This window comes from Phyllobates terribilis, unplaced genomic scaffold (assembly GCF_046119375.1).
Source record: "Phyllobates terribilis strain yellow unplaced genomic scaffold, ASM4611937v1 Scaffold_11__3_contigs__length_659146591, whole genome shotgun sequence".
NCBI classification, from domain to species: Eukaryota; Metazoa; Chordata; class Amphibia; order Anura; family Dendrobatidae; genus Phyllobates; species Phyllobates terribilis.
In genome coordinates, this window is record NW_027362771.1 from 89,706,343 (window position 1) to 89,994,700 (window position 288,358).

The window sequence follows — 288,358 nt, forward strand, 5'->3', positions numbered from 1 at the left end:
TGTGTTACCTCAGGCAGAGAAATGTGTTACATCAGGTAGAGAAATGTGTTACCTCAGGCAAGGAAATGTGTTACCTCAGGCAGAGAAATGTGTTACCTCAAGCAGGAAGATATGTTACCTGAGGCAAGAAAATGTGTTACCTCAGGCAGGGAAATGTGTTACCTCAGGTAGGGAAATGTGTTACTTCAGGCAGGGAGATGTGTTACCTCAGGCAGAGAAAAGTGTTACCTCAAGGAGGAAGATATGTTACCTGAGGCAAGAAAATGTGTTACCTCAGGCAGGGAAATGTGTTACCTCAGGTAGGGAAATGTGTTACCTCAGGCAGGGAAATGTGTTACCTCGGGCAGAGAAATGTGTTACCTCAGGCAGAGAAATGTGTTACCTCAGGCAGAGAAATGTGTTACCTGAGGCAGGGAAATGTGTTACCTTAGGCAGGAAGATGTGTTACCTCAGGCAGGGAAATGTGTTACCTCAGGTAGGGAAATGTGTTACCTCAGGTAGGGAAATGTGTTACCTCAGGTAGGGAAATGTGTTACCTCAGGCAGAGAAATGTGTTACCTCAGGCAGAGAAATGTGTTACCTCAGGTAGGGAAATGTGTTACCTCAGGCAGGGAAATGTGTTACCTCAGGCAGGGAAATGTGTTACCTCAGGTAGGGAAATGTGTTACCTCAGGCAGAGAAATGTGTTACCTCAGGCAGAGAAATGTGTTACCTCAGGCAGAGAAATGTGTTACCTCAGGCAGAGAAATGTGTTACCTGAGGCAGGGAAATGTGTTACCTCAGGCAGGAAGATGTGTTACCTCAGGCAGGGAAATGTGTTACCTCAGGTAGGGAAATGTGTTACCTCAGGTAGGGAAATGTGTTACCTCAGGTAGGGAAATGTGTTACCTCAGGTAGGGAAATGTGTTACCTCAGGCAGAGAAATGTGTTACCTCAGGCAGAGAAATGTGTTACCTCAGGCAGAGAAATGTGTTACCTCAGGCAGGGAAATGTGTTACCTCAGGGAGAGAAATGTGTTACCTGAGGCAAGAAAATGTGTTACCTCAGGCAAGAAAATGTGTTACCTCAGGCAGAGAAATGTGTTACCTCAGGCAGAGAAATGGGTTACCTCAGGCAGAGAAATGTGTTACCTCAGGCAGAGAAATGTGTTACCTCAGGCAGAGAAATGTGTTACCTCAGGCAGAGAAATGTGTTACCTCAGGGAGAGAAATGTGTTACCTCAGGCAGGGAAATGTGTTACCTCAGGCAGAGAAATGTGTTACCTCAGGCAGGGAAATGTGTTACCTCAGGCAGAGAAATGTGTTACCTGAGGCAAGAAAAAGTGTTACCTCAGGCAAAGAAATGTGTTACCTCAGGGAGAAAAATGTGTTACCTCAGGCAGAGAAATGTGTTACCTCAGGCAGAGAAATGTGTTACCTCAGGCAGAGAAATGTGTTACCTCAGGCAGAGAAATGTGTTACCTCAGGCAGAGAAATGTGTTACCTCAGGCAAAGAAATGTGTTACCTCAAGGAGGAAGATGTGTTACCTGAGGCAAGGAAATGTGTTACATCAGGTAGGGAAATGTGTTACATCAGGCAGAGAAATGTGTTACCTCAGGCAGGGAAATGTGTTACCTCAGGCAGAGAAATGTGTTACCTCAGGCAGGAAGATGTGTTACATCAGGTAGGGAAATGTGTTACCTCAGGTAGGGAAATGTGTTACCTCAGGTAGGGAAATGTGTTACCTCAGGCAGGAAGATGTGTTACCTCAGGCAGGGAAATGTGTTACCTCAGGGAGAGAAATGTGTTACCTCAGGCAGGGAAATGTGTTACCTCAGGTAGGGAAATGTGTTACCTCAGGGAGAGAAATGTGTTACCTCAAGGAGGAAGATGTGCTACCTGAGGCAAGGAAATGTGTTACCTCAGGCAGAGAAATGTGTTACCTCAAGGAGGAAGATGTGTTACCTGAGGCAAGGAAATGTGTTACCTCAGGCAGAGAAATGTGTTACCTCAAGGAGGAAGATGTGTTACCTCAGGCAGAGAAATGTGTTACCTCAAGGAGGAAGATGTGTTACCTGAGACAAGGAAATGTGTTACCTCGGGCAGAGAAATGTGTTACCTCAAGGAGGAAGATGTGTTACCTCAGGCAGAGAAATGTGTTACCTCAAGGAGGAAGATGTGTTACCTGAGGCAAGGAAATGTGTTACCTCAGGGAGAGAAATGTGTTACCTCAGGCAGGGAAATGTGTTACCTCAGGCAGAGAAATGTGTTACCTCAAGGAGGAAGATGTGTTACCTGAGGCAAGAAAATGTGTTACCTCAGGCAGGGAAATGTGTTACCTCAGGCAAAGAAATGTGTTACCTCAGGGAGGGAAATGTGTTACCTCAGGCAGGGAAATGTGTTACCTCAGGGAGAGAAATGTGTTACCTGAGGCAAGAAAATGTGTTACCTGAGGCAAGAAAATGTGTTACCTCAGGCAGAGAAATGTGTTACCTCAGGCAGAGAAATGTGTTACCTCAGGCAGAGAAATGTGTTACCTCAGGCAGAGAAATGTGTTACCTCAGGCAGAGAAATGTGTTACCTCAGGCAGGGAAATGTGTTACCTCAGGCAGGGAAATGTGTTACCTCAGGCAGAGAAATGTGTTACCTCAGGCAGGGAAATGTGTTACCTCAGGCAGGGAAATGTGTTACCTCAGGCAGAGAAATGTGTTACCTCAGGCAGAGAAATGTGTTACCTCAGGCAGGGAAATGTGTTACCTCAGGCAGAGAAATGTGTTACCTCAGGCAGAGAAATGTGTTACCTCAGGCACAGAAATGTGTTACCTCAGGCACAGAAATGTGTTACCTCAGGCAGAGAAATGTGTTACCTCAGGCAGAGAAATGTGTTACCTCAGGCAGGGAAATGTGTTACCTCAGGGAGAGAAATGTGTTACCTCAGGCAGGGAAATGTTTTACCTCAGGCAGTGAAATGTGTTACCTCAGGCAGAGAAATGTGTTACCTCAGGCAGAGAAATGTGTTACCTCAGGCAGAGAAATGTGTTACCTCAGGCAAAGAAATGTGTTACCTCAAGGAGGAAGATGTTTTACCTGAGGCAAGGAAATGTGTTACATCAGGTAGGGAAATGTGTTACATCAGGCAGAGAAATGTGTTACCTCAGGCAGGGAAATGTGTTACCTCAGGCAGAGAATTGTGTTACCTCAGGCAGGAAGATGTGTTACATCAGGTAGGGAAATGTGTTACCTCAGGTAGGGAAATGTGTTACATCAGGCAGAGAAATGTGTTACCTCAGGTAGGGAAATGTGTTACCTCAGGTAGGGAAATGTGTTACCTCAGGGAGAGAAATGTGTTACCTCAAGGAGGAAGATGTGCTACCTGAGGCAAGGAAATGTGTTACCTCAGGCAGAGAAATGTGTTACCTCAGGAAGGAAGATGTGTTACCTCAGGCAGAGAAATGTGTTACCTCAAGGAGGAAGATGTGTTACCTCAGGCAGAGAAATGTGTTACCTCAAGGAGGAAGATGTGTTACCTCAGGCAGAGAAATGTGTTACCTCAAGGAGGAAGATGTGTTACCTCAGGCAGAGAAATGTGTTACCTCAAGGAGGAAGATGTGTTACCTGAGGCAAGGAAATGTGTTACCTCAGGGAGAGAAATGTGTTACCTCAAGGAGGAAGATGTGTTATCTGAGGCAAGAAAATGTGATACCTCAGGCAGGGAAATGTGTTACCTCAGGCAGAGAAATGTGTTACCTCAGGCAGAGAAATGTGTTACCTCAGGCAGAGAAATGTGTTACCTCAGGCAGGGAAATGTGTTACCTCAGGCAGAGAAATGTGTTACCTCAGGCAGAGAAATGTGTTACCTCAGGCAAAGAAATGTGTTACCTCAAGGAGGAAGATGTGTTACCTGAGGCAAGGAAATGTGTTACATCAGGTAGGGAAATGTGTTACATCAGGCAGAGAAATGTGTTACCTCAGGCAGGGAAATGTGTTACCTCAGGCAGAGAATTGTGTTACCTCAGGCAGGAAGATGTGTTACATCAGGTAGGGAAATGTGTTACCTCAGGTAGGGAAATGTGTTACCTCAGGTAGGGAAATGTGTTACCTCAGGCAGGAAGATGTGTTACCTCAGGCAGGGAAATGTGTTACCTCAGGGAGAGAAATGTGTTACCTCAGGCAGGGAAATGTGTTACCTCAGGTAGGGAAATGTGTTACCTCAGGGAGAGAAATGTGTTACCTCAAGGAGGAAGATGTGCTACCTGAGGCAAGGAAATGTGTTACCTCAGGCAGAGAAATGTGTTACCTCAAGGAGGAAGATGTGTTACCTGAGGCAAGGAAATGTGTTACCTCAGGCAGAGAAATGTGTTACCTCAAGGAGGAAGATGTGTTACCTCAGGCAGAGAAATGTGTTACCTCAAGGAGGAAGATGTGTTACCTGAGACAAGGAAATGTGTTACCTCGGGCAGAGAAATGTGTTACCTCAAGGAGGAAGATGTGTTACCTCAGGCAGAGAAATGTGTTACCTCAAGGAGGAAGATGTGTTACCTGAGGCAAGGAAATGTGTTACCTCAGGGAGAGAAATGTGTTACCTCAGGCAGGGAAATGTGTTACCTCAGGCAGAGAAATGTGTTACCTCAAGGAGGAAGATGTGTTACCTGAGGCAAGAAAATGTGTTACCTCAGGCAGGGAAATGTGTTACCTCAGGCAAAGAAATGTGTTACCTCAGGGAGGGAAATGTGTTACCTCAGGCAGGGAAATGTGTTACCTCAGGGAGAGAAATGTGTTACCTGAGGCAAGAAAATGTGTTACCTGAGGCAAGAAAATGTGTTACCTCAGGCAGAGAAATGTGTTACCTCAGGCAGAGAAATGTGTTACCTCAGGCAGAGAAATGTGTTACCTCAGGCAGAGAAATGTGTTACCTCAGGCAGAGAAATGTGTTACCTCAGGCAGGGAAATGTGTTACCTCAGGCAGGGAAATGTGTTACCTCAGGCAGAGAAATGTGTTACCTCAGGCAGGGAAATGTGTTACCTCAGGCAGGGAAATGTGTTACCTCAGGCAGAGAAATGTGTTACCTCAGGCAGAGAAATGTGTTACCTCAGGCAGGGAAATGTGTTACCTCAGGCAGAGAAATGTGTTACCTCAGGCAGAGAAATGTGTTACCTCAGGCACAGAAATGTGTTACCTCAGGCACAGAAATGTGTTACCTCAGGCAGAGAAATGTGTTACCTCAGGCAGAGAAATGTGTTACCTCAGGCAGGGAAATGTGTTACCTCAGGGAGAGAAATGTGTTACCTCAGGCAGGGAAATGTTTTACCTCAGGCAGAGAAATGTGTTACCTCAGGCAGAGAAATGTGTTACCTCAGGCAGAGAAATGTGTTACCTCAGGCAGAGAAATGTGTTACCTCAGGCAAAGAAATGTGTTACCTCAAGGAGGAAGATGTTTTACCTGAGGCAAGGAAATGTGTTACATCAGGTAGGGAAATGTGTTACATCAGGCAGAGAAATGTGTTACCTCAGGCAGGGAAATGTGTTACCTCAGGCAGAGAATTGTGTTACCTCAGGCAGGAAGATGTGTTACATCAGGTAGGGAAATGTGTTACCTCAGGTAGGGAAATGTGTTACATCAGGCAGAGAAATGTGTTACCTCAGGTAGGGAAATGTGTTACCTCAGGTAGGGAAATGTGTTACCTCAGGTAGGGAAATGTGTTACCTCAGGGAGAGAAATGTGTTACCTCAAGGAGGAAGATGTGCTACCTGAGGCAAGGAAATGTGTTACCTCAGGCAGAGAAATGTGTTACCTCAAGGAGGAAGATGTGTTACCTGAGGCAAGGAAATGTGTTACCTCAGGCAGAGAAATGTGTTACCTCAGGAAGGAAGATGTGTTACCTCAGGCAGAGAAATGTGTTACCTCAAGGAGGAAGATGTGTTACCTCAGGCAGAGAAATGTGTTACCTCAAGGAGGAAGATGTGTTACCTCAGGCAGAGAAATGTGTTACCTCAAGGAGGAAGATGTGTTACCTCAGGCAGAGAAATGTGTTACCTCAAGGAGGAAGATGTGTTACCTGAGGCAAGGAAATGTGTTACCTCAGGGAGAGAAATGTGTTACCTCAAGGAGGAAGATGTGTTATCTGAGGCAAGAAAATGTGATACCTCAGGCAGGGAAATGTGTTACCTCAGGTAGGGAAATGTGTTACCTCAGGGAGAGAAATGTGTTACCTTAGGGAGAGAAATGTGTTACCTCAGGGAGAGAAATGTGTTACCTCAGGTAGGGAAATGTGTTACATCAGGCAGAGAAATGTGTTACCTCAGGCAGAGAAATGTGTAACCTCAGGCAGAGAAATGTGTTACCTCAGGCAAAGAAATGTGTTACCTCAGGGAGAGAAATGTGTTACCTCAGGCAGGGAAATGTGTTACCTCAGGCAAAGAAATGTGTTACCTCAGGGAGAGAAATGTGTTACCTCAGGCAGGGAAATGTGTTACCTCAGGGAGAGAAATGTGTTACCTGAGGCGAGAAAATGTGTTACCTGAGGCAAGAAAATGTGTTACCTCAGGCAGAGAAATGTGTTACCTCAGGCAGAGAAATGTGTTACCTCAGGGAGAGAAATGTGTTACCTCAGGCAGAGAAATGTGTTACCTCAGGCAGGGAAATGTGTTACCTCAGGCAGGGAAATGTGTTACCTCAGGCAGAGAAATGTGTTACCTCAAGGAGGAAGATGTGTTACCTGAGGCAAGAAAATGTGTCACCTCAGGCAAAGAAATGTGTTACCTCAGGGAGAGAAATGTGTTACCTCAGGCAGAGAAATGTGTTACCTCAGGCAGAGAAATGTGTTACCTCAGGCAGAGAAATGTGTTACCTCAGGCAGAGAAATGTGTTACCTCAGGGAGAGAAATGTGTTACCTCAGGGAGAGAAATGTGTTACCTCAGGCAGGGAAATGTGTTACCTCAGGGAGAGAAATGTGTTACCTCAGGCAGGGAAATGTATTACCTGAGGCAAGAAAATGTGTTACCTCAGGCAGAGAAATGTGTTACCTCAGGCAGAGAAATGTGTTACCTCAGGCAGAGAAATGTGTTACCTCAGGCAAAGAAATGTGTTACCTCAGGGAGAGAAATGTGTTACCTCAGGGAGAGAAATATGTTACCTCAGGCAGAGAAATGTGTTACCTCAGGCAAAGAAATGTGTTACCTCAAGGAGGAAGATGTGTTACCTGAGGCAAGGAAATGTGTTACATCAGGTAGGGAAATGTGTTACATCAGGCAAAGAAATGTGTTACCTCAGGCAGGAATATGTGTTACATCAGGTAGGGAAATGTGTTACCTCAGGTAGGGAAATGTGTTACATCAGGCAGAGAAATGTGTTACCTCAGGTAGGGAAATGTGTTACCTCAGGTAGGGAAATGTGTTACCTCAGGCAGGAAGATGTGTTACCTCAGGCAGGGAAATGTGTTACCTCAGGCAGGGAAATGTGTTACCTCAGGGAGGAAGATGTACTACCTGAGGCAAGGAAATGTGTTACCTCAGGGAGAGAAATGTGTTACCTCAGGCAGAGAAATGTGTTACCTCAGGCAGAGAAATGTGTTACCTCAGGCAGAGGAATGTGTTACCTTAGGCAGAGAAATGTGTTACCTCAGGCAGAGAAATGTGTTACCTCAGGCAGGGAAATGTGTTACCTCAGGCAGGGAAATGTGTTACCTCAGGCAGGGAAATGTGTTACCTCAGGCAGGGAAATGTGTTACCTCAGGCAGAGAAATGTGTTACCTCAGGCAGGGAAATGTGTTACCTCAGGGAGAGAAATGTGTTACCTCAAGGAGGAAGATGTGTTACCTCAGGCAGGGAAATGTGTTACATTAGGTAGGGAAATGTGTTACCTTAGGCAGGGAAATGTGTTAAGTCAGGCAGAGAAATGTGTTACCTCAGGCAGAGAAATGTGTTACCTCAGGCAGAGAAATGTGTTACCTCAGGCAGAGAAATGTGTTACCTCAAGGAGGAAGATATGTTACCTGAGGCAAGAAAATGTGTTACCTCAGGCAGGGAAATGTGTTACCTCAGGCAGAGAAATGTGTTACCTCAGGCAGAGAAATGTGTTACCTCAGGCAGGGAAATGTGTTACATCAGGCAGGGAAATGTGTTACCTCAGGCAGGGAAATGTGTTACCTCAGGCAAAGAAATGTGTTACCTCAGGGAGAGAAATGTGTTACCTCAAGGAGGAAGATGTGTTACCTTAGGCAGACAAATGTGTTACCTCAGGCAGGGAAATGTGTTACCTCAGGCAGGGAAATGTGATACTCAGGGAGAGAAATGTGTTACCTCAAGGAGGAAGATGTGTTACCTTAGGCAGAGAAATGTGTTACCTCAGGCAGAGAAATGTGTTACCTCAGGCAGAGAAATGTGTTACCTCAGGCAGAGAAATGTGTTACCTCAGGCAGAGAAATGTGTTACCTCAGGCAGAGAAATGTGTTACCTCAGGCAGGGAAATGTGTTACCTCAGGCAGGGAAATGTGTTACCTCAGGCAGGGAAATGTGTTACCTCAGGGAGAGAAATATGTTACATCAGGCAAAGAAATGTGTTACCTCAAGGAGAGAAATGTGTTACCTCAAGGAGGAAGATGTGTTACCTCAGGCAGGGAAATGTGTTACCTCAGGCAGAGAAATGTGTTACATCAGGTAGAGAAATGTGTTACCTGAGGCAAGGAAATGTGTTACCTCAGGCAGAGAAATGTGTTACCTCAAGGAGGAAGATATGTTACCTGAGGCAAGAAAATGTGTTACCTCAGGCAGGGAAATGTGTTACCTCAGGTAGGGAAATGTGTTACTTCAGGCAGGGAGATGTGTTACCTCAGGCAGAGAAATGTGTTACCTCAAGGAGGAAGATATGTTACCTGAGGCAAGAAAATGTGTTACCTCAGGCAGGGAAATGTGTTACCTCAGGTAGGGAAATGTGTTACCTCAGGCAGGGAAATGTGTTACCTCAGGCAGAGAAATGTGTTACCTCAGGCAGAGAAATGTGTTACCTCAGGCAGAGAAATGTGTTACCTCAGGCAGAGAAATGTGTTACCTGAGGCAGGGAAATGTGTTACCTCAGGCAGGGAAATGTGTTACCTCAGGCAGGGAAATGTGTTACCTCAGGTAGGGAAATGTGTTACCTCAGGCAGAGAAATGTGTTACCTCAGGTAGGGAAATGTGTTACCTCAGGCAGAGAAATGTGTTACCTCAGGCAGGGAAATGTGTTACCTCAGGCAGAGAAATGTGTTACCTCAAGGAGGAAGATGTGTTACCTGAGGCAAGAAAATGTGTTACCTCAGGCAGGGAAATGTGTTACCTCAGGCAGAGAAATGTGTTACCTCAGGCAAAGAAATGTGTTACCTCAGGGAGAGAAATGTGTTACCTCAGGCAGGGAAATGTGTTACCTCAGGCAGGGAAATGTGTTACCTCAAGGAGGAAGATGTGTTACCTGAGGCAAGGAAATGTGTTACATCAGGTAGGGAAATGTGTTACATCAGGCAGAGAAATGTGTTACCTCAGGCAGGGAAATGTGTTACCTCAGGCAGAGAATTGTGTTACCTCAGGCAGGAAGATGTGTTACATCAGGTAGGGAAATGTGTTACATCAGGCAGAGAAATGTGTTACCTCAGGTAGGGAAATGTGTTACCTCAGGTAGGGAAATGTGTTACCTCAGGCAGGAAGATGTGTTACCTCAGGCAGGGAAATGTGTTACCTCAGGCAGAGAATTGTGTTACCTCAGGCAGGAAGATGTGTTACCTCAGGTAGGGAAATGTGTTACATCAGGCAGAGAAATGTGTTACCTCAGTTAGGGAAATGTGTTACCTCAGGTAGGGAAATGTGTTACCTCAGGCAGGAAGATGTGTTACCTCAGGCAGGGAAATGTGTTACCTCAGGGAGAGAAATGTGTTACCTCAAGGAGGAAGATGTGCTACCTGAGGCAAGGAAATGTGTTACCTCAGGCAGAGAAATGTGTTACCTCAAGGAGGAAGATGTGTTACCTGAGGGAAGGAAATGTGTTACCTCAGGCAGAGAAATGTGTCACCTCAAGGAGGAAGATGTGTTACCTCAGGCAGAGAAATGTGTTACCTCAAGGAGGAAGATGTGTTACCTGAGACAAGGAAATGTGTTACCTCGGGCAGAGAAATGTGTTACCTCAAGGAGGAAGATGTGTTACCTCAGGCAGAGAAATGTGTTACCTCAAGGAGGAAGTTGTGTTACCTGAGGCAAGGAAATGTATTACCTCAGGGAGAGAAATGTGTTACCTCAGGGAGAGAAATGTGTTACCTCAAGGAGGAAGATGTGTTACCTTAGGCAGAGAAATGTGTTACCTCAGGCAGAGAAATGTGTTACCTCAAGGAGGAAGATATGTTACCTGAGGCAAGAAAATGTGTTACCTCAGGTAGGGAAATGTGTTACCTCAGGCAGGGAAATGTGTTACCTCAGGCAGAGAAATGTGTTACCTCAGGCTGAGAAATGTGTTACCTCAGGCAGAGAAATGTGTTACCTGAGGCAGGGAAATGTGTTACCTCAGGCAGAGAAATGTGTTACCTCAGGCAGAGAAATGTGTTACCTCAGGCAGAGAAATGTGTTACCTCAGGCAGGGAAATGTGTTACCTCAGGTAGGGAAATGTGTTACCTCAAGCAGGGAAATGTGTTACCTCAGGCAAAGAAATGTGTTACCTCAGGGAGAGAAATGTGTTACCTCAGGCAGGGAAATGTGTTACCTCAGGGAGAGAAATGTGTTACCTGAGGCGATAAAATGTGTTACCTGAGGCAAGAAAATGTGTTACCTCAGGCAGAGAAATGTGTTACCTCAGGCAGAGAAATGTGTTACCTCAGGCAGAGAAATGTGTTACCTCAGGCAGAGAAATGTGTTACCTCAGGGAGAGAAATGTGTTACCTCAGGGAGAGAAATGTGTTACCTCAGGCAGAGAAATGTGTTACCTCAGGCAGGGAAATGTGTTACCTCAGGCAGAGAAATGTGTTACCTCAAGGAGGAAGATGTGTTACCTGAGGCAAGAAAATGTGTTACCTCAGGCAAAGAAATGTGTTACCTCAGGGAGAGAAATGTGTTACCTCAGGCAGAGAAATGTGTTACCTCAGGCAGAGAAATGTGTTACCTCAGGCAGAGAAATGTGTTACCTCAGGCAGAGAAATGTGTTACCTCAGGTAGAGAAATGTGTTACCTCAGGCAGGGAAATGTGTTACCTCAGGCAGGGAAATGTGTTACCTCAGGGAGAGAAATGTGTTACCTGAGGCGAGAAAATGTGTTACCTGAGGCAAGAAAATGTGTTACCTCAGGCAGAGAAATGTGTTACCTCAGGCAGAGAAATGTGTTACCTCAGGCAGAGAAATGTGTTACCTCAGGCAGAGAAATGTGTTACCTCAGGCAGAGAAATGTGTTACCTCAGGCAGAGAAATGTGTTACCTCAAGGAGGAAGATGTGTTACCTGAGGCAAGAAAATGTGTCACCTCAGGCAAAGAAATGTGTTACCTCAGGGAGAGAAATGTGTTACCTCAGGCAGAGAAATGTGTTACCTCAGGCAGAGAAATGTGTTACCTCAGGCAGAGAAATGTGTTACCTCAGGCAGAGAAATGTGTTACCTCAGGGAGAGAAATGTGTTACCTCAGGGAGAGAAATGTGTTACCTCAGGCAGGGAAATGTGTTACCTCAGGGAGAGAAATGTGTTACCTCAGGCAGGGAAATGTATTACCTGAGGCAAGAAAATGTGTTACCTCAGGCAGAGAAATATGTTACCTCAGGCAGAGAAATGTGTTACCTCAGGCAGAGAAATGTGTTACCTCAGGCAAAGAAATGTGTTACCTCAGGGAGAGAAATGTGTTACCTCAGGGAGAGAAATATGTTACCTCAGGCAGAGAAATGTGTTACCTCAGGCAAAGAAATGTGTTACCTCAAGGAGGAAGATGTGTTACCTGAGGCAAGGAAATGTGTTACATCAGGTAGGGAAATGTGTTACATCAGGCAGAGAAATGTGTTACCTCAGGCAGGGAAATGTGTTACCTCAGGTAGGGAAATGTGTTACCTCAGGCAGGAAGATGTGTTACCTCAGGCAGGGAAATGTGTTACCTCAGGCAGGGAAATGTGTTACATCAGGGAGGAAGATGTACTACCTGAGGCAAGGAAATGTGTTACCTCAGGCAGGGAAATGTGTTACCTCAGGGAGAGAAATGTGTTACCTCAGGGAGAGAAATGTGTTACCTTAGGCAGAGAAATGTGTTACCTCAGGCAGAGAAATGTGTTACCTCAGGCAGGGAAATGTGTTACCTCAGGCAGAGAAATGTGTTACCTCAGGCAGGGAAATGTGTTACCTCAGGCAGGGAAATGTGTTACCTCAGGCAGGGAAATGTGTTACCTCAGGCAGAGAAATGTGTTACCTCAGGCAGGGAAATGTGTTACCTCAGGGAGAGAAATGTGTTACCTCAGGCAGAGAAATGTGTTACCTCAGGCAGAGAAATGTGTTACCTCAGGCAGAGAAATGTGTTACCTCAAGGAGGAAGATATGTTAGCTGAGGCAAGAAAATGTGTTACCTCAGGCAGGGAAATGTGTTACCTCAGGCAGAGAAATGTGTTACCTCAGGCAGAGAAATGTGTTACCTCAGGCAGGGAAATGTGTTACCTCAGGGAGAGAAATATGTTACCTCAAGGAGGAAGATGTGTTACCTTAGGCAGACAAATGTGTTACCTCAGGCAGGGAAATGTGTTACCTCAGGCAGGGAAATGTGTTACCTCAGGCAGGGAAATGTGATACTCAGGGAGAGAAATGTGTTACCTCAAGGAGGAAGATGTGTTACCTTAGGCAGAGAAATGTGTTACCTCAGGCAGAGAAATGTGTTACCTCAGGCAGAGAAATGTGTTACCTCAGGCAGAGAAATGTGTTACCTCAGGCAGAGAAATGTGTTACCTCAGGCAGGGAAATGTGTTACCTCAGGCAGGGAAATGTGTTACCTCAGGCAGGGAAATGTGTTACCTCAGGGAGAGAAATATGTTACATCAGGCAAAGAAATGTGTTACCTCAAGGAGGAAGATATGTTACCTGAGGCAAGAAAATGTGTTACCTCAGGCAGGGAAATGTGTTACCTCAGGTAGGGAAATGTGTTACTTCAGGCAGGGAGATGTGTTACCTCAGGCAGAGAAATGTGTTACCTCAAGGAGGAAGATATGTTACCTGAGGCAAGAAAATGTGTTACCTCAGGCAGGGAAATGTGTTACCTCAGGTAGGGAAATGTGTTACCTCAGGCAGGGAAATGTGTTACCTCAGGCAGGGAAATGTGTTACCTCAGGCAGAGAAATGTGTTACCTCAGGCAGAGAAATGTGTTACCTCAGGCAGAGAAATGTGTTACCTGAAGCAGGGAAATGTGTTACCTCAGGCAGGGAAATGTGTTACCTCAGGCAGGGAAATGTGTTACCTCAGGCAGAGAAATGTGTTACCTCAGGTAGGGAAATGTGTTACCTCAGGCAGAGAAATGTGTTACCTCAAGGAGGAAGATGTGTTACCTGAGGCAAGAAAATGTGTTACCTCAGGCAGGGAAATGTGTTACCTCAGGCAGAGAAATGTGCTACCTCAGGCAAAGAAATGTGTTACCTCAGGGAGAGAAATGTGTTACCTCAGGCAGGGAAATGTGTTACCTCAGGCAGGGAAATGTGTTACCTCAGGGAGAGAAATGTGTTACCTGAGGCGAGAAAATGTGTTACCTCAGGCAGAGAAATGTGTTACCTCAGGCAGGGAAATGTGTTACCTCAAGGAGGAAGATGTGTTACCTGAGGCAAGGAAATGTGTTACATCAGGTAGGGAAATGTGTTACATCAGGCAGAGAAATGTGTTACCTCAGGCAGGGAAATGTGTTACCTCAGGCAGAGAATTGTGTTACCTCAGGCAGGAAGATGTGTTACATCAGGTAGGGAAATGTGTTACCTCAGGTAGGGAAATGTGTTACATCAGGCAGAGAAATGTGTTACCTCAGGTAGGGAAATGTGTTACCTCAGGCAGGAAGATGTGTTACCTCAGGCAGGGAAATGTGTTACCTCAGGGAGAGAAATGTGTTACCTCAAGGAGGAAGATGTGCTACCTGAGGCAAGGAAATGTGTTACCTCAGGCAGAGAAATGTGTTACCTCAAAGAGGAAGATGTGTTACCTGAGGCAAGGAAATGTGTTACCTCAGGCAGAGAAATGTGTTACCTCAAGGAGGAAGATGTGTTACCTCAGGCAGAGAAATGTGTTACCTCAAGGAGGAAGATGTGTTACCTGAGACAAGGAAATGTGTTACCTCGGGCAGAGAAATGTGTTACCTCAAGGAGGAAGATGTGTTACCTCAGGCAGAGAAATGTGTTACCTCAAGGAGGAAGTTGTGTTACCTGAGGCAAGGAAATGTGTTACCTCAGGGAGAGAAATGTGTTACCTCAGGGAGAGAAATGTGTTACCTCAAGGAGGAAGATGTGTTACCTTAGGCAGAGAAATGTGTTACCTCAGGCAGAGAAATGTGTTACCTCAAGGAGGAAGATATGTTACCTGAGGCAAGAAAATGTGTTACCTCAGGCAGGGAAATGTGTTACCTCAGGTAGGGAAATGTGTTACCTCAGGCAGGGAAATGTGTTACCTCAGGCAGAGAAATGTGTTACCTCAGGCAGAGAAATGTGTTACCTCAGGCAGAGAAATGTGTTACCTGAGGCAGGGAAATGTGTTACCTCAGGCAGAGAAATGTGTTACCTCAGGCAGAGAAATGTGTTACCTCAGGGAGAGAAATGTGTTACCTCAGGCAGGGAAATGTGTTACCTCAGGGAGAGAAATGTGTTACCTGAGGCGATAAAATGTGTTACCTGAGGCAAGAAAATGTGTTACCTCAGGCAGAGAAATGTGTTACCTCAGGCAGAGAAATGTGTTACCTCAGGCAGAGAAATGTGTTACCTCAGGCAGAGAAATGTGTTACCTCAGGGAGAGAAATGTGTTACCTCAGGGAGAGAAATGTGTTACCTCAGGGAGAGAAATGTGTTACCTCAGGCAGGGAAATGTGTTACCTCAGGCAGAGAAATGTGTTACCTCAGGCAGGGAAATGTGTTACCTCAGGCAGAGAAATGTGTTACCTCAAGGAGGAAGATGTGTTACCTGAGGCAAGAAAATGTGTTACCTCAGGCAAAGAAATGTGTTACCTCAGGGAGAGAAATGTGTTACCTCAGGCAGAGAAATGTGTTACCTCAGGCAGAGAAATGTGTTACCTCAGGCAGAGAAATGTGTTACCTCAGGCAGAGAAATGTGTTACCTCAGGCAGGGAAATGTGTTACCTCAGGGAGAGAAATGTGTTACCTCAGGCAGGGAAATGTGTTACCTGAGGCAAGAAAATGTGTTACCTCAGGCAGAGAATTGTGTTACCTCAGGCAGGAAGATGTGTTACCTCAGGCAGGGAAATGTGTTACCTCAGGCAGGGAAATGTGTTACATCAGGGAGGAAGATGTACTACCTGAGGCAAGGAAATGTGTTACCTCAGGCAGGGAAATGTGTTACCTCAGGGAGAGAAATGTGTTACCTCAGGGAGAGAAATGTGTTACCTCAGGGAGAGAAATGTGTTACCTTAGGCAGAGAAATGTGTTACCTCAGGCAGAGAAATGTGTTACCTCAGGCAGGGAAATGTGTTACCTCAGGCAGAGAAATGTGTTACCTCAGGCAGGGAAATGTGTTACCTCAGGCAGGGAAATGTGTTACCTCAGGCAGAGAAATGTATTACCTCAGGCAGAGAAATGTGTTACCTCAGGCAGAGAAATGTGTTACCTCAGGCAGAGAAATGTGTTACCTCAGGCAGAGAAATGTGTTACCTCAGGCAGAGAAATGTGTTACCTCAGGCAAAGAAATGTGTTACCTCAAGGATGAAGATGTGTTACCTGAGGCAAGGAAATGTGTTACATCAGGTAGGGAAATGTGTTACATCAGGCAGAGAAATGTGTTACCTCAGGCAGGGAAATGTGTTACCTCAGGCAGAGAATTGTGTTACCTCAGGCAGGAAGATGTGTTACATCAGGTAGGGAAATGTGTTACCTCAGGTAGGGAAATGTGTTACATCAGGCAGAGAAATGTGTTACCTCAGGTAGGGAAATGTGTTACCTCAGGTAGGGAAATGTGTTACCTCAGGCAGGAAGATGTGTTACCTCAGGCAGGGAAATGTGTTACCTCAGGGAGAGAAATGTGTTACCTCAAGGAGGAAGATGTGCTACCTGAGGCAAGGAAATGTGTTACCTCAGGCAGAGAAATGTGTTACCTCAAGGAGGAAGATGTGTTACCTCAGGCAGAGAAATGTGTTACCTCAAGGAGGAAGATGTGTTACCTGAGACAAGGAAATGTGTTACCTCGGGCAGAGAAATGTGTTACCTCAAGGAGGAAGATGTGTTACCTCAGGCAGAGAAATGTGTTACCTCAAGGAGGAAGATGTGTTACCTGAGGCAAGGAAATGTGTTACCTCAGGGAGAGAAATGTGTTACCTCAGGGAGAGAAATGTGTTACCTCAAGGAGGAAGATGTGTTACCTTAGGCAGAGAAATGTGTTACCTCAGGCAGAGAAATGTGTTACCTCAGGCAGGGAAATGTGTTACCTCAGGCAGAGAAATGTGTTACCTCAGGCAGGGAAATGTGTTACCTCGGGGAGAGAAATATGTTACATCAGGCAAAGAAATGTGTTACCTCAGGGAGAGAAATGTGTTACCTCAAGGAGGAAGATGTGTTACCTCAGGCAGGGAAATGTGTTACCTCAGGCAGAGAAATGTGTTACATCAGGTAGAGAAATGTGTTACCTCAAGGAGGAAGATATGTTACCTGAGGCAAGAAAATGTGTTACCTCAGGCAGGGAAATGTGTTACTTCAGGCAGGGAGATGTGTTACCTCAGGCAGAGAAATGTGTTACCTCAAGGAGGAAGATATGTTACCTGAGGCAAGAAAATGTGTTACCTCAGGCAGGGAAATGTGTTACCTCAGGTAGGGAAATGTGTTACCTCAGGCAGAGAAATGTGTTACCTCAGGCAGAGAAATGTGTTACCTCAGGAAGAGAAATGTGTTACCTCAGGAAGAGAAATGTGTTACCTCAGGCAAGGAAATATGTTACCTCAGGCAGAGAAATGTGTTACCTCAGGCAGGGAAATGTGTTACCTCAGGCAGAGAAATGTGTTACCTCAGGCAGAGAAATGTGTTACCTCAGGCAGGAAGATGTGTTACCTCAGGCAGAGAAATGTGTTACCTCAGGTAGAGAAATGTGTTACCTCAGGTAGGGAAATGTGTTACCTCAGGTAGGGAAATGTGTTACCTCAGGTAGGGAAACGTGTTACCTCAGGCAGAGAAATGTGTTACCTCAGGCAGGGAAATGTGTTACCTCAGGCAGAGAAATGTGTTACCTCAAGGAGGAAGATGTGTTACCTGAGGCAAGAAAATGTGTTACCTGAGGCAAGAAAATGTGTTACCTCAGGCAGAGAAATGTGTTACCTCAGGCAGAGAAATGTGTTACCTCAGGCAGAGAAATGTGTTACCTCAGGCAGAGAAATGTGTTACCTCAGGCAGAGAAATGTGTTACCTCAGGCAGAGAAATGTGTTACCTCAGGCAGAGAAATGTGTTACCTCAGGTAGAGAAATGTGTTACCTCAGGTAGAGAAATGTGTTACCTCAGGCAGAGAAATGTGTTACCTCAGGGAGAGAAATGTGTTACCTCAGGCAGAGAAATGTGTTACCTCAGGCAGAGAAATGTGTTACCTCAGGCAGGGAAATGTGTTACCTCAGGCAGGGAAATGTGTTACCTCAGGCAGGGAAATGTGTTACCTCAGGCAGAGAAATGTGTTACCTCAGGCAGAGAAATGTGTTACCTCAGGCAGAGAAATGTGTTACCTCAGGCAGAGAAATGTGTTACCTCAGGCAGAGAAATGTGTTACCTCAGGCAAAGAAATGTGTTACCTCAAGGAGGAAGATGTGTTACCTGAGGCAAGGAAATGTGTTACATCAGGTAGGGAAATGTGTTACATCAGGCAGAGAAATGTGTTACCTCAGGCAGGGAAATGTGTTACCTCAGGCAGAGAATTGTGTTACCTCAGGCAGGAAGATGTGTTACATCAGGTAGGGAAATGTGTTACCTCAGGTAGGGAAATGTGTTACCTCAGGCAGGAAGATGTGTTACCTCAGGCAGGGAAATGTGTTACCTCAGGGAGAGAAATGTGTTACCTCAAGGAGGAAGATGTGCTACCTGAGGCAAGGAAATGTGTTACCTCAGGCAGAGAAATGTGTTACCTCAAGGAGGAAGATGTGTTACCTGAGGCAAGGAAATGTGTTACCTCAGGCAGAGAAATGTGTTACCTCAAGGAGGAAGATGTGTTACCTCAGGCAGAGAAATGTGTTACCTCAAGGAGTTAGATGTGTTACCTGAGACAAGGAAATGTGTTACCTCGGGCAGAGAAATGTGTTACCTCAGGCAGAGAAATGTGTTACCTCAGGGAGAGAAATGTGTTACCTCAGGGAGAGAAATGTGTTACCTCAGGTAGGGAAATGTGTTACCTCAGGTAGGGAAATGTGTTACATCAGGCAGAGAAATGTGTTACCTCAGGTAGAGAAATGTGTTACATCAGGCAGAGAAATGTGTTACCTCAGGTAGGGAAATGTGTTACCTCAGGTAGGGAAATGTGTTACCTCAGGCAGTAAGATGTGTTACCTCAGGCAGGGAAATGTGTTACATCAGGCAGAGAAATGTGTTACCTCAAGGAGGAAGATGTGTTATCTGAGGCAAGGAAATGTGTTACCTCAGGGAGAGAAATGTGTTACCTCAGGGAGAGAAATGTGTTACCTCAAGGAGGAAGATGTGCTACCTGAGGCAAGGAAATGTGTTACCTCAGGCAGAGAAATGTGTTACCTCAAGGAGGAAGATGTGTTACCTGAGGCAAGGAAATGTGTTACCTCAAGGAGGAAGATGTGTTACCTCAGGCAGAGAAATGTGTTACCTCAAGGAGGAAGATGTGTTACCTCAGGCAAGGAAATGTGTTACCTCAGGCAGAGAAATGTGTTACCTCAAGGAGGAAGATGTGTTACCTCAGGCAGAGAAATGTGTTACCTCAAGGAGGAAGATGTGTTACCTGAGGCAAGGAAATGTGTTACCTCAGGGAGAGAAATGTGTTACCTCAGGGAGAGAAATGTGTTACCTCAAGGAGGAAGATGTTTTATCTGAGGCAAGAAAATGTGATACTTCAGGCAGGGAAATATGTTACCAAAGGCAGGGAAATGTGTTACCTCAGGGAGAGAAATGTGTTACCTCAGGGAGAGAAATGTGTTACCTCAAGGAGAGAAATGTGTTACCTCAGGGAGGAAGATGTGTTACCTGAGGCAAGGAAATGTGTTACCTCAGGCAGAGAAATGTGTTACCTCAAGGAGAAAGATGTGTTACCTCAGGCAGAGAAATGTGTTACCTCAAGGAGGAAGATGTGTTACCTGAGGCAAGGAAATGTGTTACCTCAGGCAGGGAGATGTGTTACCTCAGGCAGGAAGATGTGTTACCTCAGGCAGGAAGATGTGTTACCTCAGGCAGGGAAATGTGTTACCTCAAGGAGGAAGATGTGTTACCTGAGGCAAGGAAATGTGTTACCTCAGGCAGGGAGATGTGTTACCTCAGGCAGGAAGATGTGTTACCTCAAGCAGGGAAATGTGTTACCTCAGGCAAAGAAATGTGTTACCTCAGGCAGGGTAATGTGTTACCTCAAGCAGCAAAATGTGTTACCTCAGGTAGAGAAATGTGTTACCTCAGAAAGCAGCAGCTGTGAGCCCCTGCTGTTTTGTCTGTATACTCAATTATCATAATTGACTTATGCATCCTACCCTACCAGGAAATGTGGTATGATCAGACCATGTCCCTGCATGGTCAGGCACAGCCATTACACAGTACACAGCAGGGGCACATTTATAAAAATATCTCAGCACAGGAACATTTCATTTAAACACATCCAATTGTGGAACTTATTATTATTTCTGGATCTATTGTTTAAAATCTACTTTGTGGGAAAACCCATTTAAGTCAATCTGATATAAAAATAAGATTAATGGGTTTTCTCAGCTGATGCAGCAGCCCCATTCTTTCTTCAATTAAGCAGGTGGTAAGTCATGGAAGATCAATCTCCAAGAAATAATCAGTAATCTACACTTATGGCGACCACAGTTGGCATTGCACATATATAGCAACTAGTATATTGAGAACAGGATTGTAATTGGACCCTTCTCAGAAATGCAGTTGTCTTACACCAATCATTTCTCACATTAAAGAAGGACATTTCATAAAAATGGATGACATTTCATGAAAGAATTAACTGAAAAAAAAACATTCTAATGTAAAAGTATCATGATCCAATGTGTGCATTCATTTTGTATTAGCACCTTTTTCCAGAGTAAATAATGAATATATGATACAATTATCCAATACTATCAATATTACTAGTTGTGAAATTGTTGGCTATAAAAAGAGATGAACGGATCAGGCAAAATTCAAATTCCTGTGAGATTCAAAGTTATTGTGAAAAGCCCATGGATTTCAATAACAGCAGGGGCGATCTAAAGGTGAACTGTGTAGAAGATATGTAGGGGCTGAAAAGATGAGCACAAAGTTGAGAATAGGGATTTTCTTTTTTATTTTAACGCTTTTTTACGACAGCTTTTTACGACCGAGCGGCAGCCATTTTGTTGAATCCTAATGGGAGCATACTACAAAAATATCCGTATTTTGGCTGTGTGAATGTGGATTTTTGTAATACTTGAGTAGAATTTAATTCTTCTTGAATCTATTTGCTTATCTCAAGTGATAACTTGCTGAGCAGTGTTCATCATTTATTTTAGTTGTCCATGAAAATGGCCATAAACATTTCCAAATAATTTACTCAATCTCTAAATTATATCTTTGGAGGGAGGCTTATTACATGCAAGTGGTTAGCACTGCAGCCTTGCAGCAATGGAGTCCTGGGTTCAAATCCCACCAAGGACAACACCTGCAAGGAGTTTATATGTTCTCCCCATGTTTGCGGGTTCTCCGGTTTCCTCCCACACTCCAAAGACTTACTGATAGGGAATTTAGATTGTGAGCCCCAATGGGGATAGCGACTAATGTCTGTAAAGCGCTGCGGAATATGTTTGCGCTATATAAAGATTATTATTATTATGGTCATTTTGCTTTTAAAGTGGCATATTGTCATGGCAAAGCTTTGACGTGTCCAGGCCCATTCAAGCAAGCAATAGTGACAATCAGCATTACTGGCTACAACAGTAAAATAAAGGCTGTAAAAAAGTTTTTTTAAATATTTTGGGAAAAAAAATCTCTTTATATAAATCAATATATATCTATTTTAGATGTGTTCATAGCTTAGGCTCTCTACTAAGATGGTTTGTCCAGAAGTTTAAACTCCCTTAAAAATTGCATAAATAACTACAGATTGCAAGAATAACAATAATTAATTTATATTATAAATGTCAATATTATATCAAATTATTTTCATTGCTTGTTTCCAGTTATTAGAATTGAAGGATCACACTTACATTACGTTAATGTCTAGTGGCCATTGCTGCTGATATTTACCTACTGCATATCTTTGCTTTCTATTCTAATATCAGCATTTATAAGGTGCGGAGTGGTTTCGAGTATTTTAAGATTATAGCAGAGATTCATTATTGTTCAGTGTCTGTCTACAACACTGCACCTCCGATGAATTTTGTATTGGATGATTCATATTTGAGAAATCAAAGTTCAAAGTGGATAGAAACACCGTCCACATAATTCCTCACAAATCTTTCACAAATCACTGTGAAGGATAATGCAATGCTCACCTTTATACCTGAGATGTTATGAAGAGCTCTGTGCAATAACTCTAATCCTATATCATCCAGAACTGATGACTAGGATCTAATCTTTAGCAACCTCACATCCAATATCTCGCTAGTGACCATTATAACACCTGGTCTCTTGTAACCCCATCTGCTATGTACAATGGAAGGGATTTGTGTGCAGCTTTTCGCCCTTTATAAGCAAGTATATGGCACAGATTCACGTAAAAGTCTGGTTATTGCCAAGTCGCAGGATTTGTTTAATGAAAATATCCGCCTGTTCTTCATCACGAAGGAACTTCCCATACACATCAGAAAGTTTCCCCATTAATAGCAGCTGAAATTCTTCATTGCCCACTTCGACAGCAGCTGCAAGGGCCAAGGAGAGGTAAGTGACGGCATCTTCTGCATCCTGTAAACAGGTAACACAGTTACGTCAGGACAGCTGTTCTATTCCTTTATCCAAGAGGAAGTATCATCACCTTTCAATCATCAGGAATAAAGCACACAGTACACGCAGACATGTTCACTTGCGGCTATGTACTCACATTGAATTGGAATGTTTACCAAGTTATTACATTGTCTTAGCATGTTATTTCCTTCCTATCTACTGTAAATAATGATGAAATTTAATATCATCCCTCCATAAAATGCTAAACTAAACTGTTGTAAACAGCAGACAGATCATGATCAGTTTAAAGGATCTGCCATATTTTTACATTTCTGTTTCTAAAATGCTTTCTTAATTTGTTAGTAGTTAGTAGTTCTACAGTATTTCAAATGGTTTACCAATAAAAAATTAAAGAATAACTAAACTTTTTGTCTTATTTTTCATATCTAGCAGGCACTTGAATTACCTTCAGATTGAAAGGGTCTAGGTCTTGAGACCACTACCGACCGTGCAATAGACTCCAAAGAAGTGAGCCACTCAGCAGACAAGAGCATACCCAGACCATAGTACGGATTCAATAACAAATAGAAAGAATAGACTACAAAGCTAATGATTTCCATTGAATCTGTACCCCGCCCTGTGTGTGCTCCTGTATGCTGACATACACATTTCTCAGGGGTTTATTGTGTGATTGGCAGGACCCTGACCCACACCGATCTGTAGGTTATTCAAGAGATTGCAAAATCCTGAAAAATCAGGAAGAATGTTTTGTTACTTTTTAATCATGACAATTGTAATTGTCATTATTGGCCACCAGATGTCAGCAGAAAAGTCTATACTTGCATGGTAAAGATATGTCATTTCACTGCCTACAGTAAACATGAGGGTTATCACATATAAAAATACTTTACTTTAAAGAAGTCAACCAAAATATAACATTTCAGAATGCTTTCCCCTTACAAACCAAGATTTCTTAAAGAGACCTGTCATTACAGATGAGCGAGTCGCATCGCACCATCTTGGCCCAAAGTCCAGGTCAGTACTGAACAGGAACTGTATGGATTTCCTTACCCTCCAGGATCTCAGGCTCGGCTTATAATTTGCCGGGCTGGCGCACCATAACCTGTGCACCACATGCCGCACAGAAGACGTCATGCCAGGCTGGCGAATCAAACACTCATGTTATTCGCACAGCTCCTGTCCATTGCCAGAGAGCATTGACCTAACCTGTGGACCAGGATTGAGTGGAACAATTCACTCATCTCTACTTGTCACTAGAGATGAGCGGTGTTCGACTAGAACTGTTCGCCAATCTCAAATTCGAGCTGTTTTGGGCGGTGTTCGAGTTGTTCCACGAACCCGAACGATTTGCAAAAAATTCGGCTGTTCGAGGTTATGTTCGATAACTGTTCGTGCACCAAAAGCGTGTCCTGCATGTCTGGCGCTATTTAGAGCACCAATCATGCAGGGATTGTCTGCCACTCACTGTAATGCCACAGCCATGGTGGTTGTGGCATTACAGTGGTTGCCCAAATCGATGGGAACAGTGCCAACAGTGAAACATGAAAAGCCGGCAATTCAGCAGCGGCATACACCTGTACCCGACAATTTAGAACCGAAAGAATAGAGCTTCACACATAGATTAGATAGATAGAAACATGTCAATCACATATATATGAAGTACAGTGATAGTGTTGCTAACTGTACTTGTCATTTAGTATTAAAATAAAGGATTTATTATTAAAAAAATTGGCGTGGGGTTCCCCTTAATTTTAGGCTCTAGCGGAGGTTAAGCAGACGGCTCGGGCAGATGTTTGAAGCCTGGGAAGGGGGTAATACCCACGGAGCTTCCCAGGCTACTAATATCAGCCCCCAGCTGAATACATAGCCTTTACTAGCTATTAAAATGGGGGACACCCCAAAAAAAATGACGTGGGGTCCCCCCTAATTTAATAGCTAGCAAAGGCTAGGCAGACAGCTGGGGGCTGATATTAATAGCCCAGGAAGGGAGCCATGAATATTGGCCCCCTCCCAGGCTAGAAACACCAGCCGTCAGCCGCCCCAGAAATGGCGCATTCATAGGATGCGCCAATTCTGGCACTTAGCCTCGCTCTTCCACGCTGCCCTGGTGCGGTGGCAGGGGGTAATAGGGTTGGGGTTGATGTCAGCTTATAATGCCAGCTGACATCAAGCCCAGGTTAGTAATGGAGAGGCGTCTATAAGACACCCCCATTACTAACCCCATAGTCAAAGTTAAAAAAAACACAAACACCCAGAATAAAGTCCTTTAATTGAAATAAAGACACAATCCTTTATTGTTCTAAATTAAACCATACTTACTGTCACGCCCATTCCAGCTGAAGCCAACGATCTCCTGCAATAAAAGAAAAATAATAAAGCAACCTCATCCTTACCTTTCCATGGTTCCCACGACAGCTTCAGCTCTGCTACATCGAGATGACAGGCTGGACCGCAGCAGAACGCTGCCATCCAGCCTCTCATCCCGCAGACACTGAGAAGCGCAGGCTTGCTTGCGCTGCTCAGCGTCTCTCTGTGACGACATCCAGATGAGCCGAGTTCATGTCCAATGAACTCGGCTCACCTCATGCACGTCACTGACAGCGTGGGAAAATTCTCACGCTGAAGCGGTGAGTGCAGGAGAATTCTCCCATGCTGTCAGTGACGTGCATAAGGTGAGCTCATGTCCAATGAACTCAGCTCACCTCCTGCACTTCACTGACAGCGTGGGAGAATTCTCCTGCACTCAGCGCTTCAGCGTGAGAATTCTCCCACGCTGAAGCGCTGAGTGCAGGAGAATTTTCCCACGCTGTCAGTGACGTGCATAAGGTGAGCTCATGTCCAATGAACTCAGCTCACCTCCTGCACGTCACTGACAGCGTGGGAGAATTCTCCTGCACTCAGCGCTTCAGTGTGAGAATTCTCCCACGCTGAAGCGCTGAGTGCAGGAGAATTTTCCCACGCTGTCAGTGACGTGCATGAGGTGAGCCGAGTTCATTGGACATTAACTCGGCTCATCTGGATGCCCTCACAGAGAGACACTGTGGAGCGCAAGCAAGCCTGCGCTTCTCAGTGTCTGCGGGATGAGAGGCTGGATGGCAGCGTTCTGCTGCGGTCCAGCCTGTCATCTCGATGTAGCAGAGCTGAAGCTGTCATGGGAACCATGGAAAGGTAAGGATGATGTTGCTTTATTATTTTTCTTTTATTTCAGGAGATCGTTGGCTTCAGCTGGAATGGGCATGATGGTAAGTATGGTTTAATTTAGAACAATAAAGAATTGTGTGTTTATTTCAATTAAAGGACTTTTTTCTGGGTGTTGTGTTTTTTTTAAATACTTTACTAGAAATTCATGGTGGTCATGTCTAATATTGGCGTGACCCCATGAATTTCGGGCTTAGGGCCAGCTGATAATGCCAAGCTGGCCCTAACCCCTTTATTACCCAGTGAGCCACCGCATCAGGGCCCTGGATGAGTTGGGTACAGCGCCAGAAGATGGCGCTTCTATGAACGCGCCATTTTCCGGGGTGGCTGCGGACTGCAATTTGCAGCGGGGGTGGCCCAGAAAGCTTGGGCCTCCCTGCGCTGCGGATTCCAGCCCCCAGCTGCCTAGTTGTACCTGGCTGGACACAAAAACAGGGCGAAGCCCCACGTCAATTTTCTTTAAATTATTTCATGAAATAATTAAGAAAAAAAGGGCTTCCCTATATTGTTGTGTCCGGCCAGGTACAAATAGGCAGCTGGTGGTTGGGGGCAGCCCGTTCCTGCCTGCTGTACCTGGCTGGACACAAATATAGTGCGAAGCCCCACGTCAATTTTTTTTAAATTATTTCATGAATTTCCTGAAATAATTTAAAAAAATTGAAGTGGGGCTTCGCACTATATTTGTGTCCAGCCAGGTACAGCAGGCAGGAACGGGCTGCCCCCATCCACCAGCTGCCTATTTGTACCTGGCCGGACACAACAATATAGGGAAGCCCTTTTTTTCTTAATTATTTCATGAATTTCATGAAATAATTAAAAAAAATTGAAGTGGGGCTTCGCACTATATTTGTGTCCAGCCAGGTACAGCAGGCAGGAACGGGCTGCCCCCAACTACCAGCTGCCTATTTGTACCTGGCCGGACACAACAATATAGGGAAGGCCTTTTTTTCTTAATTATTTCATGAAATTCATGAAATAATTAAAAAAAAAGTACGTGGGGCTTCGCCCTATTTTTGTGTCCAGCCAGGTACAACTAGGCAGCTGGGGGCTGGAATCTGCAGCGCAGGGAGGCCCAAGCTTTCTGGGCCCCCCCCCCCGCTACAAATTGCAGTCCGCAGCCACCCCGGAAAATGGCGCGTTCATAGAAGCGCCATCTTCTGGCGCTGTACCCAACTCATCCAGGGCCCTGGTGCGGTGGCTCACTGGGTAATAAAGGGGTTAGGGCCAGCTTGGTATTATCAGCTGGCCCCAAGCCCAAAATTCATGGGGTCACGCCAGTATTAGACATGACCGCCATGAATTTCTAGTAAAGTATTTAAAAAAAACACAACACCCAGAATAAAGTCCTTTAATTGAAATAAAGACACAATTCTTTATTGTTCTAAATTAAACCATACTTACCATCACACCCATTCCAGCTGAAGCCAACGATCTCCTGCAATAAAAGAAAAATAATAAACCAACCTCATCCTTACCTTTCCATGGTTCCCACGACAGCTTCAGCTCTGCTACATCGAGATGACTGGCTGGACCGCAGCAGAACGCTGCCATCCAGTCTGTCATCCCGCAGACACTGAGAAGCGCAGGCATGCTTGCGCTCCTCACTGTCTCGCTGTGACGGCATCCAGATGAGCCGAGGTCATGTCCAATGAACTCGGCTCACCTCATGCACGTCACTGACAGCGTGGGAAAATTCTCACGCTGAAGTGCTGAGTGCAGGAGAATTCTCCCACGCTGTCAGTGATGTGCATGAGGTGAGCTCATGTCCAATGAACTCAGCTCACCTCCTGCACGTCACTGACAGCGTGGGAAAATTCTCCTGCAATCAGCGCTTCAGCGTGAGAATTTTCCCACGCTGTCAGTGACGTGCATGAGGTGAGCCGAGTTCATTGGACATGAAATCGGCTCATCTGGATGTCGTCACAGAGAGACGCTGAGCAGCGCAAGCAAGCCTGCGCTTCTCAGTGTCTGCGGGATGACAGGCTGGATGGCGGCGTTCTGCTGCGGTCCAGCCTGTCATCTCGATGTAGCAGAGCTGAAGCTGTCGTGGGAACCATGGAAAGGTAAGGATGAGGTTGCTTTATTATTTTTCTTTTATTGCAGGAGATCGTTGGCTTCAGCTGGAATGGGCGTGATGGTAGGTATGGTTTAATTTAGAACAATAAAGGATTGTGTCTTTATTTCAATTAAAGGACTTTATTCTGGGTGTTTGTGTTTTTTTTAACTTTGACTATGGGGTTAGTAATGGGGGTGTCTTATAGACGCCTCTCCATTACTAACCTGGGCTTGATGTCAGCTGGCATTATAAGCTGACATCAACCCCAACCCTATTACCCCCTGCCACCACACCAGGGCAGCGTGGAAGAGCGAGGCTAAGTGCCAGAATTGGCGCATCCTATGAATGCGCCATTTCTGGGGCGGCTGACGGCTGGTGTTTCTAGCCTGGGAGGGGGCCAATATTCATGGCTCCCTTCCTGGGCTATTAATATCAGCCCCCAGCTGTCTGCCTAGCCTTTGCTAGCTATTAAATTAGGGGGGACCCCACGTCATTTTTTTTGGGGGGTCCCCCATTTTAATAGCTAGTAAAGGCTATGTATTCAGCTGGGGGCTGATATTAGTAGCCTGGGAAGCTCCGTGGGTATTACCCCCTTCCCAGGCTTCAAACATCTGCCCCAGCCGTCTGCTTAACCTCCGCTAGAGCCTAAAATTAAGGGGAACCCCACGCCAATTTTTTTAATAATAAATCCTTTATTTTAATACTAAATGACAAGTACAGTAAGCAACACTATCACTGTACTTATTATATATGTGACTGACATGTTTCTATCTATCTAATCTATGTGTGAAGCTCTATTCTTTCTGTTCTAAATTGTCGGGTACAGATGCTGAATTGCCGGCCGGCTTTTTTAAAGAGACGGTGCATGAAAACACTAATATTTTTTTTAATAAATCCTTTACACTAAATGACAAATGCAGTAACCAACACTGTCACTGTGCTTCTTATATGTGTGACTGACATGTTTCTATCTATCTAATCTATGTGTGATGCTCTATTCCTTCTTGTCTAAATTGTCGGGTACCGGTGTATGCCGCTGCTGAATTTGCCGGCCGGCTTTTTTAAACAGAGTGTCTTCTGAGCAGTTTGTCAGCTTTTGGACACCTTTGCAGGTGTTTTCTATGTGTTTCTATGTGTTTTTGTTTGCCTGCCATTGGTTTTAACGGTGTTCGACGGTGTTCTAAGGTGTTCGACGAACAGTTCGACGAACAGTTCCTCGAACATCCCGGTGTTCGACGAACCGAACCGAACCCGAACACTACGGGGGTGGCTCAACACTACTTGTCACCCATTACATGCTGTACAAACCTTACATAGCATACAGTTTAGAAATCCTTCAATATTGCAGAAAAGTATTTTTTACTCAGACATGCTTTTACCAGCCTATCTTAATTGGCATGTCTCTTTCTTTCTGTACATACAAAGCAATCTGTCAATTAAATGAAGCCAAGCGGGGAGAAGTCAGAGGGATCCACCTGACTCCTCTACCTGTCCAGCTCTTAAAACTATGTTTTTTCTCTGAAATACTGAAGTGTTTTAGAGTAAGACACGGCTTTATGTAATGAGGAAACCTATCTGTATTTAATCATGTATTCATAAAATGGTTAACAGGTTTCTTGAAGGCCAAAATAGAAATAAGGGTCCCCAAATGTAATAAGGTAGGGAGTGACTGCCCTATTTTGTTTTCTTTCCGGTTTGTTTTTCAGTTATATCATGCTTTAAATATAACATTTAGAAGATCTTTTACCTTTCGTCTGTGCAGTGCAATATCCCCCAGCCGCCAATACACCTTCACGTAATATCCAGCCTCCGCTGCATGTTGTATCGGTGAAGAACATGCAGACAGCGCCTTAAGATAACAGTACTCAGCAATCTCATAAATCTGCAAGGCATAGTAGATTTCTGCCAGTCGATGAAATGCAATCAGTTCATGTATTGGATCCCCTAGATTGAGACACAAAACAATTAGACAATAGGAGGGAGAAATTATTTTTGCTTTTGTCAATTACAGAATTATGGGTAAGTGTGCTATTAAATAGAGAGATCCATTTATTTCAAAAGAAGATTCCTTACACTCTCCATACTAAAAGGTGTCTTTTAAGTATACTGTATATTACAGTGTCTGTGCGATGTCTGCGGGTGTGCGCGATGTCTGTGCGATGTGTGCAGGTGTGCGCGGTGTCTGTGCGATGTGTGCGGGTGTGTGCGTGCAGGCAGACATAGGCCGATGTGACACTACTACTCCCATCGGCCTATGTCTGTCCCCCGTCCACTCGTACTTGCCGGATCAGCTCAATGGGAGCAGTAGTTCCCATCAGCCTGATCCTGCTATTTAAATTGCCCTACTGTGTCCCCAATAAATTTTAAATACATGTCATTGGTGGCCAGTGGTTGCCTACAATAAATTAGCTCATACATTACCTGTCCCCGCCGATCGCCACCTAAAATAAAGTAAAAAATAAAAAACTACACCTATACTCACCTAGACACCTAATTCCCCGAAGCCATCGATCTCCTGTAATAAAATATAAAATAATAAACCACAACCTTATCCTTACCCCTCCGTAGTAGTCCACGAGTGTCCCACGATGATCTCCAGTTTAGAGCAGCCACATAGAATGTGACCGCTCTGAACCGCTGCCGCCGCTAGAATGATGGGGCCGTAAAGCAGCCCCGTTATTGCATAAGCGGGTTCACCGGAGTTCAGGCAGCGCTGCTCCAGTCAGCTCCTTTACGGCCCTGCTGTATCGTGAGAAATTCCCACGGTACAGCAGTGCCGTAAAGGAGGTCTCCGGAGCAGCGCTGACTGAATGCACTCCGGTGACCTCAGTCAGTGGCTCCCGCTGCCGGGAGCGAAAGTGTTCCCGGCAGCGTGAGCTAACAGCAGCCATGCACAGCTGACACCATCTCCAGATGTGACAGCTGTGCATGGGAGATCAGCGCAGGAACGTGGACAGGTAACTATTTTTTTTTTTTTTAGTAAACTAAGAATTAAATAAAATGGTGTGTTTTATTTCAAATAAATTATTTTTTTCTGGGTGTAGTGTGTTTTTTCTTTTTAACACTTTGTAGGTTAGTAATGGGGGTGTCTTATAGACGCCCATCATTACTAACCTGGGCTTCATGGCAGCTGGCGCTGACATGAACCCCAGCCCTATTACTCCCTGCCACCGCACCAGGGCAGCGTGGAAGAGCGAGGCTAAGTGCCAGAGTTGGCGCATCCTATGGATGCGCCATTTCTGGGGCGGCTGACGGTTGGTGTTTCTAGCCTGGGAGGGGGCCAATATTCATGGCACCCTTCCTGGGCTATTAATATCAGCCCCCAGCTGTCTGCCTAGCCTTTGCTAGCTATTAAAATAGGGGGGACCCCACGTCATTTTTTTTGGGGGGTCCCCCATTTTAATAGCTAGTAAAGGCTAGGTATTCAGCTGGGGGCTGATATTAGTAGCCTGGGAAGCTCCGTGGGTATTACTCCCTTCCCAGGCTTCAAGCATCTGCCCCAGATGTCTGCTTAACCTCCGCTAGAGACTAAAATTAAGGGGAACCCCACGCCAATTTTTTTTTAAATAAATCCTTTATTTTAACATTAAATGACAAGTACAGTAATCAACACTGTCACTGTACTTCATATATATGTGACTGACATGTTTCTATCTATCTAATCTATGTATGATTCTCTATTCCTTCTATTATAAATTGTCGGGTACAGATGCTGAATTGCCGGCCGGCTTTCTTAAAGAGACGGTGCATGAAAACACTATTATTTTTTTAAATAAATCCTTTACACTAAATGACAAGTACAGTAACCAACACTGTCACTGTACTTCATATATATGTGACTGACATGTTTCTATCTATCTAATCTATGTGTGAAGCTCTATTCTGTCTGTTATAAATTGTCGGGTACCGCTGCTGAATTGCCGGCCGGCTTTTTTAAAGAGACGGTGCATGAAAACACTATTATTTTTTTTAATAAATCCTTTACACTAAATGACAAGTACAGTAAGCAACACTGTCACTGTACTTCATATATATGTGACTGACATGTTTCTATCTATCTAATCTATGTGTGGTGCTCTATTCTTTCTGTTGTAAACTGTCGGGTACCGGTGTATGCGCTGATGAATTGCCGGCTTTTCGCTTAATACATTCTACATTATTCTTAGTTGTTTTACTTCATGTAGAATTAACCTACAAGGAAAGAAAGGGTTTATTTTCATTCCGATATTAGTGTCCCATTGACTTGCATTGGTTTCCGGTATCGGAATCGGCGATATCCGATACTTTTTGAGTATCGGTCCGATCCAATCCGATACGATATTTCCTGATATCGGAAGGTATCGCTCAACACTAGTAATAACCTATTACTGATAAACTACTGTAAACTTTAAAGTTATATACTTAGTCTCTTGAGGTCCTATAAGTTTATTTGAACTGACACCACAGTCTATGGGCTATATTTTCTGTAATCCAATTAAGAAAAGTCTTAACCTTACATTTCATAAATACCAGAATGGTCAGGATGTTGGTCATGTCTTCTATTTCTATATTATATATGTAAATAAATAGTTTATTAATAAGCATATCTCTGGAAACCAGAAAAAATACACAAAATGATATAGAATTCTTAAATCTCATGTGAAAAATCAGAACTTTATGCTATATTTGGGATAGACCAGGAAGCTTTTCTCTTATGCCATTTCCACTATTATCCTCTTACAACTTTGCACATTTGAACATGTGTTTAGGATTTTATTTAGACCAGTTTCCTTGCAAATTCATCCATTCAAGTTTTTTTTTTCAATTTATTGTTGGCATGCCAACCAATATATTTCTTTTAAGTATTAGATTTTCTAAGGGCTTAAGGACCAGGTTCTGAAACTTACGCTAATATATATTTACAATTCAGGTTTACATGTTCTGCTTGGGTGATCAGGTACCCTATAGAGGGTAAATGAGTGCCCCTGGTCTTACATTTAAAGAAAAATAGCAGATTATGAGTTTTAATACTGTTTATTATGTATGCATTTCATTAGATTTCAAATGTCAACTGAAAAAAGAGGTATTTTTGTGTTGACATTTTTTAATCAGTCATTTTGATGTTTCTGGGTCTCTTACACAGGTAATGCATGCTTAGTCATAATCATTAATAACTATTACAGCTCCATCAAGGTATGGATTCTTCAAGAACTCTGAAGTATCTAGTGGTGTCTGGCACCCAGACGTTAGTGACATGTCCATTAAGTTCTGAGGCAGAACCTTGACTCTTTTTCTCAGTCTCATAGACAATAAATGTCTAGAAAATAATCAGACAACCTGACACTGCCTGTAGTTTACATAGCAAAATCCTGATGACAAGTTCACTTTAATCCTTTACCGAAACCATTGAGCAATTTTGGGGTGATCTCAGAAGTTGGACTTCCATCGTTCAATAATTTATCACCAATTCTGTGGATAGGCGATAAAGGGGTTGTCCGGTGAAAACAAGTTAAGTTATTACTTATTTTAAGTAGACAGATGTTAGAATACCTACCGACAAGTGTGCTGAGCCTGACAGCCATTGTAGCAAATTCCAGTGAAGATTTATAATCTTTCTGATGTATTAGCAGCTGAGTGAGTTTGTGAAAAATTCTGAGTTGTGATCGGGTGTCTTCAAGTTTCTTTGCCAGTGGCAGAGCTCCGTCCTGAAAATGATGACGCAAATTATGAATAAGCCTGTAATGTAAACTACTTGATGAATTTAAACAAACAGCTCCAATTTTTTTATTACATATTACAGATCAAGTCTATTATTTTAAGCAAACCATTCATATACCATACTTACGAGAATACAAGATTGTTCATGAATTTTTTTATTTTAGTCTATGTCTATTACACTTGGCAAAACACCAGTTGGTGCTCCAGACCTACTGTCCTTAAAATGTATATTTTACTTCCATAAAAACTCCTCTGTGACTTTTAGGACCTTTTAATGTTACTGCTCAAGTTGATAGCAAGTCTTCGCTGATGGAAGAATTAAGGAACACAATACCACATAGAGCAATCCTCTGGTACCAATTAAACATCTGATGGGGTATAAGGGCATCAGGATAACAGAATAGTATATGATTAATATAAGAATATAAGTATAAATTATGATCATTTAAACAGTAAAATAGTACTAAAAAAACATAAAATTACTGGTTATTTAGTCAGTTGTATGGGACTAATTGAAGAAGGGGATTTATAACAAAGAACATTCAACCTGTAAAAATGAAGGCCCAGATTCATAAAGACCGGCGTTTTTTAATACAAGCTGTGGCATCACACCGCTGTTGTGCCCCCTATCCAATCCATTTAGGTAGAGTAATTAGAAACTGGTGTGAAAATGCCAAAAGTTGCACAAAAAATTTGTGATTTTTCCAAACTTTTTACACCACTTTTCTTGGATAAAAGCTTTGATTAATGGGGGCCAAAGTGTAAAGCTACAGTTTCAAGCATTGGATAATATTTGATACTAAGGTATCTTCGGTAACTTTAGTTGATGTAATTATTTTTCCATCAGATTTTATTGACTAAGGTTCTGAACTGACCAAAGAGCTTTAAAATTTGTGAAGTTTATCCTCTATGATATGAATTATTTCTTCAGGTTAGACCATATTTTGAATATAGATTACAATATTTAGAGGAAAATTGTAAAAAAAACTTTCAGGATGCTGAAAGATCAGTGAAATAAATAATATACAGTATTGTAAGTGGTACAGGTGCTCAGTTTCCAATGGGTTAATTAGTTATAATGTGAATTATAAGCAATCGCTACCTTGTAAAAAGGAAGAGCCTTCTCTCTTGTCTGTAAACCGTGGAAGAACACATCTCCGGCAGCTTCATACAGGTGCAATGTAGCAGTAAAGTGCTCTGCTTTCATGGAAGCTTGGATGCCAGCCTGTAAGGAATTCATTTTATAACCATCAGTCATTAAGCTATTAAGCTGTCTTTTTGAGATAACTTAAGGCCATCTGGAGAATACACTTTTCTTACAAAATTCTCAGATTGGCTGAAAAAATGTAAGTAGGCATACTCACCTCATCTATCCTGTGCAGTAGCACCCCTTCTGACAATGTCAGGTCCCCAACCAGTTTCTACATTCTGTGGCAGCAAAAATGTCCAATTACAGGGACATGTGACCACTGCAGTCAATCACTGGTAGCAGCAGTGATCTGCTACAGCTGTGCAGAATTGGAATAGAATAAGTGGTGGAGGTTAAGCATTGCTTCTTTTATTTCTTTAAAGAAATGTGATCACTTATCAAGACAACCTCTTTAAAGTGACAGGGGCAGTCAGGGAATATGTGCAAGTGCTTAGAGAGCAATAAAAAGCTATTCTGCCTTGCCAACTGTCCTTAGGTGCAAGGCCAAGGGAGCCAGCTGAATTTATGACCCGAGTGAAGGAAAGTATAAATAGTAGTGATGAGCGAGCACTAAAATGCTCGGGTGCTCGAAGCTCAGGTCGAGCACATAGGAATACTCGGGTGCTCGACCCGAGCAACGACCCCAATGTAAGTCTATGGGAAACTCGAGCATTTTTCTGGCAGTCCCCCCGGCGGTCTGCAGAAGGTCAAAAATTGCCCAAATCGATGGGAACAGTGCTCAATTAAACATCAGGCAGGCAGAATATATAGGCAGACAGGCAGGCAGGGTATATAGAAGGGTGCATGAAAAACATAGCAGGGCACTTGGAACACATTAGTGCCCTCCGATTTTCATGCACCCTTCTCTTTAAAAAAGCCGGCAATTCAGCAGCGGCATACACTGGTACCCGACAATTTAGAACAGAAAGAATAGAGCATCACACATAGATTAGATAGATAGAAACATGTCAGTCACATATATAATAAGTACAGTGACAGTGTTGGTTACTGTACTTGTCATTTAGTGTTAAAATAAAGGATTTATTTAAAAAAAAATTGGCGTGGGGTTCCCCGTAATTTTAGTCTCTAGCGGAGGTTAAGCAGACGGCTGGGGCAGATGTTTGAAGCCTGGGAAGGGGGTAATACCTACAGAGCTTCCCAGGCTACTAATATCAGCCCCCAGCTGAATACCTAGCCTTTACTAGCTATTAAAATGGGGGACCCCCAAAAAAATGACATGGGGTCCCCCCTATTTTAATAGCTAGCAAAGGCTAGGCAGACAGCTGGGGGCTGATATTAATAGCCCAGGAAGGGTGCCATGAATATTGGCCCCCTCCCAGGCTAGAAACATCAGCCGTCAGCCGCCCCAGAAATGGCGCATCCATAGGATGTGCCAATTTTGGCACTTAGCCTCGCTCTTCCCACTGCCCTGTAGCGGTGGCAGTGGGGTAATAGGGTTGGGGTTAATGTCAGCTTATAATGCCAGCTGACATCAAGCCCAGGTTAGTAATGGAGAGGCGTCTATAAGACACCCCCATTACTAACCCCATAGTCAAAGTTAAAAAAAACACAAACACCCAGAATAAAGTCCTTTTGATTGACATAAAGACACATTCCTTTAATGTTCTAAATTAATCTCTACTTACCATCACGCCCGTTCCAGCTGAAGCCAATGATCTCCTGCAATAAATATAAAATAATAAACCAACCTCATCCTTACCTTTCCATGGTTCACAGGACAGCTTCAGCTCTGCTACATTGACATGACAGGCTGGAGCGCAGCAGAACGCTGCCATCCTGATTGCCATGCCGCAGACACTGAGAAGCTCCTCAGTGAAGCTCCTCAGTGTCTGGCTGTGATGGCATCCAGATGAGCCGAGTTCATGTCCAATGAACTCAGCTCACCTCATGCACGTCATTGACAGCGTGGGAGAATTCTCCTGCGCTCACAGCTTGAGCAGGAGAATTCTCCCACGCTGGGATGGCATTGAGATGACAGGCTGGATCGCAGCAGAGCGTTGCCAACCAGCTGCCATCTGCGCTCTGCAGTGTCTCAGAAGCGCTACCTGCAGTGTCTCTGAAGTGCTGGATCACAGCAGAGCGCTACCATCCAGCTTGTCATCCTTCAAAGACACTGCAGAGCGCAAGCATGCCTGCGCTCTGCAGTGTCTCTGAAGGATGACAAGCTGGTTGGCAGCACTCTGCTGTGATCCAGCTATTAATATCAGCCCCCAGCTGTCTGCCTAGCCTTTGCTAGCTATTAAAATAAGGGGGACCCCACGTCATTTTTTTAAAAATAAATCCTTTATTTTAACAATAAATGACAAGTACAGTAACCAACACTGTCACTGTACTTATTATATATGTGACTGACATAGTAACATAGTAACATAGTTTGTAAAGCCGAATAAAGACTTGCGTCCATCAAGTTCGACCTGTTAGTTCTGTAATTGCTAAAGTTGATCCAGAGGAGGGCAAAAACCCCAAATGATTTGGCCAATCTTCACCTGAGGAAAAATTCCCTCCCGACTCTGAAACCAGCAGTCAGAATAAATCCCTGTATCAACCTACTATTTTATTTTATTTTTAAGTATACGCTGAAATCTGCCTGGTATCTAGAAATGCATCCAGTCCCCGCTTGAACTGGTGTAGTGAATCCGACATTACCGTCTCCTCACTCAGTGAATTCCATATTCTCACTGCTCTTATAGTAAAGAACCCCTTCCTATGCTGGTGCTGAAACCTTTTCTCTTCCAATCTTAGTGAGTGCCCTCTTGTTACCGTAATATCCCTCCTTTTGAACAAATCCCGGGCAAGATCTCTATACTGTCCCCTAACATATTTGTACACATTTATTATGTCCCCCCTCAACCTTCTCTTTTCCAGGCTGAATAGTCCTAGTTTTGCCAACCTCTCTGGGTATTGCAGACATGTTTCTATCTATCTAATCTATGTGTGATGCTCTATTCTTTCTGTTCTAAATTTTCGGGTACCGATGATGAATTGCCGGCTGGCTTTTTAAAAGAGACGGGTGCATGAAAACACTATTATTTTTATTTAATAAATCCTTTATTTTAACACTAAATGACAAGTACAGTAACCAACACTGTCACTGTACTTATTATATATGTGACTGACATGTTTCTATCTATCTAATCTATGTGTGATGCTCTATTCTTTCTGTTCTAAATTGTTGGGTACCGGTGTATGCCGCTGATGAATTGCCGGCTTTTCATGTTTCACTATGAGCACTGTTCCCATTGATTTGGACAATCACTGTAATGCCACAACCACCATGGCTGCGGCATTACAGTGAGTGGCAGACAATCCCAGCATGATTGGTGCTCTAAATAGAGCCAAACATGCAGGACGGGGACCCGAGCTCCCGCCTGAGCATCTCGAAAGTACTCGGTGAGCTCCGAGCATCTCGAGTACTGAGATGCTCGGGCGAGTACCGAGCAGTGGCGAGCATGCTCGCTCATCACTAATAAATAGTATTACGAGTATAAGCTACACAAAAAAAATTGTGCTGATTCTTTAATAGAAAAAGTCACCAGACATATTTAGGGAAACGTAACATTCCCTCTTCCATCAATATGTTGTAAAATTGGTATTTGTGTAAAAATGTTATGTCTCTTTACCCTTTTTGGCACTTTCCTAAAAGGTAGATAACGCTTAGCATACTGCCAGATGACAAATTTACTATATATGTATGCCAGAAAACTGGCAGAAATTGCAGCTGAGATCTACATTGACTCTTAAGTGAAGTATATTTCATTTTCTGGTGTACGGACAATCCAAAAGATGTGTTCCCCCCTGAATAAATTTGTTGCATCTTACTTCAGCAGGCTGTTGGTTTCAGACTGGGGTACAATAAATTCCTTCCATAATTTATAAGTACGGTGTATTCATGAGGAGACTGCTCTTCTCACCTTGTCTTAACATTCTGCGCAGTAATTGATATCTGGCTACTGGTATATACACTGGATATGTGCCCTACAATTTTTCAGATTGCTTCTATTAGCCAAACTATATTTTTGTGCCAATTTGGCTACTAGGAGAGTGGATTTGTCCCCTTGTATTGTTTGTATTGCACAGATGAGCATAGCAAGATGACAAATCTGCTTTAATTTTTCTGAACTGAAAGCTTTGAGCATTCCTTGTCAGCTTCACATCTGCATAGAATTTATTTTGGTGACCTGCATTTAGGTATGTAACTTTTCCAAAGGCAATGAAATAAAGAAAACTATAAGGCACCCATGATGCTGAGCAGCAGAGCACATTGCATTGTGGAAATAAAAGGAATTTGTTAGGGTTGTCAGGAAAATGTTGTCTGTTTCCAATAGAAACCAGCAGAAATACAAAGCAGTTCTGGACTCAGAATACAGGATGATTTTAACTAATGCAATATATTTACAAAATAACTCAACAATCCAGGTAACTATATCTGCATATAAATAAAAAGTAATATGCATGCACATGCAAAGGGAATTTCCACAAAATATTTACCCATAAAAATTCTAATAGTGCTAGATAATTGACAAGTCCCCAATTAAATATACCTATGTGGGTGTTCTTAGGAGTCACATGCCAAGAAGCATGCCACAATGCCAAGTGAGCATTGGGCATTTCTTAAAGGGAATCTGTCAGTAGGATCAACCCTCTTAAGCCATCTATACGGGTATATAGGTCATAGGAAGCTGAATAAAATGAAACCTTGATATCTGCGATCTGATGTCTTATTCCATAAAAATCCACATTTTTCTTATATGTAAATGAGCTGTTCAGGACTATGGGCTGGACACAGATCTGCATAAGAATCAGCCTCCAGAGCTAATGTGGCACCCCAGGTCTGGTTGCCACAGTGGCAGCAATGTCATGTCTGAGAGAAGGTGGGAGGTTCCCTGGTTGGGGACAATTAGCATGCAGCACCTCCTGCCTCAGTCCAGGGAGGGGAGAAATCTGCCCTTTATAAACTGGATCTGGGGTGGGGTTAGAGAGACAAGTTCCAGACAAGGTTCCAGTGAAGTTGCAGATAGGGACAGGTCAGCAGCAGGCTGAGGAGTCCCTGTAGGCAGAGGAGGAACACGAGGTCAGGAGGGGAGCTAGCAGAGCTCGTCCTGGCTAGAGACCTACAAAGCCGGACACTGGAGTCCGAGGCTGTGAGGGTTATAAGCCCAGCAGCAGAAAACCACCACACAGGGGACTTCAAGTCCTCTGGCCCAAGGAAGCCCGGAGGCTCAGCCACACGAGAGGGACCACCACTGCCCCGGAGGGGTGAGAAGTACGGAAGGCCCGAGTCGCCAGTCATACGGGTGAGAACAACACAGTACACTCAGAGACGTGTGCTACCACCACACTACAGCGGGATAGCCAAGAAAAAGTGAAGTCAGCACGGTAGGCCTACAAACTTCCCCTGACCAGCGGGATTTCCCAGTTGCTCTCAGACTGACCAGGCCTCCATTGTTAACCTGTACTCTGGATGGGTCCCATAATAGCGCCAACAGTAAAGACCCTAAATTGCATGACAGACTCCCTGTGGTTACTACTGCACCCGTGCACCATCACCCCCAACATCCGCATTCGCTGCCCTGAGGCTATACTCCTCCCGTGGGGAGTTATACTACCCTCTGCTGCACCCACAACACCAGCCACAGCGGTCTGCCCTGCAGCGGCGGTTCACTCTGACCGCAATCCACGGGTGGCGTAGTCGGACATTCAGCATATAGACTGCCATTTGGTTTGACCGCCCTGGGCACGGGCCGGGTCGCCTCCACGCAAGGACTACAACCCCCAGCATCCACAAAAGGTCCTTTTCCGTGTATCCCCACACACACACGGCCCAGGGGGCGCGTCACTTATTCTAAAAGAAAGGGGGCGTTACCAGTGTGACACATGTAATGACTGACAGTCTGCTCATCTTATCAACAAGTCTCACATTAGTAACTCCCCCCTTCACTTAAAATAAGCTCTGGAGGCAGATTCTCAGGGAGATCTATGTCTGGCCCATAGAGCTTAAGGTGTAACCATCGTTTTAATTTTTATTTCATAAATCAATCAGTACCCATAAAAATAGGCAACTTTGTAATATATCTTATCAGACAAATCTTCTTTCGACGTCAGAACTGATCGTTTTCAAAATTCTCAATTTACAGGTAAAATGTTTATTCAGTGAAGTAAGACTTTCCCATTACTGAGATAGGAGATGGCAGTTACTGTTGATGAGATTCTCTATATAGAGGAAGGGAAGTAGAAGGGAGGAGCAATAGATAGAACTACTCCCCCTCCTCCCCCATACACAGCCTCTGTCATCTCCAATCTCAGTAATGTAAGACTGAGAATTTTAAAAATGAATGATCAGTCCAGGAGGAGAAGGAAACAGATTTCTCTGATAAGATATATTACAAAGTTACTTATTTTCATGTGTACTATTGATTTATGAAATAAAAATTAAAACAATAGTTATGCTTTAACAGATCACTTACATATTAAGTATAACGTGGATTTCTTGGAAATAACACATCGGATCTCAGATACCAAGGTGTCATGTATTCAATTTTCTATGGCCTGCAACGGGGGTTGATCCTTTTGATACTTTAAATGGAATCTGTCACCACATTTGACCTATCTAAACTATTAATATGGGCATACAGGTTATAGACAGCTGAGGAGAGTGATATCTGTATGCCTCATATCAGATGCCTTGTTAATGATAATTCATCTGTTATCACTGTAATATAAATGACCTCTTCCAGGCTATAAGGAGGACGCTGCCTGGAAGATAAATCTGCCTCCAGAGCTTATTTTACTTGAAGGGGGAGTTACCAGTGTAATGTGTAATGGTTACCAGTGTTACCAGTGTGACGTGTGATGGCCGCTTTCTGCTCTCTTGATCTCACTGCAGAGCTGTGTGTGATTATACCTGACACATCTGAGGGTCCTGTCAGCTCCAGCCACCAGCTCACAGGCAGACAGGGTTGCAATATTGTTGCAATACAGCAGATCTCAGAGAGAAGCAAAAAATGTGTTTACAAGAAGACAAGGTTAATTTCTCCTTTTCTGTGTTAGTTACTTGTCTCACACTGGTAACTCCCACTTCACGTAAAATAAGCTCTGGTGACAGAGTTATCTTCCAGACAACATCCTCCCCATAGCCTGGAAGAGGTCATTTGCATAAAGTGATAAAAGATGATTTATCAACAACAAGGCATCTGAACTGAGGCATACAGGTATCACTCTCCTCAGCAGTCTATAACTTGTATGCCCATATTAATATTAATAGTTTAGATAGGTCAAATGTGGTGATAGATTCCCTTTAACAGGGACATGTCCTGGGATCTCTGCACTGAATGCTTCCCAACACCTCCCCTCTGCTCTGTAGTGATCGCTTTAGTGTCCTCCTGTTATACTAGAGATGTCATGCAATAGCTGCGCAAAGAGAGACTCTTTGGACTCTGCTGTGTCACCCATTGTATTGGGTTCTGGTCACAATTGGCTTCAATTTACAATAGACCCATGATGACTATGCTAGTTCTGTTTTCAGACAGATTCTGCAAATCTTGATGGATCCCTTTAAAGCGGTGTTATAAAGGGAGATGTCAAAATTCCATTAGGATTAAAGTCTTTCAAATCTCCCTATTAGCTCTGCAGACCGCTTGCAATCAAAAATGCAGAAATCCAGATAGACTGGCAACAACACCATTATGAACTGAACCTTAGCAAACACATTTTATAATAGTATAACATATATAATTACATTTCAATTTCCATTTATGTTATTACTTACATGCAGGTAAATCTCTACAAGTTCATATTCTTGCAGCAGATAATATACTTTTCCAGCTTGAATCCACCTCTCCGCAGATTTCTCATGTTGCCCCAGATCAATAGAAATCCTTAGACTTTGCTTTGTATAGTCCAGAGCTTTTCTTAGAGATCTACAAATGAATACACTAATCTTAACACATCAATGAGAAAGCACAGAGGTGGAAATTGAAGCTATTCTGTCTCACCATTAATATCTGTAACATCAGCTGTTTATTTTCCTTATTTTATAGTGAAGGTTTTATTTGTATTACAAGATAATTGTGAAACTAGTAGAATTTCAGCAATTATATTATTTCAGTGTACCTTTGCACTGTCCATTTTTTATTTTGCTTTTCTTTAAGTTTGCATGCTAGGTCCCATAGTGGTCAAATTGAATGACAACCCGTTGACTCTATATTGCTGCACTACTACTGTAGTACACAACAAAAAATTAGCACAACAGTTTAGAGACAAGTATGTAACTGGGATTATTTAAACAAAATAATTAAGGCCATATATTGAGTATATTGAGAATATTGAAAGGGGATTCTCAAGTTGTCTCTTGAGAAGTTCAAAGCAATGCAGGCTCCTTAGGTTCCTAACTTCCAGTTTCTGGCAAGGCAGACACTCCTCCTTGAGTAATTGTTCTGGTGAATAGTAGAACTGTATTATTAGGAGAACTCAGCACCAGCTCTGCTATAATACATTCAGCCCTCAGTGGGTTGTTCTGAGTCTACACTGTTATGTTCATGCACAGAGATAACAGGCATTTAAACAAGCGCACAGCTTCAGAAAGCAAGATCAGAAAGCCAGGCTGGTGATTTATAACTGCATCTTTTCAGAAGGTGAGATGGAGGTGAGGAGCTAACTGCTATATACAAATCATTGAGATAGAGAGGACTGACTGGGATGTTAAGAGTTAACTCCTCTCCTGAAATGTAACTACTATGCACTTTGGCCTGGGTCTGGAAGCCAAGCTTTATGTGAGCTGCCCAGTATAAACGATAAAGCTGTCATTGCAGTAGAATGACAAGAGATAGAAAAGGCTTGTCAATTGCAAACTTACTTATATTCATGTTGTCTACCTAATTAAAGCAATTTAAGAACTTTAGAATACCCCTTTAATGGTGGACATGCTATTGAAGCTGTTGTCTCATGATTAAAAATTACTCTTATCAGCAAAAAAACAACATATTTTAACTACAATCATTAAAATAGCTTCTTTGTTTTGAGTATTGCTGTTACAGGCTTCTTTTAGTATCCCTTGCCGTTCTTTTGATTCCTTCTCAGAGTTTCCATCTAACACATATAAAGCTGATGATTACATATGCTCAGTAGTTCACGTCACAGCCAAGATCTTTTTGTACTTGGGTTGCAAAGTGATTCCAGCTTACTTGTAGGACATTCAATAAAAACTAGTACACAAGACATATCTAACCAGCACATAAAAACAAAAGGGGTACCATTACAAGTATGTAACAGCAATAGCTGCATACAGGAGCATTTTTTTTAAAATAACTCCAGTTGAAAAATTCCTGCATTTTACCTTTCTATCACAGAAGTAAAAAATGTATTAACAAGACAACCCCTTACAGAGAAATGTCTCCAAGTTTATTCTGCGATATATGCTTCAGTTTGCTAATTAGTTTTAATATATGAAAATACAATAAATGATATGTTTACAATAAACCAGTGAGTATATGCGTTTATCAAATGGCTCCTTAGTATCTGATATGTACAGTCAGCGAGTTGTGGTGACCACGAAAAACCTACTGATATCATATAGCACTTTACTATCTGAAATTAATGGTATATTTACACTGCAAGGTTATTGTAAACGAGCGTTCAAGTGAGAGCTCGTTTCATGATAATCTTGCAGTGTAAACAGGTTGCCGATCACCCGATGAAAAAGCAAAACACTCATTCATCAGGTGAAATAATTTTTCAGTAGTCTTAAAAATCATCTCTCTCAGCAGCGCATCATCCTGTTTAAACAGAAGATCAATAACAGCCTATGCACACTGAACGATCTGTTACAATTTGTTCAGTGCGCACTATTTAGCACGATCTGACTGTTTTAAGAGGCTTTAAAACAACTGCCGATCGGTAAATTTTTCTTAAACAAAGGGTTTTTAGTGCCACCAGTACGTTCGTGAAAACAAACCAATTGGGCTTGTTCACACATTGTTCACCGTATTTTCGGTCCGAGTGCTGTCTGTGAAAAAAAACGGACTGCATTGAGACCAACGTTATTCAATGGGGCAGCACAGATGAGCAATTTTTTTCACTGATCGAATCTGCATGTGAAAAAAATCTCAGCATGCAGTAGTTTCTTCCGTAAGTCAGATAAGACTCACCCATTCAAGTCTATGGGTCCATAAAAAATCAGATGTCATACAGAGACACAGTATGGCATCGGATTTTTATGGATACATTGGAATTCTGTAATATAGGAAAATGTAAATGGTCTTATAAATTATTACTATTTGCTGCTGTAAAATGAATTGCACACAGATGACTAGTGAGAAAAAAATCCTCCCACTTTTCTGGATACAACTCTGAACGATTTTTTATACGCTCTTGTGAACCAACCCTTTGAATCAGCGAGGCATGATAATTAGGGAGTACCTACTGTTACATATGGCACTCTACTATCTAAACTTTACAGTTCGTAAGAGATGGATACCAGGGATCACCTACTGCCACCATATGTCACCTTAGTATCTAAAGCTTTCAATCAGTTGATAGGTGGTGACAAGGGAGTACCCCCAGTCACCATACGGCACACATGATGCTGTGACCTCTTGTGCACTTGCCCAGAATCCTCCCGGGCCTCATCAAAGCCATAAGTGCTGACCCAGCATGGGAGGCCTGTGGATTTTAGTGGCGGCGATCTGAAGGTGTGGCAAGGACGGGATGGGTGGCAGTTAGGGGCCGGAGAGATAAGGTGGGTAAGGATTTAAAAAAATATATATATTTTGATGGCTTTTTATGGTTCAGAAAACAGGCAACCAGCGTCTGCCATTCTACCGAATCCGTGCGGAATCGAATTACAGAATATCTGCATTTTGGAGATTATGGATTTTTGTGAAATTTGAGTAGAATTCAATTTCACTCGAATTTATTCGCTTATCTCTAGTGGTGACCCATGTGCACCTACCGTTACTGTATGTAAAAAATATAATAAATTCTCAAAAATGTTTGCATCTTCACTACAAATACACACCTTATTATCAAGGACTAATTTAAAGTACAGCAAAATGTTACATTATTTAGCATATATTTTCCTGCAACAGTACTTACAATGACCCAGAACAAAAAATAAAAAGTCCATCTAGACAGCACACACTTTCCCAGAGCTAATAAGTTATTATAAGCATAAGTAACCTCCAGGCTAGGAAATAGTATTTTTAAAACAAAACCTTTTTGCCATTTTTCAAATACAGCTGCAGAAAAGGGATGTTATAAATGAAAATAATTTGCTCTTTTTAACAGCCTCGGAGAGTGATCTTAATTATTCAAATTGAATTTTATAATCTAAATGTTATTCTTACAAATTCAAAAGAAACAATTATCCAGATTCTATTTTATTTTAATGACTCTTTTATAGCAGTGCGCTTTGAGCTGAAATGTGAGTTGTCATATCTATAACACCAGGTTTTGTAATATAATCTCTAATTCGCTATCTGGATAAATGAGGATGATTTGTCTTGGAAGCCAACCAAAGCACTTGGGGTAAAAGTAATAGGTTTCTCCTGAAAGTTCAATCTTTAATCAGGGTAAAGGAAATTTATTGAATAAAGTATTACCTTTTTTCAAAAGTAGGATTTCATAAATTTAAGAAGGATGTGGACACCTTGATGGCAATTAACTTTACTTCATTACATGTAGTTTAGATTAAAAATATTTTTAGAATTGGGTTTCATGAATTATTTTTTTTTACAGTCTCTTGTTAGGTGTACAATACTTTGTTTCCTGCCTGCAGACTGAGTCAACTGGAAATCCTTCAGCAAGCTGGTCCTGAGTGGGAGTTTGTAAGTCATTTATCTGTCATTAGCAAAATGGCAAAAATGGAAGCTGGTACATTTAGAGCTTCTCAATAAATTAGCAAAAAGCAGTTCAGAAAAAATACAGAAAAGAGTTACAATCTCACTGTCAACAGGAGCTCAGTGACAGATTCTTTAACTCATTCTGCTGCCTGCAACATGCAAGAAAACAGAAAGCTTATAAGTGCAAATTATTTTATGAAATTTATTAAATTATTTTTATCCTAAGATATATTTATTTAAAGGGAACCTGTCACAAGAAAATGCTATTAACCTGCAAATATGGGGTTAATCTGCAGGTTAATAGCGTTATTATGCTGACTGGAGCCTGCAAGTAGCTTAACGTTGCAGGGAGAAAATAAACTTTATTCTCCCCCGCCAGCGTTCAGTTTCAGTCACGGGGGAGGGTGTGCGGGTTCTGTCATCGCTCTGAGAATACAGGGCGGCAGCTGTAACCGCGCCCCTGGCATTAGAGCCGGCTTTCAGTCAGGACTAGGAGCGCTGTTACAGCCACTGCTCTGTATTCTCAAAGTGGTGACTAAACCAGCACACGTGCCGCTCCCATGACTGAAACAGGAATGCTGCTGAGGAGAATAAAGTTAATTTTCTCCCAGCAGCATTAGGCTAAGTGCAGGCGCCGGGCAGCATAATAACGCTGTTAACCTGCAGATTAACCCCATATCTGCAGGTTAATAGCGTTTTTTTTGTGACAGGTTCCCTTTAAGTAAAAACAATATATTTCTATACATGTAAAAATGTTAAAGACCATTTGGTGCATTGTGAACCTGAGTGTCCAATTTTAGATTATTCTAAAATAAAGTGAGCCAAAACATAGCACAAAATGTTAATGTTTATTAGAAAGGCATAGGTTTCTTGTGCTTTTGTATCTTTTGTATTTATCCTTTGTTGATATTTAGTGTGAGTTTAATCTGAATATTTAGCTGGACATTTTTAGGCCAATTCATCAAGACTGACATAATGGAACTTGCACCACACTAGTTTTGCTGGAGTATAAAGCGCTGAATTCACTAAGAGGCGCACGTCCCTTAATGAATTTGGCACCTCTTCTGAGTGGCATACACATACCATTTCTGCATGGGCGTGAAAATGCCAATAGTAACAAAATTTTTATGCAACTCCGAGTTGCTCAAAAATATTGCGACTTTTCAAAGCTTTTACTACACTTTATTGGCATAAAAGCTTTGATGAATTGGACATATATATATATATATATATATATACACAGTACAGAACAAAAGTTTGGACACACCTTCTCATTTAAAGATTTTTCTGTATCTTCTTGACTATGAAAATTGTACACTCACACTGAAGGCATCAAAACTATGAATTAACACATGTGGAATTATATACTTAACAAAAAAGTGTGAAACAACTGAAAATATGTCTTATATTCTAGGTTCTTCAAAGCAGCCACCTTTTGCTTTGATGACTGCTTTGCACACTCTTGGCATTCTCTTGATGAGCTTCAAGAGGTAGTCACCGGAAATGGTCTTCCAACAATCTTGAAGGAGTTCCCAGAGATGCTTAGCACTTGTTGGCCCTTTTGCCTTCACTCTGCGGTCCAGCTCACCCCAAACCATCTCGATTGGGTTCAGGTCTGGTGACTGTGGAGGCCAGGTCATCTGGCGTAGCACCCCATCACTCTCCGTCTTGGTCAAATAGCCCTTACAAGGCCTGGAGGTGTGTTTGGGGTCATTGTCCTGTTGAAAAATAAATGATGGTCCAACTAAACGCAAACCGGATGGAATAGCATGCCGCTGCAAGATGCTGTGGTAGCCATGCTGGTTCAGTATGCCTTCAATTTTGAATAAATCGCCAACAGTGTCACCAGCAAAGAACCCCCACACCATCACACCTTCTCCTCCATGCTTCACGGTGGGAACCAGGCATGTAGAGTCCATCTGTTCACCTTTTCTGCGTCGCAGAAAGACACGGTGGTTAGAACCAAAGATCTCAAATTTGGACTCATCAGACCAAAGCACAGATTTCCACTGTCTAATGTCCATTCCTTGTGTTCTTTAGCCCAAACAAGTCTCTTCTGCTTGTTGCCTGTCCTTAGCAGTGGTTTCCTAACAGCTATTTTACCATGAATGCCTGCTGCACAAAGTCTCCTCTTAACAGATGTTGAAGAGATGTGTCTGCTGCTAGAACTCTGTGTGGCATTGACCTTGTCTCTAATCTGAGCTGCTGTTAACCAGCGATTTCTGAGGCTGGTGACTCGGACAAACTTATCCTCAGAAGCCGAGGTGACTCTTGGTCTTCCTTTCCTGGGGCGGTCCTCATGTGAGCTAGTTTCTTTGTAGCGCTTGATGGTTTTTGCAACTGCACTTGGGGATACCTTCAAAGTTTGCACAATTTTTCGGACTGACCGACCTTCATTTCTTAACCCCTTACTTACCGGGGACGTATTAGTACGCATATCTGCGTACCGCCGGTTCAGTGAGGGCTCCGGCGCTGAGCCCTCACTGAACCGAGCACATGTCAGCTGATTCTTACAGCTGACATGTGCCCGCAACAGCCGCGGGTGGAATCGCGATCCACCCGCGGCTGTTAACCAGTTAAATGCTGCTGTCAATCTCCGACAGCAGCATTTAACGCGCGCTTCCGGGTAGCGCGTCATAAGCCCCGCCCACCGGCGACCCCGTCACGTGATCGCGGGTCGCCGATGGGCGTGCATGACAACCCAGGGTCTGCAGCAGACGCCTGTGGTTGTCATGATCTTGTCGCTATGAGCGCCACCTAGTGGTCGGCGCTCATAGCACAGGACCATTTCTGCTGCATGCAGGGGATCTGCTGGTCCCCTGTATGTAGCAGAGGCGATCGGACAGTTGCTGCTTCTAGTCTCCTATGGAGACTATAGAAGCATGCAAAAAGTAAAAAAAAAAAAGTTTTTAAAAATATAAAAAAAAATAAAAAAATATAAAAGTTTAAATCACCCCCCTTTCGCCCCATTCAAAATAAAATATATAAAAAAAAAAACCACATACACATATTTGGTATCGCCGCGTTCAGAATCGCCCGATCTATCAAAATAAAAAAAGAATTATTCCGATCGGTAAACGGCGTAGCGAGAAAAAAATTCTAAACGCCAGAATTACGTTTTTTGGTCGCCGCAAAATTGCAATAAAATGCAATAACGGGCGATCAAAACATCGGATCTACCCCAAATGTTATCAATAAAAACATCAGCCTGGCACGCAAAAAATAAGCCATCAACCAGCCCCAGATCACGAAAAATGGAGACGCTACGGGTCTTAGAAAATGGCGCTATTTTTTTATTTTTTTTTTTACCAAATTTTGGAATTTTTTTTCACCACTTAAATATAAAAGAACCTATACATGTTTGGTGTCTATGAACTCGTAATGACCTGTAGAATAAGAAGGGCAGGTCAGTTTTAGCATTCAGTGAACATGGTAAAAAAAATAAATAAAAAACAACTGGGGTATTGCACTTTTTTTGCAATTTTACCGCACTTGGAATTTTTTTCCTGTTTTCCCGTACAGGATATGATAAAACTAGTAATGGTGTTGAAAAGTACAACTCGTCCCGCAAAAAATAAGCCCTCACATGGCCATATTGACCAAAAAATAAAAACGCTATGGCTCTGGGAACAAGGGGAGCAAAAACGAAAATGCAAAAACGAAAAATGCTCCGGGGCTTAAGGGGTTAAAGTAATGATGGCTACTCATTTTTCTTTACTTAGCTGCTTTTTTCTTGCCATAATACAAATTCTAACAGTCTATTCAGTAGGACTATGAGCTGTGCATCCACCTGACTTCTGCACAACACAACTGATGGTCCCAACCCCATTTATAAGGCAAGAAATCCCACTTATTAAACCGGACAGGGTACACCTGTGAAGTGAAAACCATTTCCGGTGACTACCTCTAGAAGCTCATCAAGAGAATGCCAAGAGTGTGCAAAGCAGTCATCAAAGCAAAAGGTGGCTACTTTGAAGAACCTAGAATATAAGACATATTTTCAGTTGTTTCACACTTTTTTTGTTAAGTATATCATTCCACATGTGTTAATTCATATTCATATATATATGTATATGAGCCAAATCGCTTGCGTTGCGTGTTCTGGCAGACGTGAAATGTTCGTATATTGCATGGATGGCCATTTATCTGAATACAAAATTTACTCAAATTTTTGCATGGCAGGTGCTCCTCAAGACAAATTGATTGTAGATAAAACTTGTAATAATATCTAGTTATAGTTTTTCTACCTGATTATTATTTATATATGCTTTACACTAATCAACTTACTTGACATCATCGAAAAAGTTGCCTGCACTTACTTGGCAGTGTTTAGCGTCTGATAGAGCCGACTCAGGGTACTAAGAACATCTCCTTCCTTTTGTCTGTCTTTCAGAACTTGCAGTAGATGGACCCAGTGTTCACAGTATGTTATATGAGCTCCAATGGTAGGACATACCTCACTGTAGAAACTGGACAGTTCTTCAATCACACTCAGTTGACCTGCATAATTAATGCATAGTACAATCAATAATTATTACAAATAACAAAACCTGTTTAACTTATCAAAATGTTAACTAAATCTGTCAATTACGTAACATTATGGACCCTACTGTCAAAATAAACATGTATATAAACTATATTAATATTAACTGTTTCATAACAAGCATATTTTGGATAAGATTTTAGCATTGCCTGTGTAAATTTAACATCATCAATCCACTTTGATTGTAAGGTACACACTCATTAATATTTTACACCATAAAGTCACTGTGTACCTATGCTGTGTATGATAGACACAGGGCCTTCCACGTAATATTGAAATTATGAATTACTGGAACTACAAGCAGTTACATAAAAGTTAATCAGAAGATGAAAGTAGTATTGTAAAACATTGAGTTGTTGCTTTAAGCAGAGTGTTTTATTGGAATAGTGTTTCATTGTGCAGAATGAATAGAGTGAAGGAGTAAAATGTAATTAAATGGAAAAGCTTCCCAACTACGACATACATCTATATGCAGAATATCGCTCAAGGGTCAAATTTTGAAAAACTGGATGAGCATTATGAACACAGATCATTATTGCTAATAGTTCTCGGATTCTTTCAATGGACCATTAAAGAAAATCTGTCAGTCCAGCCTGACAATATAAGCCAAGCACATAGGGTTCAATTCATCATTTGCAATTTTGAAATCACTTTTTTTTGTGTTGCGTTTTTACTTGAAAATCTTTGTACTTAATTCTTCAAAATGGCGCAGGAATCATGAATTATGCACAAAATCAAAAATGCTCTTTTTCATGTCAATCTCTCTTGTTGCTACTTTTTGCACTGAAAAGTCTCATGTTCTGCTAAAATATCACAAAATGTGCACCAAAATTTCAAACATACATCATTTTGCTCCAGTGGGACACTGGATTATATTTGCAAAAAAATTTACTTTTTAAAAAGTCACAATTAATGAATCAGCTGAACACATCTGGAAACCCCAAACCCTGCCCACAATCATGAACATTTACTTTAAACTGACATTGAAGGGATATTTCTATCTCCAAGATCCTTTCCCAATATGTAGTAGGTGTAATAATAATATTAGCTACCGAGTTGTTGCAATGCCCTGCACAATGAGTAAGCGACATAGCGAATCAGAAGAACTATACTACATTTCTAATTGGAGGTGTTTGCTAATTTTATTATTCTTACACCTACTACTACTACTACTACTACTATTGGGATAGGATCGTTATGATGGGAATACCCCTTTATCTGACATTAAGCATTAAAGAAACCCTCCCACAACGTTTTATTTGTACTAAACCTGTGTAGTGTAGTGTCTGTGTGTTAATATACTCCCCTACTGCTGCTTTCTCCGGAATCCAGAGACATTCTGCTCCTTTTCTCAGTAACGTCACTGTTCTTCAGACTAGTGGAATCACTCTATGCAGTATCCATGGAAGTCTGTTTTACAATTTAAGCCTATGGAGCCTCATTCTATCGATCCATAGGCTCACATTGTAAAAGACACTTTGTGGTCACTTAGAGTGCTGGATCTCGGAGAAGACGGTGGTAGGCGAGTATATTCACACACACTACAATGCATACACATTCGCACAGATTTAGTACAAAAAAAACTTCTTTAAGTTAACTGACTTTTAAAAAAATTAGGAGAATAAGGAGCAAATGAAAACAGTTGAACAACAGCAAAAAATAGACAAAGAAAGGCACAAATGCAATAATGAATGAAGCCCATAGCCTTATAGGGAATTTAACCCCTATAGAAATCATACCTTTAGTGTCCTAATCACTTTGCCCATTCTGCAGAAACTAAAGTTTAATCAAATATGCTAATGAGAGTGCTTGTTGCACCCATGGCATGGCTAAGAGGCTCAATGCACCATGGATTGTCCAATGGATTTGCATGTTCCCACCTCATTTATTGGTGATTGATAGTGCTGGCTTGTCTGAAGTGAGCACTATCTGCAGACGACTAAACCCAGGCTAGTCAGAGCGGTAAATCACCAGTGAGCGGAATGGTACAATGAACCTCTCTGGCCACACCAAGTGTGCACCAAGCACCTTGATCAGTAGGTTTGATTACACTTCAGTTTCTGTTGAATGGTGGCAGCAATTAGAACACTAAAAATGTGATATATATTTTTTTATAGGTGGTATATCCCCTACAAGGCTATGTGCTTAGCTCATGCTGTCCGTTTAGGCTGACATACTCCCTTTAACTATTGATCAACTTTTCCATGTCTTTTCAAAATGATAGTACTGCTGCACCTCACACGGCAATAGTGTTAATGCACAATGGGGAAATTTATCATCTCCTCTACACTAGAAAATTGGCATCAAAATCTCTCAACATTTCTGGCAATTGGTACTTTTAGATAATTTTATTTGGTGACTTCTTGCCCTTTCGCGGCAACCCCAGTATTTTTTTTAAAAAATGGATGAGATTTAGCAAAAAGGGGCATGGTATAGCATAATTAGGGATGAGCGAGTATACTCGTTACTATTCGGTACTCGCCAAATAGTACGGTACTCGGGCTACTCGTTACTCCCCAAGTTTCCTTGTGATTACCCGCTAGGAGTTATGAGTACAATGTAAGTCAATGGGAAATGTGAGTAAGCCTTCAGAGGGTTCATGTGAGTTCATGCTTGACTGCATGAACTCACATCAACTTTCCCACGGCCGCACAGCTCAGCTACACCTCTGGTAGAGAATCTCTACCAGAGATGTAGCTGAGCTAAAGTAGAAGACTCCATTGGACTACGTCGGACGGAAGATAATTTTTTTAATAAAGATGGAGTCTCTAATTTTTTTTTTTGTTTTATTTCTAATAAAAAATGTATTTCTCTGTGTTGAGTTTATTTTTTAATATTTCACTTAGAAATTCATGGCGGTCATGTCTAATATTGGCGTGACCCCATGAATTTCCGGCTTAGGGCCAGCTGATAATACAAAGCTGGCCCTAACCCTTTTATTACCCAGTGAGCCACCGCACCAGGGCCCTGGATGAGTTGGGTACTGCGCCCGAAAATGGCGCTTTTATGGCGAAGGCCACGTCAAATTTTTGGTGAAGAATTCATTAGCTACATCTCTGGTAGAGATTCTCTACCAGAGGTGTAGCTGAGCTGTGCGGCCATGGGAAAGTTGATGTGAGTTCATGCAGTCAAGCATGAACTCACATGAACCCTTTGAGGGCACTGCGGCAACTTCAAATGAACAGCTGATCAGCATCAGCTGGTACCTCAGCTTTTCATTTGAATTAACCGGCGGGAAAGCCGGCAGTGAAAAGACTTCACCGCCGGCTTTCCCGTTCGGTGCTGCACTCCCGCTCCCTGATGTACGCTCCCCCGCCGCCTCCCATCCCGATCCTAAGTTAGGGGGAGCAAAGCACCAGGGAGCGGGGAGCGTACATCAGGGAGCTGGGAGCGCAGCACAGAACGGGAAAGCCGGCGGTGAAGTCTTTTCACTGCCGGCTTCCCCTGCCGGGTCCTTCGCTTCCCACTCATCGGTGCTGCACTCGCCGCCCGGTCCAAACTTAGGATGGGATGGGAGGTGGTGGGGGGAGTGGAATATCGGGATAGGAGGCTGCGGGGAAGCCAGTATGGGGCTGAGTGATTGTTTAAAAGCCGGCGGCTTTTTACCACCGGCTTTTAAACAATCATGCACCCATTTCAGCCTTTTCCTCAGCCCCCAGACCGCTTTATAGGCTCCAGAAGACACTTACTCAGCTTACTCGCATTTCCCATTGACTTACATTGGACTCACTACTCGTAACGAGTACACGAGTATTGGGACCTACTCGTTACGAGTATAGCAAATCCGATTATTTCACTACTCTCTCATCCCTAATCATAATGCAACAAATTTACTATACTATACACAAGAAAACTGGTGTACATTGTAGCTGAAATTTACTCATGGCTGGCATACATTTAATTTTCTAGTGCATGTACAGTCCAAGAGATGCCAAACTCATCAAATTTATTAAAATGGGTGCAATTTTCAATATATTTGGCATTTCTTCTACATTGGGTAACAGGGTCAAGACGTATAAAAAGCTAGCATTGGTAAATTCCTTCCAGAGTGCTCAGGGACAGATTCATTTCCAAGAACATTTGACCACCACAATTACAGAGTCTCACATTGCTGAATTATTTTCTATAAAGATGCTATCAAACGTTTAGTTTACAAACATAAGATGATAAAACTTCTAACTGTATGGCTAAAAGAAATGTGTTGTAATTTTAACATCTATTGTAAGTATAATTTTTGGAAACTAATGCAAAAAAGGAATTTCTTTTCACGAATCTTAAATAATTGGTACTCACTTTTTAAGTTATTGGACTTCATAGCAAACAGCAATGCAAGCTCAAAACAGGTTCTGCCATCCTCAAACTTTTGCTGTTCAATCATAATTTTCCCCAACCAGTGCAGAACCTGGGATAGCTCTCTCTCTGCATCACCACTGTCCTGGACATCTATAAAAAGCTGGACAGACTTTACAAAGTATCTCTCTGCCATAATAAAAGCCTGGCAGGACACAGCCAATGCCCCAAGGTTTCCTAGGGCTATGGCTTGGTTTCTTCTGTTGCCTGTTTCAGTAGCCATTTTAAGGGCATATGAGTACCCTCTTGAAGATTCATGTACCTTTTTATTCCTCTTCTGTGCATTTGCAAGTAGATTATGCACAACACCGCACTGAGTGGTACTGTCAGTTTCCTGCATTGAGTCTAAAAGAGGCATTAAAATATGGCAAGCTTGTTCAAAATGGCCATTCAAAATACATAACCAACCTAAAAACAGAGAAGATTCAAAAGTTTCTTCTTCACTGGTCCATCTACCTAGTTCAACAGCCCTTTTAGTATAACCAATGGCACCAGATAGAAGACTTTGCTGGAGGTAGAGCTTGGCTAAAAGAAAACATAGTGTTCTTTGAGCTTTTATATCGCCACTTTCATAAGAAGAGGATAATGCATGTTTTAAGTAAGGAGCAGCTTGAGCTGGAATATGATTGCCTTTTAGTGGAGAACCCATAATTTTGGATATATTTTGCATAACTACACCAACTCTCCACAAAAGAGATGGCATCATTTTCTTGCCAATGGATTTGTACAGTCTGGCTGATGCCAAAGCAACATGAGGCAGGTATTTTTTATCATACAAGTAACTTAAAATGGGAATTACACTTGTATTGGAATTCAAAGTTTGGGAGCAAGAAGTAATAAGAAGAAATTGCAAACGTTCCAGAAATGGTAGGGCATCATCATGCCTTCCTAGCTGATATAGCAATCGGAATATGAGGAAGCAAGTACGAGATTCTAAGGAGGCATTGTTAACAATTACAGCTTTCCTAAAAACATATTTTAGCACCTCAAGCTCATTCTCTGAGCTAAAATTATGCTGACATATGCAAGTTAGAAGACTGGCAGCTTTTTCCAGCAAAAGTTCTTGCTTAGATTTCAAATTTTGCTTCAAGTAGATAGCAGATAAATTCCCATACAAGGCAGCCAAAAGTTGCAAATCTAGAAATCCATGGCTAATGGCACTTAAGGCTTCTTCAAAGTAAACTCTTGCCTGTGATAGCTTCATCCTCTTGGCACAAATCCGTCCCAGAAGGAAACAACATCGTATGTGTGCCCAAGACATGTTATTCCTTTTTGCCCAGTTCCGGGATGTTTCCAGGTACATTACCAAGTCTTCTTCTTCTGAAAACCCGTAAAATGTTGAGTTGAGAAAAGTCATAGAAAGGTCATATAAGGGCTGGAAATGAGAATCATAACCTTCTTTATTGAGGAAGGTCAAGACAGGATCAAAAACTTCAGAGTCTTCTAGATCTCCTGCATTTAAGTCAACAAAGAATTTCGGGTCATCAATATCTTCCTGCCCATGCACATGGAAGCCTTCAACTACATGTCTCCATTCAGAATCTGGACTTGACTTTTCAGATATACTGCATTTAGAAGATTCACTTAAAGCTTCAATTTCCTCCCAGCTATCAGAAATCTGTGTTTCACCAAACTCTTCCCTTCCACCTGAAAAAGTGCAATATAGTTTTATTATAGATTCTGACAACCATTTTACATGTTAGATGCATTTTAAATACAATCTCAGTTAAAAAACAAAGTACAGGTGCATCTCACTAAATTAGAATATTTTCAAAAAGTTAATTTATTTCAGTTCTTCAAACAGAGTGATCTATTTCAAGTGTTAATTTCTGTTAATGTTGATGATTATGGCTTACAGCCAATGAAAACACAAAAGTCATTATCTCAGTAAAGGAAATATTTAACAAAAAACACCTGCAAAGGCTTCCTAAGCATTTAAAAATGTCCCTTAGTCTGTTTCAGTCGGCTCCACAATCATGGGGAAGACTGCTGAATTGACAGATGTCCAGAAGGCAGTCATTGACACACTCCACAAGGTCCCAGAGCTCCAATTTTTATTTAGAATTCAAGGTCCCAGAGTCTGGAGGAAGAGTGGAGAGGCACACAATCCAATCTGCTTGAGGTCTAGTGTGAAGTTTCCACTATCAGTGATGGTTTGGGGAGCCATGTCATCTGCTGGTGTAGGTCCACTGTGTTTTATCAAGATCAAAGTCACGGCAGCCGTCTACCAGGAAATTTTAGAGCACTTCATGCTTCCCTCTGCCAACAAGCTGTTCGGAGATGGAAATTTCATTCTCCAGCGGGATTTGGCACCTGTCCACACTGCCAAAAGTACCAATACCTGGTTTAAAAACAACAGTATCACTGTGCTTGATTGGCCAGCAAACTCACCTGACCTTAACCCCATAGCGAATATATGGGGTATTGTCAAGAGGAAGAGGAGAGACACCAGACCCAACAATGCAGACAAGCTGAAAGCTGCTATCAAAGGAACCTGGGCTTCCATAACACCTCATCAGTGCCACAGGCTGATCACCTCCATGACACGCTGCATTGAAGCAGTAATTGATTCGAAAGGAGCCCCGACCAAGTATTGAGCGCATTTACTGCACATACATTTCAGTAGGCCAACATTTCGGATTTTAAAAACATTTTTCAAGCTGTTATTATAAAGTATTCTAATTTACTGAGATAATGAGTTTTGTTTTTCATTGGCTGTCAGCCATAATCATCAACATTAACAGGAATAAACGCTTGAAATAGATCACTCTGTTTGGAATGACTCTATATAATATATGAGTTTCACTTTTTGTGTTTAAGAACTGAAATAAATTAACTTTTTGATGATATTCTAATTTAGTGAGATGCACCTGTATGTTGCATTGAACCATGAATATTATCACTATATAAGCTTATTCAAATATTAATATAAATTATGGCTGAATAATTAATTTGCTAAATTGTGTCAGCCCTATTTTCAAATAAAAACATTATATAAAAGATTCCTCACTGCATTAAAAGTGCATAGAATAATAAATTACATTTCCTATCTCTCATTTAAAACTTGTTACACAATATCTTTAAACACTTTAAATACAAAAAAAAAGATTAAATAAACACAAGAAAAAATGGAGGGGAGGGGTAATAAGAGCTCCAGGCACTTGTTAATGAATATTTGGGAGACTGTATTTTTCATCCTATTAGACACTAAGGAGAAAATGTATTAGGACTAGAGAGTCATAAGCTGGTTTTAAACCACACTAAATTTTTTATATTTCACTACAATAAAAGGTGCCAAATTTATTAGGATGTACATATTTCTTTTTACTTTTGCCACATATTTGCCCATAAGTGTATCACCGATTGTGCCATAATTTACACTCAATGATCCTATTGGCCGAATGGTTTGGTGCATTTTCCCGTCTACATGTTCTCAGGCTTCCTCCGCCCTCTGTTCCTTCACAGGAACCAGCGCTGTCAGTATTGAAATCTTGGGCATGCACTGATGGTTAGAGTACCAGTGCATACACAGAATGGGGAGCAGAGTGACTCATGTATCTGTAATGATAATCAGCACAAGTGGAAGATTTCAGTTGAGATAGCACTGGTGGTACCTATGAAGCCAAAGCTGCCAATCAAGGAAAGAGGCAGAGATTGCTTGAAAACATGTAGTTGGGAAGGTGAGCGAAAACTCTTGGCCACATCCAAGATGCCCCAAGCACCTAGTTAGCATATGGGAACAAAGAACAATTAATTGGAACAGAAATTAATTGAAAATGTATTTATTTTTAGGGCATTGTCCCCTACAAGGTGCTGTGTATAATTTGAAAACTGACTGTGAGCTGACAGACTCCCTTAAAAACAGAAAATGTAATCTTCTCTAAAGAGAGTTATAAGAGTTGGTGAAAATTGATTTACAGGACTCTGCCCATCGGCCACATCAGGCAGTTCTTTTTTTGATTTGTCGGCCTGCTGCAACATTACATATGCATCACGCTACAACCATGATGTTGTGTCAGACTGGCTGATGAAAAGAAGAGCCGCGAAAGCTGTCAAGTAAGAGGCGGTTCTAAAGACTGTAGTCCTACGGCAACAGGTTACCGACATGGCTTATGGACTGGGTCCTGCAAATCGATCCGCACCAACTCTACAAAAGATGGCTACATGAAATTGTTTAAGAATGTGAATATTGTTTTAATTACAAAGGCTACTTTTTTCAATGTACTGTTTATTTTCATGGCTAACTTTGTAACTAAGATTTTATAGATAATGCTTAGGACTAGAGATGAGCGATCCCGAACTGTAAAGTTCGGGGTGCGTACCGGGCACCTAGTGTCCGGTGCTGAACTCCAAACATGGACTTCTCCAGGAGTTCCGGTAGAAGAGAGAGAGACACACAGCGAGAGACAGAGAGAGAGAGACTCTGTGGGGGTATTCTGCTTCCTTTGGCAGCCCCCAAACTCTTACTATGCCATTTTACAGCCCTTTTACAGCACGGGTTTGAGTTCAAGTTTGTATTGAGTTCGGGTACCAGAACGGAACTCTGGCCTAAAGTTCGGTCGAACCCGAACAGCCATGGGTCTGCTCATCCCTACTTAGGACCTTTGTACAGCACAGTTATTTGTCTCGATGTCCAAAATCAACATACCCCCTTTTTTGCTAAGACACACTGATAAAGTCATGGACCATCTAGGTTTTACTTCTTTTCATAAGAAGTTGGTGTACAAATTTCTGACATTTGCAAGATAAGACACCAAGTAAAACTATAATTGTGATAAATTGCCTTTAAGTTCCTAAAAGTTCAAACTGTGTTGGGACCAAATGTAGGTTTGTTTAATGTTTGAGTTGTCCCCAAATTTGCTTCAAAGTTGGGTAGGTCCCAAAGAGGTTATTATTAATAATTCTTAATTACCCCCTTCTTTCATCTTGGCATAATATATATTGTAGCAAAAGTGATATAATTGTTTGTAATTATAAAGCGATAAATGTAGAAAATAGTTTTAAATTACAATTAATCCATTAAGGACTTGTCAATTTTAGGTGTTTAAAAACAAAGTGTTTTCTTTTATTTTTTCATTTTTCATCATTGCATTCTAGAGGCCATAATATTTTTTTTAAAAATGTTGTCAACATGGCTATATTGTTTTTCGTGGAATGAGTTGAATTTCTCAATAGCACCTTTTTGGGGAGCATATAACTTGTTATCAAACTTTTATTAACCGGGGAAAAATAGAATAAAAAATCCAGTAGTGACATTGATTTTTATTTTTTGATGTTTTACATTTTACGCCATACACAAGCTGCACAAATAAGTTGTTAATTTTATTCCGTTGATCACCCTGATTAGTGCATTATCAAATTTATGGAATTTTATTTATGTTTTATGACTTTTGTACAATAAATACATTAAAAAAAATGTTTTCCATCAAAAGAGCTGGATGAGGGCTTATTTTTTGTGAAAAATATAGTTTTTAGTAGTACCATTTTCTGGTATATATGACTTTTTGAGAATTTTTTACTACACTTTTTGGGAGTATTTCTGGAAATTTTTGTATTTTTTAAACAATATTCACTATAGGTTCAAGTGCGACAAAGAATTCCTAACTCTTTGTGACCTACAAAAATAAAGTATAAAAACTAGATCTACTATATATCTTAGCTTAATCTAAAAGCCCACATTAAAAAAAAATGCTGGAATAATATGGATCTCTTATTTTGAACATTTATTATACATTTATTATTTCTGTACATATATTATTAAATATCTATGTCTATATCCACTCCACAGACAAAGGTAACCAAACATTACAGTTGTAACTGCTTATGTTTATATGATTTCCCATAGTGCGCTGTCCTCTCATAAAAGGAAACAGGAGAATGTGAAAGTTAACTTTAACAGGGAGTGGAAATAACTTTTACTATAAAATAAAGCTTGTTCAAGTACATCTGAAACATAAAACTGTGCTTAGAAATAACTATATTATATATATACAGGGTGGGCCATTTATATGGATACACCTAAATTAAATGGGAATAGTTGGTGAGATCAACTTCCTGTTTGTGACACATTAGTATATGGGAGGGGGAAAACTTTTCCAGATGGGTGGTGACCATGGTGGCCATTTTGAAGTCGGCCATTTTGGATCCAACTTTATTTTTTTCAATGGGAAGAGGGTCATGTGACACATCAAACTTATTGAGAATTTCATAAGAAAAACAATGGTGTTCTTGGTTTTAACGTAACTTTATTCTTTCATGAGTTTTTTACAAGTTTATGACCACTTATAAAATGTGTTCAAAGTGCTGCCCATTGTGTTTGATTGTCAATGCAACCCTCTTCTCCCACTCTTGACACACTGATAGCAACACCGCAGAAAAAATGCTAGCACAGGCTTCCAGTATCTGTTGTTTCAGATGCCGCACATCTCATATCTTGATGGCATGGGGTGGTATATGGGGTACAAAGATAGTGGGGCCATTCTTCATCAATGGAAACCTCAAGCCACTGGATATCTGAAATTGCTACATGATGATGTGTTGCCCTCTTTATGCACTGAAGATGGCACGTTCCCTGAGTTTTTCCAACAAGAGAGTGCACCACCACATTATGGGTGTCAGGTCTGAGCATTCCTACATGAACAGTTTCCTGGAAAGTGGATTGGTCATCGTGGGCCAGTTGAATGGCCACCAAGGTCTCCCGATCTGACCCCGTTAGACTTTTATCTTTGGGGTCATCTGAAGGCAATTGTCTATGCTGTGAAGATTAGTGTTGAGCCACCCCCGTAGTGTTCGAGTTCGGTTCGGTTCGTCGAACACCCGTGTGTTCGCCGAACTGTTCATCGAACTGTTCGTCGAACACCTTCGAACACCGTTAAAACCAATGGCAGGCAAACAAAAACACATAGAAACACATAGAAAACACCTTCAAAGGTGTTCAAAAGCTGACAAACTGCTCAGAAGACACAACTAACACATGGAAAAGTGACAAGTACATATAGTCATGCGAAAAGAAAAGAGGTGGAGGAGTAAAAGGAGGGGTAGACACAAATATAGGCATGTCATGCCCTTCTAAAATCCAAAAAGTGAGAAGCCGACACGTTCAGTCCGCTCCTGCCCGTGCCACCTCCGTGTCGCCGGGTTTGTGCCAGAGCCGCGGTGAACCCTGACGGCCAGCCCCCCTCTCCCAATACTGGTGCCTGTCCGCTGGTGGGTCGAGCGAGCCCCCCTGTGGTGGAGGCAGCTCTAAGCTTTTTAATTTAAATTGTCTCTCTAATTTGAATGAATACACTTTAAATCCATTTACAAGGATCTATTGGAGGGCAAGTCTCATGCCAGAAGCCGCGTAATTCCAGCTCCAGTAGCGTCCACTAAAGCTGCTGCAGTTAAAAAGCTTTTATAAGGATCGAGCTCGGCTGTCCACCGCAAGGCATCCTACTGCCAGTCCCAGCCCCTATGCCTTGGGGTGCCTCCTGATGCTCTTCACTGAGTATCCCGTGGTCCCGAAGCATTTCCTTTGAAAAAATTAAGTGTCCAAACTACAGGTGGTGTAGCTTGCTTAACAGCCGGGATAATCCGCTGACTAGCAGACGCTGCTACTAGGCACAAAGTATTTCCTGGGCTAGATGCAGTTAAAAATTTGTAATTAGATACTCTCGTTGGATGCTGAGAAAGCATTCCATAGAGTCTCCTGGCACGCCATATATGATTCTCTTAAAAAGCTTGGGGTAGGGGTCTAGGGGACCATTTTATAGCCAAAATCACAGCCCTGTATCACAATACGTCACCTAGGCTGAAGATAAATGGAACTGTAGCACCCTGAGGGCTCGGTTGCTACAGAGGTATTGCACCTCACCCAGAGGTGTGATATCTCACTCTCAGGTAAGGATGGAGTTTGGATCAGGACCCGACAGCTGCATGCATTACACCACATTGCCGTGGGGCAGGGCGACCAATATGCCTCTGAGATGGGCACGACAGTCCCTGTCCCTGGCTGGAGTGGGGGGAGGGAACACTGAGGAAGGGGAACCCTGTAGTGCAGGAGCAGGGAGGAAGCAGTTCCTGGGTGCATTGAGAAGGGAGTATAAAAGGTGGGCACCATCTTAGTTCAGTGCAGAGAAGTCTGAGCAGAAGTGGCAGGGAGCAGGGGCTCTGCATGAGCTCTGCTCCGGAGGCGGGCCTAGTAACAGAGGCCCAGGCCTGGAAGAGGGAGAAGGAAGGAAGAGGAGCGGAGAAGGCTCCAGGAACGAGGAATGAAGGGATCCCAGGGGTGCGGACGGGCGAGTCGCCACAGCACGCCCGAATCCTCCTGCGTGGAGGGGTCAGGCCAAAGGGGGAGACCGGTCCCCGAAACTAGTGGAGGCAGGAAACGACCCTCAGCTAGAAACCGGAGGCTCTGACATTTTATGTGGCGCAGCCCCTCGCTACACCCGCTAGGAAGGCACCACATAGGGTCAGGGAAACTGGCGCCAAGTTTACCAAGAGGAGGCCCGAGGCAGCCGGACAGAAGGGTTGCTAAGAAAGGCCAGACAAAGGACACACAAAGGGGGTCCTGTGAAGCGCTCCAAAGTTATCTGGGAGTTGTCTGAGCCCCTCACCTGGTGAGCACAGTACGACGTGGGCAGCCGTTACCTGCAGACGTGGTCTGGATAATAAGAACTGTGAGTAAAGGCCCTGGACTGCATCACTGACTCCGTGTCGTTACTGCTGCTGCCCTGCACCATCACCCCCATCCTCCGCATACACTGCCCTGAGGCTATACTCCTCCCGTGGGGAGTTATGCTACGCTCTGCTGCACCCACAACACCAGCCTCAGCGGTCTGCCCTGCAGCGGCGGTTCACTCTGACCGCAATCCACGGGTGGCGTAGTCGGACATTTAAACATCAAAACCACATAAATAGTTCCGCCACTGATTTGACCACCCTGAGCCACGGAACCGGGTCGCCGCCACGAAGACTACAACCACCAGCATCCACCAAAAAGGGTCCGGCTCCGGGTGTCCCAAGGCCCAGGGGGTGCATCAGAACATTTTCATCACCTTTCACAATCACCAATGGGACAAGGCAGGGATGTCCTCTGTCCCCTCTCTTATACATCCTAGTAACGGAGCACCTGCTCTCATCAATTCGCCATAACCCCAATATTAGGTGGATTGAGGTGGGAGGCACCGAGTACAAGTGCTCTCTATTTGCTGATGATGTCCTAGTATATATCACTCAATCACATATATCCATCCATGCTGTTATGGCTGAAATAGATCACTTTGTTACATGGTTAAATTTTAAAATCAATGCAGCGAAGTCTGAGGCCCTCGATGTCTCCCTCCCCAAATCCATATAGGATTCCATCCAGTCCAACTTTCCCTTTGCCTGGCCCTCACAGGGTATCAAATACTTAGGAATTCTTATTCATAGAGACCTCTCCCATCTATGTTATCTTAATTTTGGGCCCTTTATTGAACAACTCCATACAGACCACGGTTGGCAAGTTAGAACTGTAAGATTCACTACGTGAACCACTGGTGTTTTGTGGAAAAGCACATGTACACTGTGTTCCAAATTATTATGCAAAAAGTGTTTAGGAGTGATAAGGGAAGAATTTGTTTGTTTGTCAGTTAAACTCATTGATGGTGATGTGTGTCAGGGCTCTTTATATCACTGTAAGCAATTGCAGACACCTGTGCTAATTAGTTTGGCAGGTGTGTCCAATGAAAGGCAAGACTACTTAAGAAGGCTGTCTCACATTATTAAGCAGCCTACATTTTCTGCCAAAATGGGAAAGAAAAAGGATGTGTCGGCTGCTGAGAAGCAACAAATTGTGGAGTGTTTAGGTCAAGGCATGACTACAATCAACATTGTGCGATGATCAGGATGAAGTGTTTTGGCAATCAAGAAGTATGTAGCTGATTCACAGTACACACGTGTGCGTGCTGATAAGGGCAAATTGAGGACTCTTTCCTACAGGCAATTACGTCAGGTTAAAAGAGCAGCGGCAAAAAAGCCTTGTCATAGCAGCAGACAAGTTTTTGAAGCTGCTGGTGCCTCCAACGTCCCCCGAACAACAAGATGCAGGGTCCTTCAGAGGTTTGCAGCTGTGCATACGCCATCCTGTCGACCTCCTCTATCCACTTCACACAAGCAGAAACGGCTCCAGTGGGCTAAACATTACATGAAGACTGATTTCAAAACAGTTTTGTTCACGGATGAGTGCCGTGCAGCGCTTGATGGTCCAGATGGATGGAGTGGAGGATGGCTGGTTGATGTACACCCCACGCAAACACGGCTACAGCGCCAACAAGGAGGAGGTGGAGTAATGTTTTGGGCTGGAATCATGGGGAGAGAGATTGTCGGCCCCTTTAGGATCCCTGAAGGCGCTAAACATGAACTCCATAATGTATGTGGATTTTCTCAAACAGCACTTCCTGCCATGGTTCAAGAAGAAGAACCGTGTATTTCACAGCAAGATCATTTTTTTGCATGATAATGCACCATCTCATGCTGCACATAAAACATCTGCATCTCTGGCTGATATGGGCATAAAAGGGGACAAACTTATGGTGTGACCCCCATGCTCCCCTGACCTCTACCCCATTCAGAACCTCTGGAGCATCATCAAAAGGAGTGTCTATGATGGCGGGAGGCAGTTCACATCTAAGCAACACCTCTGGGAGGGTATTCTGTCCTCATGCAAAACAATTGAAGCAGAAACCATCCAAAACCTGACAAATTCAATGGACGAGAGAGTTCAGAAGCTCCTTTCGAACAAGGGGTCCTATGTGAAAATGTAACATCACCTAGAATAAAGTTTTGAGTTGAAAACTGTTTGATTTCAGTTTCTAATAACCTGCTAATGCTTATAATTTCAAAAATGACCATTTTTTTGGTCTTTATTAAAATGAAAAGGTTGATCGAAAAGTTTGGGGGATCTAAGAGTGTGGCAACCCAGTAGTCATGATTACTTCGAATTCTGACAATATGAGGGTCATGTTGCATGTAGTGCAGCAAGAAGGCACTTATGTGTCTTGCGCATCTCGGAGCCCCAAAATTATTTTCCGGGCTGGATGCAGCTAAAAATTATTATTAATTTTAAATCTGGTGGAGCTTAGTATAGATGGCCTAATAGGATCAGTGCTGCACACTGCTACAAAGCCCAAATTATTTTCCAGCCAAGATACAGATAAACATGATTAGTAATTTTAAATCTGGTGGAGCTTATTATAGATGGCCTAATAGAATCAGTGCTGCACACTGCTACAAAGCCCAAATTATTTTCCAGCCAAGATACAGATAAACATGATTAGTAATTTGAAAGCTTAAAACGGTTGGTAGGGTGATTTTAACCAATCATCAAGCTTTTACTCTCCCCAGGATGACACAGGGGTAGAAAAGTCATTTCGGATCCATGATTTGTTCATCTTTATGAACGTGAGTCTGTCTACATTATCAGTGGAGAGCCGCGTGCGCTTATCTGTCAGCACACCACCAGCAGCGCTGAACACACGTTCAGACAGAACGCTGGCTGCGGGGCATGACAAGATCTCCAAGGCGTAAGTGGCTAGCTCCGGCCATTTATCCAGACTGGAAGCCCAAAAAGAGCAAGGGTCCAGTGACACAGTCATGGCTTCAATGTTTACTTGGAGATACTCCTGTACCATCGTCTCTAGGCGTTGACTATGTGTCAGACTTCTTGTCTCCTGTGGCCTTGCAAAGGATGGGCTAAAAAAGTGGTGAAATGATTCCGCAAAATTGATGTTACCAGCAAATACTGTGGTTCTGTTACGGTCTGAGTGCTGAACACTTGACGGTCCCACGGTTGGCAAGTTGGAACTGTGAGATTCACTACGTGCACCACTGGTGTTTTGTGGAAAAGCACATGTAAGATTCTGCAACAGTCTCTGCTGATACTCCTGCATGCGTGCATCCCTTTCTATGGCAGGAATAATTTCTGCAAATTTACTTTTGTACCGGGGATCTAACAGTGTGGCAACCCAGTAGTCAGGATTATTTCTAATTCTCACAATTCGAGGGTCATGTTGCAGGTAGTGCAGCAAGAAGGCACTCATGTGTGTTGCGCATCCAGGAGCACCAAGTCCCTGTTGTGTTGGTGGCGAGGTAACAATCATGCTTCCTTCCTCTGTCCTCTCCCCCCAACCTCGCACAACAGAAATGTGATCAAGGTCTCCCTCATCTGATGAGTCTTCCATCAGTTCGTCCTCCACTTCTTCCTGGGCTCCTGCACCTTGCTCACTAGTTTGGCTGCTACCAAGCGCCCTGGTAAAATTATCTCCCCCACCCTCACATGCCTGCCGCCTTGGTGCTGCCGACCGTCTGGACCTTGCAGATGTTAGCCCTTCCGCATACAACTCCTCCTCCTCTACTTCCTCCACCTCCTCTTGTGCCACCACCTGACTCCGAATTCTGTTTAACATGTGCTCCAGCATGTAAATCACCGGAATAGTCATGCTGATAATGGCATCGTCAGCACTAAACATCTTCGTCGCCATTTCAAAACTGTGCAGAAGGGTGCATAGGTCCCTGATCTGAGACCACTCCTCCAGCGTGATTTGCCCCACCTCTGGATCTCGTTGGCCCAGGCTATACGTCAGAACGTATTGCACCAGGGCTTGTCGGTGCTGCCACAGTCGCTGCAACATGTGCAGAGTTGAATTCCACCGGGTAGGCACATCGCATTTTAGCCGGTGAAGTGGCAGGCCCAACGACTTCTGTAGAGATGTAAGTCTCTGAGCTGTGGGATGCGAACGGCGGAAGTGAGCAAACAGCGACCGTGCCCTCTGCAGAAGGCTATCTAGTCTGGGATAGTGGGCTAAAAATTGCTGGACAACCAGGTTCAACACGTGAGCCATACAAGGCACGTGTGTGACATTGCCCCGGCGAAGGGCCGCACCCAGGTTTGCAGCATTGTCGCACACGGCCTTCCCTGGTTTCAGGTCCAGTGGAGACAACCATTCATGAAATTGGTTCTCCAGAGCTGACCACAACTCCTCAGCTGTGTGACTCACATTTCCCAGACATTTCAAAGTAAAAACCGCCTGATGACGTTGAGCCCTACTGCCAGCATAGTATGGAGGTGTGCAGGATCCCTTCTGCGCAGTTAGAAAGCTTGTGGCATGACCAGACAGGCTTTGGGTGCAGGTGGAAGACCGAGAGGAGGTTGAGGAGGCAGAAGCAGTGGAGGAACTTTGACATAAAGAGGATTGACGCACAACTCGTGGGGACGGCAAGACTTGGACAGCAGCCCCTTGTCCTGCTGTCACCATAGTTACCCAGTGCCCAGTCAGCGACATGTAACGCCCCTGTCCATGCCTACTCGTCCAAGTGTCTGTGGTGAAATGCACACTGTCACACACAGAGTTTCTTAAAGAAGCGGTGATGTTGTGTGCGACATGCTGGTGGAGCGCAGGCACACCTTTCTTTGAGAAGTACTGCCGACTGGGCATCTGGTACTGGGGCACTGCGACGGACATAAGGTCTCGAAAATCCTCTGTGTCCACCAGGCGGAAAGGCAGCATTTCTGTAGCCAAGAGCTTGCAGATGGTGAAATTCAACCTCTTAGCTTTCTCATGGCTAGGAGGAAATGGTCTTTTACTTGTCCACATCTGAGGGACCGAGGGCTGGCTATTGTGCTTAGACGGGGTTGATAAGGGTGTCCCCGGCAAACTGCCGGTCTGTGAGGAAGATGCAGGCGGACATGTTAGGTTGCCTTGATCCAAAGGTGGTGCTATCGATGTCGGACAGCACTCAACACCAGCTGGTGTTACCACCTCCAAAGAAAATGATGACCTGCCAATCACGCTGGCTGTTGCTGGTAAAGAGGTGGCAGGTCTGCGCCCCAAAACAGGTGTGACTGCTGTCCCCCCAGTCACAGAGGATGAAGAGGACGCGGATGCACAAGATATGGCAGACGGTGGTTGGCCCGGCCGGCTAGGCCGCATTGTAGCACACTGAGCTTCCCACTGCAACTTATGCTTCATGTCCATGTGCCGGTTCATGCATGAAGTACTCAAACTATGTATTTTTTGGCCTCTACTTAGCTTTTGCTGACAAATGTTACAGATAACACGAGTTGGGTCATCTTTATCGATCTGAAAAAATGCCCAGGCTATGCAAGGCTTAGCACCCATGCGACCTGAAGAGCCACCACGACTTGTGGTGAGAGGCAGAGTTGTGTTTGAGGATGCAGTTGTTGACGTGCTTCCAGTACTACGTCTCTGTCCAGGAAGGCGCAACCTGACCTCGTCGTCACTAGCATCTTCCTCCACCTCCTCTGCTGACCTCATCTCTTGGCTGACTGTGGGTTGACAGTAAGTGGGATCTCCAACCTCATCATCATCACCCTGTGCGTTATCACACCCGTCGTCCTCAGAGCCAACCTGTTCCTGCCCTGACAAAAAACTAAAGTTGTCGCTCCAATCAGGTATTTGAGTCTCATCATCGTCTTCCTCATTGTCTCCACCAACAGGAGTTACAGTTTGGGAATGAGGGTCTACATTATGGTCAGAACCTTCTGCGTCTGGTCCTGGATCCGACTCAAAGATTCTGGGCATCAGTGCAGATCATTTCCTCGTCTGGATTCACAGAAGCGCTGGAGTCGACCTCTGATTCCCAGGCTATAGTATGAGTAAACAGTTCTGCAGACTCAACCATCTGTTCTACCTCATACTCAGACGGGCAGCTGGAGATTTGGGAGCTGTGAGGAAGCAAGTGCGATTGGGGTGACACCTTTGAGGACTGGAGTATTTGTGATGTTGAAGTTGATGTGGAGGAGAGCCCACTTAAAGGAGCACTTGATATCCGTTGAAGCACCTGCTGTTTTTGTGCCTCATCTGGAATTTGTAGCGATTGGCGTGGCCGTAAGAAAGGGATCTTATCACATTGTCCGCTAAAAGAAGTAGACATTTTAGTTTGGCTGGAAGATGGTCTTTCTTCTGCAGATGTTACTGTTGCTCTAACACCTACCCCACGGACACAACCTTTTTTCTCCTTCCCAACACGCCTATTCCCCTTTCCACCAGCAGCAGGCCTTTTTCCACTCATTTTGGTGGTTAACTAATTCACAACTCTGGAGTTGTTTGCACAAAAAAACAATGGATGGGAACCGAGCAGAGCTGAGTGGCCAAACTGTGGTATTAGGCCAAAACTATTGGCTGGGTTAGATGGAGAAAAAAATTATATTCAGTTTGCAACCTGATGGAGGTCAGTATAGATGGACTAATAGAACAAGTCCCACACACAGCTAGAAGCCCAAATATTTTTTCAGAGGTAGATGCAGATAAAAATTATTTTTAATTTGCAACCTGATGGAGGTCTGTATAGATGGACTAATAGAGAAAGTCCCACACACTGCTAGAAGGCCAACTATTTTTTCAGAGCTAGATGCAGAAAAAAATTATATTCAGTTTGCAACCTGATGGAGGTCAGTATAGATGGACTAATAGAACAAGTCCCACACACAGCTAGAAGCCCAAATATTTTTTCAGAGGTAGATGCAGATAAAAAAAAATTTTAATTTGCAACCTGATGGAGGTCAGTATAGATGGACTAATAGAACAAGTCCCACACACTGCTAGAAGCCCAAATATTTTTTCAGAGGTAGATGCAGAAAAAAAATATATTCAGTTTGCAACCTGATGGAGGTCAGTATAGATGGATTAATAGAGAAAGTCCCACACACTGCTAGAAGCCCAAATATTTTTTCAGAGCTAGATGCAGAAAAAAATTATATTCAATTTGCAACCTGATGGAGGTCAGTATAGATGGACTAATAGAATGATGCTATGCCCAAAAGATTTTACTTCACTTGGTGCAGTAAAAAAATTGGTATTCTATACACAGGTGGTATATCTTGCAACACAGATAGGCTACTCCACTGACTAACACACTCTGCAATAGGCCAAAAAGGATTAGCTTTGCTAGATTCAGCCGAATGCTGTGAAAAAAACTTGCACAGACCTGCCTGGCAAAAACTGATAGGAACTGATGTAACCTAGTCCTGAAAAGGACTGCAATTACAATTAGTCTTTACTCCCACAATCTATCTATTTAAGAGCACAGACCTGCCTGATAAAAGTCGTAGGAAATGCTGTAACCTAGTCCTTAAAAGGACTGCAATCACAACTATTCCCTACTCCCAAGCTATCTGTAGATTTGTGCGAAAATTGGCTTGAAATTAACAAGGTATAGCACACACAGCAACAGCGGTGCCGTCTAACACGCAGCTGCAGCAGTGAGAAAATGGTGGCGACGGGGAAAATGGCTTGGTCTTATAGGGCAAGGACATGTGACATACACTGCCAATGACACATGCCCTTGCTTGTGTGAAAAAAAGCACTTCGCTCCGTGTGTGCGCTGCTGATAGGCTGACAGATTGCACCTCCCCACTGCAAATGCGGGAAAGAGAAAAAAAAATGGAGATCTTCATTATTCCTGCAGAGATCCATCCCCTGCCCCTCCCCCCACCCCACTGTACACTCAAACTGCGTATTAACATTAATTTTCATCATTACTGAGAAAAAATCCAGTTATGATTTTGGTGCACGAACAGTTATCGAACATAACCTCGAACAGCCGAATTTTTTTCAAATCGTTCGTGTTCGCCGAACGGCTCGAACACCGCCCAAAACAGCTCGAATTTGAGATTGGCGAACAGTTCGAGTAGAACAACGCTCATCTCTAGTGAAGATACGAGATGTGCAGCATCTGAAACAATGGATACTGGAAGCCTGTGCTAGCATTTCTTCTGCGGCGTTGCTATCAGTGTGTCAAGAGTGGGAGAAGAGGGTTACATTGACAATCCAACACAATGGGCAGCACTTTGAACACATTTTATAAGTGGTCATAAACTTGTAAAAAACTCATGAAAGAATAAAGTTACGTTAAAACCAAGAACACCATTGTTTTTCTTATGAAATTCTCAATAAGTCTGATGTGTCACATGACCCTCTTCCCATTCAAAAAATAAAGTTGGATCCAAAATGGCCGACTTCAAAATGGCCGCCATGGTCACCACCCATCTGGAAAAGTTTTCCCCCTCCCATATACTAATGTGCCACAAACAGGAAGTTGATATCACCAATCATTCCCATTTAATTTAGGTGTATCCATATAAATGGCCCACCCTGTATATATATGTATATATATATATATTATATATATATATATATATATATATATATATATATATATATATATATATATATATATATATATATATATATATTTATATTTATGGCTTTAAGTTCATAATCTACCTTACCTGGCAGAGATTTCAGATATATTTCAACTGGATCCAGACCATCTAAAAAAGATAGCAAAAATTACACACACTACTCAACCAATGTTATAATTTTGAGTCAAACAAGTCTGTATAACAACATCTAGAACAGATGACATCCCATCCCTGGTCACTTGGAGTGGTGGGCTTGCATGCTGCTGCTCTATTGAAAATGTATGGGACTCAGAGATTGCTGAGAACATTGCTCTGCCTGGAACCTGATCTTTTCATTGGCTCTTTAGTCTGGCTCTTACTTGGGCATCCCAAACTAAGACCTCTTATTTCACAAGATTTATATGCCCTAACTGATACTATATTAAGAAATTGTGCAGAAGAAACAATCCCTACAACACTGCAGTTGACTTTTTCCTTATGCTCATTTTAGACAGGACGATAATTTTGGGAGTAAGCATTCTAAGAGCTTTCTTCCTGACTTTAATACTGTCTAAACCAGGGGTCTCAAACACGCGGCCCGCGGGCCGCATGCAGCCCTTCAAGCTACTTCATGCGGCCCGCAGGCACCATAGACTCCGATCGCGGCCCGGTCCAGGAGCTGCCGGCAGCTGTGCTTCAGTTCAGTGTATAGCCGCGCAGAGAACGGCTCTCTGCACAGCAATACCAGTGCCAGCCGCCGGCCTATCAGAGGCCAGCAGCTGACATCTGCGTCCCAGCGCAGCGGCGTATGACGTCACTGGCACGCGCAGATGTCAGCTGCTGGCCGCTGATAGGCCAGCGGCTGCCATTGGTATTGCTGTGCAGAGAGCCAGTCTCTGCACGGCAATACACTGAACTGAAGCGCAGCTGCCGGCAGCTCCTGGACCGGGCTGCGATCGGGGTCTATGGTGCCTGCGGGCCACAGGTGCAGAAAGGGCACCGAGGAAATGGAGGACAGGTGAGAAGAATCTTTTTTTCTTTTCTTGTATGTGCAGAACGGCACAAGGGACAGTCCTCCAAGATGGGGGCCAGGCTGGGGACAGTCCTAAAAGATGGGGACCAGGCAGGGGACAGTCCAAAAAGATGGGGACCAGGCAGGGGACAGTCCAAAAAGATGGGGACCAGGCTGGGGACAGTCCAAAAAGTTGGGGACCAGGCTGGGGACAGTCCAAAAAGATGGGGACCAGGCTGGGGACAGTCCTAAAAGATGGGGACCAGGCTGGGGACAGTCCTAAAAGATGGGGACCAGGCTGGGGACAGTCCTAAAAGATGGGGACCAGGCTAGGGACAGTCCTAAAAGATGGGGACCAGGCTAGGGACAGTCCTAAAAGATGGGGACCAGGCTAGGGACAGTCCTAAAAGATGGGACCCAGGCAAGGGACAGTCCTAAAAGATGGGGACCAGGCTGGGGACATTACTACAAGAGGGGGACCAAGATGGGGACATTCCTAGAAGATGGGGACATTACAACAAGATGGGGACCAGGATGGGGCATTACTACAAGATGAGGACATATCTACAATATGGGGACTGGTATGTGACATTACGACAATATGGGGCCCAGTATGGAATATTACAACAAGATGGGGACAAAGATGGGGGATATTACAAGATGCAGACCAGGGTGGGGTACATTACTACAAGATTTTGGCAGAAAAACTTCAAAATAAAGCATGAAAAAATATTTTGCCACTAAAAATGCTGCTTTATATCTAAACTAAAGTAAACAAAAAAAAGTGCACGTTTGTTATCGCCACATCCGTATCGACCCAAGCTATAAAAAATAAAACAGCAAAAATGTTCAAAAGGTGTATAGAAAAAAAAATGGTATCACTAAAAATGTCACTTTGTCCTGCAAAGAATGCGGCCCCCCAAATAAATTTTTTTTCCATGTGCGGCCCATATACCCAGCTGAGATTGAGACCCCTGGTCTAAGCCGACCAGCAATCACTCGACGAATGTGCAAAAAGTGATTATTTTTTAACTGGCTTAAAAAAAAATAATCTTTCTCGACAGCACAGTGCCCTGTATAAACAGGATATGTGCTTCCGAGAACATTGATATTACATGCAAGCAGAACAATCTTAGCTATCGTTCTGTGTGCATGGAAGTGTAGTCGGTCTGTGTAAACAGGATATTAAGCAACTGCCGATCGGCTTTCATGTAATCGTTTGGTGGTTATTTAACAGCCGGGGTTGATATGTGTAAACTGAGCATTAGTGGAAGACAGAGCCTTCAGTGATAAAAGCAATGTGGTGTGCTGAGGAGGTGAATAAAAGGAAATGAGATGTAACAGACTGAGGATTAGCTCGTGAAACTAGAAGGGTCCCATGACAGTACAAGGGTAACAAAGTCCTTCTGTCAATATACTAGTAAGTAGCACAATGTCAGCCACATCAACATCCACTTTGTTTCTGCTCCCTGCTGTGAACAGCAACTCATCAATGTACCAATAGTCATAGTACAGAACTCACCCAGCCTGTACACTGAGCTGATGTCTGTCTGCGCCAAGCTGCTGAGGAGTTCCACTGGGCCTTTCTGAGCTTCTTCATCAAACGAATTAAGGGAAATCTTCTCATCCTCACTTAAGAACAATAAATCCTTACCCCTGTAGGAATTCAATAAAAATATGATAATGACATTTTTAAATATGCAGTGACACGATTTGCGGTAGAAATGCTGTCCTGTGTATTCCACGCTAATGGGAAAATCTGTATGGCTATATGATAACAATGTTCTTTGCCATAGCTATTCCCCAGATCAGAATATTGCCTATTTTATTAACTTAGATATATGGATGACATCTCCTTTGTGCATTGTGGCAGTTCTGTGTTGTCGCTGCTTTCTTGCTAAGTTAAAGGGTATTCCCATCTCCAAGATCCTATCCCAATATGTAGTAGGTGTAATAATAATAATATTACCAAATTCCTCCAATTAGAAATGTAGTATAGTATTTTTGATTCGCTATGTTTCTTTCCTCATGTGTAGGCATTGCAAGACCTTAGGTATCCATGGTTATGGCCACTAGCAGCTAGCTAACTGTCACTTTATCAGTGGACTTAACCATGGATAACTAAGGTCCTGCGATGCCTGCACATGAGGAAAGAGACATAGCGAATCAAAAATACTCTACTACATTTCTAATTGGAGATATTTGCTAATATTATTATTATTATTACACGTACTACATATTGGGATAGAATCTTGGAGATGGGAATACCCCTTTAAATGCAATCAGGGCATTTGTATAATTGCTTGTGAGAATGTTTTCCAGAGCATTTGAGCATAGTCTTCTTATATGATTGGTCCTAAAAAGTGATAGATTGGGTTAGGGATATCAGAAAGTGAGGCCCCTCTCTCTATAGAATAAATAATTCAGTTAGATTTTTATCATAAAAGGGGTTTTCCCTTGAACAAAGTACATTCTTGGAATAATAATAATTTCTACAATTGGATGTGTTAAAAAAATGTTCATGTGCTGAGATAATCTTATAAATGTGCTTCTGCTATGTGCTGTGTAATGGCTGTGTCTGACCATGCAGGAACATGGTCTTATCATACCACAACTCCTGGGCAGGGGAAAATATAAAAGAGAGGTTACAGACAGGAGAGCATGGGATCACAGGTGCTGCTTTCTGTGATCTGTGAGATTTTGCTGTTTGTTTTTAAACATGTTTTACCTCACAGCAAGAATCAGCTGTGATCCCCTGCTGTAGTGTCTGTATACTCTCTTTCGCTTCCTCTCCTGCCCAGGAGCTGTGGTATGATCAGACCATGTTCCTGCACGGTCAGACACAGCCATTACACAGTACACAGCAGGGACTCATTTATAAGATTATCTCCGCACAGGAACATTTTTTTAACACGTTTATTTAACCCATCCAATTACGGAACTTATTTATATTCCAAGATCTATTGATTAAAGGGGATATCCAGGACTTTATTAAAAAAAAAAAAATATGGCTAAGCACTAACAGGCAGGTAATTGCAACTTACCTGCCTGTTATGCATGGCGCCGTTCTTCCCTGGCACAGAGCAGTCAAAGACCGCTCCTGCCGGGAATCTGAAGCTGTTGCTGATGTGACGTCTACAGAGCAAAGGCTTCTTTTCCCCTTTGCTCTGTTGACGGGGTGGGACTTCTGACGTCATTCTGACTGACAGCCGGATCCCAGCTGCCTAACTGGCGGTCAATCAGAATGACTTCGGAAGTCACGCCCACGCAGATGCAGCTGAATCCCCAGCAGGAGCGATCTGGGGAAGAACAGCGCCGGGCACAACAGCCAGGTAAGTTGCAATTGGCTGCCTGTTAGTGCCTAGCCACATTTTTTGTTTCTCCCTAAAGTCCCGGATATATCCTTTAAAGTGTACTTTGTTAGTGGGAAAATCCCTTTAAATTTGCCTATATGAAAAATTACCCAGCATATTAAGGTTTCATGTACCCAGCAGTTTGTATGTTCGCCTTGTTTTTGTGTCGGTTTCATCCCACACTCCAAAGACATACTGATAGGGAATTTAGATTATGAGCCCCGATGGGGACAGTGATGATACTGTCTGTAAAGCGCTGTGGAATATGATGGCACTACGTAAGTGAATAGTAAATAGTCATGTGAATAGGCTGGTAGGTGGAAGCCCTTTGGTTCCATGAGAGCTGTAGGCACTCTTTTGGTTTCTGTTTTGTGCTTCTATATGACACCATGCTACATAGATATTCTTTCCTAGGAAAATGGTTCTATGAGTTAATTTTTCCTGTCTCATTTTACATAAATCCAACGAAAACAAATAAAAAATATAAGACGTCTGCATGCCTTTATGTAAAAATAGTAGCATAAAGTGGTACAGTATCGGCCAATGGCCTAATATACGGTAAGTAGAAGATGGGCAGCAAAGTGGCTTTGCAGCACCTTTCCAGCTTCTGAGTTCAAATCCCACCAAGGACAACATCTGCAAGGAGTTTGTATGTTCTCCCCGTGTTTGTGTGAGTTTCCTCCGTGTTCTCTGGTTTCCTCCCAAACTCTAAAGACATACTGATAGGGAATCTAGATTGTGAGCCCCAATGGGAATGGGGACAGTGCTGATAATGTCTATAAAGTGCTGTGGAATATGATAGTGCTATATAAGTGAGTAAAATAAATAATGATAAATATCAGTCGTGTGCATAACTATATTCAGTGGATCTAAAGGTACTTCATGGTTAGCTGTAAAGCATAAATAGTAAAGGCTGTACAAAGCTTACACAGAGTCATAATATGTGAATAAATCTGTAGCATTAACAAAAAAAAAACGAGAGACATATAATAAAACTATGGGAATAATAATCATGTCTGTGTTCTACATTAGTATAACCATTAGGTCCTCTTTACTCTAACACCGTTGCTTCCAAGCCTTATTTTATATGCTCAGTGTGCTTCATAAAACTTTTCAGACTGATATTATAACATCCTTTCTCTATCTCTCCCTGAATTTCCCTTCCCTAGTTTTCGGGTAATCCCTTTGTAGTGCCTACTTATTTCATGTGTGTAAGATTTACGTTCAGGATGACATTTCACTAAAAGACAATTACTTTCAACTTCACAGTTTACCTAAATGATCCAGATGTGCCTTGCATACAGTAAATACATGTACGTCCTAGTAGATTACATGTGTGATCATTTAGACCACTTAGTGGCACAATTAACTGGCTCCATTAAAGGGATAATCTCACTTGCCATCTAGACTGGCATTCCAAACAGTCAGGCAAATCATCTTTATTTTATGGGCCTTTTAATGATGTCACTTACACTTAATGGCCCTGGCAATCAGGGAGCTGAACATTTGCATGGAATCAAAAGCATTTGCTAGAAAGGATCTGATTTCTATCAGTGATCATTCATTTGTGACTGTGACAATAACTTGTCTTCCAAAATTTAACAGAAACTGTTAAATGGCAGAATTTTGCAGAAAGCTATTTTTAAGGATTCCTGTTGCACCAGCTAATGTTGCCATTTGCTAATATGTCTCAAAAAAGTAAAAAAGTTAGCAAAACATTTTCAATACATGCACATTAACATTTTGGGCAGGTATATTTTTTATGGCAGCAATAAATATAATTTCTAATTTTAAAATCATAGTTTTCTTTTATATAGAAAGTAAGATTGAAGTCATAGCGCCACCATGTGGACAATCCTAGTACTACAATGTTTAATGTTTTGTGATTTTTTTTTTTTTTATAAGACATCATCTTCCGAAGGAGGTAGTGTGCAAATCTAAAAGATACATTAAAACATGAAAAATATCCCATATCTTACATCGATAAAATACAGAAATATGCTGAGATCCTTAGAGGCTTAAATAAAGCTTAGAATGGGTTAAACAGATAAAAGAAGAAATACTTAACCAATCTCCTGCTGTCCTCATTCCAATGCTACCTGGTCAGCTCTACTTCCTGTTGCAACAATGACCTACAACGCAGAGACATGTGACTGCGGCAGCCAATCACTCGCTCAGACAAGACACTGAAGCAGTTAGTGATTGGTTGAGCAGCCACAGGAAGAGAATTGTTGCGGACCACAAAGCATTGCAACAGGAGCATTCGAGTTTCATGGGGTGAGTTTTACTTGTTTTTTGTTTTTTTATGCCATTCTAAACATTTTTCTTATTAAATGGAACAAACCCTTAAAATCATAACTGCAGCATCACCCAGATCTCCATTGGGAGCAACACATAGGGGTGTTAAAACTTCTCTTTCTAGGTGCAGCCTTAAAAAAAATATTTACAAGCAAGTGTAATAATAAAATCCAGCTGACCCTTAAAATGCTACTTTAATAACCAAAAATCCAGAAGTTTCCCTTTAAATAATAAATACGACCTTTCATGGGCAAGACTGGAATACTGTAACTGCTTTTAGGTCCCAGCCACCAAATTCGAGATTACAAATGATGCTTAGGGGCCCTATAATTTCTGTATACAGCATAGTATGTACTGTATATACTTCATGCCTTATGAGAATTACAGTAAGGCTAGTTTTACACGACCGTATAAATATCATCACTCGGATAATTATTTTTGCAGTTGTCATCCGTGTTCAATATGTATACAATCCCTTTTTACAACAGCAGCTATTAATCATTTTATGGTTTCCTATGTTACAGAATAGCAATACATCGAATCTTATACTGTGTCTCCTTATGGTATCTGATTTGTTTTGCGCATCCATAGACTTGAATGCGTAAGTCTCAACTGATTTATGGAAGAAACTACTACATACTGCAATTTTTTACGCATGCAGATTCACTCAGTGAAAAAAAAAAAAGCTTATCTGTACTGCTCCACTTAATATCATTAGTCCTAGTGTGATCCATTTTTTCACTTGGACCGAAAACTTGAACTTGGCCTTAACCTCATAGCTTATTTGAGTAGTAAAGAAGAAGGGTTACTTACAAAGGCTTCAAGCAGTTGGGATCAACATGCTTTGTTTGGACAAAACCAGTGGCTCCAGTTGAAGGAGATTTCCCCACAAACCACTTGAGTCCAGGTACAAAGAAGCCAACAACCTCAATGGCATCTCCCCTGCAGTAGCTGAGCTCATCCCATTCTGTGGCTGAGTGGTTCTCTCTAGCAGTGCATTGCCCCAGTCCTAAAGAAAAAGAAAAATTTGTTATAAACAGTATAATTCTTCCTGCTCCAGAATGTAAAATATAAATAATAGTAGACCCTGTAATAACACCCAATGTAATAATATGTAATTAATTTATAAATTATTAGTGCTATCTAATAACAACTATCAGGACTGTAAAGGACTAATCATCATAGACAAGCATATGAAATAAAATGAACGAAAAAAACGATCAGAAGTCCAAGTTAAATTTAAAAATATATCACGAATTCGTCAGAGGGCAAAAGTGGTCCGAAACGCGCGTCGGGGCAGACGCATTGGTGGTGTGGAGCCCCCCTCTTGAGCTGCGGTAGTTTAAGGTATGGCATTATATAATATGATGTTTACTATAAAAACTTTACCACACTCTGTGTACCTTAGCCGCATATACTCACTTGATACTTTCTGCTATAAATTGGTGAGGTATTTTTATATATATAATATCTAGTACTATTGCACTGTTACTCCATAATGATTTGCTATCTGCTCCACCTCCATTCTCCCCATGCACAGGTTGCACTGCACATACGCACTTTCTTCTCCTTTACCTGTTGTTGTATTTTCTAAATACAATTTGTGATATATTTTGAAATTTAAATTGGACTTCTAATAATTTTTTTGTTCGTTTTATTTCATAGACCCTAAGCCAGCAGCCTCGGTGGCTATTTCTCCACATACATAGATTGCGTGTCACTACACAAATGTTTGGGAGTTTGACATTCCCCCTACCCCTGACTTCCAGAGGAATTAAAAACAGATGATGTTACGCTAGTGTAACTGAGTTTTAGATTTTTTATTTGATTTGCATCATAAACAAAGTCACTGTTATTTAGATTTCATTTCAGTGTATCGTGTACACAATTGTCTTGTATGCTTCTTTGTATAAAGACATCCTTATATGCTTAAAGCAAAATTGTCGTGTGAAAAAAATTATATTTACCTGCAGATATAGGGATAATCTGCAGGTAAATAGCGTTTAATAGCTACCCAGCCACCTTACTCAAAGGGCGGGTGTGGCGCCCCTGCGGGTCCAGTTGCCACAGAGGTACTGCATCTCATCCAGAGGTGTGGTACCCCACTCTCAGGTAAGGAGGGAGCACTACTCGGGACCCACACACCTACATCCAACACTACACCACTCCAGACCAGCAGGCGGGGCAAGATGCACTTGGTCATGGCTGAGCCCTATCCCTGGCTGGAAGGGGGGGAACCAGAAGAGAGGGAACCATGTAGTGGGTGTGGGTGGAGGAAGAAGTTCAGGGGAGCACTGAAAGAAGGGTATATAAGGAAGGTAGAAAGTTCTAGAGAGGGGTGAAAAAGAGTTCTGCTCAGGGGAGCAGGGTCCATCTTCCTGGCTCCAGTCATTGGAGCAGGAGCTGAGTTGGGAGAGTGAGGTGAGAAGACAGGAGCAGGGAGGAGGACTCCAGAGAGAGAAGGGATCCCAGGGGCACAGCGAGTGCAGAGGCCACCCGTGCGTCCGAACTCACGCTGACGTGGAGGGATCAGTCCGCAGTAGGGGACCGGCCCCAGCCTAGTGGAGTACTTTAGGGCTCAACTAGCAAACCGGAGGTTGCAGCATTTCATGTGCTGTGACCACACTCCACACTCAATCGCCAAAAAAGTGGCTATATAGACCAAGGGGACAGTCTGGACGTCGCCCAACAAGGCCAGCAGCCACTGGCTTGGGACACTGGGTGTGAGGCGCAGGGCAGGAGGGCGAGAGCCAGCGCAGTGAGACGACCTGGAGAGGTACACAGAAAGGGGTCCTGTTCAAGTGCTTCCAAGATATCTGAGAGTTGGCTGGATCACTACCCCGGAGGACACAGGACAACGTGGGCGGTTACTCACCGGTAACTGTAACACGGAGAACTTAAAAACTGTGAGTAAAACCTGAAGACTGCACCCCACTGTGTCCTTGGCTAATTACTGCGTCATCAGCCCTGCACTACACTGCATCGACAACATCTACTTCTACAAATCTTCTACGCTGCCCGTGGAGAGCTGAACCAACTCTGCTGCGTCACCATCAGCCCCAGTGGATCTGCACCGCAGCGGCGGCCCCATATAGCCACATACCACGGGTGGCGTCACGAACATTATCCCCAAATCTTTATTTCCCCAAATTGACTGTTCTTTATTTGACCGCCGGGGCCACGGACCGGGTCACTGCCACCGTGACATCCCCAGCACCAACCGGCCCGGCTACCGAGTACCCTGTGGCCCCAGAGGCGCGTCATGGGTACCAGGAGGAAATGATCTTATATCCCTCCGGGAGCAGCTTGCTTTCAGTCATAAGGGAGTGTGCAGGGCAGTTCGAGTCACTACTCACTATACTGTGAGCGTCGGCTGTGAGCACGCTCCATAACTTTGATTGACAGCTTGCTTTTCAGTGTGTTAGACTCCCTGCATATCTGAGTGCAGAGAAGGCTGTCAATCAATGTGCTGGGAAATGACCACAGTCGTCACTCACAGTATAGTGAGCAGTGACTGCAACCTCTCCATGCACACCCCTTTGACTAAAAGCAAGCAGCTCTCAGTAGGATTTAATCTCATCTCCTCCTGGTATCTGGGCTTTCAGCAAGGAATCCAGGCAGCATTTTTACGTTATTTACCTGCAGATTTACTTTATATCTGCAGAAAAATAGTGGTTTTTGCACATGATAGGCTCCCTTTAAATTATATGAAATATGCAGAGGGTGTATGCATTTTAAGTAAACATAAAGAATGAATAGCTTTTCATTTGAAATATGGGTCTTACAACCTTATGGCCCTATTTAGCCCAGTGTTCTAGAAATATTGAATTTATTTCAATAAGCTTCTCTATATTAAAGAGGCTTTTAAGAATACAGAAAATATGCATGCCCTCTCAATATCCATGAAGACACAACAGCCTATAAGTCCTACTTGACTGATGGCTCCTTTGCCGGCAGTCACACGGCATGCCAAAGAGGCTGTCAGTCAAGCAGGAAGAGAAGGCGCTCGGTGGGGTATAGAGCTGGAGTGACAGAGGCCTCAGAGCTACAAATATTTCTTTAGCCTCAATTGCATATCAATTCAAATGATGATGTCTCAGTAATAGATGAATGGACTGGACATGCAAAGATACAGGTATTGCTGGACTTGTCTTTGAAAGAGCTACAAGTACAAATAAATAGTTTACGGTGTGAAATCCTACCGACATATTCCCTTCAAGGGATTAAAGTGACATCACTTGCTAGGCCAAGAAGAAAGCATTTTGATTTGCACATTATATTAGAGTGCCATGTTACAAGCCACTACAGCACTTTGATTAAAATCATGACATATGAAAACATAAAGGTTACACTTTAAAAAGCATTGGGGGACTTTAAGGAAGTTTTATTAAAGACATCTCCTGTCTATATACAAGACATTTAAATATCAGGAAGGGGGTAAGCTGCTCAGGACCCTCCCCTGTTTACAAGAATGGTGGCTCCCAATCTGGAGGTTTCAGTCTAAGGGCTCCTGCAGACAACCGTATCTTCGATCCGAAAAAACATCAGATCGTATTCGGACCATTGTTATTCTATGAGGCTGTGCACATGTCCAATTTATTTATCGGACAAACTCGGTCAAAGGAAAAAAAAATTTTTGCATGCACGATTTGCATGTGTAAATCGGATCTCACTTGGCCATGCAAGTCAATGGGTAAGTCAAAAAAAATCTGACCGCACTTGGATAACATCTGAGTGTGGTTTGATTTTCACAGACTGACAGAATGGAGTAGATTTATTTTTCCATCTACTCCACATCCGAGAAAATCAGATCACACAGTAATCACACTCTGATCATAGTATGATCAGCATAATTGGATTGATTTTCTCAGGTGAAAGAAAACCGTCATGTGACCCTAGCCAAAGGCGGAATTCACACATCAGCTTCTTTTCTCATACGCAATAATGGAACAATTGGTAGAACTGACACACAAAACTCACATGTGAACGGGGCATAAAATTGTATTATAAGGACACAAATTCATAAAAATGCACAATAATGCCTATATAAAATGTAGGATGTCCATAGTTCCTTATTAACAGATTTAAACCAAGTTCACACTTTGTGTCCCTCACCCCTCAAATGTCACAGTGTAGTCGGTGGCATCCACTATGTAAAAAAGTGGATGCCATCAACTAAATTTTGGCTTTTGGGCAGTGAGATTCGCCGAGTGTGAACTTGGTTTTAAAGAGGAGTGTGTTTTCCCGATGGCTCAACCTACAAACATAAAGTAGGAGGCCTACCTGCAGTCCTATGCAAAATACAAAGGTAACACATTATGATATCTCAGTAACGAATTACAAACTCAGTTATCTTTATTGTCGCTGGTAAACAGATACAAGTTATATCTGGTAACTTTGAGGACAGACATAAACTTTAAATTGATATCTGTGACTGGTTGAGATCTAGGACAAATAATGAATAAGCTAGATGTTATAACAAGCAGACAAGCTGATACAATGGATCATAATAACTAGAGATGAGCGGTGTTCGACTAGAACTGTTCGCCAATCTCAAATTCGAGCTGTTTTGGGCGGTGTTCGAGTCGTTCGACGAACGCGAACAATTTGCAAAAAATTTGGCTGTTCGAGGTTATGTTCGATAACTGTTCGTGCACCAAAAGCATGTCCTGCATGTCTGGCGCTATTTAGAGCACCAATCATGCAGGGATTGTCTGCCACTCACTGTAATGCCACAGCCATGGTGGTTGTGGCATTAAAGTGGTTGCCCAAATCGATGGGAACAGTGCTCACAGTGAAACATGAAAAGCCGGCAATTCAGCAGCGGCATACACCGGTACCCGACAATTTAGAACCGAAAGAATAGAGTATCACACATAGATTAGATAGATAGAAACATGTCAGTCACATACAGTACAGACCAAAAGTTTGGACACACCTTCTCATTTAAAGAAACTTCTGTATTTTCATGACTATGACAATTGTACATTCACACTGAAGGCATCAAAACTATGAATTAACACATGTGGAATTATATACTTAACAAAAAAGTGTGAAACAACTGAAAATATGTCTTATATTTTAGGTTCTTCAAACTAGCCACCTTTTGCTTTGATGACTGCTTTGCATACTCTTGATGAGCTTCAAGAGGTAGTCACCGGAAATGGTTTTCACTTCACAGGTGTCCCTTGTCAGGTTTAATAAGTGGGATTTCTTGCCTTATAAATGGGGTTGGGACCATCAGTTGTGTTGTGCAGAAGTCAGGTGGATGCACAGCTCATAGTCCTACTGAATAGACTATTAGAATTTGTATTATGGCAAGAAAAAAGCAGCTAAGGAAAGGAAAATTAGTGGCCATCATTACTTTAAGAAATGAAGGTCAGTCAGTCTGAAAAATTGGGAAAACTTTGAAAGTGTCCCCAAGTGTAGTTGCAAAAACCATCAAGCGCTACTAAGAAACTGGCTCAAATGAGGACCGCCCCAGGAAAGGAAGACCAAGAGTCACCTCTGCTTCTGAGGAGAAGTTTATCCGAGTCACCAGCATCAGAAATTGCAGGTTAACAGCAGCTCAGATTAGAGACCAGGTCAATGCCACACAGAGTTCTAGCAGCAGACACATCTCTACAACAACTGTTAAGAGGAGACTTTGTGCAGCAGGCCTTCATGGTAAAATAGCTGCTAGGAAACCACTGCTAAGGACAGGCAACAAGCAGAAGAGACTTGTTTGGGCAAAAGAACTCAAGGAATGGACATTAGACCAGTGGAAATCTGTGCTTTGGTCTGATGAGTCTAAATTTGAGATCTTTGGTTCCAACCAACCGTGTCTTTGTGCGACGCAGAAAAGGTGAACGGATGGACTCTACATGCCTGGTTCCCACCGTGAAGCATGGAGGAGGAGGTGTGATGGTATGGGGGTGCTTTGCTGGTGACACTGTTGGGGATTTATTCAAAATTGAAGGCATACTGAGCCAGCATGGCTACCACAGCATCTTGCAGCTGCATGCTATTCCATCCGGTTTGCGTTTAGTTGGACCATCATTTATTTTTCAACAGCACAATGACCCCAAACACACCTCCAGGCTGTGTAAGGGATATTTGACCAAGAAGGAGAGTGATGGGGTGCTACGCCAGATGACCTGACCTCCACAGTCACCAGACCTGAACCCAATCGAGATGGTTTGGGGTGAGCTGGACCACAGAGTGAAGGCAAAAGGGCCAACAAGTGCTAAGCATCTCTGGGAACTCGTTCAAGATTGTTGGAAGACCATTTCCGGTGACTGCCTCTTGAAGCTCATCAAGAGTGTGCAAGCAGTCATCAAAGCAAAAGGTGGCTACTTTGAAGAACCTAGAATATAAGACATATTTTCAGTTGTTTCACACTTTTTTGTTAAGTATATAATTCCACATGTGGTAATTCATAGTTTTGATGCCTTCAGTGTGAATGTACAATTTTCATAGTCATGAAAATACAGAAAAATCTTTAAATGAGAAGGTGTGTCCAAACTTTTGGTCTGTACTGTATATAAGAAGTACAGTGACAGTGTTGGTTACTGTACTTGTCATTTAGTGTAAAGGATTTATTAAAAAAAATATTAGTGTTTTTATGCACCGTCTCTTTAAAAAAGCCGGCCTGCAATTCAGCAGCGGTACCCGACAATTTATAACAGAAAGAATAGAGCATCACACATAGATTAGATAGATAGAAACATGTCAGTCACATATATAAGAAGTACAGTGATAGTGTTGATTACTGTACTTGTCATTTAGTGTTAAAATAAAGGGATTTATTAAAAAAAAAAATTGGCGTGGGGTTCCCCGTAATTTTAGTCTCTAGCGGAGGTTAAGCAGATGGCTGGGGCAGATGTTTGAAGCCTGGGAAGGGGGTAATACCCACGGAGCTTCCCAGGCTACTAATATCAGCCCCCAGCTGAATACCTAGCCTTTACTAGCTATTAAAATGGGGGACCCCCAAAAAAATGACGTGGGGTCCCCCCTATTTTAATAGCTAGCAAAGGCTAGGCGGACAGCTGGGGGCTAATATTAATAGCCCAGGAAGGGTGCCATGAATATTGGCCCCCTCCCAGGCTAGAAACACCAGCCGTCAGCCGCCCCAGAAATGGCGCATCCATAGGATGCGCCAATTCTGGCACTTAGCCTCAGTCTTCCAACTGCCCTGTAGTGGTGGCAGTGGGGTAATAGGGTTGGCGTTGATGTCAGCTGACATCAAGCCCAGGTTAGTAATGAAGAGGCGTCTATAAGACACGCCCATTACTAACCACATAGTGAAAGTTAAAAAAAAAACACAAACACCCAGAATAAAGTCCTTAATTGAAATAAAAACACAATTCTTTAATGTTCTAAAGTAAACTCTACTTACCATCACGCCCATTCCAGCTGAAGCCAACGATTTCCTGCAATAAAAGTAAAATAATAAAGCAACATCATCCTTACCTTTCCATGGTTCCCACGACAGCTTCAGCTCTGCTACATTCACATGACAGGCTGGACCGCAGCAGAACGCTGCCATCCAGCTTGCCATGCGGCAGACACTGAGAAGCGCAGGCATGCTTATGCTCCTCAGTGTCTGGCTGTGACGGCATAAAGATGAGCCGAGGTCATGTCCAATGAACTCAGCTCACCTCATGCACGTCACTGACAGCGTGGGAAAATTCTCCTGCGCATGCGATGAGTGCAGGAGAATTTTCCCACGCTGTCAGTAACGTGCATGAGGTGAGCTCATGTCCAATGAACTCGGCTCACCTCATGCACGTCACTGACAGCGTGGGCAAATTCTCAGCGCTCAGCGCTTGAGCAGGAGAATTTTCCCACGCTCTCAGTAACGTGCATGAGGTGAGCTCATGTCCAATGAACTCAGCTCACCTCATGCACGTCATTGACAGCGTGGGAAAATTCTCAGCGCTTGAGCAGGAGAATTCTCCCACACTGGGATGGCATTGAGATGACTGGCTGGATCACAGCTGAGCTCAGCCATCCTGCATGCCATCATTCATAGACACTGCAGAGCACAGGCATGCTTGCGCTCTGCAGTGTCTCTGAAGGATGACAAGCTGGATGGCAGCGCTCAGCTGCAATCCAGTCTGTCATCTCAATGCCATCCCAGCGTGGGAGAATTCTCCTGCTCAAGCGCTGAGCACTGAGAATTTTCCCATGCTGTCAGTGACGTGCATGAGGTGAGCCGAGTTCATTGGACATGAGCTCACCTCATCTGGATGCCGTCACAGCCAGACACTGAGGAGCGCAAGCATGCCTGTGTTTCTCAGGGTCTGCCGCATGGCAAGCTGGATGGCAGCGTTCAGCTGCGGTCCAGCCTGTCATGTGAATGTAGCAGAGCTGAAGCGGTCGTGGGAACCATGGAAAGGTAAGGATGATGTTGCTTTATTATTTTACTTTTATTGCAGGAGATCGTTGGCTTCAGCTGGAATGGGCGTAATGGTAAATATGGTTTAATTTAGAACAATAAAGAATTGTGTCTTTATTTCAATTAAAGGACTTTATTCTGGGTGTTTGTGTTTTTTTGTAACTTTGACTATGGGGTTAGTAATGGGGGTGTCTTATAGACGCCTCTCCATTACTAACCTGGGCTTGATGTCAGCTGGCATTATAAGCTGACATCAACGCCAACCCTATTACCCCACTGCCACCGCTACAGGGTAGTGGGAAGAGCGAGGCTAAGTGCCAGAATTGGCGCATCCTATGGATGCGCCATTTCTGGGGCGGCTGACGGCTGGTGTTTCTGGCCTGGGAGGGGGCCAATATTCATGGCACCCTTCCTGGGCTATTAATATCAGCCCCCAGCTGTATGCCTAGCCTTTGCTAGCTATTAAAATAGGGGGGACCCCACGTCATTTTTTGGGGGGTCCTCCATTTTAGTAGCTAGTAAAGGCTAGGTATTCAGCTGGGGGCTGATATTAGTAGCCTGGGAAGCTCCATGGGTATTACCCCCTTCCCAGGCTTCAAACATCTGCCCCAGCCGTCTGCTTAACCTCCGCTAGAGACTAAAATTACGGGGAACCCCACGCCAATTTTTTTTTAATAAATCCTTTATTTTAACACTAAATGACAAGTACAGTAATCAACACTATCACTGTACTTCTTATAAATGTGACTGACATGTTTCTATCTACCTAATCTATGTGTGATGCTCTATTCTTTCTGTTATAAATTGAGACGGTGCATGAAAACACTAATATTTTTTTTAATAAATTCTTTAACACTAAATGACAAGTACAGTAACCAACACTGTCACTGTACTTCTTATATATGTGACTGACATGTTTCTATCTATTTAATCTATGTGTGATGCTCTATTCCTTCTTGTCTAAATTGTCGGGTACCGGTGTATGCCGCTGCTGAATTGCCGGCCGGCTTTTTTAAAGAGAGTGTCTTCTGAGCAGTTTGTCAGCTTTTGGACACCTTTGAAAGAGTTTTCTATGTGTTTCTATGTGTTTTTGTTTGCCTGCCATTGGTTTTAATGGTGTTCGACGGTGTTCTAAGGTGTGCGACGAACCGAACCCGAACACTACGGGGGTGGCTCAACACTAATAATAACCAGTTCATTGGTAAAGGGTGTATGTCAGTATAAGGCATTTGTTAGTCTTTATTTCAATGCAAATGTGTATTAGTACATCTTCATCATATTTTACTATACAAACATTCCAGGTACACTTCACTGCTGGGACATGATGATTCTGAGCAGTACAAAGGGAGATTGTGCTATGAGTAATTGATACACACGGGTGTAACAATAGCATGTCTGTGTGTGGTACGGTAAGGAACTTTACCTATTGGCTGAGATGTAATGTTCCGGCAGTTCTGCTCCGTCACGTTACAGGACGTTGGGTATGCTTTCAGAAACCATCTAAAGGAAAAATATTAAAACTAGTTAGCATTTTATCTCAACTGCTCATATTACTATATGTCTTTAGTCATAGGAAAAGTGACATATTTAGAGAAAAATTTACAATATTTTCTTTTTAGAAAATACATGACCAATTGCAGCTGAAACAGTTGTTTCCCTGCAAAATTAAGTGATTTGTAAATAAGGAGTTCAAGGGCTGCCGCGAGCATATACGCTGTGTCTGAATGCAGCCCAAGTATGGCAGCAGATAAAAAAACTTTGACTACACTGATTGATTATTGGATCATCATGGCTGCAAAGATGTTCATGCCAATAGTTTATTTAGCTTAAAGGTAAAACAAAATAATAAGGGTATGTGCACAAGGCATCTCTTTTAGACCCATTCCACCTGGAATCCGCCTGAAAAAGCACCCCATAAAATGAACATAATGGGCAGCAATGTCAAAACCACAATGCTGTGCACATGTTCCTACTAATGTAATGCATTTTAACAGCTTCAGACTTCGGAAAGCCTAAAGTGGTTAAAAGAAGTGATATGCTCATTCTTCGGGCAACTTCGGCTTTAAACCCGCCCAATCTCCATACTTGAAAATAAAAATATAGAGTAAAAGACACTGGCAGTGGAGTCGTCACAAGAATGATGACGAAACTGCTTTAAGAGAATGACAGCCAACATTTTCCTGAAGCCGCTTTGCCTGTGAAAATTTGGAGGGTGCATCAGTGTCTAAATGACATTATGTGAACATACCCATAGTAAGTATCTTTAAATGAGAAAAAAAAGAGTAAGGACCCATTAAGACATTAGTGATTTTTCACGTCCATAAAAAAACTTTCTCTCTCTCTCTCGTCTCCTGCATCAGACTTGTCCTGGAACTCCGCACATTGCTACGGACGTCCCGGGAAAGTCCATGTTCATAGTTTATCACCGGACAATAACTGTCTGGTAGGAACGCCAAACTTGTAAGGTTGGGTTTGCCCATCTCTAGCTGTATGTTATCCATTTTTCTTGTATGTGAAAATGATGGAGATGGCTCAGTGGTTAGCACTGCAGCCTTGCAGCTCTGGAATCCTGGGTTCACATCCTACCAAGGACAACATCTGCAAGGAGTTTGTATGTTCTCCTCGTGTTTGTGTGGGTTTGCTACGGGTTCTCCGGTTTCCTCCCACACTCCAAAGACATACTGATACGGAATTTAGATTGTGAGTCCCAATGGGGACAGTGCCCATCATGTCTGTAAAGCGCTGTGGAATTAATGGTGCTATGTAAGTGAGTAAAATAAATAAATACATTTCCAAAGCTTCTCCTGGTAGTTGCCAGAGAAAATGGGCAACACACATGACATCCATGTGCTGCCTATTTTTTTTACTGGTTCTTTAGGGAATAGGCAAGGTTGGTCCACTAATCAGACCAAATTCAGACATGGGCTCTGGGATTATTTTGTGCTCCACCAAAAAACTGACATATGCAAAGGTCCATTTTCTAAAATGGGTGTATGTTCTATCAGCAAAAAAACAAACAAAGAAGTAGAACACATATGTGAAACATGGACACATTGCATAACCCCTGGTGAACAGGGTTAAAGGGATTATCTGGTAGGAAATAAAAAAAAGTTCCTTCCTGTTTTCAGGTGGGGCTAAAGCCAGCCATACACATTAGACGTATATCAGCCGAATTTGTCAACCTTGCCAAGACTGGACAAATATCTAATCTACAGTACATAGGAACTTCCTGACTCTCCCCCAATGACAGATGTTGGGTGGTGAGAATTGGACAGTTTGATTTAAACTTTTCTATACTTTTGTTCTCTCTCTCTCTCTCTAGGCTGTCACCAGACAAATCTAGCAGCAGCTTGTTGTCTCGTCTTACTGATAACATATACTTGCATGGCCAAACTGAGCATTCTAGTGTATGGTGGAGGGTCGGGAGAGATAGCTGTCAATCAACAATATTCTAATGTGACCAGCCTTAGTCTTTTAGTGTTTTCAGAATGACTACTGTACATATCTTGGCCTTACCTTCTTTTATGGCACCAAGATCTGATCACATATTAGAGGAGTTGAGCATTGGGTCAGGGTATCTTTTCCACCAGTATTAAATTAATAAGTTATCTATTTTTAAATGTTTTTTTTCCACCCAAATAAGCTCTTTCAGCAAAAAGCTCTTAAATAAGTAGTAGGGTGAAGTCTTTTTCTTGTTTAAATTGATTGCTTATTGGTAAGCGCTGCAGTACTTGAGGGAATGAGGCAAGCTGCAGACGTAGCGCCGCATCCATTACTAAAGTTTCCTTAAACAACGATGCTCCTTGCCACCCAATAGTGAAGGAAGAGTTAGAAAGAGATGTAGTACTACCCCTTGCTCTACATTTTCTTTACTCTCAGGTTCTGTGTGATGCCCTGAGATTGGACCCCACGATCCTAAAGTGGTAGTATATTTTAGCATTATAGTTCCAGAATAACAAAATAACAATTATTGATCACAAGCTGTCCAGCAAACAGTTATATGATAAAATTGAGCTCTCCAACTCATCGGTGGTGCTCAGTGCAGAAATTCAACATGTATTCAAAAGTTCCAACAGAAAAGAAACTCCACGAGTCTCACCAAGCATTGCAATTCCAATTCCTAACTTTATTGGACAAGGAGACACATCAGCAAAGACAGAGAAAAAATTACAAGCAGTGAGTCTATGGCCATTTCACTAGAGAAAGCACCATCTGACCATGGCCATGGGCTGACTTATTGTATCGTTCCCCCTGTTTCTTCTTGTACAATAAAGTTATGGATTAAGTGTTAGGAGGGCGGTTGCAGACAACTTTATTAAAATGGAACGCAACCGACCGCGGGGTCCGCGATGCAGCCTGGAGGGCTGCTTGCGAACACTTTCCGGGAGTTAAGTAAAGTAACCAACTTAAAATGTAAAACCCTTCCGTGTATCAGCACACAGGAACGAGTATAGCGGTTCGCTCTATCTCCGTTAACAGCACGGGAGAAGAGTGACCGGGATAGCACCTACTTAACTGAAGAACCACTCCGAGTTAATGCACACGGAGCAGGTTTCAGCGGTTCACACAATCTCCAAGAACCGCAGGGAGACATGCAATCGGAGGGAAAGCAGTAGCCCTGTCTTCGATACAGGCGCTACGCTGTAGGGATTGGCGCTAAGATGCGTGTGTGACTACGCGACGGGTATACGTGCCTCCAGCTGGCGTGCCACCAGACTGAAGGGTACTACTCCACGTGGCTGACAGGCGATAGCCTTGGACAGGGTGTCTGCAGACTGCTCGAGGTGTTAGACGACCCCTTTGGCTGAGCCAGGCTGCAAGACGTAGCTACCTGCCTAAGCGAATCTAAGCCTGCCTGAGTGACCTGTGCTAATCAGCCGAGCTAACTCTGGCATCGGCAGGTCACAGAGAGCAGCTAGAGAGCACGTGGAATACACTCGTCCACACAACAGCAACACTTGCAAAATGATCTGAGCGCGTCGCCATGTTTGTGAGCGGGCATTTTAAAGACTAAGCCCTGCCCACCGACGCGCCATTGGTGACGTTACCCGTGGACCAATCAGGCGTTGCCAGGTCACCGGGTCAGGTGGGAACTGAACCACCAATCATGATCCGCCAGGTCACGGACATGCTCAGTGCGGCAAATCCTGGACTTAGACTCCAGGAGCCCTGTCTCCCTCTGCAACCTATGCTTAACACTGCTAGGCACAAATACCCAAGAGACAATCTGTACGGCTCGTGGAGCAGCTAGGCGTTGGAGCTGACGACGATGCTAAGCAGCATCAGCCCTGGCTGGACTGAAATGGGAGACCACAGAAGATCCTGGACCCATTTTGAATCCAGCACCAGACCGACACCTAACATTATCCCCCCCCTCCACTTGACGCTCATTTTCCTCCATGAGCCGGGGGGCAAGAATGTGGTCCACTGGGTCACAGGAAGGATTCACGGAACTGTGACCCCTCCGATGTACAGGGTACCCTTTTTTAACGCGGGAAGCAAGATGGCAAGGAGTGACAACCGGTTCTCCATGTGTGGGATCCTTCACGGGTGACAGAGGGACAGGACCCGCCGGTCCCTGGCAGAAAGATTTATCTCTCGCACAGACGGGACACGCGTTTACAAAGTCCTTGACGTCCTGGCGCCACCGGGGCCACCAATAGGACCGTTGAAGAGACTTAGTGGTACGTTTGACCCCCAGGTGGGCTCCGATCTTAGGGGCATGAACCCAGGAGAGCACCATATTCTGTAGATTAGGGGAAACAAACGTCTTTCCTGACGGAACCGGGTTAGAGGACACTGCAGCCACCCTCTTTTCCTGAGAGTTCTTTACGACATAATCTGACAAAACCCGGGTCCTGGGGAAAGACAAAGAATCTGTACCGGATGTCACAACGGTAGAGGGATCAGAGACTACCCTCCGGGTGACTTTGACCATACACTGAGACGCACAATTCTCACTCCAGGAAGAAATTCTCCCCGTATTCCAGTCAATGTGTGGAGAATGACAACGTAGCCAGGGGAGACCCAATAACACCTCGTCTAACCCACCGGGAATAATAAGAAGTGAGATGACCTCCCGGTGGCCCTGAGGAAATGACATGGTGAGGGGAATCGACTGGTGGGTGATTTGCGCGTCCAGAAGTGAACCATTGACAACACTAATGTTCATTGGTCTGGACAGTAACTCAATAGGGATGGCATGCCTCTGGGCAAATGTAGATGATAAAAAATTGCCATCAGCACCAGAGTCCACCCATGCCTTGGCAGTAACTATAGATTTACCAAGGGACAATGTCACATTATATGAAAATTTGGAGGAAGAAGCCCCGGGCTTTAATACACCTCCTCCATCGGTGGTAAGACCTACTCGTTTTACCGACTGCTTGGAACCCTTATTTACAGGGTGCTCCAAGAGATGTGCGGGTCATGAACGAGAGGGACTAGACTCAGTCCGGGATATATCCATAGCCTCAGGCTCCGGGTCGAGAGTCTTAGGTTTGGGTCTAAAGGCGCCTGGTGCCAACAGGTGCTGAGGTCTGCCAACCTCTAGCTCTAACTTGTGTTCTGCATGACGCAAGTCAATACGGTCAGCGAGAGATATTAACTCCTCCAGAGAGGTTGGAATCTCTCTGGTCGATAAAGCATGTTTAATATGCCCGGCCAGACCCTTCCAGAACACCGGGATAAGAGACCGCTCAGACCAATCCAGTTCAGCCGCTAAGGTTCTGAACTGGACGGCATAGTGACTGGCGGTGGCCGAACCCTGGACCAACGCAAGGAGCTTAAGAGCCGTATCATGCGTGACCTGAGGACCCAGGAAAACACTTTTTAGGGTCTTAAGGAAAAGACCCGCATTTACTACAACCGGGTCGTTCCGCTCCCAGAGAGGAGTAGCCCACTCCAGAGCCCTGTGGGAAAGCAATGAGATGATATATCCCACTTTGGCTCTTTCGGAGGGGAACCGTGCCTCCATCATCTCCAAATGAATGGAGCATACATTAATAAAACCCCTGCAAAGTTTACTATCCCCAGAAAATTTCTCCGGGAGAGCAAACCGGGGTAATGGGGCACTTGCAGTGGTTGCAGTATTCACTGCAGCCGAGTTAATGATATTGGCTGCTAGAATAGCCACCTGGGAAGCTACTGCAGTGATATCAGCGACCGGAGCAGTTTGTTCCAGAGTACCAAGTCTGGCCTCCAGTTGCTGTATATACCGCTGCAGTTGTTGGTTGTCGGCCATGTTCGGCAAGACCCTGGCGCTCAGATACTGTTAAGGGGACGGTTGCAAACACTTTATTAAATAGGAACGCAACCGACCCCAGCCTGAAGGACCGCTGCCGAACTCTTCCCGGGTGAGAAGGGAAGACAACCAACTAAAAGATAACCCCTCCATGTTAACTTCACACCGGACAGGGTATAGCGGTGCGCTCTATCTCCGATAGATGCTCGGGAGAAGAGCGTCCGCCGGCGCAACTGAAACCTGCCTGACCTCTCCGTGTTACAGCACACGGAGGAGACTATTGGTTCACACAATCTCCAAGAACCGCAGGGAGACGTGCGACCGGAGGGAAAGCAGTAGCCCTGTCTTCGATACAGGCGCTATGCTGTAGGGATTGGCGCTAAGATGCGTGTGTGACTACGCGACGGGCATACGTGCCTCCAGCTGGCGTGCCACCAGACTGAAGGGTACTACTCCACGTGGCTGACAGGCGATAGCCTTGGACAGGGTGTCTGCAGACTGCTCGAGGTGTTAGACGACCCCTTTGGCTGAGCCAGGCTGCAAGACGTAGCTACCTGCCTAAGCGAATCTAAGCCTGCCTGAGTGACCTGTGCTAATCAGCCGAGCTAACTCTGGCATCGGCAGGTCACAGAGAGCAGCTAGAGAGCACGTGGAATACACTCGTCCACACAACGGCAACACTTGCAAAATGATCTGAGCGCGTCGCCATGTTTGTGGGCGGGCCTTTTAAAGACTAAGCCCTGCCCACCGACGCGCCATTGGTGACGTTACAAGTGGACCAATCAGGCGGTGCCAGGTCACCGGGTCAGGTGGGAACCAAAGCACCAATCATGATCCGCCAGGTCACGGACACGCTCAGTGCGGCAAATCCTGGACTTAGACTCCACGAGCCCTGTCGCCCTCTGCAACCTATGCTTAACACTGCTAGGCACAAATACCCAAAAGACAATCTGTACGGCTCGTGGAGCAGCTAGGCGTTGGGGCTGAAAATGATGCTGATCAGCATCAGCCCTGGCTGGACTGAAATGGGAGACCACAGAAGATCCTGGACCTATTTCAAATCCGACGCCTAACATTAAGCTCACAATGTTTGTTGAGTTCCATTGAATTTTCTTTCCTGATGGAAATATTGTAACAATATTCAGACACTTTGAAGACCTTTAATGAGCGATATGTGCAGCACATGTATTTGTCCCAGAATTCAGGTACATTTTGCCTATTTAGTCCAATTTATACTTATGATTGGTACACATTCCAGTTAAAGGTTTATTCAAATCAGCAGCATTGTTGTGTCGCTGGCCCAAACTAACTAGTTGCTATATGAGACATCTTTGCTTCTGCAGCATCGGAAGCGTAAGGTGACTGAATTTTGCTGGCATCAGGAGCTAGCAGTGCTCCAGAGATCCCAGTCAGCCTCACATTAGTGCTTTCAAGCTCAACAGTAAAAAGCTTTTAAGCACTGCACATGTTTGATCACCGCTACTAGACAGCAGTGGTGACCAATCTCCTTGCAACAATCAATAAAAAGTGAAAATTGTTATTACCAGGAGAGAGGGGGCAAATTTTTATAAAAAGTAGGTTACAAAGATGTTTGTTTTTACAAGCACGCTCCAACAATACCTATCTATGAGGAAGGGGATGACCTCATTTATGGCTCATTTCTTTTGTGTATCATGAAACGCTGAAGAGCACTTACTGGTAGAAAGGATGTGACAGTGGCTCCACTGCTATGATGGGCAGTAAGCCTCGTTCTCCTGTGCTTAATGACTGTCCTTCCCATGAGGACTCATCACCAACGTCTTTAACATATACCACATCGTTTATAGACACTGCTAGGAATTCTTTCTCCTCTTCCACTTGTGCACCAGCATCATGTACAACGGCTCTCGCATAGAAGCATCCTTCAATGCACAAGATTAAAACATTAGTCTCTTTGACTTACAGTAAGTTACGACATAGCAATAAATGTTAGCTGACCCTGATCTAAATTAAAGGAGTTTTCTGAAGTGTGAGAGTCTGAATGCTGGGGGTCCCACCGCTGAGGCCTTGCCAATCAGAGAACAGGGGCGTGTGAATGAATAGAGCAGTGGTCGATCATGCATACTGCTGCTCTATTCATTGCTATGGGAATGCCAAACACCAGTCAAGAGCAGCGCTCAGCTATTTCTTGCAGTCCCATTATAATGAATGGAGCAGCAGGGCACATGATCAACCACTACTCTATTCACACTTGCCTAGGTTATCGGATCGGTTAGCGTCCCTGGAGTCTGACCCTAGCAATTGGAAAATCATTCCCTATCCAATGGATAAGTGATAACTTCAAAACTTGATATCATTTTCCCCCTTTTAGTATGAAATGCATATGGAGGATATGATATACACCCTATAGAGGGTGCAGCTTGCTGCCTACACACAATCTGTTTGATAAGAGATCTCACTTTTGGTACTTAGGGGTCCTTTTGGTCTGAACTATTTTAAAAGTTGATTTTTGCTTATAGGTAGTGTAAGAAAACTATACCATGTAAATGGGCATTTAATGGGTCATCTCAAGGAGACTATTACTCTCCATATGTTATCTTAGGGCAAATGGGTGTCATAAAGGAAGGTGCCTCACTACGAACCATAATTTGTGAGACATAAAAGGGAGACGCTTTATAGGAACTGGTTCTGTTCAGTTACAAGCAATCCTCTTATTACAAAGACAACCATTCATCTCGAAGGCAGCCATGCAATGTTACATATTTGAAACATCTGACTGGACACAGCTTTCCTTAGCAAAAAGTAAGGTCCAGGATCCAGGGTAACAAGCAGGTTGCCCTGGTGGTTGCATTTTAAAAGAGGTTTTCTCTGATAAGACAACTCCTTTAAGTGACTTCACTTACCTTCTTGAAGAAGCAAACCAAGATACAATGTTGCCAGTTCATCTTGATTTACAGATACTTGTATCTCTGTGTCTTCAACCAAGGCAGCATTCAACCAATACCTCTCATCAAAGAGCAGATGTTCCAGAGTGCAAGCCACAATGCCTAGTGTAACATTACAATATATTCAGTATTCATTTATAAATATCAATGCCAAGCTAGTATAGAATAATTCCTTTACAACTATACTGATAATTATGACATTATATGATGCTCAGTTTATGATTGAAAAGCAAAATACAAAATAATGATAGATTAGTGCAATAAGAAATGATTACACAGTGAGGTGTGATGAATGGAAATATTGTGCCATCTAGTGGAACCAGAGAGAATCTACAGGCATCTTCCTCTAAGACAGTATCAGAAAAGAGGCAGTGTTATGCTTTATGATAAGTCTTAAGCAAACATAAATACAACTATAAACATAAATAGTGAAAAATCATTTGTATATGACCTAAAAGGATAATTCCCAGAATCAGACGTTATCCCTCACTAAAGAATGGGGGATAACTTACTGATTGCTGGATATCCGACCACTGGGAACCACAGCAATCCCAAAAACGGGGCTCTTTGCACCAAGAACTGGCTTTGCAGAGCCCAGCTTGATTGGAGCGGAGGTGCATATACTCAGCCTCCTCTCCATTCAATTTCTGTGGGACTGTTGAAGAAAGCTGAGTACAGAGTTCATCTATCTCTGTCTGCCAATGCATGTGCATCTTTGCTCCAATCAAAAAATAGCACGATCTTAACAAGCACAAGTACTATACATTGTTTAAATTATACTAACATACTGTACTCAAAAGACCCTCCATGCAGAGCTGTAATAACAACGCCATATAGTGCATCAATAAAACCACCCACCCAGTGTGTAAACAAAACTATGACACATTGCTCAATTAACGCCCTCTTATGGCACAAGTACTACACTGATACTGGAGGATATAAATACAGTATAATGATATACAACAAAAGACATTTTGTCTGAATAGTTACAACCATGATTTTGAAATAATGTATTAATGTATTAAAAGGTTGGTCCAGTCTCAGAAGCAAAGTCTGGATTTCGTCTATGAGTCTGCAGACTACCAAATCTTAACAGTGTGCATTTCGTCCACTGTCTCAATTCACCTCTATGCCACGTGGACACTTACGTGACCGTATATATGCAATTTGCATACTAGCGCTCATGTGCTGCCTAGTTCCATCCGGCTTTTCTCAATAGAAAAGAATTGTGAGAGGTTGAGTGAGATTAGTCAGCTTCTGAGCAAAAGTCTGCAAATCACATAGAAGTCACTTCACTCGCACAAGGCATACAGGAGAATTGTGACTGCCGCACACTGTCACGATTCACCCATCTGCAATCACATAGAGTGACAGCAGACTTTCCGTCTTAGACTTGAAAATCCCTTTAATTCTGTAGAAAAATATTTAGATTTGAGTGTCCTCAGTGGTTGATACCTTTTAACGGCTAACTGAAAACATGGTAACAAATTGCAAGCTTTCGAGACTACGCAGGTCTCTTCATCAGGCTTGTATAACACACAATCTGAAGAGTCATGTATTTATACACAGCAAGACACAGAAATAATGCAATAGATGAGACAAGTGACGTAAAGCAGAAGTAATACTATAATACTGTAGTCACAAATGTTGTCATTACCAAGTGAGAGATATGTAGTAAATTTCCAGATTTCCTCTATAGTTTTGAAGGTGACAATAAAAACATCATTCTGTGCTTGAATGGACACTAACCGGGCAGATAACTCCTAAAATAAGAAAAAATAAAAACAATTATAAAGATGAAAGCTACACAGAAAAGTCCCATTTAAAATGTGCAATAGTTATTTTATCAGTGTAATTATATACATTGGGTAAAAAATAGTTTTTACAAAGCAGAACATGGAAGAAAAGTGTTAGGATTTTTTTTCCTTAGAATTTCATGTTTAAGGAGAGGTGATTATTAAATAAAATAATAAAGTAACACAAATAGCAAAGCTCTCAGCAATTAGGAATAGCCAAGAAAGCCAAAAAAGCCAAAAAAGCCTGTATACAGGCAGATACAGGCATTGACAAATTCAATAGGTAGGAAGAACCTACCCATAGAACATGATTTAAAAGGAACCTGTCAGCTCCACAGCTCCTCCTAAACCTCCACCATAACTTTATTTAATGCCAATTCCTGGATTATAAGAAGGTCTTTTATGTGCTATACACTTATTTCTAAATCTGAAAAATCTAGTTTTAAATCTGGCTTGTGGTATAAAAATTAGCCGGGACTAGTCCAGTTATTTGTTCCTCCAGAGTAGTCCTTCCTTGGATCTAGTAATTAAAGGGGTTTGGGAAGTTTGATAACATCACCATCAGGGCTCCATTAAGGAAGGCAGGTATGATTTTAACACTATTTACCTGCAGATTGACCCTACATCTGCAGGTAAACAGTGTTTCTGGACATGACAGGTTCCCTTAAAGTGAGATAACCTTCTCTTACAAGGTATCAAGATAGTGCTTTATGAGTCATGAATGATAACATTTGCTACATCTATATACAGGATGTATTTAAATGTTTGATCCATTTCAACAATACATTAACTCTGACAACTCTTAACCCCTTCAGGACCCAGCCTATTTTGACCCTAAAGACCTTGGCATTTTTGTCAATTCTGACCAGTGTCCCTTTACGAAGTAAAAACTCTGGAACACTTCAACGGATCCTAGTGATTCTGAGATTGTTTTTTCGTGACATATTGGGCTTCATGTTAGTATTAAATTTAGGTCGATAATATTTCCGTTTATTTGTGAAAAAATCAAAAATATGGGAAAAATTTTGAAAATTTTGCAATTTTCAAATTTTGAATTTTTATTCTGCTAAACTAGAGAGTGATGTGACACAAAATAGTTAATAAATAACATTTCCCACATGTCTACTTTACATCAGCACAATTTTTGAAAAAAAAAAAATTTTTGGTAGGAAGTTAGAAGGGTTCAAAGTTCATCAGCAAATTTTCTTTTTTCCAGCAAAATTTGCAAAGCCATTTTTTTTAGTGACCACATCACATTTGAAGTCCCTTTGAGGGGTGTACATGACAGAAAACACCCAAAAGTGACACCATTCCAAAAACTGCACCCCTCAAGCTACTCAAAACTACATTCAAGAAGATTATTAACCCTTCAGGTGCATCACAGGAACTAAAGCCACATGGAAGAAAAAAATGAACATTTTTATTTTTCTAACAAAAATTTTCTTTTAGCCTAAATTTTTTAATTTTCACATGGGTAACAGGATAAAATGCATCCTAAAATTTGTTGGTCAATTTCTCCTTAGTACACTGATACCTCATATGTGGTCATAAACCACTGTTTGGGCACACGGCAGGGCTCAGAAGGGAAGGAGCGCCATTTTACTTTTTGAATGGAAAATTAGCTCCAAAAGTCAAATTGCGCTCCTTCTCTTCTGAGCCCTGTCATGTGCCCAAACAGTGGTTTACGACCACATATGAAGTATCAGTGTACTCAGGAGAAATTGACCAATACATTTTAGGATGCATTTTATCCTGTTACCCATGTGAAAATTAAAAAATTTAGGCTAAAAGAAAATTTTTGTGAAAAAAAAAGTACTTTTTTGTTTTCACAGATCATTTTGTGAAGCACCTGGGGGTTCCAAGTGCTCACTATGCATCTAGATAGGTGCCTTGGGGGGTCTAGTTTCCAAAGTGGGGTCACTTGTGGGGGAGCTCCACTGTTTAGGCACATTAGGGGCTCTCCAAACGCAACATGGTGTCCGCTAACAATTTGAGCCGATTTTCCATTCAATTTGTTAGCGGACACCATGTCGCGTTTGGAGAGCCGCTGTGTGGCCAAACATTGGAGCTCCCCCACAAGTGACCCCATTTTGGAAACTAGACCCCCCAAGGCACCTATCTAGATGCACAGTGAGCACTTGGAACCCCCAGGTCATTCACAAATTAATCCGTAAAAATAAAAAAGTGTTTTTTTTTCCACTTTTTCATTTTTATGAATCAATTTGTGAAGCACCTGGGGGTTCCAAGTGCTCACTATGCATCTAGATAGGTGCCTTGGGGGGTCTAGTTTCCAAAATGGGGTCACTTGTGGGGGAGCTCCAATGTTTGGGCACACAGCGGCTCTCCAAAAGCAACATGGTGTCCGCTAACAAATTGTCGGCTCAAATTGTTAGAAGACACCATGTTGCGTTTGGAGAGCCGCTGTGTGGCCAAACATTGGAGCTCCCCCACAAGTGACCCCATTTTGGAAACTAGACCCCCCAAGGCACCTATCTAGATGCATAGTGAGCACTTGGAACCCCCAGGTCCTTCACAAATTAATCCGTAAAAATAAAAAAGTGTTTTTTTTTCCACTTTTTCATTTTTATGAATCAATTTGTGAAGCACCTGGGGGTTCCAAGTGCTCACTATGCATCTAGATAGGTGCCTTGGGGGGTCTAGTTTCCAAAATGGGGTCACTTGTTGGGGAGCTCCAATGTTTGGGCACACAGCGGCTCTCCAAAAGCAACATGGTGTCCGCTAACAAATTGTCGGCTCAAATTGTTAGAAGACACCATGTTGCATTTGGAGAGCCGCTGTGTGGCCAAACATTGGAGCTCCCCCACAAGTGACCCCATTTTGGAAACTAGACCCCCCAAGGCACCTATCTAGATGCATAGTGAGCACTTGGAACCCCCAGGTCCTTCACAAATTAATCCGTAAAAATAAAAAAGTGTTTTTTTTTCCACTTTTTCATTTTTATGAATCAATTTGTGAAGCACCTGGGGGTTTCAAGTGCTCACTATGCATCTAGATAGGTGCCTTGGGGGGTCTAGTTTCCAAAATGGGGTCACTTGTTGGGGAGCTCCAATGTTTGGGCACACAGGGACTCTCCAAACGCAACATGGTTCCAATTTGTTAGTGGACACCATTGTGTAGTGTATGTCAGGTTGGTGTGCGGTGTGGTATATTGTAGTGTATACACCACACACACACACACACACACTACAACACACACACCAACCTGACATAGCCTACTAAGCTGAGTACGCCCTAGACTGGGATGAGTGGGACGGGCGGGACATTTTGTGTGCTGTGTGCGTGTGTAAAAAAAAAAAAAAAAAAAAAAAAAAAATCGAAACTTTATTATAGTGTGAGTGTACGTGTGTGTGTGTGTGTGCTTGGTGTAACCTTCTGCAGTCACGTGTGGGGGCTGTCAGGCGTAGGGGGCTGTCAGGCGTAGGGGGCTGTCAGGCGTAGGGGGCTGTCAGGCGTAGGGGGGCTGTCAGGCGTAGGGGGGCTGTCAGGCGTAGGGGGGCTGTCAGGCGTAGGGGGGCTGTCAGGCGTAGGGGGGCTGTCAGGCGTACGGGGCTGTCAGGCGTAGGGGGGGGGCTGAAGAGATGGAGGAGCCAGCAGCTGCAGCAAGGGGGGTGATCACTGGGGCAGGAGCCGGCAGTAGCAAGGGGGGTGATCACTGGGGCAGGAGCCGGCAGCAGCAAGGGGGGTGATCACTGGGGCAGGAGCCGGCAGCAGCAAGGGGGGTGATCACTGGGGCAGGAGCCGGCAGCAGCAAGGGGGGTGATCACTGGGTTTGCGGGGGGGGGGGATGATCACTGGGATGGGGGGGTGCACACTGGGGATGGGGAGTGAACACTGGAGACAGGGGGGGTGAACACTGGGGACAGGGGGGGTGAACACTGGGGGGGTGAACACTGGGGTCAGGGGGGGTGAACACTGGGGACAGGGGGGTGAACACTGGGGACAGGGGGGGTGAACACTGGGGACAGGGGGGGTGAACACTGGGGACAGGGGGGGTGAACACTGGGGACAGGGGGGGTGAACACTGGGGGAGGGGTGATTATTGGGAGGTGGGGGGTGATATCACTGGGACTGGGGGATGGTGGGTTTGATCACAGGAGCAGGGCATTTACACTGAGCCTGCTGCTGCTGTGATCACAGTCCACCGGCTGTCAGAAGGAGAGCAGCAGCCGGTGGATGAAGATGTGGGAGAGGGAGCAGAGGGAGCGGAGGTCGGGGTGCAGGTATGAAAGTGGAGGGGGGGGTCGGGGGTGGAGGGGGGGGCAGGGTGGAGTGGAGGGGGGGTCGGGGGGGAGCGGGGGCAATACTACCTGATGCAGATCAGCGGCGGCAGCAAGCGATCAGCGGCGGCAGCAGGCGATCCACGGGGGGGCAGCTGCAGAGGGTCCACGGGGGGGCAGCAGCAGAGGGTCCACAGGAGGCAGCAGCAGAGGGTCCACAACGGCCGGCACCCGATCCATGGACGGGCAGTTGCGGCCATCATTAAAAACTCCCTCCACATCTGATTGGGGCTAGTATCCATGTGACGCTAGCCCCCCAATCAGATCTGGGGGGAGGGGGGGACAGAGGTGACACTCCCCCCAGCCAATGGCTGATGCTGTAAGCATCAGGCCATGCCCAGATTTAAATATTACACCAATTTTCATTGGTGAAATATTTAATTCATACCGATTGGCAGTTTCATTAAAAGTGAAAATGAAACAGCCAATCGGAGGGGTCCCAGGCACGGGGGGGTTAATCCACCCCCCGGGGGGTCGACTTCAGGATGTCCAGTTGCAGTAGCAACTGTGAAACCTGAGCGACCCCGCTCGCAGGCGCTGCAGGGGGTCTTTCCCTCCATGTCACAGACGCTGTGACATGGGTCGGGAACGAACTGTTTTCCATGTCACAAACGGTGTGACACGGGTCGGGAAGGGGTTAATGGGGGCTTCCACGGACAGTCTTGGCATAAGCCACTCCACTTAAAGGGAAGGTGCCATCATTTTTTTTTCTTTTCTTTTTGTGAAAATAACATTATAATATTAATTTAAGCTTTGTAATTCAGTGTTTGCATAGATTGCAGACACTGCAACATGCAAAATATCTATAAAAAAAAAAAAAGATTACCTATACTTGCAGCTAGGGGGAGCATCTTCCTTTATAGACCTCAAGCAGCTACAGTAATGCTTACTTGCATTACGTTAGCTGCAAAATTGGGGCAGTGTCCTTGTGACATCAATGTTTCCCTCCCCTTTTAGGTGTTATACTACACCCAAAAATGGGGGAGGCAGAAAAAAGACTAGAGACAATGCACCGCCATTTTCTTGGTGACTGCACTGTGATCTAATCTCAACCAGCTGTTAAACAGGAAGTGGATCTCAGTATATTTACAGAAGAGCAAGCAGAAGGAAGACAACGGACTGTGGAGCAATGTGGACCTGAGGAGCAGAGCTGCACGCAGTGGAGAAGAGAGCAGCTGCGAGGCCAGGACCGAGGAGACTAAACAGTGCAGCGGTGAGGGTCCATAGCTTTACTGCACAGGCAGTGGAGGATGGGAGAATATGAGAGCAGAGCTGGGGGAGCTTATGTGTGTGTGTAAAAAGCTTCCAGTTACATGTCCTCAGTGTGGAAGCTCTGGGCCACAATGAAATGGCACCTAGACACACCTACAGCTGTGAATTGAGCAGCCCACAGAGGCGTGCCCAGTTCACAGCTAATGTGGCTACAATGTTAAAGATAGGGTCGGCATCCGACCGCTGAAGCCTATGTCTAGGGCTGCCGTATTTGAAGGAGTGTGAGTGTAGTGTAGTAACTCTTACACTCCTGAAAAGCAAGATGGAAGCCCCCAGTAGCTGCAAAACAAATTAATAAAAAATAAACGATAAATACTGGGCACTTGAAAATATTTTATAACATTAAGGAATTTAACATTTTAATTTATTTTACATAATGTAAAAATGCGGCACCTTCCCTTCTTGGTACTCACGCTGTATAATGATCTGGCCTTCTCTGCAAAGGCCTTTGCGTTGTGCCAGTGGAGTAGCTGTTGGCCAGTGGAGCAAGTTGGCAAAGGGCTACTAGTATAGCTGTATTTTTATGTTTATAACTGGTAAGGGTCTAAAGTCAAGGAAAACTGTGATAAAATAGTAAAGATTTTTGGATCATGTTCTGTTTGGACTTCAGAGATTCAATTGAATGGGTTGTGGATGCTCGTCAATCGTGCCATTATTCGTTTATTATACTAAATTATTTTACGTGATATTTGTATGTCTATTTTGTTAGTCATTCATTTTTAACATATCTAATATTTCTCATATTAAAAACAATGTTTGCACTTTGTCTACTTTTAAAAGGGGTTTTCTGGTTTTGAAAACCCATATCCTTAAACCCTACTAGGGCATTCTGAGTTGAGTATATTCTATAAATTCACCTGCAGGGGGAGCAGTTTCAGTGGCACATATGAGCATTACCCCATCAATACACTGATTTCAATGGATGCCAAGTAATACCAAATTTAACCTGTGGTGGCGCTGAAGATGAATTCAACACTCTGCAAGATTCCACATAGAGTTTTGCTGATTGTGATCATGGTATCAGCTTAGTCTTCAACGTCCCTTCTAACCTTATGGGACTATCTAAAATTGACAGCCTCTTTATTTTCTTTGCTATTGCCCCTCTACAGAATATAGGCTTTCATTTCTATGCGTGACTCGAGTAAGTTGCAGATATATGGACATTTTAAAGCAAAAAATAATATGCAATATAATAAAACGTATTAAGGAAACAGCAATATTAACAAAAATTGAAACAAAACCTCATCCTATTCTTTACTCCATCAACATTCATCATCCCAATGATGATATCTGTATGCATATATCTAAGAATGTTATCTCAACTTTCATCCTACCTCCCAACCTGACTTGTGAATGGTAAACTATAGGTCAACACAGGCTGTCTTGGTTACAAATCCCAGGCTTCCTAATATGAACCCTGCTCAGCAGTGACTCCTGGACTCTGGCCAGTTGGCAAGATGCCAAGATTTGTTGACCTTTATGTGACACAACATGGTATGAAAGGTCTGTGCCGCAGCCCTGCTCTGGTATTAGTAAGCAGAGAGGCTGCTGGCCAGAACGGACATTCCTTTAGGGCTTTGGTTGTTTCACCTTTGACATGTAAAGAGACTATCATTGCTGGCATCATTGTACTGGTCAGGCAAAAATATTTTCCATTTCTAAAAATAGTTGTGGCTGGACAATTATATCTAGTAAAGAGTTTGTAAATAGTTTATTACATAAACAGTTTATACACAGTGCTTTCAGAATACACAGGATTCTAAAATTAATTTAAAGGGAACCTATCAATCAGTTTACGCTGCCCAAACTACTGGCAGCATGAATCAAAGCCTGGCTACATGATTGCAGCCAGGTATGTTTTTTTTCAGAAATAATACAGAGTTTCAAAGTAAAAATAGTTTGAAGAGCTTCCCGGGGACGGACATACTATTGGTGTGTAGCCGCATAGGGGCCCAAGAGTTAAAGCAGTTGGAATTGTGCATTAGGATGAGCTATTAGATTGCAAGGAGCCCATATCTTGATTTTGCACTGGTACTCTCTTTTGTCAGTGTCTGCTCCTAAGACTAGTCCGGTACTGCTCCCAGCCAGCTTCTACCTGCCCCACTTCAGATGATTGACAAGTGTCTCCATATGTACACACATGGAAAACTCATGCAGTGTTTCATTGAAAAGCATACATTACCTGGCTGTAATTGTGTAGCCAGGCTCTGACTCATTCTTCTCATAGTTTGGACAGCATGAATCGAGTGACAGGTTCCCTCTTTTAACAAGTAGTTTTTGCTTGTTAAAATTGTACATGTCCTTATTTAGCTGAGATTGCAACTTATTTTAAAGTCTCCAAACAAAGCTCTGACACAGACAATAACAATACTGGAGGCTTCCTAAGCTTCTGTGCATGCACTACAGTTCTATTAAAGTCTACAACTGGTGTTAAAGGGAACCAGACAGTAGGTTCTTGCTGGCCTAACCATATGCAGCATGAATCAGAGACTGGTTCTTTTAACACTGTATTATTTACTCTGAAATGCTGTGGTGCTTCAGAGAAAACATATTTTAAAAAGCTGGCCAAGGACTATGTGTCTCTGATGATTAGTTTGAGGCAGATCCCCTATGTCTTCTCCCCAACCCACTCCCCTAAACGAACAGGTCTCTCCCTATATAAACATATTGTGAGACACCCATCAGTCTAGGTGACCAGGGTAGGGAGAAGCCACTGGTGAGCTGACTTTGACTTATCACCTGAGACTTGACAGCCGTATGGCTTTTTAAAGTATGTTTTCTATGCAATAACACAGCCAGGGTCTTATTTACGCTACAGTGGTCTGGCCAGCATTGATTTACTGTCATATTTCCCTTAATTGTACAGGGTGTCAATCTTCTTTCAGCTCATATGACCCAGGAACAACTATGACATATATGACAACTCTGTAAGAAACTTAATTACAGACAGCTTGTCTCGTGGTTCTTGCCCCTCATCAGTGTAGTGCAGGAGTGGGCAACTAATTTTCCAAAGGTGTCACATGAGAAATGGTGACTGTTGTGGAAGACTAAACCTCCAGGCTGAACTTAATTTTGTTCAATATTATTATTATTATTATTTTATATAGTTTTTTAACACTTAATATTGAGCAGAATTAAGTATGTTGACTATCTGTTAATGTTAATGCAAGTTACGATAGGGCTTATTGTAACATATTCTTACCAGTAGTGAGTAATCCAAACCATATAATTTATAGCTTTTATAAAGTTTAGAAACGCAGTAACTCATACTGCTCCTATTATTCAGGCCTTGTACCTTGTTCAAGCAGCTCCTCCACACAGTATGAACCCCCACAGCACCCCCGCACACAGTTCAGTGGACTATGATGACTACCACATTTCCAACCACACAGTAGGTGGCTCCCATTGCTCCCTGCACAGTATGATGGGCCACTCAATCCCCCACGCAGCATGATGGCCCTCACAGCTTCCCCACAAACACACACCATATAATGGCCCCCACAGCTCCTTACACACAGTATGATCACCTCTACAGGACCCTCACACAGTATGATTGATTCCACACCCCCTATACACACGCACGCACGCACACACAATATGATGGCCACCACAGGATTCTTAAATGAACTGCTTAGCTGTGTGCAGTGTATTGACTGAGACTCTGTGCAGCAGGTGCATTCCAGTGTCATCATCATCCCTTCAGCTATGACACTTATATGCCAGGCTGAATGGTGGAAGAGTGAGCTGCTTGCTCCCTGCTCCACCATTGTGAAATTGAGAAGCCAGGAGTAGGGGCAGCCGTGTAGTGTGCTAGAAAGCTGTTTCCGGGCCTTTGGCTATCCCGGTCTGTGGGCCAGACAAGAACAGCCAAAAGAGCCGAATGTGTGTGGGCTGCACTTTGCCCAGGTCTGGTGGAGAGTAAAGTCTGGCTAACTGAGTGAGACATCCGAGGAAACTTTGAGGAAGTATTGATCTTATGTAGATAACCATATGGCTTGGCATTTATCCCTGGTCTTGTTGCAAGACTCGTTAATGGATTAACTTATATGGTAGCTACCTTTACTAGGTGGTACTTCTATGATAGATTATTTCACTCTGTGCGATAGCTAATTAGCATACTTTTCTCCCGATGAGCATTTCCAAACAGTTGCCCAGTCTGCCGTGGAAAGGATACAGGCCACAAAATTGAAGACTTCTTTGGTCAGGCTATCTGGAAGGACTAAACTGGACTCCAGAATCTTTTTGCTCAACTGTAATTACTGGTCATGTTACCAGGTTCATTAAAGGGTCAGACATTTACATATTTGGTAGCTACCTCTCCGATATAGCACTTGTAACATAGTTTCTTTCGTACAGTGTCCATTTTAGGACATGATCAGATATCAAAGCCAAACATCAGAATAATGGCAGTTTCAGGCTAAATACCATGTCTGAGAACTGACTTTGACATCTGACTTTGATAAGTGTTTTTGATATGTGACTTTGACATGTGACTTTTACAAATGATAATACTTAAAAAAAAAAAAAGTAACTGTTCACTGCTGGGACTTGAACCCAAAACTCTATGTCTAGAAGCCAGTCAACTTACCATTGAGCTATACACTCAGTTGATGAAAGCTGTTTTTCTTGGCTTATGAGATCAACCATGAAAATACACAGGGTGTCTAAAAGTCATTGTGATTCTGATTCTGATGTTTGAAGAGAGTCAGATAGACTCACAAATCAAAGTCACACATCAATTGAATTTGGCTTGGAGGAAATCTGTGTGAAAGTCCCAATGAGTTTCAGACAGGTTTGCACTGAAAATGACATAACTAAATAGAATGCCTAGGTTTCTTCAACTGAGTGTGTAGCTCAATGGTAAGTGCACTGGCTTCTAGACATAGTTTTAGATTCAAGTCCCAGCAGCAAACAGTGACATTTTTATTATTATCAGTTGTAAAATTCGCATGTCAAAGTCACATGTCAAAGATGTAAAAATCACATATCAAAGTCAGATGTCAAAGTCACATATCAAGGTCAGTTCTCAGACAGGGTATTTAGCCTAAAACTTGCATTATTCTGATGTTTGACTTTGATATCTGATCATGTCCTAAAATGGACACTGTACTTTCTTCTGCATCAGTTGTATAACTGGTTGGTTATATGTAGGTTCTATGGATAAAAGAAATATAGCTTGTATTACGTATATGTTGACTGAACTGTTTTAACTAAAAAGAAATCCAATAAAAATAAAAATTAGAATTGCCTGATGACAGGAGCCTACATAGAAATCATGGAGCCTCATAGCAGAAGACCTAATTGGAGTCCACCCCCCAAAAAATATTCAGCATAGTACAGTAGGTATGGTTACTGCACATAGGCATAGTCACAGAAGGGCATAATCCTCAATTTTTAAAGAAAAAGAGAAGGACATTTATTGCAGCAATTACAAAGTTATTTGTTCCCTACTGAAGCCCCTTAATGTTCTCACCCACAATACCCTCCACATGCACAGGATGATACGACCATTATGGCCCCAACACAGTGTGATGCCCCCATAGTTCCTTCAATAAAGTGATGTCTCCACAGTTCCACCTACCCCCATTAAGGGGCACCCAGTGACCCCAATATAGTATGATAGAACTCAGTCGCAAAACGCAGTATAACGGGCTCCCGCAGCCCTCCATACAGTATAATAGCCCTCGACACAGGATAATGGCCCACACACAGTATAATGGTGCCCCACAACTCTCCATATAGTATAATGGCCCCTATAAACCACCACAAAATATAATGGCTCCCGCACTGTATAATGGCCCACAAATAGTCCTTTAAACATTATGGTGGCCCCCACACAGTATAATGGTCCCTCTTAGCCCTCCATACAGTATTTTCCCTCATACAGCCCTCCACACAGTACAATAGCTCAAACACAGCCCTCCATATAGTATAAGCCCAAACACAGCACTCCCACAATATGATGCCCCTCACACAGTATTCCAGACAGTGTATTGCCCCCCAGTATAATGTTCCACTCAGTAAAATGCTCCCCCACCCACCACAGTATAATAGGTCTCACAGCCCTCCACAAGGAATAATGGTCTCCACAGCTCTTCACATTGCATATTGGTCCCCACACAGTATAATGGTCCCCCACAGCCCTCCACATAGTATGATGACCTCCTACAGCCCACCACATAGTATAATGGCCCCCAACAGTACTCACAAAGTATAATGGCACCCACACATTATAAAGGCCCTAATACAGACCTCCACACTGTATAATGGCCCAAAAACAGCCCTCCACGCAGTATAATAGCACCCACACAGCCCTCCACACAGTATAATGGCCCTGGGGTAAAGCGACTTGCTCGGCTCTCCCAGAGGCAGACACAGGACACATGTCTCGCGTTAACTTCCTGCTGGTTTACTTATACGGCATAAGTTCCAGCAGGGTTCCACAAAAATAAACAGGCCCTCTCTGGGGTAATGGAAAACAAAAGATAAAGTATAACAGAGTCCATTAGAGAGCGAGACTTCGCCTGCTCCGGGTAGCACAGTGAAGTCTCACCAAACACCAGTCCTTCGGTGTTGCTCTCTGGCTTCAAACACAGGCTGGAGACTTCACTCTTCAGACCACACACTACAGAAAAAAAACAGTGATTGAGCATTTAAACTTGCTCAGCCACACCCTGGGGGGAGGTAGTGTGAATGGCTTCCCACCCTCTTTACCATTCACAAAAAAAACACACCCTTTAAGTGAGTTAACCCCCAGCATATATGATGCTGGCAGAAAGTTTGTAGGTTTCAGTTCTCACAAGCTAGCAGCTGGAGTGACACATACCTCCCCTCGTATATAACACCAGTGACTCGGTCACAGGTCCCCACACAATATATTGGCCTCCACATAGTATAATGATCCTCACAGCCCTCCACACAATATAATGGCCCCTATACAGCCCTCTACACAGTATAATGGCCCTCATAAACCTCCACACAGTATAATGGTCCTTACATAGCCCTCCACATAGTATAATAGCCTCTAAAGCACCCCCACTCATAGTATGATTTCCCTCACAGCCCCACACACAGTTTGATTGTCCCCACATCCTCCCCCCCACATAAAGTTAATGGTTCTCAAAACTCCCCACATTTTATCATGATCCCATATTCCCCTACACACAATATTATGGCTCCACAGTATATCCCTCATACACAGAATATCGCCACACAATTAGACATTCATAAAATAAAATAAGAAAACTACTCCCCTCACCCCATTCCACCACTGCTTTGGTCTCTGCAGCGAGGACGTGATGTAATGATGTCATCTTGCCCACTGTGCTAAAAGTCAGAGCTCAGATGCATAGTCAATGATAGAACAAGGAGCTGAAGATTCCCTATTCCAGCATTGTGTTCAATTCTATCTGTATCCAGGATACAGATACCGTTGAAAGTGAGACACCAGACAGAGGGGCCCGGTGCTTGCATTGGCACCAGCCTCTCATGACTCAAAGACCCAAGAGGTCACGTGATCTGCTACTGTTAGCAGTACTCCATTGGTTGATGGCCAGAGTTTGGTTTTGTTTTCCATTTAAAGTGTGGCAGTATATGGCATTCATACTGATGGCTGATTTCCCTAGACCGAAACTTGGCTTTGTGGATGGCTATACTGTGTATGAAGAAATTTTCAGGGATGGGAAACAATTTATATAACTACTGTTTACAGTTCTACTTTCTTAAAGGGGTTGTCAAGGTTTGCGGTAAAAGTCTGCTGTCACAATTCCCTGGTATTCCTGGTGCAAGCCTGTGGTCACGTGAACTCATGTATGCAATTTGCAAACAAGCGATCATGTGCCGACTTACTGTAGCTTCTCTCAATAAAAGTGAATTTAGAAAAGCTTGGTGAGTCTGCTTAGACCGGGAATACTGTGTCATATTGACAGTATGCACACCGTATGCTGTCATGTTTTGGCATTCTGCAATTACATACAGTGAAGTTTGTCCCAAGTCTGGACAACCCCTTTCATTCATAGGACACGCAGTCAGTATATTTTCTGCAGAATTAATTTAAATCTGAAAGAACCATCCCTTTAATTGACAGCATATCTGGTCTTTAGATACAATGTAATTGTCCAAAACCTCATAGTTTATTCTTAGAGCAGTATTATTCAGTATATCCTGCCTTTGTGTATATTAGTAGATTCGCTGGTTGTAATACAATAGAAACTATGAATGATTATTCTATACAATATGTCTACCTTGAATAGCAGCAGCATTTCCTTATTATCATTTTCGAGAGCCCAAAGAGTCTTCCTAGCTGCCTCCTGCAGAGTGACATTAGGGCCCAGTGTGGAACGTCGCAGGATGGAAAAGGACAAGGAGATTTCTGTAGAAAACAGGAAGGGCAGAAACAGGAGAGGAAACGAGCAGAGTTTACTGAGTAACTGTGCAGCGATAGACAAAATACCTGAAGAGTTAATAGAATACCAACAGCCCAGCTCATACACCTCATACACCACAATTATATATGTTTTTATATATATATATATATATATATATATATATATATATATATATATATATATATATATATATATATAGCGCATTCTTATCACACTGGCTGTAATAAGTTAACTAGTCCACAGAATTTGCAGTTTATTCTGTACATACTTTTTTATACACTGTCCTGAAGTTCAAGGAATTGTCAAGAAGTTACATAAGTGTGAAAAGCAATGCACATAAATGCATCTAAAGTAAATTAAAGCAAAGAATAGTCACTTATTCTACAGGAGAAGATTATGACTATGACAGTTGACAGTGCTGTAGGCTTAGTGCAGGGATTTTCTAGGATACCAGCAAAGGAATCATGTACACTTGGGCCGGTTCACTTAGGTAGTCTTAAATGCAGAAAATTCATCAAACTGGTGCTAGATGATGAATTTGGTGCATTTTTTCGAACATCTAGTCAAATACTTGGGATTGGAGGTCAATTAATGTTCTCTTTAGACAGGCCGACCAGAATTCTATGCTCATAGTACGATTGTTAATATGATTGTTCTGTGCACTTACATTATCATGCTATCAGCAGCACATCACTTCTACAGCACATGACCACATCATTGGCTATGCGCTACCAAGAATGATTATTTTTAAACCAGCTTAAAAATCATCTTGCCCGGGAACCAAAATTTTTCTCATTTTGCTGCTTGGCTTATTAGCTGCCATACTTTGTGATAGGAATTTACACCAAAATTTAAGGGACAATTGTGGCACAAGTGGCGCATCTCTAGATCTTGAAGTTATTTGAGACTGCTACCAAACCTTTACTTGCATCCAAATAACCACTTTACCGTAGCTCTGAGCTATAGTTGCAAGCTCTATGCTGTACATGCAAAATGTGTGTATATAGTTTCTAAGCTGCATCTTGTCATTGTTACTAGGGAAACAGAAATATTGTAAAAGAAATGCATCTTTTGTGCGTCATATATTGTAATTTAAAGGGAAAATATACTGCTGTACAACAGATTTTAAAGGAACATTGAATTTTGCTTTACTGATCTTTATCAGCTACACAAAGAATTTTCTCAATTTCAGCAGCACACAAGCAATTTTTTCTATGTAGAGCAGCATAGTAGATCAGCTTTTATATGCCTTGTGTGTACCTATTTTAGTTGATGTGCTATTTCTGGATTTTCCAGCATGTTGATTTCTTCTTCACCTCTGACATAGTACCCCTAATGCAGACTAGATTTCTTATGATGCATCTAATATTGCAGAAATGGCAGAGTTGCATCATGATACATTTGCTTTGACATGAGTCCCACCTAAGGGCCACAAGTGATTAATCGTCTGACTCACATTGCTGAGTCTTGGTGTATTTTTTGTGATGTAGCTTTAGCTTTTTTCTACTGTCTCCTGCTTGTGATACATTTCTCTCTGTCAGCCCTTACAAGCAGGGGCCAGGAGTGACAGGCTGAAGCTGCATCTTATAAAATACTTTTAGGATTATGCCCACAGCACTCATGGATAGTATAGACAGCCAGTAATGTCAGGAGAAATTTATAACTGCAAGTAATCATTGTATGGAAACACTTACTATATAATTTCTCTCTTATAATAACTATAAATGATTCAACAGCATGAAAGAACATGAAGAGGATACAATAACACAGCATAAAGTGCATATTTATGAGCATATTAATATAATTTATTAACTGGTTAGTAATAAGTAGTTATTATGAAAATATATTTGGGATTGATAAAAATTCAGTTTTTTTCTCAAGATTAATTTGCTTCCAGGATAACTATTTCTTAATAATTTGGTAACTGGTGCCAGGCACTTACCTGTAGTCTACGGTAGAATTGTTACAAGAGTACTAGACATTAATTCATTTATTTACAAATCCATATATTAAAATGGGTTTACACTAATCAGTTTATGGCATTGTTGCTTTTATCTTACAATGTTTAAGCAACCAAGAGTCTTCAAAGACTCTTGAAGAACATGTCTGGTTTTACACCAGATATTACCAGTGATATATCCTTCTCCCACTCCCAGGGAGATAATTTCCTTCCCCAGTGGGGTCTCCTCTGTCACAGAGACTAGCTCTGAATCCTCCAGGTCATCTATGGAGACAGAAAGAATGGAAACTCTTCACACAAACTGAAATAAAACAGCATTTTTACAAAATGTATGTCTTTTGAATTAAGTATAGTACCCCATGAACTTTCAAAGGAGATCATTAAGTCTTGTTTGCTTATACAGTACAGACCAAAAGTTTGGACACACCTTCTCATTTAAAGATTTTTCTGTATTTTCATGACTATAAAATTGTACATTCACACTGAAGGCATCAAAACTATGAATTAACACATGTGGAATTATATACTTAACAAAAAAGTGTGAAACAACTGAAAATATGTCTTATATTCTAGGTTCTTCAAAGTAGCCACCTTTTGCTTTGATGACTGCTTTGCACACTCTTGGCATTCTCTTGATGAGCTTCAAGAGTTAGTCACCGGAAATGGTCTTCCAACAATCTTGAAGGAGTTCCCAGAGATGCTTAGCACTTGTTGGCCCTTTTGCCTTCACTCTGCGGTCCAGCTCACCCCAAACCATCTCGATTGAGTTCAGGTCTGGTGACTGTGGAGGCCAGGTCATCTGGCGTAGCACCCCATCACTCTCCCTCTTGGCCAAATAGCCCTTACACAGCCTGGAGGTGTGTTTGGGGTTATTGTCCTGGTGAAAAATAAATGATGGTCCAACTAAACGCAAACCGGATGGAATAGCATGCCGCTTTTTTGTTAAGTATATAATTCCACATGTGTTAATTCATAATTTTGATGCCTTCAGTGTGAATGTACAATTTTCATAGTCATGAAAATACAGAAAAATCTTTAAATGAGAAGGTGTGTCCAAACTTTTGGTCTGTACTGTACATCAACTTTGAATAGTAGTATTTGTCTAGTGATGTTTTTTACAAATATGAGTGAATGGAAAAATGTAGTAAATTTGCAAATGTAGTTCATAAAATAGGCTACAGATGTGGATAAAACATCTTATGCTGTCTACATGAGCGTGCAGGTCCTAGAAAGTTGAATAGGAGTTTACAACACTATGAGAGGAGAGCTGCAGATGTATGTAGATGTCTTTGTAAGGAGACAAAGCTCAGCTCTGCTCTACTGTGTTAGTTATAATCACAGACAGCTCTGCAATGAGATCAGGAAAGCAGACTGTCAGTCATTAATTCTCTCATATTGGTAACAACCCCTCTCATTTAAACTCTGGAGACAGATTCTCAGGGAGATCTATGTCCTGCCCATAGATCTTAACAGCTCATTTACATATTAAGAAAAATGTGGATTTCTCTGAAATAAGACATCCGATTGCAGATATCAAGGTATCGTTTTATTCAACTTTCTATGACCAACATGCACATATAGATGGCTTAGGAGGGTTGATCTTATTCTCAGATACCATTTAAAATTAATCTGTCATGAGACATTTTCTAGTCTTCTCTTGCGTTTATCGTTATATAGCTGGCAAGATATAGTGAGACCTTTTTGTTGTCATAAGCCTTTAGTGTGATGAAGGTGCGCTAAGGCTGAAGTAGGAGCATCCTACTCTTCCAACACTTGGCTTAAGCCGGGATAAAAATGTTGTTTATTTCCAGGGCACCGCTTAAAATGCAATGACTAGAATGTCACCTTCCTTCTCTCCTCATACTTTACTAAAGTTGTAACCATGGACTAAAAAGTTGCTTTTTCACAGAGGTCAGCATACTTGACCAAGAACTATGAGAATCTGAGGGAGGTGAAACATTTATTTAAATGATATTATATTGCAGTGGCATAGTGTGAAGGGGTATAAGGGGTGGTTACCCTGGGTGAAAATTCTTAGGGGTACCGAATTTCTAAAGGAAAAAAGAAAGTAGCAGTGGCATAACTACAGCTAAAGGTTTGGGGCAGTGCACATGCTTTGGACTTCTGGCTGTGTGCCCAGGATTTCTGGGGAAATGCCACTTTGAACTCTATGGGCGTCAATGTGTCACTGATACAGCAGGATCCTGCGGTAGAGGAAGCAATAGGCTCCCAGTCCCACCACTGTCCATCATGTAAGCCACAGGCTGCAGTAGGTCTACAGTCAACAAGATATCTCCGTTCCCACACAAGTGGCACAAGGCCTCACTGCATTTTGCCACCTGTGTCGGCTCGCTCGGAGTGCAGGAGAGAAGAGGACTTGGTCACTCAGATTAGGTTAAGTATAAACTTTTTTTTGTGGGTGGGGTGGCATAAAGTTTGCATTAGGATTTTTGGAGGGGCACTTAGGGAGAAGCTTCACTTTTTAAGGGGACACTGAGGGACATTAAGTTTTCTAAAGGGGCATTCATTGGGCATAGTTTTAAGATCAGTCACAGAACATTATTTGTTTTAAGGGGTCACTCAGGTGGCATTATTACTGGGTTAGTGGCACAATACTTGCATTGCCTTAGGAATTGGCATCAAATGCTACACAACTGTTATATTGGTGTTGTGTAAAAATGACAGGTTCAGTATTAGATTTAGGTTTGTCTCTATGTATAACCCCTTTTTCAGATTTATCACAACATCCATGTTGTTTTTCACAATAGCCTCATGATTTCTGTTAAATATAGACAAACGGGAAGAGCATAACCTAGACAGTCCTCAAAGACCTCAAAACATGTTTTCATACCAACAGGTGGCAAAATGTTCAGATTTACCATTCAGGCAGAAACTATTTGCACTTCATCTTTTCTTTATGCAGAAAACAATAAAATCCTGGAAGGAACCTGTTTTGTCCCTTGTTCTGTACTGCTAACATGCTGCTAGTTCTTGACTGCCCGTACGTCATCTCCAGAAAAATAAACGGAAACTATTTTTACGCCATGACTGGGAATTATCACAGTCGGTCAGGCTCAAAGACTACAAACAAAAAGTTCTATGAAATTCTACCTAGTAATCTGTAACTCCTCTTCCCTGCAGCCACTTCGGAATAGAGTGAATGCACTTACAGTCGATTGTCCTGATGTCCAATTACAGACATCGCCACGGTCTCAAAAGTTTCAAATTATTATCTTTTCTTATTGATACTGGGACAAAGCATTAGCCCTTACATTGGATCCCAGATTGTGGTGGGACATGGAAGTCATTCATTCACAGGCTCTCTTTTACATTTTAACTATTTTTCACATGAAAATAATAGAACAAGGGGCCTATGGGGTAAAGTTTCTCCTTAAAGGGGTTATCCAGCCTTAGGTCACAAGTCTGCAGTCACTCTCTATGACTGCAAACTTGTGTATCCTCACATCGCAACTGTGAGCAGCGAATGCGTGACCACAAGTATGTGATTTGCTGACTAGACATGTGCAACCTCGCTCATTGCAGGTGTGTTGAGCAAGGCCGGACACAGTCTAGTCGAAATGTGGCCAGAAGTATGCAAATCATATACTTGCAGTCACAAGACTGCCCGCACCTAGCGCCGGCACTGGAGAATCCTCATAGGATGCAGACTTGTAGCCTAAAGCCAGACAACCCCTTTAAGGAGGTTGCCCTTGGAAATAAAATACACAAATAGCCTGTCCATAGAGGAAGAGAACAGTGACCCTAGTGCTACCTAAAGGAGGTAGCAATCCTAGTCAATACTGACCTTTTAAAGTGCCATGCCTTAGGATATAGGTGGCACTAGGGACTCTGTTCTCTTTCCCTATGAAAAAGCTATTGACACATAAGTCGATATCAAATCATAAAAATCCATGTTTCCCTGAGCTAAGAATCTATGTTCTGCCCCTATTGAGGGTAACATAGGAGGCTTGACAGATCCCCTTTAATGTATGCAATTTATCACACATTAAGCATCACAATCAGCCTGTGTTTCTTTGTGGGCTTCTAAAGTTGTTGCTTTTTTATTCAAATGGTATATCCACATAAAACTTTAGATTTTTCTGCTGAGTTGGGGTAATTCTTTTTGAACCATCTTATCTGCTTCAACCAAATTATGAGAGTTTACACAATCTGGTACCCTGCATGGTCCAATCATCTGTATATATGGCTATGCCCTGTATTTAATAATACAATGGATGGGTCAGATTATGACACCACTTTGCTCACACAATGCTCTAGAGGGCTGGTTCCATAATGTATAGGCTAGATCTAAACATCACAATTGTTCTACATTTAGTGAATTGTACAGATGTGCAGCCCATTTATTATATGTTCTTTCTAGCCAAACCATGTTTCTGAGACCATTACTTTACTGTCAGATACATGCGCTGAATATGGAAAGGTAGTGTATTAAGGACGAGCATATCATTGGTGCAAGCTGTGCAGTCGCACAGGGGCCCAAAGCAGATGATATTGTGCCTTATGTGGAGCTTTAGGACTGCAAAGGGCCCAAATACTGTTCTTGCACAAGAGCCATCTTCTGTCTGGGACTGCCAGTGTACTTTTACCTTTTTATTATTAATTTGTCCAGCATGGAAAGTTAAGAAGCTTTGCAAATCATTTTATTAGGGCATTTGTCTTCACTCCTTAAAAAAATAAATTATATGTAAGTGGCTTCCAAACACATGAGTTTCCCCAGTCTATTTGCCTGCCTTCAGATGTATTGATACCAGAACGTATTCATTTGGAGTACAGATGATGGCAGAAAAAGAGTCAGCTCTGCATCTATGTCTCAGTCATAAAATGAAGGTAATCCAGCTCAATGAACTGTGAATAGGCTTTTATTCACACAAAATGCATGGCAGAGGACAAGATCAGCAGTACAGCTAGATGAAATGCGACATCAACACGTTTCGGGTGACAGCCCACCCTTAGTCATCACTAAAAGCCTATGGTTCGTTGAGCTGCGTTATCTTCATTTCATGATTGATCCACGCCTTGACGCAGAGTTTTCCGGGCTCCGGACACCTCCAAGAGGTCTCCTACTGTGAGCTGGATCAAACTTTGCATCTGTGTCTCACTACCTTTGGGGATAAGCTGCTGCAGGAAATGGTTCTGATAAGCACACTCAAAGGAGGAGACCTGTGCAGACCCATCACTGCCATCATCTGTACTCCAAACGAGTAGAGTACATTCTGATATCATTGAGGCTGAAGGCAGGGAAATAGACTGGGGGAAAGCAGGGATTTGGAAGCCACTTAGATGCAACTGTTACAGGAATGAAGACAATCCCCTAAATTTGGAACATTTCATCACTTTCTATGCTGGACAAAATTATTAAAATAACAATTGAAAGTTGAATTACTTTTTAATCAATGCTAGTTTAACAAATAAGCTAATATCTAAGTAAAGACCCACTAATGCCTAATTTATGCATTTCATTTTATTTAACCCTTCACCTCTTCTTTGGCACCTGTTCTCTAAACTTTGTTGTAAACAGACATTAATTTACTATTTCCTGTCTGTATATAAGTGGTCTGCTGTGATCTACAGAATGACTACACCAGTAACATGCAAATTGCCTCTTCAGAGCAAAAGAGGACTTGAACTCTATAGCGCCACCTACTGGAAGCAGCAATCCTACTAGTCACAATCAACCCTTTAACGAGTCGTGCAATATGACTTAGGATAAAAGCCAAATCAGAATCTCAATTTGCGCCAGTAACCACATTTTCAGTGTTTACTACATATATAGACAGTATAGTCCATTGACAACTGGGTAGAGGAAAGGATTACACAATCCAAAAGAGCGATTTGAGTGGAAAATACTCAGCAGCATTGGGAAATGTATTAAACTGACAACATCAAAACCACATACATTTTTGTTTCCTTTTGGGTTTTTTAGGGTGGAATTAGACTTTATCAGACATGCTACAAGGATTTTTTTCCATGTCCTGTCTTGTTCCTTGTACTATAGTAAGAATAATAGAGTATATACTTTGCCAAGCATCGACAGCCGCCACCAATCTCAACCATCCCTTACATTTTCCAGTCTGAGTGTAAACAGGTAATTTTATGACTCCGCATTGTCACATTATAGTCTGAGCCTTGAAAATGTTTACTACAGATTTTTTATTAACACGTGCTTACCTGGTAATTACATCATGCATGCTTGAAAGAAGAATAAAGCAGTGTATATTAATAACCATTCTTAGAATATATCATTATTTTCAGAAGACAATAGCATAAGCAAAATCTCCGTGGTTCAGATTTTTTAGGAGTTTGTATACTCAATAACAAATGCAGGCAAGCGGAGGAGATTCCTCAAACATTTTCCTACCCTCCAAACTGATTATTGTGTGATTAAATGTGGTTAGAAGCGAAGTATAGTTAGTTATATTCCATTTTTGCTATCTTCCATGTTACAAGTGATTTAATGGAGAAACATCGGAAGGACATGTTCAGGGTAGGTGGCAGATTTGCAGCAGAAATTTGCATGACTATCCTATTAATCTGAATGGAGCCTACAGAAATTTATACTGAGTCTGTAGAGTGTGAACGTACCCTAAGGGCAACACAGCTATTTTAGATGAAGACACATTCATCCTTGCCAAGTGGTCTACTGGCACTCTGGAAATACCACATCTAACATAATAAGGAAGCTTCTTTCAAAGAAGGAGTCATGTGACTGGAGCCAGAGAATTTGTTGCAAGCACCATCATGTTGTAACATACCCTGTTAATAATGTAATACTATTATAATATACACAGTTGTATAGATGAGCAGGCTTTTTCATGTCAAAAGGAACACTACATCATTAGCACTCCCATAATATGTGATATCAAGTGTCTTTATGGTTTTCTTTAAGAATTTAGGCAGGGATTTTTCTTTATGTGCTAACAAAACTGCAATTATATTCTCTCGTCTAGTGAATATTGTTTAAGACTTATTGCCAAAGTACAAAAAAGTTAGATTACATAAATAATTACAGTTTTTTTACTGGAATCATTTAAAATTGTCTTGTGTTTAGATATTGCTGTTGCATACTTGTTATGGCGCCCCCTGATGTTTTATTCATTCCATCTTAGAATATCCACCTAATGTGACCAGTGTCAGGGGTCACGCATGCTCAGTAGCTCAGTCAAACAGCCTGGATCCTCTTGTATACAGGTGGGTAAATTACTCTTCCTATTATGCAGGCTGGATAATAAGAATAAAAGTAAGAGAATTGTCTTTTCTTACCAGTATTGGTCACATTATGTGGACACATTCTAAGAGGAAATAAAAATAACATGGGACAATATGGGAGGAAAAATGTGAGAGGAAAATACGAGGGGACATTGTGAGGGAACAGCGTGGAGGGTAGAGAGTGTGAAAGGACAGTATGGGGGAGAAAAGTGTTAGAGAATAGTATGGTAAGAAAACTGAGGGGACAGTATAGGTGGAAAAAGTGCATGAGGACAGTATGGTGGGTGGTAAAAGTGCAAGGACACAGTATGGGAAGGGAAGTGTGAGGGGACAGTGTGGGGGGAATGTGTGGGGTCAATATGGGGGAATATGAGAGGACAGTATGGGGGAAAGTGTGAGGGGATAGTATAGGGAGAAAAGTGTGCAGGGACAGTATGGGGAAGAGTGTGAAGGGATAGTTTTGAGGGAAAAGTGTTAGGGGACAGTTATGGGGAATAGTGTGAGAGGACAGTATGGGAGTGAATAGTGTGAAGGGACAGTATGAGGGGGAATGTGAAGGGAAACTGTGTGTAGAAAAGTGTGAGAGGACAGTATGGGGGAATAGTGTACGGGGACAGAATGGGGAGAAGTGTGAAGGGACAGAATGGGGGAACTGCAACGAGACAGTGTGGGGGGAAATGTAAGGGGATAGTATAAGGGGACAATAAAGGAAGGACTAGTGGGAGGGGACAGTATGGAGGGAATGTGAGAGGAGAGTATGAGAGCGAATAGTGTCGGTGGACATTATGGAGAGAGTGTGAAGGGACAGTATGGGGTGAAAAGTGCGAGTGGACAATATGGGGGGGGGGAGTGTAAATGTTTATTTGTGATACTGATTACATCTCATCAGTGCTGTGACTCTTGTATGGTATGTAATCTGATGATGTCCGTTAATAAAAATTCCTAGTATCTTCTTACCATTGTTAAGGACATAGTTATACTGGTTGAAAAAACAATAGGTCCATGAATTCCATTTTTATCCGTTGATTATATACAGTACAGACCAAAAGTTTGGACACATCTTCTCATTTAAAGTTTTTTCTGTATTTTCATGACTATGAAAATTGTACATTCACACTGAAGGCATCAAAACTATGAATTAACACAGGTGGAATTATATACTTAACAGAAAAGTGTGAAACAACTGAAAATATGTCTTATATTCTAGATTCTTCAAAGTAGCCACCTTTTGCTTTGACTGCTTTGCAACACTCTTGGCATTCTCTTGATGAGCTTCAAGAGGTAGTCACCGGAAATAATTTTCACTTCACAGGTGTGCCCTGTCAGGTTTAATAAGTGGGATTTCTTGCCTTATAAATGGGGTTGGGACCATCTGTTGTGTTGTGCAGAAGTCTGGAGGATACACAACTGATAGTCCTACTGAACAGACTGTTAGAATTTGTATTATGGCAAGAAAAAGCAGCTAAGTAAAGAAAAACGAGTGGTCATCATTACTTTAAGAAATGAAGGTCAGTCAGTGCAAAAAATTGGGAAAACCTTGAAAGTGTCCCGAAGTGCAGTTGCAAAAGCCATCAAGTGCTACAAAGAAACTGGCTCACATGAGGACCGCCCCAGGAAAGGAAGACCAAGAGTCACCTCTGCTTCTGAGGATAAGTTTATTCGAGTCACCAGCCTCAGAAATCGCAGGTTAACAGCAGCTTAGATTAGAGACCAGGTCAATGCCACACAGAGTTCTAGCAGCAGACACATCTCTACAACAACTGTTAAGAGGAGATTTTGTGCAGCAGGCCTTCATGGTAAAATAGCTGCTAGGAAACCACTGCTAAGGACAGGCAACAAGCAGAAGATACTTGTTTGGGCTAAAGAACACAAGGAATGGACATTAGACCAGTGGAAATCTGTGCTTTGGTCTGATCAGTCCAAATTTGAGATCTTTGGTTCCAACCACCGTGTCTTTGTGCGATGCAGAAAAGGTGAACGGATGGACTCTACATGCCTGGTTCCCACCGTGAAGCATGGAGGAGGAGGTGTGATAGTGTGGGGGTGCTTTGCTGGTGACACTGTTGGGGATTTATTCAAAATTGAAGGCATTTCAATTTTGATGCATGGCTACCACAGCATCTTGCAGTGGCATGCTATTCCATCCGGTTTGCGTTTAGTTGGACCATCATTTATTTTTCAACAGGACAATGACCCCAAACACACCTCCAGGCTGTGTAAGGGCTATTTGACCAAGAAGGAGAGTGATGGGGTGCTACGCTAGATGACCTGGCCTCCACAGTCACCAGACCTGAACCCAATCGAGATGGTTTGGGGTGAGCTGGACCGCAGAGTGAAGGCAAAAGGGCCAACAAGTGCTAAGCATCTCTGGGAACTCCTTCAAGATTGTTGGAAGACCATTTCCGGTGACTACCTCTTGAAGCTCATCAAGAGAATGCCAAGAGTGTGCAAAGCAGTCATCAAAGCAAAAGGTGGCTACTTTGAAGAACCTAGAATATAAGACCTATTTTCAGTTGTTTTCAGTTGTTTTTCAGTTGTTTCACACTTTTTTGTTAAGTATATAATTCCATTGTAATAATTCATAGTTTTGATGCCTTCAGTGTGAATGTACAATTTTCATAGTCATGAAAATACAGAAAAATCTTTAAATGAGAAAGTGTGTCCAGACTTTTGGTCTGTACTGTATATTCTTTATCATAATATTATTTATAACCCACAATGCAATTTTTTGTGAGAAAAGCATCCAGCCCTTTATTAAATGCTGTTGGTAGTATCTGCAATTGCTACCTCTTGCAGTAGGGTAGTACACAGTCTGATTGCTCTAACTGTAAAGAATCCTATTCCTATTCAGCTGACGATTTGCCTTTTCTCCAGAACTAATGAATGTCACCTGTCTTACATACTGGGAGTTGTAAGTTCATGCAATACAATTGTACATGGGATTGACCTGACATTACAATTCATTTCTGTACTAAGTTTTGGTGCTGAATTCATGTACTGATGTTGTGATGCTGCATTTCTGAAATTTTGGTAGTTCTGGTGATGAATTTCTGTATTGATGGTTGTTGTCCTGCAATTTTTCTGTATAGTTTATGTTTCTGGTGATGTATTTATGTACTGAGGGTGGTTCTTATGATGTATTCCTCTACTGACGGTGGTTGTAGATGCTAAATTTCTGTACTGTTGGTGGTTCTGGTTCTATATTCATTACTGTTGTAGGTTCTGATCCTGTACACATGTAGAAATCCATAACTTGTCAGCTAACATGATACATGGCTGTGTTAATAAAGTATTGTGCTTACATAAGTTAAGGGTTACTACATCTATATTCATGATGGAGGTATTAATTAGGAAATTAAGTATTGGCAAATCTTAACAGCGTGTAATATTATACTCACTGTCAGGATTCAGCTCTGCTTGTTTATTCTATAGTTCATCACATGACCAGTCATATGCGATTTTCATACTTACGGTCAGGTGACAACTAGCTTGTCTTCCTGCTTCTCTCACTAAAGCAGGGGCTGTAGTTCTTCACTGAACATTGGGAGAATTAGGAAGAGCTGGTAGTTCGTACGTGAATAAGTATACAAATCGCATGTCAGTTATATGATAACTACTCTAACTGCTTAAGCTGTGCATAGGAGGGGGCACCAAACTGAAACTGCAGGTAAACTTAGATTCACCTCTACTATAAATGACTTGTAATATAGATAGATTTCACACAGTCCAGGAGTTTTTAGCTAGGTTTCTGCTTATACGTATACAGAAATTATAGACTGTGTGATATAATGTCCAATTACCATCCAAACAATACATCTGATTGCTAAACAGCACACTCATTCATGTATAGGAAAGGATTTATCTATAAGCTCTGCTATTTCTGCCATGAGGTATATTTGTATTCATGCGACAAATGCATAATGAGATTACGGTACATCTTTGTTAACATATGAGCCAGACGTGTGTTTTATATTTATATCCAGTTTTTGAGAATTAAGATACAACCAGCTTGTCTAAAGTTATATGCTGAATATATGTATAATGCAATGTCTTTACTAAGCAATTGCACCTGAATTTTGACTACATTTTCACCAAAAAATGGCATAGATGCCTTACGTCGGTTTTATTATGTATTCTAGACACATTTTGACTTCATCAGACAATTTTTAAAAGTGTTTAGAAAAGGAAGCATGGTTAAGACAAAAGGGAAGTGGTATAAATGTTTGCCATTGCCCCAATATATGGGTCTACATTTAGCAAAGCAATTAGTGGTGTAAGGAAAAGAAAACTCATCATTTTTTTGCATCTTTTGCCCATCTGGTGTAGTTTTTAGCTGTATAATATTAAGACAGCAATAATAAATGTGCATTTTTGTGTTTAAATATATCATTACCTAAAGCTTTCTCCACTTGCATGCTGAAAATGTATATCTAACTGCAGGTAACTTGAACATCCCACTCCCTCCCCCGGTCCATCCCTTACACAATATGGGCACTCCAGTTCTCAGCATGGACCCATCTGAGCTTGACATAGTGGGGATATTCCGGCTAAACTGCAATTATGACTAAATTGTTTTAGGATTTCAGTGGAATTAACTCTTTCAGTATTAACTGAAATGTGTTACATTATAGATTGCAAACTCACATGAACAAAGCTCTCACTCCAAATATATATCGTACTCCTTAAATTTGTAACTGCGCTCAATTCTGCTAATACTTATATGCTAGGTATTTATTAAATAGATGCCAGAAAATTGATAATGCCTTAAATGATATAGGTATTAGTAATGGTAATAAATGCCATATGACATACCCAATGCTAACAATATCGCAGAATCTAGGAATACACATCACAAAATACAATATGAAGGTCCATACTGACACTGCACACATTCACAAACCTACTAAATCCAAAAATCCAAGATATGTACTTGCCTGATGCCATTGTTTCCACACCGGGACATCCTTCTTGACGTTGAGGACTGCAGCTTTGCCCGTGTGTCCAGCCGGCCAGGAAACCTGAGTCGGTGCTGTCCACGGATCCTCTACCTGCAGAGGATACTGGAGATCGTAGAAAAAAAATTATATGGAATCCTTCAATCAGTCGATACATAGTAGCAATGAAAAATATCCTATTCCCAAGTCCTTCCAGACATACCCTGAAATAAACAGCTCAGTGCCTTTGTTAGATGTATGGCATGTGTCAGTAGAAGGGTTAAGATTTGCTGCAGAAAGTGTGTTCTTGACAATTATTGTCATTTTCTTATCAGCTTGCACTTCTATATCTGTCCCAAATCCCATCTATTTAAGGCTGGTATTTCAAGTACATGAGGTGGGGGGGTTGTCAGTATCCATGGAGATATCTATGTTGAGAAAAGGTGAGCCTTGTTTACTGTAGGAACACGTCAGTAGAAAAAGCGTGGCTGAAAAAAATAGAATTACATAAGAGAAATAAAAGTGCAGAGAGCCCGGGGAGGGGGGAGAATCTTAAGAATAAGAAAGAAATGCACAAAAATTCCAGAACACACCACAGGAGCAAACGCAACCGCACATGGAATCGACGCAGTTTAGAGACTCTTCTGAGAGACGGACTCAACAGCTTGTGGGAGGAAAAATAGCTAATGGCTTTATTTATGCAGGAGAACAATTGTACAGGAAACTGACATCTATGGAGAAAACACTCATGAGAGTCAGGTCTTTATTGTAGGATTGTCCCTGAGGTTCCTGTTCCCGGGAAGATGCAGGAAAGTCAGGCTGGATGAAGATGTTCCCTAAATATCCATGTGTAGGATACAGATGTACATGGATATGCTCTAAAAATCCATTCATGTACATTGATTGTGTACAGAAAGGGGACACGTTATATCAGAAAGACTATTCTACAAACATATTATCGGCACGCATTATGTATATCTGCTAAAAGAAATAATGTAATGACTATAATAAAAAACATAAAGAACATAAGGCAAGAGGTAAATGTAATTCCTGGGATAATATTGTGTCGGGACACTAGAAGCAAAATGGGAAACTATGCTCTCTTTTCAAGGACAAGGGGGTCTGACCTTAGGATCTGGCCACCCAAGTGAATAAAATGTGACCCTTCAAGCCATTCTCAATCTCCAGGATTTCATCAATTTCAGCTCTCTGAATGGTTCGTACTTGAATCATGGAGGGGCTAATTTTGTTATTATGATTTATTATTATGTTAGCCCTGGGCAGCTATCTAGTGTTGTTTATTAGTTCATGATTTCTTATTACTAAAATGCAATGAAATTCCCAGGAATGTCAATTGACCATAGTAAAACACTAGTCTCTACTGAGGGGCTGGCATGTCTGTAATCAGCATCATTGATAAGTTATATGATCTTATTTAAAGAAAAATTGCATAAGACATGTTAGCATATACTATATGCTATCATGTCTTATGCAATTTCTCTTTAAATATGCCATATAGTGACCAAAGAGGTTCAGGTCAACATCCCTATCAGAGCAATACATATGGTGTAGTACTGTAGCCAAAAGAATACACTAATGTGTCTAAAAAGGCCCAAAAGTCTCCGCACATGGCACTCACCGTTGCAGAATGGGGTCTATTAAGTAACCAGTAATGATAGAACATAAGATAAGTCACTCATTTTACAGACCTTAGTAAATCTTCTCCCAATAGGACCCACTAAATATATGGTACAGACATGAACGGCTACATCAAAGTCATCCTAATCCTTCTAGATCACACATGTCAAACTCTGACCCGTAGGCCAAATTTGGCCCTCAGGATGGTTTTATTTGGCCCGCGACACCAGAACCACCACCCCTATGTGGGTCACATTATTCTGTATGGAGGATTATGTGGGGCACATTATTCTGTATGGAGGATTATGTGGGGCACATTATTCTGTATGGAGGATTATGTGGGGCACATTATTCTGTATGGAGGATTATGTGGGGCACATTATTCTGTATGGAGGATTATGTGGGGCCCATTATTCTGTATGGAGGATTATGTGGGGCCCATTATTCTGTATGGAGGATTATGTGGGGCCCATTATTCTGTATGGAGGATTATGTGGGGCCCATTATTCTGTATGGAGGACTATGTGGGGCCCATTATTCTTTATGGAGGACTATGTGGGGCCCATTATTCTGTATGGAGGACTGTGTGGGGCTCATTATACTGTATGGAGGACTATGTGGTGCCCATTATTCTCTATAGAGGACTATGTGAGGCCCATAATACTGTATGGAGGACTATGTCGGACCCATAATACTGCATGGAGGACTGTGTGGGGTCCATTATTCTGGATGGAGAACTATGTGGGGACATTATTCTGTATGAAGGACTATGTGGGGCCCATTATTCTGTATGGAGTACTTTGTGGGGTCCAATATTCTGTATAGTGGTTGGCCCACGACTTTGTCCAAGTTTTTCATTTTGGCCCTCTGTGTGTTTGAGTTTGACATCCCTGATCTAGATCCATCAGAGACCCTGTGATTAGAAGGGGAATAAAGTGATCTTTACGCTGCATTGTGATTATGTTACTCCGCCTCCCCAAAACGGTAAGCAAAATTTATATTACGGGGTGAAATATGGAATATAAAAGATGTGGCAGATTTCAGCAAACCTTGGCCATCTCACCCCATGGGGCCAAAATATATGGAATGCAGATCCCCATAGTTCACTAAAATATAGGTGCTGCATAGAAGATACATTCAGGCCATAGACTAGAAGAAAGGTCAATAAAAGCCAAACCTGTGCTTTTAGATCTTTGTGAGAAAAGGTCTGAGTTGATACAGATGTTCATTGTTATTGATTGCCCAGGCCCCATTGAGAAAGTATTATTTCTCCCAAATCAAACTATAGGTACACAGACCAATGTAACTAATATATTTCTGCTAAGGGCTTGTGCAGACTGCCGAATAACGCGGCACTCCCCATGCTATTCTTTGCGAATTAGTCAGAGGAAAAAAAATCACAGCATGGACGATTTGCCTCCAAGAATCAGATCGCACTCACCCATTCAACTCTATGGGTTTGTGGAAAAAAATCAGTCTGCACTTGGATGACATCCAAGAGCGGTCCGATTTTCACGGACTGACATTACAGAGAAGGAGACGCTTTTTTTTCTCCACCTTCAAGAAAATTGGATCACGCACTGATCAAACTCTAATTAAAGTCTAATTAGCATAATTGGACAGGGTTGTCTGCAGCTGCCCTGAGAGTGATAATATTAGCACATATTCCTAGAAAACAATACATTAAATTTATAATTTCTTGTAATTACTCAGTGGTTAGCACTGCAGCCTTGCAGCGCTGGGGTCCTGAGTTCAAATCCCACCAAGGACAACATCTGCAAGGAGTTTGTATGTTCTACCCGTGTTGGTGTGGGTTTCCTCCGGGTTCTCCGGTTTCCTCCCACACTCCAAAGACATACTGATAGGGAATGTAGATTGTGAGCCCCAATGGGGACAGTGCTGATAATGTCTGTAAAGTGCTGTGGAATTAATGGCGCTAAGTAAGTGAGTAAAATAAATAATTATAAAAAAGTTTTCCCATTACAATTCTTTTCTCTGTAGATTCTCAAAACTATTATTCTGCTGTAGAATCTAATTTAACACTTGTAACAGTAAGAGAAAGAGAGCCAGGAATACACAACTTCATAAACTAAGAACTCTAATATTCCTACACTACTATTGATAATACAGCCAATATTTATGAGATTCAGACATTTTTGCTGGGTTTAGGCATGTTCAACGTGACAGGTTCCCTTAAAGGGGTGGTCCACTTTCATAAAATATTCACGTCTAGCTGCAATTTGTTAAATAAAACGCATTTTGTGCACCATCCTCGGGTACATCCAATCAGTGAGCTCGGCAGCTCTGTCCCCTGGTTCAGCCAATCAGTTAGCTCAGCAGCTCTGTCCCCTGGTTCAGCCAATCAGTGAGCTCAGCAGCTCTGTCCCCTGGTTCAGCCAATCAGTGAGCTTAGCAGATCTGCCCGTGTAGATGGAACGTCCCCATCAGAGCAAATGATCTCACAGATTGGTTGTCAATGTGACGTTAGTGCAGCAACCAAATCCGAACACTGGGAGCAGCGCTAGAGACTCAGCGCTGGACCTGGGGACGGTGAGTAAAGTAAAGTTTGGCTTTTATTTTATAATAAACTACAGCAGGAAATGAAGATTTTCTGAAAGGAGACAAAAACTTTAAATGTATACAATGGTCTCGAATAGGATGTAATAATCCAGTATGGCATTTGAAAACAGCCTTTAAGTATAAATATCCCTTATCACCAAATCAAAAGTGGCTCCAACAAAACCACTAAACACATGTAATGATTAAAGCAGCTTATCAGATGTAGATAACATGTCAATTTAATAGGTGCGGTTTGCCAAGTCTAGTTACATAATAAGCCATTTACCTAAATAGCAATGCTCAGATGTCCTACAAGAAGCACTTTACCATTTCACATCATTAGAAAAGTAAACCTCATTGAAACTGCAACCTGTTCTAGTCAATACAACATGTATCAGTGAACAGAATTCAACAGCATTTTACCCCTGGTAAAGTAGCCAAGTATCTAATATCCTGCGTTAATGCTACAGGGGAAGATACAGTGAGGTCAGCAAATCGGAAGAATCCAGCTCTCTCCAAGAAACGCCACTTAACAATCACTTAAAGACTCAAAAGCAAAGCTGAAAGGCTTTAAAGTGATTAACTCTTCAAAATCAGGTTTATGAAGAACGTGGAAACATAAAACTAGAAATGGATTTGTGAAAATATACAGAAGCAGGGCTGAGTTAGTAATGTGTCTGTCGTTAGCATTCTTTATTTTCTTCATCAATGTTACACATGGTTTTACATAGGACTGCAGTTGAAAAAACACTATACACATTCCCAAAGAGTTAAGTTACACATTCACCTCTGCTGTACCATTAATGATGATGCTACCTTATAAATAGTTCATGTATCCTTTTGGATATCCTTTTCTGGTTCTCGCTGAACTAACCTGGACACTGGAAGAGTTTCTTCCCCAAGAGTATCCCAAAACAGCAGCCCATTGGTATGCGGGTCTGATACAGCGGAGCAATGCCAGGACCCCGAGCGCTGAGCAGTGACATGACTTTGCTGTGACAGGGGCCCACTGCTTTGCACAATGCATCTTTTGACAGCACTGCACATCTGTAGGCTGGAGGAGGAGACTGAATGGCCTGATTTATGCAGAATGAGTTCTGACCCTGGCAATATGAACATTTTGCTTTTTGCACCCACTCCTGCATGTGGATTCTTTGCATTTTTGTTATTTTTGGCCATTTTTTATAAATACATAAATAGATATGCATTCTATAATACATAGTTGATATGGTGAAATATAAATATACTATGTGTAAGCCAGTGATTTGCATCTATTGTAAAACACCATGCCCTGGAAACTGCAAACTGATATGGTACAGAGTGCCTAGTCTTATACTTTCACAAATTGCTAACCACAAATCTAAAGGAATTTTATCTTGCAGAATTATTTGCTTTCTCAGCTCTCCTGTAATTTCTCCTGTAAGTCATACTTAAACGGGTTTTCTGGGACTGTGTTATTTTTTACTATGGGTCTAAGTATCTGCCTGTTCTACCCGAAGTTGGCTCAAGGCGGTCACGGACGATTCTGCCGGCACTTCTGGTGTCTCAACAGAACAGATCTTCTGGGCTACTCTGTCAATGGAGCATCATGATGATTGACAGTCCTTAGTCAGTGGGGAGTCGGTTGTCAATCAGCATGACATCGGTAGTCACGCCCGACCAATAAAGCAGAGTGGAAGAGAAGATGCTGCTCTGTCAACGTGACATCAACAGAAACAGAATCATCGACAGGAGCGGTCCGAGACCTCTCTCAGTGGGCAGGGATTGATGGCAAGCAGAGCAGGCAGATACTTAGCAACTACCTGCCTGTTTTTTTTTTGTTTTTTTTTTCTAATGTCCTAAAAACTAAGTCTTGGAAAACACCTTTAGGCAATGTACCCACGATGCAGAAATGCTCACGATTTTTTCCTGAGCATTTCTGCATCTCCCTGGCAGAAAAACACATGCGGATTGCACATGCGGATTGTACATGCGGATTGTACATGCGGATTGTACATGCGTTTTCCTGCCAGGGACAAGCGGATGTGAAGCGTTCTTCACTTGCATTTCTGCATGCGGGTTGTCAATCACTTTCCAAGCGATTTTAGCATCACTGTCAACTTGGTCACACTATATATATCCATGCAAACGGCATGGATTTATATAGCGTGACCCGAGAGAATGGTAAAAAATAAAAAATAAATATTATACTTACCTTCTGATGGCCCCCGGTGTCCTTGTCTCGGCTTGCCGGCAGCTCGCAGTAGACTAAAGGACCTACCGATGTCAGCGGTCGCGTGACCCGTCACATGACTAAATGATGTCACCTCAGGTCCTTTAAGTCTACCGAGAGCTGCTGGCAAGCCAAGACAAGGACACCGGGGGCCATCAGAAGGTAAGTATAATATTTATTTTTTATTTTATTCTTTTTTTTTTACAGGTACTATGGTACCCGGGTCCGGAGGAGAGTCTCCTCTTCTCCAAACCCGGGTACCATCCGCACATTGAAACGCATGGAATCCGCATGTACAGATCCAGTGATGCGGATGACATGCGATTCAATGCAAGTCAATGGCGGCGAAAACGTAGCGCTTCCTCTAAATAATTGGTAATGCTGCGGATTTTTCCGCAATGATAATCCGCAGCGGAAATTTCCGCAGCATGTGCACAGCACATGCGGATTATCATTGGGGAACATGGCAGGCCTTCTACCATGCGTTTTTTAAGCGTTTCTCCAGTGGAATTGCCGATGCAGAAACGCTTAAAAATAGTGGTCACACAGCCTTAAACATAGTAAGATATGTACTAAACAAGGAATGCTTTGAACCGACATTATGTTCTCATTTGAAGCCAGGTCGATGGAAGGCTGAGTATAAAGCATTTACAATATTCTAAAAATCCTTATTGAATCTTTACATCATCATTGTAGCATTAGATGATCGGTCTTATTCAAGTATTCTAGTTTCCATTTTGATTGCTCACTATTTCATTAGACCTGGTGATAGCCTAAGGCTATGTTCACACATGTTGTTTTTTTTGTTTATTTACGATACAAATCTGCTGCAATCAATCAATAAGCTGCAACAAAAGTGCAGGTTTTGCTGCATTTTTTGTGTTTTTTTCAGCGTTTTTTTCACTGTCCTTCTGTCTCTATGTATGCATGTACATAAAATTCTGTGAAAAAAAGGAACCCCATTCTATTTTGCCATCAAAAATGCTAAAAAAACGCTGATGCAAATTTTGGTGCATTTTTGATGTATTTTTTTCACCACACATTATTTCCTATGGGTGAAAAAACGCTGAAAAATGCTGAAAAAACGCTGAAAGAAGTTACATGCTCTATTTTCCAAAAACCCAACCAAGGCACAAAATATGCAACAAAAAAAATATGATGTGTGAACAGAGAATTCTGGTTTCTCATAGACTTTGCTGGTACTGTAAAACACAGCTGAAAATTTGCATAAAAATCTGCAGCAAAAAACGCTGAAATACACAGCATGTGTGAACATAGCCTTAGGGTTAATATGGTAATTAAATCCATTTTGGTTTGCTCAAATGTCTTCTGGAGTTCTTGTGATTGGCTGCAGCCAAACAACAAGTATCAAGCTGGTTTCACAAATCTGACAGCGATGTCCAGACCAGTCGCTGTCACTGGTCTCCTGATCCGAACTCAACAGCCTCATATATGTCTATGATGCTGTTCAGGTCAGGAGACTCATGGATGGTCTGGACATTCCTGTCCACACTGGGACCGTGAATGTTGGATGTGTGAAGCTGGCCTTAGGATTTATATACTAAGTGCCATGTACTGTAGCCTGAGTCCCTAAGATTCCATATTATAGAGCGATTGATATTCCATCTGCAGTTGTAGATTGCATCCGTTAAAAATATTTTCCCATGCATAAAGAACAATTTTTCCTTCATACATCATACTCATTTTTTCCTACAGATTTTATATGAATCATTTAGGGGAAAGAAAATTCTATCTCTGTATAAAGTTAGAAATCCACAAATGCAAAGCACAGGCCATAGCTGTCTATCAGTACTCTGTTCTGTGCTTAGGCCCAAGGGAAATACTTATCGAAAAGTTAAGGCATACAATGACAACTAGCCCTCTCTAAATGTAACCTGGATTCAGCGTTGAACATGTTGGATAGGTTGTGATTTCCTGCTTGAGGCTTATATTGATTTCTCATTTCGTATATAACAGCATGACAACATTGCAGTCCTCATCCTTTTACTTATGTCATATACATCATCATAAAGGCATGTCCACTATGGATAAACTGCCCGGTCAGGTAACATCTTAGTTCTGAATTGAGATGTAGTCAGAGCAATGTCCTCCATGGCCAAACTCTACTCATTTACAGCCATTGTCCCTTTATTCCCATGTGCTTTGTTTGAATATTCACTGCATTTATCCTTTTGCATGTATGGTATATACACTGCTCAAAAAAATAAAGGGAACACTTAAACAACAGAATATAACTCCAAGAAAATCAAACTTCTGTGAAATCAAACTGTCCACTTAGGAAGCAACACTGATTGACAATCAATTTCACATGCTGTTGTGCAAATAGAATAGACAATAAATGTAAATTATTGGCAAATTTTCAAGACACCCTCAATAAACGAGTGGTTCTGCAGGTGGGGACCACAGACCACATCTCAGTATCAATGCTTTCTGGCTGATGTTTTGGTCACTTTTGAATGTTGGTTGTGCTTTCACACTCGTGGTAGCATGAGACGGACTCTACAACCCACAGAAGTTGCTCAGGTAGTGCAGCTCATCCAGGATGGCACATCAATGCGAGCTGTGGCAAGAAGGTTTGCTGTGTCTGTCAGCGTAGTGTCCATAGGCTGGAGGCGCTACCAGGAGACAGGCCAGTACACCAGGAGACGTGGAGGGGGCCATAGGAGGGCAACAACCCAGCAGCAGGAACGCTACCTCCGCCTTTGTGCAAGGAGGAACACTGCCAGAACCCTGCAAAATGACCTCCAGCAGGCCACAAATGTGCATGTGTCTGCACAAATGGTTAGAAACCGACTCCATGAGGGTGGTATGAGGGCCCGACATCCAGAGATGGGGGTTGTGCTCACAGCCCAACACCATGCAGGACGCTTGCCATTTGCCACAGAACACCAGGATTGGCAAAGTCGCCACTGATGCCCTGTGCTCTTCACAGATGAAAGCAGGTTCACACTGAGCACATGTGACAGACGTGACAGAGTCTGGAGACACTGTGGAGAGCGATCTGCTGCCTGCAACATCCTTCAGCATAACCGGTTTGGCAGTGGGTCAGTAATGGTGTGGGGTGGCATTTCTTTGGAGGGCTGCACAGCCCTCCATGTGCTCGCCAGAGGTAGCCTGACTTCCATTAGGTACCGAGATGATATCCTCAGACCCCTTGCGAGACCATATGCTGGTGCGGTTGGCCCTGGGTTCCTCCTAATGCAGGACAATGCCAGACCTCATGTGGCTGGAGTGTGTCAGCAGTTCCTGCAAGATGAAGGCATTGAAGCTATGGACTGGCCCGCCCATTCCCCAGACCTGAATCCGATTGAGCACATCTGGGACATCATGTCTCGCTCCATCCACCAACGTCACGTTGCACCACAGACTGTCCAGGAGTTGGCGGATGCTTTAGTCCAGGTCTGGGAGGAGATCCCACAGGAGACCATCTGAAACCTCATCAGGAGCATGCCCAGGCATTGTAGGGAGGTCATACAGGCACGTGGAGGCCACACACAATACAAAGCCTCATTTTGACTTGTTTTAAGGACATTACATCAAAGTTGGATCAGCCTGTAGTGTGTTTTTCCACTTTAATTTTGGGGGGTGACTCCAAATCCAGGCCTCCATTGGTTAATAAATTTGATTTCCATTGATGATTTTTGTGTGATTGTGTTGTCAGCACATTCAACTTTGTACAGAACAAAGTATTCAATGAGAATATTTCATTCATTCAGATCTAGGATGTGTTATTTGGGTGTTCCCTTTATTTTTTTGAACAGTGTATGTACCCTAGCAGTCAAACAGTTTAATATGTTAAAGAGAATATCCAGGAAAAGAAAAACATAGCTTCTTTATTAAAAAAAAAAAACCTGCCACAGCTGTCTATTGTACTGTATGTCTGAAATTGCAGCTCAGCTTCATTGGAGTGAATGAGCACAAGAGGCAATACCATAGCCAATCAGTAGACAGATGTAGCATTGTTTTTTAAAGGGAATTTGTCAGCAGGTTTTTACTACCTCATCTGAGAGCAGCGTAATGTAAGCAAAGAGACCCTGAATCCAACGATGTATAATTTAGATTACTGGGTGCAACAGTTCTCACACAGAGTTTTTATACTTAGCAATGCAGCAGAGCTGAGGAAGCTGCCCCCGCCCACACCGACTCTGCATATATAATGTCAATAGACAATGAGGTCCTTATCACAGGAGGGGTCCTTGCTTGCACAGCTGGGTCAGAGCAATGATAAGCTCCTGGGGATAAAACAATCATTGCAAGCAAACAAAACCATGGACAAGGGAGGCATCCCTGAAGTCTGTGTTTTAATACCTACAGCATGCTGTCTTCAGATTACATAGCAAAAACCTGCTGACAGATTCACTTTAAGTAATCTGCCATTTTTTCCAAGCCTAGATAACCCCTTTAAATACAATTTGAATCATATGATCTATCTAACCTCTTCCTGGGACTCATGTACACATTATACTCCTCTGCGTGGATCCTGTATGGCTGCTTCCCCAGTGATCAGCTGTAATCTGACAGAGAACATGGTATTAAAGGACACCTGTTAAACTCTGTATGTTTTTTTCTGAAATGTTTCTGTGTTGAAGAGAGAACATAGTTTGTGGAGCCCTCAGCCGACTTCTTCCTGCACCACCCAAGATGATTTCCAGGTCTCTCTCATATGCATGTGTATACAAAGAGAGAGATCTGTAAATCCACTAGAGAAGTGCAGGGCCAACTCTTCAATATATCTTTTCCCTGAACTCTGGAGCATTTCAGAGAGAAACATACCAGGTTGCGATCATACAGCCAGGCTCAGATTCATGTTGCCTGTGGTTTGGGCAGCATGAATCGAATGACAGGTTCTCATTAAAGTTTTTTTTTCTGCCGTAAAATAATGCTTTACATGCTCAATATCTTGAAGCTCTGTTTAAAAGTGGTCCAAATGTGACCAATCAGTAGCCTCAGTGGTCACCTGCTGTACTGGTGGCATCATGGCTGCAGATTTCCCTTGCTGACCACTTGTAAATAAAGACTTTGTGAACTTCCAGAGCTTCTGCACTGGATCGGTAGGAGAGTAATGTTTTGTTTTATTTTATTTTAAAACATTTAAAGATGTTTTTTTTTTTTGTTTTTGTTTTTTTATTGTTGGGTTGGGTGACACCTTTAATTCTAAAAGTGACACCAAGTTAAAAATAAATAATACAGACTTGAATTATAGTGCACAAATAATTGCATTAGTTGCAGCATTTTCAAATCCTGCTCTAAAAGCACCAAACTTGCTGACTTTAGACATTACTGATGGTTAACTCCATGTGCTGGCAACACATTGTTTTGTAATAGAACACCATACACACTGACCTGAATTAAAATGTAACCAGAAAAATGCATTAAAAACCTGGCTCCACTAAGCTGAAGAAACAAGTGAGGGAGCAAGGGAGCAGGTATGATTGGTGCTACATATCTCTAATATCTAATAATATGCTGATTGGCTTTCAAGGAAACTGACTCTGATGTGGGTCAAATACAACACAACTTGTGACATCATATGTCTAGGCAGAAACATAGTTAACAATGCATTTTCCATAAAAAAAAAGAAGTTTACAATGTTACTAAAAATATGTGATTAACAATCTGAAATTGCTCAATGGCTGTCAAAAGCAACAATGTGATTTTTCTAGTTCTGTAAGTGTAGTGAGCACAGTTCTTCCATTGACAAGATAAAATAAGGTGTGTGCACATGTCTAACTGCAAGCAACCAACCCTGGCTCTACTCTAGAAATAAATGCTGAGATGAGAGATGAGCCAAATGATTCCAGTGCAAACACAAGTGCCATGCTAGTGTCCCCTTACCAGACCGCTCCACTGCCTCTGATCACGGTGTCCCCTGTAGTGCTGGGCATGGCTGGAGTCTTGACAGGATTTAGGTGTGTGACTCTGTAGTTTCCAAGTGTAGAATGCACTGACTGTGAGCCAAGAGTATGCAGACTCAACCCCTCCCTCCTACACTGGAGAAGGAATGCCTCACTAGTCCCTTATCAAGCATGTACCAGAGATTTCCACTTTTCCCAGAACCTTATACCCTCATAATGCATCACCACCACGTCTTGTCATCAGCACAATCCACAAAATTGTAATGAATGTCCGTCTTTATCCCTGGATTCATCATTGATCAGAGTGGACTACAAAATCTTGCAATGGAAATTCATGTGTAAAATAATATACAGCTTCAATTATTAACTAAAAATATCATCTAAGATGATAAATATTCTGAGAAGTGGCATCCTGCAGAAAGTGCAGGTACAAATTACAATAATTTGACATTAATAAAAAAGAGCCTCATCGCCAATGAGTTTAGTAGGACTATCGAAGACAGCTAGAAGCTAAGAAATTGTGAACTAACCGTCTTTCTTTGATTATAACATAAATGCGCAAAATAGAAAAAAAAAAAAAAATTGTGTATTCCCTGCTTTTCACGGGTTCAAAAGGTTAACATTACCATTCAAAAGTAGTGTCTGTCTTTTTAAGGCATCATGGAGTAGGTAGTGACATGGCTGATATGCCAGTGCAAGGAGACTTATAGGCCATGCAATGCTGTTACCCTTTAGACCCCAGTCAGAGGTCTCTTATCCAAATCAGATCTCATACTTTGCACTAAGGAGGGGCAACACCCCAAAACACGTGTCTGCAAATTAAGATTTTGCTTTTATCCTAAGTCATATGGCAAGGCTCATTAAAGGGTCAATATTGTCTTTTAGGATTGCTACTTCCAACAGGTGGCGCTATAGAGTTCAAGTCCTCTTCCTCTCTGAACAGGCAATTTGCGTATGGAGTAACTGGGTCGTTCTACCTCAGCTCTTTGAATAAGAAGAGTTGTGGGCCATTAAATGGGCACAAAGGCACCCACTAATTTAATGCATCTTACAAATAGCCTAATTGAAAAATGCCCTTATTTACAGGTAAGGAATAATACACAAAAAGGTTCAATGTATTTGTTTTATTTTTTTTATTCACACTTAAATTAGAATAAAATATGATTTATTTTTTTCTTGAAACATGCCCTGTTGAGGAAGACCATAAAAAGTAGCACCAAATAAAAAGGCCCATATCGCAAAAAACAAACATTTAGAGGAGCCGCGGGAATAAAATACTACATAACCAGTACTTCTGGATATGGGCTTTAAATGGAACATGAACTTTAGTTTTTAGTGAATGATTATGAAATGTGATCTTATAATGTTCTTGTTGGTAATTGTAGCAGATTGATCATTGCTACTATTCACAAACAAGGCTAGCTCTGACAACCAGGGCAAAGGCATTTTACATGGTGAAGTGTTATTGAAAAATAATCATTTTGACAAATGGGAATAGTAACAAATGTTTACATTCTTGTGACTGCAATGCTTCGGCAATTGTCATACTGTACTCTGACCAGAGCTGCCTGCCGCTCCCCATAGCGGAGTTCATTAGGGCAGCCAAGACATCTCACCTGGTCCTCTCCAGCCACCCTTAAAGTATGAACTTTACAATGTAGTTAACTATAAACTTGACAAGCACATCAAAAACAAAACACCAAGGTATTTACTACCTACATCTTTCTACAAATAGGTCACTACAAATACAAAGTCCTCAAATCCATTTGTGTGAAGACTTTTACATAATTGTGTACATAAGTAAAAATATGTAACAATATTACATTTAATTATTGGGGTAATCCATAGTGCAGTTTGTCAAGATGGACGAACTGAAATAAAGTGAGAAACAATGAAATGCATCAAATGATACCGACTATTCAATGTCAAGTCAACGTTACAAATTCAGCTAAATGTCACAGTAATGAAAGCATGATTTACAGTTCAGAATGATATACATAATTCGGCAGTCTACCGATCATATGATAAAAAAGTATCAGCGAGGATCCTTGCTGATACAGTTTAGAATGAGAATCTGTTTTCCATTAGTCCCTTCAGAAGTACAATGTTGTATTCTGCTAATAAGACAGAATTTTTAATCAAAGAAACTCTATAAATTGGGCCACTAAACTCCTCTCTTAAATATATAGTTGTTTACATACATAGAAAGTTTTCTGCTGTAGACAGGTCTATGGGAAAGTAGATTTAAATTCTAAGTTGTAAACTTTCCTTACATGCAGCGGCACGATGATGATGTAGCAAGGAGAATTCCCTAGGAGGACAAGCACCCCAACTGAAGTCTCCTTGAAATCAGAAATCAGAATCAGAATGACTGAAGAATGCTTACTCTCTTTGAAGATGTCACTACTAGAAAGAAGGTTACCTTCCAAGAGAATTGGGCAAAAGAACATATTAGGCCATGCCCCTTTCCAGAAAGGCTACATCCCTTTGATGAACAAGGCAACTTAGGTTTAAGTCACATATTTTTTGAAACTTCAGTTCTATATTGGACTGCTGTAGATGTCTAACCTGAGAACATTTGTCCCCAATGGCATATCTTCTTCTGGCGTGGTGGATCCGTCATCTCTTTTTTGCCATTTTGTCACCTCTTGTAGCAGCCACCAAGAGCATTTTTTTCTGTTGGTTTTGGTGATTTCATCAGAAATACAGTACAGACCAAAGGTTTGGACACACCTTCTCATTTAAAGACTTTTTCTGTATTTTCATGAATATACAAAAAAGTGTCCAACAACTGAAAATATGTCTTATATTCTAGGTTCTTCAAAGTAGCCACCTTTTGCTTTGATGACTGCTTTGCACACTCTTGGCATTCTCTTGATGAGATTCAAGAGGTAGTCACCGGAAATGGTCTTCCAACAATCTTGAAGGAGTTTCCAGAGATGCTTAGTGACTCGCCCCCTGGGCCTAGTGTGGACGTGTGTGGGATACCCGGAACCAGGTCTCTGGGGGATGCTGGGGTTTGTAGTCTCCGTGGCGGCGACCCGGTCCCGTGGCTCAGGGTGGTCAAACCAGTGGCAGTCTTTATAGGGTTTTAAGTTAATTGTCCGACTACGCCACCCGTGGATTGCGGTCAGTACGGACCGCCGCTGCAAGGCAGACCGCTGGGGCTGATGGGGTATGCAGCTGAGGTGGTGTGACTCCCCACGGGAGGAGTGCAGCCCCAGGGCAGTGTAGTAGAGGATGGGAGTGATGGTGTGGGCGTCCCAGTACTAGTAGTGCTGACGCGGTGAGAAAGCACAGAGACAAGGTGTTGCAGTTCAAATGCTTTACTCACAGTTCTCATCCAGGTCACTTGTGCGCAGGTGGGACCGCCTGAGCCGTGCTGCGTCCACCAGGCAAGGGGCTCGGTCAACCCCCAGGTAATTCCGGAGTGTGGCCCAGGACTCCCTTCTATTCCTTTCTCTGGCCGTGCCCCACCAGTGACACTACTTTTGTCCAGCTGCCTCGGGCCTTCTCTTGGGAGGGCTTCGTGCTCACTGCCCTGACCCTATGTGGTATGCCTTTCTAGTAGGTGTAGTGAGGGGTCGCACCAAGATGTGATCGCGACCGCCGGTCCTTGGCTGAGGATTAGTCACCTCCATCAACTTGGGATCCGGTACCCTGTTCTGCCAACACGTCACCCGCAATCTCCTGGGCCTTTGGGGTTCCTTCAGCCTTCGTGTCTCTGGGCCTCTCTTGGTGTTCTGTTCCTTTCTTTCTTTCCTTTCTGTTCCTGTTCCTTGCTGTTACTGTCCTTCTCCTCTGGCTCTGGCCTTCACTCCAGGCCTGCCTCGTGGAGCTGGGCCCTGGCTGAGCCACAGCTCCCTGTCAGCCCTCCTGGCTGAACTGTACTGGACTCACTTCTTCTACTCCCAGAACTAAGATGGTGCCCACCTTATATCCCTCCCTTTCTGTGTATGAGCCAAGGTGACTTGCAACCAATGGGCTCCTACCTATGCCCAGAGACCCAACCCCTATCTGCTCCAACATCAATGGGTGTGCTTCCCCCTCCCCACTCCAGCCAGGGACAGATGCTGTCGTGCCTGCACTTCTGTCTCGTGGGAGCACCGTTGAGCTGTCCCCCGGAAATGGGGTGTGTGTGATGCATGGAGCTAAACGAGCCCTGGTCCACACTCCCTCCTTACCCGGGAGTGGAATATCACACCTCTGGGTGAGGTGCAATACCCCTGTAGCGGCCGAACCCTTGGGGCGCTGCATTCCCCCCTGGTAAACCACAGCACGTCCTCGGGCTGGAAAAGAATAAAAACAATTTAAAACATACAAAATTTTTAGAATGCATTCGCATATAAGACACTAACTGTTTAACCCCTCCCTTTATGGGAGGCACTTTTCTCTTTACAATGTTACTGATACACTTTTTCTTTTCTTCAACATTCTTCTTTCACTAGCTATGGTCAAAACTACCGGAACTCTTTTATCATATAAAACATCACATAAAACATTTGCATTATTACTCTAGCAGCATATAAACCTTTTCATGTTAAACATTTTCAAGTGAAACAATTTTCTTTTTTTTTTTTCAAAAACACATTCTTGAGTTCAGGCCACGGTGCAACTTGCGACCAGGTGTTCCTTCTTCTTAAAGGTGCAACAGTCCAATTAATTTGTTCTGAGGTAGACGTTGCAGTCTTTTTATAAAACCAGTAGGGGGCGCTTTAAGAAGCGCAACTATTTACAGGGGATTGGCCGTTCCCAGTCCTCGGCCAGGTAGAAAAGGGGGAATGGCTGTTCTCAGTCCCCAGCCAGATAACTTAGGGATATAGAGGGCAACTTTTATCAGGAAACAATCTCATCAACAATCCTCATACCCTGACGGGTAACTATTTACAGTTCCACTTTACCGTTCACTGGTAACGGTGTCCTCCTGATGCTCCTTCTTCTGGGTAGTCTTCAGATCCGTCCGGACCCTCTGGGTACTCAGTGTCTGGGCGGTACTGCAGTTCCTCCTCAGTCAAGCGGTGGATATGAAGGGCATACAGTCCTTTGGCGCCCTTGTGCCGGGTGTAAGTCACCACGTCACCAGGGTACAGGTCATGTCCATGATGTCCCTCTGGCAGGTGACTTTCAACGTCTCTTCTGGTCACGAAGACGTCGGTTGCGGCCTCCGGGTCTCTAATGAAGCACCATCCGTGCTCCAGCTGGAACTTTGCCACGGTCCCGGTGGCTCGAGGACCGCGAATGGCTTGGGAGTCCTGGCGGGCCCTCCGCTTTTGTTCCGCGCTCCGGGCTTGGAGTCGCTCCTCCCTGATGCGTCTCTGCCGCCGCTCTCTCTCGAAGATTGCCAGCTGCTAACGGCAGGACTCCAGGCTACGGGCTGCGTCCGCCCGGGTTTCTTGGGGGAACCACATTAGATTTTCGCCAGTGGGGTCCCACTCAAATTGGGCGTCTTCCAGCGGGAGCGGGGTGTTCTCTGCGGGCTCCGGAGCCGGTATCAGAGGCTCGCGCAGGGGCTGGGTTTTCCAGGGCTGACCGCTGGTCAGTTCAGCCGGCCATTCCAGCGGCAGTCCATCCGGACCAGTATGGTGGGCAAACAGGTCCACATCCAGAGGTGGTATGGCAGGGGACCCCAATCGGGAAGCAGCGCCCGGGGGCGCTCGGCCTTGCGACCAGGCCAGTGGTTGTCTGCTGGTCGTGCCCGGGAGTGGCGCAGTCAAGGTAGGGGGCGCTGGTGAGGCAGTGGCGCCCGGGTGCACTAGGCCTTGCGTCCCGGCCTGTGACGTCTCTCTCTTTACTGCGCCCGGGTTCAAAGGGCACAGCGTGGGGCGGGGCGTGACAGCGACACTGGCAGCCTGAGGCCTAGCTGGCGGCGGTGGAGGCGTGGTGTCAGGTACGGTCCCCGGGGCTTCGGGTCCCGCAACGGAAGGTGGGAGCAGCCTGGTGGCCTCAGGGTTTGGGGTGATGACGTCCCCGATACCTGCCTCAGTCTCTGTGGCCTCCTCCGCGGTGTCGTCCGCAGCTGCTGGTCCACCTTCACCGACCTCGGAGGCAGGCGTGCTGCTCGGCCCTGGTGTTGTCTCCTGCTGGCTATTTACATGCTGCTGGGCGAACTCCTCCTTCCATCCGGCAGACACATCTCGCTGCGCCCGGACCATCCTCCGATTTAGATCTTCTAGCGCTACTCGCGCACACTCCGGGTCTCTGGGCAGCTGCGCCAGCAACTCCGTCAGGCTGCACGGTGGTTCGGCCTGCAGCTGGCTGCGGGCCAGGGTGCTGGTGGGGTTTGCGGCTCCTTCCATCTCCGGGTGCGGTGTGTCCAGACTGATCCAGACAGCACCCTGCCCCACAGTTTTCTTTCCAGTCCGCCCCCATGGGGGGTGGTCTTGGGACCACCTGCTGACAATCACCTTCAGGGGCAGCCCCCCCACGTTGATGGACATTTCCACAGCCGCACTCATGGCTGTTGGGGGTGGGCTCCTTCTTTGGCGCCATTCTGGGACCTGGCCCACGATGGGAGGTGATTTCCTGTTGTCTTTTGGCGTGCACATTATGGCGCTCGTTCTTCATGGGCGGGCGCCATCTTTAATACAATAAAACAGTCTCTTTTCAGGCGCGCAATACCCGTTTGTGGCGGGCTGGTAACGATCCTGCCGACTACGCCAAAAGTTGACTCGCCCCCTGGGCCTAGTGTGGACGTGTGTGGGATACCCGAAACCAGGTCTCTGGGGGATGCTGGGGTTTGTAGTCTCCGTGGCGGCGACCCGGTCCCGTGGCTCAGGGTGGTCAAACCAGTGGCAGTCTTTATAGGGTTTTAAGTTAATTGTCCGACTACGCCACCCGTGGATTGCGGTCAGTGCGGACCGCCGCTGCAAGGCAGACCGCTGGGGCTGATGGGGTATGCAGCTGAGGTGGTGTGACTCCCCACGGGAGGAGTGCAGCCCCAGGGCAGTGTAGTAGAATATGGGAGTGATGGTGCGGGCGTCCCAGTACTAGTAGTGCTGACGCGGTGAGAAAGCACAGAGACAAGGTGTTGCAGTTCAAATGCTTTACTCACAGTTCTCATCCAGGTCACTTGTGTGCAGGTGGGACTGCCCGAGCCGTGCTGCATCCACCAGGCAAGGGGCTCGGTCAACCCCCAGGTAATTCCGGAGTGTGGCCCAGGACTCCCTTCTATTCCTTTCTCTGGCCGTGCCCCACCAGTGACACTACTTTTGTCCAGCTGCCTCGGGCCTTCTCTTGGGAGGGCTTCGTGCTCACTGCCCTGACCCTATGTGGTATGCCTTTCTAGTAGGTGTAGTGAGGGATCGGACCAAGATGAGATCGCGACCACCGGTCCTTGGCTGAGGATTAGTCACCTCCACCAACTTGGGATCCGGTACCCTGTTCTGCCAACCCGTCACCCGCAATCTCCTGGGCCTTTGGGGTTCCTTCAGCCTTCGTGTCTCTGGGCCTCTCTTGGTGTTCTGTTCCTTTCTTTCTTTCCTTTCTGTTCCTGTTCCTTGCTGTTACTGTCCTTCTCCTCTGGCTCTGGCCTTCACTCCAGTCCTGCCTCGTGGAGCTGGGCCCTGGCTGAGCCACAGCTCCCTGTCAGCCCTCCTGGCTGAACTGTACTGAACTCACTTCTTCTACTCCCAGAACTAAGATGGTGCCCACCTTATATACCTCCCTTTCTGTGTATGAGCCAAGGTGACTTGCAACCAATGGGCTCCTACCTATGCCCAGAGACCCAACCCCTATCTGCTCCTACATCACTGGGTGTGCTTCCCCCTCCCCACTCCAGCCAGGGACAGATGCTGTCGTGCCTGCACTTCTGTCTCGTGGGAGCACCGTTGAGCTGTCCCCCGGAAATGGGGTGTGTGTGATGCATGCAGCTAAACGAGCCCTGGTCCACACTCCCTCCTTACCCGGGAGTGGAATATCACACCTCTGGGTGAGGTGCAATACCCCTGTAGCGGCCGAACCCTCGGGGCGCTACACTTAGCACTTGTTGGCCCTTTTACCTTCACTCTGCGGTCCAGCTCACCACAAACCATCTCGATTGGGTTCAAGTCTGGTGACTGTGGAGGCCAGGTCATCTGGCGTAACACCCCATCACTCACCTTCTTGGTCAAATAGCCTATACACAGCCTGGAGGTGTGTTTGGGGTCATTGTCCTGTTGAAAAATAAATGATGGTCCAACTAAACGCAAACCGGATGGAATAGCATGCCGCTGCAAGATGCTGTGGTAGCCATGCTGGTTCAGTATGCCTTCAATTTTGAATAAATCCCCAACAGTGTCATCAGCAAAGCACCCCCACACCATCACACCTCCTCCTCCATGCTTCACGGTGGGAACCAGGCATGTAGAGTCCATCCGTTCACCTTTTCTGCGTCGCACAAAGACACGGTGGTTGGAACCAAAGATCTCAAATTTGGACTCATCAGACCAAATCACAGATTTCCACTGGTCTAATGTCCATTCCTGGTGTTCTTTAGCCTAAACAAGTCTCTTCTGCTGGTTGCCTGTCCTTAGCAGTGGTTTCCTAGCAGCTATTTTACCATGAAGGCCTGCTGCACAAAGTCTCCTCTTAGCAGTTGTTGTAGAGATGTGTCTGCTGCTAGAACTCTGTGTGGCATTGACCTGGTCTCTAATCTGAGCTGCTGTTAACCTGCGATTTCTGAGGCTGGTGACTTGGATAAACTTATCCTCCGAAGCAGAGGTGACTCTTGGTCTTCCTTTCCTGGGGCGGTCCTCATGTGAGCCAGTTTCTTTGTAGCGCATGATGTTTTTTGCAACTGCACTTGGGGACACTTTCAAAGTTTGCCTAATTTTTCACACTGACTGACCTTCATTTCTTAAAATAATGATGACCACTCATTTTTCTTTACTTAGCTACTTTTTTCTTGCCATAATAAAAATTCTAACAGTCTATTCAGTAGGACTATCAGCTGTGTATCCACCTGACTTCTGCACAACACAACTGATGGTCCCAACCCCATTTATAAGGCAAGAAATCCCACTTATTAAACCTGACAGGGCACACCTGTGAAGTGAAAACCTTTTCCGGTGACTACCTCTTGAAGCTCATCAAGAGAATGCCAAGAGTGTTCAAAGCAGTTATCAAAGCTAAAGGTGGCTACTTTGAAGAACCTAGAATATGAGACATATTTTCAGTTGTTTCACACTTTTTTGTTAAGTATATAATTCCACATGTGTTAATTCATAGTTTTGATGCCTTCAGTGTGAATGTACAATTTTCATAGTCATGAAAATACAGAAAAATCTTTAAATGAGAAGGTGTGTCCAAACTTTTGGTCTGTACTGTACACATTTCTTAGCCATGTTCCAGTGTATAGTTTGAATAGGTACTAGAAGCTGGGATTGGTCTGACGTATCACTTCAAGGGAGTCGCTCCATTGAAGTTCCTGGCTCTTCTCTCAAACCTGTCATGCCTAATGACTCCAAATAGTAACTGCAATGTCAGCTTCTTTTGTTTTAGATTGTCAGTGTGTGTACGAGGGCCCAATCAATGGGCCACCAAAACATAAAACCATTTTGCTATGTATTTCCATTCAAGCCTTCAGGCTACTCTTCTTCCTCAAGGCAATGTTGCTTTTTACAGAACAGCCCTGTTATGCACTCATGCAAACTCAGCAACATAGTATGGCAAACCTCTATTGTGTGTTAGATCCCTTAGGGTGTAAAGGTATAATGTCATCTATATCTGATAGAACCAGTACATCTTTTCAATAACCCTAAATGTAAAGCATCCCCTTGGCCTGAATGTGGCTTTCCTAGGAATCCATAGGGCATGATGACATTTTTCCACAGAGCTGTAGATTCTACTGCCCCATCTAGCAAGGTGACCTCCACTGCAAACAAAGTGAAGTGATGAATGATTACTACCTGTAGGGAGCAGGAGGTCTGAATGATATCCATTAGCTTTCTCTAGCTTATTCTGTATTGCAGTTCTTCATCTATACAACTCTCATGGGTTACCTTTTGCAAATAAGTTTCAAAACTTCAGTTTATTGAACATCTTCACAGACCCAAAATTAACTTTCTTGTATATGTCACCACTGTCCCTCTCTGTTTTTCCAGTAATACAATTTGTTATGTGTGACATGTCTCAGTTGGTAATTTCACGAGGCTACACAGCACACCTGCATGGATAGCCAGCTGGTCCCTTTGCAAGAGAAGTAATTTTCCCACAGATGACAATCTCTGTCCACTCAACTTGACTGTAGCCCATCAGCTGTAGCTATCAGTTCACTGCCTTAAACTGGCTGCCATGCTGTTACTTGTTTCACCACTCTTCAGCTGCATCTGATCAATTGATCTAATGTTTTCACTTAGTTTTGTATGCCCTTACCTCCCATCCAGATATAAGCATGCAATACTTCACATTCAACCATCAATAAGTAAGGGATCTCCACCTCCTGCAATGTCTCATTACTGGGACTAGACATCTGCATTAGTGTTGCTGTTATCTAGATAGTAACACACCTTGTACTTGAACTTGCTTAAACGTACCATCTATCATTGCTTCAAGGCACCCAGCCAGGTACATTTTCTTGTTGACTAGATTACTGTCAGTTCACAGTATGAACACCGCTGTGGAGCCACATACAGTATGCAATACGCAATGAAAAGAAGGGTAACAAATGTGCAAGTTCTGTATCCCTTTATCACGGGGTGTGTAGGAAGTAACAAGTTGTACAACTATAAAACTATCAGAATAGTGTAAAATAAATTAACGCATAAAATGCTCATCTTCATATCAGGATTATACAGCTTCAGGTATTAGAAATTAATTTAATAATATATTCAATTTTTATTCCACAATCTGGTAATAGGTCGGCTTTAAAGCTTGCAGCATTTGCAAAATTCCTTACCCTTCTTTTGATGGCATATTATATTGTTAGCTCCATTGTGTCTCATATTGATGCTTATTAATATATAACACTTTAAGTTTAATATTATTTCTGTTCTTTGAAGACCTCAGAGGTTTGTTTGAGAGCGTTAGGGATCAAACAGCATAATGAAAACCAAGAAACACACCAGACAGGAAAGGAATAAAGTTGTAGAAAAGAGTAAAGTTGGGTTAGGTTACAAAAAAATAGCCCAAGTTTTGAACGTCTCAATCCAACATCCAAAAATCGAAGGAGTATGGCACAACTGCAAACCTACCAAGACATGGCGGTAGTCCACCTAAACTGACATTACAAGCAAGGAGAGCACTAATTAGAGAAACAGCCAAGATGCCCATGGTTACTTTAGAAGAGTTACAGAGATCCACAGCTCAGGTGATAGAATCTGTCCGCAAGACAATTATTAGTCATATACTCCACAAATCTGGCCTTTATGGAAGAGTGGCAAGAAGAAAGCCATTTTTGAAAGCAAGCTGTAAGAAGTCCTTTTTGCAGTTTGCAAAAAGCCAGATAGGGGAAACAGCTAGCGTGTGGAAGAAGGTGCTGAGGTCAGATGAGACCAAAGCAGAACTTTTAGGGCTAAATGCAAAACTAACATTAGACATCACCCCGAAAACACCATCCCCACCATCAAACATGTTGGAGGCAGCATCATGCTGTGGGGATGCTTTTCTTCAGCAGGGACAGAGAAGCTAGTCAGCATGGATTGGAAGATGGATGGATCTAGATACAGGGCAATCCTGAAGGAAAACTGTTAGAGGCTGCAAAAGACTTGATACTGGGGCGTGGGTTCACCTTCCAGCAGAACAATGACCCTAAATCTACTGTCACACCTAGAATTGAATGGTTTAGATCAAAGCTTATTCATTTGTTTTGTATGGCCCAGTCAAAGTCCACACCTAAATCCCATTGAGAATCACAGATGCTCCCCAACCAAATCTCACTGAGCTAGAGTTTGTTTGCAAAGTAGAATAGGAAAAAATGCCATCCTTTAGATGTGCTTATCTGGTAGAGACATACCCCAAAAGATTTACAACAGTAATTGCAGAGAAAACTGGTCCTACAAAGTATTAGCTCAGGGGGGCTGAATACAAATGCACTCTGAAACGCTATACTATGTAAACATTGAATTAATGAAATTGGAATTGCATTACTGCTATAGAAAATAAGTTAAAAATGAAGGAACTTAGCGCATAAATTGGCCAATTCATGTATGGCCAACAGTCAGCTTTAAGACATACCCGTTGTTGGGACCCTGACCTAATATGATACCTCTCCCTGGCTAAAAACCTACAATTATATGGGCAGGCAGGATCAAGCTCTATTTAAAACTGCCATAGACTGATGGGTGGAGTGCTCAGTCAGAAGGCGAGTATTACAAATATCAAAAGACTGACCGTCACTTCCAAACAGAAAGACAAATGTAAACAGATGCAAGCTAAAAAAGCCACTCTATATATAACATTTTATATATATTTTATAACATATATATAACAATCCTTTTTTCTGCCATTTGAAAAGCATCCATTTTTCGCTTACTGGAGGAGGAAAAATACATATTTAACATATACTACTGGACATGTGAACTGTCAAGTAATCATCTATTTGAAACTGATGCAATAAGCAAAAAACGGATTATTTTCAAATGGGAGAAATACGTATGGCAATTTAACTGATCCTTTTTCCGTAGACTTCAATGTTAAAAAACGGATCCAGTAGAAATCAGTATTTTCAGGTGGACAACAAGTTGTGTCTTCACAACGTTTTTGTCAAAGAATTGCTGCTGGATCTATTCTAACTGATAACTACTGGACATTGGGTTTATGTTCTCTATAAACAGACTGCATATTTACATACTTAATTAGCATAAAGTTAATTATTTAACTAATATTTAAAAAAAAAATCCACCCAACCTATATAATTTGTTTCTTATCTTAGTTAAGGCATTCTTAAAATCCCCAAATTGTATACTATGAATTCAACAGATCCATTTTTAATTCCAATAATGCCATTATTACTTTAATGAATATGCACTCACAATAGTTACATGGCAACACTATGTAATAGTTTAGTGACTGCCATCTCTCTGCTTTATATTTGATGCAATGTGGTTATAGCTGGAAGAAGTAAGACATCTTTCTCCCTCTACAATTATGTATGCATAGATAACATTGCTTCCGTGTGGTAAACCATGCTGTAACCTCTAAGATTTAATCAAACAGCACTAAGGAATGAAAGCAAATCATCCTGATTGAGACGACAGTGCTAAAAAAAAATAGTATTTCCTGTGTTCAGAAATTGAATGATGTATATTTCAGAATGTGTGATTTTAACTATTTAGTGTTATTGTATTGACATAGACAAATCCAGTACTTCCATTTATATTCTATGATATTCTATTATATTATGTAGGTGTTGGTCTTCTATAACAGAGCAGTGCATATTGATTCTAGAAGATACAGCAAGTCATTTGGCTTCTAAAAGCAAGCTACAATCAATAGCAGTAAGCTATCAGAAATGAGAAATATTAGGATAGCTATAATTAAAATAAAAATGTAATATTGAATCAAAAAGTTTTCCAATAGAAAAGTAAAAAGAAAACTCCATTATCTTTATCATTATCTAAAGATTAAATAAACTCTGGTGTCTGATGGCTTCCTATGGTGGCCAATGTAAAGGATTGCACTTACCGAATTCTGAGGCATGTCTTCGTAGAGCTTTCCAAAGGGAATATGTTCGTACTTTTGGATGGCAATTATTATACCAAGATGCTCTGCTGTTGGAATTCCTGGCCAACTGGTACAACGTGTTCATACGTCCATCTTCCATTTCGTCTTGGTATGTTTCTGAAATTCCATTAACCAGCAATCATCCAAAGTTGCGTAATGACTTCAAGTAGTAGACTGAAAGCGTCTCAATGCTAAGAGTTATTCCCGTATCCAGAGTGCATTAATTATTAAATCAAATCAATATCACCACTCCCCGCCAGGTACAATTCAGCAGTGCTTGTCAACATGGGACACAGCTTACATTTGCTGGACAATAATCCTAATGGACAAGATCTTTGGAAAACAGTGAATGAGAAAATGCAGAGTATGGTACCTCTAAGACAAAAACTTTAAGGAAGCGAATGAACATAATGGCAACAACAAAGAAAACAGGTTTAAAACTTGTTCTGCTGTCTGGAAGACCTTATCTATTCTGGCTGGTATTCACAGGGTCCTTCAGACTGACTTAGGTCATCCGGTTAGAGGATAGACATTGAGACAAGTGTGTTTTGTATACAAGAAAAACACACAAAATATGTTTAGTCTTGGAACAAGTAGCAAAGTGAGATCTCCCTGTTTACTCCTATGCAGATGTTATTTATACTGGTCCTGAAGGCGGCTGTAAAAGGTGCTTAATTTAGAAATATCTCACAAGGCCAGTCAAACCAGTTCATTGCTGGACACAATCTCTAAGCAATCCGATGCCTATTGGTAACAAATGACAGAAAAGTGGGAAAAGCCTGCCAAAATAATTTGCTAGTAAGCCTAAAGAAATTCCAAACAGGAATCTGGTCTCAGATGTCTTGTAACCATGTAAACTAGAAACAGAAAGGAAGAGGAAAGCACGAGTTATTTTTGGATGATAATACTGGTAGTTTTTCAGTTAAGTAATAAAGTTAAGTTCACTAAAATTTTAAGAACTTTTATAGCTTCATCCAGCAAACTTTATAAATTATAATTATAAAGGGGAAAGTTGACAAATATTACTGGAAAGTACCAAAGATCACCTATTATATTCTATGCATGTTTCATGTAGCACCAAATATTTTGTGAGTATTCCTAATTTATATGTTCCATGTCACTGTACAAAAACAATTTGCCTTGACTCCCCCCTACACCCCGCACTCTAGGACTTACAATAAAATACACGCATATGAACATTCACAGTTGTGCATTATGGAACCATATACAGTGGCATGTAAAAGTTTGGGCACCCCTGGTTAAAATTACTGTTATTGTGAACAGTTAAGCAAGTTGGAGATGAAATTATCTCTAAAAGGGCTAAAGTTAAAGATGACACGTTTCCTTTTATTTTAGCCCAAAATATATATCTATTGTCATTTCTTACATTTTAAAAATTACAAATATGAAAATGGACCGATGCAAAAGTTTGGCCACCCTTGGAGATTTGTGTGCTCAGATAACTTTGACCAAGGTTTCAGACCTTAATTTGCCTGTTAGGGTTATGGCTTGGTCACTATCATTATTAGGAAAGGCCAGGTGATGCAGATTTCCCAGCTTTATAAAAACTATAAAAACTCAGTCTCCTCTAACCTTCTGCCAAAAAAACACAGCTCTTCTAAGCAGCTACCTAGCACTCTGAAAATAAAAATGGTGGAGGCCCACAAAGCAGGAGAAGGCTATAAGAAGATATCAAAGAGTATTCAAGTTCAAAATGTAATTAAAAAATGGCAGTTAACAGGAACAGTGGAGGTCAAGATAAGATCTACAAGACCAAGCAAAATTTCAGTGAGAGCTGCTCATAGGATTGCTATAGAGGTAAATTAGAACCCCCGCTTGACTTCAAAAGACCTTCAGAAAGACTAAGCAGACTCTGGAGTTGTGGTACATTGTTCTGGTTTTCAGAGACACCTGCACAAATATTAAAAAAGGGTCAAAGTTGCCTCCTAAATTGCTAAGAGTGATTGCTCTAAGACATTGAAACTGCATTACTGCAATAGAAACATAAGAAAGCGCTACAAAATGTACACATGAAATATTTCAAAAATATTTTCTGTAATATTAATATGAAAAATTACAGTGAAGGAAAGCACTTAGCGCATAGATTGGCCAATATATGTGTGCCCAACAGCCGGCGTCAAAGCGTATTTCATTGTTTGATCCCTGTCCTTCTCTGTCACCTCTCGGGCTGAAATGCAAGCCTACAATTTATGGGTCAGGACTGGCCCGCACATCCTTACTAATGTGCACAGGAGCCAACTAAAAAAAAGCTTTTAAATATTTCATGTGTACATTTTGTAGCGCTTTCTTATGTTTCTATTGCAGTAAATATATATATATTTTTTTGCCTAAAATATGAAGGAAATGTGTCATCTTTAACTTTAGGTCTTTTAGAGATAATTTCATCTTCAACTTTCTTAACTGTTCAGAATAACTGTAATTTTGACAAGGGGTGCCCAAACTTTACATGCCACTGTATATTCTTTTTTTAGTAGATAAAATGTTTTCAATATATTATATTTCTGCTTTTATGTACATTATATATATATATATATATATATATATATATATATATATATATATATATATATATATAGTGTTTAATACACAGAATTGAATTTATAACAAGGAGAAAAATGGAGCCCTCAATAGCTTAGAATGAAGAAGGATGAATGATGAAGCGGTCATTTATACAAGCGAAACGTGCGTAGGGGACGTGGGGAATCTTCTCACCAGGTTGACGGTCCCGTTGGCGTCCATCTCCAACTGCTGGGTATGTTCATGAGTCCAATTATTTAATATATGTTCTCCCTTGAGCCTATTGATAACTACCAAGATGTACTAGGTGCTATACATACCCTTTGGCTCAGGGTTTAACTTATGGACTCATTAGATACTATCTGTATATACTATGTATAGGAATGCCCTTGTGGCATAGTCACTATTCATGATACCACATTGTAATTGACGCCACTGGCTACTCACAGCTTGAGGTCTGTGTTGATCACTTTTTTGTGCATAAATGTTATATGGGTGTTTTTTGTTTTAATCTTTATATGTAATAAAATTTGAATAATCGTTCTAAGCTATTGAAGGCTCCATTTTTCTCCTTGTTATAAATTATGGCATGTATATGGAGTTGTGTTTGGTGGACGAAAGGGGCACTGTTCTCACTTTTGAACCTCTAATCATGATGTTTGTGATCCAAATGGGTTGTTGTATAACAGAATTGGATTTGTATGGGTACCATTTTAAGGTTCATAGAAGTCATAGGGTTGTATTTAAAAATGCATGTTCCATGTTTGCATAGTTCCCATGTGTGTATTTTTTTCCATTTTGAACACAACATGTGACAAAAATATAACAAATAATAAGGAAACTGCTGCAAATTACACATCTGTATTTGATCCATATTTTAATAAGCAAATGAGACCAGGAAGTTAGTCAAAATTAATGTCAGGTAAGCTAGATCTGATTGGGGGGGTGTAGTCAGGGTCACAAGCCCAGCCAAGAAAAAGATGCGCACAGCAAAATAATAAAAGCATAAACCAGGGCGTAAACCAAGCACAATAACTGGCAACTCCCAGCAGTATGCTGAATGTTTATAGGGAATCTGTCAGTAGAATCAACCCTCCTAAGCTGTCTATATGGGCATGTAGGTTATAGGAAGCAGAACAAAATGATACCTTGATATCTGCAATCCGATGTCATATTCCAGAGAAATTCATGTTTTCCTTATATGTAAATGAGCTGTTCAGGCCTATGGCCTGGACATTGATCCTCATGAGATTATTTTACATGAAGCAGTATGATGTGTAATAGCCACTCTCTGCTCTACTGATCTCACTGCAGAGTTGAGTGTGATTACTGACACATCTGCAGGTTCCTCTCAGCTTCTACCTCACAGGCAGACAGGGTTGCAATGTTGTTGCAATACAGCAGAGCTGTGAGAGCTGCAGCAAATGTGTTTGTAAGAAAGTTCAGTTCTAATGTTCTGTGTTAGTTACTTGTCTCACACTGGTATCTCCCCCTTTTACTAAAAATAAGCTCTGGAGACAGATTCTCAGAGAGATCTGTGTCTGGCCCATAGATCTTAATGGCTCATTTACATATAAGAAAAACATAGATTTCACTGGAGTAAGACATCAAATCGCACATATCAAGGTATCATTTTATTCAGTTTCCTATGACCTACATGGCCTTATAGATGGCTTAGGACGGTTGATCCTACTGACAGATTCCTTTTAAGTAGGGTTGATCACTGCCCTATTGGCCACAGTTGGAGCTAATTATCCCTACTGAGCTGCTGGACAGCACATTCTGGCTGGCTGGGCAGCATTACAGATCCCAGTCACACCAATATGAGTGGATGGACAGAGCCTGCAACATCGAATGATATTGGTCATGATATCTCCTCCATCACCACTGGCCACAGAGTGAACATGATGGCACCTGGTGACAGAAGCAATTGTTTCTGGAGCAGATCCAGATAGAGATGTAACAGTATAGATCAGCTCTAACAGCTATGCTGACCCATATCATTATCAAGCATGTTTAATTATAGGGCGGCGTAGAGTTGCTGACTGTTCTCATTGACATGTTTTAGTAATTATTCAATAACGAAAATACTCAAAGATTAGATGTGACTTCCTAATAAATTATCCTCAGCATATTTAAGAGATGCAAAGTAATATTCTGAAACGCTCTGGAGACGGAAAAATTTAATTAAATGCAATAGAAGAAATTAATCAAGCAATGTGTACTACAATGTGGACAATTTGCAACAAAAAAAGAGTTTTTAATGTCCAGCATAAGTCACTTGAAAAGTGAGTATACAGACAACACAGCAAGGGATCTCAGTTGCTGCTTTCTGTGAGGTAACACATTTCCCTGCCTGTTTTATGTTTTATCACAGGACCAAGTGTTTCTCCAGCCCTCTGAGCTCATCATAAATCAAGTCAGTGATGTATGAGCTCCAGCCGTCGCTGAACTCATATGTCAACATTAACAGAAAATACCATACCATAAAAATGTGATCCTCTATTAGATATGCATTAAAACAAATAATGTTAAAACCGTGGCAAGTAATTTAGCAACATATAAATACACTAGAGGTTGAGCAACAAGCCCCAACTGGAACACTGAACACACCAAAAAAGAAAATCATAAAATCACGAAGTCTAGGACATGTCCCTGTTAAATACCCAACCTAACCGCGGAGGATGGCACTCTAAAAAACGCAATGGCGCCTCCGCTCAACAAAGACAGTCCCTAGCAGTCCCTAATAGGCCAAATCTATAATCAAAGAAACATATGACCAACTTTAAAACAACTTTATTGTAACAACCATATAATAACAGTGACCATGTTTATCTGTATTAATACAACAACCATAAACAGCCTTGTTTTACTTGTGATGCAGTCATACATAGGTAGAGCAATAGTATTATCCAAATCCTAGTGCCTAAGATGATTAAATTCAGTGTGGTACTCTACTCAATGTAATTAAAACACAATCATACCATAATCGGTGCCTAGTCCAAGAATATGAGCAAATCCTAGCAACTGAGGAAATAGAATTAATATGGCATTGTAATCAATGTCGCCTGATTTGTAACACACCTCAATCAGTGCCATAAAAATACACAATGCGTTTCCCCTCCAGCATCAGAGGTTCTTCAGGAGTGAGTTAAAGGTAGATTTGTAACATTAAACTAAGCTGAACAATAAGATGGACTAACGTACTTAGCTCAGATACATAAAGATGTCGCCTGCTTCGGTAGATATGGGCAAGCTTGGATCAGGTGTCCTCAGGTTATGGTGTCCCCATCAGGTATACTGGTCCATCTCTCTCCTTGAAAGAGTGATCCTGGGCAGCAGCATGTGTTCAAACTGTGGCCACCATTTATACCAAGGGGCATGCCCCCATTCACCCCTGTGGGGTAGACCCCCTCACATCCTGTTTAATGAACTCTATACTGAGACTCCTGATAGGTGCGGCCAGGATGTGATGTCATCATAATGGCCATTTTACTTCTATTATCCATAATACAATACAATGAAGTATCTGACTCCAAATTACTCCAAATTTATTTTGCAGCAGGAAAACAACCCTAAAGATAAACATACAACCAATGTCATTAAGAACTATTTTCAGACCTGATCTTACATAATCGAGTGTTTCTGGGATTACACGATGAGACGGAAGGTTTTGCACAAGCCTGCATCTACAGAAGATCTTTGCTTAGTTCTTCGAGATGTTTTGGAACGACCTCCTGCTGAGTAGTGTTGAGCCATCCCCCGTAGTGTTCGGGTTCGGTTCGTCGAACGCCGGGATGTTTGTGGAACTGTTCGTCGAACACCGTCGAACACTGTTAAAACCAATGGCAGACAAACACATAGAAAATACCTTCAGACGTGTCCAAAAGCTGACAAACTTCTCAGAAGACACTCTCTTTAAAAAAGCTGGCCGGCAATTCATCAGCGGCATACACCGGTACCCGACAATTTAGAACAGAAACAATAGAGCATCACACATAGATTAGATCGATAGAAACATGTCAGTCACATATATAAGAAGTACAGTGACAGTGTTGGTTACTGTACTTGTCATTAAGGCTATGTGCCCACGATGCAGAGATGCTGCATATTTTTTACGGTTCTCCCTGGCAGGAAAAACGCATGCGTTTTTACATGCGTTTTTCCCGCCAGGTAGAAGCGGGTTATCAAGCGCTTTTCCAAGCGATTTTAGCATCACTTGGAAAAGTGCTTGACAACTTGTTCACACTATAGAAATCCATGCAACCGGCATGGATTTATAGCAGTGTGACCAAGTTAGTTAAAAAAAAAGAATAAGAATGGTAAAAAATAAAAAAATAAAGTTTATACTCAACTTCCGTTGTCCTCCCGGTGTTTTGTCTGCTCCGTCCGGTGTCTTGCACTGCTCGCGGTGGTGTGAAGGACCTGCGGTGACGTCATTGAGCCATATGATGGGTCACATGACTCAGTGACGTCATGGCAGGTCCTTCACAACAGCGCGAGCAGTGCAAGACACCGGACGGAGCAGACAAAACACCGGGAGGACAACAGAAGGTGAGTATAAACTTTATTTTTTATTGTAAATTATTTTTTCACAGTTTCTATGGTACCCAGGTCTGGATGAGAGTCTCCTCTCCTCCAGACTTGGGTACCATCCACACATAGAAATGCATAATATCCGTGTGTACAAATGTACTGACATGGATATTATGCGTTTCAATGCAAGTCAATGGCGGCAATTACGCTGCGTGTCCGCAAAATTAATGGACATGCTGAGGATTTTTGAGTGCAGCATAAATGCTGTGGAAAAATCCGCAACATGGGCATTGACATTGCGGCTTGTCATTGGGGACCATGGGGGGCGGATTACCAAGCGTTTCCCAAGCGTTTATGCTGCGGAAATTCCGCAGCATATACGCTTGTAAAACGCTACGTGAGCACATACCCTTAGTGTTAAAGGATTTATTTAAAAAAAATAATAGTGTTTTCGTGCACCTGACTCTTTAAAAAAGCCGGCCGGCAATTCAGCATTGGTACCCGACAATTTAGAACAGAAAGAATAGAGCATCACACATAGATTAGATAGATAGAAACATGTCAGTCACATATATAATAAGTATAGTGATAGTGTTGGTTACTGTACTTGTCATTTAGTGTTAAAATAAAGGATTTATTAAAAAAAAAATTGGCGTGGGGTTCGCCGTAATTTTAGTCTCTAGCGGAGGTTAAGCAGATGGCTGGGGCGGATGTCTGAAGCCTAGGAAGCGGGTAATACCCACGGAGCTTCCCAGCCTACTAATATCAGCCCCCAGCTGAATACCTAGCCTTTACTAGCTATTAAAATAGGGGACCCCCAAAAAAAATGATGTGGGGTCACCCCTATTTTAATAGATAGCAAAGGCTAGGCAGACAGCTGGGGGCTGATATTAATAGCCCAGAAATGGTACCATGAATATTGCCCCCTTCCCAGGCTAGAAACACCAGCCGTCGGCCGCCCCAGAAATGGCGCATCCATAGGATACGCCAATTCTGGCACTTAGCCTCGCTCTTCCCACTGCCCTGTAGCTGATGCAGTAGGGTAATAGGGCTGTGGTTGATGTCAGCTTATAATGCCAGCTGACATCAAGCCCAGGTTAGTAATGGAGAGGCGTCTATAAGACACCCCCATTACTAACCCCATAGTCAAAGTTAAAAAAAAACACTTTGCGCTCCTCAGTGTCTCGCTGTGACGGCATCCAGATAAGCCGAGTTCATGTCCAATGAACTCAGCTCACCTCATGCACGTCACTGACAGCGTGGGAGAATTCTCCTGCGCATGCGGTGAGCAGGAGAATTCTCCCACGCTGCAATGGCATTGAGATGACAGGCTGAATCGCAGCTGAGCGCTGCCATCCAGCATGCCATCCTTCATAGACACTGCAGAGCGCAGGCATGCTTGCGCTCCGCAGTGTCTCTGAAGGATGACAAGCTGGATGGCGGCGCTCAGCTGCGATCCAGCCTGTCATCTCAATGCCATCCCAGCGTGGGAGAATTCTCCTGCTCAAGCGCTGAGTGCAGGAGAATTCTCCCACGCTGTCAGTGATGTGCATGAGGTGAGCTGAGTTCATTGGACTCAGTGTCTGCGGCATGGCAAGCTGGATGGCAGCTTTCGGCTGCGATCCAGTCTGTCATGTCAATGTAGCAGAGCTGAAGCTGTCCTGGGAACCATGGAAAGGTAAGGATGAGGTTGATTTATTATTTTACTTTTATTGCAGAAGACATTGTTTTCAGCTGGAATGGGCGTGATGGTAAGTATGGTTTAATTTAGAACATTAAAGGAATGTGTGTTTATTTCAATTAAAGGACTTTATTCTGGGTGTTGTGTTTTTTTTAAATACTTTACTAGAAATTCATGGCGGTCATGTCTAATATTGGCGTGACCCCATGAATTTCTGATAATACCAAGCTGGCCCTAACCCCTTTATTACCCAGTGAGCCACCGCACCAGGGCCCTAGATGAGTTGGGTTCAGCGCCAGAAGATGGCGCTTCTATGAACGCGCTATTTTCTGGGGTGGCTGCGGACTGCAATTTGCAGCAGGGGGGGGCCCAGAAAGCTTGGGCCTCCCTGCGCTGCAGATTCCAGCCCCCAGCTGCTTAGTTGTACCTGGCTGGACACAAAAATAGGGCGAAGCCCCACGTAAATTATTTTTAAATTATTTTATGAAATTCATGAAATAATTAAAAAAAAGGGCTTCCCTGTATTTTTGTTTCCAGCCAGGTACAAATAGGCATCTGGGGGTTGGGGGCTGCCCGTTCCTGCCTGCAGTACCTGGCTGGACACAAAAATATGGCGAAGGCCACGTCAAATTTTTGGTGAAAAATTCATTAAAAACTTAAAAAAAAACACATTTAGGGACTGCATCTTTATTAACTCCTCCACTTGACGGGTTAATAAAGATGCAGTCCCTAAATTATTATGTTTTTTTATTATTTTTTTTATTAATTTTTACCAAAAATTTTGACGTGGACTTCGCCATATTTTTGTATGCCAGCCAGGTACAGCATCCAGTAACGAGCTGCCCCCAACCACCAGCTGCCTATTTGTACCTGGCCGGACACAACAATATAGGGAAGCCCTTTTTTTTTTTATTTCATGAATTTCATGAAATAATAAAAAAAAAAATACGAGGGGCTTCGCCCTATTTTTGTGTCCAGCCAGGTACAGCTAGGCATCAGGGGGCTGGAATCCACAGTGCAGGGAGGCCCAAGTGTTCTGGACCCCCCTGCTGCAAATTGCAGTCCGCAGCCACCCCAGAAAATGGCGCGTTCATAGAAGCGCAATCTTCTGGCGCTGTACCCAACTCCTACAGGGCGGTGGCTCACTGGGTAATAAAGGGGTTAGGGCCAGCTTGGTATTATCAGCAGGCCCTAAAGCCCAAAATTCATGGGGTCACGCCAATATTAGACATGACCACCATGAATTTCTAGTAAAGTATTTAAAAAAAACACAACACCCAGAATAAAGTCTTTTAATTGAAATAAACACACATTCCTTTAATGTTCTAAATTAAACCATACTTACTGTTACGCCCATTCCAACTGAAGCCAACGATCTCCTGCAATAAAAATAAAATAATAAACCAACCTCATCCTTACCTTTCCATGGTTCCCAGGACAGCTTCAGCTCTGCTACATTCACATGACAGGCTGGATCGCAGCAGAAAGCTGCCATCCAGCTTGCCATGCCGCAAACACTGAGAAGTGCAGGCATGCTTGCGCTCCTCAGTATCTCGCTGTGACGGCATCTAGATGAGCCAAGTTTATGTCCAATGAACTCAGCTCACCTCATGCACGTCATTGACAGCGTGGGAGAATTCTCCTGCGCTCTGCGCTTGAGCAGGAGAATTCTCCCACGCTGGGATGGCATTGAGATGACAGGCTGGATCGCAGCTGAGTGCTGCCATCCAGCTTGTCATCCTTCAGAGACACTGCAGAGCGCAAGCATGCCTGCGCTCTGCAGTGTCTATGAAGGATGGCATGCTGGATGGCAGCGTTCAGCTGCGATCCAGCATGTCATCTCAATGCCATCCCAGCATGGGAGAATTCTCCTGCGCTCAGCGCTTGAGCAGGAGAATTCTCCCACGCTGGGATGGCATTCTGATGACAGGCTGGATCGCAGCTGAGCGCTGCCATCCAGCTTGTCATCCTTCAGAGACACTGCAGAGCACAAGCATGCCTGCGCTCTGCAGTGTCTATGAAGGATGGCATGCTGGATGGCAGCGCTCAGCTGCGATTCAGCCTGGTGACGTGCCGCCAGGGCCGTGGGGTACTCTGCAGCCGGGCCTCTGGTTGCCGGGCGATATCGCGGTGGCTGGCCTGGTCCGTGACCCAGGGTGGTCAGTAAAAAGGGGAAGATATTGGGGATTTGGGAAAGTGTTCGCGACGCCACCTGTGGAATGCGGCAAAGGGGTTCCGCCGCTGCAGAGCAGTCCTCTGGAGCTGGTGTTACGGCAGCAGGGATGGTGTGGCTCTCCACAGGTAGAGCTCGCTCCAGGGCAGTGTAGAAAGATGGTGGTTGCGCTGGGCGTTGTAGTGCAGTGAGGGAAAGGTGGCGCAGATTAAAGAATGGACGGAGGCAGTGCGGTGCAGTCATCCGAGTTTTTACTCACAGTTCTTATGACAGTTCCACTGGCGTACTGTACAGGTGTCAGCCTCCCACGTCGAGCTGCGCTCACCAGGTAGGTGTTCAGCACTTCCTCAGGTAGATTAGGAGCACCTGACAGAACCCCACATTCCTTATGTTCCTAGCTAAACCGTCTTCTCGCTGGGTCTCTCTCCCTCCTGCCCTGCGCTTCCCCACTCTGAATCCTGCTCGGGTGCTCTGAAGTCCCTCCTGTCCGTCGGAGTTCACAGACCTGCTTGACCCTCAGGGGATTAGAATGAGGCTTCGGCAACTGACTATATAAGCCAGAAGCCTCCGGTTTTCCCAGCCGGGACGTAGAGTAACACGGCTGGACCAGGGGCCGGTCCCCTTCTTGCGGCCTACGATCCCTCTGTCTTCTGACAGATGCGGGGCGTACGAGTGCCTTCATGCACTCGCCGTACCCCCTAGGATCCCTTCTTAGAATGGAGCCTACTCCCTGCTCCCCTCCTGGGCCTCTGACACTGGGCCCTACTTGTGGAGCAGATCTCCTACTGAGACTCTGCTCCCGGACTGTTCTTCTGAACAGTCCTCTCACTACTGTTCTGACCAGAACTGCCACCCTATGATGGCTTCCCTATATATACTCCTACCAAAGTGCTCCCCTTAACTACCTCCTCCACCCACACCCACTACCGGTTCCCCCTAACTTTGGGTTCCCCCCACTCCAGCCAGGGACAGGACTCAGCAGGAACATACATTGCGTCTTGCCCTTCCAGCTGGCCTAGAGCAATGTAGTGTTGGATGCAGGTGTTGGGGTTCCGGCAGCACTCCCTCCTTACCTGAGAGAAGGAGACACCACACCTCTGGGTGAGGTGCAGTACCTCTGTGGCGACTGAACCCTCAGGAGCGCCACACTATCATCTCAATGCTATTGCAGCGTGGGAGAATTCTCCTGCTCACCGCATGTGCAGGAGAATTCTCCCACGCTGTTAGTGACGTGCATGAGGTGAGCTGAGTTCATTAGACATGAACTCAGCTCATCTGGATGCCGTCACAGCGAGACACTCAGGAGCGCAAGCATGCCTGTGCTTCTCAGTGTCTGCGGCATGGCAAGCTGAATGGCAGCTTTCGGCTGCGATCCATCCTGTCATGTGAATGTAGCAGAGCTGAAGCCGTCCTGGGAAACATGGAAAGGTAAGGATGATGTTGCTTTATTATTTTACTTTTATTGCAGAAGACTTTGGCTTCAGCTGGAATGGGCGTGATGGTAAGTATGGTTTAATTTAGAACATTAAAGAATTGTGTGTTTATTTCAATTAAAGGACTCTATTCTGGGTGTTTGTGTTTTTTTTAACTTTGACTATGAGGTTAGTAATGGGGGTGTCTTATAGACGCCTCTCCATTACTAACCTGGGCATGATGTCAGCTGGCATTATAAGCTGACATCAACCCCAGCCCTACTACCCCACTGCCACCGCTACAGGGCAGTGGGCAGAGAGAGGCTAAGTGCCAGAATTTCTGGGGCGGCTGACGGCTGGTTTTTCTAGCCTGGGAGGGGGGCAATATTCATGGCACCCTTTCTGGGCTATTAATATCAGCCCCCAGCTGTCTGCCTATCCTTGCTAGCTATTAAAATAGGGGGGACCCCACGTCATTTTTTTGGGGGGTCCCCCATTTTAATAGCTAGTAAAGGCTAGGTATTCAGCTGGGGGCTGATATTAGTAGCCTGGGAAGCTCCGTGGGTATTACCTCCTTCCCAGGCTTCAAACATCTGCCCCAGCCGTCTGCTTAACCTCCGCTAGAGACTAAAATTATGGGGAACCCCACGCCAATTTTTTTTTAAGAAATCTTTTATTTTAACAGTAAATGACAAGTACAGCTGAATTGCCGGCCGGCTTTTTTAAAGAGACGGGTGCATGAAAACACTATTATTATTTTTTAATAAATTCTTTAACACTAAATGACAAGTACAGTAGCCAACACTGTCACTGTACTTCTGATATACAGTACAGACCAAAAGTTTGGACACACCTTCTCATTTAAAGATTTTTCTGTATTTTCAGGACTTTGAAAATTGTACATTCACACTGAAGGCATCAAAACTATGAATTAACACACGTGGAATTATATACTTAACAAAAAAGTGTGAAACAACTGAAAATATGTCTTATATTCTAGGTTCTTCAAAGTAGCCACCTTTTGCTTTGATGACTGCTTTGCACACTCTTGGCATTCTCTTGATGAGCTTGTATGTGACTGACATGTTTCTATCTATCAAATGTATGTGTGATGGTCTTTTCTTTCTGTTCTAAATTGTCGGGTACCAGTGTATGCCGCTGATGAATTGCCGGCTTTTCATGTTTCACTGTGAGCACTGTTCCCATCGATTTGGGCAACCACTGTAATGCCACAACCACCATGGTTGTGGCATTACAGTGAGTGGCAGACAATCCCTGCATGATGTGAAAAAATCCAGTTACTCTTTTGGTGCACGAACAGTTATCGAACATAACCTCGAACAGCCGAATTTTTTGCAAATCGTTCGCGTACGTCGAACAACTCGAACACCGCCCAAAACAGCTCGAATTTGAGATTGGCGAACAGTTCTAGTCGAACACCGCTCATCTCTACTGCTGAGTTTCTTCTAAAACTCCACAAGTGTACCTAGAAGAATTGATGCTGTTTTGAAGGCAAACTTTGGTCATTTCACACCAAATATCGATATGAGATTTCCTTTTAATTCATTCACTTTACATTTTGTTAATAGAAAAATAAACTATTTATTTTTATAGTTTTTAAACTTATATATTTTATAGTTTATAAACTATTCACATTTCCATGTTTGAAAGCATTGTTACTGTGCAACATTTTTCCATACCTGCCTAAAACTAAGTACTGTATACATGTTTATATGTTGTAAATACAGTATACACTGTGTATACATATAGTTCTACTGGCCATATTTGATTGTGATGACTCACCAGAGAAGAAACCTATACAAATACAACAAGAATTAGTTGTAGGTTGAAGTTATATGTTACTCACATGCTGTCTATTAGGCTTGTAACATGATATATATGACAACAAAGAAATAAAGAGGAAATATTCTACATAATTGTAATATGGGAAGAATGCTTGTCAGCGAGCAGTCCAAGTCCTCTTGGTTGCTAGTATACAAAATTTATTAAGTAACGGCATGTTTACCTTACACTTCTGCTGAACGAGCATTTTATCCTAAAGACATTTTCAGACATGTCTTTGGTGGGTGTCCATTAGCTGGGCCTAAACTGACCACTAAACTATAGAATCTTTTAGCTTAAGAAGCTTCATACCATACACATTTGCTGTCCCATTTATTGCTACTGCAGACCAGTCTTCTCATTAGAAGAAGCAGAATTTACGTTTATAGGAAGAGATGTCATAGCTCTTCTATAGAACAATGTGAAATACATAAATTTAACCATCAACATTATCCAGAGCAATGTTTCTCAACATTTCTAAGCCAAATGCCCCATAATCGATCTGTATCAAAGGACCCTCCAGGTCTGGTGCTGCGCCACAGCATGAGAACAGTGCAAGTATTCCATACATCAGAATTACCCAAATGTGGTATTTGATTTGCCGGGGCTGGCGCAATGTCATCTGTTTGTAGTGATGCACAGATGACATATCGTCAGCCGTGGCTAATCAAAAGCCATGCCAGGGATGCCGGAAAGTAAGAGATTCATGGGCCTCCCATCTAGCTGCCAGGTACCACTGACCTGGATGCTGGATTAGAGTCCCACGAATCAATCCATTCATCTCTAATCATGATATATTGTCTTTGTGTATACTATATGAATTAACAATTGCTAGGACTCAGCAGTATCATTTATTGGCTTTTATCACTATATGTAGTCTCTTATAGGGGAAGCAATAGGGATAGTTAGGGATTAGGCATCGTTGAGTAAGGGTGCTACATCGTCCTTTTTTAGGGAGCTGGCCAGGCAGGGTCAATTAATAGATCTCTATAGGGAAAGATAGAATCATTGTCCCTGTTTACTGTTTTAAAAGGAATCTGTCACGTGTTCTGACCCTGCCCAGCACCAAGACTTACAGCCCCGCTGCCAGGAGGAAATCAATTTTATTCCTCCTGGTAGCATTCGGGTTTCAGACACGAGGTGGCACTAGCGCGAGTTCAGTAACCGATCTGTTTATAGAGAGCGGAGGCTGTAACCGAACAACCGACTAAAGCTGAGCTGCTGTCAGTCAGTGCCGGGGCGTTCTATATACAGTGTGGTGACTGAAACCATGCCAGCACCACCCCCGTTACTGAAACCTGAATGCTTCCAGGAGGAATATAGTTAATTTCCTCCCGGCAGCAGGGGTCTAAGTGCGGGTGCCGGTCAGGTTCAGAACACTCAAAAAAATGAACTGGAGTATAAGTTGGTATGCATGCAAAATACACCTCATATAGAAACAAAATGAACATATACCTTTCTGTAAGTAAATAAGTAAAAGCAACACTGCATATAAATAACATAAGGTACTTAATTAACAGTGTTTTTCATTTAAAAAAAAGCGCACCAGAATCAAGGTGTACCCAAATCGGAATGGTCCTAATCTCTAGTATTAAAACCTTACCATGTGTTAAAGTGACGTCAATGTGAATAAAGGTTGAGCAGGCCCGGGTCCCGAATATGCATACACAGCAAATAGGAAGCTATGTAAAAGTAACGTGAAGCTCAAAGAATTTATTATGTTTATTTATGTTTACTAAGTACCCCATGTTATTTATATGCTCTATTGCTTTTACTTATTTACTTACAGCAGGGTATATGTTCATTTTGTTTCTATCTTAGGTTTAGAATGTTATTAACCTGCAGATTAACCCCATATCTGTAGGTTAATAGCAATTTTTCACTTTATAGGTTCCCCTTAACGATTTAGTAGCATAATTCTATGACATAAGCAATTTGCATACTACTGTATACCCTTATATTTTGTCATGTTTGCGCATATTTATTGAAGTATATCATTATGCACCCAACTGATTGCCATATTTGTTTTCATTATTGATCCAATAGTTATGTTTTTATTGGGCTAGTATAATGGAAAAGGCCAAAGAATACAACAAGGAGTTCTGTTTTTGTTTCATCAACTACAGCAAAGTCTTCCATTGTTTTGATCACCAGAAACTTTAGAACACCATGACGGATATAGGCGTGCCGAACCATCTGATCAGCTTCATTAGGAACCTTTACATCAACCAAGAAGCAACAGTCCGAACAGAACAAGACAACGCAGTATGGTTCAAAGAGAACTGACAAGGCTGCATCCTGTCACCATTTCCTGGGTGAATCATCAACAATCTTACATATGCAGACGACACAACATTGTTAGCAAAAAGCGTAGATGGAATGAAGGACTTATTATAGAGTGTCAAGAAACATGGGACTCCTACTCAATACAAAGAAGACAAAGATATTGACTACTGCCAGGTAATACGGGGACTCATTTGTAATGGACGGCGATGAACTGGAAGTTGTAAAGGACTTCAACTTATTCAGATCAATGATCACTCAAGATGCAGCGACGACACCGTAAGTCAATATAAAAATAACTATGGGCAAATCAACATGAAGTCACTGGACAAGGTCTTCAAATCGAGGAACATTTCACTGACGACTAAGACATGGCTCGTACATAGTCTGGTCTATTCTGTAGTAACATATGGATGTGAAACTTGGACGATAAATATACAAGACAGAAGAAGAATCAACACCCTTCAAATGTGGTACTGGAGGAGGATGTTATCAATACCATGGATAGCAAGAAGGACAAACAAATCAATTTTGGAACAAATCAGCAAGACATGTCACTTGAAGCAAGCATCACCAACTACGGCTTGCCTACTTTGAACACATCATATGAAGAGAGCAATCACTGGAGAAGGATATAATGGTTGGAAGAATAGAAGGAAGAGAAAGACCAGCAATTCGATGGCTTGATACAATCAAGATAATGGCAAAGAAGACCCTAGTGGACCTATCTAGGCTTGCACAAGATCGATCTTCCTACAGAGCGTTCATCCATTAGCCAAAGGTGGAGTCAAAGACCGATAAATAATAATTAAATAACAATAGTATTTTTGTCTCTGCCACAATCCTTTGTGTTTTTTATATTACTATTTTTAAATATATTGACTAAAATGTAATGTTTTTTTGTTTTTTTCTCTTTAGTCATAGATCAATTAGTCCCATGGTGCTTACCTATTTTTGTTTGTATGTTCTCCCCGTGTTTGTGTCATTTTCCACCCAAACTCCAAATACATACCGATAGGAAATTTTTATTGTGAGCGCCCATGGGGACAGCGATGATGATTATGACTTTAAAGCGCTGTGGAATATGTTGGTGCTGTATAAGCATGCTTAACCGCTTCCCGACTGCCCACTGTACATAAACGTCGGCGCTGCCTGGGCTCTGTGCAGCGCCGACGTTTATAAACAGTCGGTGGTCCCGCAGTGTTCAGGACCCCCAGGGTCCTGCAAGCACTGCAGGTGTGGTGCAAAGCGACAGCTCTGACAGGAGACATCATCAGGACCTGATTGGATCAGGTCCCAATGATGTTAACCCTTTGCTATCTTCTAGATGCCGCGATCTATAGTGATTGCGGCATTTAGAAGATAGAGGAGAGGGGGTCGTCCACTTACCTCTCCGACGGCCCCCTGATGTCTGAGAAGACCTGGCGTTGTCATGCCAGCCGGAGGTCATATGACAGCCTCCGGGTCTGCCATGTACGGTGTCCTGCTAGACTCAGCCTGCAACTGAAGTCTAGCAGGAGACACTGACAGTGTAAAACTGTCAGCAGAGCTCTCATGCAATGCAATACATGTCTATTGCATTGCATGAGAACAGTGATTAGAAAAATAAAAATTAAAGTCCCATACAGGGACTAAATAAAAATGTAAGAATAAGTCTGAAAAAAGTTTTCAAACTGTTAAAAAAAATCACTAAATAAATAAAAATAAATAAATAAAATATTAAACCAATAAATCCGTATATTTATGCAAAAACAAAAAAAGGACACATATTTGGTATCGCCATGTCCAAAATAACCCAATCTATAAAACTGTGACACTAATTAACTCCTTCTGTGCACACCGTAAATAAAAAACGGAGCAAAAAACTATGCTTCTTCATCATATTGCCAAACAAAAAGTGGAATAAAATGCGATCAAAAAGCAAAATGGAAATAAAAATGGTACCGCTGAAAACGTCATCTTGTTCCGCAAAAAAAAGCCGCCATACAGCTCCATCAGCCGAAAAATAAAAAAGTTATAGCTCTCAGAATAAAGCGATGTAAAAAAAATATTTTTTCTATAAAATTGTTTTATTGTGTAAAAGCGCCAAAACATTAAAAAAAAATATACCATGAGTGTAGTATCGCTGTAAACGTACTGACCCCAAGAATAATGCTGCCTTATCACTTTTACCACATGCAGAACGGCATAAAAAAACCTCAAAAAACAATTCCTGAATTGTTGGTTTTTGTTCAATTTACCTCCCAAAAAACAGAATAGAAAGCGATCAAAAATGTCACGTACCCAAAAATGGTACCAATAAAAATGTCAACTCGTCCGGCAAAAAACAAGCCCTCACATGACTCTGTCAGCCGAAATATGGAAAAATTATAGCTCTCAAAATATGGCGATGCAAAAACTAGATTTTGCAAAAAAAGCATCTTTTAGTGTGTGACAGCAGTCAATCATAAAAACCCGATATAAATCTGGTATCACTGTAATCACACCCACCCGAAGAATAAAGTAATCTAATCAGTTATACCACATGAGGAACGGCGTAAAAAATAAATAAAACCAATTCTTCACCTGCTACTGATTTGTTTATTATGTCTCCCAAAGATCGCAGTAAGGCTCTGCTCACATTTATCCTGTGCTCTGCGCTGAGCACTTACACCAGAGTTTCCATGTAAATCTATGAAATTCGTGATTTAGATGGAACCCATGACAGAAGATTCCCTGTAATGAGGCATATATAGGCACTGTGGATGCCGTCTGGCCTGTGATCCCATGGTGTCAGTTTTTTGAGGCGTGCATAAAAGTGAGGTTGGCCACAATTTTGTGCACTTCTAAAAAAAAGGACACTGCTAAACAGAGGCCAGACGGAGTCCAGAGTAACTCTGCTGCCTCATTATAGTGAATGGATCCCGTAGGGGTTTCATCTGAATTACATCACTTGGAAATTTAGATGGAAACCCCAATGTAAGTGCTCAGCCTAGAGCGCCGGATAAATGTTATGTAAAATGTTCCCCATAATAGCTTCAACTCAGTCCTCAAAAAAAGCTAGTCCCCACTCAGGTCCGTTATCTGTTAAAAATATAAGGGACTTCCAAGTTACTGGTAGCAGAAAGGTTCTGGAAAAGTAAAATGGCCTTTGCCCCCCAAAAGAAAATCAGAAAATTTTGTGCTCTCAAATCCAAATGCCTCCCTCCCTTCTGAGCCCCACAATGTACCTAAACTACATTTAGGGTCCACATGTTTAGCATTCCTGTAGCGATGAGAGCTTGCCTAATTTACAGGTGCATGTCTCCAGAAGCACAAGCTGGGCATAACGTACTGGTCACTACAGCGTACTGGTCACTTCAACAGCAGTTTGAAATTTTCACTCAGCAACATCCACTGCTGCTTGTTTCTGGTAAAGACCCATTGAGTCAAAATCGTCACTACATCTGTAGGTAAATTCCCAATGGGGTATAATTTCCAAAATGGGGTCACTTGAGGGGGATTCTGCTCTTCTAGCACTTAGGGGCTGTGTATATGGAGTCTGCAAACTATTCTACAATAATTTGTTCTCTAATTGTCAAATAGCGCTCCATCCCTCCCAGATCTCGCCATATGGCTAAGCGGTACGGTACAGCCACATATGGGGTATTGACACTTTTAGAAGAAATTGTGTGACACATTTCGGCACCATTTTTATCCATTGCCCTGTGTGAAAATGTAAAATCTGAGGGTAAAACATTTTTTGTGGCAAAAATATAATTATGTTTTCTTCACTGCCCAATGGTATAAATTTAAAAATTAAAAAATACTCACTACTTCCCTAGATGAATTCCTTGAGAGGTGTAGTGTACAAAATTGGGTCACTTGTGGGGGTTTCTGCTGTTTCGGCATGTCAGCGACTCTTCAAATGTGACATGGTGTCTGCAACCTATCCCAGCCAACATAGCGCTCCTTTCTCTTCCGAACCCTGCCGTACACCAAAGCAGTGGTTTTCCCCCACATATGGGGTATCAGCATACTCAGGAGAAATTGCACAACAAATTTCATGGTGCAATTTCTGTTACCCTTATGATAATGCAAAATTATGGGATGAAAAACATTTTTTTGTGGGAAAAATGTGAAAATTTTATTTTTATGGCTCAATATTCTAAACTTCTGTGAAGCATCTGGGGGTGCAAGGTGCTCACCACACATCTAGATAAGTTCCTTAAGGGGTCTAGTTTCCAAAAGGGTGTCACTTGTGGGGGGTTTCTACTGTTTAGGCACATCAGGGGCTCCCCAAATGTGTCATGGCATCCTCTAATTATTCAAACAAATTTTACATTCAAAAAGCCAAATGGCGCTCCTTCCCTTCCGAACCCTGCAGTGCGCCCAAACAGTGGTTTTCCCCCACAAATGGGTATCGGCATACTCAGGAGAAATTGCACAGCAAATTTCAAGGTGCAATTTCTCCTGTTACCCTTATGATAATGCAAAATTAGGGGATGAAAACATTTTTGTGGGAAAAATGTGAAAATGTTTTTTTTATGCCTCAATATTACAAACTTCTGTGAAGCACCTGGGGGTTTAAGGTGCTCACCACACATCTAGATAAGTTCCCTAAGGGGTCTAGTTTCCAAAATGGTGTCACTTGTGGGGGGTTTCTACTGTTTAGGCACATCAGGAGCTCCCCAAATGCTACATGGCGTCCGCTAATTATTCAAGCAAATTTTACATTCAAAAAGTCAAATGGCGCTCCTTCCCTTCTGAACCCTGCAGTGCGCCCAAACAGTGGTTTTCCTCACATATGGGGTATCAGCGTGCTCAGGAGGAATTGCACTACAAATTGTGAAGTCCATTTTTTCCTGTTAGGCTGTGTTCACACGATGCGTATTTCATGCGTTTCCGCGGCGTTTTTGCAGTTGCGTAAATGCCGCGGAAACGCATGAAAAACGCATGGTAGAAGGGCAGCAATGTTCCCCAATGGAAATCCGCATGTGCTGTGCCCATGATGCGGATTTTTCCGCAGCGTTAACGCTGCGGTCAAAAATCCGCAGCATGTCAATTAATTTTGCGGAAACGCGGCGATTTCGCCGCCATTGACTTGCATTAGAACGCGCCAATTCCGCAAGACAGCATTTGTACTTGAGTAATTGGTGCGTTCTAATATGCGGATGGTACCCGGGTGTGGAGGAGAGGAGAGTCTCATCCACACCCAGGTACCATTAAAAAGCTGTAAAACAAGAATAAAATAAAAAATAAATGTATTCTTACCATCTGTCGGCCCGCACAGCGCTCCCGCTTTGTTCCCGGCACTTGCAGTGAGTTGTAGGACCTGCGGTGACGTCAGAGTCATGTGACGGGTCACGTGACGCTGACGTCGGCAGGTCTTTCAATTCAAAGTTGCCGGCAGCCGGGAGAACGGAGTGTAAAGCAGGACAGCGCGGGCCATCGGAGGTAAGTATATACACTCTCTCGGTTCACACTGTATAAATCCATGCTGTTTGCATGGATTTATATAGTGTGACCTAGTTATCAAGCACTTTCCAGGTGATGCTAATGACGCGCCCCCTGGGACATATTCCTTTTTGAGGGGAATACCCGGCACCGGATCAGATGGGGGGTTGTAGTCTCCGAGCGGCTGTGACCCGGTCCCGTGCCCAGGGCGTCAAGCTCAGTGTGATGTGGCAGTTCTACAGATGTTACTAAAGTTCTTTTGTGTCGACTACGCCACCCGTTGTGATGCGGTCACTGTGGCCGCCGCTGCAGCAAGGTCCGCTGAGGCTGATGGTGGGTGCGCAGCTTGGTGGGATAACCCCCAACGGGAGGGGTATAGCCTCAGGGGGGACAGGTGCAGAGGATGGGGGTTGTGGTGGTGCAGTGCAGACGGCAATGAAGACAGAGTCGGGTAGTGCAGTTAAGGGTGTTTACTTACTGCAGATGTTGTACTGGTCACTCCAGCTGCTAGTGACCACCCGAGCCGTGCTGCGTCCACCAGGTCCTGGATCCAGCCAACCCCCAAACAAGTCCGGAGCGTGGCCCTGAGCTCTCCCTCTGTCCTTTCTTCAGCCGTCCCCACCAGTGATCCACCTAGGTCCAGCTCCCTCGGGCCTTCTGTTGGGACACCCTTGGCCTCGGGTTCCCTGACCCTTCATGTGGTGTGCCTTCGGGGTGGATGTGATGGGTGACCGTGGCAGACGCTGCCCACGGTCTCCGGTCTCTGGCTGGGGTGTGCTTTCTGCCCCCACCAGTTTGGGTTCCGGTACCCTTTTGCTGACTCCTCACCCGGTGCTCTAATTTGGGTTCTTGGGTCCCTTTTGTCTTCCCCCTCTGGGTCTTTCTCTGCTCCACTCTCTCTCTCTCCAGGGCTGCTGTTTCCTTCTCTCTGCTGACTTGTTCTCTGCATCAGACCGGCTCCTCTCCAACTGACTTGTTCTCTACCACTGACCCTGATTCTAGTTGGTGCCCACCTTATATATCCCTCTATGTGTGAGCTCAGGTGACCAGCACCCAATGAGCTCCTATCACTACCCAGACTGCTCCCCCTATCTGCCCCTACACTACATGGGATGTACCACCCCCCTCCCACTCCAGCCAGGACCAGACTCGGTCGTACCTGCACATTTCTAAGTGGGAGTACCGTCGGCCTGTTCCTCGGAAATGGGATGTGTGTAGTGCATGCAGCCTACCGAGCTCAGATCCACACTCCATCCTTACCCGGGAGTGGAATATCACACCTCTGGATTGAGGTGCAATACCCCTGTAGCAGCCGAATCCTCAGGGTGCTACACTAACATCGCCTGGAAAGCGCTTGTCAATCTGCATGCGGAAACGCATGTGAATCTGCATGTGGATCCGCATGTATTCTGCAGGAAAAACGCATGCACAATCTGCATGCGTTTTTTCTGCCAGGGAGATGCAGAAATGATGCAGAAATTTTCTGCTTCATTTCTGCATCGTGTGCACATACCCTAACCCTTGTAAAAATAAAGGGTATGTGCACACGATGCAGAAATGAAGCAGAAAATTTCTGCATCATTTCTGCATCTCCCTGGCAGAAAAAACACATGCAGATTGTGCATGCGTTTTTCCTGCAGAATACATGCGGATCCACATGCGGATTCACATGCGTTTCCGCATGCAGATTGACAAGCGCTTTCCAGGCGATAGCATCACTTGGAAAGTGCTTGACAACTAGGTCACACTGTATAAATCCATGCAAACAGCATGGATTTATACAGTGTGAACCGTAAAAATTAAAACAAATAAAGCTATACTCACCCCCGAGGCCCCGGTGTGTGCAGCAGCGCTCGTTCCTGTCTGGTTCCCGGTTGCCGGCATATCGCGAGACAGAGCAGTGAAGGGCCTGCGGTCACATGACTGTGACGTCACCGCAGGTCCTCAAGCGATGCCGGCATTCAGAGAGAAGACGCCGGACAGGTGAATATAACTTTATTTGTTATTTTATTCTTTTCTTACAGGTACAATGGTACCCAGGTCTGGATGAGAGTCTCCTCTCCTCCAGAACTGGGTACCATCCGCACATAGAAACGCATAGAAGCCGCTTGTAGAAATGTACAGTCGCGGTTTCTATGCGTTTCAATGCAAGTCAATGGTGGGAGTTCCGCTGCGCTACCGCAAAATTAAATGACATGCTGCGGATTTTTGTACGCAGCATAAATGCTGCGGAAAAATCCGCAGCATGTGCATAGAACATGCGGAATCCCCTTGGGGACCATGGGGTGCGGATTACCTAGCGTTTAACAAGCGTTTATGCTGCGGAAATTCCGCAGCATAAACGCTTGAAAAACGCTACGTGGGCACCCAGCCCAAAAAAATTGGGTCTAAAATAACATTTTTGTGAAAAAGAGTTAAATGTTCATTGCTTTCTTCCACATTCCAAAACTTCCCGTGACGCACCTTAAGGGTTAATAAAGTTCTTGAATGTGGTTTTGAGCACCTTGAGGGGTGCAGTTTTTAGAATGGTGTCACTTTTGGGTATTTTCTGTCATAAAGGCCCCTCAAAGTCACTTCAAATGTGATGTGGTCCCTAAAAAAATGTTTTTCTAAATTTTGTTGGAAAAATGAGAAATCGCTGGTCAACTTTTAACCCTTAGAACTTCCTAACAAAAAAAATGTATGTTCCAAATTGTGCTGATGTAAAGTAGACATGTGGGAAATGTTATTTATTAACTATTTTGTGTGACATATCTCTCTGATTTAGGGGCATGAAAATTCAAAGTTTGAAAATTGCAAAATTTTCAAAATTTTCGCCAAATTTCCGATTTTTTCACAAATAAACGCAAGTGATATCGAAGAAATTTTACCACTATCATGAAGTACAATATGTCCCGAAAAAACAATCTCAGAATCAGGGGGATCCGTTGAAGCGTTCCACAGCTATTACCTGATAAAGTGACAGTAGTGAGAATTGAAAAACTTGGTCTGGTCACAAAGGCGAAAACAGGCTCTGGCATGAAGTGGTTAATTAATAAAGATAAAGCATTAGACTGTTTTGTTCATATTGTTCACATTGTTCACATATTGTTCACATTGATTTACCTGTCATTGAATGTTATTCAGTTACCAGTTAAACGTGTTTATGTAATGACAGAAGTAAATGTACAATGCATCAATTCCACAGCTCAGAAGAAAACACGATGAATTCATGTTTCTAAACTTGTGATTATTCATAACTCGGTGTTAATTGTGGACATTAGTCACCAGCAATGAAGGCGAGCTGTGCCTCCGCTCTGTTACTCAGTACATTCTGGATACTTTGTAATGCCCAGAATGTATCATGAATCCACACATGTGCACTCCTACAAATCCTCCCACCACCAAATCATATGCATCACATTCTTTATTTCAAGAAAAGAAAAAAAAGCTTTTCATTCCAAAGCCGTACACAATCACATTAATACATGGCTTCATAATAGGAGTAAGCATATGCTGACCTTTATTACAGTGATGCTTACTCTTGAGAATATTACCTAACTGGTGAAGGTATTTTATTTCTACTTAAAAGTCACCTGATTAGCAGACCCCTCTCCTCTCCATGCATGTTTATAAGAGCACCTGGCATACTGTTTAGTTAACATAGCACCCCCATACCATGCAATCAGGGGTAGATTAAGAGTAGCAAGGGCCCCGGGCAGTTTAGAAGGCTCGGGCCCCCCCCCTCACCACACACAAACCTGATGTATCACGTGACATGTCACATGATCCCCTGTGATACATCATGTGATAGTTCAAGTGAAATTAATTTGGCACAATAAAAATATATTAATTATAATAATTTTTTTTAGGCTGTGTGCCCACTGTGCATTTTTTAAGCGTTTCCGCAGCGGCAATTCCGCTACAGAAACGCTTAAAAAACGCTTGGTAGAAGGTCTGCCATGTTCCCCAATGATAATCCGCATGTGCTGTTCACATGCTGCGAAAATTTCCGCTGCGGATTATCATTGCGGAAAAATCCGCAGCACTACCAATTATTTTGCGGAAGCGCAGCATTTATGCCGCCATTGACTTGCATTGGAACACATGGAATCCGCATCACTGCATCTGAATATGTGGATTCCATGCGGTTCAATGTGCAGATGGTACCCGGGTGAGGAGAAGAGGAGACTCTCCTCCGGACCCGGGTACCATAGAACCTGTGAAAAAAAGAATAAAATAAAAAATAAATATTATACTTACCTTCTGATGGCCCCCGGTGTCTTTATCTGATGCATCCTGGCTTGCCGGCAGCTCGCTGTAGACTAAAGTACCTGTGGTGACGTCATTTAGTCATGTGACGGGTCATGCGACTGCTGACGTCGGCAGGCCATCAGAAGGCAATTATATATTTATTTTTTATTTTTTACCATTCTTTTACGGTCACACTATATAAATCCATGCCAAGTTGTCAAGTACTTTTCCAAGTGATGCTAAAATCGCTTGGAAAGCGCTTGACAACCCCCATGCGGAAATGCATGTGAAGAACGCTTCACATCCGCATGTCCCTGGCAGGAAAAACACATGCACAATCCCCATGCATTTTTTCTGCCAGGGAGAGCAGAAACGCTCAAAAAAAATCCGGAGCATTTCTGCATCATGGGCACATAGCCTTACATTAATTGTATGGCTTAATAATGAGCACACGTAGCCATCTATACACGGCAGGTGGCCGCACGGCGCCATCTACACACAGCGGGAGGCCGCACGGCGCCATCTATACACGGCAGGAGATGGCACGGCGCCATCTATACACAGCAGGAGGCCTCACTTAGCTATCTATACACAGCAGGAGGCCACACGGCGCCATCTATACACAGCGGGAGGCTGCACGTAGCCATCTATACACAGCAGGAGGCCGCATGGTGCCATCTATACACAGCGGGAGGCCGCACATAGCCATATAAACACAGCAGGAGGCCGCATGTAGCCATCTATACACAGCAGGAGGCTGAAAGTAGCCATCTATACACAGCAGGAAGCTGCACGGCGACATCTATGAACAGCGGGAGGAGGCCGCACGTAGCCATCTATACACAGCAGGAGGCCGAACGTAGCCATCTATACACAGCGGGAGGCCGCACATAGCCATCTATGCACAGCGGGAGGCCGCACGGCGCCATCTATACACAGCAGAAGGCTGCACGGTGCCATCTATGCACAGCAGGAGGCCGCATGGCGCCATCTGTACACAGCAGGAGGCCGCACGTAGCCATCTATACACAGCAGAAGGCCGCACATAGCCATCTAAAGACAGCAGGAGGCCGCAAGGCGCCATCTATACACAGCAGAAAGCTGCACGGTGACATCTATGCACAGAAGGAGGCCGCACGGCGCCATCTAAACACAGCAGGAGGCCGCACGTAGCCATCTATACACAGCAGGAGGCCGCACGGTGCCATCTATACACAGCAGGAGGCCTCACGTAGCCATCTATACACAGCAGGAGGCCGCATGTAGCCATCTATACACAGCAGGAGGCTGCACATAGCCATCTATACACAGCAGGAGGCCGCACGTAGCCATCTATGCACAGCAGAAGGCTGCACGGCGCCATCTATACACAGAGGGAGACGGCCGCACGTAGCCATCTATACACAGCAGGAGGCCACACGTAGCCGTCTATACACAGCGGGAGGTCGCACGGCGCCATCCATACACAGAAAGAGGCTGCAGGGCGCCATCTATACACAGCGGGAGGCCTCACGGCGCCATCTATACACAGCAGGAGGCCGCACGGCGCCATCTATACACAGCAGGAGGCCGCAGGTAGCCATCTATACACAGCAGGAGACCGCACGTAGCCATCTATACACAGTAGGAGGCCACACGTAGCCATCTATACACAGCAGGAGGCTGCACGTAGCCATCTATACGCAGCAGGAAGCTGCACGGCGACATCTATCATCAGCGGGAGGAGGCCGCACGCAACAATCTATACACAGCAGGAGGCCGCAAGTAGCCATCTATACACAGCGGGAGGCCGCACATAGCCACCTATACACAGCAGGAGGCCGCACGGTGCCATCTATACACAGCAGAAGGCTGCACGGCGCCATCTATGCACAGCAGGAGGCCGCACGGCGCCATCTATACACAGCAGAAGGCCGCACGTAGCCATCTATACACAGCAGAAGGCCGCACGTAGCCATCTATACACAGCGGGAGGCAGCACGGCGCCATCTATACACAGCAGAAGGCTGCACGGCGCCATCTATGCACAGCAGGAGGCTGCACGGCGCCATCTATATACAGCAGGAGGCCGCACATAACCATCTATACGCAGCAGGAGGCCGCACGGCGCCATCTATTCTCATCAGGAGGCCACACGTAGCCATCTCTACACAGCAGGAGGCCGCACGTAGCCATCTATACACAGCAGCAGGCTGCATGGCGCCATCTATGCACAGTGGGGGGAGGCTGCACGTAGCCATCTATACACAGCAGGAGGCCGCACGTAGCCATCTATACACAGTGGGAGGCCACACGGTGCCATCTATACACAGCAGGAGGCCGCACGTAGCCATCTATACACAGCGGGAGGCCGCACGGCGCCATCTATACACAGTAAGAGGCCGCACGGCGCCATCTATACACAGCGGGAGGCCGCACAGCGCCATCTATACACAGCAGGAGGCCGCACGGGCCATCTATACACAGCAGGAGGCCGCACGTAGCTATCTATAAACAGCAGGAGGCCGCACGTAGCCATCTATACACAGTAGGAGGCCACATGTAGCCATCTATACACAGCAGGAGGCCGCACGTAGCCATCTATACACAGCAGGAGGCCACACGTAGCCATCTATACACAGCAGGAAGCTGCACGGTGACATCTATCAATAGCGGGAGGAGGCCGCACGTAACAATCTATACACAGCAGGAGGCCGCACGTAGCCATCTATACACAGCGGGAGGCCACACATAGCCATCTATACACAGCGGGAGGCCGCACGGCGCCATCTATACACAGCGGGAGGCCGCATGGCACCATCTATACACAGCAGAAGGCTGCATGGCGCCATCTATGTACAGCATGAGGCCGAACGGCGCCATCTATACACAGCTGGAGGCCGCTCGTAGTCATCTATACACAGCAGAAGGCCACACATAGCTATCTATACAAAGGTGGAGGCCGCACGGCGCCATCTATACACAGCAGAAGGCTGCATGGCGCCATTCATGCACAGCAGGAGGCTGCACGGCGCCATCTATACACAGCAGGAGGCCGCACATAGCCATCTATACACAGCAGGAGGCCGCACGTAGCCATCTATACACAGTGGGAGGCCACACGGTGCCATCTATACACAGCAGCAGGCCGCACGTAGCCATCTGTACACAGCGGGAGGCCGCACGGCGCCATCTATACACAGTAAGAGGCCGCACGGCGCCATCTATACACAGCGGGAGGCCACACGGCGCCATCTATACACAGCAGGAGGCCGCACGGCGCCATCTATACACAGCAGGAGGCCGCACATAGCTATCTATAAACAGCAGGAGGCCGCACGTAGCCATCTGTACACAGTAGGAGGCCACATGTAGCCATCTATACACAGCAGGAGGCCGCAAGTAGCCATCTATACACAGCAGGAGGCCACACGTAGCCATCTATACACAGCAGGAAGCTGCACGGCGACATCTATCAATAGTGGGAGGCCGCACGGCGCCATCTATACACAGCGGGAGGCCGCATGGCGCCATCTATACACAGCAGAAGGCTGCACGGCGCCATCTATGCACAGCATGAGGCCGCACGGCGCCATCTATACACAGCAGGAGGCCGCTCGTAGCCATCTATACACAGCAGAAGGCCACACTTAGCTATCTATACACAGCGGGAGGCCGCACGGCGCCATCTATACACAGCAGAAGGCTGCACGGCGCCATTCATGCACAACAGGAGGCTGCACGGTGCCATCTATACACAGCAGGAGGCCGCACATAGCCATCTATACGCAGCAGGAGGCCGCACGGCGCCATCTATGCACAGCAGGAGGCCGCACGTAGCCATCTATACACAGCAGGAGGCCGCACGTAGCCATCTATACACAGCAGGAGGCTGCATGTCGCCATCTATGCACAGTGGGGGGAGGCTGCACGTAGCCATCTATACACAACAGAAGGCCGCACGTAGCCATCTATACACAGTGGGAGGCCACACGGTGCCATCTATACACAGCAGGAGGCCGCACGTAGCCATCTATACACAGCGGGAGGCTGCACGTAGCCATCTATACACAGCAGGAGGCCGCACTTAGCCATCTATACACAGCGGGAGGCCGCACGGTGCCATCTATACACAGCAGGAGGCCACACGTAGCCATCTATACACAGCAGGAGGCCGCACGGTGCCATCTATACACAGCAGGAGGCCGCATGGTGCCATCTATACACAGCGGGAGGCCGCACGTAGCCTTCTATACACAGCAGGAGGCTGCATGGCACCATGTTTACACAGCAGGAGGCCGCATGGCACCATCTATACACAGCAGGAGGCCGCACGGCGCCATCTATACACAGCGGGAGGCCGCACGTACCCATCTATACACAGAAGGAGGCCGCACGTAGCCATCTATGCACAGCAGGAGGCCGCATGTAGCCATCTATACACAGCGGAAGGCCGCACAGTGCCATCTATACACAGCGGGAGGCCTCACGCAGTCACGCACACACACACAAACATATACAGACATATACATACATACACGCATAAACACATTTGAAACACAAAAATACATATAAACAGACATCACACAATGATATCTGCCTGCATACACACAGACACTCACTAAGTCACTCACACACACACTCTCACACACACACACACACACTCACACACACACACACACACTCTCATACTCACACACACACACACTCAACATCCCCCGGCTTGGCTCCAGTCCTCCAGCTCCTCTCCGGTGCAGCAGTGCAGCACGCACTGCGTAACGTCACACTAGCAGACACGGCCGCGCACAGGGCCGTGTCTCCTAGTAGTGACACGGCCAGGCCAGCACAAAGGGAAGTTAACAGGTGTAGTGCTGGCCCGGCCGAAGAAGAAGTAGCGGCCGTGCGCCACTGCTGGGGGAGCGGTCCGGGAGCCCCGCCTCTGACTGCCGGTATGTGCCGCGGCGCCGCACATATTATAATGAGGGCAATCTAGCCATGGACCCCTGGAGCCATAGGGCCCCGGGCGGTAGCCCAGATTGCCCTCATTATAATCCGCCTATGCATGCAATGTACTACTATTAAAATATATTTTCTTCCTCTTTATTATTCTGTGACAATGGCCGGAGGGTATTGGAGAGTGGCAGCCACTTTGAAATGGAGGTCCGTAGATGATACCCCTTTTGCTTTCTTTATAATGTGCACATGGTGACAGTTGTATTTTTTTAAGCTTTTTACTAATGGCCTGTTTATTCACATGGCCAGGGAGACAATGGCACCCAAAAAGGGGAACATAGTAGAGTATTTTTTTACTCTTAAGAACCGAGGGCATGTGCCTAGGGCTGCAGAAAATGGGGAGGGAGTTTTTATTTTTTTAACATAAAGATGCACTCAGTAACGAATATCTGAGTAAGCCACGGCCCCACTATCAGTATTTGGTCAGCATTCAGTCAGTATTTTTTCTCCGGAGTGGGAGCCAAAACCAGGTGAGAACAATCAGAGAAAAGGTATAATAGAAACAAGTCACCAATTCTGCATTTATCACCCACTCCTGGTTTTGGATCCCACTCCTGAGAAAGAATACTGACCGATTACTGACCAAATACTGATACTGGGGCCGTGGACTTAGGGTAATACCAGACATGCAGCTGGCTGTACATCTGAAACTTGACTCACCTGTGGCAGCCAATAGTCACATGACCATTGGCCACCACAGATGGTCAGTGTTTTAGCCGTCTTATTCAACCATTAAAGTACCACATTCATGTTCCTAGTCATTATACCACATGAGAACAGTGCTTTATTAAATGTAGATCTAGAGCACACTGGTTATTTGTGCTGTGCCCCGTTCCAAACACACATAGTAACAATTAAGACATCACAGTACACGAACAACATGTTCACGCAGCAATTTATGTCTCATTAGTAATATTGGCAATTAGAAGAAACGGTAATTTTATTACTGAACAGACTGTGCAATAGAATCATGCTGGCACATTCTAAAAAAGCAAAGGCTGTAGTAAAGGACTAATCCAAGTGGATGTCTTCATAACAGCAGGGCCATATTTTGCTAATAAGTCTTTTTAATTTGTGACTGGAATGGCATAAAGGAGTGACATTATATTAAATAAAAGGGAACTGTCAAGTCTATACTTATGAAAACATTTATTTAATCAGCTGAATGAATGCCTATTAACTCTATCTAGCCAAGCTCCTGGTTAATGAGAATATTAGTTAATCATACTGGGGAATCATCTAATAAGCATATCTGTCACATGAGTTTCTAAATTTATGTAAATAGTCTTAGTATTTATAGCTGTTTTTGAAGTAATCTATAGCTTCGTCTGCATAGATATGGCATTGAAAACTAAAAGAAACAATACTCATGTCACTGATACCCATTTGCTTTAATTGTCCCTACCAGTCTCTACTTCATGCTGCAGAGTTGATGTCCAAATACAGAAGCATGACCAATACAAGACAATCATCGCCTTTAACTAGTCACAACAGCAGCAAGGAATAGACCCCAGTGAGGTATTAATTTTGCTCCCATTTTTAATTTATTCTTAAGATATGTGCACATGTTAAGTATTTGCCACAGAAATTTCTGCAACAAAAATGCATCTCTTGGCAGGAAAAACATTGCTTAAAATAAGTTCATTTGGCACTTTTTTCTGTATTTTTTAATTTGTTTTTTATGTATTTTCCCTATTAATTTGGAAGGGCGAAAAACACTGCAAAACTATTGAAAGAAGTGCCATCTTGCAGATCTGAAACTGCTTCAAATCTTCAGGGAAAAAATAAGCAGCATGTGCATGAAATTTCAGAAATCTCCTTCACTTTGCTGGTAAACTGCAGGTTTTAGGTGCAGCAGTTTTGGTGCAGAAATTTCTGCTGCAAATATTGAATGTGTGCATATACCCTTAGACTTTCTTAAAAAAATCTAACTCAGTAGATCCAGAGCCACTTCTGTGATGTAGTGTGATTAGTGTCTCACCTCAGGTGGTAGTCTGAGGTGTCTCTCAGGTGGTGTGGCATTTTGCCACCCCTGAGGAGTGGAATTCGTCCAGTTCTCAGTGGTTCTCCGAACCAGTTGTTAAACTGACAGCAGGTTCAGAGAAGCGGTAGAACGCCTGTTTTCCTGTATACAATTATATTCTTGTCTTTCAGGCACAAATACAATTGACGATATGAGTGCTGCTGGCACTGCATGGGCAAAAACGACGTGCAGTGGCATGATGAAGTCACCTCATCACACTAACGTCCATGGGCGTACCCAGCTGCCCCCCCCTAGAAGCAGGGACGCACGCCGCCATAGGCGGATTATAATAAGGGCAATCTGGGCTACCGCCCGGGGCTCCGGGGTGTCTCTGGCCAGATTGCCCTCATTATATGTGCGGTGCCGCGGCACATACCGGCAGACAGTGGGGGGCGGGCCCCCGGACCGCTCCCCCAGCAGTGGCGCACGGCTGCTAATTCTTTGGCCGGGCCAGCACTGCAGCTGTTAACTTCCCTGTGCTGGCCCGGCTGCGTCACAGCTAGGAGACACGGCCCTGTGCGTGGGCATGTCTCCTAGCTGTGACGTCACGCAGTGCGCGCCCGGCCTGCACTGCTGCACCGGAGAGGAGCAAGAGGACTGGAGCCGCAGGATGGTGAGTGTGTGTGAAAGTGTGTGTGTGTGTGTGATTGAGTGAGTGTGTGTGTGTGTGTACAGGCAGATATCATTGTGTGATGTCTGTTTATATGTATTTTTGTGTTTCAAATGGGTTTATGCGTGTATGTATATGTCTGTATATGTTTGTGTGTGCGTGACTGCGTGCGGCCTCCCGCTGTCTCTAGGGGGGCGCCGTGTGGCCTCCCGCTGTGTATAGATGGCTACGTGCGGCCTCCAGCTGTGTATAGATGGCTATGTGCGGCCTCCTGCTGTGTATAGATGGCTACGTGTGGCCTCCCGCTGTGTATAGATGGCTACGTGCAGCCTCTCGCTGTGTATAGATTGCTATGTGCGGCCTCCCGCTGTGTATAGATGGCTACATGCGGCCTCCTGCTGTGTATAGATGGCTACGTGTGGCCTCCTGCTGTGTATAGATGGCTACGTGCGGCCTCCCTCTGTGTATAGATGGCTACTTGCGGCCTCCTGCTGTCTATAAATGGCTATGTGCGACCTCCTGCTGTGTATTGATGGCACCGTGCGGCCTCCTGCTGTGTATAGATGACTACGTGTGGCCTCCTGCTGTCTATAGATGGCGCTGTGCGGCCTCCTGCTGTGTATTGATGGCACCGTGCGGCCTCCTGCTGTGTATTGATGGCTACGTGTGGCCTCCTGCTGTGTATAGATGGCTACGTGCGGCCTCCTGCTCTCTACAGATGGCACCGTGCGGCCTCCTGCTGTGTATTGATGGCACCGTGCGGCCTCCTGCTGTGTATTGATGGCTACGTGTGGCCTCCTGCTGTGTATAGATGGCTACGTGCGGCCTCCTGCTCTCTACAGATGGCACCGTGCGGCCTCCCGCTGTGTATAGATGGCTACGTGCGGCCTCCCGCTGTGTATAGATGGCACAATGCGGAAGTGAAGCGTTCTTCACATGCATTTCTGCATGCTGGTTGACAAGCGCTTTCCAAGCGATTTTAGCATCACTTGGAAAGTGCTTGACAACTTGGTCACACTATATAAATCCATGCAACCAGCATGGATTTATATAGTGTGACTGTAAAAGAATGGTAAAAAATAAATATATACTTACCTTCTGATGGCTTGCCGACGTCAGCGGTTGCGTGACCCGTCACATGACTAAATGACGTCACGGCAGGTCCTTTTCAGACCATCGCGAGCTGCTAGCAAGCCAGGACGCATCGGATAAAGAAACCGGGGGCCATCAGAAGGTAAGTATAATATTTATTTTTTATTTTATTCTTTTTTTACAGGTTCTATGGTTCCCGGGTCCGGAGGAGAGTCTCCTCTTCTCCAAACCCGGGTACCATCCGCACATTGAAACGCATGGAATCCGCATGTACAGATGCAGTTATGCGGATTCCATGCGTTCCAATGCAAGTCAATGGCGGCGAAAATGCCGCGCTTCCGCAAAATAATTGGTAATGCTGCAGATTTTTCCGCAATGATAATCCGCAGCGGAAATTTCCGCAGCATGTGCACAGCACATGCGGATTATCATTGAGGAACATGGCAGACCTTCTACCAAGCGTTTTTTAAGTGTTTCTGCAGCACAATTGCTGCTGTGGAAACACTTAAACGCATAGTGGGCACACAGCCTAAAAAAAATTATTATAATTAATATTGTGCCAAATTAATTTCACGTGAACTATCACATGATCTATCACAGGGGATCATGTGACATGTGATACATCAGGTGTGTGTGTGTGTGGGGGGGGCGCACCTGCTAAACTACCCGGGGCCCTTGCTACTCTTAATCCACCCCTGCACGCCGCACACACACTTAGATCACCGGCGGTCGCGGCCAGTGAAAGTTCCCTCTGCGGCCGGCCACAAGTGACTGCTCTGCTCTGCACCCGGCGGCCGGAACTGCGCAGTGTCACTTCATGGGGTCTGGCCAGGATTACCTTTAACGCACCCTGAGTGACACAGCACGCCGCAATGCCGCATGTCACCTGATCAGGGTCCTGACTCCTTAGGCGTGCTGACGTAGCACGCTGCCTGCCTCCCCTATTTCCTGTCTCTGAGAATCCCGCCGGAGCGGAGCGCTTGTCCTGTTACTGTGGGCCGGCTGCCAGTGACTGTGGCAGCCAGTCAGTGTAAATTACACAATACACTCACTCACTGTGTAATTATTTAAATTTGGAAGGGCCTGGGTCCTGGGCCTTGGGAGTAGGAACCGGACCTGGAGAAACGACAGGTGGTTAATGCTGGGCCAGCTGGGGGGACGTTAATTATTATAGCAATAGCACTATTATATATAAATAAATAAAATCCCGAGTGTCAGCGCCATTATCCCGCACCCCTAGTGTCAGCGACATTATCCCGTACCCCGAGTGTCGGCACCATTATCCTGCACCCCGAGTGTCGGCGTCTTTATCCTGTACCCCCAATGACAGCGCCATTATCTTTTACCCCCAGTGTCAGTGTCATCCTGTACCCCCAGTGTCGGTGTCATTATCCTGTACCCCGAGTGTCAGCGCCATTAATCCGTACCCTGAGTGTCAGCGCCATTAACCTGTACCCCAAGTGTTGGTGTCATTATCATGTAACCCCAGTGTCGGTGTCATCCTGTACCCCCAGTGTCGGTGTCATTATCCTGTACCCCGAGTGTCAGCGCCATTAATCCGTACCCCGAGTGTCAGCGCCATTAATCCGTACCCCGAGTGTCAGCGCCATTAATCCATACCCCGAGTGTCAGCGCCATTAATCCATACCCCGAGTGTTAGCGCCATTAATCCGTACCCCAAGTGTTGGTGTCATTATCATGTACCCCCAGTGTCGGTGTCATCCTGTACCCCCAGTGTTGGTGTCATTATCCTGTACCCCGAGTGTCAGCGCCATTAGTCCGTACCCCGAGTGTCAGCGCCACTATCCTGTACCCTGAGTGTCAACGCCATTAATCCGTACCCCGAGTGTCAGCGCCATTAATCCGTACCCCGAGTGTTGGTGTCATTATCCTGTACCCCCAGTGTCGGTGTCATCCTGTACCCCCAGTGTCAGTGTCATTATCCTGTACCCCGAGTGTCAGCGCCATTAATCCGTACCCCGAGTGTCAGCGCCATTAATCTGTACCCCGAGTGTTGGTGTCATTATCCTGTACCCCCAGTGTCGGTGTCATCCTGTACCCCCAATGTTGGTGTTATTATCCTGTACCCCGAGTGTCAGCGTCATTATTCTAGGCTATATGTAATTACACTATGGGGAGGCCTCTATATGTGATTACCTGGATTGGTGCTCGAAATGTAATTCACCTGCTCCATCTTATACTCACCCTCTGGTGTCTTATCTGTTTCCAGCGTAGCACCTTTTTCATTTTAAAATTTTACAACCTGAACAACCATGGCTTGGCCCCCCCCCCTAGTTTTGATCCTGGGTATGCCCATGCTAACGTCAGTGCTGTTCTACAGAGACACAGGGTATGGTAAGAACTCTGTAGTGGAGCTGAAGATACAGAGGACCTTTGTTGTAGAAAGGGGTTTTAGTGTGAGGGCACAGTATAAATACAACAGTATACAGAGTAATGAAATGTGTGAGAGGGGGCACAGTATAGAGAAAGGGCAGTGTGAGAGCACAAAACAAAGGGGGGCAGCATGGGAGGGGATAGTGTGAGGGCACATTATGGAGAGGGAGCAGCGTGGTAGAGTGAGAGGGTACAATGTGAAGAGGCGTCAGTCAGGGGCAGACACTGAAGATAGGGAAAGAGTGAAGGGGGTAAAATGGTGGGGCAGTGTGGATATAGGAAAAGCTTGAGGGAAAACAGTGGAGAGGGGACAGTGTGGAGGTCATAGTTCATAAGAGTGGATGGTGTTGAGGTTATAGTTTATAAGGGGATTTTGTGGAGGCTATCATTTAATGAATAATCAGTATTCACCAAGTTTCTAAGCCCCATGACCAACACCACATGCAGAAATCTACGTGAGCATTTATATAGTTCGATTATCAGGCTTTGTTTTACGGGTAGAGATGGACACCCTTTCAACATGGTACCTACTGATAAAAGCTTTGGAGGTGCCAGATTGTAGCGCTTTGTTTGAATTAACTGCAGGTGTCTGCACATATTGATGATATACTGTAGATTCTGGATGTGGAGAGAGCTGGGGGCATATTGAAAGGCCTCTTAAAATGACACCTGGCCATGCCACTTTGGCACAGTTTGCAACTCAGCAGACAAAGTAGGAAGTGGCTGAGGTATGTGAAAAGAATGCAACATAGGAGGCATATATACTGTATATAGTGTATATGTATATAGTGTATATGATGTATTCACAACCATAGCACTGAGGAATTTCACACTAGCTACTCTTTATGGGCTCTTAACATGGCTTTCATAAGAAAGGGCATGCAAAACGTGAATAAACAGCTGAAGTAGGTGATGGGTAGGGTGGGTACACTAGAAAACCAATTTCTTATTGCAAAAATATATAAAGTGAAACATGCAAAATATTCATGCCATGATCAATGTCAGGGACATCAGGGAGACGAAACTGGGGAGATCACACAATATCCCACCGCTGCGGTCACTCTGTCAAGAATTCACAGGATTGAGCAGGGATTCGGGAACACACGATCCTGATTACTCACTGCGTAACTATCGGCAAGCGAGCAGAAAGCGTATGGCGTCACACCTCCATATTCCAACGCATGGAATATGTGTATACGCCCCGTACGGTTACTGCCAGCTTCACGATAGCCCAATTATTATTATTCGCTGCCACCACCAGCCAGATTTGAAATATAATACAGGCCTGGCCAGACGACTGCGTTCTGGTAGCATATATGGCTTCGGAGGAGGGAACGATTACAGAGCAAAAGAAACAAGACTATTAAATTTTATATTTAATCCAAAAGGGAGGCAGTGTTATGAAAAATATACAAGGATTTTACAAAGGGGACATTTACAGTACAGAATAGACAGTTACACAAAATAAACAGGGTTAAAGAAGAAACTTACTATAAAATTCGCAGAGACGACTCAGTATAGCTGGAGGGAAGCACTCCTATTGGACCTTTCAGCGAACGTGACCCGTGTTACACATCAATATGTACTTCCAACATGAGCATGGATCAGTCTTCAGTTGGATCTTTTATGCCGAAGGGGGGACCTGCCTACACGCCCCTTATGCTGACATCATATGGGCTCGGCTCCACCCTTCATGCTTTTATTAAAAACTCTAACTTCTTTGATAACTCCTCACTGGCTGATTGCAGAAGCCCGAAAGTGATACCATATTTTTTATTATGAATTTACCTCTCCATAGACACTACACATGGCATAGCTGCGATCCGTTACTCTGGTACTTTTGCGCAACAACTCCCCGGAGGGGCTCACAGCTACGGAAAAATAAGCATATTGTTTCTTGGCTGACCCTGCCATTAAAACTATAGGTCCCGTTATTATCGGACATATGGAACTTGAGATATTCCATATTCTGTATCGGTGCCGGCTCGGCTAAAGATGTCTGTTGAATTCCCTTTGAAGCTCTGGGAATATTGGGAGCGTGTTTGACGCCTAAACGAGCTTCCCTCCTCACCCAGGTGTAAATTATCGCAGGCCTACGTCAGTGGAAACTGCCCTCGCATTTTAATTGGGTTGGTAGCACCCTTACTGCTAGTATTTGCTACCTCTCTTTGTGTGTTAATTTGCATGGAAGCCACTGGCCAAAGTGTCAGCTCTTCTCTTTGAACAATTATTATAGGGGAGGAAGGAAGAGAGGTTTGGGAGAAATTGTCAATATATTCTTAATATTTTTCTGACAATCAATAAAACAGATGGCTCGCAATATCATCTATACAGAGATAACATAAGAATAGAGGGAGGTCCCGAAAAAATGGAAGACAGAAACCCTGCTGACTTTTTTGAAACTTCCTCAGATTGGGGATTTCTATTACAAACGTTTCCTTGCCTGACATTGGTGGAAATCTTTATTTACTGCAACACCAATATTGCTATGTAAGGTTAAATAACATCCACACAGTGACAGAATAATTTCGCCATTAACAAACACGACTGTACCAAGACCAATTTAAACATCAATAATATTTTATTTTACTCGCTTATATCGTACCATTGATTCCACAGCGCTTTACAGACTTTATTATTACTATACCCATCAGCACTCACTATTTAAATTCTCTATCACCATGTATATGGAGTGGAAGATTTGAACACAGGAACCCAGCGCTGCAAGGATACAATGCTAACCACTTAGCCACTGCGATCCCCTTTAGAGACAATACCGCCAGACTATAACCAAATATTGCTAGCACAGTAGTGATAATATGACCATACTGATCATTAACCATGTAATGATAGATATTAGTTGTACACCAGTGCTCTGCAGATCAAATATTTGTAAAGTATACTGATACATTTAGTGATTTATCAGTGATGTTCTTGCTGATTGTAGTCATTCACTTTCCCTTTTATTTTTCATTTAGTTCAGACCATCATGACCACTTCTTCCATCCATGACTCACTTATGCAAAATGTAACACAGAGACATGTTTGGGTTATCACTTTTCCATCACCCTCCTCATGCTCCCCCCATCTCTACACAAGCCATATACAGTGCTATAACCAGTTCCTTAGAGACTATTAATGGCCCTTTTGTGCCATGCACAGCAATCATACCTTCTGTTTGTGCCCCAGACAGTAACAGTGCCTCCTCTGTGCCACTACAAAGTAATAATGCTCCTTTTGTGCCTACACGTGGCAATAGTGCCCCCCTCTAGGCCTTCTTAGAATAATAATGCTCCCCTGTGCCTCTTATTATAGTCATACAGTTCCCCAATTAATAATGTTCCCCTGTGCCTCCTTATAGTTCTAGAGTTCACTAAAGTGATAATGTCTACCTGTGCCTCCATTTTAGCTATACAGTCTACTTAAAGTAATAATGCTCCATTATCCCTCATCATAGCTATACAGCCCTCTCTAGTAATAGCATCCATGTTTTAATGTCCCCATTGTCAGTCTTAGTAGTAATAATATTGTCCCTTAAAAGAATAATAAAAAATATACTCCCCTCAACCAGCTCCCACGTCAAGCGGTGATGCGCTCCTCCATACTGAAGCCTCTAGGGTCGCGCGATGCAGTGATGTCATCCTGCTGCCTGACATCTCGTGTGGTGCCAGCCTCTTGTGTGTCACAGGCCAGAAACAGCCTAAGGCCTGCCTAAGTCACAGAGAAGGGAGAAAATTGCTAACTGCTCTACTACAGTTGTTATTAGTATCCACATCCTGAGGACGCAGATACTGTTAAAAGTGTTGCAGGCTATGCAGCCCAGAATTGCCAGATGGCCAGTCCAGTCCTGCTATTCTCCTATGACCACCAGTCCACAGTGGGTTTCTCAGGTAACTGGGCAAACTCCTCTGATATCAACACACTAGGCCTTTTAATGCTGGCCATGTGCTTGGATATTAAATAGCATTGTAGACAGTTGCTTCAAGTTGGCCAGGAGATTTTATTTATTTCACTTGGTCCAGCTCCAGCCAGGGGTATGTCAAAACATCAGCAACTCCTGACTACCATGCTACAACCAATGTTACTTCCAAGCTTAGTTCAGTTTACTTTTCAGCAAGTTACCAACTTCTCAAAACTATTCACAGTAATGTTCACACCTAATTTCTGCAATCAAGTGCATCTCTTAAGGCAAATGTGGCACCCCAGGAGTCCAGTTGCCACATTGGCATTGCCTCTCTCACAGGGGGTGATGCCATGCCTGGAAGCAAGGAGGGGTCCCCTTATCAGGTAACACCAGCATCCAATACTTTTCCTGGCTCCAGACCAGAAAGGGGAGCTCTAACCCAGTTTCAGGGTAGCTTCACCTTTAAATTGCGGCCCGGAGGCAGGGGTTAGGGGAGTCAGTTGGAGATGGAGGAGAGTCAGTTGGAGACGGAGGAGAGTGAGGAGAAAGATGAGGAAGAACCTGGGGAGGGGAGCTGCGACAAAGCTCGCCCCAGAGAAAAGCACCAGAAACCGGACACCGAAGTCCGTGGTTGCTCGAGTACTGAAGCTGCTAAATCCGGAGGGCAGGAGAATGCAGGTCTCCTGGCCCCACCAAACACACGGCAGTTCAGCAGCATACTAGAGGCCGGAGCCGCCACGAAGGAGCGACACCTGTAAAAGGCTCGAGCTGCCTGCCATGCGGTGTAGGATTTAACGATCACTCAGGAAAGAGGGCCGCAGCATAGCTTTAGGCAGCAGGGCCATAAAGGACAGCACAGAAGGAAGGCCTACAACCCCACCTGGCGAGGTGGAACCCAAATTGCTTCTAGGCTGCCTGGATCTCCATTACCTTCTGTTACCAGTGCACCGGTCTGCACCATCAAACATCAAGTAAAGGTAGAGAAAACCACCATTCCTGTGTCGTCTGGTCATTATCTGCACCCTCATATCTGCACCCTCAGTCCTGCACCCCAACATCCACAATCCCCTACCTAAACTGTACCGGTAGCCCTCGGGCCCCCGCTCTACCCGTGGGGAGCAAATCCATCCCAGCTGCGTCACCAATGGCCTCAGTGATCTCTTTCAGCAGCGGCGGCAACCTATAGCCGCAAACCACTGGTGGCGTCACAAAACTTTTCCCCTAAATAAACTGTCCTTTTTATTGACAGCCCAGGGCCCCTGACCGGGTCACTCCCCCGTGACTATCCCAAGGAACCAACCGACTCGGTGGCAAGCACCCCACGGTCCTAGGGGGCATGTCATTTTTGGCGTCATGAACAGGATTGTCATAGCCCGGTATAACCGGTTACTGTGTGCCATAGACTTTGTTGAACTGTATAATCACGTCATTTGACGTCAGCCGGGAGGGAAGCAGGAGGCCCCGTTCCGAAACCGCCGGGTAAGCGATTCCTCTCGCCTGCAGAGCAGAAGACTGGTACGCCAGCAGAAACCCAGGACCTGGCTGAGGTTCACTAGGGGGGGACTAAGATGCCCAACCTAGAAGAAGGTCCAGCTGCAGGCTCGGCCGCAGCAACTGTAATGACTTTAGCCATGCCGTATATCCCAGGGGTGGCGTGGTTGCCTTAGTACTCAGGGGAGTTGCACACCCTGAGCGAATTTGAGGAGAGACTGTGTGGCGCCCCTGAGGGTTCGACCGCCACAGGAATGCTGCACTTCTTCAATGGAGTGTGGTGTTCCTCCTCTGAGGTAAGGCCAGTGTGATGGCTGTGACCTACCCTTTTGCATCCAACACCACATTTCCACCAGAGGGAGCTAGTATGCACTAGGTGCTGCTCCCCTGGTTACAGGGAGACTTGGGAACACAAATTGGTAGGAACCAGTTAGTTGGTGTGGGTGGAGGAACACTAGTTAGGTTACACTTGAAATTTCATATTTAATAGAATGCCATCTTTGATCTTGGTTCTTCTGGTTCCTTTGTCTCTGGCAGTCTGTCTGTCAAGTGGTCCATCCTTTGTCTAGCCTTTGCTAGTCTGTCAGCTGTCACTGTGCTGTCAAACTACTGTGTGTGATGTGACTTCCCTCCGGGAGCGCAGATCCTGTGTGGGCCTGCACCGGCATGGGACACAGCCCTCGTACCCCGATCTTTGGGACGAGAGGTAGGTTGCAGACAAGGAATGTCTCAACCCGGCCAAGGACCAGGATCAAGAAGGCCCGGGAGCTTTAGAGTGTGGCTCCCTAGCAAATGGGTCCCAGGGAGGATGCAGACGGAGCGGAGCACGCCACCTGTCCTCTCCTACCTGATCTATTCAGAGGGATTCCGGCTGCAAGAGGGGTACCGGCCCCCGACACCCGACTTTGTACTCCACGTCCAGGACTGGAAAGCCCGGTTAGGCCCTGAGGATCCCGCCGGGCGTCGGATGGAGAGGAATTGCCACCCGAGCCCTACACCTGAGAGGAGCTCAGAGGGAGGGCCCGGCCTATCTACACATGCACAGCAGGGAAAGGGTGAAGTCTGTAGTGCAGGAACACTCTGGTGTAGGGTCGCTACCGAACACTGGACTTCCTCGGAGGTAGTCGGACCCCCGTCCCTGGTGGCCGCAGGACTCCGGGAGGAGCAGGGAGGAGCCTTCCCGCTAACGTCTCTGAGTGAGTAAAGCCTTGGAAGTTCACCCCTATGGCCTCCGCACTGTTCATTACGCGCCATATCAAGCGATGCGGTGCCCGTACTCCCCGCGCTACTGCTACCCCCCTTCATCCGGCCTTGCCTGCCCTGAGGCCTTGCTCCGCCTGTGGGGAGCAGTAATAACTTTAGCCGCCATGACATCGAGTCTCAGTGGACTGCTAACGGCGCTGGTGGCCCTTCACCAGACACAACAGGTGGCGTAGTCGTAAAAATCAGCCACTCAACCTGGAATAGCCCACACCATCTCTTTCTAATGTGACGGCCCTGAGCACGGGTCAGGCCCGGGCCACGGCTGCATCCCATCTCTTCGACACAGGGCCCGACACCGAGTCCCCCAACACCCAGGGTAAAACACGGGCTTTCTGAGTAGAGGCGTCACAACCGCATAGTTTGTTCGAAGTGTACCCCCTGTCTGAGAAGCAAAAAGTCAGCATCCTTATAGGCCAGCTAATCTGTGCAGCCCAGAGGGAGGTGAAGTCCTGGCCAGGCAGGGACAAAAGAACTGTTAAGCAAATTCTAGCCAGGTAGAAGTATACCTTTGACACCCGCACAGCAGCGGAGATTAAAATGAATTTCTACAGGTGTAAACAAAGGGTGCAGGACAGTGTACGGGACTATGCTCTAAACCTGCAGGAGGCGCTGCAGGCCATTAAACAAGAAGACCCCGACAGTGTGCGAGACGAGGACAGATTGCTTACCGAACAGGTTATTGAGGGGCTCCTGTCTAATGCTCACCAGGCATAGCTGCACATTATGGCTCTGCAAAACCCTGATCTAGACTTTGCGCAATTTAAAGACCGGGCCATCCAGGTGCTGCGAGAATCAACCCCAGGTGCCACTGCACCCCTCCGGCGCCATACCACGAGGAGGCGGCGTCCTGTGTAGGCTGATGCGCAGACCCTAGATAATGGCCCCTCTGCAGACCTATGCCTTCAGGTCCAGGAGCTGACCAAAAGTGTGACTACACTAACCAACACCGTGCAGGCCATGCAAGTGTCTCCAAAGGAAAGGATCCAGCTGGCTTTCAGACCAGTAGCGACGACAGAGAAGAATTCCACCGACCAGAGGGAGAGACAGCGGTCGCTACAACCAGAACGGACAACCCATCTGCCAACACTGTCAAAAGGCGGGGAACATCGCATGATTCTGCGATTTAAATGAGCAACCCCTGGGGCAGAGAGTCAACCCCCAGGAGTAAGACGACCAGGCCCACAAAGCTCGCGAGACAAGCACATGGGAGGACGACCGGTTCTGCCTGTCGTGCTTGATGGCATCCCGGTGAACGCGTTACTGGACACCAGTTCCCAGGTGACAACGATGACATATATCCTTTTTAAATGGTACTGGGCTGATTCAGACATTACCCGCAGTCCAGATGAACACTTTAACATCGTTGCCAGCAATAGTCAGCCCTTGCCTCAGGTGGGGTATAAAGAGGTGACCATAAAGGTTGGCCGAGTAGAATTGCCATCACAAGGGTTGATTATTGTAGATATTGATCACCGAGAAAGCAATCCTATGATAACCTTAGGCACCAATGTGATAGAGAATTGTCTAGGAGAAATTATTGTTTTGTTGCAAAAGGTCACAGAGACTGCCAATTCTAGACAACAGTGAGTTCTTCAGAAGGAGATCAAAGCCCTGATGTAGAGACAACACTTAGAGCTGTCTGGTGGAGAAGTCTTCAGTGTCAAAGTGAGTGATCCATTCCCCATTGCAATACCCCCTAGGAGTGAAATGTTAATGTGGTGTCGGGCAGCAAAAGGTCTCAGGGGTCAAGATTATCAGGCCCTGGTAGAACCCGTGTACTCTGATAGTAGACCCACCATCTTGACGGCCATTAAGGTAGTCGATGTCCGCAAGGGGAGAGTACCGATATGCATCCTGAATTGTGGAGAGAAAGAGGTCCATTTACCCCGGTATGCCACCCTTGCTAAGCTGTTCACTGTCAGTAATAACACAATAAAGGCAGTGGAACCCTTGCCTCCGCCTGAACAGGCGGAGGACAATGGCTCCATGGGGCAGATGGAGGATTGGTGTCAGAAGCTTCAAGTAGGCACTGACTCCACCCCTTCGCCCCAAAAGCATGGGGTGTGCCTGGTGGTCCAAGAATATGAGCGAGTCTTTAGTAAACACCCACTAGACTTTGGGCCGGTAAAAGGGGTCCAACATCATATCCCCACAGGAGATCATCCACCCATTAAAGAGAGGTACCGGCCTGTACCCCCAGCTCCTTATCAATGTGCCAAGGGAATGTTACGGGAGATGAAAGAGGCTGGGGTGATCAGAGATAGTTGTAGCCCCTGGGCAGCTCCATTAGTTCTCGCTAGAAAGAAAGATGGTACAATGAGGATGTGCATTGATTATAAGCAGATTAACCACATTACACATAAAGACGCCTACCCATTACCCAGAATTGAGGAATCATTAGCTGCACTGAGATCCGCTAACTATTTCTCCACTTTAGATCTCACCAGTGGGTACTGGCAAGTTCCCATGGCAGAGGCGGACAGAGAGAAGACCGCGCTTATGTGACGCTCGCAGCCCTGTCCTGGGAAGATGGGGGGTACTGGGAGCCGGGTCCTATGTTTTTGGTGGGTGGTAGCCATGGCCTGGACCCGTCCCGTGCCCAGGGCCGTCACATTAAAAAAGGATGTAAGGGCTATCAGGGTTGAGTGGTTGCTATCGACTACGCCACCTGTGGTACCTGGTGACGACCACCAGTGCTGCAGCAGTCCTCTGAGGCGGGATGTTGTGGCAGTCACGGATGGTGCTACTCCCCACAGTCGGAGTAGGGCCTCAGGGCAGAAGACAAGGATGGAGGGAGTCGTAGTGTAGGATGTCTGGTGCCGCGTGGTGCGGTGCGGTGCAGAAATAAAGAGTCCGGAGGCCATAGGGGTCGACTTCCAGGTTTTTTTTACTCACGTTGGAGAGTACAGCTGCAAGGCTTCTCCCTGCTCCTCACGGAGTTCTGCGGTCACCAGGGACGGGGGTCCGACAGCCTCCAAGTAATTCAAGTGCTCAATCAGGACCCCGCACCAGAGTGTTCGTAGACTTCAGACTGGGTCCTTTCCTGTCTGCGTGTGTGTAGATAGGCCGGGTCTCCCTCTGAACTTCACTCAGAAAAAGGGTACGGATGGCAGCTCCGCTCCTTCCGTTACCAGGTGGGATCCTCTGGGCCTACCAGGCTTCCCTGACCAGGGCGTAGAGTAGCAAGATCAGGTGTCGGGGGCTGGTACCCCTTTTGCAGCCGGAATCCCTCTGACTAGATCAGCATAGCGGGGACAGGTGGCGTATAGCGCTCCGTCTGCATCCCCCCTGGGATCCATTTGCAGTGGAGCTACACTTCTAAGCTCCGGGCCTTCTTGGTCATGGTCCTTGACCGGGTTGAGACACATGTTAACTCCAACCTGCCCCTCGACCCAAGGCTAGGGTACGAGGGCCGTGTCTCCATCCTCTGCAGGTCCACACAGGATCCACTCTCAGGGAGGGAGATCACGATCAAATAAACAAGAGCCAAAATGGCTGTGTATTAAATATGAAATTTAAAGTGTCACTAAAATGTGAGTCCTCCACCCTCACCCACTAGTTGGTTCCCCTATCTCTTGGTCCCCCAGTCTACCAACTTCCAGTAGGGGCAGCACCTAGTGCTTATTAGCCCCCTCTGGTGGGAGAAGTGTGGTGTTGGATGTGAAGGAAGGGTCCTGACCATCACACTGTTCTTACCTCAGAGGAGGAACACTACACTCCAGTAAAGAGGTGCCGCATCCCTGTGGCGTTTGAACCCTCAGGGGCGCCACACTTACAACACCAATAGGCCTCTGCGCGTTCAACTACATGCCATTCGGGCTCTGCAACGCCCCGGGAACATTCCAGCGGTTAATGGAGTGTTGCCTAGGACACAAAAACTTCAAAACCGTTCTGCTGTACCTGGACGACGTAATCATCTACTCAAAGACTTACGAAGACCACATGGAGCACCTGGCCGAGGTGTTCGAGGCCTTATCCAGTTTTGGCCTGAAAGTAAAGCCTTTCAAGTGCCACCTGTTGAAGCCCAAGGTGCCGTACCTAGGCCATGTGGTAAGCGCCGAAGGTGTAGCACCAGACCCTGAAAAATTCACCGTGATCAAGAACTCGCCAAGACCCTCCACTATCAAGGAAGTGCAGCAGTTCCTCGGGCTGGTAGGCTACTACAGGAGATTGATCAAGGATTTCATCAAGATAGAAGCACCCATGCAGGACCTCTTAGTGGGCCAGTCCAAGAAGGCCAAGAACCCGAATCCTCCGTTCGAGTGGGGTAAAAAAGAAGATGAATCCTTCACTCGGCTGAAGGTGGCTTTTATGGGAGACGAAGTTTTGGCCTACCCCGACTATGGCCAACCCTTTATACGCTATACGGATGCCAGCAACATGGGATTGGGAGCGGTGCTGTCCTAGGTACAGCAAGACAGAGAGAGAGTGATTGCCTACGCCAGCAGGAAGTTCCGTCCCACGGAAAGGAACCCCAGCAACTATAGTTCCTTTAAGTTGGAGTTTCTAGCCACAGTCTGGGCTGAAACACTACCTGGCTTCAGTGAAGTTTACCATTTTCACAGACAATAATCCGCTGACCCACTTTGAAATGGCAAAGCTAGGTGCGCTGGAGCAGCGATGAATGGCCTGGCTGTCCAACTACGAGTTTACCATCAAGTATCGGGTGGGTCATAAAAACTCTAATGCTGATGCGCTGTCCAGGATGCCCGACTTGCCAGATGGGGGAGAAGACCCGGAAGAGCTGGAAGAGATAGAGCTACTGGCTTTCCATCGTCACAGGGTGACCCAGTGCTCCCACTTTGTGAGGGACAAGCGCTCCGCCAACAGAGAGGCTACGTTTAACCCATTGCCCCACCATGAATGGGCAGAGATGCAGGATAGTGACCCGGCTGTCCACCCAGTAAAGGAGTTGCTGAGACAAGCTGACTCGCACCCTGGTCCAGATGCGCCACAGGAGACCCAACAGTTGTGGAAGGAGAAGGGCAAGCTGTTCATCTACGAGGGAAAGCTGTGTCGGAGAAGCATCAACTCCCGGACACATGAACTGGTCTGGCAGGTAGTAGTCCCGAAGCGGGATGCACCAATGGTCTTAGAGACATACCATGATGGAGCAGGACACTTCGGGTGGAAGAAGTTGGAAGTCCTGCTACGTGATCAATTCTACTAGGTTGGCATGAGGAAAGCAATCGAGAGATGGTGTCAAGAATGTGGTCCATGCCACCTGAGACGGAAAGACCATGATAGCCAGAGGGCTCCCCTGCAGCCCATAGTCACCAAGCAACCACTTGAACTGGTAGCCTTGGGCCACGTGAAGCTAGCCCCAAGCCAGTCAGGCTATGTCTACGCTCTCACCATAGTAGACCACTACTCCTGGTTCCTGGTAGTAGTGCCAGTGAAGGATCAGACGGCTAAGATGGCAGCCAAAGAGTTTCAACAACACTTTTGTTGCCCGCATGGTTATCCTGAACGAGTGCTTACCGACCAAGGCACAGCCTTTGAAGCAGAAGTGTTTCAGGAATTCTGTAACTTGTATGGCTGCAAGAAAATAAGGACGACGCCGTATCATCCCCAGACCAACGGGTTATGCGAGAAAATGAACCAGGTAGTAATAGACCTGTTGAAGACGCTGCCCCTTGAAAAGCGTAGCCTGTGGCCAGAGAAGTTACCAGATTTGGTAGACCTATATAACCACATCCCGGTGAACGCCACCAACTGTACACCCACCTACCTGATGAGGGCAAGACCTGGCAAGTTACCTATTGACTTAGACATGGGAGTTTTAACACCTGAGACAACATCACCAGATGCAGACTGGGATATGGAGCGGCAGCAACAATACCGCAAGGAGCAAGAATGTGTAGAGAGAAGTTTGTCCCAGGCGAGACAGAGGCAGGCAAGAACTTATAATCAGCATGCACCTGCAGTTCCCTTGTCACATGGAGAACTGGTACTCATAAGGAAGAGACGAGTTCACAAATTAGACGATCAGTGGGAGGTTGAGCCATACACTGTCTTACCTTCAAATTTCGACAACACCAAGGTATGCCTCATCAGTAAAAATGGAGGAGAGACTTCGGCGGCAGTCTCAAGAGACCACCTAAAGATATGCCCTGATCAATTGAGACACCAAGAGGAAGACCAAAACAGCCCCAAACACACAGAAAAGGTGGAAGAGACAGTCCAAACCATCCTTCGAGAATTTCCCTGGTCTTGGACGCAGGTGAACCAAGCAATCGTGGTACCTGTCCTGACCTTTCCCCAAGTAGCCTTACCAGAAGCCACAGAGACTCTAGAACAGCTGGGAGACCAGACGGCCCCAGCAACAGATGTCACAACCGCAGTGGAACGAGTGAATCTACCCCCTGCTAGAGGTGAATCTGTCAGTCCCATGGTGAGTTTAGGAGTTCACAGAAGGCAATCTGGTATACCAGTACTAAGTAGGTCTACAAGTAGCGTAGTGAATATTGCACCCACCACACCAGCAGTAGACACTAAAGACCTGGGTAGATCATTAGCAATAACTGTACTGCATAGATCAACCCGTAGTACCAGAGGTCAGCTCCCTGCCCGTTATAGGGACTAAGGTGTAATAAGATAATAGTGTATAGTATATAATTGCAACCGTTAAGCATGAGAGCATACAGAGACTTCCTGTAAGAACTTTTAAGCAATCATGAGTGCATATAGTTATAATATTAGATGTGGTCAGAACAATATTGAGTAAAGTTAATTGTAAGCATTGAAAATAAACCATAGGCGTGGCCAAAAAACAGGCCCACCAACAGAGTGCCCTGAAGCCATGCCCAGTGACGATACACAAAGTGGGTTAAGGCGGTTCCCACTAACAAACCTTCAGGTACCCAGAAAAAGACAATTCCTGAATAGCGGCATAAAGAATAAGCGCCGCAATGACTACTTCCAATTTTTTTTTGTTCAATTTTTGCCTTTTTGAGACTTTGTAAATTTTTGATAATGTAAACTGTTATTGTTGTTAATTGTTTAACTCTAAAGGTGTCCTCAGTCTGGGAGTACTGAATTTAACTAGGGGGGAATGTGGCACCCCAGGAGTCCGGTTGCCACATCGGCATTGTCCCTCTCACAGGGGGTGATGCTCCAGACCAGAAGGGGGATCTCTAACCCGGTTTCAGGGGAGCTTCCCCTTTAAATTGGGGCCCGGAGGCGGGGGTTAGGGAAGTCAGTTGGAGACAGAGAAGAGTGAGGAGAAAGATGAAGGAGAACCTGGGGAGGGGAGCTGTGACCAAGCTCGCCCCAGAGAAAAGCGTCAGAAACCGGACACCCGAGTCCGTGGTTGCTCGGGTACTGAAGTCCCGGCAGCTAAATCCGGAGGGCAGGAGACTGCAGGTCTCCTGGCCCCACCAAACACCCGGCGGCTCAGCAGCATACTAGAGCCCGGAGCCGCCACGAAGAAGTGACACCTGTGAAAGGCTCGAGCTGCCTGCCATATGGGCTAGGATTTAATGATCACTCAGGAAAGAGATTCGCAGCATAGCTTTAGGCAGCAGGGCCAAAGAGGACAGCGCAGAAGGAAGGCCTACAACCCCACCTGGCGAGGCGGATCCCAAATTGCTTCTAGGCTGCCCGGATCTCCATTACCTTCTGTTACCAGTGCACAAGTCTGCACCATCAAACATCAAGTAAAGGTAGAGGAAACCACCATTCCTGTGTCATCTGGTCATTATCTGCACCCTCAGTCCTGCACCCCAACATCCACAATTCCCTACCTAAACCGTACCGGTAGCCCTGGGGCCCAGCTCTACCCGTGGGGAGCAAATCCATCCCAGCTGCGTCACCAACGGCCCCAGTGGTCTCTTTCAGCAGCGGTGGCCACCTATAGCCGCATACCTGACTCCATTTCCTTCTCTGTCATATCTCTGCTATTAACAATTGTACTTCTTGACTTTAGCAGATTTAATTTACTTCTCAGATACCAGACTGCATTCTTGTGATTTACTGCTTCCCTGATGGAAGATACCAGTTCTCTATACTGTTATTGTTTCTGTGCATATCCACACACCTGGCTCTACAACATTTGTGCTACCTGCTCCAATTGTTTGTCTGCCATCCTGCATACCTTGCTGTGCTGGTCCTCATTGATTCATGTGTCATCCCTCAAGACCCGCTCTGCAGCACTGTTGCCGGTTCAAGTTGTTCACCCAGAACTACTGCTTAAAGAATCCAACTCATCAGGTGAGCCTCTAATATCTACTGAATGCTTTATCCAGAAAGACTGAATTGCTGCCTTGGGAAAAGTACATACATAAGCCATAATCATCAACATTAACAGAAATAAACACTTGAAATAGATCACTCTGTTTGTAATGACTCTATATTATTTATGAGTTTCACTTTTTCTATTGAAGAACTGAAATAAATTAACTTTTTGTTGATATTCTTATTTAATGAGAAGCACCTGTATCTATGATTCATCTGAGAAACCCCTATCCTGGTTGGAAAAACATGAGAGAGATAGGAGGGCAAACAGACATTCACCATGATATATCTGTCATGTAGTGACTGAAGACCATGGGTATCTACCTGATCCCTCAAAATAGGGGGCGCCCTAGTCTATCCCTGTCCCCCAGATCACCCTGGAAGGTGGAGACACCGGGGTCATGTACCTTGCTATGTTCCTATCTTAAACCTTATCTGATCCCTCCCCCACCCAGGGAGGTGTGAGGCTGAAGTGTATAGGATTACACTAACCAGACAGACAAGGGAAGACAGACAGGGATGAAAGAAAACTGCAATCATACAAATATACTCGCAAAACAACAGAGTGAAACACAGTGGAGGGGTAGGTAGGAGAAGCCAAATAGGAGAGCATGAGGATAAACATGCAAACCAACTCCACACAAAAATCTCCTGAACAACTCTCCAAACGCCAACTCCAAACACTGAATTTCTATTCCAACACCTAACCAGGAAGTAAGAACTATCACTGGCAATTCCTAAGTGCCAGTAGCAAGCATATATACCAGAGGGGAGTGGCCAACACAAAACAGCTGAGGCAATTCAGGATGGAGAGCTCCAGAAGATCAACTGAACTGATTAACCCTTGCAATCACAGAACAAGGAAAACCTGCACTGTTTAATAGGATGGTGAAGCAGTTCTAATCAGTGCAGGATTTTATGTGACCAGATGCCGCAATCTTCTGGCTCCTCTCTTTTCCGTTATCCCCGTGACAATATCCTTTATGATGCCTGAGGGTCAATGCATTTGATTATCGCATTATCTCTATGAAAATTCACAATGTCCCCAATGGTTCCAGTGTTATTATTTAGTGATGTAATAATTATCTTCACCCAATTGGAATAAGTTTTATAAGAGTTCAATACCCTTCACTGCCACACCGACCTCATTGGCCCATATAATTTTCTAAATACATTTAAAAAAGATAAGGTGTGAGAGAAATCCAAAAATACTCATGCTGCTTTGCTTCACACCAGTGTCTATCTAAAATAAATCTGGCCATAGAGTGAGATTTAATTGTCCCATTAGTCCACCAGGTGTAATATCTGTCTGACTCTTCACTAAGAGTCCAGCTATCCACAGCGATGTCTCAGTAGACAAAAGAGGTCTATGGCACCTTAATCCATTTTGGCTGCAAATAATAGAAGGATCAGTAGCTGGGTAACTGCAGGCATTCTTTAGAAACAACAAAGGAACTGCTTCTAAGTCATGCATATAGGACACCATGAAAGCTTATGTTAGGGGATTATTCATCTGAGATATCACTGCATGGAAGACTAAAGCAAAAGCCATAACTTTTTTTATTTTTCTATCTTCATAGCCATATGAGAGTTTGCTTTTTGCGGGACGAGTTGTACTTTGGAATGACATCATTAATTTTATTATATGATGCATTGGAAAGCAGGAAAATTTTCAAAGTGATTTGAATTATCAAAAAAAGTGCAATTCTACAATTGTTTTTTATGGTTTTATTTACTGTGTTCACTATATGGTAAAACTGACCTGGAGATATAATTCTCCAAGTCAGTACAAGTACACAGATACCAAACATGTATAGTTTATTCTTATTTATGTGGTGAAAAAAAATGTGAAATTTTTAAAATAAATTAAAATTTTGATTTTGCCGCCATTTTCCAAGACCTGTAATGTTTTAATTTTTTGGAATATGGGACTGTGTGAGGGCTAATTTTTGCACTCTGAGCTGATGTTTTTATTGATACCATTTTGGGGAAGATTTTGATTGCCTCCTATTGCATTTTATTGCAATGTTGCGGCAGCCAAAAATACATAATTCTGTCCTTTTTACTTTTTTTTCGTTACGCTGTTTATTATTCTGATTAAATTACATTATGTTTTGATAGATCAGACTTTTACAAACATAGCGATACCAAATGTGTGTATTTTTTATTTTTTTTAATTGTTTTATTTTTAATGGGGCAAAAGGAGAGTGATTTGAACTTTTATGGGTTTTTTTTCATACTTTTTTATGTTTTTTTTACTTTTTACTGTATTTGTTGGTCCCCTTTGGTGACGTGAAGCTGTGATTATCTGATTGCTTGTACTATACGTGTAGCTAAAATGACAATCTCATAAGAATGCTAGATAAACACTGGCTTTCACAAGAGTATTGTCATGACATTAACGGAAGTCTTCAGCAGACCTTCGGCTGTTATGGCAACCCATTGGCACCCTGCGATCAGGTCATGGGCGCGCTTGATGCACATGTGGAATGACGTGCTCCCTACCGGCACATGTTAAATACCGCTGTCAGAGATTGACAAAGGGATTTAGCAGTTATTAAGTTTTTACATACATGTATGTCAAAGGTTGGGAAGGGTTTAAAGAATAACAGAATAGATCCTGGGATACTGAGCAGACATATGTAGAATCTCTTTCAGACAGATATACCATACAACTGGGAGGAGGCTCACAAATTATACAAGTAACAATTCATAACCATACCTGAAAATTAGAGATTCAATGTTAAACAGAAGTACTTCTTTGAAGGCAAGGGAACAGGACACCTGTTGGCCACTATTGTAAAGGCCCAACAAAAGCAATTCTACAGTGCATTGCCTGCATGCATATGAAAGAGTGGACTGTGAACACAGGCTCCACTGATAGACAATTGTGAAATGTATAGCTCTCAGAATATGGCGACCCCCAAAGTGATTTTTTTGTGTTGTTTTAAAACACAAAAAATCTGTGGCAGAATTATTGTTTTGTTTATATTCCTTCCCATAAAGAGTTAATGAAAATTTCTTAATAAGGTTTAAGTATGCCAAAATGATGCCACTGACAAACACATCTCATCCCCAAAAACAAGCTCTGATACGACTATGTCTCCAAAAGAAAGTATATAGCTCTTGGAAAGCTGCAATAGAAAAGAGAAAAAAACAAATGGAGTATCAGATGCCAAAACTGACTGTGATGCCAAGGAGTTAAAGGGATTGTCTCATGTTGTGAAATTGTTATAGTTAGTTAGCACGGAAATAAGAAAGTTTGCAATTGACTTGCTTTTTCTATCTGCTGTGATTCTCCTGCTATAAGAACTTTTATCTTACATACTGTACAGCTTGTTGCCAAGGAGATCAATCACCAGTGCCTGTACAAGTATGCGCAGTAGTTACATTATAGGCTAAGGAGTTAACTCCTAATATACAAGTTCTCTCTCCTGGCCACTTATATCTAAACATTAGTCAGCTGCTCACCTCTCTCCTGTGCTGCTGTCATCTCTCCTGCAAAATCATCAGCTCAGCCCCCAGCCATCACCACTGCCAGTTTCCAGATCATTTCATAATCTTTGCTCACTTTAGCAGTTTGTTTGTTCACAAGCACTGTTACCTCTATATGCAAATATAGTGCTTACAGTGTAGACTTCAGAACAAGCACTGACAGATATGATATGTCACAGTAGCATAAGCTCAGCAGTAGAATGGAGGATGCATGGATTTTCCATGATAGTATAGCAATTGTAGACAAATCAATCACTATATTCACCACGGTGAGAAAAATCCAAGTAATCCGGTGTAGATGATCTACCCACTCCTTAGAGCAAAGTCAGAGATGCTGCTTGACGATTAGAAGGTCTGCACCTGTGATAGATTATTATAGCATATAAGTGTTACTCCAATTGAATAAATAATCTGATTATTGTCTAAAATTTAGTGATGGGCAGTCCGGCTCTTTTTGGTGATCTGGCTCTTCTGGCTCCCAAAAAGAGCCAACTCTTTTGGAACCTAAATGCATCCTTATTAATCATTTAAGATGCCGCCGAAACTCCATTCACCCATGGCAGAAATTCTGCCCACTCGCAATTAGTCAATTAGCCAATTAAATTGAAGAGTGGGTGGAGTTTGGTTTGGATGGGCGGAGTTATGACCACCCAACACTGCAATTTTATGCCAAGTGAGAGCCATTCAGAGAAGTTAGTGGCTCTCAATAGGGTGCCGGCTCCCATCATTTACAACAGGGAGCCGGCTCTTTGTGTCGGATCGTTCGCGACCGACACATCACTACTAAAATTGCTATACTTTCATGGAAAGTGTTGGAAATGAAAATTGATTTTTGATAAATGGAATATTTAAAAAAATTCAATGTGTTTTATGCTGTTTTTCCTCATTATAGGATATATGGCAGTATTGGAGACGACTACATCACGGCATTATTAGCATAAGGTGTATGAACGTTTATCTTTTATCAAAGTGTTTTTCTCTGTTTGTATAGTGATAAGGATACCAATCACAATTGTAATTGAAATGAATACACAAAGATAAAATGTTAGGAATTGCGCTAGTACTTACCGTACATGGGCAGACATGGAGTCAAAGATGCAAACAGTAACAATGGAGACGAATAAAAACAAATATATCATTTATAGTAAAATTAATACACTGCTGGTAATGGATGAAACTGAATGATAAAATAGAAACACTTAGGGTAGCTTCTGGGATTTATGGTGCTGCATTAAGGGACAAGGTGACAAAAATTTCAATCACTAAAATGTGAACTGAGAGAAACAAATAGTGTAAAAAGTAATGTGCTATAGAAAAAAGAGAAGGGTAAATGATATTAAAAACAAATGCTAGGACATGTGGTGCCACATAAAGAAACATAGCCAGTTACCAAGATTTATCAGAAGCCTGTCTCATCCACATCATTAAGCCCATTTGGGGCGCAGAGAGGAGAGCTTGTAAATTCAGATAGCTTCTCGTTTAAGATTATGTAACGGACTGGGAACATCTGTCGGTATTTGTTGTATGAGTAGGATGACAATCTTACTGAAATCCACACCATGGTCAGAAGTAAAGTGCCTAGCTACACTATGCTAGAGAACAACAAAATGAGAGAAGTATGCCAAAGAAAGGGATCACCTATAAATAATGTTTATTGAAAAACAAACCAAAAAACAATTAAAATAGCCCATAGGCTGTGAACATCCAACTAGACAATCCTGTAATAGAGCTAAAGTCTACCCTATCTAATAATATAATACACAGGAGGCTGGTAAAAATTCCTTCAAACATTATAAGTATGCTGAAACCATAATATGATGATGATAAAGACTTGATCATGTAATTAGAAGTGATACGATCTTAAAGGGGTTTTCCCACAAACAAAAGTTGATTTTAATCAATATTTAGATCTTGGAATGATAATAATTTCCACAATTGAATGTATTTAAATAAAATGCTCCTGTGCTGAGATAATCTTATATATGTGCCCTTGCTGTGTACTGTGTAATGACTGTGTCTCACTGTACAGGAACACGGTCTGATCATACTATATCTCCTGGGCAGGGGAGGAAGCAAAAGAGTATACAGACATTACATCACCTGCTGTAATGTCTATATACTCTTTTGCTTTCCCCCCTGCCCAGTAGATGTGGTATGATCAGACCATGTTCCGTACAAGGTCAGATACAGCCATTACACAGTACACAGGGAACATTTATAAGATTATCTCAGCACAGGAACATTTTATTTAATCACATCCAATTGTGGAAATTATTATTATTCCAAGACCTATTGATTAAAATCAACTTTGGTTCATGGGAAAACCCCTTTAAATATGTGGCGCCCCTGAAGGTTCAACCACCACAGGAATGCTGCACTTTTTAGTGGAGTGTAGTGTTCCTCCTCCGAGGTAAGCCCAGTGTGATAGTTGTGACCTAACCTTTTGCATCCAACACCACACTTCTCCACCAGAGGGAGCTAGTATGCACTAGGTGCTGCTCCCCTGGTTACAGGGAAACTGGGGAACACAAAGTGGTAGGAACCAGTTAGTGGGTGAGGGTGGAGGACTTACAAGTTAGTTACACTTTAAATTTCTTATTTAATTTAAAGCCCATCTTTGATCTTGGTTCTTCTGGTCCTTTGTTGGCTGGTCCTAGTTAGTCAAGTTCTAGTGGTCGTACTGTGCTGTCCAACTACTGTGTGTCAATGTGACTTCCCTCCGGGAGCGCAGATCCTGTGTGGGCCTGCATCGGTAAGGGACACAGCCCTCGTACCCTGGCCTTGGGACGAGAGGTAGGTTGCAGACAAGGAATATCTCAACCCGGCCAAGGACCAGGATCAAGATGGCCCGAGAGCTGTAGAGTGTAGCTCCCCAGCAAATTGGTCCAGGGGAGGATGCAGACGGAGCGGAGTACGCCACCTGTCCTCGCCTACCTGATCTATTCAGAGGGATTCCGGCTGCATGAGGGGTACCGGCCCCCGACACCCGACCTTGTACTCTATGTCCTGGACGGGAAAGCCCGGTTAAGCCCTGAGGATCCCACCGGGCAACGGATGGAGAGGAATTGCCACCCGTGCCATAGTCCTGAGAGGAGCTCAGAGGGAGTCCCGGCCTATCTACACGCGCACAGACGGGAAAGGGTGAAGTCTGTAGTGCAGGAACACTCTGGTGTAGGGTCGCTACCGAACACTGGACTGTCTCGGAGGTAATTGGACCCCCGTCCCTGGTGGCCGCAGGACTCCGTGGGGAGCAGGAAGTCGCCTTCCCGCTGTCATCTCTAAGTGAGTAAAGCCTTGGAAGTTCACCCCTGTGGCCTCTGGACTGTTCATTATGCGCCATACCATGCGACGCGGTGCCTGTACTCCTCGCACTACTACCACCCCTTCCATCCTGTCTGCCTGCCCTGAGGCCCTGCTCTGCCTGTGGGGAGCAGTGAGAACTTTGGCCGCCATGACACCGGGCCTCGGCGGACTGTAGCGGCGCTGGTGACCCTTCACCAGGCACCACAGGTGGCGTAGTCGTTAATCAGCCACTCAACCCGGACAAGCCCACACCATCTCTTTCTAATGTGATGGCCCTGAGCACGGGTCAGGCCCGGGCCATGGCTGCATCCCACCTCTCCATCACAGGGCCCGACACCGAGTCTCCCAACACCCAGGGTAAAACACGGGCTTCTCTGAGTTAGAGGCGTCACAAATACATAAATGAAGACAATCAAATGTAAATAGTAGCAAAATAAAACATGACATACTGCCAGCACAACCTCATAAACAGTTCTAAAGAACAGTAAGTCAAGAAGAAAGCATGATGGAGAAACCTGTGCAGTAAATAATGAGAAAATAGAAGGGAGAGAACCCCATGCGTATCGCCACCGAAAGTGTGGCTTCCTCAGGGGCAGAGTGCAGTTCATATGGCCCATAGTATCTTATATATATATATATATACAAAATTAATAGATTGTTACCAGCTGTTGAGGGCAGCAAAGTAAGATGTTAGATGGAATTGGGGTTTTACTGGACATAATGCGCATGCGTGAACAAACATTTGTAAATAAGATTGAATGAATGTACTGCGGATGTGTAAACTGGAAGTATGCATAAAGTTTGTTCAAGATGTTAAAAGCGCATGCGCTAGTAACATACATGAATAAAGCTGGTTGAAAGCATCAATGCGCATGCATGAGTGCGAGAAGACAACATCAAATACGTAAGAAAAACATGAGTACAATTGAGTACAGGGAGCCGGCCTGTTGCAAGTCCTCCGTTTTGGCTATCAGTTTGACAACTGAATTGGAGAACGATAGAACCCCACTCCCAGGGGGCAGCAAAATGTTACTGCCTGGGAGACACTTTGGACCGCTACATATGCCCCACCTTCCCCTCCTATATACACAAATAAAAAAGAACTTCCTACTATATTACAACAAATGTTATTTCAAAAGTATTAAAAAGAGGGGGGGGGGGGGTTAGTAAATCAAGGATAAGCCTCATGTAAATCATAGGTCTGCAAAAAGAAAGATGGCCATAAAACACATTTTAAAGAGTCACTATCTACAATTGCCCCACATATTTTTTAATCTCTTAGATAATAATTTAACCTCAGAAATGACTAAAATGGCATGGCCTGAAGGTCTATATGCTTTTGCTAAAACTTCCTTAAGGCTATGTCCACACATGGTGTGTTTTTTTCTGCTGCAGATCTGCTGCTAATCTGCTGTTAACTTTTCTCTGGCAGGAAAACAGCTGCGTAAAAAACATGCGTATTTGTTGCGTTTTTTTGCTGCATGTTTTGCTGCGTTTTTTTAACCAACCATTGCTTCCTATGGGTGAAAAAACGCAGCAAAAGCACAGGTGTGTTTTCTGCTGCAGAAACGCTAAAAGAAGTGACATGCTCTATCTTCCAAATACGCAAGCAAGGCAGAAAATACACAGCAAACAAAAAGCAACATGTGTGAGCAGAATTCTGGTTTCTCATACACTTTGCTGGTACTGCTAGACGCAGCTGAAAATATGCATAAAAATCTGCTGCAAAATACGCAGCAAAACACAACGTTTGTGAATATAGCCTAAAGGGGACCAAATTTTTGTAGACACATGAGGGTTATAAGAAACTAACAAAAGTCAACTGCTCATTTCTTGGCTCATAAGTCAAATGTGACGTGTATATATGTGTATGGGATCATTTTCCATAATGGATTACATGAAGGTCTCTCATCTGTAATCGTGATCACATATGCTTCTTTATTAGTGTTGAGCGAACATGCTCGACACTGCTCGGTACTCGCCCGAGCATCACGCTACTCGGGATGTTCGACGAGCACCGAGCATTTCTGGGTTACTCGGGCGGGAGCTCGGGTCTCCGCCCTGCATGTTTGGCGCTCTTTACAGAGCCAATGAACATGCAGGGATTGCCAGCCAGTCACTGTAATGCAGCAGCCATGTTGTTTGTGGGCATTACAGTGATTGGCTGGCCGCACAGCGTCACCTCGAGTATTTAAAACCGGGCTCCGCCATCTTGGACACAGTCGCTCCGGATCAGACAGTGTAGGGACAGCGCTGCTGATTTAGGGAGAGATATATCCTGCAAAATAGTTAGTGTAGGGTCTGTAAAGGCTGCCAGATCAAACAAACAGTCCTTCTCAGGACTAATATCCATCCCAGGTATATCAGGCAGGCAGGCAGGCTGTATAGGAGACGCAGTGGTTATACCAGCAAACGCTGCATTACAGTCCTGTGTGCTGCTCCTGTTGCTGAAATTGCTGGACTTAGCTCCAGGTCCCGGGGGCCAGGAAAAATCCTTTTTTTTTAATCTAAATCCTCTTTTTTTTTTCCTCCTTCACAATGTAGAAATACCCGTCTTATTAACCTTTTGGTGCCCCCCCCCCCCCCCCCCCAAAAAAAAAGTGTGCCTCTGATTTTTCAGACACAAATATATCTGTTGAAAATAGTCTGGTGTAGGCCAGAGAAATAGAAGTGTGGTTTTGCAGTTCTATGGGCCAATTGTATCTAAAAAAAACAGTTTGAGTGTGTCGCTCACTGTTCAGCCGCAAATATATATATATTTTAAAAAGCCTGGTATACACCAGTAAATTATTACTGTGGTTTTGATGTTCCACGGTAAAACATCTCTATTATCCTGTTTTTGGCATTTTTTGCTGTATAAAAATAATAAGTGTCTCCCTGATTTTTCAGACACAAATATATCTGTTGAAAATAGTCTGGTGTAGGCCCGAGAAATACAAGTGTGGTTTTGCAGTTCCACGGTACAAACCTCTGTATTATCCACTTTTGGGCCATTTGTATCTAAAAAAAACAGTTTGAGTGTGTCGCTCACTGTTCAGCCGCAAATATATATATATTTTAAAAAGCCTGGTATACACCAGTAAATTATAACTATGGTTTTGCTGTTCCACGGTAAAAAATCTCTATTATTCAGGTTTTGGTAGTTTTTTCCGTAAAGAAAAACAGTAGTGTCTCCTGACTGTTGCGACACAAAAATATATCTGTTGAAAATAGTCTTGTGTAGGCCCGACATCCCAATGTGGTTTCGCAGTTCCACGGGTCAAATCGTTGTACTATCCAGTTTTGGGCCTTATTATCTAAAAAAAAAAGCAGTTTGAGTGTGTCGCTCACTGTTCAGCCGCAAATATCTCTATTTAAAAAAGTGTGGTATACGCCAGTAAACAATAACTGTGGTTTTCCTCTTCCACGGTTCTAATCTACTCTTTATTACCCTTTTTCCATTGATAGTGCAAGTGTAAGCTATTTTACTTCATTTACAATGGGCAAGGCGCGTGGCAAGGGACATGGAAGTGGACGTTCTGGTGATGGTTCGTGCAGAGGACGGGGCCGTGGCCAAGGTGAAAATGTGCCACAACCAACAGCCACATCTTCTCGCTCCTACTTCTTGACCGAATTACTAGGGAAGCACAGAACAACACCAGTATTGAGAACTGATCAGTGTGAACAGGTTATTAATTGGATAGCAGACAATACTTCCAGTTACCTGGGCACCACCACCTCCGGTCTGTCTTCCACACGGTCAACTCTTAGTAGCCGTGAGTCTCTACCGTATACTCCTCCTCACCCTGATGCTCCTTCCTCCCACCATGCCGAGTGTCGTCAGACAGCAAGTGATCCCACACTTGGACACTCTGAAGAGCTGTTCACTGGTCCATTTCCATATTTGGGCCCCTCGCCTGATACGCTTGAAGTGGTGGAAGAGGAGATCCCATGTTGCGATGCCCAAATAGTTGAACAGCCACGGTCACAGGAAGTCGACGTTGGAAATCTGTCACAAGAGGTGGACGATGACGAGACACAATTGCCAGGAAGTGAGGAGGAGGATCGTCGTGCGCAAGTGGAAGAGGAGGAGGTGGTGGATGATCTAGTAACTGACCCAACGTGGAAGGAGGACATGCAGAGTGAGGCCAGCAGCACACAGGGGGGGGAGGCAGAGTACCCCAACAGGCAGGAAGAAGCAGTGTGGTGGCCGCAGACAGAAGGCAGGCAACCGTTCCCCGTAACACCAACACGAGGGACGTTGCCAGTACAAGCGGTAGGTCTTCCAGAGTCTGGAATTTTTTTATAGACTCTGCTGATAGCCCCAAAAAGGCCATATGTTCCACCTGCCATGCCAGTGACGCGCCCCCTGGGCCAGTGCTGTAGTGCGGCGCACGTGTGCGCGGGGGAATACCCGGAGCCGGATCCGATAGGGGTAGTAGTCTCCGAGTGGCGGGGACCCGGTCCGTGCCCAGGGTGGTCAAACTAAGTGTGTGGCAGTCTTTGTAGATGTTGTTTAAGTGTCGACTACGCCACCCGTTGATTTGCGGTCGCAAGGCCGCCGCTGCAGAACAGTCCGCTGAGGCCGGTGGTATGTGTGCAGCAATGGTGGTATAACCCCCAATGGGAGAGGTATGGCCTCAGGGCAGCTGGTGCGGGTGAAGGGAGTGATAGAAAGGGCGTCCCGGTACCTTTAGTGCTGGTAGTGCGATGGAACACAGAGACTGATTGCAGTTTTCAATGCTTTACTCACAGATGTTATCAGTGTCAGTCCTGCAGGTGATGATGACCCGAGCCGTGCTGCGTCCACCAGGTACGGGGCTCGACCAACCCCCAGGCAGTTCCAGAGTGTGACCTTGAACTCCTTTCTCCGTTCCTTTCTCTGGCCGTCCCCACTAGGGACCCACCCATGTCCAGCTTCCTCGGGCCTTCTGGTGGCGAAACCTATCTCCGGTTTCCCTGACCCTATGTGGCATGCCTTCGTGGTGAGTGTAGTGAGTGGTCGCGCCAAGACGTGGCCACGACCTCCGGTTCCTGGCTGAGGATAAGTGGCCTCCACCAGTTCGGGATCCGGTACCCTGATCTGCCAACCCTTCACCCGCTGACTCCTAGCGTGTTCGGGTTCCCTCTTCCTTCATGTCTCTGGGCCTTTCTCCAGGTTCAATTCCTTCCTTGTTCCTTGTTCCTTTCCTCTTGTCTTTCTCTCTCTTGCTCCCTTCAGGAGCAGCACCCAGACAGGGCTGCTGCTCCCTGTCACTACTCTTCTCCTCTTCTTCTGTCTGACTCAACTCAACTGCTAAGATGGTGCCCACCTTTTATACTCCCTCTGACACCCGAGCCCAGGTGACTAGCCACCAATGGGCTCCTTCCTATGCCCAGAGTCCCTCCCCTCTCTGCTCCTGCACCACTGGGATATTCCTCCCCCCCTCCCACTCCAGCCAGGGACAGACGCTGTCGTACCTGCACATCTATCTGGTGGGAGTACCGTTGATCTGTCCCCCGGAAATGGGATGTATGTGGTGCATGCAGCTAATTGAGTTCTAGTCCACACTCCATCCTTACCCGGGAGTGGAATACCACACCTCTGGTTCGAGGTGCAATACCCCTGTAGCAGCCGAGCCCTCGGGGTGCTACATTCCCCCCTGGTAAACCACAGCACGTCCTCGGGCTGAAATAGAGTAAAAACAATTTTTAAAGTGTACGTACACATAAAACACATCAACTTTCATCCATCCCTTTATGGGAGGTTTTCTCAACAGCTGGCTAATGCCACCGGAACTCTTTTACAAAAACACTATGTAAAACTTTGGCATCATATCAAATTTCACATTAAGGCATTCTCAAATAAAACATTCTTGAATTCTCGGGTTCTTGGGATCTTGGGATCTGGCCGCTCTCAGTCTTCGGCCAAGTAGAGGGAAGGGATGACCGCTCTCAGTCCTCGGTCAGGTTAGGGATTAGGGCAAAAATAGGCAACAGTTCTCTTTCTGTCCCAACGGGGACCACACTCTTAGTGGAAACAGTCCCACAACAGTCCTTATACCCGGTCGGGTAACTATTACATCTCCTCTTTTACCGTTTACGATTAACGGTGTGCTCCACACGCTCCTTTCTCTTCCTCAGGTTCAGACCCGTCCGGGCCCTCTTTCTCCTCCTCCTCCTGGTACGATTGCTCCTCTTCTTCCTTGACCCGGTGGACATGAAGGGCGTACCACCCCTTCACTCCCTTATGCCTGGTATAGGTGACGGTATCTCCAGGCACCAGGTCCCGTCCACTGTGCCCCTCCGGTAGGTGGGACTCTACGTCGCTCCTGTTTACAAACACCTGGCTTATGGTCTTCGGGTCTTAGATGATGCCCCAGCCACATGCCATGTGAAACTTAACAACAGTCCCGGTGACTCGGGGACCGTGAGCTGTACGGGGGGGTCCTGGCGGGTCCTTGTCTTCTGCTCCACGTTTTTAATGTGGAGCCACTCCTCCTTCACTTTCCTCTCTCTCCGCTCCCGCTCAAACGTTGCCAGTTGTTGGCGGCAGGTCTCATAGCGCCGGGCGGCGCCCGCCCGGGTCTCCTGAGTGAACCCCATCAGGTCTTCTCCAGTGGGGTCCCCCTCGAATTGGGCGTCCTCCAGCGGGGTGAAGAGAGGTCCACGGGCTCCGGAGCTGGGATTAGCGCGGTTCATCTGGGGCCCTTGCTCCTACGGGATGACTCTTCCTGGAGCGGGGGTTGGTGTACTCAGGCGGCCAGACGAATGGTGTCCCATCCGGGCAGGTGTGCTGCTCATACAGGTCTTTCCCCAATGATGGCACGACTGGGGGCCCCGGCTGGGGTGCAGCGCCCGCGGGCACTCGGCCTTTTAACCAGGCCGGTGACTTTCTGATCGTGCCCGGTGATGGGGAGCACGGTTCAGGGCAAGGCTCCGCTGCAGAGCTTGCTGCTGGAGGGCTGACTACTGGTGGTGGAGGTACGGTGGGCGGTGCGGCACCCAGAGCTTCGGGTCCCGCGGTGGGAGGTAGGGGCAGGTCCACGGCCTCAGGGCCCGGAGTAACGGCGTTCCCCTTACTTGTCGTTGCGGCCTCCCCCGCGCCGTCGTCCCCGGCCTCCGGTCCGCTTCCGCTGCCTCTCGGGATCGATGCGGTGCTTGATGGTGGCTGCACCTCCGGTTGGAAGGTCAGCGTGCGCCGGGTCAACTTCTCCTTCCACCCGGCGAGCACGTCTCGTTGCGCCCAGATCATCCTCCTGTTCAGCTCTTCCAGCGCGGCCTGCGCGTACTCCGGTTCTTCCTTCTGGAGCACCGCTAGCAGCTCTGCAATCTGGTATGGCGGCTGTGGCGGTGAAGCTCTCCTCCGTATCCGACATCCTCCTCCCCCCTAGTGGACCGTGGCCTACCTTGCGATGATCCTCTTCCGTAGGCCGCGGCTCCGCAGTGGATCGTCAGGGTTGAGGACCTTCCGTCGCGCTCCTGTGACGTCGGCGTCACTGGGCTCCTTCCAGGACCTTACGCAACGTCCGGACGTGAGGCGGGGCTTCAGTTCTCGCGGGCTTTCGGAGTCCACACCCCTCTTCTTCCCGCGCGGCGTCCTCAAGATGGCGCCCAATGGCGGGAAAACTCCACGGATGGCGGGAAGAAGGCAGAAGATGGCGTCGGATGGCAGGAATCGGCTCCGGATGGCGGGAAACGACTCCGGACGGCGGGAAACTTCACCACAGGTAAGTAAAAAGTCTCTTTTTCAGGCACGCAGTACCTGGTGGTTACGGGCACGAGATCCTGCCGACTACGCCAAAGTTGACGCGCCCCCTGGGCCAGTGCTGTAGTGCGGCGCACGTGTGCGCGGGGGAATACCCGGAGCCGGATCCGATGGGGGTAGTAGTCTCTGAGTGGCGGGGACCCGGTCCGTGCCCAGGGTGGTCAAACTAAGTGTGTGGCAGTCTTTGTAGATGTTGTTTAAGTGTCGACTACGCCACCCGTTGATTTGCGGTCGCAAGGCCGCCGCTGCAGAACAGTCCGCTGAGGCCGGTGGTATGTGTGCAGCAATGGTGGTATAACCCCCAATGGGAGAGGTATGGCCTCAGGGCAGCTGGTGCGGGTGAAGGGAGTGATAGAAAGGGCGTCCCGGTACCTTTAGTGCTGGTAGTGCGATGGAACACAGAGACTGATTGCAGTTTTCAATGCTTTACTCACAGATGTTATCAGTGTCAGTCCTGCAGGTGATGACGACCCGAGCCGTGCTGCGTCCACCAGGTACGGGGCTCGACCAACCCCCAGGCAGTTCCAGAGTGTGACCTTGAACTCCTTTCTCCGTTCCTTTCTCTGGCCGTCCCCACTAGGGACCCACCCATGTCCAGCTTCCTCGGGCCTTCTGGTGGCGAAACCTATCTCCGGTTTCCCTGACCCTATGTGGCATGCCTTCGTGGTGAGTGTAGTGAGTGGTCGCGCCAAGACGTGGCCACGACCTCCGGTTCCTGGCTGAGGATAAGTGGCCTCCACCAGTTCGGGATCCGGTACCCTGATCTGCCAACCCTTCACCCGCTGACTCCTAGCGTGTTCGGGTTCCCTCTTCCTTCATGTCTCTGGGCCTTTCTCCAGGTTCCATTCCTTCCTTGTTCCTTGTTCCTTTCCTCTTGTCTTTCTCTCTCTTGCTCCCTTCAGGAGCAGCACCCAGACAGGGCTGCTGCTCCCTGTCACTACTCTTCTCCTCTTCTTCTGTCTGACTCAACTCAACTCCTAAGATGGTGCCCACCTTTTATACTCCCTCTGACACCCGAGCCCAGGTGACTAGCCACCAATGGGCTCTTTCCTATGCCCAGAGTCCCTCCCCTCTCTGCTCCTGCACCACTGGGATATTCCTCCCCCCCTCCCACTCCAGCCAGGGACAGACGCTGTCGTACCTGCACATCTATCTGGTGGGAGTACCGTTGATCTGTCCCCCGGAAATGGGATGTATGTGGTGCATGCAGCTATCTGAGTTCTAGTCCACACTCCATCCTTACCCGGGAGTAGAATACCACACCTCTAGTTCGAGGTGCAATACCCCTGTAGCAGCCGAGCCCTCGGGGTGCTACACCAGCATCAGCAGGGGTGACAAATCTACCAGTCTGACCACCACCAGCATGATCAGGCACATGGCAGCAAAGCACCCGACTTTGTGGGGCAAAACCCAGGGTCCACGACCAGTGTCAGCGGGTTTCACCACTGCTTCTTCCACTGTTGTGTGTGCAATAGAATCCCCTGTTGTGTGTGCAAGGCAATCCCCTGTCCATACTGCATGTAAAGATGCCCCCTCCTCTCAGTCTTCACTTGTTATGGCAGTTTCTCAAGAAACAGCATCAACGTCCACGTCCACGTCCGACCGCAGCGTTCAATTGTCCATATCCCAGACCTTTGAACGAAAGCGGAAATTCGCAGCTAACGCCCCACAGGCCACAGTCCTAAATTCGCACATTTCACGACTGCTTGCATTGGAAATGCTGCCTTTTAGGCTGGAGGAGACGGAATCCTTCCGCAATCTTATGGCGGTGGCCGTCCCTCGGTACTCGGTCCCCAGCCGACACTATTTTGCCCGGTGTGCCATCCCCGCACTACACAAGCACGTGTCCCAAAGCATCTGCCGTGCCCTCAAGAACGCAGTTACTGGGAGAGTCCAACTGACAATGGACACGTGGACAAGTGCTTGTGGCCAGGGACGGTACATCTCTCTGACGGCACACTAGGTAAACATAGTGGAAGCCGGGACCCAGTCGGAACTTGGGACGGGACACATCCTCCCCACACCGAGGATTGCGGGCCCTATGTCAGTCAGAGTTGCCCCCACAGTGTACAGCTCCTGCGCATCCTCCTCCTCCTCCTCATGTTCAGCCTCCATCTCAGATATCACCACATCAGTTACAAGCTGGAAGCATTGCAGTACTGCCTCCGCCAAGTGGCAACAGGCTGTGCTGAAACTCATAAGCTTAGGTGATAAACCTCACACTGCTTGTGAGTTGTGGACAGCTGTGAAAGAGCAGGCAGATCTGTGGCTGAGACCGCTGAATCTACATCCCGGCATGGTCGTGTGTGACAATGGCCGTAACCTGGTGGCGGCTCTGAGGCGAGGTGAGATCACACACGTACCATGCCTGGCTCATGTGCTTAACCTCGTGGTTCAGCGGTTTCTTAAATCGTACCCCGAGTTGCCAGATCTGCTCGTGAAAGTACGCCGCCTGTTAGCTCATTTTCGCAAGTCGGCTACAGCTTCTGCCGCCCTTGCTGTGTTGCAGCAGCGTTTGCAGCTTCCGGCACACCGACTGGTGTGTGATGTCCCCACACGTTGGAACTCTACCCTCCACATGTTGCAAAGGATTTGTGAGCAGAAGAGAGCAGTTGTGGAGTACCAGCTGCAACAAGGCCGTTGATATTCAGGTCAGACTCCACACATAAGACCTCAGGAGTGGACCTGGATGTCTGACATATGTACCATCCTGACAAACTTTGAGGAGGCCACCAAGATGGTGAGTGGCGATGACGCCATCATTAGTGTCAGCATCCCACTTGTCTGTCTTTTGCAACGCTCTCTGCAGAGAATTAAAGAGGAGGCATTGCAGCCAGATTATGATGACATGGATCAAGAAGCCGTAGCGGGCGATTACACACAGCCCAGCCTCATCTCATCCCAACGTGCATTGGGGGACAATGAGGGAGAGGAGGAGGAGGAGGAGGAAGAACAGGAGCTGCTATCATGCGTTGTAGACGGTAGTACCTGTACAAGTGTCATACCGTCGGTTCAGCGTGGGTGGCCTGAGGACAGGGGGGAGGAGGAAGAGGAGGAGGAGGAGGAGAGCATGGTCAGTCGTCATCTTGGTGAGGACACGGAAATCTTGCCCGTTACCAGTCTGGCACGCATGGCTGACTTTATGTTACGCTGCCTTAACCGTGACCCTCGCGTTGTCAAAATGTTGGGTGACAGTCATTACTGGTTGGTGACACTTGTAGACCCCCGCTACAAGGAGAACTTTCACTCTCTTATTCCTGAGGTGGAGAGGTCTACAAAAATGGTGCAATACCAGAAGGCCCTTGCTGCAGAACTCTTAAAAAAATTCCCATCTGAACACGCTAGCGGCAGAGGTCACAGTTCGTTGCCCAACCAAGGTGTACAGGTGAGAGAGATGCAACTCCAATCCAGCAGAGGCAGGGGAACACTGTCAACGTTCTGGGACAGTTTTCTGACACCCGCCCAGCTTACAGGCCCTGAGGCGCGGGGTACTCTCACAAGCAGTGGAAAGTTTCAAAAGATGGTGAGGGAGTACCTTGCCGATCGTACCAGCGTCCTCCGTGATTCCTCTGTGCCTTTTAATTATTGGGTATCCAAGCTGGACACTTGGAATGAACTCGCTCTGTACGCCTTGGAGGTCCTGGCCTGCCCTGCCGCTAGCGTGCTATCGAAGCATGTTTTTAGTGCCGCTGGGGGAATTATAACTGATAAGCGCACTCGCCTGTCAACTGACAATGCTGACAAGCTGACCCTTATCAAAATGAACAAGGGCTGGATTGGGCCAGACTTCTCATCACCACCAAATGACAGCAGAGTAACATAAAGTCAAATCCACTGTGTTATTTCGGGAGGTGTATTCACATGCACCGCTTCACACCCACACATGGGTATACGCTTCCTCGTTTCGGCTGTTTTTTGCTCTTCTCCTTATCCTCAGCCTCCACGACCACTATACCACCAGGGTGACCGTGGTCCATGTTGCCAGCATTGCAAGTTCCTCTGTCCTAATTTTGCAAGGCATAAGCAAATACTATGGGACACCCAATCCCCAATAATGGGACTTATGTTTGTAATATGCTGTACTGCATGTGACGCGCCCCCTGGGCCATGTGTACACGTGTGTGGGATACCCGGTGCCGGGTCTCTGGGGTCTGTAGTCTCCGTGGCGGTGACCCGGTCCCTTGGCTCAGGCTGGTCATGCCAGTGGCAGTCTTTCTTAGGTTTTGAGGTTAATTGTCCGACTGCGCCACCCGTGGATTGCGATCAGGGAGTACCACTGCTGCGAGGCAGACCACTGAGGCTGGTGTTGTGTGCGCAGCATAGAATGGGATAACTCCCCTCGGGAGGAGTATAGACTCAGGGCAGTGAGTGTGGATGATGGGGGTGATGGTGCACGAGCGCAGCAGGAACGACTCAGAGTCTTTGCAGTGCAGTTCAGGGTCTTTACTGATGATTATAAGGTAGACCCTCCCGGGAGTACTGGCAAGCATAAGAGGCCTGGTCAGTCTGTGAGCAAGCAGGAGTTCCCCTGGCCAGGTGGAGTTGTAGGCCTCCCTGTCTGTCTGCATTCTTCCTGGCTACCTTGCTGTAAGCGGGTAGAAGTAGCCCACATCTCTGAGTGTACCATGTAGTGCTCACCCGTATGGCTGGTGACTTGGGGCCTTCTGTTAGCCTCCGCTCCACGACGGCGGTGCTGGTCCCTTGCTTGTGACTGAGCCTCCGGGCTTCTATGGCCAGAGGACCTGAAATCCCCTGCCGGCTGGTTTCTGCTGCTGGATATATAAGTCCTCACAGCTTCGGACTCCTGTGTCCGGTTCCTATTGTCTTCTGCCAGAGCGAGCTCTGCTCAGCTTCCAGCCCCTGGTCTTTAGCTCCTAGCTCCTACAGAGCTCCTTGCTGTTACTTTCCCTTGCTCTCACTCTGACTCTGACTGTTCTCTGACTCACTCAACCCCGCCCCAGATCCAGTTTATAAGGACAGAATTATCCCCTCCCAGGACTGGGGCAGGAGGATGTTGCATGTTTAAGGTATCCTGACCAGGAAACCTCCCACTTGCTCTCCGACGTAATATCTCTATTACTGTGGTGACCAGACCCCTGGGGTGCCACACATGGCTCTTGTAAGGGGTATTGCAGTTCCTCATAATTTTTGGAAAGCCTTCCATTCACTGCTTAGGCCAACAGTGCACGGGAGACCCAGTTGCTATAAATGGAAAAAAAGGTTTAGTTAACGCCCTCTGACCTCCATGTCATTTCCAAGGGGCATTGGAGTGGCTCGAAATTTTTGGTAGGCATTGCACTCACTGTATGCCCTATAACTGTGTAGCCGAACCGCTCCTTTTGTTACAGAAACATATCCTACAAGACATATCTGGTTGACTGACCTGATATTTATGTGAATGGTCCCTGTTCCTCCTGCTCTTTCTCCTTTGCCACCACCTCATCCATCATTTATCACCTGAAGCTTTGTTTGAACGGGAGTCATAGAACTGGGATAGTAGCAGGAAAACATCCAGCAATCCTCGGAGGAGGTAGGATATGCGCCAAAACGCGGACCACCTCAGGCCTAGCCGCTACTACATACATGCGCTTGCATTCCAAGAAAACAAAGCAGATGCTAACTTCTATCATCATCATCATGCTCCTCACCTAGGCACTCTCAACTCCCCTGATGGAGAAGCCAGGGCCCACCGGAGGAGTCTGGTTCTCTGGTGGGCTCGTCCAATGCTGCCCTAAAGCAGGCAAGGCTAAGAAAAGTGTGGGGGAAGGTGACAGGAGAAATCAGGGCGGCTGGGAACCGAGTATGGACACCTGGCCGCCACCTGGCGGCTGGGGACCGAGCGTGGACACCCGGCCGCCGGGCGGCTGGGGACAGAGTATGGATACCTCGCTGCCGAAGCGGCCATGAGGTAGTGGCCAGCTTCGGCCTCCTCCAAACTAAAAGGCCCCATTTCAAGTGAAAGCTAGCAGTATGGTATTGCAGCCTGCGGGTGGGTGGGTGGTTGGCTGCATATTTTCGCTTGCATTGCAAGGAATGGGGGAGGTACAATTGAACACTGCCCTGGGACAAGGACTTGCACGGGGATAGTTGCAAGTCTGCATCTTCTGATGCGGCAAGGATCACTTCTGATGGGCACACTTTTAGACAGTGACCTGGGTGTCAGAGATGCTTCCAGGGGTCTTCCCCATGCTGTTCCCATGTCTTTTTAGCACTGTATGCATGTGTCACACAGCACATGGCCAGATAAGGTTGTAAAATGTTAAAATGACATTTCCCGGTGAATGCATTTGTCACGGTTGAAAGCAATACAAACGTGCAAAAACGCATAAAAAATGCTACTTGTGAACATAGCCCAAGGTGTGGAGGAGTATTTTTGTTTTTGGTTATTTATTTTACCTTATACACAAGTCTTTACCCTGGAAAGGATGTTCCTTAACCCCTTTCCGACCTGGTCAGTAATAGTACGCACCAGGTCTGGAAGGCCGGTTCAGTGGGGGCTCCGGCGGTGAGCCCGCACTGAAGCGAGCACATGTCAGCTGATTATTGGAATCGCAATCCACCCGCGGCTGTTAATATGTTAAATCTCTGACAGTGGCATTTAACTCGCGCTTCCAGGAGTCCTAAGCCCCGCCCATCAGTGACCCCGTCACGTGATCGCGGGTCACCAATAGGTGGGCATGACAACTCAGGGTCTGCAGCAGACGCCTGTGGTTGTCATGTCTCAATTGCTATGAGCGCCACCTAGTGGTCAGCGCTCCTAGCAAGTGAGCATTTCTCCTGCATACAAGCGATCTGCTCATCGCTTGTATGCAGTAGAAGCAATCAGACAACTGCTGCTTCTAGTCTCCTCTGGAGACTATAGAAGCAAGCAGAAAGTGTAAAAAAAAGTTTTTTAAAAAATAAAAAAAATAAAAAATATATAAAAGTTTAAGTCACCCCCCTTTCGCCCCATTCAAAATAAAATATATATATATAAAAAAAAAACCCACATGCACATATTTGGTATTGCCGCGTTCAGAATCGCCCGATCTATCAATATAAAAGAAGAATTAATACAATCAGTAAACGGCGTAACGAGAAAAAAATTTTAAACGCCAGAATTAAGTTATTTTGGTCGCTACAACTTTGCAATAAAATGCAATAACGAGCGATCAAAACATCGGATCTACACCAAAATGGTATCAATAAAAACGTCAGCCCGGCACGCAAAAAATAAGCCCTCATCTGGCCCCAGATCCCGAAAAATGGAGAAGCTAAGGGTCTCGGAAAATGGCGTCATTTTTTTTTGTTTTTTTAGCAAGCTTTGGATTTTTTTTTCACCACTTAAATAAAAAAGAACCTATACATGTTTGGTGTCTATGAACTCGTAACGACCTGGAAAATAATGATGGCAGGTCAGTTTTAGCAATCTGTGAACGTGGTAAAAAAAGGACCCAAAAAACAACTGTGGAATTGCATTTTTTTTGCAGTTTCACTGCACTTGGAATTTTTTTCCCATTTTCCAGCACACGATATGGTAAAACCAGTGATGGTGTTTAAAAGTAAAACTCGTCCCGCAAAAAATAAGCCCTTACATGGCCATATTGAATGAAAATTAAAAAAGTCCTGGCTCTGGGAAGAAGGGGAGCAAAAAAGGAAAACACAAAAACAGAAAGACCCATGGTCGTTAAGGGGTTAACATATTTCACAGGAAAGCACTTTCACTTTCGTTTTTTGAACGTTTTATTGTGAGCCTGTAAAAGTGGCTCAATACCTCTGACCACGTTGTTGACAGCAGTGACCTGGGGGTCAGAAATGCTTCCTGGGGCGATCCCCATGCTGTCCCCATGTCATTTGAGCACTGTCACTATCGTTTTGGGCACTTTTTAGGCTGTCTACAGACTTCCGGGGAGCCGCCGCAAAAATGTTCGGGTCTCCCATAGACTAACATTGGGCTCGTTGCTCGGGTCGAGCACCCGAGTATCACAGTGAGCTCGGCCCGAGCTTCGAGCACCCGAGCATTTTAGTGCTCGCTCAACACTATTCTTTATCTATCTTTCATGGTGGTGTAATTTTTTGCAGGGCACAACATGGTCATTAAGGGTAAGCCAACGATGAGCTGGACGCCATATTGCTTCTTAGGGTGCTAACCTCTACGACAAGGCAGAGTGAGTAGAAGGCACAATTAGGGCCAGAACCCCTGCCCCATTATGTGTGGCCTATCTCTGATATATTAATCCAACAATTTTTAATATTTTTGAAATAAAATATGTTGTAATATAGTAGGAGTGGTATTTTTTAGTTGTTTGATATTTCTGAGATCTGCCATGTTATTTGGTTTGTATTTTTCCCTCTATACATACCTCTGGATAAAGTGATTCTCCCTGGGTTCCCGTATTGTCCCTGAAAGCAGCAATGATCTCAAAGGCTCACCATCAAATGACAATGGGTAGTCTTTAAGGGTAAAAGGAGCCTATCATTCGATTCATGCTGCTTGAACAATGGGCAGTGTGAATCAAAGCATGGCTGCATAATTGTAGCTAGGTATGTCTTTCTCTGAAACACTGTGGGGAGTCAGAGAAAACATAGTTTGAAAAGATGGGACTACAGTATAAGGTGAGCCATGCTCTGACTCATTCTGCCCATTGTTTAGGCACAATGATCCTAATGACAGGTTCCCTTTTACCCTTTAAAAGCCGCCCACTTTATTTTGACGTTGACTCTCCAAGGGTACTGCTCCTGTCGGACACAGACGTGGACCATTGGGAGAATCAGTTTATCACTGCTTCTGAGCATGAATCTAATAACAGGTCTTCCTTAAGGTCTTTAATATGAGTGTTTTCTACAGATACCTCAAACCATGATGGATCACTGCATCACTTCATCAGTGTTCTACTTCTTACTATTTATTCTCATGATAGCCTCGGTCATATGTAAACCTTTCCATTTGTACAAAAACATTCTAATATCATGAATCAAAACCACGATTATATATTGCAGCATACTGTAAGGGCTTGCATTTTCGGTACATATGCTATTTATGTCCCAAATGGCCAATCCAAGGTAATGGGCTAGATCACATGAACATTTTTACACACAGATTGACAATCAGAATGTAAAAAATGCTGCATGCACTATTCTGAATCCTTTTTCAGATCAAACTTGTCCATTGAACTCATTGGGTGCTTGAAAAAACAGATGCCGTACCGTCACCATCCATATGATATTTTTTTTTAAAAGATCAATTGCAATGATAACAAAGAAAACTGTGTTTTTTTTCATTTGTTCATCTGCAAAATGGAGTTCACACAGATGTGAAAAACGGACATAAGGAACACCATATGGAAAAAAAATCGTCCAATTTTTCTGAATAAAAACTGATGATTTTTTAACATAATTATTAGTGTTGATCAAGCACTAAAATGCTCGGGTGCTCGAAGCTCGGTCCGAGCTCACCGTGATACTCGGATGCTCGGCCCGAGCAACGAGCCCAATGTTAGTCTATGGGAGACCCGAGCATATTTGCGGCGGCACCCCCGGCAGTCTGTAGAAAGCCTAAAAAGTGCCCAAAATGATAGTGACAGTGCTCAAATGACATGGGGACAGCATGGGGATCGCCCCAGGAAGCATTTCTGACCCCCAGGTCACTGCTGTCAACAACGTGGTCAGAGGTATTGAGCCACTTTTACAGGTTCACAATAAAACGTTCAAAAACTAAACTGAAACTGTTTTCCTGTGAAATATGTTAAGGAAAATCCTTTCCAGCGTAAAGACTTGTGTATAAGGTAAAATAAATAACCAAAAACAAAAATACTCCTCCACACCTTGGGCTATGATCACAAGTAGCATTTTTTATGCGTTTTTGCACTTTTGTATTGCTTTCAACCGTGACAAATGCATTCACCCGGAAATGTAATTTTAACATTTTACAACCTTATCTGGCCATGTGCTGTGTGAAAGATGCATACAGTGCTGAAAAGACATGGGAACAGCATGGGGAAGACCCCTGGAAGCATCTCTGACACCCAGGTCACTACCTAAAAGTGTGCCCATCAGAAGTGATCCTTGCCGCATCAGAAGATGCAGACTTGCAACTATCCCCGTGCAAGTCCTTGTCCCAGGACAGTGTTCAATTGTACCTCCCCCATTCCTTGCAATGCAAGTGCAAGTATTCAGACTGCCAGCCATCAACCCCCAGGCTGCAATACCATACTGCTTGCTTGCACTTGAAATTGGGCCTTTTAGGCATGTGGAGGCGGAATCTGGCCACCACGTCATGGCTGCGTCAGCGGCCTGGTATCCATACTCAGTCCCCAGCCGCCCAGCGGCTGGGTGTCCACGCTTGGTCCCCAGCTGCCAGGGAGCAGTCGGGTGTCCATACTCGGTCCCCAGCCGCCCCGTGGCCGGGTGCCCACACACGGTCCCCAGCCGCCTAGGGGGCGGCCGGGTGTCCATAAACAGTCCCCAGCCACCCCTATTAGTCCCGGTGCGCCTTATACACAAGCGCGCATACCAAAACATTACCTGTGCCCTCCCCAGTGCATTTAGTGGGAAGGACAGCCTAATCACAAACATGTGGACAAGTGAATGTGGCGAGGGATGGTCCATCTCACTGACGCCTTCACACTGGGTTAATATTTTGGAAGCCGGGACACAGTTGGATACTGGGATGCAACACGTCCTCCAGACATAGAGGATTGCGGGTGCTGGGTCAATCAGGCTTCAACACAAAGTTCTGAAGGTAGACAGCATCGGTGGTCAGCCTCCTACACAACGAGTAAATTATTCATTATCATGAGGCCATCCATCTCCTTAGCTTTCTGTTCCTTGGAATGCAAGCGCATGTATATAGTAGCGGCTAGGCCTGAAGTGGTCAGCGTTTTGGTGCATATCCTACCTCCTCCGAGGATTGCTGGATGTTTTCCTGCTACTATCTCAGTTCTATGACTCCCGTTAAAACAAAGCTTCAGATGATGAATGATGGATGAGGTGGTGGCAAAGGAGAAAGAGCAGAAGGAACAGGGACCACTCACATCAATATCAGGCCAGTCAACCACACATGTCTTGTAGGATATGTTTCTGTACCAAAAGGAGCAGTTTGGCTACACAGTTATGGGAAATACAGTGAATGCAATGCCTACCAAAAATTTTGAAGCACTCCAATGCACTCCGAGGCAATTTGCAACATGTGGAGGGTAGAGTTCCAACGTGTGGGGACATCACACACCAGTCGGTGTGCCAGAAGCTGCAAACGCTGCTGCAACACAGCAAGGGCGGCAGAAGCTGTAGCCTAATTCCAAAAATGAGCTGACAGGCGGCGTACTTTGACGAGCAAATCTGGCAACTAGGGGTATGATTTAAGAAACCGCTGAACCACGAGGTTAAGCACATGAGCCAGGCATGGTACGTGTGTGATCTCGCCTCGTCTCAGAGCCGCCACCAGGTTACGGCCATTGTCACACACGACCATGCCTGGATGTAGGTTCAGCGGTCTCAGCCACAGATCTGCCTGCTCTTTCACAGCTGTCCACAACTCACAAGCAGTGTGAGGTTTATCGCCTAAGTTTATGAGTTTCAGCACAGCCTGTTGCCGCTTGGCTGAGGCAGTACTGCAGTGCTTCCAGCTTGTAACTGATGTGGTGATATCTGAGATGGAGGCTGAACATGAGGAGGAGGAGGATGCGCAGGAGCTCTACACTGTGGGGGCAACTCTGACTGACATAGGGCCCACAATCCTCGGTGTGGGGAGGATGTGTTCCGTCCCAAGGTCCGACTGGGTCCCGGCTTCCACTATGTTTACCCAGTGTGCCGTCAGGGAGCTGCACCATCCCTGGCCACAAGCACTTGTCCACGTGTCCGTTGTCAGGTGGACTCTCCCAGTAACTGCATTGTTGAGGGCACGGCAGATGTTTTGGGACATGTGCTTGTGTAGTGCGGGGATGGCACAGCGGGCAAAATAGTGTCAGCTGGGGACCGAGTACCGAGGGACGGCCACCGCCATAAGGTTGCGGAAGGATTCCGTCTCCACCAGCCTAAAAGGCAGCATTTCCAACGCAAGCAGTCGTGAAATGTGCGAATGTAGGACTGTGGCCTGTGGGGCGTTGGCTGCGAATTTGCGCTTTCGTTCAAAGGTCTGGTATATACGGTAAGATGTGGACATGGACGTTGTTGCTGTTTCTTGAGAAACTGCTATAACAAGTGAAGACTGAGAACTGAGAGGAGGGGGCATCTTTGCATGCAGTATGGACAGGGGATTGCCTTGCACGCACAACAGTGGAAGAAGCAGTGGTGACACCCGCTGACACTGGTCGTGGACCCTGGGGTTTGCCCCACAAAGTCGGGTGCTTTGCTGACATGCGCCTGATCATGCTGGTGGTGGTCAGGCTGGTAGTTTTGTCACATAGATCCTATAGAAGAAGGAAATACCACAGGTTTCAAAAGAAGTATATAACAAAATACCTCAAACCATACAAAGTAAACCAACAAAGAGGTATAAAGAACTACAATATAGACAATTATTAATACATAATTTTTATTGAATACATAAAGAAATAAAACCAGACAACAAGACTAAAATTAAAAATAAATATAAAACACAATTAAAATAAGACTCAAGAGGGGGAAAGGGGATGCTCACAAAAAAAGAATATTTTTATATAGTCAAATGGGTCTATCACATAGATTTAATTACTAGATAAATTGTTCATAGTCACCATTACAACAAACATACTCATCTAGATGTGGCGGTATAGTGTGAATATATATAAAAAATATATATAATATAAAGTGCCAGTGCAAATATATTTATCAATTTATCCCAACTTAGAAAAATTAAGTAAAAATAACAGACAATATGAGTTAATTTATTGCTATAAACACCGCCATATATAGAGAAGCACACAAATTAGCCCAAAGGAATCCCACTCTATTATAAATTTGGCATCTGAAGTCACTTAAAAAATGGAAATGTGATGTAAATAATATATATACCAAAATCAATAAGCGTAAAGTGCTTGTGCAATACGTATAAGAAAAAATCTAATTTAATTCATCACAAAAATCCCATTCAGGAAAGATCAGCTGCCATACATTTTCTTAAATACCTGCCATATGCAGGCTCTCACTAATGGGGAGATCCTGAGCACTTCAATAATACACCCAAATATGGGAGACCACATAAACATAAAGAAAATAATGAGTGAACATACCCTGGCCCCCTCACACCACTCCAACGCCGTTTCACTCCTCGCTTCTTCAGGGAGTGTGGTGTGAGGAGGAGTGAGGGTTTAAATGTAGTCCTGCCAGCTGCTCCACGTTATTAGTCAATTGCGAGCGCCTTACTATCGGGCGCCGCTAGCCGCGCATGCGCTCCCTCGGTACTTCCGGGGTAGGAGGTCCGGAGCGCGTCACTGAAGGGCGTGTTGCCATTCATGACGCGTGTCCAGTACCAACCACTCCGGAGGCCGACAGGGCGCACACGCGCTGCGGCGCACGACGCTTGCAGCAGCCATATTTAGGTAGGGAATTCAACCTATTCCTTGCCCACAGTGCATGCACCAGAAAGAAAAACAGAGAAAGAAGAAAAAGAGGGAATGATAGAAAAACCAAAAGGAGGGAAAAAGAGGGAAAAATGGTGTGAAAAAGAGGGGGGAGAGAGAGAGAATAAAAAATAAAAATAATGTATGTGAAATATGAAAGAATTAAATGAATAAAGTGAATAAATGAATAATGAGTAATAGCATGACAAGAAATGTACATAGAAATGTATGTGAAATGAATGAAAATACTATAACAAAATATATAGAAAAAAGGTGTGAAGGTGAATGTAATAGAATAAAGCACATATAAATAGTAAAAAATGAAAAACAATTGTTATTTCAAGTGTTATAGGTATGAAAAATGATGACAAAAAAGTAAAAAAAGAATGTGATGGTGCTAAGTGCAAAGTGCAAGTGCATGAAGAGAAAAAAAAAAAAAATTAAATTTTAGAGGAAGGGGAAAGATCAATTGAATCATAATACTAATAATAAAAAATAAAAACACTGTGTGATCGTGCACATGGCAAAAAATATATATATATTAAGACGGGATCAAAAAAAGATCTCTGTAATCCCCACTAAACATACCACGCCAGGACCGGCATGAAAAGATGAAAGATGCAAAAAAAACCTGCATACCCCATCACTCCAAGTAGAAAAAAACCATTGAGCCTAAAAAAAATGAAATACAAAAAAACACAAATGAAAGGAATTAAAATATATAAATATATAAATATATATATAAAGGACAGAGGTCACAGTGGAAAACAGAGTGACACATCAGAGGGAAAACAAAATCACTCATAAGAAACTCCCAAAACCCCACTGTTCATTAAGACCATCCGGTCTCATGCTTTTTAATGTGGTGATCCATTTACATTCCATCTGTAATAATTTTTTTGGCTAAATTTCCCTTTCTGATGCTAGGATAAAGGCGGTCAATACCCCTGAATCTCAGAAGGTGTTCTTGATGGGGATGATGTTCCCTAAAATGTCTGGCTACCGGTTTTAATTTGGCAATGGCTTCCAGGTCATCAGGTTGCAATTTCACGGCAGATCTAATATCTTTGATGTGTTCCAAGATCCGAACCCGCAACTCCCGTGTCGTCATCCCAACATAATTCAATCCACAGGGACAAATGGCCAAATAGATGACATATGAAGTCTTACAAATTATAAAATGCAGGATTTTATATTCACGCGTTGCCTTGGAATCAGAGAAGCTATTAGTCTTCTCTACCTGTCTGCATGCCTTACAGCTCCCACATTGCCAAGATCCCCATTTTGGGCCTTTAGAATTAAACAAAAATTTTGAAGGTGGTATTGTATGATGGCTATGGACCAATGTATCCTTAATCGTTTTTGCCCCTTTAGCCGTTAGGCTCGGTTTATCTGATATAAAGGTGGAAATAGTTATGTCCTGTCTCAGGATAGGCCAATATTTACCTATTACCTCAGTCATCTCCTTCCATCTCGAATTATAATTCGTGATAAGTCTAGTATGTTTTTTCTGATCTCTCTTTTTATCTTTAGCTGGAACAAGGAGAGACTGTCGATCCAGTTGTTTCGCCCGTAGATAGGCCCTATCTATATTTTGTTTCTTATACCCACGCTGTGTAAATCTACATTCAAGATCCTTGGCCTGTTGTTCAAAAACTTTCTCCTGACTACAAATCCGTTTAGCCCTAATAAATTGACCCGTGGGAATGGCTTTTATTACATGTGCTGGGTGTGCTGATCTGGCATGCAGAAAGGAATTTACACTCGTATCCTTCCGATAAATATCCGTGTTTATTCTTCCATGTGTATCGATCCTGATGCTGAGGTCCAGAAAGTTGATCATGGTTTGGCTTATCACCAAAGATAATTTGATGTTGTATTCATTGTTGTTTAGATGAATTAAAAACAGGTCCAGGAGTTCCCGAGAACCCTGCCAAACAAATAGCACATCATCTATGAAACGCATCCACGAGACCACAGAGCCAGAGAAAATATCCTCCTCATTCTGTACAAGTTCTCTCTCCCACCATCCCAAGAAGAGGTTTGCTTACGAGGGGGCGCAAGCCGCCCCCATCGCCACTCCCCTCTTCTGCAGGAAATGACCATCTTTGAATAGAAAATAATTGTGGGTGAGAACATATTCCATTAAAATAAGGATTAATTCCGATAAAGATCCACTTAAGCTTTGGCTCCTGAGGAAAAATCTCAAAGCTCTCAAGCCATGTTGATGTTCAATGTTAGTATACAATGACTCCACGTCACAAGTAACTAAAAACATATCCGACTCCATATGAACCCCATCCAATCTCTGAACAACCTCCGTGGAATCTTTAACATAAGAAGGTAATTCTCCCACGATTGGTTTCAAATAGAAATCCAAAAACTTAGATATTGGCTCAGTCAGGCTGCCATTTCCAGATAGAATTGGATGACCTGGTGGATTTTTCAAATCCTTGTGCACTTTGGGGAGTAAATACAATGTGGGGATTAATGGAGAGTGCACTTTCAGGGCTTCCATAAGGCCCTTCGAGATGATGCCCTGCTCATGGGCTGAGTCCAAGATATGGAATAATTCCTTTTGAAAGACAAGGGTGGGATCACCGGGCAGGCGAGTATAGCATTCAGTGTCACCCAATTGTCTGAGTGCCTCTCTTTCATAGAGTTCTATTGGCCATGCCACAATGTTCCCACCCTTGTCCGCTGGCTTAAAAAACACATTTCTCATTTTCTTTAGCTCCCCCAAAGCCCGCCTCTCCCCCTTTGTGAGATTGTCAAAGGGTCTATATGAGGGGATGTGAGTTAATTCCTCACATACCATACGGACAAAAATTTCAATGGAGGAGCTAAGACCCAAAGAGGGAAAGCAATGGGATCTCTTCTCTAAAAATGTTGGAGTCTTACCCGCAATATTTTCCGTTTGTTCTGCCAGAAGATCTTCTAGCGCTTGAAGCGCCTCCAATTCCTCTTCTGAAGAAAAAGAGCGAAAGGATTGTTTATTTTCATGAAATTTATGTAGGAGGAGTTTTCTGGCAAATAAAAAAACGTCCTTTATCGCCACAAAACTATCATAATTGGCTGTGGGACTAAAGCCAAAACCCAAAGATAATACTGACAATTGGTCAGCAGAAAAGTTTATCCCAGATAAATTAATTACCTTTAAAGATCCATTTTCATCATTATCCCGATCCAGGATGGCCTTTTGTTTATTAGCAGTCTTCCTAGTATAGTAACGGGATGCCTCAATTGCTGAGTTGGAGTCCCTACTTGCTGATTCATTTGTAGCCGTACTCGTAGATGATGTCATAGACATCGTCCTTTTTCTAACAGAACGGTTTATCCACTTGTATACTTTATCCGTCTGATAATCAGATACATCCCTTTGATACTTAGTGATCTTGACCTGTTGGATATCCTTGTCCCATTTGCCCAACGCCTCCTCCAATTCTTGTTTAAATTTCACCAATTGATTCTTACTAAGATTATTCTTTATTTTATCTTGAAGGTTTTTAATCTTCTCCTCCAGATCTTGAAGACTTTTTTTATCAATATCAATCAGAATATTCAGAAAGGTGAACGAGCATAAGTCACATGCCTCTACCCATTTTTTCGTCAGATCCACGTCCTCGACCTGAAAGGATGGGAACATCTGGATACGGAGACCACGCGGGATTAATTTCTGCTGTAAGTACTGTTCTAAGGTAACTTTATTCCACCAGTATCTGGTTCTTTTGTACAATAAATCCTTCAATAATATCTTATCCTCATAAGTATCATCAGATGTGTGACCTCCACCACTGCGTCCACTGTCCTTAAAAATGCTAGAAATTTGTGACAACCAACTTGTGTCTCGATTTTTCAGATCCATATTAGTGGGTCCTTCTAAACCAAACAATAGAATAGATCCTATAGAAGAAGGAAATACCACAGGTTTCAAAAGAAGTATATAACAAAATACCTCAAACCATACAAAGTAAACCAACAAAGAGGTATAAAGAACTACAATATAGACGATTATTAATACATAATTTTTATTGAATACATAACGAAATAAAACCAGACAACAAGACTAAAATTAAAAATAAATATAAAACACAATTAAAATAAGACTCAAGAGGAGGAAAGGGGATGCTCACAAAAAAAGAATATTTTTATATAGTCAAATGGGTCTATCACATAGATTTAATTACTAGATAAATTGTTCATAGTCACCATTACAACAAACATACTCATCTAGATGTGGCGGTATAGTGTGAATATATATAAAAAATATATATAATATAAAGTGCCAGTGCAAATATATTTATCAATTTATCCCAACTTAGAAAAATTAAGTAAAAATAACAGACAATATGTGTTAATTTATTGCTATAAACACCGCCATATATAGAGAAGCACACAAATTAGCCCAAAGGAATCCCACTCTATTATAAATTTGGCATTTGTAGTCACTTAAAAAATGGAAATGTGATGGAAATAATATATATACCAAAATCAATAAGCGTAAAGTGCTTGTGCAATACATATAAGAAAAAATCAAATTTAATTCATCACAAAAATCCCATTCAGGAAAGATCAGCTGCCATACATTTTCTTAAATACCTGCCATATGCAGGCTCTCACTAATGGGGAGATCCTGAGCACTTCAATAATACATCCAAATATGGGAGACCACATAAACATAAAGAAAATAATGAGTGAACATACCCTGGCCCCCTCACACCACTCCAACACCGTTTTGCTCCTCGCTTCTTCAGGGAGTGTGGTGTGAGGAGGAGTGAGGGTTTAAATGTAGTCCTGCCAGCTGCTCCACGTTATCAGTCAATTGCGAGTGCCTTACTATCGGGCGCCGCTAGCCGCGCATGCGCTCCCTCGGTACTTCCGGGGTAGGAGGTCCGGAGCGCGTCACTGAAGGGCGTGTTGCCATTCATGACGCGTGTCCAGTACCAACCACTCCGGAGGCCGACAGGGCACACGCGCGCTGCGGCGCACGACGCTTGCAGCAGCCATATTTAGGTAGGGAATTCAACCTATTCCTTGCCCATAGTGCATGCACCAGAAAGAAAAACAGAGAAAGGAGAAAAAGAGGGAATGATAGAAAAACCAAAAGGAGGGAAAAAGAGGGAAAAATGGTGTGAAAAAAGGGGGGGAGAGAGAGAGAATAAAAAATAAAAATAGTGTATGTGAAATATGAAAGAATTAAATGAATAAAGTGAATAAATGAATAATGAGCAATAGCAAGACAAGATATGTACATAGAAATGTATGTGAAATGAATGAAAATACTATAACAAAATATATAGAAAAAACGTGTGAAGGTGAATGTAAAAAAAAAAAAAAAAGAAAATTTAGCCAAAAAATTATTACAGATGGAATGTAAATGCATCACCACATTAAAAAGCATGAGACCGGATGGTCTTAATGAACAGTGGGGTTTTGGGAGTTTCTTATGAGTGATTTTGTTTTCCCTCTGATGTGTCACTCTGTTTTCCACTGCGACCTCTGTCCTTTATATATATTTATATATTTATATATTTTAATTCCTTTCATTTGTTTTTTTTGTATTTCATTTTTTTTAGGCTCAATGGTTTTTTTCTACTTGGAGTGATGGGGTATGCAGGTTTTTTTTGCATCTTTCATCTTTTCATGCCGGTCCTGGCGTGGTATGTTTAGTGGGGATTGCAGAGATCTTTTTTTGATCCCGTCTTAATATATATATATTTTTTGCCATGTGCACGATCACACAGTGTTTTTATTTTTTATTATTAGTATTATGATTCAATTGATCTTTCCCCTTCCTCTAAAATTTAAATTTTTTTTTTTTTCTCTTCATGCACTTGCACTTTGCACTTAGCACCATCACATTCTTTTTTACTTTTTTGTCATCATTTTTCATACTTATAACTAGTGTTGAGCCACACCCATAGTGTTCGGGTTCGGTTCGGTTCGTCGAACACCGGGATGTTCGAGGAACTGTTCGTCGAACTGTTCGTCGAACACCTTAGAACACCGTCGAACACCGTTAAAACCAATGGCAGGCAAACAAAAACACATAGGAACACATAGAAAACACCTTCAAAGGTGTCCAAAAGCTGACAAACTGCTCAGAAGACGCTTTCTTTAAAAAAGCCGGCCGGCAATTCAGCAGCGGCATACACCGGTACCCGACAATTTAGACATGAATGAATAGAGCATCACACATAGATTAGATAGATAGAAACATGTCAGTCACATATATATGAAGTACAGTGACAGTGTTGCTTACTGTACTTGTCATTTAGTGTAAAGGATTTATTAAAAAATATAATAGTGTTTTCGTGCACCGTCTCTTTAAAAAAGCCGGCCGGCAATTCAGCAGCGGTACCCGACAATTTATAACAGACAGAATAGAGCTTCACACATAGATTAGATAGATAGAAACATGTCAGTCACATATATATGAAGTACTGTCACAGTGTTGCTTACTGTACTTGTCATTTACTGCAAAGGATTTATTAAAAAATATAATAGTGTTTTCATGCACCGTCTCTTTAAAAAAGCCGGCTGGCAATTCAGCATCTGTACCCGACAATTTAGAATAGAAGGAATAGAGAATCACACATAGATTAGATAGATAGAAACATGTCAGCCACATATATACGAAGTACAGTGACAGTGTTGGTTACTGTACTTGTCATTTAGTATTAAAATAAAGGATTTATTATTAAAAAAAATTGGCGTGGGGTTCCCCGTAATTTTAGTCTCTAGCGGAGGTTAAGCAGACAGCTGGGGCAGATGTTTGAAGCCTGGGAAGTGGGTAATACCCACGGAGCTTCCCAGGCTACTAATATCAGCCCCCAGCTGAATACCTAGCCTTTACTAGCTATTAAAATGGAGGACCCCCCCCAAAAAAATGACGTGGGGTCCCCCCTAATTTAATAGCTAGAAAAGGCTAGGCAGACAGCTGGGGGCTGATATTAATAGCCCAGGAAGGGTGCCATGAATATTGGCCCCCTCCCAGGCTAGAAACACCAGCCGTCAGCCGCCCCAGAAATGGCGCATCCATAGGATGCGCCAATTCTGGCACTTAGCCTCGCTCTTCCACGCTGCCCTGGTGCGGTGGCAGGGGGTAATAGGGTTGGGGTTGATGTCAGCTTATAATGCCAGCTGACATCAAGCCCAGGTTAGTAATGGAGAGGCGTCTATAAGACACCCCCATTACTAACCCCATAGTCAAAGTTAAAAAAAAAACACAAACACCCAGAAAAAAGTCCTTTAATTGAAATAAAGACACAATTCTTTATTGTTCTAAATTAAACCATACTTACCATCACGCCCATTCCAGCTGAAGCCAACGATCTCCTGCAATAAAAGAAAAATAATAAAGCAACCTCATCCTTACCTTTTCATGGTTCCCAGGACAGCTTCAGCTCTGCTACATCGAGAGAACAGGCTGGACCGCAGCAGAACGCTGCCATCCAGCCTGTCATCCCGCAGACACTGAGAAGCGCAGGCATGCTTGCGCTCCTCAGTGTCTGACTGTGACGGCATCCAGATGAGCCGACAATGAACTCGGCTCACCTCATGTACGTCACTGACAGCGTGGGAAAATTCTCCTGCACTCAGCGCTTCAGCGTGAGAATTTTCCCACGCTGTCAGTGACGTGCATGAGGTGAGCCGAGTTCATTGGACATGACCTCGGCTCATCTGGATGCCGTCACAGCCAGACACTGAGTAGCGCAAGCAAGCCTGCACTTCTCAGTGTCTGAGGGATGACAGGCTGGATGGCAGCGTTCTGCTGCGGTCCAGCCTGTCATCTCGATGTAGCAGAGCTGAAGCTGTCGTGGGAGCCATGGAAAGGTAAGGATGATGTTGCTTTATTATTTTACTTTTATTGCAGGAGATCATTGGCTTCAGCTGGAAAGGGCGTGGCGGTAAGTATGGTTTAATTTAGAACAATAAAGAATTGTGTGTTTATTTCAATTAAAGGACTTTTTTCTGGGTGTTTGTGTTTTTTTTAAATACTTTACTAGAAATTCATGGTGGTCATGTCTAATATTGGCGTAACCCCATGAATTTCGGGCTTAGGGCCAGCTGATAATGCCAAGCTGGCCTTAACCCCTTTATTACCCAGTGAGCCACCGCACCAGGGCCCTGGATGAGTTGGGTACAGCGCCAGAAGATGGCGCTTCTATGAACGCGCCATTTTCCGGGGCGGCTGCGGACTGCAATTTGCAGCGGGTGGGGCCCAGAAAGCTTGGGCCTCCCTGCGCTGCAGATTCCAGCCCCCAGCTGCCTAGTTGTACCTGGCTGGACACAAAAATAGGGCGAAGCTCCACGTATTTTTTTTTTAAATTCATGAAATTCATGGAATAATTAAGAAAAAAAGGGCTTCCCTATATTGTTGTGTCCGGCTAGGTACAAATAGGCAGCTGGTGGTTGGGAGCAGCCCGTTCCTGCCTGCTGTACCTGACTGGACACAAATATAGGGCGAAGCCCCACATCAATTTTTTTTTCATTATTTCATGAATTTCCTGAAATAATTTAAAAAAAATTGACGTGGGGCTTCGCCCTATATTTGTGTCCAGTCAGGTACAGCAGGCAGGAACGGGCTGCCCCCAACCACCAGCTGCCTATTTGTACCTGGCCAGACACAACAATATAGGGAAGCCCTTTTTTAAAAAAATTATTTCATGAAATAATTAAAAAAAAATTGACGTGGGGCTTCGCACTATATTTGTGTCCAGCCAGGTACAGCAGGCAGGGACGGGCTGCCCCCAACCACCAGCTGCCTATTTGTACCTGGTTGGACACAACAATATAGGGAAGCCCTTTTTTTCTTAATTATTCCATGAATTTCATGAAATAATTTAAAAAAAAAATGCGTGGGGCTTCGCCCTATTTTTGTGCCCAGCCAGGTACAACTAGGCAGCTGGGAGCTGGAATCCGCAGCGCAGGGAGGCCCAAGCTTTCTGGGCCCCACCCGCTGCAAATTGCAGTCCGCAGCCGCCCCAGAAAATCGCGCGTTCATAGAAGCGCCATCTTCTGGCGCTGTACCCAACTCATCCAGGGCCCTGGTGCGGTGGCTCACTGGGTAATAAAGGGGTTAAGGCCAGCTTGGCATTATCAGCTGGCCCTAAGCCCGAAATTCATGGGGTCACGCCAATATTAGACATGACCACCATGAATTTCTAGTAAAGTATTTAAAAAAACACAACACCCAGAATAAAGTCCTTTAATTGAAATAAACACACAATTCTTTATTGTTCTAAATTAAACCATACTTACCATCACGCCCATTCCAGCTGAAGCCAATGTCTTCTGCAATGAAAGTAAAATAATTAAGCAACCTCATCCTTACCTTTCCATGGTTCCCACGACAGCTTCAGCTCTGCTACATCGAGATAACAGGCTGGACCGCAGCAGAACGCTGCCATCCAGCCTGTCATCCCGCAGACACTGAGAAGCGCAGGCATGCTTGCGCTCTGCAGTGTCTGGCTGTGACGGCATAAAGATCAGCCAAGGTCATGTCCAATGAACTCGGCGCACCTCATGCACGTCACTGACAGCGTGGGAGAATTCTCCTGCACTCAGCACTTCAGCGTGAGAATTCTCCCACGCTGTCAGTGACGTACATGAGGTCAGCTGAGTTCATTGGACATGAATGAGCTCACCTCATGCACGTCACTGACAGCGTGGGAAAATTCTCACGCTGAAGCGCTGAGTGCAGGAGAATTTTCCCACGCTGTCAGTGACGTGCATGAGGTGAGCTCATTCATGTCCAATGAACTCAGCTGACCTTTTGCACGTCACTGACAGCGTGGGAGAATTCTCACGCTGAAGTGCTGAGTGCAGGAGAATTCTCCCACGCTGTCAGTGACGTGCATGAGGTGCGCCGAGTTCATTGGACATGACCTCGGCTCATCTTTATGCCGTCACAGCCAGACACTGCAGAGTGCAAGCATGCCTGCGCTTCTCAGTGTCTGCGGGATGACAGGCTGGATGGCAGCGTTCTGCTGCGGTCCAGCCTGTTCTCTCGATGTAGCAGAGCTGAAGCTGTCGTGGGAACCATGGAAAGGTAAGGATGAGGTTGCTTTATTATTTTTCTTTTATTGCAGGAGATCGTTGGCTTCAGCTGGAATGGGCGTGACGGTAAGTATGGTTTAATTTAGAACAATAAAGGAATGTGTCTTTATTTCAATTAAAGGACTTTATTCTGGGTGTTTGTGTTTTCTTTTAACTTTGACTATGGGGTTAGTAATGGGGGTGTCTTATAGACGCCTCTCCATTACTAACCTGGACTTAATGTCAGCTGGCATTATAAGCTGACATCAACCCCAACCCTATTACCCCCTGCCACCGCACCAGGGCAGCGTGGAAGAGCGAGGCTAAGTGCCAGACTTGGCGCATCCTATGGATGCGCCATTTCTGGGGCGGCTGACGGCTGGTGTTTCTAGCCTGGGAGGGGGCCAATATTCATGGCTCCCTTCCTGGGCTATTAATATCAGCCCCCAGCTGTCTGCCTAGCCTTTGCTAGCTATTAAATTAGGGGGGCCCCCACGTCATTTTTTTGGGGGGGGTCCTCCATTTTAATAGCTAGTAAAGGCTAGGTATTCAGCTGGGGGCTGATATTAGTAGCCTGGGAAGCTCCGTGGGTATTACCCCCTTCCCAGGCTTCAAACATCTGCCCCAGCTGTCTGCTTAACCTCCGCTAGAGACTAAAATTACGGGGAACCCCACGCCAATTTTTTTTAATAATAAATCCTTTATTTTAATACTAAATGACAAGTACAGTAACCAACACTGTCACTGTACTTATTATATATGTGACTGACATGTTTCTATCTATCTAATCTATGTGTGAAGCTCTATTCTGTCTGTTATAAATTGTCGGGTACAGATGCTGAATTGCCGGCCGGCTTTTTTAAAGAGACGGTGCATGAAAACACTATTATTTTTTTTAATAAATCCTTTGCAGTAAATGGCAAGTACAGTAAGCAACACTGTCACAGTACTTCATATATATGTGACTGACATGTTTCTATCTACCTAATCTATGTGTGATTCTTTATTCTTTCTGTTATAAATTGTCGGGTACAGATGCTGAATTGCCGGCGGCTTTTTTAAAGAGACGGTGCATGAAAACACTATTATTTTTTTTAATAAATCCTTTGCAGTAAATGACAAGTACAGTAAGCAACACTGTCACAGTACTTCATATATATGTGACTGACATGTTTCTATCTATCTAATCTATGTGTGAAGCTCTATTCTGTCTGTTATAAATTGTCGGGTACCGCTGCTGAATTGCGGCCGGCTTTTTTAAAGAGACGGTGCATGAAAACGCTATTATATTTTTTAATAAATCCTTTACACTAAATGACAAGTACAGTAAGCAACACTGTCACTGTACTTCGTATATATGTGGCTGACATGTTTCTATCTATCTAATCTATGTGTGATTCTCTATTCCTTCTATTCTAAATTGTCGGGTACAGATGCTGACTTGCCAGCCGGCTTTTTTAAAGAGACGGTGCATGAAAACACTATTATTTTTTTTGATAAATCCTTTATACTAAATGACAAGTACAGTAAGCAACACTGTCACTGTGCTTCTTATATGTGTGACTGACATGTTTCTATCTATCTAATCTATGTGTGAAGCTCTATTCTTTCGGTTCTAAATTGTCGGGTACCGTTGTATGCCGCTGCTGAATTGCCGGCTTTTCATGTTTCACTGTTGGCACTGTTACCATCGATTTGGGCAATCACTGTAATGCCACAACCACCATGGCTGTGGCATTACAGTGAGTGGCAGACAATCCCTGCATGATTGGTGCTCTAAATAGCGCCAGACATGCAGGACACGCTTTTGGTGGACGAACAGTTATCGAACATAACCTCGAACAGCCGAATTTTTTGCAAATCGTTCGGGTTTGTCGAACAACTCGAACACCACCCAAAACAGCTCGAATTTGAGATTGGCGAACAGTTCTAGTCGAACACCGCTCATCTCTACTTATAACACTTGAAATAACAATTGTTTTTCATTTTTTACTATTTATATGTGCTTTATTCTATTACATTCACCTTCACACCTTTTTTCTATATATTTTGTTATAGTATTTTCATTCATTTCACATACATTTCTATGTACATTTCTTGTCTTGCTATAACTCATTATTCATTTATTCACTTTATTCATTTAATTCTTTCATATTTCACATACACTATTTTTATTTTTTATTCTCTCTCCCCCCCCCCTTTTTTCACACCATTTTTCCCTCTTTTTCCCTCCTTTTGTTTTTTCTATCATTCCCTCTTTTTCTCCTTTCTCTGTTTTTCTTTCTGGTGCATGCACTATGGGCAAGGAATAGGTTGAATTCCCTACCTAAATATGGCTGCTGCAAGCGTCGTGCGCCGCAGCGCGCGTGCGCCCTGTCGGCCTCCGGAGAGGTTGGTACTGGACACGCATCATGAATGGCAACACGCCCTTCAGTGACGCGCTCCGGACCTCCTACCCCGGAAGTACCGAGGGAGCGCATGCGCGGCTAGCGGCGCCCGATAGTAAGGCGCTCGCAATTGACTATTAACATGGAGCAGCTGGCAGGACTACATTTAAACCCTCACTCCTCCTCACACCACACTCCCTGAAGAAGCGAGGAGCGAAACGGCGTTGGAGTGGTGTGAGGGGGCCAGGGTATGTTCACTCATTATTTTCTTTATGTTTATGTGGTCTCCCATATTTGGGTGTATTATTGAAGTGCTCAGGATCTCCCCATTAGTGAGAGCCTGCATATGGCAGGTATTTAAGAAAATGTATGGCAGCTGATCTTTCCTGAATGGGATTTTTGTGATGAATTAAATTTGATTTTTTCTTATATGTATTGCACAAGCAATTTACGCTTATTGATTTTGGTATATATATTATTTCCATCACATTTCCATTTTTTAAGTGACTACAGATGCCAAATTTATAATAGAGTGGGATTTCTTTGGGCTAATTTGTGTGCTTCTCTATATATGGCTGTGTTTATAGCAATAAATTAACACATATTGTCTGTTATTTTTACTTAATTTTTCTAAGTTGGGATAAATTGATAAATATATTTGCACTAGCACTTTATATTATATATATTTTTTATATATATTCACACTATACCGCCACATCTAGATGAGTATGTTTGTTGTAATGGTGACTATGAACAATTTATCTAGTAATTAAATCTATGTGATAGACCCATTTGACTATATAAAAATATTCTTTTTTGTGAGCATCCCCTTTCCCCCTCTTGAGTCTTATTTTAATTGTGTTTTATATTTATTTTTAATTTTAGTCTTGTTGTCTGTTTTTATTTCTTTATGTATTCAATAAAAATTATGTATTAATAATTGTCTATATTGTAGTTCTTTATGCCTCTTTGTTGGTTTACTTGGTAGTTTTGTCACCCCTGCTGGTGCTGGCCTGGCAGGTGGTACAAATGGCCTTTTTGGGGTTATCAGCCTAATCTTTAAAAAAATTCCAGACTCTGGAAGACCTACCTGTTGTACTGGCAATGTCCCTCGTGTTGGTGTTACGGGGAACGGTTGCCCGCCTTCTGTGTGCGGCCACCACACAGCTTCTTCCTGCCTGTTGGGGTACTCTGCCTCCCTCCCCCTGTGTGCTGCTGGCCTCGCTCTGCGTGTCCTCCTGCCACATTGGGTCAGTTAGTAGATCATCCACCACCTCCTCCTCTTCCACTTCCGCACCACGGTCCTCCTCCTCACCTCGTGGCAATTGTGTCTCGTCATCGTCCACCTCTTGTGACAAATTGCCAGCGTCGCCTTCCTGTGGCCGTGGCTGTTCAAATATTTGGCCATCGCTACATGGGATCTCCTCTTCCACCACTTCAAGTGGAGCAGGCGAGGGGCACAAATATGGAAATGGACCAGTGAACAGCTCTTCAGAGTGTCCAACTATGGGATCAGTTGCTGTCTGACGACACGGCATGGTGGGAGGTAGGAGCATCAGGGTGAGGAGGAGTATGCAGTCGAGACTCACGGCTACTAACACTTGACCGTGTGGAAGACAGACCGGAGGTCGTGGTGCCCAGGTGACTGGAAGTATTATCTGCTATCCAATTAATAACCTGTTCACACTGATCAGTTCGCAATAGTGGTGTTGTTGTGTGCTTCCCTAGTAATTCGGTCAAGAACTGGGAGCGAGAGGATGTGGCTGTTGGTTGTGGCACATTTTCACGTTGGCCACGGCCCCGTCCTCTGCACGCACCATCACCAGAACGTCCAGTTCCACGTCCCTTGCCTCGCGCCTTGCCCATTGTAAATGAAGTAAAATAGCTTACACTCGCACTATCAATGGCAAAAGAGTAATAAAAAGGAGATTAGAACCGTGGAAGAGGAAAACCACAGTTCTAATTCTCTGACCTACACCAGAATCTTTTAAACAGATATATTTGTGTCTGAACAGTCAGCGAGACACTCAAACAGTTTTTTTTTATGCAAAAAGGTGGATTAAACCCAGATTTGAACCGTGGAAGAGGAAAACCACAGTTATATTTCTCTGGCCTACACCAGAATCTTTTAAACAAATATATTTGTGTCTGAACACTCACAGACACACTCAATTTTTTTTTGGGGGGGGGGGGGAATACCAAAAGACGGATATTTGTACAGTCTGTCTGAGGGAAAAAAAAAAAGAGGATTTAGATGAAAAAAAAAGGATTTTTCCTGGCCCCTGAGACCTGGGACTAAGTCTAGCAATTTGAGAAGCAGCAGCACACAGGACTGTAATGCAGTGTTTGTTGGTATAACCACTGCGTCTCCTATACAGCCTGCCTACCTGATATCTGGGATGGATATTAGTCCTGAGAAGGACTGTTTGTTTGATTTTTCAGGCGTTAGAGACCCTACACTACCTATTTCGCAAAATAAATCTCTCTCTAGCTCAGCAGCACTTTCCCTACATCGTCTGATCCGGAGCGACTGTGTCGAAGATGGCGGCGCCCGGTTTTAAATACTCGAGGTGACGCTGTGCGGCCAGCCAATCACTCTAATGCCCACAACCAACATGACTGCGGCATTACAGTGACTGGATGGCAATCCCTGCATGTTCATTGGCTCTGTAAAGAGCGCCAAACATGCAGGGCGGAGACCCGAGCTCCCGCCCAAGTAACCCGGAAATGCTCGGTGCTCGCCGAACATCCCGAGTAGTGAGATGCTTGGGCGAGTTCCGAGCAGTATCGAGCATGCTCCCTCAACACTAATAATTATCTAAACCATGCCTTAAGCCATAAATAAACATTAGATAATTGTCAGCTGAATAACTGTCCATCTGACAGCTCTCTTGCCCAACTCCTCCATTCACAGAGCGCTCTTATGTTCCTTATGAGAGAACCAAACCAGACTCCACTAATGGCAATTTTTCTCTCGGATTACAAAAGGATTGGCTGTGTGAAAACCAACGTGCCGGTTCCTTCTCTCACCCAACTTCATCTGTCTGTAGGGAAATTGTAAGATCTCCTACAGTACAGACCAAAAGTTTGGACACACCTTCTCATTTAAAGATTTTTCTGTATTTTCGTGACTATGAAAATTGTACATTCACACTGAAGGCATCAAAACTATGAATTAACACATGTGGAATTATATACTTAACAAAAAGTGTGAAACAACTGAAAATATGTCTTATATTCTAGGTTCTTCAAACTAGCCACCTTTTGCTTTGATGACTGCTTTGCACACTCTTGACATTCTCTTGATGAGCTTCAAGAGGTAGTCACCGGAAATGGTCTTCAAACAATCTTGAAGGAGTTCCCAGAGATACTTAGCACTTGTTGGCCCTTTTGCCTTCACTCTGTGGTCCAGCTCACCCCAAACCATCTCGATTGGGTTCAGGTCTGGTGACTGTGGAGGCCAGGTCATCTGGCGTAGCACCCCATCACTCTCTTCCTTGGTCAAATAGCTCTTACACAGCCTGGAGGTGTGTTTGGGGTCATTGTCCTGTTGAAAAATAAATGGTGGTCCAACTAAACGCAAACCGGATGGAATAGCATGCCGCTGCAAGATGCTGTGGTAGCCATGCTGGTTCAGTATGCCTTCAATTTTGAATAAATCCCCAACAGTGTCACCAGCAAAGTACCCTCAAACCATCACACCTTCCTTCTCCATGCTTCACGGTGGGAACCAGGCATGTAGAGTCCATCCGTTCACTTTTTCTGCATCGCACAAAGACACGGTGGTTGGAACCAAAGATCTCAAATTTGGGCTCATCAGACCAAAGCACAGATTTCCACTGGTCTAGTGTCCATTCCTTGTGTTCTTTAGCCAAAACAAGTCTCTTCTGCTTGTTGCCTCTGCTTAGCAGTGGTTTCCTAGCAGCTATTTTACCATGAAGGCCTGCTGCACAAAGTCTCCTCTTAACAGTTGTTGAAGAGATGTGTCTGCTGCTAGAACTCTGTGTGGCATTGACCTGGTCTCTAATCTGAGCTGCTGTTAACCTGCGATTTCTGAGGCTGGTGACTCGGATAAACTTATCCTCAGAAGCAGAGGTGACTCTTGGTCTTCCTTTTCTGGGGCGGTCCTCATGTGAGCCAGTTTCTTTGTAGCGCTTGATGGTTTTTGCAACTGTACTTGGGGACACTTTCAAAGTTTTCCAAATTTTTCGGACTGACTGACCTTCATTTCTTAAAGTAATGATGGCCACTCGTTTTTCTTTACTTAGCTGCTTTTTTCTTGCCATTATACAAATTCTAACAGTCTATTCAGTAGGACAATCAGCTGTGTATCCACCAGACTTCTGCACAACACAACTGATGGTCCCAACCCCATTTATAAGGCAAGAAATCCCACTTACTAAACCTGACAAGGCACACCTGTGTAGTGAAAACCATTTCCGGTGACTACCTCTTGAAGCTCATCAAGAGAATGCCAAGAGTGTGCAAAGCAGTCATCAAAGCAAGAGGTGGCTACTTTGAAGAACCTAGAATATAAGACATATTTTCAGTTGTTTCACACTTTTTTGTTAAGTATATAATTCCACATGTGTTAATTCATAGTTTTGATGCCTTCAGTGTGAATGTACAATTTTCATAGTCATAAAAATACAGAAAAATGTTTAAATGAGAAGGTGTGTCCAAACTTTTGGTCTGTACTGTACATGTTAGACTTTGTATCCTGCTGATATCAGCGCAGTTGGTCAACTTTAATATATATATGGGCCACAGTGTAGTATGAAACTGGTACGCAGCTGGCTCATCTTCAGGGCCAGGCTTTGCTATGTTCCACTAGGACCACGGCCCTTTGCTTTTTTCTTAACCAGTTTTAAAAGTGGTCCGGCATTCCTTAATTACATAATCTTCCAAGGCCTTTTAAGACCGACTTTGGCACAATTCTATATCTGAGCATTGAAGTTGAAATATATTCAGCTGCCATTTGTTTCTGTGGAGTTTGCCACCATCCAGTTTCTTTTGTTGCTATTATCTCGTCAGACTCCTGTGATGTCCACAATATGCACCTACTGTGCTACAAGACTGTGCTGGTTTACTCATCATTTGCCTTAAGCATTACAAACTATTAGGGTATATGCACACGTTCAGGATTTGTGGCAGAAATTTCCTGAGCATTTTTGCCTCTCCCTGGCAGAAAAAACGCATGCAGTTTTTACATGCGTTTTTGATGCATTTTTATTCATCAATGAATGCTTTTTAGAGCTAAGTAAAGTTATTTGGTTGAACATGTCTTAAAACCTTGGATCACCATAGAACTGGGGTGAGTATATTGGTTCATTTAAAGAATGAGTCTGCTGTAATTCAAATAAAGTGTTTACACTGTGTCTGTGTGTTTATTTAACTCTTTACTTTAATTAAGTTTGGTCATGAAAAGGTCTGATTGACACTTTGACATAACCAAACAAAAGAGCTAGGTGTCAGCTAGTCCCATTCACCCAATCTTCATTAGCATTTCTATTCATGTAATTTATGCGACTGCTGTGAGCTGTTAATTTTAGCCATTAGGCAAACATTTTCCCTGGTCATGATTAACATTTCACAGCTGGTTCGTTAACCACTACGTCCCCCGATCAGCACTCAGCAGCGCTTTTGACACAACGTATTTATGTTGCATCCAAAATGTGGTGTTCTAATACCGCACTTTTGTTGTCAGTACATGTGATTCCACCGCATATAATGACACTTCAGTTGGTCAAAATCTGCAGCAGAGACTAGCGTGTCCGCTACAGAAATTGACATGCTGCGGGTGAGTTTGGGTACATTGCCACGGTCAGGAGCCGCTGAAGGTTTGACGCTGAGTGTTTATACAGTGTCAAACCCGCAGCGTCCAGATGTTTCAGCATAGTGGATGGGATCTCTAGAAATCCCATGTCCACTAAGCGTGCATCAGAGGCATCGAATCACCAGTGGACACTGACATGCAGCTCGTCTTTCAAGACAGCAATGTACACTGACAGGGGTGACAGGGGTGTAAAATCACCTCCTGTCAGTATACATGCTGCTGCAGGAGGTCACTGGGGTTCATCAGCTGAAGATCAGCTGATCAGCCCCAGTGAACTAACCACCATGGGAACATTCTTGCGAATGTTCCCAGGGTGAGCATCAGCTGATGGTCATGTGACCATCAGCTGATAAGTGACAGCAGTGATCAGCTGATGGTCACGTGACTATCAGCTGATCGGTGCCCGCACTTATCAGCTGATGGTCATGTGACCATCAGCTGATTCGTGACGTCACTGCAGGTCCTGGCAGCTCGGTATACCCACACCCTGCAGTGTACCGCTGGCCGCTGGGGAGACAGCATCGCCGCCAGGGACCAGGAGGACACCGGGGGCCGCCGGACAGGTGAGTATAAAGATTTATTTTTTTATTTTTACTTTTTTATTCTTTTTTTTACTTCCACGGACACGTGGGCTGGGAAGAGCAGACTGCTGCTCCTCCCATCCACGTTGCTCTCGCTGTTATCAGCCAGAGCAGCGGTACGACCCGCAGCGTGATTCCGCGGCGATTTCGCACCTATTGATTTTCATTGAAACGCAGCAATTCCGCAGGTATAGATAATACTCTACCTGCGGGTTTGCTGCGATTCAGTGCAAGTCAATGGGCGCGAATTCGCTGGGGAATTGCGTTAGAAATGGTAATGCTGCAGATGTTACCGCAATGGTAATCCAGAGCGTAAATTCCCGCATCATGTGCACAGCACATGTGGATTACCATTACTATACATGGCAGACCTATTAAGATGCGGTTTTAATGCGTTTCCGCGGCAGAAAAAAACGCTGCAGAGACACATAAAAACCACATCGTGTGCACATAGCCTTAGAGTCTGTTCACATTATGTTGCAGTCTGCTGTAGATTTTACAACTTGCAGCTACTGCCTCTGTGACATACTGATTAACACATTGTTTGCTGTAAACATTATGAACTTTTTCTAGACTTTTCGCATTACCTTACAATCTTGATTCTCCAACTTGCATCTTCTGCTTCTCAGACATCTTGGTTAACCCATCGTTTGTTGAATTATGATCTGGAATTAGAGTCTGCTCATATTAGGCCACAAACTGCTGTGGATTCTACATCCTTTATCTAAGTTTTTCTTCGGATCTATTGTTTCCTCTTCATCTGCCCTCCTGGTTCTGTGGCTTTCAGTGTGTCTCACGTCACTTGTTTGTCTGCTGTCCAGCATAGTCTGTTGTATGGGTCTGTACTGTTCCATGTACTTTCTAGTCTGTTGTGCCAAGACACAATGGATAAATGGGTGAGTACAATGCTCAACTATCTTCATCAATCCTACAGACAATGAATTGATCAGCATCAGCAACTGCCATCTCACTCTAATAGGAGACACAATACCTCAGTTCTTATGACCTCAGTTCTTATGATTAGTTGGATACCCTGTAGACATAATCAAACCTTTTGAAATTCAAATTCATCAGGTTTGCCAAATTTTTGCCAAAAATACGATACCCGGTGATTTGTAGGTAGCCAATTGTCCTGAAATAATCTGGCTAACACTCTGAAGGTTCCTAGTAGTATATGTTACTTATTTTAATATGTTGAATGAGTCTGAATCATTTGGAAGCCAGAGAAGGCACCAATTCATGTAAAGCTGATCAGACAACTACACATGTATGGAGAGGATAAGATGGAGAAAAATGAGGAGTAATAGTGATTAACATTATGGATTGATGGGGAAATGAGGGGGTGTGTGCATTGTGAAAAACTTAGTGTTATTAGACGTGGCGTATGCCACAAACAACTGTGTTTTACAAGAAGGATGGATTTCATTAACGTTTTTTATCATATACAGTAGATCAGTGGTCCACAACCTTTCTGTTCTTGAGTGCCACATTCAGCTCTGAGAGAGGGTCTTGAGCCACATTCAGCTCTGAGAGAGGGTTGCGATCCACATTCAGCTACCACCCCTCTCAGTGTAGTGACAACCAAAGCCCCCATTAAGGGTATAGTGATAACCAAAGCTTTTCCACAGAAATCACCTTGAAGAAGTATACCAAGATTCAGGGGTTCCCAAAATAACCCAATTAAATATTCTCCCATCAAGCACTCCCAACACACTGTCACGTCCAGCTTCAAACACCTCCTCTGACAGGTAGTATAATCCTGTCTCCAGCTTACCATGCTTAAATTATCTCTAGACCCCTAAGACCAATATATGTGCATCCATATCTACTCTTCTGTACAAGGCTACTTACAAAATTCACCATTTTGAGATTTGTAGGAATTCGATACCTGGCACTGATCAGCTTGTTACAACCATTGGCGGTGTCTGAATGTAAATACTTTGAACAGCACTCTTATTCTTTTCAATAGGAGCTGTTCTGGCATACTTGGCAGCAGCCAGTACACACTGAATGGAGCTACTGCTTTGCAACTGCTGGAGCTTATAACAGCTGATCGATTTGGAGTGCCGGGTGTTGGATACAGGGCTAGCGACACCATCCGGCGCAATCGGGCAAGTGCCAGGGCCCTGGAAAAATGGGTGGGCCCACTTGTCGCTGGCAGGGGAGTAACTACCACGGTCGCAGCAGTCAAAACTGTGTCCGCCCCGGGCCTGGCGGGTGAGGGGCCCGCCACTGCCAGCAAATACCTCAGCTCGATGTGCATCCTCGGTCAGTGCTCGGAAATACATGCTGTTGGACAATCAGAGTGCAGCAGCTGCCATTGGCGTGCATGTGACCAGGGGCGCATGGCAGTGACGTCATGAGCTCCTGTCGCTTGCATGCTGAAGTCACCTGCCGGCTTCAGAAGAGGACACCGCACTGTGGGGGAGTGGATGGGAGATGATTATGGGCTGTGAATTATACTGTATGGATTACTATGGGCTGTGCATTGTTCTATAGAGATGACTATGGGCTATGAATTATACTACATGAATGACTATGGGCTGTGCATTATACTACATGTATAACTTTGGGATGTGTATTATGCTACATGTATGATTGTGAATTATGCGACATGTATAACTATGGGCTGTGCATTAGACTACATGTATGACTATGGACTGTGCTTTATACTACATTAATGACTATGGGCTGTGCATTATACTACATGTATGACTATGGGCTGTACATTATACTACATGGATGACTATGGGCTGGGCATTATGCTACATGTATGACTATGGGCTGTGCTTGTTACTACATTATTATTATTATTATTATTTATTTATGTAGCGCCATTGATTCCATGGTGCTGTACATAAGAAGGGGTTACATAAAAAATACAGATATCACTTACAGTAAACAAACTAACAATGATAGACTGGTACAGAGGGCAGAGGAGCCTACACTTGTGGCCTTACATTCTACAGGATGGTAGGGAAGGAGAAGGTTGGGGGGTTGCAGCAGCTCCAGTGGTGTTGAGGAGGCAGTGGGGTCATGGCATGCTGTAAGCTTTCTTGAAGAGATGGGTTTTCAAGTTCTGTCTGAAGGATCCAAGTGTGGAGGCTAGTCGGACGTGTTGAGGCACAGAATTTCAGAGGATGGGGGATATTCGGGAGAAGTCTTGGAGGCGATTGGGTGAGGAACAAATAAGTGTGGAGGAGAGAAGGAGGTCTTGGGAGGAACGGAGATTACGTAAGGGAATATATCGGGAGACTAGTTCAGAGATATACAAAGGAGAAATGTTATGGATGGCTTTGTAGGTCAGTGTTAGTAGATTGAATTGGATACGCTGGGGAAATGGGAGCCAGTGAAGAGATTTGCAGTGGGGAGAAGCAGAGGAGTAGCGAGGAAAGAGATGAATTAGTCGGGCAGCAGAATTAAGAACGGACATCCCATTGATGACTATGGGCTGTACATTATACTACATGTATGACTATGGGCTGTGCATTATACTACATGGATGACTATGGGCTGTACATTATACTACATGGATGACTATGGGCTGTTCATTATACTACATGTATGACTATAGGCTGTGCATTATGCTAAATGGATGACAATGGGCTGTACATTATACTACATGTATGAGTATGGACTATGCATTATGCTACATTGATGACTATGACCTGTGCATTATACTACATGTATGACTATGAACTGTGTATTATACTATATGAAGGACTATGGGTTGTGCATTGTATTACATGAATGACTATGGGCTGTGCATTATATATGGAGGTGCATTATACTACAATGTAAGGAATATGGAGGACTGTGGTGTGTGCATTATACTATATGGAGGACTATGGGCTGTGCATTATACTATATGGAGAACTATTGGCTGTGCATTATACTATATGGAGGACTATGGGCTGTGCATTATTCTGTATGGAGGACTATGGGCTGTGCATTATACTGTATGGAGGACTATGGGCTTTGCATTATACTATATGGAGGACTATGGGCTGTGCATTATACTGTATGGAGGACTATGGGGTGTGCATTATACTATATGGAGGACTATGGGCTGTGCATTATACTGTATGGAGGACTATGGGCTTTGCATTATACTATATGGAGGACTATGGGGTGTGCATTATACTATATAGAGGACTATGGGCAGTGGATTATTCTATATGGAGGACTATGGAGTGCATTATACTATATGGACGACTATGGGATGCATTATACTATATGTATGGTATTGTAGAATTTACAATAGATATCACTCATGTAATGTAAGGAGTAAGTGAAATCTTTGACCTTGTACTATACCTATATTTCTCTGTGGTATCTGTGCATCATGAATCGTGGTATGTGTTAAAGGGGCCCACTGAGACTCTTTAGCCCGGGACCCACAAAAACCTGGAACCGGCCCTGGTTGGACACACAATGATCTGATATTGATTACCTATCCTATTGAAAAGACATTGCTATGTTGTGACAGGACAACCCTTCTAATACAAATAAGGAATCAAATCTCAATCAGGATCTATTCACATCTGTATCAGAGGAGCTATCATGAAACTTCATTGCAGATTCTGCAGAAAATAAATAAATAGCACCATATGTAATGCCACTGGAGTTTGTGGTGTGACAGATCCAGCACTGTCTTGGTTTCTGTTTAGAACAGAAAACACAATGTAGATGTTAAAAGATATGAAAAGTGTATACACTATGTGATTAGAGGGTGTTTTAAAGTATGCAGTAGCCATTATTAAAGTGAACCTGGCACAAGGTTTTTGCCACCTAACCTGAGAGCAGTATAATGTAGAGGCAGAGACCGTGATTCCAGCAATGCGTCACCTATTGCGCCGTTTGCTGTAGTTTTGATAAAATCACGCTTTTATCAGCAGTATGTTACCACTACAGGTTTAGTAAACTTGTTGCCATGTAGTCCTTCATTTTCATGAGCTTTGTATAACCTCACCATCACCACAGATTGGCAACTTTCTGCCTATGCACAGTGTACATATAAAGCTGTTTGTATAACCCTTCCCACAGTACAAAGTTCAGCATTCAGAGAACTGGTAGATCTGGTATTATGCTGCACTCAGATGGGTCAGCAAAAACCTGGTGACAGACTCCCTTTAATGGTTTCCTTTTTTATTGTAAACATTTGTAAGCTCAGAGTAAGATAAAATAAACTATAGAATAAATAAATATCATAAGTTATATTAGGCACATGGTATAAGGCACATGATTTACCGGACTTTCAGCTCAGCATTTCTAAGCTCTTTGCGCATAAAAATCACCTAATGAAAATCAATACTTATAAACTCTGTAATGTCAGCATCTATATGTTAACATCAATAAGATGAAGTCTATTGACTGCAAGAACAAATGATGCAGGTTTATCAACATAAGAACAATTGTGACTGAAAACATCTTTGACCTTAAAGAAGTATTCCACATATAACAAATTAACCCATATTCAAAGGATAGGTGATAACTATTACATAGGAGGGTCTGATTGCTAAGACTCCATTTGAATGGAGTGGTAGTCACTAATACTGTATTCAGTATTTATGGGCCTGTCGGAGAATGCTCCTGATAGTCTGCACACTATATGACTGCTTTATTTATATGTACATTGCGTGATGACATTATCTCTAAGTACAATTCATAGCTTTATTATCTGTAGATATAGTATATAGCACTGCATGTTTCAGTTACTTTTCGTACTATTGTATGGATAAGACATGCCACTTTATTTTTGCAATATATGGTCCTATTATTTTCATGCTATTATATTACTTATAACAGTTAAGAATAATTTTACAAAATATATAAATATACACAAGTGGTCAAAATTGTTGGTACCCCTCGTTTAATGAAAGAAAAACCCACAATGGTCACAGAAATAACTTGAATCTGACAAAAGTAGTAAATTAAAAATCTATGAAAATGAACAAATGAAAGTCAGACATTGCTTTTCAACCCTGCTTTCACAGAATTTTTAAAAAAATTAAACTCATGAAATAGGCCTGGACAGAAACGATGGTACCCCTGAAAATAGTGTGACAAAAGGGACATGTTAAATCAAGTTGTGTCCACTAATTAGCATCACAGGTGTCTCCAACTTGTAATCAGTCAGTGGGCCTGTATATAGGGCTACAAATACTCACTGTGCTGTTTGGTGACATGGTGTGTACCACACTCAACATGGACCAGAGGAAGCAAAGGAAAGAGTTGTCTCAGGAGATTAGAAAGAAAATTATAGACAAGTATGTTAAAGGTAAAGGTTATAAGACCATCTCCAAGCAGTTTGATGTTCCGGTGACTACAGTTGCACATATTATTCAGAAATGTAAGATCCATGGGACTGTAGCCATCCTCCCTGGATGTGGCCGCAGGAGGAAAATTGATGACAAATCAAAGAGATGGATAATACAAATGGAAACAAAAGAGCCCGGGATAACTTCTAGAGAGATTAAAGGTGAACTTCAAGCTCAAGGAACATCAGTGTCAGATCGCACCATCCGCCATTGTTTGATCCAAAACGGACTTCATGGGAGACGACCAAGGAGAACACCATTGTTGAAAAAAATCATAAAAGAGCCAGACTGGAATTTGCCAAACTACATGTTGACAAGCCACAAAGTTTCTAGGAAATGTCCTATGGACAGATGAGACAAAAATGGAAGTTTTTGGCAAGGCACATCAGCTCTATGTTCACAGATGGAAAAATGAAGCATATCAAGAAAAGAACACTGTCTTTACTGTGAAACATGGAGGGGGCTCTGTTATGTTCTGGGGCTACTTTGCTGCATCTGGCACAGGGTGTCTTGAATCTGTGCAGGGTACAGTGAAATCTCAAGACTATCAAAGCTTGCTCTCAGTCGCAGGTCATGGGTCTTGCAACAGGATAATGACCCAAAACACACAGCTAAAAACATCCAAAAATGGCTAAGAGGAAAATAATGGACTATTCTGAAGTGGCCTTCTATGAGCCCTGACCTAAATCCTATTGAGCATCTTTGGAAAGAGCTGAAACATGCCATCTGGAAGAGGCAACCTTCAAACACGAGACAACTGGAGCAGTTTGCTCATGAGGAGTGGGCCAAAATACCTGTCGAGAGGTGCAGAAGTCTCATTGACAGTTACAGGAATCGTTTGATTGCAGTGATTGCCTCAAAAGGTTGTTCAACAAAATATTAAGTTAAGAGTACCATCATTTCTGTCCAGGCCTATTTCATGAGTTAAATTTTTTAAAAATTCTGTGGAAGCAGGGTTGAAAAGCAATGTCTGACTTTCATTTGTCCATTTTCATATATTTTTAATTTATTATTACTTTTGTCAGATTCAAGTTATTTCTGTGACCATTGTGGGTTTTCTTTCATTAAACGAGGGGTACCAACAATTTTGACCACGTGTGTATATGTTCACTCTTCGACTGCCTCACAACGTGTGCATTTAACATACCGGACTGATTTTTCTCACACCTATTTTATTAATCCAATTTGACATACATCCAAGTCCCACCAAAAGTCCTGCCTGTGGTATATTGCTGGTGGTATTTGTTCATGTTGCTGTTTCTACTCCGCAAAAAGTCATTTTTTTTGGTGTCTAAAAGACGTTTCTTCGGTTTCTAAACAATAACCTGTTACTACTCCCCAAAATGGTCAACCACTTGTCAAAAAGCCATGGCTTCTTCCATATACACTGCATGTGTATAATCACTGGATAATTTTTGGACTGTTTTTTAAATTAAAAAAGCATAAAAAGTCTGTCAGTGTAGTGTGTTTTTAAAAGGAACCTGTCACTGAATTAATGCTGCTCAAACCATGGGCAGCAAAGATTCAGAGCCTGGCTGAACGATTGAGTTTTTCCCTAAAATTCTCCAGCATTTGAGAAAAAATATGTAGTTTATAAAGAGCTGGCCAGGGACCATAAGCAGAGACGAGATAAGCTTTTCCCCGCACCAATAGAGGTGACTGATAGGTCTTTCTCTAAGCACACATGGGAGAGATCTGTCAATCAACTGGAACGCTTCAAGGATCTTCAAGCTATATTTTAATAGCCATAGATGTTTAGTTCACATTCATATTACTATGGCTGTGTTTGTGTTGATGAGCTTGGAATAAGTTACAGTCCTTGGAGACTTCAAAGCGGTATGCAAGTCTTTTCAAGATAATTTGAGGCTTTGGAGTACTTTCCATTGGCAGCAAACCGATTCGCTGTGAGGCAATGTTCACCTAGGGTTTCACCTTACATTCAGAGCTTAAAGAGTAACCGTCGTCTTAATTTTTATTTTATAAATCAATAGTACACATGAAATTAAGCAACCTGGTAATATATCTTATCAGAGAGATCTCTCTTTTTCTCACTCATTATCAAAATTCTCAATTCTGAGGCAAAATCTCTATTCAGTGAAGTCAGTGACTCGCCCAGGGGGATATGGGGGTCTCGGTACCCGGGCCTTTACCTTCTGTGGGATGTCACGGTAGTCGGCTCCCGGGCCCGTACCCTGGGGTCACTCTTTAAAAAGGTTCTTGTTACTTGAAGGGACGAATAACAGTGTAGTCTCGTGACGCCACCTGTGGTTTCTGGTAATGGGTACCAGCGCTGCTGCAGACCTCCGGGGGTGATGGGATGGCAGCTGGGATGCTACAGCTCCCCACAGGCGGAGCGGGCCCCCCGGGGCAGGGTTGATGGAAGGAATGCAGGTGAGAGGTGGCCCAGCCAGGCCAGGGGAGAATAACAGACACACACACAGGGGGTTCGCTTCAGTACCTTTACTGGTGTAGATGGCAGGTACGGTCCAGGGTACTTGATAGAAAGGGTGCACTTCTGGACTCTCCCCAGTGAGCGGGTATAAGGCCTCCTGATCTGTTTCTTCCTCTCTTTCTGAAGCTTCTGACCAGCCTGAAACTAGGCCTAGCTTCTGTACTCTTTCACTCTCCTCACCTGCATGCTTGGTGGTAAGAACTTTCCTCTGGCTACCACTATCCCTGGACACTGGGGTCTTCGTGGTTCCTAGTTCTTTAGATGATTGTAGCTTCAGGTTGATCAGGGGTCTAGAAACCTCCTGGTATACCGGTTATTCCTACTGGGCGTAGAGGACCCTGTAGGCGCGGACCCGGTGTCCGGCTTGTGTTCAAGGGTGAGCTTAAGATGCTCCTCTGCTCCCATAACTCCTCTCACTCTTCTCCTTGCCTCCGACCCCGCTCTAGGCCCCAAGGCTTCAGCACGTGCTTTAGGCCCTGGCTGGCCCTCAGCACAGCAGCTCACATGCTGCTTCTTCACTGATCTCTAGTGCCAGCACACTCTCCCTACCTAACTCCACCCTCCAGTATATATATCCTTAACAGGGCTCCCTCTGGTGGTATGAGGTGGAAGGGTGGAGGTGTCTGTGTGTACTAAGGGCCTCTTGTGGAGAAGTCCGTTCATGGACCCTTTTGGGTCCTGTGGTACCTGTGGGTAGCAGGGTGCCACATCAGACTTTCCCATTACTGAGATAGGAGAACAGGGCTAGCCCCAGGTTTTCGTGGGCCACGGGCGAAACAGTCTCAGTAGACCCCTTTAACACATACCACGATTCATGATGCTCATATGCGGCAGAGAAATATAGGTATACAACACAGGGCCCAGCCTACCCCCTCATCCTTCCCATGTGCACACATACAATACGCAGACATGCACACATACAATATGCAGATATGTACACATACAGTATGCAGACATGTACACACACAGTATGCAGCAATACACACAATATGCAGACATGCACACATACAATATGTAGACATGCACACATACAATATGCAGACATGCAACATACAATATGCAGATATGCACACATACAGTACTCAGACATGCACACATACAATACGCGGATATGTACACACACAGTATGCAGACATGGACACATACAGTATGCAGACATGCACTCACACAGAGCACAGACATACATACACACAATACACAGACATGCATACACAGTATGGAGACATGAACATATACAATATACAGACATGCACGCATGCAATACGCAGACATGCACACATACAGTACGCAGACATGCAGACAGAAAACAAAATTCAGGCTGCACAGGCCCAGTTCAAGGAAGATTAAATAGACTCATATAAAATCAATACAGTTTATTTCAATGGTTTAAAATATTTTCTAAAAAACAAAAACAGGTGCCTTCAAATGTTACAACAACCAAACCTCCATCATGGCTATATTGGTACATGAGAGTTGGCCCATATATGGCAAATATGAAATCATAAACTTTATATTGCACTAACCCTACTGTAAAGTGCTATGACCAGTTAATAAGTAAATAAATAAACACATAAAACCCCCTAAAAATAAGTAAAGTGCAAGTGCATAAAGTTTTTTTTTTTAAAGTGGAATATATAGAGAAATAGCATCAAAATAGTATCAAAAAACATACATGTATAAGTTCTCATAAGAATAAGAGTTCAAGTGTCGAGGCATATGGCCTCTACATATTATAAGTATGCCAGTTGATGAGTAGGGGATGTGAGAGCACCAAAACTAATGCATATAGATGTCCTAAATAATGAGACTGTGCATGTAGAATAGCTTCATTAGAGTGTGCTGTAAAGGAGCATGGATGCCAAAAGGGGGTACTCACATGTGATATTCCAAAGAACAGTAAGCTAGCCAGAGGAGGGATGGTGAAGTCAACCCCGACGACACCGTTTCGCCTTAAGCTTCTTCAATGGGGGCGCTAAAGTGTATATGTGTCACCCTGGCCTGGATGCCACAAAATGTATTAAAGCTGTGTCTGAGAGCAAGAGGGAGGTTCTCTGGTCAGGGGAGCATTAGCATGCAATGCCTCCTGTCTCAGGCCAGTAGGGGGAGCTGGCTGCCCCTATAAAAGCTGGTGCTGGGGGCAGGGTTAGAGAGAACTTAAGGGCCTGTCTCAGCACTGAGACTTGTCCCAGAACAGAGCAGGGACAGACAGTTTTGTATTGCACCTAAGAGGAAGTGTGGCAGGAGGAGAGCCACAAGCCAGAGACAAGAGGCGAAGAGAGCCTGTCTTGGCAGATAAAAGACTTACTTTACCAGACTTTGGTGTCTGAGGCTGGGAGGATTCTACATCCTCCAGCAGAGAACCAGTACGCAATGGACTGTATATTCCTTGGCCTAAGAAGCCTGGAGGCCCTGCCACAACAGAAGGGACCAGCAAAGCCGTACAAGGCTGGGAGCAGAAAGGAACCCACGTCGCAGGTCATATAGGCGAGAATACACGGAGAGCTCGGAAACGTGGGCTGTTACCCTATAAGGAGGAGATAGCCAGAAGGAGTGCATAAAGCACGGTAGGCCTACACCCTCACCCTGACCAGGGCCAATTTCCCCGTTGCTCTCAGACATCCAGGTCCCCTCCTAGCTGGGACTGTTTGTGGGTCAATTTACCTGTTCTAGTAAAGACCCTGGACTGCAACCTGTTGTCTGCGTGCTCCTTGCTCCTCCAGCACTATCAGCACTGGGACTCTCACTACCATCACTCCCAACATCCACTACACTGCCCTGGGGCCGCACTCTTCCCGTGGGGAGTCACACCATCCCAGCTGCATACATCATCAGCCCCAGCGGTCTGCCTTGCAGCGGCGGTTCCTAGTGACCGCAAATCCACGGGTGGCGTAGTCGGACATAATCAACAGCACTTAGCAGACTACCACTGGCCTGACCACCCTGAGCCACAGAACCGGGTTGCCACTAGTACTCCCATCGTTCCCCCTATTGCCCGGATCCGAGTGCCCCATGGCCCAGTGGGCGAGTCAGCTTTGGCGTAGTCGGCAGGATTTCGTGCCCGCAACCACGGGGTACTGCGTGCATAAAAAAGACTTTTGTAACTTACCTGTGGCGAAGTTTGATATAATAAAGAAGAAAAAAGACTCAGGATATACAACCGTGCACACCCAATATTAGAAAAATGAAAAAGTCTTTATTACATGATTACACACTGACAACACAAGAAAATAAAAACAATTAAAAACAGACAAGGCATAGCAATATTCATGGGGGAGGAATAATAATAGTGTTCCAAAGCAATAAATCCCCCTTAGGCCACAGGTATCATTTTTATTTATACTATCTCATAATACAATAATGCTTGTTGACCAAGCTATGTCGCCCTAGTAAAGAGTAGCACAGCACCACTAGACCAAATATAGATGATAAACCAAACACCCCCAAGTAATCAAACCATACATCATAATAAATGAAGGAATGAAGGAATGAGTGGGAGTAGTAATCTACTAGAACTAGGGGCCCGTATAATATCAGCGTTTATCAAAACATATCATCCCACCTGATATACGATATAGGATAATGAGTAAAGGCCATATGTGGCAAAGCGGGCACTCCTAAGTGGTCTAGGGAAAAGTCAAAAATAATAAAATGACATAGTTACCTGTTGGCACCAGAGACCCTACGCGTTACGCTGCTAGACCGCAGCTTCGTCAGGGGTATGTTGTCAGTGAACACGTGTATATTAAATAGTCTGTCCAATTTAGTGTGATTCCCTTCAGGTGAAAATTAATGCCCTCACTAAGTCTCTCCAGCATCGTGGCGGATCGGACGGTCATTTCCTGTTTTCACAGCGTGCAGCCCACGTGCTGTGGTGTGACACAACCGGAATTGAATAAGACGTCATATCCGGTCGGCGAATCGCCGCCCCTTCCTATCTCTCATGCGTTCCACCCAGACGCCTTGGTGGAACGCAACCGGAACTAAACAAAAATCATCATATCCGGTTTTAGGAACCGCCCCCTCAAAGATCGTGCGGGACACAGTCCCCCAAAATAGTCACGATAGGAAGAAGGTCGACATACCAGGGGAGAGCAGAATGTAATAACATATATGTACCCCCGGAAGTAGCGCGTCCGCTACAAAAAATATACCGGTACAGAGACAAAAAGGGCTAGCCCTGATCAAGGAAAGTGCCCGACCAGGCCAAGAGCAAGATAAAAGATGTGATTGAAGTCAGAAAGTCACCAAATGTGCATAAGAATGTGACCAATCATGACGATACAAACATAAACATAAGACAAACCAACCACAGACAAACATAAAACAGACAACAATCATATACAGATTGTAGGCCATTACAAGGTGGCTGATAGAGTCTGATGGCAATATATATAATATACATACAAATATAAGGACATGGCATTTGAAATGATTACTGGAGATTAGCTTGTTATGGAATGGAGGAGATGCACAAGCCAGCCACACGAGGGGAGATGAAAAGATAAGGAAAAAGGAAAAGGAAAAAGAAAAAGAAGAAGAAAAAAGGGGGGAGACCAGAGAGCCCTCAATCTAAAGCGGGACTCCAATAGCAAGGATACCATAGGAATTTAAGCCAAGTAACCAGTAAATGAAAAATCCTCATTTATGCCCCTAGGGGCCACTGTGTCAAGAACAAAAATCCACCTTGATTCAGATCTCAATAGATCCTTAGTGTGATCCGAGTTACGTGAATTAGGCCTCATTTTTTGAAGGCCCATAACTCGCATTTTATTGGGGCTACCAGAATGGCATTGGAAGAAGTGCAAAGCCACCGATGAGATGGCCTTGCCCTTCTTCAAATCCTGCTCAGCAAGATGGATGTTAGAGACATGTTGCTGTACCCGTCTGCGGAGTTCCTGCGACGTTTGACCAACATAAACCTTCGGACAGGGACAGGTCAATGCATATACAACATTAGTAGACCTACAGTTGATAAAATCCCTCAAAGGGTAATGATGGCTGTCAATCGGATTAGTAAAAATTTTACCAGATGAGAAGAATGGACAAGCAGAACAATCGCCACAAGGGAATGAACCCTTAAATTTACTGCCGCCCGAGGTACTACAACTGGGGCGTGTATAATGACTATGCATAAGTTTATCCCTTAAATTAGGGGCACGTCTAGCCGTCAACAACGGTCTCTCTGGTAAAATGTTAGAAAGACGACTATCCGTCTTAAGTATATTCCAATGTTTCCGAAATAGACTACCCACTTCATTCCATTGATTGTTAAACCTGGTAATAAATCTAATCTGTGTATCCTCCATATTAACACGCGATTGTAGCAACATCTCCCGTGGTTTGACCAAGACCTTCTGGTGAGCCTTGGAGATTACCGCTTTAGGATATCCACGTTCCCGAAAGCGTGAGGTTAAATTTCTGGCCTCGGTTTTGTAGTCCTCCTGTGTTGTACAATTCCTTTTGGCCCTTGAAAATTGTCCCACCGGTATACTGTCTCTCAAGTTTCTAGGATGAAAACTTTGGTAGTGTAGGAGACTATTAGTGGCAGTCGATTTCCTATGTAATTTGGATACAAGTGAGTCACCCACTTTCCTGATCTCCAGATCCAGGAAGTTCACTGCAGAGGAAGATATACAGTGGGTAAGATGAATGTTAAAATCATTGACGTTCAGCCTATCAATAAATGCAAGTGCCTCAATTTCCGTGCCCGTCCAGATAATCAAAATGTCATCTATGAAGCGTAGCCATTTAAAGACCCCCCGGTTGTATGCCTGTAAGGGGTACACGTGTGTGTCCTCCCACCAACCCAAGAAAAGGTTGGCAAAGGAGGGTGCACACCGTGCCCCCATGGCGGTCTCAGAGATTTGTCGATAAAAGATATGATCAAACACAAAATAATTGTGAGTAAGAATGAAATTCAAGAGGTCCACAATGAAAGAGTCATGTAGGCGATTACCTCCACTTGTAGCATTCAGAAAATAAAGGACTGCTGCTATGCCGTCTTTATGGGCTATATTTGAATATAGCGATTCAACATCAACAGTGATGAATAGGAAATGGTCAGGTAGACAAAGAGAGGTGAGAGTCCGTATCAGATGAGATGAATCTCTGAGATAAGAAGGTAAACTGGTAATGAGGGGCTGCAAGAAAAAATCTATGTAAATACATGCCTTTTCACAAATACTTCCTATGCCTGACACAATAGGTCGACCCGGTGGACATTCCAGATTTTTGTGGACTTTGGGCAAAACATAGAAGGTGGGTATGGAAGGTTTCCTCACTATCATAAATTCCCTCTCTTGTTTATTAATGGTTCCCATAGAAAAAGCCTTCAAAAGTAATCGTTCAAGCTTAGCCGAAAAGACCTGTGTGGGGTCCGAAGGAAGTCTCAAATAGAATCTGGTGTTATTCAGCTGTCTATGTACTTCAGCAGTGTACATACCACGAGGCCATAAAACGATGTTTCCCCCTTTGTCTGCTTCCTTTATCAGGAATTCCTGGTTTTTCTGCAGGCAAAGGAGGGCACGCCTCTCCATAATATTTAAATTTTGATGAGATATATTATTGACAGGTAATCTCCTGATCTCATCTTTCATAACTTCAAAAAATGTAGAGACTGCTGGAACCAAAGACAAAGATGGTAAAATATTAGAGGGTGATCGATGCGGAAACTTTTTCCTACCTTGATAAGACTGGTTGTCCTCTAGAAGTTCAAGTAAGTCTCGGAAGACCTGTTTATCAGTGGGGGAAGAGAGGTCTGAGAATAAATCAGATTTAGTGTAGATGACCTTGAGAATAATTCTCCCACAAAAGAGATATAAGTCTTTTAGCAAGATGAATTTATCGACTGGTACCATGGGGGAGAAGGAAAGACCCTTCTGTAATACAGACCTTTCAACATCATTTAATGTATAAGTAGAAAGGTTGATAATCTGGAGTTGGTCAGAGTTCTGGCTTAGAATCTGTTCCTCTTCTTGTATGTCCTGGTGGCCATGGTCCTCACAGAATTTGATCCTATTTTTTTGCTGCCGTTGCTTACGTTTCCCCCGTCTCGTCCGCCGTCGGTGTCGCTCGTTTCTGAGCTTAAAAAAATGATCACTATGGCCTATACTTGACAGAGAACCTCCTTCCATATATTTAACAGATGAAAGTTTGCTCAAATTACCCCTATGTTTCCATTTATAGGCTTGATTCCTATCATAATCGGCTTTATCCCTATTTAACTTGGCCCTTTTCCTCTCCATGGTATCCTTATCAGAACGATCAATGGTGTCCCTCAACTTGACTTGGAAGGGCACTATGAATTTGTTATAATCATATTTGGACATCTGAGTTTCCAATGATTTAATACGAATTTTCAATGTCTGAAAAAGATCCCTGTCATGTTGGATTAGCATATTGACAAGGACATTAGAACACTGTGGTAGACCTGATTCCCATGTGGCCTTAAATTCTGGGGTTGGACAGACTATTTAATATACACATGTGTTCACTGACAACATACCCCTGACGAAGCTGCGGTCTAGCAGCGTAACGCGTAGGGTCTCTGGTGCCAACAGGTAACTATGTCATTTTATTATTTTTGACTTTTCCCTAGACCACTTAGGAGTGCCCGCTTTGCCACATATGGCCTTTACTCATTATCCTATATCGTATATCAGGTGGGATGATATGTTTTGATAAACGCTGATATTATACGGGCCCCTAGTTCTAGTAGATTACTACTCCCACTCATTCCTTCATTCCTTCATTTATTATGATGTATGGTTTGATTACTTGGGGGTGTTTGGTTTATCATCTATATTTGGTCTAGTGGTGCTGTGCTACTCTTTACTAGGGCGACATAGCTTGGTCAACAAGCATTATTGTATTATGAGATAGTATAAATAAAAATGATACCTGTGGCCTAAGGGGGATATATTGCTTTGAAACACTATTATTATTCCTCCCCCATGAATATTGCTATGCCTTGTCTGTTTTTAATTGTTTTTATTTTCTTGTGTTGTCAGTGTGTAATCATGTAATAAAGACTTTTTCATTTTTCTAATATTGGGTGTGTGACGCGCCCCCTGGGCCAGTGTTGTTTGGGGGATACCCGGATCCGGATCAGATGGGGGTTGTAGTCTCCAAGTGGCGGTGACCCGGTCCGTGCCCAGGGTGTCAAGCTCAGTGTGTGGCAGTCCTTATAGATGTTACTAGATGTTCTTTTATGTCGACTACGCCACCCGTTGAATTGCGGTCAATACGGCCGCCGCTGCAGCAGGGTCCGCTGAGGCTGGTGATGTGTGTGCAGCTCAGGTAGTATAACCCCCAACGGGAGGGGTATAGCCTCAGGGGGTCAGGTGTAGAGGATGGTGGTTGTGGAGGTGCAGTGAGGATGGTAATGAGACTCAGAGTCGGGCTGTGCAGTTCAGGGTCTTTACTTACTGCTGTTATGCTGGTCACTCCGGCCTTGAGTGACCGCCCGAGCCGTGCTGCGTCCACCAGGTCCTGGACTCGGCCAACTCCCAAGTAATTCTGGAGCATGATCCTGAGCTCCCTTTCTGACGTTCCTTCTCTCTGGCCTTCCCCACCAGGGATCCACCTAAGTCCGGCTCCCTCGGGCCTCTTGTTGGTAAACCCTTGTCTCTGGGTTCCCTGACCCTATTCTTGGTTTGCCTTCCGGGTGGATTTAGTGGGTGGTCGTGGCAGATCCTGCCCACGACCTCTGGTCTCTGGCTAAGGATTAGTGCCCTCCACCAGCTTGGGATCCGGTACCCTTGTGCCAACTCTTCACCCGCTGATCTAATCTTGGGTTCTTGGAGTTCTCTCTTCTCCCCCTCTGGGTCCTTCTTTCTCCTCTCTCTCTCTGGGCCTTGGAGCTGCTCTTCTCCTCTGCTCTCTTCCTCTGACTCACTCTACAAAAGACTGACAGACTGACTGACTGACTGACTGACTGACTGACCCTGATCTAAGATGGTTCCCACCTTATATACTCCCTCTATGTGTGAGCTCAGGTGACCAGCACCCAATGAGCTCCTAGCACTACCCAGACTGCTCCCCCTATCTGCCCCTACACTACTGGGATGTTCCACCCCCCTCCCACTCCAGCCAGGGACAGACACTGTCGTACCTGCACATTTCTCTAGTGGGAGTACCATTGGTCTGTCCCCCGGAAATGGGATGTGTGTAGTGCATGCAGCCTACTGAGCTCAGTTCCACACTCCATCCTTACCCGGGAGTGGAATACCACACCTCTGGCTTGAGGTGTAATACCCCTGTAGCAGCCGAATCCTCAGGGTGCTACATGTGCACGGTTGTATATCCTGAGTCTTTTTTCTTCTTTATTATATCATATAACTATATCAGGTTACTGTAGCACCCCGTAACATTTACTATTTCATGGCAGTGCCCACCTTTTTGCATAGGATATTTAGTTTTGGTCAGTTTTCTGATGTTCTAGGGTGGTTGCACGCAAATATAATATTGGTATATAAATCATATGATTGCCATTTACTACATACAATTATATATTTTTAATATATGTTGTTTTCTATACTGTCTAATTGACTGTGATTCCTCTTTTAAGGATAATGGCATTTGATTTTGAGGCCAGGGAAGCGGCCTGGAGCAAACAGAGTTTGACTGCCTTTCCTTCCCCCACATTGGCGGAGGACAATGATTTCAATCGCCTCGCACGGGATCTGACGGATTTGCACAAGTCAGTCACACGAGTCTGGTGGAATATATCTAGCCTTGAGGAATATCAGAGACTCTCCATCTATCCACGTGGATTGAGAGTCCAGATATTTCCAGCCTGGGAACCAACCCCAGAATTTAAGGCCACATGGGAATCAGGTCTATCACAGTGTTCTAATGTCCTAGTCAATATGCTAATCCAACATGACAGGGATCTTTTCCAGACATTGAAAATTCGTATTAAATCATTGGAAACTCAGATGTCCAAATATGATTATAACAAATTCATAGTGCCCTTCCAAGTCAAGTTGAGGGACACCATTGATCGTTCTGATAAGGATACCATGGAGAGGAAAAGGGCCAAGTTAAATAGGGATAAAGCCGATTATGATAGGAATCAAGCCTATAAATGGAAGCATAGGGGTAATTTGCGCAAACTTTCATCTGTTAAATATATGGAAGGAGGTTCTCTGTCAAGTATAGGCCATAGTGATCATTTTTTTAAGCTCAGAAACGAGCGACACCGACGGCGGACGAGACGGGGGAAACGTAAGCAACGGCAGCAAAAAAATAGGATCAAATTCTGTGAGGACCATGGCCACCAGGACATACAAGAAGAGGAACAGATTCTAAGCCAGAACTCTGACCAACTCCAGATTATCAACCTTTCTACTTATACATTAAATGATGTTGAAAGGTCTGTATTACAGAAGGGTCTTTCCTTCTCCCCCATGGTACCAGTCGATAAATTCATCTTGCTAAAAGACTTATATCTCTTTTGTAGGAGAATTATTCTCAAGGTCATCTACACTAAATCTGATTTATTCTCAGACCTCTCTTCCCCCACTGATAAACAGGTCTTCCGAGACTTACTTGAACTTCTAGAGGACAACCAGTCTTACCAAGGTAGGAAAAAGTTTCCGCATCGATCACCCTCTAATATTTTACCATCTTTGTCTTTGGTTCCAGCAGTCTCTACATTTTTTGAAGTTATGAAAGATGAGATCAGGAGATTACCTGTCAATAATATATCTCATCAAAATTTAAATATTATGGAGAGGCGTGCCCTCCTTTGCCTGCAGAAAAACCAGGAATTCCTGATAAAGGAAGCAGACAAAGGGGGAAACATCGTTTTATGGCCTCGTGGTATGTACACTGCTGAAGTACATAGACAGCTGAATAACACCAGATTCTATTTGAGACTTCCTTCGGACCCCACACAGGTCTTTTCGGCTAAGCTTGAACGATTACTTTTGAAGGCTTTTTCTATGGGAACCATTAATAAACAAGAGAGGGAATTTATGATAGTGAGGAAACCTTCCATACCCACCTTCTATGTTTTGCCCAAAGTCCACAAAAATCTGGAATGTCCACCGGGTCGACCTATTGTGTCAGGCATAGGAAGTATTTGTGAAAAGGCATGTATTTACATAGATTTTTTCTTGCAGCCCCTCGTTACCAGTTTACCTTCTTATCTCAGAGATTCATCTCATCTGATACAGACTCTCACCTCTCTTTGTCTACCTGACCATTTCCTATTCATCACTGTTGATGTTGAATCGCTATATTCAAATATAGCCCATAAAGACGGCATAGCAGCAGTCCTTTATTTTCTGAATGCTACAAGTGGAGGTAATCGCCTACATGACTCTTTCATTGTGGACCTCTTGAATTTCATTCTTACTCACAATTATTTTGTGTTTGATCATATCTTTTATCGACAAATCTCTGGGACCGCCATGGGGGCGCGGTGTGCACCCTCCTTTGCCAACCTTTTCTTGGGTTGGTGGGAGGACACACACGTGTACCCCTTACAGGCATACAACCGGGGGGTCTTTAAATGGCTACGCTTCATAGATGACATTTTGATTATCTGGACGGGCACGGAAATTGAGGCACTTGCATTTATTGATAGGCTGAACGTCAATGATTTTAACATTCATCTTACCCACTGTATATCTTCCTCTGCAGTGAACTTCCTGGATCTGGAGATCAAGAAAGTGGGTGACTCACTTGTATCCAAATTACATAGGAAATCGACTGCCACTAATAGTCTCCTACACTACCAAAGTTTTCATCCTAGAAACTTGAGAGACAGTATACCGGTGGGACAATTTTCAAGGGCCAAAAGGAATTGTACAACACCGGAGGACTACAAAACCGAGGCCAGAAATTTAACCTCACGCTTTCGGGAACGTGGATATCCTAAAGCGGTAATCTCCAAGGCTCACCAGAAGGTCTTGGTCAAACCACGGGAGATGTTGCTACAATCGCGTGTTAATATGGAGGATACACAGATTAGATTTATTACCAGGTTTAACAATCAATGGAATGAAGTGGGTAGTCTATTTCGGAAACATTGGAATATACTTAAGACGGATAGTCGTCTTTCTAACATTTTACCAGAGAGACCGTTGTTGACGGCTAGACGTGCCCCTAATTTAAGGGATAAACTTATGCATAGTCATTATACACGCCCCAGTTGTAGTACCTCGGGCGGCAGTAAATTTAAGGGTTCATTCCCTTGTGGTGATTGTTCTGCTTGTCCATTCTTCTCATCTGGTAAAATTTTTACTAATCCGATTGACAACCATCATTACCCTTTGAGGGATTTTATCAACTGTAGGTCTACTAATGTTGTATATGCATTGACCTGTCCCTGTCCGAAGGTTTATGTTGGTCAAACGTCGCAGGAACTCCGCAGACGGGTACAGCAACATGTCTCTAACATCCATCTTGCTGAGCAGGATTTGAAGAAGGGCAAGGCCATCTCATCGGTGGCTTTGCACTTCTTCCAATGCCATTCTGGTAGCCCCAATAAAATGCGAGTTATGGGCCTTCAAAAAATGAGGCCTAATTCACGTAACTCGGATCACACTAAGGATCTATTGAGATCTGAATCAAGGTGGATTTTTGTTCTTGACACAGTGGCCCCTAGGGGCATAAATGAGGATTTTTCATTTACTGGTTACTTGGCTTAAATTCCTATGGTATCCTTGCTATTGGAGTCCCGCTTTAGATTGAGGGCTCTCTGGTCTCCCCCCTTTTTTCTTCTTCTTTTTCTTTTTCCTTTTCCTTTTTCCTTATCTTTTCATCTCCCCTCGTGTGGCTGGCTTGTGCATCTCCTCCATTCCATAACAAGCTAATCTCCAGTAATCATTTCAAATGCCATGTCCTTATATTTGTATGTATATTATATATATTGCCATCAGACTCTATCAGCCACCTTGTAATGGCCTACAATCTGTATATGATTGTTGTCTGTTTTATGTTTGTCTGTGGTTGGTTTGTCTTATGTTTATGTTTGTATCGTCATGATTGGTCACATTCTTATGCACATTTGGTGACTTTCTGACTTCAATCACATCTTTTATCTTGCTCTTGGCCTGGTCGGGCACTTTCCTTGATCAGGGCTAGCCCTTTTTGTCTCTGTACCGGTATATTTTTTGTAGCGGACGCGCTACTTCCGGGGGTACATATATGTTATTACATTCTGCTCTCCCCTGGTATGTCGACCTTCTTCCTATCGTGACTATTTTGGGGGACTGTGTCCCGCACGATCTTTGAGGGGGCGGTTCCTAAAACCGGATATGATGATTTTTGTTTAGTTCCGGTTGCTTTCCACCAAGGCGTCTGGGTGGAACGCATGAGAGATATGAAGGGGCGGCGATTCGCCGACCGGATATGACGTCTTATTCAATTCCGGTTGTGTCACACCACAGCACGTGGGCTGCACGCTGTGAAAACAGAAAAAGACCGTCCGATCCGCCACGATGCTGGAGAGACTTAGTGAGGGCATTAATTTTCACCTGAAGGGAATCACACTAAACTGGACAGACTATTTAATATACACATGTGTTCACTGACAACATACCCCTGACGAAGCTGCGGTCTAGCAGCGTAACGCGTAGGGTCTCTGGTGCCAACAGGTAACTATGTCATTTTATTATTTTTGACTTTTCCCTAGACCACTTAGGAGTGCCCGCTTTGCCACATATGGCCTTTACTCATTATCCTATATCGTATATCAGGTGGGATGATATGTTTTGATAAACGCTGATATTATACGGGCCCCTAGTTCTAGTAGATTACTACTCCCACTCATTCCTTCATTCCTTCATTTATTATGATGTATGGTTTGATTACTTGTGGGTGTTTGGTTTATCATCTATATTTGGTCTAGTGGTGCTGTGCTACTCTTTACTAGGGCGACATAGCTTGGTCAACAAGCATTATTGTATTACGAGTAGAGATGAGCGTTGTTCTACTCGAACTGTTCGCCAATCTCAAATTCGAGCTGTTTTGGGCGGTGTTCGAGCCGGTCGGCGAACACGAACAATTTGAGAAAAATTCGGCTGTTCGAGGTTATGTTCGATAACTGTTCGTGCACCAAAATCATAACTGGATTTTTTCTCAGTAATGATGAAAATTAATGTTAATACGCAGTTTGAGTGTACAGCGGGGCGGGGGGAGGGGCAGGGGATGGATCTCTGCAGGAACAATGAAGATCTCCATTTTTTTTTCTCTTTCCCGCATTTGCAGTGGGGAGGTGCAATCTGTCAGCCTATCAGCAGCGCACACACGGAGCGAAGTGCTTTTTTTCACACAAGCAAGGGCATGTGTGATTGGCAGTGTATGTCACATGTCCTTGCCCTATAAGACCAAGCCATTTTCCCCGTCGCCACCATTTTCTCACTGCTGCAGCTGCGTGTTAGACGGCACCGCTGTTGCTGTGTGCGCTATACCTTGTTAATTTCAAGCCAATTTTCGCACAAATATACAGATAGCTTGGGAGTAGGGAATAGTTGTGATTGCAGTCCTTTTAAGGACTAGGTTACAGCATTTCCTACGACTTTTATCAGGCAGGTCTGTGCTCTTAAATAGATAGATTGTGGCAGTAAAGACTAATTGTAATTGGAGTCCTTTTCAGGACTAGGTTACATCAGTTCCTATCAGTTTTTGCCAGGCAGGTCTGTGCCAGTGCTGTGCAAGTTTTTTTCACAGCATTTGGCTGAATCTAGCAAAGCTAATCCTTTTTGGCCTATTGCAGAGTGTGTTAGTCAGTGGAGTAGCCTATCTGTGTTGCAAGATATACCACCTGTGTATAGAATACCAATTTTTTTACTGCACCTAGTGAAGTAAAATCTTTTGGGCATAGCATCATTCTATTAGTCCATCTATACTGACCTCCATCAGGTTGCAAACTGAATATAATTTTTTTCTGCATCTAGCTCTGAAAAAATATTTGGGCTTCTAGCAGTGTGTGGGACTTGGTCTATTAGTCCATCTATACTGACCTCCATCAGGTTGCAAATTAAAAATAATTTTTTTCTTCATTTAGCTCTGAAAAAATATTTGGGCTTCTAGCAGTGTGTGGGACTTGTTCTATTAGTCCTTCTATACTGACCTCCAGCAGGTTGCAAATTGAATATAATTTTTTTCTGCATCTAGCTCTGAAAAAATATTTGGGCTTCTAGCGGTGTGTGGGACTTGGTCTATTAGTCCATCTATACTGACCTCCATCAGGTTGCAAATTAAAAATAATTTTTTTCTGCATCTAGCTCTGAAAAAATATTTGGGCTTCTAGCAGTGTGTGGGACTTGGTCTATTAGTCCATCTATACTGACCTCCATCAGGTTGCAAATTAAAAATAATTTTTTTCTTCATTTATCTCTGAAAAAATATTTGGGCTTCTAGCAGCGTGTGGGACTTGTTCTATTAGTCCATCTATACTGACCTCCATCAGGTTGCAAATTAAAAATAATTTTTTTCTGCATCTAGCTCTGAAAAAATATTTGGGCTTCTAGCAGTGTGTGGGACTTGGTCTATTAGTCCATCTATACTGACCTCCATCAGCTTGCAAATTGAATAAAAAAATTTTCTGCATCTAGCTCTGAAAAAATATTTGGGCTTCTAGCGGTGTGTGGGACTTGGTCTATTAGTCCATCTATACTGACCTCCATCAGGTTGCAAATTAAAAATAATTTTTTTCTGCATCTAGCTCTGAAAAAATATTTGGGCTTCTAGCAGTGTGTGGGACTTGGTCTATTAGTCCATCTATACTGACCACCATCAGGTTGCAAACTAACAATAATTTTTTTCTTCATTTAGCTCTGAAAAAATATTTGGGCTTCTAGCAGTGTGTGGGACTTGTTCTATTAGTCCTTCTATACTGACGTCCAGCAGGTTGCAAATTGAATATAATTTTTTTCTGCATCTAGCTCTGAAAAAATATTTGGGCTTCTAGCGGTGTGTGGGACTTGGTCTATTAGTCCATCTATACTGACCTCCATCAGGTTGCAAATTAAAAATAATTTTTTTCTGCATCTAGCTCTGAAAAAATATTTGGGCTTCTAGCAGTGTGTGGGACTTGGTCTATTAGTCCATCTATACTGACCTCCATCAGGTTGCAAATTAAAAATAATTTTTTTCTGCATCTAGCTCTGAAAAAATATTTGGGCTTCTAGCAGTGTGTGGGACTTGGTCTATTAGTCCATCTATACTGACCTCCATCAGGTTGCAAATTAAAAATAATTTTTTTCTTCATTTAGCTCTGAAAAAATATTTGGGCTTCTAGCAGTGTGTGGGACTTGTTCTATTAGTCCTTCTATACTGACCTCCAGCAGGTTGCAAATTGAATATAATTTTTTCTGCATCTAGCTCTGAAAAAATATTTGGGCTTCTAGCGGTGTGTGGGACTTGGTCTATTAGTCCATCTATACTGACCTCCATCAGGTTGCAAATTAAAAATAATTTTTTTCTGCATCTAGCTCTGAAAAAATATTTGGGCTTCTAGCGGTGTGTGGGACTTGGTCTATTAGTCCATCTATACTGACCTCCATCAGGTTGCAAATTAAAAATAATTTTTTTCTGCATCTAGCTCTGAAAAAATATTTGGGCTTCTAGCAGTGTGTGGGACTTGGTCTATTAGTCCATCTATACTGACCTCCATCAGGTTGCAAATTGAATAAAAAAAATTTCTGCATCTAGCTCTGAAAAAATATTTGGGCTTCTAGCGGTGTGTGGGACTTGGTCTATTAGTCCATCTATACTGACCTCCATCAGGTTGCAAATTAAAAATAATTTTTTTCTGCATCTAACCCAGCCAATAGTTTTGGCCTAATACCACAGTTTGGCCACTCAGCTCTGCTCGGTTACCATCCATTGTTTTTTTGTGCAAACAACTCCAGAGTTGTGAATTAGTTAACCACCAAAATGAGTGGAAAAAGGCCTGCTGCTGGTGGAAAGGGGAATAGGCGTGTTGGGAAGGGGAAAAAAGGTTGTGTCCGTGGGGTAGGTGCAGAAGAAAGACCATCTTCCAGCCAAACTAAAATGTCTACTTCTTTTAGCGGACAATGTGATAAGATCCCTTTCTTACGGCCACGCCAATCGCTACAAATTCCAGATGAGGCACAAAAACAGCAGGTGCTTCAACGGATATCAAGTGCTCCTTTAAGTGGGCTCTCCTCCACATCAACTTCAACATCACAAATACTCCAGTCCTCAAAGGTGTCACCCAAATCGCACTTGCTTCCTCACAGCTCCCAAATCTCCAGCTGCCCGTCTGAGTATGAGGTAGAACAGATGGTTGAGTCTGCAGAGCTGTTTACTCATACTATAGCCTGGGAATCAGAGGTCGACTCCAGCGCTTCTGTGAATCCAGACGAGGAAATGATCTGCACTGATGCCCAGAATCTTTATGAGTCGGATCCAGGACCAGACGCAGAAGGTTCTGACCATAATGTAGACCCTCATTCCCAAACTGTAACTCCTGTTGGTGGAGACAATGAGGAAGACGATGATAAGACTCAAATATCTGATTGGAGCGACAACTTTAGTTTTTTGTCAGGGCAGGAACAGGTTGGCTCTGAGGACGACGGGTGTGATAACGCACAGGGTGATGATGATGAGGTCGGAGATCCCACTTACTGTCAACCCACAGTCAGCCAAGAGATGAGGTCAGCAGAGGAGGTGGAGGAAGATGCTAGTGACGACGAGGTCAGGTTGCGCCTTCCTGGACAGAGACGTAGTACTGGAAGCACGTCAACAATTGCATCCTCAAACACAACTCTGCCTCTCACCACAAGTCGTGGTGGCTCTTCAGGTCGCATGGGTGCTAAGCCTTGCATAGCCTGGGCATTTTTTCAGATCGATAAAGATGACCCAACTCGTGTTATCTGTAACATTTGTCAGCAAAAGCTAAGTAGAGGCCAAAAAATACATAGTTTGAGTACTTCATGCATGAACCGGCACATGGACATGAAGCATAAGTTGCAGTGGGAAGCTCAGTGTGCTACAATGCGGTCTAGCCGGCCGGGCCAACCACCGTCTGCCATATCTTGTGCATCCGCGGCCTCTTCATCCTCTGTGACTGGGGGGACAGCAGTCACACCTGTTTTGGGGCGCAGACCTGCCACCTCTTTACCCGCAACAGCCAGCGTGATTGGCAGGTCATCATTTTCTTTGGAGGTGGTAACACCAGCTGGTCTTGAGCGCTGTCCGACATCGATAGCACCACCTTTGGATCAAGGCAACCTAACATGTCCGCCTGCATCTTCCTCACAGACCGGCAGTTTGCCGGGGACACCCTTATCAACCCCGTCTAAGCACAATAGCCAGCCCTCGGTCCCTCAGATGTGGACAAGTAAAAGACCATTTCCTCCTAGCCATGAGAAAGCTAAGAGGTTGAATTTCACCATCTGCAAGCTCTTGGCTACAGAAATGCTGCCTTTCCGCCTGGTGGACACAGAGGATTTTCGAGACCTTATGTCCGTCGCAGTGCCCCAGTACCAGATGCCCAGTCGGCACTACTTCTCAAAGAAAGGTGTGCCTGCGCTCCACCAGCATGTCGCACACAACATCACCGCTTCTTTGAGAAACTCTGTGTGTGACAGGGTGCATTTCACCACAGACACTTGGACGAGTAGGCATGGACAGGGGCGTTACATGTCGCTGACTGGGCACTGGGTAACTATGGTGACAGCAGGACAAGGGGCTGCTGTCCAAGTCTTGCCGTCCCCACGAGTTGTGCGTCAATCCTCTTTATGTCATTTTTCCTCCACTGCTTCTGCCTCCTCAACCTCCTCTCGGTCTTCCACCTGCACCCAAAGCCTGTCTGGTCATGCCACAAGCTTTCTAACTGCGCAGAAGGGATCCTGCACACCTCCTTACTATGCTGGCAGTAGGGCTCAACGTCATCAGGCGGTTTTTACATTGAAATGTCTGGGAAATGTGAGTCACACAGCTGAGGAGTTGTGGTCAGCTCTGGAGAACCAATTTCATAAATGGTTGTCTCCACTGGACCTGAAACCAGGGAAGGCCGTGTGCGACAATGCTGCAAACCTGGGTGCGGCCCTTCGCCGGGGCAATGTCACACACGTGCCTTGTATGGCTCACGTGTTGAACCTGGTTGTCCAGCAATTTTTAGCCCACTATCCCAGACTAGATGGCCTTCTGCAGAGGGCACGGTCGCTGTGTGCTCACTTCCGCCGTTCGCATCCCGCAGCTCAGCGACTTACATCTCTACAGAAGTCGTTGGGCCTGCCACTTCACCGGCTAAAATGCGATGTGCCTACCCGGTGGAATTCAACTCTGCACATGTTGCAGCGACTGTGGCAGCACCGACAAGCCCTGGTGCAATACGTTCTGACGTATAGCCTGGGCCAACGAGATTCAGAGGTGGGGCAAATCACGCTGGAGGAGTGGTCTCAGATCAGGGACCTATGCACCCTTCTGCACAGTTTTGAAATGGCGACGAAGATGTTTAGTGCTGACGATGCCATTATCAGCATGACTATTCCGGTGATTTACATGCTGGAGCACATGTTAAACAGAATTCGGAGTCAGGTGGTGGCACAAGAGGAGGTGGAGGAAGTAGAGAAGGAGGAGTTGTATGCGGAAGGGCTAACATCTGCAAGGTCCAGACGGTCGGCAGCACCAGGGCGGCAGGCATGTGAGGGTGGGGGAGATGATTTTACCAGGGCGCATGGTAGCAGCCAAACTAGTGAGGAAGGTGCAGGAGCCCAGGAAGAAGTGGAGGACGAACTGATGGAAGACTCATCAGATGAGGGAGACCTTGATCACATTTCTGTTGTGCGAGGTTGGGGGGAGAGGACAGAGGAAGGAAGCATGATTGTTACCTCGCCACCAACACAACAGGGACTTGGTGCTCCTGGATGCGCAACACACATGAGTGCCTTCTTGCTGCACTACCTGCAACATGACCCTCGAATTGTGAGAATTAGAAATAATCCTGACTACTGGGTTGCCACACTGTTAGATCCCCGGTACAAAAGTAAATTTGCAGAAATTATTCCTGCCATAGAAAGGGATGCACGCATGCAGGAGTATCAGCAGAGACTGTTGCAGAATCTTACATGTGCTTTTCCACAAAATACCAGTGGTGCACGTAGTGAATCTCACAGTTCCAACTTGCCAACCGTGGGACCGTCAAGTGTTCAGCACTCAAACCGTAACAGAACCACAGTATCTGCTGGTAACATCAATTTTGCGGAATCATTTCACCACTTTTTTAGCCCATCCTTTGCAAGGCCACAGGAGACAAGAAGTCTGACACATAGTCAACGCCTAGAGACGATGGTACAGGAGTATCTCCAAGTAAACATTGAAGCCACGACTGTGTCACTGGACCCTTGCTCTTTTTGGGCTTCCAATCTGGATAAATGGCCGGAGCTAGCCACTTACACCTTGGAGATCTTGTCATGCCCCGCAGCCAGCGTTCTGTCTGAACGTGTGTTCAGCGCTGCTGGTGGTGTGCTGACAGATAAGCGCACGCGGCTCTCCACTGATAATGTAGACAGACTCACGTTCATAAAGATGAACAAATCATGGATCCGAAACGACTTTTCTACCCCTGTGTCATCCTGGGGAGAGTAAAAGCTTGATGATTGGTTAAAATCACCCTACCAACCGTTTTAAGCTTTCAAATTACTAATCATGTTTATCTGTATCTTGACTGGAAAATAATTTGGGCTTTGTAGCAGTGTGCAGCACTGATCCTATTAGGCCATCTATAATAAGCTTCACCAGATTTAAAATTAAAAATAATTTTTAGCTGCATCTAGCCCGGAAAATAATTTTGGGGCTCCGAGATGCGCAAGACACATAAGTGCCTTCTTGCTGCACTACCTGCAGCATGACCCTCATATTGTCAGAATTCGAAGTAATCATGACTACTGGGTTGCCACACTCTTAGATCCCCCAAACTTTTCGATCAACCTTTTCATTTTAATAAAGACCAAAAAAATGGTCATTTTTGAAATTATAAGCATTAGCAGGTTGTTAGAAACTGAAATCAAACAGTTTTCAACTCAAAACTTTATTCTAGGTGATGTTACATTTTCACATAGGACCCCTTGTTCGAAAGGAGCTTCTGAACTCTCTCGTCCATTGAATTTGTCAGGTTTTGGATGGTTTCTGCTTCAATTGTTTTGCATGAGGACAGAATACCCTCCCAGAGCTGATGCTTAGATGTGAACTGCCTCCCGCCATCATAGACACTCCTTTTAATGATGCTCCAAAGGTTCTGAATGGGGTAGAGGTCAGGGGAGCATGGGGGTCACACCATAAGTTTGTCCCCTTTTATGCCCATATCAGCCAGAGATGCAGATGTTTTATGTGCAGCATGAGATGGTGCATTATCATGCAGAAAAATGATCTTGCTGTGAAATACACGGTTCTTCTTCTTGAACCATGGCAGGAAGTGCTGTTTGAGAAAATCCACATACATTATGGAGTTCATCTTTAGCGCCTTCAGGGATCCTAAAGGGGCCGACAATCTCTCTCCCCATGATTCCAGCCCAAAACATTACTCCACCTCCTCCTTGTTGGCGCTGTAGCCGTGTTTGCGTGGGGTGTCCATCAACCAGCCATCCTCCACTCCATTCATCTGGACCATCGAGCGCTGCACGGCACTCATCCGTGAACAAAACAGTTTTGAAATCAGTCTTCATGTAATGTTTGGCCCACTGGAGCCGTTTCTGCTTGTGTGAAGTGGATAGAGGAGGTCGACAGGATGGCGTATGCACAGCTGCAAACCTCTGAAGGACCCTGCATCTTGTTGTTCGGGGGACGTTGGAGGCACAAGCAGCTTCAAAAACTTGTCTGCTGCTATGACAAGGCTTTTTTGCCGCTGCTCTTTCAACCTGACGTAATTGCCTGTAGGAAAGAGTCCTCAATTTGCCCTTATCAGCACGCACACGTGTGTACTGTGAATCAGCTACATACTTCTTGATTGCCAAGACACTTCATCCTGATCATCGCACAATGTTGATTGTAGTCATGCCTTGACCTAAACACTCCACAATTTGTTGCTTCTCAGCAGCCGACACATCCTTTTTCTTTCCCATTTTGGCAGAAAATGTAGGCTGCTTAATAATGTGAGAGAGCCTTCTTAAGTAGTCTTGCCTTTCATTGGACACACCTGCCAAACTAATTAGCACAGGTGTCTGCAATTGCTTACAGTGATATAAAGAGCCCTAACACACATCACCATCAATGAGTTTAACTGACAAACAAACAAATTCTTCCCTTATCACTCCTAAACACTTTTTGCATAATAATTTGGAACGCGGTGTACATGTGCTTTTCCACAAAACACCAGTGGTTCACGTAGTGAATCTTACAGTTCTAACTTGCCAACCGTGGTCTGTATGGAATTGTTCAATAAAGGGCCCAAAATTAAGATAACATAGATGGGAGAGGTCTCTATGAATAGGAATTCCTAAGTATTTGATACCCTGTGAGGGCCAGGCAAAGGGAAAGTTGGACTGGATGGAATCCTATATGGATTTAGGGAGGGAGACATCGAGGGCCTCAGACTTCGCTGCATTGATTTAAAAATTTTACCATGTAACAAAGTGATCTATTTCAGCCATAACAGCAGGGATGGATATATGTGATTGAGTGATATATACTAGGACATCATCAGCAAATAGAGAGCACTTGTACTCGGTGCCTCCCACCTCAATCCACCTAATATTGGGGTTATGGCGAATTGATGAGAGCAGGTGCTCCGTCACTAGGATGTGTAAGAGAGGGGACAGAGGACATCCCTGCCTTGTCCCATTGGTGATTGTGAAAGGTGATGAAAATGTTCTGACGCACCCCCTGGGCCTTGGGACACCCGGAGCCGGACCCTTTTTGGTGGATGCTGGTGGTTGTAGTCTTCGTGGCGGCGATCCGGTTCCGTGGCTCAGGGCGGTCAAACCAGTGGCGGAACTATTTATGTGGTTTTGATGTTTAAATGTCCGACTACGCCACCCGTGGATTGCGGTCAGAGTGAACCGCCGCTACAGGGCAGACCACTAAGGCTGGTGTTGTGGGTGCAGCAGAGCGTAGCATAACTCCCCACGGGAGGAGTATAGCCTCAGGGCAGTGTATGCGGAGGATGGGGGTGATGGTGCAGGGCAGCAGCAGTAACGACACGGAGTCAGTGATGCAGTTCAGGGCCTTTACTCACAGTTCTTATTATCCAGACCACGTCTGCAGGTAACGGCTGCCCACGTCGTACTGTGCTCACCAGGTGAGGGGCTCAGACAACTCCCAGATAACTTTGGAGTGCTTCACAGGACCCCCTTTGTGTGTCCTTTGTCTGGCCTTTCTTACCAACACTTCTGTCCGGCTGCCTCGGGCCTCCTCTTGGTAAACTTGGCGCCAGTTTCCCTGACCCTATGTGGTGCCTTCCTAGCGGGTGGAGCAAGGGGCTGCGCCACATAAAATGTCAGAGCCTCCGGTTTCTAGCTGAGGGTCGTTTCCTGCCTCCACTAGTTCGGGGACCGGTCTCCCCCTTTGGCCTGACCCCTCCACGCAGGTGGATTCGGGCGTGCGGTGGCGACTCGCCCGTCCGCACCCCTGGGATCCCTTCATTCCTCGTTCCTGGAGCCTTCTCCGCTCCTCTTCCTTCCTTCTCCCTCTTGCAGGCCTGGGCCTCTGTTACTAGGCCCGCCTCCGGAGCAGAGCTCATGCAGAGCCCCTGCTCCCTGCCACTTCTGCTCAGACTTCTCTGCACTGAACTAAGATGGTGCCCACCTTTTATACTCCCTTCTCAATGCACCCAGGAACTGCTTCCTCCCTGCTCCTGCACTGCAGGGTTCCCCTTCCTCAGTGTTCCCTCCCCCCACTCCAGCCAGGGACAGGGACTGTCATGCCCATCTCAGGGGCATATTGGTCGCCCTGCCCCACGGCAATGTGGTGTAATGCATGCAGGTGTCGGGTCCTGATCCACACTCCATCCTTATCTGAGAGTGAGATATCACACCTCTGGGTGAGGTGCAATACGTCTGTAGCAACCGAGCCCTCGGTGCTACAGTTCCATTTATCTTCAGCCTAGGTGACGTATTGTGATACAGGGCCGTGATTTTGGCTATAAAAGGGTCCCCTAGACCCCTACCCCAAGCTTTTTAAGAGAATCATATATGGCGTGCCAGGAGACTCTATGGAATGCTTTCTCAGCATCCAACGAGAGTATCTACTTACAAATTTTTAACTGCATCTAGCCCAGGAAATACTTTGTGCCTAGTAGCAGTGTCTGCTAGTCAGCGGATTATCCCGGCTGTTAAGCAAGCTACACCACCTGTAGTTTGGACACTTAATTTTTTCAAAGGAAATGCTTCGGGACCACGGGATACTTAGTGAAGAGCATCAGGAGGCACCCCAAGGCATAGGGGCTGGGACTGGCACTAGGATGCCTTGCGGTGGACAGCCGAGCTCGATCCTTATAAAAGCTTTTTAACTGCAGCAGCTTTAGTGGACGCTACTGGAGCTGGAATTACGCGGCTGCTGGCATGAGACTTGCCCTCCAATAGATCCTTGTAAATGGATTTAAAGTGTATTCATTCAAATTAGAGGGACAATTTAAATTAAAAAGCTTAGAGCTGCCTCCACCACAGGGGGGCTCTCTCGACCCACCAGCGGACAGGCACCAGTATTGGGAGAGGGGGGCTGGCCGTCAGGGTTCACCGCGGCTCTGGCACAAACCCGGCGACACGGAGGTGGCACGGGCAGGAGCGGACTGGCCGTCTCGGCTTCTCACTTTTTGGATTTTAGAAGGGCATGACATGCCTATATCTGTGTCTCCCCCTCCTTTTACTCCTCCACCTCTTTTCTTTTCGCATGACTATATGTACTTGTCACTTTTCCATGTGTTAGTTGTGTCTTCTGAGCAGTTTGTCAGCTTTTGGACACCTTTGAAGGTGTTTTCTATGTGTTTCTATGTGTTTTTGTTTGCCTGCCATTGGTTTTAACGGTGTTCGAAGGTGTTCGACGAACAGTTCGACGAACAGTTCGGCGAACACACGGGTGTTCGACGAACCGAACCGAACTCGAACACTACGGGGGTGGCTCAACACTAATTATGAGATAGTATAAATAAAAATGATACCTGTGGCCTAAGGGGGATTTATTGCTTTGGATCACTATTATTATTCCTCCCCCATGAATATTGCTATGCCTTGTCTGTTTTTAATTGTTTTTATTTTCTTGTGTTGTCAGTGTGTAATCATGTATAGTGTTGAGCCACCCCCGTAGTGTTCGAGTTCGGTTCGGTTCGTCGAACACCCGTGTGTTCGCCGAACTGTTCGTCGAACTGTTCGTCGAACACCTTCGAACACCGTTAAAACCAATGGCAGGCAAACAAAAACACATAGAAACACATAGAAAACACCTTCAAAGGTGTCCAAAAGCTGACAAACTGCTCAGAAGACACAACTAACACATGGAAAAGTGACAAGTACATATAGTCATGCGAAAAGAAAAGAGGTGGAGGAGTAAAAGGAGGGGGAGACACAGATATAGGCATGTCATGCCCTTCAAAAATCCAAAAAGTGAGAAGCCGAGACGGCCAGTCCGCTCCTGCCCGTGCCACCTCCGTGTCGCCGGGTTTGTGCCAGAGCCGCGGTGAACCCTGACGGCCAGCCCCCCTCTCCCAATACTGGTGCCTGTCCGCTGGTGGGTCGAGAGAGCCCCCCTGTGGTGGAGGCAGCTCTAAGCTTTTTAATTTAAATTGTCCCTCTAATTTGAATGAATACACTTTAAATCCATTTACAAGGATCTATTGGAGGGCAAGTCTCATGCCAGCAGCCGCGTAATTCCAGCTCCAGTAGCGTCCACTAAAGCTGCTGCAGTTAAAAAGCTTTTATAAGGATCGAGCTCGGCTGTCCACCGCAAGGCATCCTAGTGCCAGTCCCAGCCCCTATGCCTTGGGGTGCCTCCTGATGCTCTTCACTGAGTATCCCGTGGTCCCGAAGCATTTCCTTTGAAAAAATTAAGTGTCCAAACTACAGGTGGTGTAGCTTGCTTAACAGCCGGGATAATCCGCTGACTAGCAGACACTGCTACTAGGCACAAAGTATTTCCTGGGCTAGATGCAGTTAAAAATTTGTAAGTAGATACTCTCGTTGGATGCTGAGAAAGCATTCCATAGAGTCTCCTGGCACGCCATATATGATTCTCTTAAAAAGCTTGGGGTAGGGGTCTAGGGGACCCTTTTATAGCCAAAATCACGGCCCTGTATCACAATACGTCACCTAGGCTGAAGATAAATGGAACTGTAGCACCGAGGGCTCGGTTGCTACAGAAGTATTGCACCTCATCCAGAGGTGTGATATCTCACTCTCAG

The 288,358-nt window shown here is 44.1% G+C and overlaps 1 protein-coding gene across 4 annotated transcripts; it reads right to left on the reverse strand.

The window, feature by feature from the left end:
- Positions 1–19,898: 19,898 nt before the first annotated feature.
- On the reverse strand, positions 19,899–154,384 carry SH3TC2 (SH3 domain and tetratricopeptide repeats 2). 4 transcript variants are annotated; one of them, XM_073651320.1, is made up of 18 exons: positions 154,231–154,384; positions 128,347–128,472; positions 116,354–116,449; positions 114,082–114,209; positions 100,130–100,235; positions 98,431–98,574; positions 97,245–97,449; positions 89,729–89,805; positions 79,740–79,935; positions 74,798–74,931; positions 72,372–72,413; positions 55,046–56,749; positions 50,529–50,709; positions 42,141–42,291; positions 34,268–34,390; positions 33,002–33,152; positions 29,216–29,412; positions 19,899–22,214 (listed from the first exon to the last, which is right to left on the reverse strand). In XM_073651320.1, exons 1-18 carry the CDS (start codon positions 154,367–154,369, stop codon positions 22,023–22,025), a joined length of 4,092 nt encoding a protein of 1,363 aa, XP_073507421.1. In that variant the 5' UTR covers positions 154,370–154,384; the 3' UTR covers positions 19,899–22,022. The 4 variants fall into 4 exon arrangements, with proteins under 4 accessions (XP_073507421.1, XP_073507422.1, XP_073507423.1 ...); XM_073651321.1 differs by lacking the exon at positions 154,231–154,384 and adding an exon at positions 133,418–133,544; XM_073651322.1 differs by lacking the exon at positions 154,231–154,384 and adding an exon at positions 140,612–140,741 and having other exon boundaries at positions 19,900–22,214.
- Between the last annotated feature and the right edge of the window lie 133,974 nt (positions 154,385–288,358).

Coding starts and splice junctions, on each gene's coding strand:
- SH3TC2 (XM_073651320.1), bottom strand. CDS start 154,369: ATGGAAGATGGACGTATGAACACGTTGTACCAGTTGGCCAGGAATTCC. Junction 79,936..89,728: donor CATTACATCTCAGCCAATAG/GTAAAGTTCCTT, acceptor CTTTTTCTTTAG/GACTGGGGCAATGCACTGCT. Junction 74,932..79,739: donor CCCAACTGCTTGAAGCCTTT/GTAAGTAACCCT, acceptor GAATTCCTACAG/GGGTAAGGATTTATTGTTCT.